This window comes from Brachyistius frenatus, unplaced genomic scaffold, assembly GCF_029030835.1.
Source record: "Brachyistius frenatus isolate BFR_SWC_R1_liver_20210118 unplaced genomic scaffold, ASM2903083v1 Contig_27, whole genome shotgun sequence".
Lineage (NCBI taxonomy): Eukaryota > Metazoa > Chordata > Actinopteri > Embiotocidae > Brachyistius > Brachyistius frenatus.
Window position 1 is genome coordinate 2056791 of NW_027210626.1, and position 215150 is coordinate 2271940.

At 39.4% G+C, this 215150-nt stretch overlaps 5 protein-coding genes across 6 annotated transcripts; 1 reads left to right on the top strand and 4 right to left on the bottom strand.

Moving 5' to 3' along the window:
* The first annotated feature begins 79809 nt into the window (after positions 1–79809).
* Positions 79810–101473, top strand: vwc2l (von Willebrand factor C domain containing 2 like). 2 transcript variants are annotated; one of them, XM_069698438.1, is made up of 4 exons: positions 79810–80474; positions 81302–81820; positions 94182–94311; positions 100873–101473. In XM_069698438.1, the coding sequence occupies exons 2-4, from the start codon at positions 81407–81409 to the stop codon at positions 101022–101024; spliced, it is 696 nt and encodes a 231-aa protein (XP_069554539.1). In that variant the 5' UTR covers positions 79810–80474; positions 81302–81406; the 3' UTR covers positions 101025–101473. The 2 variants fall into 2 exon arrangements, with proteins under 2 accessions (XP_069554539.1, XP_069554540.1); XM_069698439.1 differs by having other exon boundaries at positions 79810–80181.
* A 5572-nt stretch (positions 101474–107045) lies between these two features.
* On the bottom strand, positions 107046–129748 carry bard1 (BRCA1 associated RING domain 1). Its single transcript, XM_069698519.1, has 11 exons — positions 129574–129748; positions 128354–128410; positions 127202–127350; positions 125471–126561; positions 124801–124881; positions 121931–122103; positions 115288–115420; positions 115033–115165; positions 112823–112915; positions 108977–109074; positions 107046–107448 (listed from the first exon to the last, which is right to left on the bottom strand). Exons 1-11 carry the CDS (start codon positions 129663–129665, stop codon positions 107101–107103), a joined length of 2448 nt encoding a protein of 815 aa, XP_069554620.1. The 5' UTR covers positions 129666–129748; the 3' UTR covers positions 107046–107100.
* A 1547-nt stretch (positions 129749–131295) lies between these two features.
* abca12 (ATP-binding cassette, sub-family A (ABC1), member 12) lies at positions 131296–198217 on the bottom strand. Its single transcript, XM_069698548.1, is given in 72 exon segments — positions 131296–132122; positions 132607–132744; positions 133860–133965; positions 134194–134286; positions 134601–134704; positions 135322–135456; positions 137793–137943; positions 138747–138856; positions 139514–139718; positions 140156–140409; positions 140687–140849; positions 143034–143149; positions 143361–143538; positions 145936–145990; positions 148346–148454; positions 148807–148880; positions 148883–148893; positions 149587–149714; positions 149867–149954; positions 150970–151059; positions 152486–152732; positions 153139–153286; positions 153736–153969; positions 154806–154963; positions 156324–156520; positions 157382–157600; positions 158307–158490; positions 158595–158756; positions 159618–159752; positions 159857–159926; positions 160578–160907; positions 161274–161388; positions 162157–162493; positions 162993–163172; positions 163584–163674; positions 163840–163959; positions 164601–164740; positions 165194–165389; positions 165678–165842; positions 168020–168190; positions 169355–169485; positions 170457–170533; positions 170867–171066; positions 172340–172446; positions 173690–173796; positions 173996–174946; positions 176062–176279; positions 176460–176627; positions 177927–178069; positions 178395–178525; positions 178748–178896; positions 179207–179274; positions 179541–179653; positions 180501–183107; positions 183851–183965; positions 184145–184278; positions 184629–184828; positions 185139–185300; positions 185914–186044; positions 186777–186910; positions 187525–187691; positions 188988–189128; positions 190043–190143; positions 190323–190441; positions 190811–191004; positions 191165–191335; positions 191726–191796; positions 192835–192965; positions 194052–194190; positions 197283–197376; positions 197572–197649; positions 198113–198217. Coding segments are annotated over 71 exon segments (13452 nt in total). The 5' UTR covers positions 197638–197649; positions 198113–198217; the 3' UTR covers positions 131296–132017.
* Positions 198218–201460: 3243 nt separating this feature from the next.
* On the bottom strand, positions 201461–207214 carry pofut2 (protein O-fucosyltransferase 2). The gene is made up of 9 exons (XM_069698440.1): positions 207005–207214; positions 205801–206054; positions 205544–205688; positions 205162–205272; positions 204690–204756; positions 204290–204415; positions 203981–204161; positions 203459–203582; positions 201461–201673 (listed from the first exon to the last, which is right to left on the bottom strand). The coding sequence occupies exons 1-9, from the start codon at positions 207178–207180 to the stop codon at positions 201520–201522; spliced, it is 1338 nt and encodes a 445-aa protein (XP_069554541.1). The 5' UTR covers positions 207181–207214; the 3' UTR covers positions 201461–201519.
* A 1197-nt stretch (positions 207215–208411) lies between these two features.
* LOC138620907 (tubulin alpha chain-like) lies at positions 208412–214892 on the bottom strand. Its single transcript, XM_069698549.1, has 4 exons — positions 214775–214892; positions 210622–210844; positions 210172–210320; positions 208412–209589 (listed from the first exon to the last, which is right to left on the bottom strand). Exons 1-4 carry the CDS (start codon positions 214775–214777, stop codon positions 208615–208617), a joined length of 1350 nt encoding a protein of 449 aa, XP_069554650.1. The 5' UTR covers positions 214778–214892; the 3' UTR covers positions 208412–208614.
* Between the last annotated feature and the right edge of the window lie 258 nt (positions 214893–215150).

The window sequence follows — 215150 nt, forward strand, 5'->3', positions numbered from 1 at the left end:
ATGATTTCATATAGCCGCATCTACAGGTGTCATCACTTTTCTGTTGATTAATTGACAAATAATTTTAACACTATTTTAAGGTATACATTTATATAGACAAATCAGCAAACACTGTGAGCTTCTGTACTTCATGTACATCTACTTTTAACAGTCCTCATTTATATTCTTTTGCAGGGTGGATAGATGGCAACATTTCCTAACTATCATGCAAGTGAAACTACTCCTGCAGCAGGGCTTATAAAGTAGTAGTAGTAAAGTAGTAAAATTATGGCACAGTCAGATTTGGTGTCCATGTTGCAGTACATCACAGTAAGAACGTTTTCCTTTTCCTTTTAATACAGCCTAATAAAAATCACTGGTTCTACTCAATCAATGAAGAACACCATTGGTTGAATATAAAAATGGTTGCATGGAACACAGATATTATAATTTTCAGTACTTTCAGATAAATTGGACTTTTAACCCTCATGGTTTGACCATTAAGGTTAAACACAATCTTGTGAAAGAACCCACGCATCAGCAAAACTAAATGGAGTAAAGTCTCTCTTTGATCAAAGGGCAACCGTGTTATTAAGGTGGTCTCTCTCTTACCAATCTTAAAATCATCTCATTATATAACATCAAAATAAACCAGGCTATGTGCTTATCTTGTCAGTCTTGTGCTGTCAGAATTTACTGAATCTCTAATTTACGTTAATGTATCTTTAACATATTTAAATAAAATTCAGTCTGTGGGGTTTTTGAGAAATGTAACTGTAATTGTAGTTTCTCAGTGTAATTGCATGGTTTTCTGAGCGCAATATCTGTGCAATTTCCCAACCGTTCTCATAGTTATTTCCCAATTGCACTCAAATGACCAGCAATTTGGTCAAATGAAGTTAAGTTCTTCTGGTTTTGACTGCGCTTTAAGAGGTTTTTAACATTGGCTCTAAAATAGTCTTATTTTAAATCCAAAATCTTCGCAAAGTATACAAACATTTATTTAATTATTTTTCCTGCATTTGACTTTATGAAAGTGCCCATGATGGTAGTTTTAGTGCCCACCGTAGTTTTTTAAGGCCTGCCATGCAAATGGTTCAGATGAATTTAAGTTTAAGGTTTAGCCTTGCTTGCACATCCAGGGACTACATGGGAAAGTCATCAGAAGGAGACCTTACCTTCGACCTCATCGCAAAGGTCCACGTCTACAGTATGCAAAGCAACGGGGATCATCAGGCATCTGGATGAGTAGTTCTGGAAACAAGTGCTGCGGACGGATGGAGTTGAAATTATACATTTTGGCCACCAAAGGTGGGTTTGGAGGAAAATAGAACAGCAATTTAAAGAACGAAAAGCTTGCCGACTGTTAAACTCGGGGGTGGAAATATTCTGCTATGGAACTCTGCAGCAACCACAACAGAAAAACTATATATAGAGGGAAGAATATATTCAATCTAATATCGACAAATTCTGGATGGAAATGGCGTGCAGTGAGTCAAGAAAAAGAAAAGAGACTGAACAATGAGCTACAACAGGACAATGAACCAAAACCAGACCAAAATCCATCAAGAAGCACCTCCAGAAAAACAAGCTGAAGCTTTTAAAGTGGCTCTTACGGTCCCTTAACTTGAACACCATTGGAAATTTGTGGTTAGACCTTAAAACACGCTGTCTCCCTAATTTAGGCTAAAAATGTCTCCCAAACTTGAAGAGTTCTGCAAGAAAGAGTGTTTTTTTAAAGTGAATAAAATAAAAAGTAACAGTGCATTAGCATTTAAAGAGAGGCTGTATTTTGTAATGTCTGATTGCTTACTTTGTTATAAAAAGTCAGCAACATAGTATTTGCCCAAGACTGCCAACACCTTTACAAATAATCATGCATCCAACTAAAAGCCATGCATTCATGTAGGTGAATAACTCACCGCATTCCACCAAAATAATTGGAATTATCAATTTAGAAGATGTACCTATTGTTTTAACTTTGAAATAAGTTATAGGCTTTACATTAAATGGTATTTTGTGAAAAGTAAAAATATGAAGGAACCACTGTATAGCAGGCATACTACAGTTTATAGACTTGGATTATAGATCACAGGATCACTACATAAAGGGTTAAGGATTATGTCATTTTATTTTATCTAGCAAGACAAACTCAACTCACTTTATGTAAACCTTTAATTTGGGTTTCAGCTGTGAAAGGAGATATAAATGCAATTATTAACTGGAATCATGCTACAGTTTGAAGTGGCAGGTGACAAATCACCACAGTCACTCCAACTATGGAGGATGTAAGAACTGAAAAATGTGAGTGTTCTATCCCTGAGTTGTTTGTAACCGGAGCCCCATGCGCGTGACTGTCTCTCATTAGAAGACTGAGCTGTCTAATGGGTGGCCATTTGTCTAAGGATGCTAGATGAGACCTAATGGGCACAGGATGTGAATTAATAAACAACGGCCCATAGTACATGTGTGGACAATTAATAGTGCTTAACGAGAAAGAAGATGAATGACACAGACACTGTTGATGGACCTGTGTTTAACAAAGTTGGGTGTTCAGGGCAATTCCTCTATCACCCTGTGAAGAGAGACACATAACTTAAAGGGGCTGACGTTGGGGACAGAAAGCTTTTAATCATAGACGGCAGGCTTCGGGGAGGCTAGCTGAAAGGAAACTACAACTCATTACTCTTGCATGGTATTTTAGCTCTCGGTGTATTGGTTGTACTTCCCTGCTCTTTTTCTTTCCATATGAAGATAATAAAAATAATGTATTAAAATGATGTTGAATTGTGTCTCTTCTGTGTCACTGTACTGTCCAGTTGACCTCTTAATTCTACATAGCCTAAATCAAGAGTGGTGCATATTAGTGCAATAAGGGCACTGTTACATTTCTTAGTGATTCATTCCTGTTTAATGCTAAAAAATAGAGACCTAAATGTCATTTTTCAGAGAGTTATCCTGTTGCACGAGAATGGTACACAGCACTGTCTTGTGCACAGTGCAGGACGACGCTATAACCTTCATGAGTAAGTACTCCAAGTCTCATCACTTAATCAACATCAGCACCTGAGTTACACACGTTAATGTGAGCGCTGGTCCGGGTGCATCGGCAATTTCTTCATGTACCTCAAACTTTAGCAGAGAGCGAAAGTTTGTGTCAATTTTTGATGGTACCGAAAGAAGTCACAGGGAGCCAAACCTGCTGGTCATTTTTACACCAAATTATTTCCCTAAGACACCTTCAGAACATCACAGTAAAACTTGGTGTTGACAGCCTGATGCTGGGGGACAAATTCACAGGGAACAACCTCTCTTATGTCAAAGACAACCAAACTGTTTTTGCTCTTGACCTGATGCACCTCTCAGTCTTGGAGAGCAACATTCTGCTCTTCTTGAAACGTGAATGCCGATCAAAACGCTTCATATTGTTTCATTGCTGTAGGTCTTCTAAAGCATTTTAAGGGTAACCGTTGCTCATTTCCAGAGTTTGACACATTTAAATGTGTGTGCTATACTCAACTCCAGGGTAAAACTGCAAAAGCGCATGGATCACTGCCCACAAAAACCTGTGTAAAACTGGTGCTCAATTTGATCAGGCGATGTAACTTGGAATACTTGCTTGTTAAGGTTACAGCTTCCCTCTGCTCTGTGCACATTGCGGTGCTGTGTTCTGTTTGCGCACAACAGGAGCTGTCTTGGAACTTTTTGATTGCCTCTTGTATACAGTAGGCTCAGTATAGTTAAAAACCCTGCTGTGCTGTTTCATATCCATATTATATTTAAATATTCATTTAATTATACCTAAATGTCCCTTTGCCTTTTACCAACTTTTAGGCCTTTAGATTTTCTTTTGTTTGGTTTACAAATTTAAATATTGCAAAGTAGAGGAAAAAGTTTTAGGAGTTGGGGAGTGTAGAGGCCATTCATATTCATTGAGGAGAGTGAAGTGCATTACAAAACATTCTGATCTTGATGATTCAGCACTAAGCTTCTCTCTATAAGATAAGATGACAGACTAATATTGATGGGTCTTGTCCTTGCTCAAGCTGATACTGTACATTGAACATAGGTGTGGTGACACAGCATTCCCCCTTGGCTTTGCCGCGCAGCCGGAGTGACAGCCAACGGCTCGCGCTGGATAATCCTCTGAGAAGAAGAACAGAATTGGTAATGAGAATCTGAGCAAGAAATGTGGTCATTGTGTTCGATGCAATGAACAGCTAACACATTTTTTTTTTTTTTTTTCAATTATTGACAAAATGCCCCTCACCTGATTAGTTTCAGGAACAGTGCCTGAGGATGTGATGAGGTGATGCTTGTTTTATTCAATGCAAAATGGAGAGAATTAATTTCAGGTTACACATGCACTTGCAGTGAGCAGGTTTACAAGAATTATGGCAGACTGGATCCATTTTAAAATCATATCGCTGGAGAAACTTTGATTTTTGTCTTTATAAAGCAAACATGACAGAATATTTCTGATTCTGCTGATCAGAAGTTTTGATGCCTGTTTGTAGCACATTAAATTAGCACTACAATAGATTGTTTAGGTTTTCAAAGTGAATACCAGGGTAAGAAAATCCAATCTAAATTCCTCAACATTTCACGAGTTAGTCAAATATGCAGTTTAAAGTTATATGTTTTTTCTTAATGTAGTACAGCATTTAAATTTTGCTTCAGTACCGACTATCCTAAAGTTAGTGGTGCACAGTGTAGCACAGAATCCAATATGTCTTCCAATAAGATCCAGTGAAAAGCCATTAGACCCACTGTGCTCCTTCTATCGAAAACCCTAATGGCCTTCTCCTTGGGACAGGTGCTCCACAAATTGCTTCCTCTAAATGATTAATGAGTGAAGATTTATAAGAGGTGCAGCCAAACTGTGTGGGCTATGAGTGTGAAGAGAGTGTGTGTGTATGTGTGTGTGTGCACATGAACGTGGCTATAGTTGACAGAATAGTGATTGTAGGCTAGCCAGGTAAGTTAGAGACTTTTACAACAAATCTACTGTTGATCCAAATTCAAAGCATGCTGCCTTTTGTTCACATTATTAACTCAGTACAGTACAGTAACTAAGACATTTTTTTGACATGCGACAAGGTAGGGCATTGACTGGTGAGAACTTTCAGCACAAGGATATGCAATCATCACGGCAATGTTCATTATGAAAGTACGCTATTTCAAATGAATAACACATACGATTTAAAACAAAGATTTATAGTCATACACAGCATCACCCAAAGCCGCTAAGACACAAACAAGGCACAGAATGTAACATCCTGTGTCGTAAGTACAGTGTGACATTAAGAAAATGCTACAAAGGCGATGATTCCTTTCTGAGTCACTCTGAATGCATTTAAACATAAACAAGCTGACAGGTTTCTTAAAGAGTAATATTTTTCTGACCTACAGGTCTGACAAATAAGGAGGCAGAGTGTACTTGTTAGTAAATCCTCTATTTTTCATTTACATCAGTGCATTTTACACAAGTTATGCAAGTACAGCACTGTTGAATTCCAGACATCACTGTACCAATAAAGCATTACTTTTGTCCGGCAAAAATATCCCACAGGTCTTTAGAGTACTGATACTCTGCTGTTAAGAACACACTGATCTGACCTCGAGGCCAAAAATAAATAAAAAATGAAGCTCTGACTTCAACTTGCTGACACGAGGAGGTAAGTGAAACATCTCCACGGAGGAGTTCACACACAAAATACACACGTTTTGCTGTCAAAGCTCTCAAGTTGCAGAAACTAGAACAACTGAGAGACTGAAGGTACGCATCAAGGACACGTTGCTCTACAGCAAAGAATACAGATATACAGAACCAGGCAAAGAGCTATAGTGCTGCAGCATGGTGCCAGCCCTCAACCTAAAACAACTACCGATGAGGATCCTCCACAGGTGTGCTCTCAGCAGGAGTCCACTGATGACATGACAAGCAAGTGTGCTGCTCCTCCCATGGAAGGAGGAAGAGAGATATGGAAGGAGAGAGAGCGAGAGAGCGAGAGCGAGAGGGAGACAAAGCACACCAGGCACACAGTATTGGTACTAAATAAAGAGGCTTCGAAAATAAACACACAGGGCTCATGGGCGTGGAACTGTGACACTCTCTAAAGTGAGATACAGATACTGCAGACAGTTCTCCACCTCCATCCATTTGATTAGTGTCAAATTTTCTTCTACACTGGAGTCGAATTTCTTCAATTACACTACAGAATGCTTTAGAGCTATTCGTAACCCTAAACCTCCCACAACGTAACGTAACAACTATGGACTGCAAATAAAAAACGGACGCAGCCTCTGTGACAACACCCGTAGGTTTCCTGATAAACGGGCTGACTCAGCATTACTCCTATATCCAACTGTGCCAACTAAGACAGCACCCACTTGTCTTTCAAAAGAGCCTCGCCCTTTATTATGCATAACTTTAAGCCCTAATACATTCTAAATGGGTAAATTATTTAAAGATTCAACCCCTACATTTGTCTTGAATGGAGAAGTTAGCTATAGTGACCAAAATTGTGTTTAGTACTTGGCAGTTAACATGTTTATTTCTGCTATAAAGTTGAACATTTGAACATGGAAGTCATTGGTGATTTACTCTCTTTAAGAGCCGTACTCAAGTGGCCATTGTAGGAACTGCAGTTCTTGGCAATTCTGTGCTGGCTTCATTTTTCAGCACCGGAGTTTGCCGCTCGGCAACAACCAACTACATGCCGAGTGTCCTGGCAGCTGATCCAATTTAGCACTTGCCCTTGGCCGGCGGGGATGTGACTGAGAAGGATGCTAATGTGTATGCTCTACGTTCTATGGTCCCACAACAGCAGAAGCAAATGGAGCATCTGAGCACTGCACAGAGGAAGCTTTGCCATCGTGTAATCTGTTATCCAGTTTTCAACAATATATCCATGATTTCACCAAAGGTTTATCCCACAAGGAACATGGCAACGTTGAGTGTCGATCTGTTCCACCTTTCCAAACAGCCTAAACATTTACCTTCATCAGAAAGGTAACACATTTTCATTAAACCACATCTTTGTATGTCTTTATTTATGACAAGGCTACGACAAGAGCACAGCAGTCCTGACAGTCTTCACACAGACATGCCAACAACAATGGCAGCCTGCAGTGACATGTTAATGTTGCTTGACAGACATTTTGTTTTATAGGTAATTTAGAGGAGAGCTATTGCTTAATGTGCACGTCTCAAATTCACATTGAGCTTGTGTTCTCAACTCTTTCACTTTGAAAAATGGGACTCCCTGCTGTGAAAGTGAATGAGGGGAGAAGTCTCCCCAAAGCTGAAGACTCTCTCTGCTGTGTGTGTGAATGTGTGCGGATGTGTGAGGATGGTTGTGACCCAGGCAAAGACTGCATGGCAGAAATGATTGAATTTAGAAATTGGTAGGCTTAGTCTGCCAGGAGTGTTCACATTACCATGCTGCTCATTGAGAAAAAAAAATAGCTTTGAAAGATGAAAGATTTCCCGATTTCCTCAACAGCCATGTTCCCACAGTCCAGATGCAGAAACGGTGTTTTGCTGAGGAGTGTCAAATAAAAAAGAATTAAGCATTATCTCTGTGCAAGATGGCTGTAATTATTTTGACCTGCTGTCCTTTTGCTCAGTCAATTCTTTGGCACAGCAACATGGGGCCATAGTAATGGGCTCTCAAATCATTTTCACCTTCACCATGGCCATGCTAAGAATTCATAAAGATTAGCTGCTTATCTTGAACATCTCCCTTGCAACCTCTGCAGGTACCAATCAGAGAGAAAAATGATTTTCTTGCCTTTTTTTCTCAACTCTGCTCTATAAATGCCCACTATTATAGCGTCTGAAAAAAAAAAATCCACATTGAAACATGCATTTATACTTCAGGGGCATTTTGTAGTGCAACTGTCATTGTTTTGGACAGAAAGCTTTTTAACTGTTGTTCAGTCTCTGTGTTTGTTGATTAAATAGTTGTTTAATTTTTATGAAAGAAAAAAAGAGTTTCAGGACATCGTCACTGCTCAACTCTTGAGTGAAAGGTAAAGAAGATAAATATTTTTGAATCAATGCATGAATCTACTGAGCTTTGCAAATGTTGACAACCTTACCAATTATACATTTTTAAAAATGTCTCACTGAGCCCGTCAACCATTTCATTTTCAGAGACTCTGTAATGAAGTTTGCTAATATTCATCAGAAAATTTAGCAAGTAAATAATTGGCCTGCCTTCCTTTTTCTCATTTACTGCATGTAAAAGTAAATGGTCACCTTTTAAGAAATGGGTGACTTTGTTACATATCCAATTTTTTTTTCTTTTTCCTTCTTAGTTGAAGGGTTTATTTCAGTAAAAGTATGGATGTAATTACACATCTATGCTTTTGGTTTGTACCGTATAGTTTCTTATTAGGAAATCCAGAGTGCGTACACTGCTTACTTCAAAAGTTATTTGTTTACAGGACTTAATTTGCTTTATACTAAATTCAATCTAGAAAAAAGGTTTATCAGCCAACTGTATGTCCTGGTTGGACTGCTGTCTCGCCTAATGGCTTTAGTCTATTATTACCGAACAATCATTTATAATCAATTGGTTGGGGGCAAATCCATAAATGATCAGACAGCAAAATTGGCGAGTTCGACATAAAACAGGTCCCTCATCTCTCCTTCAGGTTGCCAGGTCATTAATCAAGCTTTAATCACCGCTTTGTCCATTGCTGCTCCTTTTCTGGCTGTCAAAAACCCATTAGACTCTTCTTAGATTGAGGGAAGTGTCTGCATCATCACTGCCACACTCGGCCACCCTATCACATCAACAGCCCATTTGACCCTCTTCCTGTCACTGGGACCCAGTGGAGACAAACACAGCCATTGCAGGATCTTGAAATTTGGAGGTCAGGCATTGAAAACACTTGAGGCTGGAGTGGTCTTGAAATGTCATCACGTCCTCATACCAAAACAACAAAATATGATTCCAAAAAAACCCTTCAATGAGTCTTTTCTGGGCCTTCTATGATACTGACATGTCCTCGTATCTTAGCAACAGTGTAGCTCCCCCAGTGTGTTGCAGGTTGCCAAAATGACATATACAGGATGACCATTGGAGAGTTAACACTGACTTCAGTTTTCAAATAGTACAAAAACAATGACCGCTTGGCTGAAATTCTGTCTTCTGACAGTCTTCTACTGATAGCTCTACTTATTATTACTCAACAAAAATATGTATCAGTTTAACTTTATTTTTTTTTCATTTTTGCCTAGTTTTAATCAACCAAAACTATAATTATTTTAACTATTATAATGATAATTTTTTAGGAAATCATCCAAATCATCATCATAGTTGTTTTCAATTGGTAGTTTTTCATTTTAGTTTTGTTTTTGTCATTTAAAAATGCCAGCATCATATTTTCCTTTGACATTTTTTTTAATTAAGGATGAAGAAATCTTAATTTTTGCTTGAATTCAAAATTACACTAATTACCTGATGTGGTTATTGCATTAAGAGAAGCTTCTAGAAGGTTTCAAATTACAATTTGTCAGATGAAGATCAAAACAAGAACTCGTGCTGCTGATGGCCGCAGGTATTTAACTAAAACAGAACTTTATTTAAGGCCTAAAACAGATTTGAGTCACATTATTCTGAAACCGAGTCTCAGTCGGAAAGTGAAGAGAATTGCATCCTAGGTGGTCAAAGATGGTTGTGCAGGGAAACATAATCTTGTGATAACACAGTGGGCTCTTTTGCTTCCCAATTTGCATGGATCATTGTGTGTTTTCTCTCTTTTTCTTTCTCGACACTGTGAATCCATGGCGTTTCTACTATTTGGCAGGCAGCAGCCTTGTGTAGAGATTTAATGAGTTAAAGGCACCTTGCAGACCTTACGCCATCGTGGAGAAATATTTTTGTGTGTGGGTGGCCATCTTGTCGGACCCATGCACACACACAAGAAAAGCAGTAAAGACGACTGCTTTTGAACATAAATGTAATCTATGCATGATATAAAATACTTTAAAAAGTATTTTTATTTGAGGGAAAAAGCTTTGAAAATGTGCGTTGGCCTTCACGAATACACACACAAACGAGAGTAACTCTGAATGTAAACAGATACTTTGCTTTCAAGAAAACTCCCCCGGGCACCTGTAACAATAAACATGGACAGGAAAAACAATATCAAACTCTCTTCACCCTGGACAAAAATGTTGTCAAATCATTACCAATCTCTTGTAAATATTTAAACTCTTCTCATGTCTGGGGGGGCTTCAACTGACTGTTTTTGGGTTGAGACTATGGTACACATTCCTATATGTAGGAATCAATAAATTCAGAGACTACTGCTCGGAGCACAGAACCGTGACGTGCACTGTGCAGGAAAAATATATGACTCTAATGAGTAACTGGTACAAATTGTGTCGCTTGATCATCATCAGTTCCCGAGTTACATGTTTTTGTGAGCAGTGGCACTAAATTTCATATGCTTGTGTGATTTGCATTTTTTTTATTCCTATCTCTAATACTCTTTATTACATATGCAGAAGTTGCAATGATATTGCTACAGCATAGAATTAAGCAGATGATGCATCCATTCCTAATGGTTAGAGAAAGGCAGTTCATTTAAAGTAAGGTAACACTGACATATGGTTGCCTTCAGAGGCACAAAGGTCTGACTGAATGCATTTGATGGCCCCTATTGATTCTGCTGCACTGTGGCTGTTTTATCAGAAGATAAATTGCTTTTGTGGACCAGCTGCGGGACTCAGAGCATCCTGGGACCTACCTGCAATAATTCCACTCACTTCCAACATACAGTGCTGTTATTTACTATGAACTGTAATATATTCCATGTTTAAAACTATAGTGTTAAAAAAAATCCTGTCCTTTGAAATCCATCTAAAAAATGTGAAGTTATCAGTATTTCTGCTCTCAGCTTTGTGACAATGCAAGTTTTCAGACAGTTTGGGTTTGTAATGGTTTATGTAACATAATTTTCACCGTTCAAAAAGGAACATTTAGGAGGGTAGATCAATAAGATCCCAGATTGCACAGAGCGCAGCACTGTGATGTACACGGAGCAGGAAGAAGGTATACAACCCAGTGCACTGCTCACAAAAACGTGTGTAACTCAGGAACTAATGATGATATAGTGACACAATGTGTACCACTTATTGATAATTCTTCATTTCCTGCTGCCTCCTAAAGTCATCCAAAGTGTTCAACTTTAGATTGATTAACAGATATTTCTGTTAACCTAAACAAATGACAAATAGTGCAGTGAAGTGGGTTCTGTCTTGTGTACTAAGTGTGCACTAGGAGGTTGGGATTTCTAATATTTTAGGCAATTTGGAGGTTGTGACAGGAGCTAGTAGACTGTATCGCTCCCAAGTTACTTGGCCAGACTTATTAAAAAGGTGGAGACGTTGCTCGGTTTAGCAGGTTTGTTGGATGGAGATATCAGAGAAGGAAAGGATGACTTCAGAAAGTCAGAAACAGAGAGAAATTTTAATTGCTCTGTGATTTTTCATATGATTACTTGAACTGTTTTCAGTTGGTCAGTATCCAACATGCCTCGCCTTTAACCAGCAGCATAATTATTATTATTAGTATGCACCACTGTGCATAATTATTATTTGAAGATGCACGTCATCACTTCTGTCTGAAACTGTAGATGGAGAAGATATCTGCTGCCTTCCGATGGCTGTAAAGAGACACCAGAGGAAATAATACTTTTTGTCTGCATGGTAGATGTTTGAAAGAACAAAACAAAACAAAAATACACAAACATGAATAAAAGAAGTTATCGATGTGCCTTTACTAAATAAAGTGACTAAAACACAGTGGAACAAAATAGCGGGCGGTGGGCTGCGTGCCACTCTTGGCACCAGGTCTGCTGTGCACTGCTGGATTCGCATCACCACACCCTCTCCACTGTGGAGCACAGTGAGTCACCAGTAAAGGCTTACCAGTGCCGTTATTTTGGGCTGTGGCTCAGCATGAAAATACAGCTCAAATTATGACACATGAGAAAAAAATTATCAAATTGAGGTAGCAATGCCATCGAGAAACAATATTCCTAACTAGGTAAGGTTGTCTTAAATTCATGCGCTCCTGTTTTGAAAAGAACTAAGACCTTTTTTTTTTTACTTTTGTGCTCAATAATAAACTAGGAACAGATGGTGAGAGAGAAAAGCATCAGGCTGGATTTTCTGCCACTGAAGCATACAATTTCTGATTCAACACTTAAGTCTGCTCTAGAAGTAGTCTCTGGAGCTCCTCAATGGAGGATGCTTGGTCTGTGATGTCCAAAAATAACAAAATGTCTCCTCCACTATGTACAGTATGTGTTGTTCAAAGACATATTGCATACATTATAATTCTGATCATATCTCCCAGACGATTCACAGTACTTTTTTTCCATTTTCATACACTCCCACAGTCCTCCTTCCATTTGTAGAGACTACAAAGGTAAACAAAGCAGTGGGAGCTGTAGGCTGGGTGCCTGACAATGAGAGAATAAATGAACAACATATTTGCCCACAATCTTCACAGCTGCCACCCTCCCACACTGTGAATTATCATAGCATGCAAACATTTGGAAAAAACAGCAAACACTCCTGTTGCTCTCGGAACATTATTAGCAGCATTTTTTATGTAAGATAGAGTAACACATGCTGTTTAAATGTAATATCTTCATTTAAGTATTCTAAAGGATCACATGTTTAAATAGTCTGACCAACAGCTGATCTGCTCAGAGTCCAGAGGCAGCTCAGAAAATGTGGGTCCAGAGTGAGAAGGATTCAATGTTCCCACACAGATGTGGCGCATGATTCATTTACATCCAGTACAACCAAAGGCTCTTCAGCCTTCATGTCTCCAAAGCAAAGACATATTAGTGACAGTAAACATGTTATAAGTTTAATGGATACGCACATTTCTCAGAAAGTTAAATAGGAATATAAGAGTCTTTATCTGTGTCCGTTTTCCTTCACCTGACTGGTCTACTGATGCAAAATGTTGGTCAATGCTATGTTTACCAAATTAATTAAAGCACCACGGAAATGTATTTTAGATCTGGCTTTGCTCATATTTGCAGTATGTCGAACGAGATAAATATTGATCCTGGTGTAGTTAAAATGAAAGAAACAATTAACACAATGTTTTGGTGAGATGGTCTTTCTATTTACTATTGACAAGGACTTTTGGAGGACATGTAGAGGACAGCTATACCCCTTAAAGAATATTCCTTCTAAGAATAAATCCATCTCCAAGTCACCAAGTTATTCTATTAATGAAGGCAACCGTGCTCGGACAGAGACGGTTTGCAAAAGTACGACAGTCATTTTTGTGGGGACACTTTTTAAAATAAATCTGTGTTTGTAAAAATACATTTTTGTCAAAATAGTTTTATATATTAGCAATCAGCAATAACTCAATTTAGGAACTTGATTTTTTTTGTTTTTTTTGTTGATGTGTAAAGTGTTCAGTCTGCTCTTTCTTTGTTTACTGTGTATGTTATAAAAGCCCATTATGATGAGGAAGTTCTTCATCATGATGCAATAAAGGTTTTGTAATTCACCTACCAAACTGAAGTGAGTCACTCTCACATAGTTGTAGGTGCAAATTTTGCGACTAACCTCAGTGGGTATAATACAGTTCAAGGACAAGAACAAGCAAACCATGCTGTTTACACAGTGAGTGCCTCAGTAACCGAGCTGCAACCACAATGAGCTGTTCCTACTGCACATTCATCATGCACCACGTCTGTTATTCTTCTTGGAGACGACAAAAACATTTGATCTTATGACAATACTGATTGTTTTGTTTTCAAAATATGTTTATTACTATTAATAGCTACTATAAAAAGATGGGTCAAGGCAGCTCCTGTGGAGTATTTGTCTTAATACACATGTTGGAAATGAAAGATTACAATGGAAGCAAAGCAAAATGCACATCATTAACCTGTAGGTTACATAAATTTGGTAAACTGTGAACTCAACAAGAGCTTTGTATCTAAATTACCAGGATAATTGTGTAGCTGCTATGTGTAATACAAAGAATATATTTAAATCAACATTTAAGTTGTGTAACTTAAAACCACGGCAGCGAGACTTTCAAAAGTCCACAGGCAGCAGGAATCTGAAGTAATATCCACAGGGTAAGCTAACAGGCTAACAAGCTCTGAGTCTACTGTGTCTCTTGTACTTGGACAAATCTGAAGATCCCTGAAGCTCCCAAGCCGACTGTTTAGCATTCTTTAGAGCTTCAGCTGCAGCTCAGCATTTAGAGAAGATGTTGAGGGCACCAGGTTTGTACGAGAGCTCGTATCAGCCTCAGCTAAATTGAGTTTAGGACTGGTTGGCATGGGTTTGTACGACTGAATGGTATCAGTGAGTATTTACTGAACTAGGTAGGTAGGTAGGTAGGTATGTACTTTATTAATCCCCGAGGGGAAATTTTTTAAACTATCCAGCAGCACATCGATTAGCATCAGTGATTAAGCTTTCTAGAAGTCCCAACCATGACTATACCCTTCACACAGCCTTCAGCTCTGGTGAGTCTTAAATATATATACACATACCTGTGATTAACATTAACAAGTCAGTTTAGAAGAAACAACATTTAAATAAGATGACCCTTGAATTACCAGGGGTCAAATGTTCCTGTTTTTGTCGAGCCTAACCTCTCCTTCCCAGCTCCTTCCACCACAAAGCTAACATGCACCGGATCAGTCTCTTAAGTGAATGGCCCTTTCCAGGTGGCACATTTCTGTGTTTGCTTTCAGTCAGACTTCAAGATGTATTCAAATCATTCATGTGAAAATTATGTTTTTTCTGCTATGTGTAATACAAATAATTACAGGCTGCAGGGAGCTCACGCTAGTCATCCTGATGTGCCGTTGGCACACTGTTTCTTTTGACATGACCCACAGAGTCCTAACAGCCATATTAAATGGGAAATACAACAGGTTAAAATAAACCTGAATAATCTACTCAGACACAGTATGAATTACAACATGAATTACAAATCATTTACTAAAACTTTAATTAGTTTTTTATTTTGAATAAATTTGTTGACTTTTTATTGACTTTTTATTGACCAGTTCATTCAATAAACTGTGCCAGTAGCACTGCATTAGTTATCATGCTGTTACAACTGTGTTTATTGTTTGCATATTTTGCTTCAAAAACAAGAACTAGAGCACCGAACATGTGAAGAGCAGAGTTCCTCTGCATGTCTGGTGAAGTGAACAGACAATTTGTCAGGAGCTTTCATTTTCCGCTGACAAATATGTCTTTTCTTGTCTGACAGATGGATCATTGCGAGCTGGAGGAGAGAGTGAACTGGAGGTTGTGGGGAGAGTGATGACTTTTAAAGGATCATAAAGAACCTCGAGGGGACAGCTCTGTAGAGGATTATTCAAAAGCGTTTTAATTTATTGGCTAATTTTAAAGGAAGGGCTGTCCTTATCAATGAAATGACTTCCGTCTGAATGTGAGTCTACTGACTTTTAATTTGGTTCCCCCTCAGCTTCTGGTTTTAAATAACAGCAGCAGTAACACTCTCAAATGTGATATTGCCATTATAAACAACATCATAACATCCTCATAACAGATGAAAAACACAGCATTGCCCACATTTTAAAATGATACATCAAACAGCACATTTTGTAGCGTAGCTCCTCGACTCTGAATGGTTGTAAATAACACATCTAGAAAGGTGATCATTTTAGTAATTAGTATTAAATACTTTCATTATTAAACAGTATAACCAACTGTGGATAAAAGGGAGAGTGATATTTTTTCAGAATAGTGAAGGGTGGTGATGCATGTGGATGTGGAGTGTGCTGAAGCTTTCAAAACCGCACAACAGACTTTACAAAATGCTCAAATTAGCATTTTTGTCTTGCTATCCATTTAAGCACCACAAAAAACACAAGCCAAAAGACCAGAGATACAACAACGTGATGTTTTTTTTAAATGAAAAGTAAAAAGTACAACTTCATTTTTCAAGCCCTGCAACTCCCCCATGGCTTTCTTCAGCTTCAGAGTGTATTTTTCAGAGCAGGGAGGTAGTCTGGCTTGCATATTGATAGCACAGACTGTGGTAGTGTGGCTGTTGTGATGGTGTGCCACTATAATTACAGGATCTTTTTTTTGTTCAACAATGAGGAGATTTGATGTGTTGTCTTCCATTATTTGTCCAAATCATTGTGTTTCTGGTTGGAAGCGCATTACAAATAAGTGCTAGTCTCACCTCAAATATGAATAATGCCAAAAAAAAAGAGTGCATTAGAGTGTGAAATTAACAACTGTCCAGAGAAGATATCCTAATATTTGCACAAGTTATTATTAAACTTATTTTGTGAGTATTGGCAACTGAATTATGAAATGGTTTGTTGCTTTTTTCTTACTGGTCGAGCAGATACTCATGTAACGGCAGCATTCTCCCACTCTGATTGTACACAATATAATGGCGCCATTGCGCTTTACATTTTGTTCTACAAATTACATTTTGTTTCACTTGTTACTCCTGATTAGACAAAATGTGACCACAGTTTTGATGTGTACACAACGTACACGACACAATCTTTCTGATCCTGTCTGACTTCCTCGTCAACAGAGCGACAGTTAATGTGTATACTAATGTAAGATATTGCTGGAAAGCTAAGATTCTTGTGATTTGATTGGTATAAACCATTTCAAGATCCAATTGCCACAGCAGGTACAGTAAACAGTCAGACCACCAACTAACAAACAAACGATTACAATATTGACATAATCCCAGCTTCCGTCATCCACAGGTATTTGTTTAAGGTAAGAATAAAATTAAAAAAAAAACTTCTACTTTAGGGTGTTTAAACTTCTATAACTCAGTGCAAGTAGCACCTTCTGTGATTGTGACTGTTGTGAATAAAACTTCAGAGTGTTACCTTTCAAAAGATACCAAACTTATGCATGTATTACAAATGGTTCAAGAACAGCTTTCAGTTTACTTTGGGTATGACAAGGCGTTTTAGCCAAACTGTACAATAATGTTAAAGTGTTAAATGACCTCCCACACTGCTTCTTCCTTCTAATTTAGCAGACTTTATCAAAATAAAACTCAAGTGGTGTAAGTGTATGTGTACATATACATACTGTCCTCAGATCTGTATTGATTAAAGCATGACAATAAATCACAAGAATACATCAGATAAATGTAAATTCAAGCAATATATGTGCAGCGTGCATGATTCTCTTCCTGTTTTGTCTCACTTTAGTGATTGATTGATTTGCATAGTCCAGTTACATGACATTTGTGTTGGAAATATGCACTCTAATGAGCTTACAGTGAGCCAAAAATGTAGTTGACAAAACAAGGAAAAGTCAAAGAGAAACTGATTCAATAATAAGAATTTAACACAAACTTTTAACTACCGCATATATTTTAACATATTATACTGTACTTGAGTAACAACTGTATGTTTACCTATCAATATCACAGATTTGATCAAACAGCCAAATGGTATTTGAATGTTCTGATACTTGAAATATACAACAGGTCTCTTTGGCAAGTGCATTCACTCTAACATCAATAAACAACATCAATAAACTTGAGAGAAGAGGGGAGTATATTTCGTCAAGAAATCAAAGACCAGCATGTTGCTACCTTTCAACTACAGCTGCCTGCTGGTGAGTTCAACTTCCATTGCAGTCAAACTTTCTGGTGCAAATACTGAAACATGTTGGTGTTTTTGTGATTTTGAAATGCACTTTCCCTGGCCCCGCAGCACTTCTGAACCTTGCACAGCATGGTGCAAGTATGGACGGAGAGTTACAATAGGAGGTAGAGCAGGGTGAGAAAATTGGATCTTTGACTTGTCAAGAACATGGCGACTTCTTCCCTATGAGTCATTGAACTATATCACTCCTACCTCATTAATATTTCACATTCTATCAGTCAATCAGATATTAAATGGAAGAAGGGGAAGCACTTTTCCTGTGATGTAATGCTAAATGTGTCTGTGGTGTCATAAATGCTTTCATAGTCAGTGGGTGACTGACAGTGACCTTGCCACAGCAGAGACAAGTGAAACCCCACTCAGAATGAGAATGCCCATCACAGGCCTAATTAGTGAAGGGCAGCTGACAACTCTGAAGGAGAGGTCATTGTGGTGATAACTGCAGTGAAGACTCGGCAATATGGTTCAACTCTCCTACATTACTTTCTATTCATCGAGGTCTCTTCTGTACCTGCTTTTAACCAGCAACATATGTCCATCTACCTCTACAGTCAGGTAAATGGTAGCCCGACACCACCATATAAGTGAGGGAAGAAATTCTGGGGTAAAAACTAACACAGATCAGCCTCAGTCTGTTTTATTATTTAGCAGTAGAATCTACTGTTGTAACAATAGTAACCGAATAGCCAATAAGTTAATACAGCAAGATATCTAGAGCCTCAACTAGGTTTCCTTTACCAATCTGTCTCTGCGGTTTCTTTGTGCAGCTATTCTTAGAGGCGTCAGAGATGAGGGGAGTCTCTCACTCCAAAGAAGCATCAGCATTAGCACAGCAAGTAGGGACTGCCAGGGGGCAGAGGCCGACAAGAGAAACAAGCCCTCAAAGCGTGTGGGATGAAAGAGAATGGAAGTTAATGAGCAGCTACCTGGATGTACTGAGCTCATACAAGTAGCGCATTTTGTTTGTGCAACCAAACCCTCGCTGCCTTACTTACTAAAAGAAGATTGAGAATTACTGTTTACAAGTCAACCACCGCACATCCACAAAGTCAAATCTAGTGCATCAAGGCCTATGCGGAAAACTAGACCTTTCAAGAAAGCTATTAAAAAGTGTTATGTATTAATGCTGTGCTTGTCACGTTGTAGGTTCAGCCTTAAAATGCTGACCTATCCTTTTTCCACAGGGCTCTGCAAAGCCTCGTTTGGTGTTTCTCCAAAAATCAAACGTTATTCAATTCCAGCCGCATGTCATCCTATCTTGTGTAAAAACAAGGAAACTATAAATGACTGGAAACAGTGGCAGAAAGAAAAACGAACGGGCTTTTTAATTATGCCTGGAGATTCTAGCACACTTGAAGATAATTACATAATTAATCCTCCATCAGTTTCAAGGGAGCTCTGCTCACCCCTTTCTGTCATTGCCTTACACTTCTAAAGCTGTGTTCAGAACAACGTAAGCAGTGCATGAAAAAGAAACCCAGACCTTTCATTTATTTTTACTGTATGAAGCCACTGTGTTCGGATATCAGGGGTGCAGACAAACAAAAAGGTATGGGGAAAAAAATTACAGGGCTGTATGGCAAAAAAGTTAGACCTCCCTCAAGTTTTGCTTCAACACCAGGCAATACAATGGCCAATCAGATGTTTACACACATAACAGGTGGATTATTTTCTAACGTGAGCTGCATTCTACTTTTTCTTGAGCCACCTTTATTGTGTGTACTACAGGTTGAAGTTAGAATTTGTTATTGATGTCAGAAATGCAGCAGTAATGTGCGACAAATGACATCTTCATGAATTTATATTTTAGATGTGATTCTGTGTTTCATGACATTGGGGGGAAAGAGTGAAAAAATAAATCAAAATAATGATCCTTGTTTGCATTACCTGTAAGTAAACCCATAGGAAGTATAATGTTCACAGCATTCTTCAAATTTGGAAGCTGTTTCTCTGAATTTGTTTCAACAGTTTCATCATGGTCGTGGTTAAGCAAAAAAAAAAAAACATGACATTGTTACATTATGAAAACTGTCACTGAATATTTATAAGGAATGAGTTGCGAACTTTACATAATCACCCCCAACCTCCATGGCCTTTCTGCTTCACATAAATATTACACTCCAGCCTGCATTGCCACTTAATGTTGTGATTGAGAGTGTGAGTAACACAGTCTCAGCTGTAATAATGGAAGCAGATGACTAGAAGGCCTGAGGCGCAGTTTAAGTTTTCATTTGACTTAATCAGATTGTGCCGTGGTGTCGGGTCACAGAAAACAGTAACGTGCTGAGATCAAGGGCTAAGTGGGCCGTCACAGACTGAGACACACACACACACTGGCAATATGAGCATTTTTATTCATGTCACAGGCATGTGCACTACTGCCAAGAGAAATTCAAGGACATACAATCATGTTACCTAACGTATTACAATTACTTTATAATATCCTCCACTTCAACAGTCTCCTAGTACATCTCATACTTGGAGCAACTTCAGAACAAATAGGCATCCAATGCAAATTCATAATAACAGTGTCACGTATTTAAAATGTGCAACATCTTTTTTCTATAATCCCTGCCATCCACAGTTACCCCAACGGCAGCTGTAAACAACATGCAGCTAAAAATAATAAACTTAACTTGCAGCACTATGATTGCAATCGCTGATCCAGTTTCATTAAAGAAATACAAATAAATTCAGCTGTCATCTCAACAACAAACTAATCTGTTATGTGGTGGTGTTGGTAAACGGACCCAAACGCAAACACACAGCAGGTAACTTGAAAACAGGAAGTTTTATTTTCCAAAACAGTAGGGGGAAATGAAATTGAATGTGCATAAACACAGAACTAATCCTGGATGGCTGGAAGCCAATAACTGTCTCTCACCCCGACTCGAGATCCTCCCTGAGTCGGGGAGAGAGGGTACTCAAACTAGTCCAGAAAGGGAGAGAGTGAGCGAAACCCGTGCAGGCAGGTGAGGGTGTCCCCGTAATTCTCACCGGGGCCGAGACAGGCGAGTGTAAGCTGGCTTGAGGGTGCTCCACACTGGGCAGCGTGGGTTCGGGCGGAACCGCAGCGGCGGCAGGCCGGCAGAACAAGCAAACGGAATTACTGAACTGCAACGTGGTACCAGGTGAGATGATCGGACGGACTGACCCAGGTGGAGTGCAGGACCGGGGTTATAATACTGCCAGGTGGTGATTACTGGAATGAGAACCAGCTGTGCCAGCTGAAAGAGGTGCGGTAGTGGGAGGAGTCTGGAGGCTGGTAGTGGATGAATCCACACCCTCCAGACACAGACCAGAACATAGAACACATGACAGACCAGAACATAGAACACATGACAAACCAGAACATAGAACACATGACAGACCAGGACAAACAGGCAAGAAGACAGGAAACATGAGGAAAAGGGTGATCGGGGGAACAGAGGGAACGGCAAACAGAGACAGGCGGAGATGCTGACATAATCAACTACTAAAAAAAGTACCAAGCCAAGTTGGCTGGTGTCAACACCAAACACATTCAATAACAGCAAACTCTTCCGTCTGGTGTCTGTCTCTCAAAGGACATATGAGGCAGCGATGAAAGGCTGTCTTGCTTTGTCCTGTTGTGGCTGAGAGGCAGCCTTGTTTGAAAAGTCAATGGTTTCATCCACCTGAACTTCAACAAATTGTGCCACACTGAGCTCCTGTCATCTCTGTCTTTCTTTAGAACACCTTCTATCATTTTAGACATTTTAGATTTGTTTGACATGCCAGAAAACACAGCAGATGATACCAATTGGGAGATTAAATTGACATCCTTGCTGACCATTAGGTGCAGTAGTTGATAATAACAATAATTAGGACTATTTATACAGCACTCTTCAAAACCAAGTTATAAAGTACTTTCCATGGTATTACCAGGATCCAAAGATTACAGGGCCAAGGCAAATAAAATCAGGCATAAATAATTCAAACAAAATGGGATAAACTCCCAGACAATATAGATAGAACAACAGAAACAATGAAAGAGACAATATATACATATTGGAGACAAAAAATGTTTGCCTGGAATCAAACACTTCAAAAAGATAAGTTTTGAGAGCTGACTTGAAAGATGTCACTGATGTTGCAAGCCTCAGATTCTCAGGCAGAGCTGAGGGGCCCAAACGGCAGAAGTCAGTTCACCTTTAGTCTTCAGCCAGGTCTTCGGTACAGCCAGCAGAGTCCTGCCTGAGGATCTAAGGCTGCACTCGGGCTCGTACGGGAGGATCAACTTATCAATGAGAGCAGCTGTTATTTGTACCAGACATTTACCATGAAACCAAATGATTCAAATGAAAAATATTCCAAGTGGGCAAGGGGAACATTTAAAATTCTCTGTGTGTTTCACAGCCAGCCCACATCAACGACCTGATATTCTCGGGTGCTGAAAATAATGAAACCTGAAGGACATGCTTCATTTAGTGCTTCACAGTCACCTGAACTTAAAATCTCAGCCAGCATAAATACACCCAACTGCTTTGATGTTAAAAAAAAAATCATTGCAGCAAAATAATTTGTTTGCAAGTGATCTGACATTCAACATACTACTGAGTTGTGGGATGGAGATGAAACAGCACTGGCCAAGGAGGCACTGGGGGGAGGATGTAAGGTTGACAAGAACCTGAGTATTAGCTTTCACTGCATGTCTGAGTTCCCAGCGGGAGACTCTGTTACAGGAAACAACAAGAATAACCCGGAAAGGTGATACGACACGGCGTCACATTTGGAGGCTATTACTAACGTTTGTAGAAAACCTTTTGGCCCCTAGTCCACCTGGGTGCAAACCATCAGGACAGTAGAAGGAATCCTGAACATATCTAAAGTTGTTGAAGTTGGACCATTTACAAAGTCAAAAGCCACTGCGAAGAGGAAAATCGCTGAACTTTGCCGATGGAGACACAGTATCTGACCAGAGAAAACAATAGTGCTTTGGAGTGCCGCTGAAGTTTGTAAAATAGAGATACATATTTCTTCTACTGACTCAGGTCCTTTTTGAGCAGAATCATCATTGCTGCCAGCAGGAATAACAGTGCTCACAGCGGGATATCTTTTGATGCAAGCCAGTTCATCAACGTTGGGCAGGTGAGCGCCGGAGAAACACTCGACAGCCAAATGGCTCTGACATCATCATAATGATTCACGATGTTAACTGTGAGCCATAACATCTTATTTTCATCACAGCAACTTGAAATATGATTATTGCATCACACTATTGTATTACAATCTGCGATCTGTGTATGCAGTCGTGCTGTGTACACTGAGAAGTTAGTTTTTTTGGCCACAAAAGTGTAACAGAAAAGTCCAGTATTGTAAAATGTAGTTGTTATGTGACACGAAACATGATGAAACAAGACCATCATGTTCATGATGTTAAATCTTGACTCATTTTTGGTTCATGAATCATGGAAAGGCCCCCCTGATGCATTTAGTCATGATTTTTTTTGTGAAAGATTTTAACCATGTTGGTCTTGGTATTTTTGCCAGTGCAAATTAACTTATTTGTAATACTTCATTCCTTTTCTTTCGTATCTCTGTTTTGCATGTTTTAGTTAAGAGTCTGAGACAATCTCTTCAATCTTGGTGAATTTCAGCTTTTGCAGAAAAGGATTTAGTGTTTTAGCATTAAACTGTAATTCTGTTGTGTGCTACATGCAAATCACTAATGCACAGGGAAAGCATTGTGGGATTTATTTAAATACAGTCATTATAGACACACATATGAGAGCCTCACTGTTTTCACAATGTTAGTTTACAAGTCATGTTAAGTATTGTGATGTATTTAGTTATCTTGACTTGAAGTTTCAAATTTTAAAACACAAACCTGGATTACCAAGCAAAGGTTATGGATTTTGAAAAACATGGACAGTTAGACATGTATAAGACATGACTTAAATAAGAAATATGCATCATGTTTTTTAATTTGAACCATGATCTTTTGCTTAACCTAACCATGTAGTTTTGGTGCCGAAATCTAAACAAACTCTGACTGTTTTCCAGCGTTAACTAACTGTTTATTATTTTTTACTATGACTACAAAGGTCAAGTATGTCCGTCGCTGGTACTCTCTAACAATCACATATGTCATTTAACAAATGAGCTATTCTGTCGTTTAGGTATCAGGACACGTTGGTCCTAAAGATGGTGCTAAAAAAAAACAACACTCATATTATATGTCATTTTGGGAGTCATTGCAAATAGACGTTTTTGCTGTTTTGGTGTGAGGTCATGATGCATGAAATACAACCGGGAGATGGCCTCAAAATGCTGGTTGCACTCTACTGACAAAATTAATATACATCTGCAGCACAAGGCTTGGTCATCACTTGGATGCACCTTCTTGACAATGCAGAATCCTGAGAGTGAACAATCAATATTTTTGGAGTTCAATACCTTGGTCAGCATATATGGGGCTGATTGGATGTCAAATTATGATTTAGTGTCATCCAAAAGCATGTGATTACACAGGCATAAGCAAAACAATCATTTTAGATTATCTAAAAATTAAAGGGTGCCACTCGGTGAGAGGGCACACTAAATTGCTAGATTACATTTGGCAATGTTTAAACTGTTTAATGGAAAATGTATCGTTTTCATTCTCATAAAAGGAACTTACGTCAACAAATATTAGCAACAACAAGTTGCATATGTAGAGTTACACTTGCCAACAAGAAGGCTTCAATTCAATTCAACACTATAGCATCACGTCTGAGCCGAAAATTATTCTCAAGAGTGTTTCCGTGATGTTCAGCCAGAATCAGGTCCTCTATTATGGCCCTGCATTATCATCAGAGGGAAATGTAAACTTAAAATTTTGGTTGGAAATACAAACTCACCAAGTGGAAGTAAATCTTTAGCAGGGATCTTCAACCAGTAGATTGGGATCTACCCAGTAGAACAAAGAGGTTGGATACCCCTGCGGCCAACTCTAGGAAGAGTCTTGGTGGTTCCAAACTTCTTCCATTTACGGATGATGGAGGCCACTGTGCTCATTGGGACCTTCAATGCTGCAGACATTTTTCTGTACCTTTCCCAGATCTGTGCCTCGATACAATCCTGTCTCGGAGGTCTACAGATAATTCCTTAGACTTCATGGCTTGGCTTGTGCTCTGACATGCACTGTCAACTGTGGGACGTTATATAGACGGTGTTTGCCAATCAAGTTGTAGAAACATCTCAAGGATGATCAGTGGAAACAGGATGCACCTGAGCTCAATTTTGAGTGTCATGGCAAAGGCTGTGAATACTTATGTACATGGGATTTTTTTTCGCTTTTTATTTTTAATAGAGTTGCAAAAATTTAAAAAAAAACAACTTTTTTTCACATTATCGTCATGGGGTATTGTGTGTAGAATTTTGAAGAAAAAAATTAATTTAATCCATTTTGGAATAAGGCTGTAACAACAAAATGTGGAAAAAGTGAAGCGCTGTGAATAGTTTCCGGATGCACTGTATAATGTGTATTGACATGATGACATGATGTTAAGTGAGTGCAGCGCACGCTATGGACTAATGATCAGCAGGTCTGAGTCACACTGAAGCTGTTAAATGAGGTCCTCCCTCATGGCCAGCTGCACGGAGAAATGTCCAGGGGACGGTTAGAGATTGTGCCCTTGTTTATGTATCTATGTCAAAGTCATTTAGACCTTCTCATGACAAATGGAAGGAAATGGATTTTACACTACAAGGAGTCAAAAGACAACAGGGATAGGAATTATATCAAAAACACGACTGAAATTTAAAAAAAAAAACTGTAATTTGAATTTGTTACAAGATCTGTGGACCTGTTGTATATAAGTCTAGTGTTTTGGGTTTTTTTAAGTGAGAGAACTGTGTTCTTTTGTACATCTCATTCTGTATTTAATCAGTACATGTTCTGTAAATTCTCCATTGGTGATTCATTCATTAACTTGCAAAGGTTGCATTAGCTAGTATTTTGTAGTGTTTAAAAATACGTCAACATGTTTTCATCTTTTCAGTTAAAGCTCTGATGAAAGTAGCCTGGGCATCATTATTAGATCATCATCATGGGTCGTTAACAGTCTCTGATGTGAATGACTTAACATTCGACACAGACGGATGCATGAGTTAAAAAAATTTACCACTATATAAAACCAAGAGTCATACCCTCATTCTTTTTACTTTTGCATAACTCATACACATTATCCTGAAGGTATTCACTCCTCACTCTGGAATGAAGGCAATCCCTTAGTGACCACCTCTCTAAGCACTTTGTGACCGTCCCTAGAGGCTACAGTCCAGCTTCCAGCGAACATTTTAGAGTACAGAGTAGAGCTGATTTCTGCTAAAGCTGCTGACCTCAGCTCTCTAACCTTCCCCATTAGCAGCCCAGATATGTCTTTGCATTTGCCATTCAGGAGCTAGCTTTAGGCTTAGTGCATAAATTTTGCGATGGTGGATGTTTGTTCTAATTAGATTTATGGGTAGGAAATGTTTGGAGAAGCAAGACAGCACTGTTTTATTATTAAGCTTGGAATCAGGTCAGATGAAATGAGCAGCAATGAAATGCACTTTGATATTTATGAGCTCCGAAAGCGACACAAGGTACCCAGATGCAAAAACTGGGGTGTATTGTCACATTTTAGGACAAAATAAAAAAGATAGGACAAAGCATATAGAACCGCATCGTAAAAACAAATCCAACTGAAGCTGGTTAAGAAAAATCCCTGAAATACCTACAAATCACATCAGTTTTATTTGTGAATATTTAGGATCATGGTATATTATTCACTGCTTTTCAGTTCCATTTCCTCTCACTAATGTTTACATTTCAGCTGCTGGTTTGGAAACAGGGAATATGGCTTTTACACAAGCTTTCAAAATTGTCCAACATGTACTTTTCTTATCTTCCATGCCTTCTGTCCAGTAATAAATTCTTTGTGCGATCAGACTTCCTGATAACCAGTAAAATCAGTAGAAAACCCTGCCATGCTCTTTTTCTTTTTGTGCAGTGAAAATAAAAGATTTTCAGAAGACGGCTTAAACACGATTGTTCTGGGCAGTCATCTCAATGTTTTCTTAACTTTTGAAATCCCATAGAATTCACTGCAATTAAAAATCCAGTTCATAGTTAATTGACCTTGTGATTGAATTTAGAAATAAGATGGGGGGCTGTAAGCATTCAACCGGCTGTGACTATGACATATTTCACATGTGTATTTTAAGCAGGATGACTGCAGCAATCAATCACAAACCTCAGTCCAGTTTTAGATCAAAACTAGAATTACGGTTTTATGTCTCCACCACCCAGTGAAGTTGCAGTTTACAGCCATGTCTATACAGACTTACATAATACATGTAGTGAAGACTTTGAAGGAATTTAACAACAGGTAATGAGTGCATTCTTTGGCAAAATATAAGCTACCACTGTATTGACATATGAGCCCAGTGAAATAAGTTCCAGTGAGATACATGCTGTCTTCATTTAAAGACTACGTTTACAGAAAAGCAAAGAACAAACAGAGAGCTCCATCACGGTGCAACAACAATCACCTGACACTTAATATCAGTAAAAAACACTGAGTTTGAGATGGACTGCTCCTGAACTCTGTATTGCCATAAGGCACAGTCAGTTAAAACTATAGTCAGAGACAGTCTGGTGTTCCAAGGTTCCACGTTAAGGATGAAGTATGAGTCTCTCCTTATCAGGAAATGTAGAACATTCTACGAGACAATATTAACTGGACTTGGGATGAGAGAGGAGCTAAACACCTTTCCACATGTCACTCTGTCTTTGCTGTTTTGCCACCTGAAGCGGTCTCCTTTGATTTCTTCACTCCAAATCTACAATTTCCATCACATTACTAGAAGCTTCAAAATTGAAGTATCTTGTTTTACAGTAATCACTTGATTATCACAGCTGAGGAGCATTGTCATAAATAATTCATTAAAAATATTTTAAAACTTCTCATTTCTAATAACACCCTGGCTGTTTTGTCCCACTAAGTAGATGCAGTGTGGTTTGCTGTGGTAGACTGAAATAGAATTACAAGAGTCCCACCTGCTTGCCGTGAGACTCAGAGGAGTCAGCTAATTGAATAAGCCAAACACTCCAATTGAGTCTTTCAATGTGACCTCGCACAGTCCATGGCACATCCATTTAGATTCCATCTGCTCTGAATTAAGGATGCACACATTCTCATTTCTGCCCCGGCTGCTGCAGCAAAACAACCACTGTTGATCAGAATCGCATAAGTGCTGCCAACTGCCTGCATGAGATGAGAACAGCTGCCGGGGAGTTGCAGGTGGAATCAGAATACATTATGGAGTTTTAGATATTAGTGCAATTTAACAGTAATCTTTAACATCTGCCAGACTATGCAGTGCAGTGGCTATTCATTACAGGCTCATTTAGATAGAATCAAGCAATGAAAACAGATACAGTTAGTCATGTTTTCCCAGTGGCTGCATTAAGACAGAAACAACAGAAAGTGCCGATGATAACCGAAGCCGAGGATCATTTATTTATTGCATGTCTAAACTTAATATCAAAAACTTGTAAAAAAAAAAAAAAAAAAAAAGATCTTTCATATCAGTAAATGCAATTTTTTTTCACAATTTCTGTCTCCGGCATGGCCACTGGAGTTGATCGGCGTCATTAAAGTCAATGCTTCATATCCCACCGGTTGCACCGCGGTGCGTGTCAGCAGCGTCCCAGAAGTGGGTCGCCGCTCTGCAGCGCTAAAGATAAGCGAGTTTATTCTTGACAGAAGGACCTCAGAGACCGCACCATCCGGACCAAAACACATTGGCTGGGCAGGAAGTCAGTTACACAAAACCAATGCAAATCAGGTCGCTTTTCAAAATAAAACACCCAAATGCAGACTCCTGATGGTAAAATGCATCACCATATCACCTTCTATCCCCACAGTCTTTCAATCAGGACAAAAAATGTCTTCTCCAGCTCCATGCACGGAATGTCAAATAATTACTAAATAAATAGGAGGATTAATGTTGTTTACTGACTAAAACACAGCAAGCTGTGTTAACTTTGTCTGTAGGCTGTAGCACAAAGTAGCAAATGACGACAATAAACATAAAATGGACAAAAAAAATAAACCATTTAATGACATTTACCCACTAGAAGTACAAAAATCAAACAAACATGACCAAATCCGGGAGTGCGATAAAACGAGAAGACAAAACGCTTTACTTCTGACCCTCTCCTGGAATAATATGAAGCAGACAGAGGAATTTGCGACACACACGTGACATGACAAACCGGTGTTTGGTGTAAAATGCAGGTCACAAATTCTGGGAAACATTTGCACTAAAAAATCTGCCCATTTGAAATTTTCTCATATGTCGATACACTTTAGTATTTACAAAGGTTACAGTGCTTAATAGACTTTTGCAGAAACATTATAATGTTTTAATCAATGCCAACCATCACCAAACAATATTATATGACTGTGCTGGTTCAATTCGGCATCCATTTGATGTGAGTGATCATATCTCACTCCAACCGAGTGTCATATTCTTGACTTTAGGGCTTGAATTTAGTTTCTTCCTCTTGTAGCTGAGTGCACAAAGCCTTATTACCATTGCAGTATGAATTATGAATGACCACAGAGCTCTATATAAAGGCTTATGTTATTCGTGAACTGTATTATTAAACAGAAAACTGTTTAGCATGCCAGGCTGAAGCAAGGGAAATGCTGTTTGCTGGAAGTCTCACCCTTATCTTTACTATCTATGCTATATATATATATATACTGTGTATAGTATATAGAATATACACTGACCAGGCACTCTTAGGGGCATCTGTACACCTGCTTATTCAAGCAACTATCCAGTCAGCCATTGATGTGGCAGCAGTGCAATGTATAAAATCATGCAGATCCAGGTCAGGAGATACAGTTTGTGTTCAGATCCTACATCAGAATCGCTGAAACTGCTGATCTCATGGGATTTTCACCACAACTGATGTGAAAAAAAAAAAATCTTCCATGTTGATGAGAGAAGTCAGAAGAGAACAGCCAGGATGGTTGCAGCTGACAGAAACGCTGTGGTAACTGAAATAACCACTCCTCTACTGTGAAACTAATCTCAGAATGCAAAACCTGTCCAACCTTGAGGCAGATGAGCTAAAACAGCGAGATACTACCTAATCTAAAAAAAATGTTTTTAAATCCATCATACTAAACTGAATTTCCAATTACGTTTTTAGAAAAAACGTATTTCCCCCCCAGATTAAGTTTATTTGTATAACAAATAGTTTCTAATCAACATATGTTTGCTGTTTATTTTCTTGTTTTTCTACAATGCTGTTATTGTTTAAAAATAATCTAGCAATAGTCTATTATTTTTCTGTGAATATTACTTTTCTGAGATGATTTAAAACACTAACATTGGTGACAGATGTAGCCCTATTACGTTAACCTATAATTATTTGCAATCTAAATTTGGATTTTGTCTTTTTTCCACGTTAATGGATTAAGTCATGAGTGACATGTATGTCTCCATTAGTTTGTTCATAAAAAGAGTAAAAAAAAGTTACAATCGCACATTTTTTACAGTAGTTGTCTAACCTTCAGATAAAGCCATTTCCATACTTGTGTCAATGGGAATCCCTAAATGATGTCATATGTAATAAGATCCACATGAAGTACACTGGATATACAGTACAAGATTAACCATCATTGATATTTTCTATTGTATTTGATTGCAGCAAACTTCCATGTATTAAAAAAGATATTCTAAGTTTGGAATGAAAATTCAATCTTTGGGTAATTCCTATACTACAGCGACTGAAGCCAGTGTATATTTCTCAAAGGTCTGTCTGTAGTTTACTAACCTGTATCTAATGAGGGCTCCCTTCATTTGTTTCTCCTTCTCCTTTGCTTTTCAATATAACTTCCAGCCCCTTGTGTGTTTCCAAGGACATGTTAAATAGACAGCCTAAAATGGGAAAAGAGGCCATATTAAATGTATGGGAAATGTGGCAGAGATACTAGGTTATTGTATGTTTTGTGATAAGAAACTAAGCAGGTCCATAAGTGGCTCCAAAAGCTACTGTGTACTCGAAACACAGGGCAGCTCGTTGGATAACACACACAGGAATGACAACTGGCTTGACCGCAATCATGTAATGCTGTGTCTCATCATATGACAAGAATAGGAAACACCATTACATTTGGAGGTATTTCATCTTCGTTATAAAAAACTGAAAACAAGCCATTTTTTGATTTTCGCTCATCCCATTTTGACCTTGTAAAATACATTTGTATTATTTAACTTTTTTCCATTTTCATTTTTGGTATTTTAAATTTAAAATCAAATAACTACTTGTCTATGAAAGGAAAATTGAAATCCTAAAAGATACACGGACTGCCTTGGCTTATGTGAGTTCATAATGATGTATACATTTGTCACCATTAGATAAATTTGCATTCAGATGACTCACAATTACATACTAATGTCAAATAATGCTCATTGGAGTAATTATATTTCAGTTAAATACCTAATGTTTACAGACGTCCTCCTCAGTCTGTTACATCCCTCTTTTATAGCTTTTGAAGATCCTGTCAGGCAGCAGCAATGGTTCCTTATGTCTCTGATGAGAATCCTGTTCTGTCGAGACAGTATAGCATTACTTTGTGAAAAGCCCTTTTCTTTGTCTTGTACAGACTGTGGATGCTATAACAAAGTGATTGTATTAAATTTCTTTAACAGTAATGAAAGCAGACTTTTATGAATGTGAATATATAAACACTTATATTTCTCCTGAAGAGCACAACATTGTGTGGTAGCTTTATATACACTGTATATGACAATAGTTTATACTGTATATGTTACTCTCAGAAAAAAAACAGTATTAAAACCGCAAATCTTTATAAAAAAAAAACGTACAATATAAATTGCAAAAAAAAGCACATACCAGAATCTCATGGCCAAATCTCAGTCCTGCCTGACAACTGTGTCTGCTGATTCATCTTGCACAAGGCTGTTGTAAGTTGTAACTACATCATCCAGTTTCTACTTTTCCTTTGTAATAAACTCTTATTTGGGCTTGCACTTTTTTGTTATTTGTATAAATGACAGAATCAAAATCTTAAAAAAAAAATTAAAAAAATCCCGATTTGTCATGTCACAAATTACTCCCAACATAAAAATAATAAGAGAATGTTTACCTAAATAAATATAGCGCAATAACAGTAGATAGAATAACTCACCTGTGGCTCTGTGTAGCTGTTGTCTTTCGAAGTGAGCTCCAACATATCCATGCGGCCTCTGTTTGTCCAGGCAACTGGTGGACCTCAACATAAACAATCAATTGAAAATTAAAAATGTTTTCTTAAATGTAAAATGACATCAAACAGCTCAAAGTTAATATTTTGTTGCTACTTCTCTTACTTACTCCTTTCTCAACCTGCTTCAGCCTTGACCTCAACTTCTGTTCTGTTGCCTGCAGTGTTGTTGGTAGGTTTTGAATGTCCTGTTCAACTCCTTCTTCATACCCTCTTCCTAGTCTGCAAATGTTATAGACACACATTTGTATCTTTGTCAGAAAGAGAAGGTTACTAAGGTACTAAAGTAGGCGGTTTACGGTGTACATTTGTGGAGGAGCAGTAAGCGGTAGTTACCAGAGTTCAAGATTTTAAGAGATATTTTATGTCAACAATGATTCATTCATACAATGCAAACTCCTCACAGTTCCACAACACGAATAGAAATGATATACTGCATCGCTTGTATGTAAATAGAACACACAGAAAGTAAGCATAAGATCAAAAATAATCAGTCAGCTTTCAACCTCTAGATGCATCCTGGCGGTTAAGAGGTGTATCATAGAATAACAACTGATCATTTATAGTTGGAGACCTTCCTCTCGCCACATGAAACACATGAAAAAACAGGTATCATTAAGGACAGTTGAAAATGGGTGTACACGGCTGCTAAAGGGCAAACAATGAAAACTCAATATGTTATGTCATTTGTTGTGTCTTTATTTAGTTAATCTTGCATTTCTTTAGGGCTGTCACACAGGCAAAGTAAATCAATATTTATCTTTATGTCATTTCATGTATAGGGCTGAAGCAACCAACATTTTTACTGTATCAAACAAACACATTCAAAGTACAAGCCAAGGACATTAAAGTATGAAAAATGCTCTGACTGACAAAAAAAAGCCTAAAAAGCTTGTTATATTATTCATGTGTCAAGTCTTCATCCTAAAAATAGCTAAAGCTGTCAAAAAACATAAAGAAATTTCCTTCAAAAATGTGAAGTGAAGATAGAAAGTGTGAAATGGAAATACTCAAGTACAGTTTCTCAAAATTGTACTTTATTATGGTACTTGCATGAATGTACTCAGTTACTTTCTACCATTAGTATTGCTATCAACCATGTGCTTCCCTTTATAGTCACAATTTCCGTCTGCCAATGGCTACTTCCAGCATGATACAGTAATGCACCATGATGTAATAAAGCAACATCAACTCAAATCGCCTCATGAACATGACAGTGAGCTCAGTGACCTCCTCAGTCACCACATCTGAGTCCAACAGAACATGACTGGGTTGTGGTAGAATGGGCGCTTTGCAGCTTGAATGTGCCGCTGACAAATCCACAGAAATTGTGTGACGCAATCACGTCAACATTGACTACAATCTTCAAGGAATATTTCCAACATCTTGTGGAATCACAAAGAACTGAGGCTGTTTTGAGCACAAAGGGAGACAGGAATCAGTCTTAGTGTAGTAATCTCAATACAAATCTCAGTGGGTGTCTAGAGACAAGCACTATATGAGGAGGGATCTCTATTCATTCCTGCTCATTTACTTTCAGTGTTAGCAAGCATGGTTATAAATAGTCAGTATACAAGTTAAAAGTACGAAAACAGGTTTGCAGCCTCACAAATATTCATTGCACATAAATTCTACCTGATTTATAAAATGAAAAGCTCTTACATTTGAGAGAGAATAAAATTGGTGTTTGTGAGTTTACTACCATGGAGAAAATCGTTATCCCTGCAGGCCAACACATGAGCAAGTCTCAGATCCAGCAGTTCAGTTTATTATTTTGGTCCTGCTGAGCACACATAAGGCTGCTAGCCACATTAAGCACATTTGCAACTTTTCCAGCCCTGGTGCTGGATCACTGAAGTAATATTTCATGCCTGTGCAAACAGACAGGAGAGGTCAATTCATAAACTGGACTCAAATTGTACAATTACTAGATATTCAATTAGAGGGAAAGGGATTCTCTGAAGGCAACATTTACTGAGTCAAGTATCACTTTAAGAAACATTTACTTGAGTCGACTGAGGTACATACATACTTATTTTAGGAGTTTAGGGAATCATTTAGTTTGAATGAAAATATAGAGATGTATTTTGGTTGCCTGTTATTAACAGTCCTTCTCAGTAGTTTTTAAGTTAAATTTGAAGGTTCTTTTTGATATATCAGACCCTTTGAATCTGTCCAAGGACTCTGGGGAAAGCCCTGATGATGTGCAGAGCATTTGCACAACAGATGAAGCCGTCATCAGACAGAAGCAGAATGTAAGACGGTGATGCAGAGAGAGAAGATGGAGACGGTGGGTGGGCGTGTGGCACAACAGTTCAAAGTCCACAACCCTTCTTACACACATGCACACACCAAGTCTGAGAGAAGCCACCCACTTACAACAAAATGCAATTGGGAGACGTGAGGGTGAATGCATCTTTGACACATGGCCAAAGTGACTGTACAAGGAGCCACTACGCTACATGCAGGCGCTCGTAGAAAGGCATGACAGACTGCGCGCAAAAGAAGCTGACAACACACGAACAAACCAAAAGACTACATCCAATTTCTGAAATTGGATTCACAGTTTCACTGGGCTCCGTGATGCCTACGCAAAGAAAGGAAGAGAAACAGACATCTGGTCAATTTTTCAGCCTCCAGCACCAACGCAACACAAATTGACTGAGCATTCGAAAGCAAAGCAGTGCATCCAGTTGTTTAAACATTCACAGGATGGACAGTGACAGTCTGCCCTTATCCTATCTTGATACACTTCACTTGTGTGATGATGCATCCACACGTGTGCACATAACCTCATGAGTAAGGGAGCTTTTTTTTTTTTTTTTTACAAAAAAACCTCACGACGAAGGTATGAGCCTCACGGATTTAAAGACTAATTAAAGAGTATCACATTTGTTTACTTATTCATGCTTAGCTAATAGTGGTTACATTGAACCGAGGTCACTGAATCGTTACCTCCTCTGTTGTCTCTGTTAACACGTTACAAACTCCAGAAAGCCAGAAATACATTCAAACATTATGCGGAACATTTACAAGGCTATTTACTGTATTCATGTAATGTATTGTCCTGCCCCAGAATTTTGTATTTGTGATATTAAGACATCAATGGTTACCTAATGCTATATGCACTGTTTCCCAAACGTAGATATGACTCGGGTGTATCAGTCGGCACTGGATCCTTCCCGTCATGACTAGCTCGACATTAAGAGCGCAATCTAAAATATTACGCTTGTGCATTTATCTATTTTTTTTATACGTCAACAAATCTGTATGTACGAGATGAATGCTCAACTAACTTTACTCGTGGTTCAAAGTGCTTCGTTTTACAACAACAAACTCCAGAAACACAGTAGAAAACAAATCTGCAGTCTAACAAAACAGTATATTGAAACACAAACATGTTATCTCAGGGAGTGCTGGGAAACTTCAGCCCCTAACCCCAACACACTGCAATATGCTTGTCACAGTTTTATGGGGGTGTTGCCCCGGTAGCTTCAGTACAAAAGAACATCGATGCAGCGTATTTTCTGCAGAGTAACATTACTGTGATTGGCCCTGGTTTATATATTTTCCTTCATTTTTCACACAGCCATATGCTAGATTCTGACCTAGACATCAGTTTGGAGTTGCAAGCACTGCACTGGCATTTAGATAATATTGTATAATTGTAGATACAGAGAGCAACCTGGGTCCCTCCTCCCCAAACTGCACGACTCCCTGTATAAACATTGGTCACATGCCGTGCCACCCACCACCACAAGTAATGGGAAACACTGGTATGACATTACTGAAGGGAAGTAATGGGAGAAGCAAAGGAGGCCAAATCATCACCAAATAATAAGAGTTCCTAATTACTCAAGAGGGGATGCCAAATTAAAAACCTTCCTAATAGGAGGTAAAAATGTATGAACCGATTTTCTCAAAACGCGCGGCGGATCATTAACAGTGCTGATTCCCTGTTGTGTCATATTCTGAAAATGCCACAAGGTGAGGAAGGTGACACAAAAGCTGCCATGCTATAAAATAGCATATTGTAATCGTGCTCTATTTTTGAGAAGCGTAGCTTCAGATGACAGCACAGTCTGAGCAATGACAAATGCATTCAGCAGTCGTGAGTGCAGTCACTCTTCTGTGTCTTACAGTGGGCGAGATTGTCTCGAGCAAAACATACCTCCTGCAACGCGAAGTGACTGGAATCAGCTGTGCTGCAGAAGTGTCTGTGGTTTAGATACTTGGAAATGCTATACGTAGCACACCACTTTCACTACACTTAGATTTACTAAAGGTGTGCGTGTGTAAAATCACATGCAAACTCCACACCACCTGCAAAAAAATGTCCAACCTGATTTAGTAACGACGTGCAGTGAAGATTGAGTCTGTCAAATGTGCAATTTAACACACATTGTCCATTTTGCGTGTTTGCCTGCATGCATATGTAATATTGGGCGTTTCTGCTTGAATGTGCAAAATACTGGGCGGGAAAATGCAAATAGAACAATTTAGCACCCGCAACGATATATACTAAACCTGAAAGTAGAAACAGGAGAAGTGATTGTTGTGTATTTTAGTACAACTGAAGGTATTAATCAGATGAACATCGGGAGAGATGGCTGCTCTTACTGTGAAGGAGACGCAGGAAACCCAAAAATACGTTGAGAATGTGGTTTTACACCCGTTAAACATTTTTGAGATGACAGAGGGAAAAATTATTCCGATATATCGTTTGTCCAGGGATGATATTTCTGAGTTATTGAATTAACTGAATGATGATTGCTTGACAAACCAACCGAAATACTAGCAATTAAAAACTTCTTCCGACTCAGCATTTTCCTGCCTCTGGGTCGTTCCAGCGTATCTCTGCTTGGATATCCCACCCAGTCCCGTTATTCAGGTGAGCTGTCACATTTCCTGAATGAGTCCCGCAGAATTCACAGGTAGCTGCATCAGGTTCACGAGCACTCGCGAGGAACTGAATGAAACCTGCTCATCACAGAAAAAGCTTGACCTGCTGATCGGTGTTTGTTAAAGGATCTCATCCACTTTCTCTCCTCTTTTATTTGCTGTCGTTTTATTATTAAGCCGTTTTTCTTTTTTTTGTTTTTCCCACAGTATTGACTTTCTTGCTAATAATCTCCAATGAAGCATTTTGTTCTTGTTATGTTTATATTTCTTAATTTCAATGGGCTCAGATTTCCTTTTCCTTTTGCGGTCGCTCTGTTTTCCATTGCTGAAATCACTTTAACACGCAAACCCCTCATTTAAATACAGTGATTTGCACCTGATATCATTCGTAAATCACCCGCAAAACGGGGGCAAAATAAATGTGCAAACGTATAGAAAAAACACGCAATTTAGTACCTTTTTTGAGATCTTAGTAAATCAAGCCCTCTGTCTGCTATTTACAATACACTTTGGTTCATCAGCTTGACAGGCTTGAGAGGAATATTGTCAAAAGGAAGCGTATACAGTACAGGAAAAATAAAAAGACCAAGAATAAGCAGGTGATCCAACCCTGAATGAAAGTATCTCATACAGAAACATACTTTGAGGGAACTTCTGTAGAAATGATCTAGTGAGGAGATTCTCAAATGTGACATTTTAAGTATTAGGAGAAAAATGATTAAGCACATCCAGCTGAAAGTTGCTGATGGTAAGGTTGTGGATGATATATGAACAGCTGAATTGCTTTTCAAGAAAACAATAAAACCTCTTGCAGTCAGAATCACTGAAAGCACAAACACCCGAGGAAGTTAGATGTTCAGTAGCAAAAACTCTTGCATTAAGATGACACGCAGCAACAAGCTAAGAGCGAAATTATGGGCCACAATATCAACAATGAAAATCAAAGCAAAGATTTGTCTCTTAAGCTATCAATTTTCAATCAGAAGTTTGAATCAGACGTTGCTCACTATACTAGGCAAGTTGGAGGTAATGACACTGACAGCTTTTGGATCCCATCACTGCAGATCTGTTCCCTGAGGCTGCATGTTGCACAACACCACAGACAGACCTGGGAGGACTGAGTAATGTATTACGGGGGGAAAGCTGCACATAAAGTTGCTAGACTTGCTGGATTTTACACACTAGAGATCTTCAGGTGCCAAGACTCGCAGGCTTTGGAAGGGATTCACCCCTAATCTTTGCCTTCTCAGCACTTCTCTTATATACAACACATTGCACCAATGCCATTACATTCATAGACTGCCATCATTTCTGGGCTGATACAGGCATACATAACTCAAGAGACAAATTGTGTGCTTTGAGGGAGGCGGTTTGTGTCCAATTTAAAGAAATCTAACTTGTTAATGTTAGTCTAATTTTTGTATTTTGTATTTTTCATTCAAAGAAGAATGTTTTTTTTTTCCAGATTCAGTATTTGGTCTGCTTGTAATTTTAGCTACAAATTCACACCCATTCATTGTCCTCTGCTCAGTATGTTTCTGTGTGGTTGTTCAAAGTCCCTTTCTCTTCAGTGGCAATTCCATGTGATTTCACTGTCTGCTGTGGTTTGTATTCGATGCTCAGTATTTCTGATCACCAGACTTTAATCCAAACACTTTTTTGATGTTCCCAGACATTCTCGGACCCTGCCTCCAAATGACATGAACAAACAGCTGAATCAGATCACTGGTGCCTCTGTGGATTTCTGAGGAAATGTCACTGCAGTTTGAATTACACATGATAAATGGAACTGCTTTGTTGAAATTTCTGACTTTTCTTATTTGGATTTTTTTTTTTTTTTTTTCCAATTAAAAAATGGCATACTTGGGAGGATTAAGTATGACAGAACCCATAACAATGTTTTTGTGTTTGTGAGAACACTGTATCTTAGACCTACAGCAACTGGTCCAAATTTCCCTTCAAACACGTCTCTTCCCTTACAATAGCCTGTCAGAGACTCATTTTACAAAGAAACTGTAAAATATGACTGTGTTTTCAAACTTTGGCTGATTGGATACATTTTTATAACTTTCGACTGTTTTTGCTGAGACTTCAGTACATTTGATGAAGTGCAAAAGCTAAATTGGTTGTGGTCCAAAAGCTATCAAACTCCAAATAAAACTGAGCAACTGGGGTTCACATCCAGCAAACTGTTCTGCAAGTTTAAACATGCACTAGATATAAAGACACTATTTTGCACACTGGCAGTGGATTAACATGGCTGGTGTGTCTAATTAACATCATCCACCATTATGCACAGTACCACTATGAGTCATAACATAGATCATTACCACATAAAAAAAGACTATTTGACTTTCATGAGTGAACGCTGGTATTGATAGCACAGCACCAAATGTTCATGGGAGGAAAGCCTCCATTGTTCTAAAAACCCTAAAATGGAGAAGCATTTAAAAAAAATGGCACATTTCATGGGATGACATGCAATCAATATCAGATGCGGAAGGGCGTTGGTGTGATCAAATATATGCCTGCAGTAATAACATCAAGTTAAGGTATCTACAGCAAAAATCCAACTGAAACATCCCAATGCTTACAGAGAAATCATGTCACACACTGCTGATGACCTATAGCTAATGACCAACTAATGAATTCCCTTCAACACCTTATGGTATTTAGGGGTCCATTTCCTTTAAATACAGTAATAATGATACAGCCGTCCTTAAATGGAAAGATTTGCCAATTTGATAAAAATCAAATGAAGTGTGATGCTATCTGATTTCTTTACACTTTGAAGAACATCCTGTCGTTCTGAAACGAAAAGCTAAACAGAAAATCTGAGATTTATTTCACCCTCTGTGACTCACGTAATAGTGATTTGTGACGCAGGTTTGAGCGCTCTATTCGTCTCGATATCATCTGTCAATTATTGTTCAATAGTGAGTCGCTGCAGCTTCCTCAGGCTCCTGGCAAGAGAAGAAAAGCAGGGCTGATGTAGCCAGTGACTAATTATCCTGCGATTACCAGACCAAGGGGAAAAAAAAGAAAAACCTCACCCTGTCCATAACACCCAGACACACAAAACACACACTGCTATAATTACCAGTCGTGTGGAAGACACTGAATGCACTAAAACACTTCTCCCCACCCTAGAGCATTGTCTATTTCTGAGTTCCTCTAACAAGCTATCTGAGCGGGTGAGGTGAGGGTGTTGTTAAGATTATAAATTGGTGATAAATCAGTACGCTGATGGCTGGCAGAGTCCTCTTCAGCACTCTCCAATTGATTCTGGTCTCATAGTGAGCATGACTATTTATTGTATTTTGATATCCATAGGAAATACGAATGAAAGTGATTTCTTGATGCATCGCTGGAAAATGCTGCACAGCGGTTTTCCTGCTCTGCTGAGTTGTATTTGACTTAATGTGCGATATCCAGGACACACAGCATGCCCTTAATACCATTTTTGAGGAAAGGATGTTTATAGTCAAAGAAAACAGTGTTTACATTAAAGACACTACTTGTTATAAACATAAGAGCATCTGCTCATGAAAAGTGAACAGTTGTCTGTCCAATATCCTTCCCACTGTCTTCTTACTAAGGTATATTTGATACTGCTGTTTGGGGAGTTTTGTCACAAGAAATAAGACATTGTATGGCCTAGATCTCAGAGTATGTCTAGATATTAACATTTACAATATATGGGAGGGTCATTGGTCTGTGGAGCCTCATTGTAAGTAGGTTGTTTGAGACCTTGGGGATAACGGAGATGATCTACCAGGTTTGACAAGTAAGTTTTGTGGGGTATTTCCTTTAAAAACTACTTTTGCTCATGTTTTTGACAGCTTATGATCAGGACAGTATTTCCCTCAGGATCCCAAAGGCCTCTTTGACATTCTGAAGATTTTTGACCATTTTGGGGGAAGTAAATAGTTCAGTGTGCAACAAAGCTTTGTTGTGTTCACTTTAAATCTTTATATATGCAATAACTAATGATTGTAAACCATGAAATCACCTTTATTATGTGTTTAGGGCCTCAGAGAAACCAAATATGGGATTTCCTAGAGCTTACTGTCCAAATAATAATGTCAACACATCAGCATTTTGAGGGAATAAATACAGCTGGCCACTGCTGTGCAGAGGAGAACACCGATATGACCAGAGAAGACCGAGCCAACGGCTTGTGTTCCGGAGATAAAGCTGCTGCCAAAGAGGAATGGCAGAATTGACAAAACCCTCACATTTGAGAGCAGATCCGCATATAAAAAGGGGTAATGGTCAGAGTCTGCCCTCTTGTTACTGCAGAAATAGAGGTGCCAAGGACAGCAGGGGGTAACAGCTACTTGATGGTAGACATCACCTCTTCTCTTCAAATATAATGGAAGAATACAAATGTGATATATCCTTGGTGCTACAGTACATAGAAGTTGGAAGGATAATTCTACTCTTCTTTAGTGTTAAAGGAAGAGTTGTTGGTGATGTGTCTGGGTTTGTGGTCACAAAGAAATTACAACTGCTGAAGAGGTCGATTTCCTCTTTGCTTACCTTAAATCTGGATTTAAGTCATTTCATAGTGTGAGGATGTGAGGATGAGCATGACTCCCAACTACTTTGGTAGCCAATTGTTGTCCAATGCGCAACTCATATAAAAGTGATATGAAGACTTTAAGCTTTAAGAGCAATACATATGATTGTAAGATATTTTAATAACATTGTTATTATTTTTTTTGCGGATCAAAAGCATCAGATACTAATAGTTATTAAAAACAGTATTTTTGTTTATTTTCCACTGGGTTCGTCTGCGTTGCGTTCCAAACTTCGACACGGCCACCAAAGCTGAATGCTGCCATTCTAGTCGATGCTTGATCTTCCACCAGACCCGCTGTGGCACATGTTAGCAGCAACTTTAAAACTCTGAATCTGTTGGTTAGTTCAACAGAGTAGGGTGTAACAAACTGGTTCGGAGAAAGTGACAAGTAGGGAGTCCACATAAGAGACTCACTTATATCAAGCTAAAAGAAAATAAACATGAAGTACTTTAAACCAAGAATGAAGTGTGGAAATCAGCGCTATCAGAGGTGGAAGTGGTGAATGGATGTGTCATATATGCTGTGGAGCTGTTGAAGCTGCAAACAAAGAGGAAGGCTGATACCAGATGGATGGAAGAGAGAGATGGTCCAGACCAGCTTTTATAGCCTGTACAGTCCATGTGAGCTGCATTAGCTGACAACCTTCCCATGTCAGACAAATGCCCTCCAAAGTAGGCAGGACTGTTTCCAGGACAGTGGGAGAGGCGTCACTGAGGTGATTACAGGAAAAAAGAAAAGAAGAAAATGTATGTTTCTAAATACCCAACTTACTCATCTCTATCTTTCATTCTGACAGGTTTTTTTTACGTCAATGACACGCCTCTGTTCCTTACAGAGTGAAGGATGCACTGGGGACCTGTCAGCTGAGTGAATTACCTGAGCTGAGGTTAATTACTCAGAGGTTGCTTTGTGCACATTTGATGATCCCTAAAGTACAAAAAAAAAAAAAAAAAAAAAAAAAAAAAGTTGTTTTCTCCTTCTGGATCTAATCACACAGGGTTCAGTCTCCTCAACATGAACTGAGCTTCCTTCATTTATCATTTAGGTGCAGCAGTTTGCTATGGCCGTTTGTTTCACTTTCCAAGTGCCTCAAATTGCATTGGAAAGGCAAAAAAGGTTGCGTTTCTGTTTGTCTAAATAAAGATCTGATATCAACAAAGACAATTTTTGGCACCGCAAGTTAGTATCTCAAACTACAAAAGTTTTCAGGTGGCTCAAGAAAAAGCTCACAATAGCATCTGAATTCTCCTAGCCACTACACTGCAGTCAACCCATCCGGTTCTTATAGCGTGCCAAGTTCGAGGATCCAAATAATGCATTCAGGATTATGGTGGTGTGATGCCAACTCTCTGAGTACACAGTGTGTTTCCACTGGTCAGAGTATATATAATATATAGCAGCCCTGAGCTCACTACAGTCCCATAGTGGCACCCTTTCTTAAACTGCGTTTTGAGCCTTTCAGCTGTGATCTGAGGGGCAGTAATGGTGGAAGTGTCAAACAGACATCCTCCAGACAACCTCTGAGAAGCTATTACATTTATCCAAAACAAATTAATAAAAAAAACATGACACGAATTGGCTTAAATTTTAAATAGACAAAAGACATTTCTGAGCAACCAATCTACTCCACTAAGTACTGCAGATAGATGTAAGGCTATGTATTTTTACAGGAATAGGAGCATCTTTAACAATCAATGTTAGTAATCAATGAATCTCTTAACAGTACACTGAAAAAGTCTCAAAGAATTAAATTTATAACAAAATGATATCTGTCAAAAAACTCTTTTGTTGCTGTACCAGTGAAGCTTTTAAGATCACAAAGAATTAAAGACTGTTGCGTAGGTTGCATTTTCATCAACTCCAAATGCCCGACTTAGAATTTCTAACGGAGGACCTTGCAACGGGAATTTAAGCCCCAGTAATTTTGTTAATTTATCCCCAGACATTTACAAAATATTATGTCAACTTTTAGCTCCTTTTTATATGAATAATATATTAGATTTTGATTAGCAAAGAGTAGTGCATGAATGCCATTGCAGATATTTTGGTCTGAAAACATTATGTTTGATTCTCCTATAGAGGAGCCACAAAATAAGCCCTTTTTGCTTTTAGTTTCATCTCTTGTGATAGCATGAATATTATCTTGATTATTAATTCTTATTTGGCTTATTGTATTTTATCTAGCAGGGCGCCATTCCCAAGAGATCATGTTCACTTTGAAACAACTGCACTAAGATGATTATGGGACAATCAGTTTTGCAAAAGAATGAAAAGTGTACAAATGCTTCATTACATTGTTTACAAGCACAATCAACAGAAGAAAAAACACTCTTATTTCCTAGATATTTCTTACCACTCATCTCCAAGGCTTCTCGTTATTTTCACACAAATATAATCAGGGGCAATTTTCAACTACACTCAGAGAAAACTACTTTTACAAAGAATGGATTGTCCTTCATCCTTCAAGAATGGATTGTCCTTCATTTTCAGTTTAAATAATGTTTTGTGGGTAGTGGACCTCAAGGGCTCCTGAAAATATAACCATTAATATAAATTTCAAAACGAGTTGGAGGTGAAAATCAGTTAAAAATTCAACAAAAAGGGAAAAATTAGAAATACAACTAGCATGACCAGCATTATCATTTAAATAGTCTAAGACTTACTTTATATCGTATAGGCACTATCATGTTTGGAACATGAATTCTTTTGTTAGAAACGTAATTGGCTTTTTAATGAAAAATCAAGGATTGAAGATTTTACTGACTGAGTAATTAAAGAGGAGACAGTGGTTTCAGACAGCCTCATACAGCTGGAAACAAAAGACAGAGGAAATTAGCAGCTAATAGACATCAGCTCTGAGTGAGGCCTATTGTACAAACTATATAATATCAGTACAACCATGTAATATCATAATCCAGTAATAGATGGCAGCACAATAGAAGGGACTAAGGAGTCTAAATTTTACCTTTCATTGTCTACAGCATGTGACAGAAAGTTTGGGTAAAAGTCAATATACATAACCTTTAGGAAGTAAATTTGGTAAAATTGTTGATTACAGCCTGGAAATAAAGTATAAATACTTTTTACATACTGAGAACAATGGAAATACATACTTGGTACCTAGTGGCAGGGGTGTACTGGGGAAGAAATGTAGCCCAGGACTTATCCATTTTATGTTTTTTTGGTGGGCCAACAGCCTGTTGGGATAGCTACCAGTACTCCCAATGGCCTGTACACACTACCTTTGCAGTAAGTACAGGTAGCACAGGTGGGAGTGAAAAATCTGAGTCTAGATTGGGGCGAGAATTAAATTACACTGCAAGACCTTGCAGGGCACTTGGAAAGCACGGACCTCCACCAAGGCCAAACATCTACCTCTCTATGACATGCAAATCTGCAACCACAATAACAATATATGTCTGAATATATTTCCAAAACCATTAGAATGATGTGAAAATACACTTGGAACCACTGTCCCCGAGCAATGCCGGCTTGCTCTATTAAGTCTCACCAAGTACATGTATATCCCAGAACATTATTGGTACCTATGAGATACAAAGGCATGTACCACTCACTGTTCCCTCTGTTGAGTACTAAAACTACTAGTCAACACAAAAAGAGGACCATGAAGGAATCCAAAAAAACAAAAAAACAAAAAGTGTTATACAACAGGTTTATTGCCAAAATTGACAATAAATATGGACTAAAGCATAGAAAGACTGAGAAGCCCATTGAGGGGATTTTGTAAGGCTCCCTGCAGTGTCTCACCGATTGCAGAGCAATGGGCTATTTTCTTAAAGTTGTATTGTGTTGAACTAAAAGAAACTCTCACACAGGAGTTGGAATGATTGTAGGAGTGGAGTATTCTGTAAGGCTGCTTCTAAAAGCAAACTTACAAAAACACACAAAAAAAACATTGCAAATGGGACCCCATGACAAAGCCATCTTAATGCAGTTTGTTTGTTATTTAACAGTAATGTCTCTAATGCACTCTCTCAGTAGCACTAGACCCTTTTTAACATGTGCATATGCTGCTCAGTGCTCCACTGACATTAATTTACAATTCAGACATAAATTTAACCAGAGCCTTTGTTAGCCATTAACAGTAAATGCAGATATGCACGTGTCACATTTTCAGGGATGTCCCTGTCTGCAAAGCCAGACCTATCATCTCTCTGGCAGGCAGGAGCCGGACAGAGAGCCCAGAGGAAGGGGAATATTAATTCACCAGCCAGTGCACTGCCAAGCTGTCATTAATCTCCATGCAGCACCAATGCTTTAGTATCAAACATTTATCCCATTTGCATACAAATCAGAATCCCAAAGAAATCTAATGTCAAAGCCAAGGCTGCGGTAAAAAACTTTTCTTTAAACATCCTTGGGGAGGGGCTCAGGCTAATGTGTGGCTCATCTCTCAGCTCGGGCGCTAGTTGGGAATGAGGTCAATGCCTTCTCTTGTTCTGTTGAGCCCCCATTCCTCCTCTGTCCATGATCACACTGGAATTCAGATTTTATTTTTGTATTGTATTATAAATGGGATTCAGAATGTGCCGCAGAATTAGAAACACATTAATGTCACTTTTTTATGTTCTTTAATATCACTTAGCATTCATGGGTTTATATATGTGTTTGTTCATAGCAACTAATACTCAATTCAGTGAGTTTAATTGTCTTAAATTCTCATTCATAACATGTATCTAATGTTTAGCATAATGTACATGAACATGTTTAGTAAAATCCTCCATTTCAGATATTTTTTGCACCCTAATGAATGACCCCTGAATGTCAGACTGTTGGTCAAGTCAAGAGGTGGGCTGTGGGCTCAGGGTGCTCACAAACTTCACAGGTCTCCCAAGTATGTTCATATTTCAGATCTGCAGTCTCCCCTGGTGATTGGCCTGTAGGCAGTGGCCTGGCAACCAAAGATAGGGGTGACAAACATGAAGGCTACCATGGGAGAAAATTGCACAAACATAGCAGGGCAAACAGAGGGCAAAAAGGTTGTGATATTCCTGTGTTCTGCTGAAATGCTGGGGCAGTGACCCTTATGAATTGGATATACTGCTCTTCAAGGCTTTTAAAAAAGTTTTGTTGGTTAGGTGAAGAGGTAAAAGGATGGAAAACATTTGTTTTTACTGTATGTCCTTCAACTGCAAATTTGCAGAAGCTCCAACAGTTGTAACTTTTTTGAATAAACAGTTTGGCTCCTCAAGCTACTGTAAGACAATTAATTCAATTTTAATTTTGCCCATGACAGATCGCATAAAAGAGAAATTAGATGTTTGTTTGCACACAAACGAGCACACTAAAATAAGGTGCCTCAGAGAATTTAAACTCATACAAACAAGTTAGAAGTCTTCTTTTGGCATTCCCCAAATCGTGCAAGTTGACAAGACATTCATGTTTATGCAAAATAAGAAAATCAAACAATAATTGATTGTCCCTACTAATGTTAACGCAAATCTTCACCACCCACATAAAATAAATAATTTATGTGGCTCAGAAATAGTCAAAAATGTCAACAAAAAATTTAAGAAATTAAAAATACCTCTGATTTAAAAACATCTAGAAACAAACCTGCAGCCTTATTTTTCATCCACCCTAAATTGCTGCAGCATAGCTGCGCGTGAAAATAATTCATCAAAGAAAGTATAAAGTAAAGGAAGGCTTCAGGGCTTTTTTAAAACCCCAACTAGAGCATTACGCTTAAATATATCCTCTTGGGATAATTTTTCTCTGGCCAAAGTGTGAATGTCTGGCTGACATGAACAACACAAAAAAGCAAAACCTGAATTCATCACTCGGTACATCCAAGTAGTTCTAACCTAGCATTAATGCACCCTTTTGTGTTGCTTATGCCCAGTCCACATGGCTATGTTAATGGTATTTCAAGGATCTTAGAATTGAAGAAAATAAAGTTCACTGTCTTTACAGCCCATGGCAAAATCATCAGCTGGCTTAGCACGCTTTGATAGATGATGTGAAGCTGAATACTCAAGCAGTGCCCTGAAAGGTGCACACTTAAAGCCATTTCTTCAAGTTATAATGACATGTTTTTTGGTTTGTTTTTTGCAATAGTTCAGCCGCAGTGAATATCTGCATCAATCTATTTAATTGTATATAGCGCTGGTTTCATAGCATTGTTTCTTCGTTTTAATAGGGCCTGTTTGATCAGCGCAGAGCTCCTTGGTATTTGGTTACATGGTGGAGGTAGTGTATTTGAACTGTTGACCTGAAACACCTGCAATAAAATCACAAAGTATGGATTCACAATATTGTTTTTTATCTGTACATATCACAAGTAAAGCAGTAATAGGAAAAAAATAATAATACAATATATAAAAATGATATATGAATCATTTTTTGACATACCTAACTCTTGGATCTAAAAGAATATCAGGGCTCCTGACATATGAATGGTTTAGTCAACTAGAAAAGTAGGGTGGATAAAAATCATCCTGCGGGACAGGTGGATGTTGAATCAATCGTGTTTAACAGATAGACACATTTTCAATTATGCATGAGCAGCTGCAGCATCCAAAGCCCACTGTCATGAATTCATAAACACTAATAACCAACTCATAAACCTCCTTTCTTTTCAACTATTAATGTCCAAATAATTTCTGGCAACTACATGTACTACAGTATAATATTACAAACCACATGCAATGAATCTGTTTTCAGTTCGATAAATTCAGTTCAATAACATTTTGGGAAGTCTAATTACCTCCGTTAAGAAGGTTAATGTTTTTTTTTTTTTTTAGTTTAGTTTTTGTCTATTTCCTAGCAGGATCACAGAAAAACTAGCAGCCAGATATTTTTCATGAAACTTGCTGCACAGTGTGTCTGAGGATTAGTTTTACCTCTGCCTCCTTTAGTGCCAATAACATTTGGAAAATAAATATAGTCTTTTAGCAGCATTGGAGGCAATTTATTCAGAACTGAAATTGCAGCTCTTTGCAATGGAAAACAACCCAAAGTGCCCTGCGATGACTTGTGTTGTGATTAGGTCCTATATAAATAAAAAGGAATTGAACTGAAAAACCTTCTAAAAGTTTGTAAAGTTAAATAGTGAAAGAACAAATGCTAGTCCAGGAACACAATGACTTAATATCACACCTCACACTCACAAGTACCTGCAATCCTCAGGGATACAAATGTACTTTCTCAGACTTAATAGAGCAAGCAGTCATCATGGAGCACTGGGGGACAGTGGCTTCATGGGGAGAACCGGAACAACAGCTGAGAGGTATGGCTTCAAAAAACGCCAACAAACCTATTGTAACTTCATCCCTGTAACTTTTGGAAATATATTCAAACATATATAGTGGTTGCAGTTGCAGATTTGCATGTTGGCCTTGGTAAAGGTCTACATTTTGTCCTCTAGTTATTTATTTTATCCCATTTTTGACTTTCTGAACACATTAATGCACAACTTTGATGCGTGTCTGAAAGGACGTCAGCTGGTTCAGTCATCGGAAGTCCTGGACATGAATGCACTAAACCACCTTGACTCGAGAGGGACTCTATGCCACCTCTGTGGGCCCAAAAAAGCAGAAGAATGAGGACGTCTGTAGAAAAATGGCAAACATTTTTTGACAATTAGACGAGTCAACAACTATCACAGGGATGAATCAGATGCCATACATCTATTTGTCATGTGGACATAAATATAGGTTGTTTTGCGTCTGTGATGACCATCCCCCTGATTTACATCCTGAAATATGTAGATAACACAATCGTAGTACATTGCTGTCAAAAATATGACCAAAAAAAAAAAAAAAAAAAAATCCCAAACCACATATCATATTTCACAATAAGCCATAAAAAAACTGTCTCACAATAAAATGAAAGACATTTATCTCTACTTACATCACAACCAAACTGAGATGGAACATCAGTGGCCCATCAAAAACGACCAGATCTAGATAACTGATTCTCGGATACCAACCAAATTTCTCTTGTGTTCTCACTTGCTGTTAAAATAGAAATGCTGCTTTTTAAAGCTTAAGAGTTATCTCTTTTCTAATACTACCTTGCAATTGATGATTAAACCATCCTAAAAGGAAATACAAAAAATACATATTTTTACCTTTGTTTTTGTTTTCCGTTCCACTGTGATTAGGTGCAATTTAAGCATTTTTTTTGTTTAATATGGTTTATGTTTTTATTACCTTTATTACTACAGTCACTGATTCTTTTGAATAAAGAGGTGTAATTTCCCCACAACAGAATAAGTCACAGAATAGCATTAGACTTTTTAATCCCCCCCCCCCCCCGCCACCCCTTCCCCCTCCCCCTCCCAAAGAAAGAATAGGACATGAATGGCAGCAATTTCATCCTTAGCTCCCTCTCATTAGTGTTTTAATCAGAACATGATAATGAAGTAGAGAAGGAAGAAGTAAGGGTGCAGCAAGTCATGAAGATAATTTTGTGAACCACCAAACAGCAGTACTACTTTATTATTGTTGGGACCAAAAGGTAATAGGCTTGGCTGAACAGACTTGGATGAACACAATTGGAACTTATGACAGCAACCCATTCAGTGATTCTACTCAGCAACCAGCACTGCCAAACAAAAGTCACTTTTGTGACTTGAAATGAATGTTTATGGACACAGTGGCAGTATGACGGCTTTTAACAGTGTTTTTCACTTTTTCAGCTGCAACACAGTATTTATGGTTGGGTTAGCAGATATCTGCAGGAGGAATAAAGCTCTGGAGACTGAGAACAATCATTTATACCTGTAATACACATTACTTTGGATCATTCTAAATGTAGAATTACTGCTCAGTAATACATACATCTCTCTAAAGGCTTATTAATGATGCTATGTTGTGAAAAATGTCTGGATTAGTTACCACCTTTAATGTTCTCCTCAGGTTTTGTTTTAGGGTTATGAAAATATATGTATATGTAATAATATGTATAGTATTGTGAATTCATAAATCTGCAGTTTCTTGAGGTCGCATGTAAATTATGATATTATAAAACCAAAATTAGAATTTTGGATAACCTTAGGCTTGGTATTGTATTCCTCCAAATATGTATGCTTGTAATGGTCAGGAATTAATGTATGCAGGTTTTTGGCAGGACTAGAATACAAAATATTGGAATACTTGGAACAAAAAGGTCTTCAGTGAAAATCACAGTGCGATGGAGCCCTTGCACACACACATTGAAGAGACTTCTAATAAGGGTTATATGAACTCAGCTCCTCACTCAGTACAGAGATGTTGCATGATAAGACAAAGTGGCTTTGACACAAAATAAACAAGGTGATTTTCTCTGGCACTGTTTTCATCTTCATACGAGTTCAATCAGACCACACTATGCTGATACAAGCTGACTTTAAAAGCCTAATATATTTGAAGACATTCAATTCTGAGGGTTATGTACAGTGATGTGGGTTTAATCATAAAGACTGCAAAAAGGAGACTGCCACTGTGAAATATATAGTAAGGATGGGCATTTTATGAATAAATACTGTTTGATATTTACCGGGATTTGTTTAACTATTTTTTAAACACCCCCTTTCCACACACACACACACACACACACACACACACACACACACACACACACACACACACACACACACACACACACACACACACACACACACACACACACACACACACACACACACACACACACACACACACACACAGCTGCTACATGCAATTACACACACAAAGGAGGGAGACCCATTTACGCCGTAAATGTGGGTTGAACAAAGGCCATCAAAGTTCTAAAACTCCTGCCTTTGACAAAGCTGATGAGAAGCATGTCTTTAACTATCATCTCTGAGATGAGCGCCTCTGTGTGCTGCGCACGTCTGACATTTAACTTACTTTATCTGGTGACAAGGCAGGCTATTGATCTGTGGATTAATAATCTGCTCATGGTACCTGGCAGGGTATGCGCTGCATCTTCTTCTTAATAATGAATTCCCAAATAAAACCTTTTGATGGTTGTAGTAGCCTTTGCATGTTTCTGCTGTTTTTTTTACTGCAGCATCTCACAGCGCCACACATGTTCCACCAGAGCCTGGTAGGAAAACATTCGCCTTCGTTTCTTTAATGGTGATTACAAAACAGCTTTTAGATGCATTACTGCCACCTTCATGGCAATAATGACACAATGCAATCAAGTGCCAGTCATAACAAGGGAAAATATTCTTTAAAGACAAGATGATAGTCCCATAAACTATTGGGTTTTTTAATGATTTAATGACGATTCGAAAATCATGAGCCATCCCCAACACATACAGTCTGATAATCCAGCTACCACTCCAAACCTACCGTAAACCTGTTCCTTTAGACACCTTCAATTTGTATATCAATGGCTACTATGGACCTAAATGCTTGCATGGCCACTCTAGATTTAACAGACACTTACTTTTATTATCTAGTGACTCAGACAGAGATTGTTTCTGCTTTTTCAGGCTTTTTTATTCAGCTAAGCACCTCCCCTATTCCTTTTGGCAGAGGTTCCAAGGCCTATGTGATGAGAATCTTCTTTTATCTAGATAATCTTATCAGTGTGACTCACGCTTTGTAGTGGGAATGCACCACTCAGTCCACTAAGTGCTGCATGTAAACCAGTTGGAGTTTTCAATCAGCTGCAGAGCCCGCAGGCATTGTACCTGATTGGAGCTGAGCCCTGCCTCTTTTTGCACTTAAAAGTCCTTTCCATTTCTTTTTTAATTATTAAGCAGATCGAGGTGCCATATAAATATTGTGAAAGTGTGAAAACATAGTCCACACAGAAATGCACACAGCGTGTACTGAGCAACTGCACCGATTTAACTTCCTATGTTTGTGATGTCACAAACTCCCACTCATGTCATATGTCCGCCCTCAGCAAGGCCTGCTGTACAAATTATTACGTGGAAGAAAACATACAGTGATAAATCTGTCGCAGAGCTAGCAAGCTACAAGAGCAACAAAAACCTGAGGTTGTCCTGGGCATGCGTCACTCAGCCAATCAAAAGAGGGGGTCATTGATTTTAATGCACCGTAAAGACACAGACTAACAACCCTGGTAGAGCTTTAAAGAAAAGCTTATGCAAAACAATCTTCTCATGGATATCAAGACTGGGAAAGTGTACAATATGGGAAGTTTTGGGACTTCAACGCATTATGTTAAGCCAATTATTTCACAAAATGCAAAGCATTGAGATTCACGGGTGCTATAAGTAGGCTTAGGGATGCTTCTTAAGAACTAAACATATAATTAAATAAAAACAACAAGATTAAATTTCATGAAGCATAATTTCCTGACCCACTCCTTGGTGAGTACACCACACACTTGGTTTGGGAGGACCTAAGAGATTAATGCAATAACTGTAAACCCAACACAGGTTAATTCAAGTAACTGCAACTTACACCATAATTGGTGATTGCCATGACCTGTATTCTATAGAAGTTTGGTTTTATTTGCGTATTTGTCCATTTGTCAGGTCCATAGATGAAATGCCCCTAAATAACGCTGCGCTACTTTTTTCTCCAAGTGAGGAAATATAATGTTTACAGTTCTCTCGATCCGGTTGAAATTCAATAAAAAAGAAATCATCTAATCATATCTTGTCATGTGGGAGAGTTAATAAAAACAAATGGAACGGTGAAAGTTATTGCCATGGAAGATGTATACATGGATCCACAACATTACATTTAGCTGGCGCTTTTATCCAAAGCGACTTACAATAAGTGCATTTCAACCATGAGGGTACAAAACCCAGAACAACAACAATCAAGAAAATACAATTTCTTCAAGAAAGCCAAACTTCAAAGTGCTATCAGTAAGTGCCATTTTAAGCGCTACTAAAGTCCTACTATTCAAGGTAAAGTCGGAAGAGGTGTGTTTTTAGTTTGTGGCGGAAGATGTACAGAGTTTCCGCTGTCCTGATGTCGGTGGGGAGCTCATTCCACCATTTAGGAGCCAGGACAGCAAAAAGTCATAATTTTGTAGAGTGTTTAGCTCAGTGAGGGAGAAACAAGCCAATTGGTAGAAGCAGAGCGGAGGGAGTGGGATGGGATGTAAGGTTGGACCATGTCCTGGATGTAGACTGGACCTGATCTGTTCATAGCACGGTACGCAAGTACCAATGTTTTGAAACATCAACTGTAAGCTTTGTTTCCATGCACCACCATTTGTCCTGTTATATTTACTGCATTACGAAATAATAATGACACGATGCAGACTGAGGTTCCTGGAGATCCAGCTGTGAGGCTCGTCATCTACTGCAAAGATTGAATCTTGTTCACTGGATCGCCTCATTCAAGTAAAAGACCTGACCTGCATTTACAAACAGGCAAATAGTCTCTGCTCTGCTTTATCTTATATTTCATCCCACATTTCTCTTATGCTGTACAACATCATAGCAAAACATATAATACTTAATGTATTGAAAAAGTATTGTTACTCTTCAGTTGAATTTGTAATTATAAAATAAGAACTTTTGTATACTTAATATACAAAATATACTTAACATATGTTGATAAAATATCAAGCATTGAAATAGATGCAACCTAATTGTTTTAGGCTACAATATTTGAAGCAATAAAACACATTTTATACATTAAACATTTAGCTTTTTCATTAAAGGCAAAACTGCATTTTTCTGCAGAAAGCAGTAGCCTACCCGTTATGCCAAATAGCACCAATAGTCCCAAACAAACAATAATCTTGACATATTGAAGACTATTAGTAGCAACAGTAAGACTGAAGTTTGTAGTTCACATTCTTAACAAACAGATGTTTGAAAAAAACACTAGCAACATGATAAAATATTGATTGGGACTCCACATGAGAGGAAATTCAAGTAACATGGTAAATATTAATGGGAACTTATGCGAACTATGTTTTCTTTTAGACACGTGATATTCACAACCCACAGATGCAAGCTCAACGCTGGAAATAACTTTAATGTTAACACAGAACAAAACGAGCAACACGTAATGAAGAAGCTAGCTTACCAGGCAGGTGAAGTTCACTAATTAAGATGAAACCAGGACTTCTGATGGTGTCGTAGGTTCCACAGTGAAACAGTTATCTGATAACTCGGACTTAGTTACTGACGTTTTAAGCAGCTTAACACCGTTTGACAGAGCTACTACCTGAAGCGCAACATGGCTATCCGGAGATATTTTACTGCTCATCAACGGCACCGTTGAACTTCCAGTTAATGTGTAAACTACACAATAAAACTTCCCGTTTGATAAAAATGTCCATCTTCACCCAATGTTTTTTTTTCTTTTTTTTTTTAAATGTATATCCACAAAATATAGCTATAAAGCTGCCTGAAGTCTATTTTCAACATGGCCTACAAGCCCTTCAAATTATTTGCAATTTTGGATCAACCTTATCACAGCACAAACAGCAACACTTGGCCTGTATTTTGCATGCAATGAATGAGCCAATCAAATTGTGTTTTGCAATGAGATATATACAGTGGAACTGAGGTGCAAAACAACAAAAACAAGCAGTCCTGAACTGCAAAACACATGCATACAAAAAGAAAATGCAAAACTCCCCAAAAACCTGAGGTGCAAAACACAAAAACAAAAAGAAAACGCAACAACATTAAGGAGCTTTCCTGAAGAGCAACAGCTGGTCCGTCAACTTTAGCTCCGTTTCCGGAGGATTTCAGGCAGCAGCACCGAGATGGGAAAGCGGCTATTGCATCAGTTCAGTGGTATATCGCTGCTATATACCGATCCCGAGTGGTATGCAACTCCTTTACCAGCGATAGATGTGCCGAAAGCAAATATTAAAGTTGACCGTAGATCAAAGTATTTACACTTTAATCACAGGGAATATCCGAGTGTATTTCTTAAACATTTACGATATCAAGCTTGTAAATTCTGAGGAGGGATTTTTTTTTTCTTGGGAATTTTAAGCCTCTTCCCTGCTCCATAATTATTATTTTGTTTTATGCTGTTGTACAACTGTACTATTTAACAAACAGAAATAAATAAACGGATTTAAAATTGAAGCCAGTAGTTACATTTTTAGAGCTGTATTAATTTATATATTTACCCATGTTTTCCAGCAGGGTTACACTGAAAACTAACAGCTCAACCCTTAGAAAAAACTAATGTTTTGAAGGGGACTGCACCAAGGAAGGCTTCCCACTGTGTGGGGGTTTTCACAGGTGCAGGATGAGGGCAGTGTTCTGGAGAGAGATGCAGCAGTGCATGTCCTTTAACACCTCAAGCCACATCAAAGTGGCATAAATGTGTTGTGAGCACAGCCAGCCAGGAAAGTGGCATTCCTGAACAAGCAAGGAGAGATCTTGCTTCCTGATTACTTTTCTATCATGTCACCTAATTCCTCCAACAGCTCCTCCTGACATGAAAGGACCACAGAAGAGGTTGAAGTGCCCCGCCTGATGATGCTTCCACTCTCACTGGTTCACATGTGTGGGGTCATGTCTCCTCCAGGCTGAATGGTCACTGGCAGGAGAGAGGCATGTTGCCTTCAGATGTGGATGTTGGTGGGACAGACCAAGAAAGATCCAGAAAATTAGCACTATTTTGGAACACATTAATTTCAGTGTTGCTAAAAAAAATAAAAAAATAAAAAATCGGTGAAAAACAGAGTGCAGCCTTTCTGATCCCTGATTTTATTCCTTTTTAAAAAAAAAAAATTTAAAAAAACTATTTAAACCTTCACTTTAAATATATCACTGCCTTATTATATTACAGCAGACTCACAGGGTTTGTATCTCTTGCAAAGACATAACTTGTAATCATAACTTAGGACTGGTATAAAGAAGGCATTGTGCAACATCTATTCATAGCTGAGCAGTCCTGCTGACAGAATCACAGGAGTGTGATTGGCATCTATTCATTTCCTCTGGGCTGGGAGCAGGCTAAATCAGTGTCAATCATTGACCCTTTCAGACAGTACCAAGGACTGAATGATGCAGAGGATTAGCAGTCTCTGCTACTGCCTTGTTTACGTCATGTATCTGTAAAATGGAAATTGCATAAAACCATTAATGACAGCATGCAATTTTCTCCTCAACTGTAACACCTTCACATGCAAAGGCTTTCATTTCCTGTTCAGTCTCTTGACAGAAATCCAATCAACAGTGGATCATAATTTATTCACAGAGAAAATCCACTTCAAGTATATGAAGACATCTCATCATTACAGCACACAAAAGTGAGACAAAGCCCACATTATTGTTTTATAGGTAACAGAGATGAATTGTGTCTTCAACTTGATTGACAGAAAAATAATAGTCAAGTAAATATTCAGTTTTTCTACGATTAAAAAAAAAAGAATGGCTGTCCTGTTTTGTTCTTCATCACAGGACAATATTGACATCTGTTTAGTCACGATAATGCTTGTGTTGACTACCATTATTAGTAGTCAGTGATAGCCTATCAGGTGATTTAAATGTATGGTATAATATTTATGACCTGGCATGTTACCAAAAATAGTACTTACAGTGCATCCGGAAAGTATTTCAGCAGAATTTTGTTTCTCATGGTCCGAGAGTCCTTTAAGTGCCTTATGGTAAACTCCAGGTGGGCTGTCATGTGCCTTTAACTGAGGAGTGGCTTCCGTCTGGCCACTCTACCATACAGGCCTGCTTGGTAGAGTGCTGCAGAGATGGTTGTCCTTCTGGAAGGTCCTCCTCTCTTCACAGAGTAACGCTGGAGCTCTGTCAGAGTGACCATCGGGTTCTTGGTCACCTCCTTAACTAAGGCCCTTCCCTCCCGATTGCTCAGTTTGGCCAGGCGGCCAACTCTAGGAAGAGTCCTGGTGGTTCCAAACTTCTTCCATTTACATATGATGGAGGCCACTGTGCTCATTGGGACCTTCAATGCTGCAGACATTTTTCTGTACCTTTCCCCAGATCTGTGCCTCGATACAATCCTGTATCGGAGGTCTACAGACAATTCCTTGGACTTCATGGTTTGGTTTGTGCTCTGACATGCACTGTCAACTGTGGGACCTTATATAGACGGCGTGTGTCTTTCCAAATCATGTCCAGTCAACTGAATTTATCAGGTGGACTCCAATCAAATTGTAGAAACATCTCAAGGATGATCAGTGGAAACAGGATGCACCTGAGCCCAATTTTGAGTGTCATGGCAAAGGCTGTGAATACTTATGTACATGGGATTTTTTTTGTTTTTGATTTTTAATAAATTTGGAAACATTTAAAAAAAAACTTTTTTCACGTTATCATTATGGGGTATTGTGTGTAGAATTTTGAGGGGGAAAAATTAATTTTGGAATAAGGCTGTAACATAACAAAATGTGGAAAAAGTGAAGCGCTGTGAATACTATCTATCTATCTATCTATCTATCTATCTATCTATCTATCTATCTATCTATCTATCTATCTATCTATCTATCTATCTATCTATCTATCTATCTATCTATCTATCTATCTATCTATCTATCTATCTATCTATCTATCTATCTATCTATCTATCTATCTATCTATCTATCTATCTATCTATCTATCTATCTATCTATCTATCTATTTATCTATCTATCTATCTATGTTTTCTAAGCATTCTAAGTTGAATAATAGTTGGCCAGAGTTTCTTTCTCTAGCTCCAATTTAATACAAATATACAGTGATATGACTCAAAGGAGAACTATTCCAGTTAACCGACTCTGAAAAAAGAACTCTTTGCTCATTTGTGTTGTTTTTGTTTTAAAGTAAAGGAGGTTTGCGAACAGAAGACTTGGTATTTAGCAGCAACAGCCTCAAGCAAAGCAATGAATAGATGGTCTGCAAGGTAACCTGCCAGGCAGCCAATTACAATAGATGGCCTGCTTGGTTGTTCAATGATACCAACTGCCTGATAGAAAAGATCAAATTTGTAGATGCAGTCAGTTGGCACAGCTATTGTCATTTTATTGATTTTTTTTTCAAAGGTTTCAGGCCAGACTATAACCATAGCTGCATGAATTGCCAATTAGTTTCCTGGATTGGTTAGTCCTTCTATGCCATATGTCAAAGCACAAGGTTGTCCTGAATTCAACTGTCCTTTTAGTTTGTTTTCATACTTAGAATATGTTTTATGAAGAAAAAAACTTCAAAGATTAGAGTTAGTTTGAAATGACACTAAAGCAGAACATAAAGATGGTGTTTTGTTGAAATTAAAGATACAATATGTTTCCAAATGTATGAACCTATCTCCTGCTGAGCAAAATACACACGCACTGCATGTTGCTAAAAAATAAATCATTGTGAGTAACTCTAGTGTAAGTTAGGGACGTTTTTTTTCTTTTCCTTTCATCTTTCTGTCTCTGCAGTCTGGGTTTCTCATCAGCATGAGTAATGATCGTGTATGTGTTTGATAAGAGCGTTTACTGCACCTCTGGAATTAAAAAATCAACTGATGCATGAAATAAACAAAAGAGAAGACTATGATATGGCTTCTCTTTCCCAGCAATTACCAGGCAATGAAATGTAGCATTCATAATCACATAGATGCTACCACACATCACTAACCTTCCGTGACTTAAATTCCCTAGCAACATGTCAGGAATACACAATTCAGCAGATTAACTCACAACTCTGATCCGATGTATCAGATGGACGCCAATGATCCTCGGTTCAGCTGTAATGACTTTACTGCCCTTAAACCTTCCTACAGAGTCAAACACAAAGATATCAAAACTACATTTCTCTTCACTATATTTTCAAAACATATTTCATAATATCATAAACCATAATTCTGTAATTATGGGATCCACATAGGAAAGGGAGGGCGGGCGGGGGGGGGGAACCCATTCAGTTAACCCATTCAACCCTGGAGGTGCTGTATGAAGACCAGACCATGTCTGTTGGAAAACCACAACCAGCACCATTTTGTAAAGTGTAATACATTCAATAAAGAGGTTTCCTAACACTACCATGACTCAAAAGGATGTAGCATTTGTTGTATTTCCTTTCTGTTGCATCAAATTTGGCAAAGTTGCAGTTGAGACTTTCTAGAACCGGTTCAATACATCACTGCCACGAACTATCATATTATTTACTCTCCAATTTGCTATTTTAATGAGGCAGTAGTTTAATAGTTTTTACCAGAGTTTTGTAGCCGGGTAATGAGGATAAGGAAACTTTCATTGTATTTCAAAATATGCCCAAATATCTCTTATCTGTAGAGCTTCAGGTTGTTCATTTCGGCCTCACAGCTTTTGCAGCTGTTACTGATTGCATCTGGGAATGCTATTTTTCAGGTGTAAATAAAAACATTTTTTAAAAAGCCCAATGCTTAAGTGTCATCCAGTTAGTTTAATGATCAACACTTTTCCAATCATATCTAAATATTTGAAAGTTCTGCCAGTTTATGGACAAAAGGGATACGTCTCACTGCTCGACTAACAATATGAGTGTACAGTAAAATGTGTGGCAATGGCTCTACAATTGAATTGTCTCTCTCCTTTGAGCAATGACACAGAGAGAAAGGAATCTGAAAACAGTTTAAACTCCCACCTCTATTGATTTATCCTTTATTGCTTGAGATTTATGAATTATTATAAATCTGATGGTGTCTCTCATAATACTGCCACAGGCTTTTTAAATCAAGCTGACAGGCTTATTATTGAGCTCTGGCAGAGAAGGCAGCGTAGCATGGAGGAATGTACCTTCCCTGATCCAGGAGGGGAAAATATTACCCCCCACTCCCTGGTGGTGAGAAGATGTTGCACTAGAACGACATCCCCACGCAATTGCCACGGCACTCTCCATCACTCATATCAAAGAAATAGCGTCGGCCTAACAATAAAGGCATTTTGAGCCACTCGCTGTAGATCAGTCCTGTCAGTTAGGCTGACGCTAATACACTAATAAATATTATAACAGTACTCTCACACTTTACAGAACATGCATGATTAGGAATGTGTCTGATGATAATATGTATAAATTCAAGCAATGCATTAATAATACATGAAAACCATGAGAGAAACAAAGTCAGTTTGTGGGACTGCAGTCACTTTTTTGCATGAGAACAAAACAGTGTCTCCTATAGAGCAGAACTCTACTGAAATAGGGATTCACCACTATGAAAAGTTTTTGCATTATTAAGGGTAAAACTGAGTAGTTGAAGGTCAACTTTTGCCATCATGCAAAAGTAGAAAAATTCAAATAATGATTTAACATTTGACATAAACTCCTGGCAAGGATGGGAGGGAATGAATGCCGTCAGGGAAGCATTCAGTTGTCATCAATGTTTGAACAAGAAAAGAATCCAAAAAGTGACTCTCTTACTTACCCCATTGCAGTGTACTTGAAAAATTCCTATGCTATGTAAGTGCTCATCTTAACTTGGAGGAACAGCTTAAGCTGCATGCTTCATGAATAAAACTATGGTCTTTAAAATGTCCTTCTCTTGCTCCTCTCTGTCCTCCCTCTCTGCATTGTATGAAGTATTTTTAAAACAGCCGTCACACTGAAGTCGAAGGAATGCGCCTGGGTTTCTAATGCACCAAATCTACCTGACGTCCTGTATCTCGGATTTATCTCTGGCAATACCCAAAATGAAAATGTGTCTGTATTTTTGTGAGCTGCCACTCAGTTTTATCAGAACCATTCAGCTGCCCTGACAACATTCCACCATCCATACTGTTTGATAACAAAATGTTTTTTTTTCAATTCTAATTCATGAGCTCAGACTGAGATTAAACCGATTTAAATTGTCCAAGATTCATATTCCAATTTAGGAAACATTACAGATAAGATAAGGCTGCATAGGGAGAATAACATTAAACAATTTGGACGCACATGAGAGCCCTGTTTTTTCACTGTGAGCTGGTACTGCCTCACATGGCATGCTGATGTCTAAAAAAAATAGAAAATGATCACTCAGGTTCAGTTGAAACAGCAACAGAAAATAGTGGGAATTCATACAGTTGGAAACATTTGTCTGGTGCAAGATAAGTGTGTCATCTTTGAATAATGAGGTGTGTTCAGTTCTGTGATGTCAGTGGCTCGCACTGCTCTGAACTATTTGTAAATGAGGTTACGACTGTATATCTAGATAGGGTCACTGCTGCACTGTCCACATGACAGGCTACAAAGCTGTCACCCAAGGATATCAAATACGCCTGTGCAGCTTCCAGTAAATGGATAAACAAGCATGCAAATCAATCATTTGTCATGCTGATAATAACACAGATTAGATTTCTCTCCTGGCTCTGTCGTTTAATTTCACCGAAACATGCTCTGGTTTGACTCGGGAACAATATCTTCAGGCTGCACTACAGATATTTCTATTTTATACAGTCATATCTTGTGGTTTACTTGTTGAATTTTGGAGTTTATGCTTGGCTCAAGCTCTTTTAAATTCCAACAGGCAATCATTTGAAGCACATTGAGTCTACACCTGCGTATGAAATGTACTATAGAAATAACCTTGACTATTTTATTTCACAGCTCTAGTAATTACAGCCTTGGTGTTTCAGTTGGTCTACCAACACTGAAATATCTCAACTATTGGTTGGGTTGAAGTGACGAGAGTGAACAATAATGACAAAAAAAACAAACAGGCTTTTCTTACAAAAAGTGCATAAAAGCAAAAGAATCCAAACCAAATTCCAAAAAAGGCAGGAATTGGCAAATAAGGGATTCTAATTTGAGACAACACTTCCCTGCTGACATTCAAGTACTTACTCAAGGAAGAGTCCGAAGTACAAAGAGAAGTGCGTCACTTGGAATAAAGCCAAAGGATGGGACTGAGGACCTCTGGTGGGTGGCAGGAGAGACACACAAAAAAAGAAAAAACAGACAGAGAGACAGAAAGTCCAAAACCATAACAATGTTAGTGTTCTAAACCAAGATGGTTAACAAGGTAAACACTGTACATTACATTGTCATTGTGATCATGGTAACACGCTGTGCTTAACTACAGCTTCACAGAGCTGTTTGCATGGCTGTAGACTCTTGTTGTCTTTACTCGCAAGTTAAGTAACACTTCACAGTAATCACAATAATTCAACATGCCACACATCTACTTAGTACTATTTTAGCTGGCATTTGGTCCCTGTGATAACTGCTGCGTGGCTGTGTTGATTTACACACACTGTGACAAGTACACAGTGACAGAGCAGCTTTATTTTTACATCACGAGGAGACATTAGTGTATCCAGAGAGCGCCGTCAGTCACACACTATCCTACAACACATGTCACAGCTATACCAAAAGCTGGTTGTGACTTTTAGAAAGTGTCTGTTTTAAGATTTTGAAATGGATTTAAAGTGCTACCTTTATACATTCGTGCAGAGAAAATGATGTAAAAAAAACATACTTACTGAAAACACACTTACTGAAAGGCCCTCATGCGCATCAGTAGTCACTCTGTCCTTTTTCCCTAGGTCAGCCACACTGCTGGGGGTAGAGCAGCTAAATGCTGATGGGACCAAGCAGCGGGCCACAATCCCATTTGAGCAGTCACTGGTACTTTGCCTTAAATGCTTTTCAATCTGCTGGAGATCACATTAGGCGGCTGCTTCTTATCGACTCATCTAAAGAGTTTATGTCTTCATCTAATTAAGGACAGTGCTTCCTTAATAGCTCCATGCTTAGGCTGAGTTATTTCATAAGTGCGTATCTTGGCTAACAGTCCACTATCTTCTACTTCACTGTCAGCTTAAAATGATATTTTAACGCTACCCAGGTCTGTCTTGTATCACCTGTAATAACCACATTTATTGTCGTAACAGACAGAGCCGCAGCTATGATAAGGAGATTGTAGAGGCACTGGTCCAATAAATAATGGCCATGCTTCACACTGATGTCTTTTGATGATTTTTATTGGCACGCTCTCTCTGGTCTTTGTTGCCGCAGACACCTCGTACACCACAGATCTTATCACCTCGGACACCGTGAAAACTACAAATAAAACATAAACGCTTAGACATACATGCTCTTTTTGGGGTCTCTTAAGCAAATGTCCGTCGCTAAACAGGCTCACACGTTAGCATATCAGCAATGTCGTAAAACTACGAACTGCAATCGCTCAAAATGCAACACATGTCAATGTAAATGCACGTCAATAACAATATACACAAATATATGAACAAATGAAAAACAATTTACCGTGTGCACCTCTTGGGCCATGTGCAGAATTAGACCCACAATTCCACGGTCATGTGGTTACGTTTAACTTTGGGTCTGGCCCTTTCCTTTACGTGATATTACGACCTACATAAAGAATTACGAGATCAACCATTTAAATTTAGCAGATTTTAATGACATTTTTATCAATCTTGCCTATTTACCATGTTATTTATTGCCCTATTAATGACTGCACGAACAAAGAAGAGTTATGAATTTATAACTGAACACCATTCTTACTTCAACATGTCTCAGACAGTTACAGAGATGATTATCATTGTTATCTTGTCATGACATGCTTTAAGATAGGTCATTTTTCTTTCTGAAATCGTTTTAGCTACTGATTATGCACCAGTATTGTGGACAATAAACAATGACATATCTAACACGTCTGAATGAACAGGCTTTTGATTTGAAAGTAGAGGCATAAAAACAATATGTGAGATTTATAAACAATAAAGACTGCCCTCCTCCAAAAAAGGAGAGTTTGTCCTTGTTAGGTGGAGATATGTTGATTGGATGGCTTGAGTCTACATCTCTTGGGTGCTGCTCACGACTTACAAAGCCTTTGACAATCAAGCTCAATCCTACATCAAGGATCTCTTGGTTCCCTTTCACCCAAACAGAAGGCTGTGCTCTCAAAGTGCAGGGCTGCTTGTGGTTTTCAGACCTCCCCGGACTAAAACGGGGGGCAGGACCTTTGGTTTTGGTTCCTGTCCTGTGGAACCAGCTCTCCGTCTGGATTACAGAGGCAGAGAACCCTCTTTATCTTCACGACTAATCTTAAAACATATCTATTTGACAACGCTAACATTTAGACATTTAGACATTTCTTAACATTGATAATGTAATGTGTTGTTTTTGTGCTTGTAAAATGTATCGAGCCATGTGTCATGGGGATTTTTCACTCAAACAAAAACTGAATTGAATTGAAAATCACAGGAGACCACTCTTTTTGCCTCCATTTTTAACCATTAGTCGGGACAGTTCTTGAAAACCGCATTTGCTGTTGCCATGACACTGAAAGTTGCATAACTTTAACTCACAACACGGATCAAGTCATCATTTTAACCGTAACCATTAACTTTCTCAAATCCCAACCAAGTGGTTTTTGTTCCTTAACCCAACTAGCGACGCTAATTTTGCAAACACTTCTGACGGAACAAATGACCTTCAGGGCCGTATGTGTTGGAATACCTGATGGAGCAACATGAAGAACACAAACTAACTGTTAATTACTCAATTCCAACATAAGCCCTCCTACCCAAATTCTCAAATTCCCTCCCACTGGCAAGAGACAATTTACCTCTGTTGTGTCTATATCATTTTTCAGTAATTACATTCTGGAAACTCTCCATATGCACTGCAGGGTTACAGCAGTGAGCGTCAGTCTCGTGATATATTGTATCTCCTTCCTGAGAAGCTTAGTGAAGTTGACAAGATCACAGTTCGGGCATATATTAGATGGATCCAAGGTGTCCACTGCCAAGGCCTGCCAGCTCAGCCTGTTTCCATGCTGCTCTGTGTGTCACAAGGGCAAGCCTCCTATTTAGACAAGGGAATGAAAGATGGGCCTGAGATGTATTATGCATGTGAATGCAGGGGAGGCAGGCATCTGCTCTAACAAGCCAAGTCACTTTCACGGGGCAACACATTGGCCTGTCTTCCCCCTTTCACAAATATAGACTGAACGTCTGTGGTAAATAGAACTGAATCCCTCGAAACACTGAGAGGAACACTTCCTAATGTGTTTGTTTATAGTAACAATCCACTAAATTCCACTTGCACCAGCAGTTCACAACAGGTCTTGCTTTGTTGTTCTAGACGAAAGGTGTTAGGTCCTTCACTGAAGTGATGTGCAAAAATAGGAGTTATTCCACTTGTCAGCCACATGTCTAAATTGGTTTACTTGACAGCACACGGTGTAGAAAGACAGAAAACATGAGGAGTCAGAGGTGACCGTTGTGTTTGTTTCTATTTTTTTTTTCAAGCTGCAAGTGATCTTTTCCTATTACTTAGAAGTTGAATGTCATCACTTGAAGTGGCTGAATTCAATATTTTTTGTTTATTGTTTGTTTGCCTGTTTTTGTGGTTTTGCAATTTCTAACCATGTATTTTGTCGGCATGTTCCACTAATGAATGATTAAGTTAACACAGAAGCAAAAATGATGTCAAAAGTGTTTGTCAATGTTGATCTCATTAAAGTGAAGTTAAAATTTAAAAAAAATAGAAAATGTGTGTCATGTATGCACATTGGAGCAAAACGGTAAGATAAGGTACGAACCTTAGGCCAGTGCGCTTATTGATCAACAATAAAAAAGATTATGCGACATATGTTTTCCTGGTTGCTTCCATTTAATTATCAGTTATTGAATTTCCTCTTCACACTATGTATCAATTCTTTAGTGAAATCCATATGTGTAAAGAGGGTTTTTCTGTCAGCCAATCACCATCTCAGCTCAAAGCTATTTCAACCACATATACTGTAGGGTTAGCCCCTTTATGCTGTCTTTGCGCTGTTTCACTCTTCTACCACCCTTCTAACATGAGCATCAAAGCCCCAACTACCTCTTAGGAAAAGCTGAATATCCCGTAGTTTATTTAACAAAACTAAATTAATGGATGAAATGATTACCACAGAGTTTTTACATGTTAATATTTAACATCTGCATTTTTTTCTCACTTGTCTGAACTTGCTCTTAGTTGGTTCCCATCAATAATAAATGTATTAAATCCTTCCAATTGGGCACCTTTGCTTCATGTGAAGTCCAAAACCTCCACTCAGCATTTTTCCCTCAAATAAATTAGAGAAGCTTCTGCTGTCAGCCGGTCGGATCCACTGTTGGGACTGTTCTGCCCATGAGGACTTGGTTAGTCATCACATTTATATAATTAACAGCCCTTCAGCTGAGCAGAATTTACTTTGAGAGTGGGCCACATCCCAACAAAAGCTGTTGAGAAAAAAAGCAGCAATAAAACATCCGGCCTATCATTAAGAGATTGTCCACAAGAGGAGCCAATCTTCAGTTTGTTGTTTTGATGAGCCTGTTGCTTCGGCTGCGGGATCAATCTGTTGACTGCAGATCAGATTCTGTCAAAGCCACACACTCCTTTTGGTGCTCCTCACATGTTTGATCTTTATGTTTTATTTGCACCACTAAGAACTGGAAGGAAAATTATGCTGCCGGAATATTAAGATGGCATATCCATCTAAAATAACAAGTCACACCTCAGGACGAAGCTATTTCCTCTTTTCTTTGTGGTTTAAACATGTGATTAATACCGTACTTGCTCTTTTTTCATGGAGACAAAGGATACTAAATCCTCGGGGTTCTTAATCATTCATTTTTTTTCCTACTTTTAAATACAGCTGTAGCTGTAAAAGATAACATGTGTCATGTGGCACCAGGGCATCGGCAGAGACATGTGTGTTGTGGTAGTGTCATGAAGCTGTTGTACATTCTTTCAACAAACATTTTATTGTTAAATTATTGAATGTAGGCTCTCTTTTGCAATATTTTTGCTTATATTTTATTTGTTATGGAGGCTGTTGTTTACGTGATACTCCTCCCAAAAAGTTTCAAAGGAGAACAATTGATTAATTTCTTTTCATGACTGCCATATAGTTTGGAGCACTGAACGCTTTATTTCATTAGGGTGATAAAGTTGTGAATAATGAAGCAGCTAGTCTGGCTTTTATAACATGCATACTTATTTCAAGCGACTTCAAAAAAATTACACCGGCCCTATTCACAGGCAGACCTCACATTAGAACCCTGTTAATAGTTCTGCATCAATTTATTCAGAGCAAACACAAGACCTGAAGAATGCCAAAATAAGAATTAAGAATTAATTTGAAGGATAATTGTGATGCAAATTAGGGCAGATGTCTACCCTAAAATAAAATTCATTTTTGCTATTCTTGTGATCTTGAGGCAGTTTCCCAGTTGCCAGGGCTGATTCGGTTTATGACTGAAAGAAACAAAGCACGCGCTGTAACAGGACCAGTGGTGATTATTAGGGACATTTGGGAACATTTTGCGGAACAGATTAGTTTCAGACTGGGCTCTGAAATGAATGCTTTACCAGAATAAACATCAGATATTCCACAGTATTAGAATAAGGTGGACTTCCAAATAATAATCTTGATTTAATCAAAAGTCTTTCTCTTATGGTATTAGCATTCAAGTCAGGTATGAACAAAACACCACAGGAGACAACGTTAGGAGCACATTGTACAGCCAAGTGAAAAATGTGACCTCATGTCTACTCTATTAGCTGCTATATTAATGGACACACACATTATTAACCAAACGATATAAATGAGTGGTGTCTGTAATTCTGTGTTCTGTACAAAGATGAGTGGAGCATGTATTTTGTAAACTACATGTTGATGAGAGATGGTTGATCTTCCAACTTGAAAATCGAACGGAGCAACGATTCTACCTCTGGAAGCTACAACTGTGGTTTCAGTGTAAGAAACATGAAAACAGGCTGAGACGACAGCAGACTGTTCACACAATGACCCTCTCACCTCAACAACAGACAGAATCCCTGTTTTTATGTTGAATAGCAGAAAAATAGAGGAAAGTCGAGAAAGAGAAGCTGCTCATTCAAATTTGTATACTAAATGAATATACAGTTCAATATTTGATTAATACATATCTCAAAGGGCATAAATTTCTTACTGAGATGGCAGTTGCTGCTACTAAGAAAGGGATGTAGACCGAAGCTACTCATCTTTAGTTTAACTGTTGTAAACTTTTTCTGTCATTATTATTTGATTCAGCACCCGCTAGCACCAGATTAATGTTGTTTAACAAACTAAATTGTCATGAGAATGGCTGATCACATTTTTCAATTACGCAAAATAGTTCAAAAGAAAAATGTTAAAGTAAATTTAACAGTAATTGCATTTTGCTATGCGAAACACTGTAAATTAACATAGCTGTGTTGCACAGAAGTTTGACAAAATATCAGGATCAAGGAATGAGATTTAGGTTAACTGGTGCTCATGGTGAAGGTAGTTAACTTTGTATTTAGCTTTGTTTTGTGTTAGCACACATTTTAACTGCTATTTTTATTAACATTAAACTTTTTTTTAGCCTTATATACATATAACAGGTAAAACAAAAGTCAGAAAAACTTCCATTCTGGTCTAACTTTTTGGCTTCCTTTGCGCTTTGACTAAACAAATCAAATAGCAGAAAAGACTTTGACAGCATATTGCTTTCACAACGAGAAAATACTTTCTAATTATGACGAGAAAGATAGAATCAAGCTCTCCAGACTAAGCCAAGAAACAATCACTTGCACAAATTTATCAACTTTTATTTCATACTTGGGATGAGACTTGGTGATGCTGCTGCTGCTGAGCACAGGAGATGTAATGAATAAGCGAGGAGTTTTGAAATGAGGGCGCTGTGCAAAATGTCAGTCTGATCTCTTAGAGGTGGTGTCAGCTCTCATTTTTCAGCTGGAGGGAGACAGATGGATATTGTCAGAGGGTATTGTACACTGAAGATTATTTTTAGTCCTGGACAAGGTTGTGTGACAAATCAAGGCCGTGTCAACATCGAAACATTTTATCACACGTGTTGTGAATTTGAAAAGGAGCAAAAGTTTATTTTTCAGATAACCCCTTAACACAGATTGGCTTAAATTCAGTTAGAGGAAATTCTGCTGCTGTACCTGGACCGGCATTGGCCCGATTACACATTGTTTGATAGTACAAAGCCTCATGATTCACTCTGTGCAAACCAGTCCAACAGACCTACACCACAGTAACAGCAGCAGCTGCAGCAATACTTACAATGAAATAGAAGTGTGTTCACGACAAAATAATAGTTTCTGCCATCGATGTGCAGCACACTATTTTCACCATAAAAGTCCAATGAACACCAAATCAAGTCTACTTTAGGGTAAAAAAGAAAAAGGAGGAGGGAGAGGGGGCTAATGACTTGTGTAATCTCTGTATGAATCATCATGATGCACTGTAGTGTGCTTCCCATTGGGTATTTGCAGAAGCATTAACTGTAAATCTCATTAACAAATGTAAAGGGCTAAAAAAAAAATAACAGCAATAATATAACAAATACAGATTACTATCTTGTAACACAAGAAAAGGGGATCTAAAATAGTCCTGTTTTTGTCATAATGAGAATATTTATGAGCATTTTTCAAAGAAAATGACTCTTTTTCTTGTGGTAGGATTATGTTGAAGTGGACAAACACCGAGCCAAATCCTGAATTTTGACTCTACATGTCGAAAGTTCAAACCAACATGTCTTTCTTCACTTGAAACAGTGATAACAAATCGTGGACAAGATATCATCACCTTTCCAATTAATAGAACTACAAAATTGTTAGCATGCAGCTTCTTATTCACACATCAAGCTTCTATGGAGCAGCGTTATTATCCATTTGGAGTCGTGTTTGTGTCCATGTGACGCATGTAAGACCAATACTCACTCTCTTTTACACTGTTTTTGGTCTCTACCGTGGAAAATATCTGTCTTTTTATTTTATCAGAAGCCAAGAGGAACCACAGACTTTGGTAATAAGTCTCTTTTGGTTGATCACTATGCGTAGTTTTATCATGTGATACATTGTAATTATTAAAGTATCAATTAAAGCCACTTCAATTAATAATTATACTATATACACAACAGGAAATAACCACTTACTAACACTACACTGATTGACTCTACTGCCACAGCAGATTGTGTTAGTTGACAACATACATCAGTGAAGACCCATCCACCAGTTCTTATACTACTTGTACAATAAAAAATGAATAAGGGTGCCTGTTGACCTTGTTCATTATGTAGATGTAGAATATGGTGCACCTGGGGATTTCCATTTGTCACAGTTGGCTCTGTATTTCTTTTCATTGCTCATACTCGCTAAACAATTAGCCAACAAGTCAGGAACTGGTGGGTGGGTGTGTTCGGAAAGTACTTTCATAAATGGAGATGGGCATGAATATTAAAAGCCTCCCAGATGCTTGGCTTGCAGTACCTTACATGCACTTAACAGTTAAATGGGTTTGCATTTCATTTGCAGTGCCATTCAAAATGCAGCATCCCTCGTGGTGGAAACACCTGGTCTTATCAGTATAGTGCACAAATCCACATTCTGCCATCTGCAGCAGTGATGTCAGCACCTCAGTGGGTTACTATTCCCACCTCTACATCTCCCAGAATCAGTGATGTTAGATGGAAGAAAGGGAGCTGATGAAGGAGAGGATGATCAGAATGAGAGATGGAGGATATGGAAATCCCTGCGATGAGTGGGGCTTCATACTGCTGGAGGCTCCCTGGAGAAATAGTCTCTGAGCTGCAGAAATGGAGGGGGATGGAGAGAGGCCATGTGCAGTACTTCCTCTGTATGCTACTGGCTAATTATGAGTCCAGCGAGGAACAACCAGCTGTTCTCATCCACCACATACCATTAGACTAATATCAGACATTAGCATGAAGACTATGCAACTGCCAACTTGGAAAAGAGAAGCATTTGTTACAACTGATGGAAAAAATGACATCACAAGTCTGGAACTTAAGCAAAAAATATTCTTGATTCCATATTATAAAAGCAAATCCAAGTCATATTATAAATATACCCATTCATGATATAGTTCCCAGGTGTATCGTCATGTGGCATTTAAATATCAGCTCAGAATCATCCTGTGAATTTACATGTTGATTTATATTTGTTATATTTTGTAGGTCAGCACGAGTGAATTATTTGAATGCAATATTCATTGATTAAAACGAGTCCCCGTTTTTCAAATGAATGCAGTTGGCTTTTCCACCATAAACAGATACATCACAATAGATGTGTATTTACATTGCTAGGGAACTGATCTATAAGTAGCCCCTGTGGCCATGTGGTATTGTTAGTTCACCGGCACGTAGCTAAGCATGTATATGCATATGGCATGTATAGCAATAAAGACAACATGCAATAGCTTATACTTGCGTATAAATGAATTCTATTTAATTTGTAAAAAAATTTCTAATTATTTTGTTTAATAACACTGATCCAGCTTTGATGTAGGAAGCATTCAGAGGTCTCTACCAAAGGGTTGGTCTTTAAAAAGTGTTTCTCATGTTTTCCACATGATCACAAGACATGTTTTGCACATGTTGCAACATGTGATAACACGGGGAAAATATGTGGAAAGGTTTTCACAAGGGAATCTTCATTGTCTTCACACATTTGGTGTGAAACATATATGTATAACATGTGATCACATGAGTTTTTTTCTGAAAGAGGAGATGCAAAATATGTACCTCTGAAAATCTGTCATTATTACAGGCTTTTTTTTTATTGTGTGAATCCTGTCACCGACACCAAGGCCACAATTCAGCAGTCCAAATCCCCGGGGGTTGGTGTAATTGTAGAGGACTTCGGCTGAATACATTGCGCTCATGACTGACACCCTTTGTATGTAGTGACAATCAATCTAATTGGCTGCCGAATGCCGGGAAGCACTACACCCCCCTGGTGCCTTATGGGTATTGTGGAACCGGAGGAGGTTCATGTTGTATCACACCGTGTCACTGAGTAAAGCTGACTCACAGCACAATCATTTAATACCTGACTCAGAGCAGTAAATACCAGCAATCATGTCTTCTCTCCATGCAGCAGCAGTGCTCATACTGTACAGTAAGTGGCTGCAGATTCACTTAGTTACCGTTGTTGTTACCCATTCATGGTATAAGTATGATGGAGAAGAGTGTACAGAATGAAACAGACTGATTGTGACATGTAGTGCTTATCCTATGTGGTGGTCAGAGCACATGGTATTAGTCATTTTACATGCTGCTTATATTTTAACATTTGCATTGCCAAAAAATTAAACAAAGACAAGTGTACACATCTGGGCAACTGCTAACATGAAAGAGAATTTAAGATACAGACAACCTGGCTGGCTCATACTGTAATGTGGCCAAGTACTGGAACAAATACATGTTCAAAAATAACAACATGTAGGAGAAAACCTACTTTCTTTTTTCATGTAATTTAGATAACAAATAAGTAACAACCACCACACTGAATTCTGAAAGGATAGAGAACAAAGTCGGTCATTTATACTTCAGCTGAAGGATGACAATATGAGTTAGTGTGTCCAACAGTTTGTTTCAGTACATCACAGATTGCCTCCACTTTTGTTCTGATATTCAAAGAATAAATCTTAATAGTGAGTCAAATTTAGCATTTTTCTTTCTTCATTCCATGACAAAAATATAGTTAACTTCAATTTAGCGGTTTATTCGGGACATCAAAGTGAGACTATGCAACTTTTAAAAGAGGAAATAGGAAGCAGAATAATAGCATCTGTTCCACTAGTTTCCAAAGTCTCAGATCAATCTCTCATCCAGTATTTCTTTCATTTGTCTTTCTAAAAGAATTCAACTTTTTCCCAGAGTTACTGCCCATACTCTACAACAAGTCCAGATTCACTATAGTGTGACATGTAACATGAAAACGTACAGGAGCAGCAGGGCAGATTCTCACATCATTATGACTTGGCTGCATCCATTGTCCATAAAATTAATCAAAGCATTGTAATCTCTGCAGTCTATAAACTGTTATTACAGGCATCTTTGAGTTGACCCTTCAACTCACCCACGCACAGCTGATTTTTGCTGAGTCATGATGTTTAGCTCACTAAATTATAGGGCTTAAGAGTGCACTTTTCTTTCAACGATTTAGAATGTGAAATAAAGAATTATATTAGATTAATTTTCAAGATATTTATTTAAGTATGAAGTTAGCCAGATGATATACCGTTGAGAAAACTTCTGTTCCAAGGCTGGATCTTCAGTTATGATCGTTGTTACACGTGTCAGTGGGACTTTAAATGAGGTTTTCCTACTTCTGGAGCAGATGTTACGGTTTTACACTGACTCTCTATGAAACATTGTTTCTTTGACTAATTAAAAGTTCAAATGGATTTTTTTTTTTAATTAACACAGGTACATAAACTTACATGATGTATTTAACTTATGTAACTTTACTTATTTAAGTAACGTACTTGTTTTAACACAAACCATGATTTTGCTGTTCCTAACCATGTGCTCTTGTTGCCAAGAAAAATGTAGGCATTGCAAAATTTCAGAGGTATTATTGTGAAACTAATGTTTTGCACTGTTGACCAAAATATGATATTACACAATTTTATGTGAGACTGGGTTGAGGGTTCCCATTAACTTATGAAAGCAAATGTTAGTTAACTCAGGATAAATATTTCTGCGTAACCAACATTACCGAGTTAGTTCACTGACTTTATGACTATGTCTCTACTTATGCTATTGATACATTACTTTTCTTATTTATACTTTTTTTTTGAAAAGTACATATATGTCTTACAAAGTCATCACCAGCAAGTTAATTGTTTAATGTAACATAAAGAACTGAAGGGCAGATGTGATTGACAATATAATTTCAGAAATAAATCAAATACATCTATGTCCCCAAAAAAGTCTGATTTTTTCCTCTACGTTTTAAATTAATCATATTGTAAATTGTATCCACAAATAATTTTTGAATCATGAAAAAATAACGTAAACTTAAGGCGTTGAATATTTTTCATAGGCATACGTAAGTCTCTCATAATCAAATCACTCATGGCGAAGACGGGTGTTGTTGGAATTCAATTAATGCAGTCATTCATTCATACAACTTAGTCCCATATTACACCATGAAATCCAGTGTATTGCATTTGATTCATATGCCAAAGTGTCCCTCTAGGCCTTCTCTCCACTTCAACTCTATTTGCATGTCTAAAGGAGCAGAGTCATTAAAAGGCAACCAACCACAGCGGCACAGTCTCAGTGCTGAGTACCTCCCTGGAGCTGCTGAGGCATCGTCAGCCTTTGGAGAAGGCGAATCAGAGCGTCTCTCCAGGTCCCCTATGGGAGGAGAAAAGAGCTCTTATTCTAACTTGGTGGAAAATGCCAGCACCCACAGGGGCACCGTTACACACAGCTGGGATAATAAGTATCACAGGGAGATCCATGATCCACCAGCAAACTGAGACCAGCACACGCATTTCTTCCCTACTCACCATCGCCATCAAGCTGACTCATCCCAAAAAGCCAATGACTCTTCTCTCTCTCTCTCCCCCCTCTCGCTGTAGCAGGGCTATTTAAATGTCTGAATCAGTGTGCCATGTAATACAGGATGTGGTTTATAGGACCACAGGGTAAAGTGGATGGGGTGAAACAGTGTGGGACTATGAGATGCTCACTCTGGCGGACAGGCTTGAATTGAAACACTTAAAAGTACAATTCACACACTACAAAAAAACTTTGCAGTTGGAATTTATCAAATCGTTTTACACATTCGTTGATGACTTCCCCGTCACGCGGCTTCAAAATTGTACAAAATCTTATAATACTTACAGAATCAAGATGATTTGTGTGCTAATACATTCCCCCATAATAAGATGACTAAATTACTTCACAGCAGATTCTGCGGGACCTTTTTAAAAGTAGTGCGTGGATCAGCCAGACAGACATGGATTCACATTAGTACGCAGTCAAATCAGCAGGGGATTGCAGGAGCTCAGGCACAGGATTACATTTGTCACAGTAAAATTGTACTACTGGTGTTAATTTCAAGCCACAGACAGCACGTGAGAGGCAGACTGCATTGTTAGATGTAAAACGCACTGCTGGAGACATTCACACAAAGCCTTCACTTTATCAAGCAAAAGCCTTATTTCCATGGACGAGGAAGAATATATGCACCACTTAAACAAGTCTATATTCACCTAAAGCTTCCCCACTCTCCCCCTCCTACCAGCTATTTCTTGTCTTTTCCCTCTCTCACCAGCTCACTCTGCTTGCTGCCCTCTCTGGCATTCAGTCTAATAAGTTAGCGTGAATGGCTGTGACCGCATATAATGCCTAAGACCCGCTAGAAGGCTATAAATGTAGCCCTAATGGCAAAACCATTATAACATTTGGTACAGGCTCTGCTGTAGTGAATGTGTTGCTGCAGGAAAACGGGGGGTGGTGGAAGGCAGGGGGAGGCGGGAGGGGAGAGGGCAGAGAAGAGCTCTCTTTCCATTAGCTGATTGAATTGGACCCCAGTCCTGTGGGCTGGCAATTGTTTGCCTCACATCAAATACAACGGAGATGTAAACACTTCAGTTAGGGGGTGCTCCGGAAAATGTCATATAAAAGCGCTGTCCCGCCAACAGAACTACTTTCCCACTGAGCTGTAAGACACAGGTAGTCTGTTAATAAAAGTGGTTGCTCTAGTGCTTTTCTCAGTACCGGTGATGTTTCGTATATTCACCCCATGTTTTTAGTGAGCCAGAGTGAAGGCCTAATGGACCATAGCGTGCTGGAGTAGCAGGACGGCTGTCTTAGACAATACATCTCACATTAGGATCCAACATTCAGATTTAATAAATTATATATATATATATATATATAACATATATATTAAAAAAATATATAAAATTTATATATATATATATACATATATATATATATATATCTAGCAGGGAGTGGTGTGAGAAGAAGGAGGAAGATGAGTGGCTTTACAAACCATTAGTGTTTCTTTTCTTTTTATCCAGGTCAACAGCCCATGATGTTTCTGTACAGAGTGGGGGGAAGGGATGTGGGAAGGAGGTTTGTGGTGCATAGTTAAGCACACAGTGTAGTGCATACTAGAAAAGGCATGCTTCTTTTTTTTTCTTTTTTTTTTAACCTGGATGAAGATGCTTGTCAGGAAGATGCACTTGGAAACCATGAGCAAATTCCTAATCTGGTGCAAAACACATCTGTTCGTGGAGGAGGCATGATTTAAAGGGGAAACCGAAAAAAAGAAGAAAAAAAAAGCATGAGTGGGGGGAGGGGAGGGGTGCTGCAGCCCACATATACAACTTAATGGAAGTCAGTGAGGATAGCGCAGCTGTGAATGTTGGAGGCCATTAAGGGAAATGCACCACATGAAAATATGATGAAAGCAAGCCTGACTTTTTTTCTGCGATCAGTAAAGAAGAAAAGTTGATGCTGTAACCTTAGTTTGCCCTCATGCGTTTGCCTGCTAAATGTTTCAGCTGACACAGTAATTATCCACTTTGCGCATGTTACCAGGAGTTTGATGAACCCCCCGCTTGCCACAGGTTTTGTTGTGATTGCAGCTTTGCCTGGTATCTGCATTTCAAAGACCTGCCACCTTTTAAGAGATAACTAACCTCCGCATGATCTCCGTCAATAGCTCTGACTGCCTTGTCTACTAATCTGAGTGACAACGCCGCACTTAGATACTATATCATTTTGTGTAATCGCAGCAATCGTATACATTGAGTCACATTTCTAAGGCTGTACATTTTTTAGCATTGGAATATATTTAGTGGAGTGTAGGGGACGGGTCCTGCCTAATAAAGTAACTACCTAACCTAACCTAAGACATTGCTCCTTAGACAGGCATTTATGGAGGTTGAATGTCACCAAGCATGAGATTGATGCTGAATTTACTTAGAAAAAAGGTTATTAGAGTGTAGGCTTGCTATTTGATGCCTAGAATCATATTCAGAGGGAAAGAGGCCCAGGACATGCCCACGCATTAATGAGCATATACACTTGATATATTTAGGACATCGTCTTGATGCTGAGCTGTAGCCTCTCTTGCGCAACCAACATTTTAGCTGTCTCAAACATTTCCTTTGCTAATTTTCAGTTTTTCTTTCTGTCTACATCCTCCCCTGTGGTTGGTGAATATTTGATTGAAGTGAATCAGTGTGGGATGGTGAGTTAAACTTAGTTCACCTCATCAGAGAATGAAAAGTCTCTCCACTTTCATACCCCATACAGTCATGTGAAGAAAAGTAGTAGATCACATTGAAACTGTTGACTTTTTCCAACATATTCCAACAAGAAAACATTTGATCACCTTTGAAACAATGCCCACAGATGAAGGTGATATACTCAAACAAATGAAAATCATCAACATAAAGTTGACACTTTAAAGTCATTTTTATAATTTAAATAAATAAACAGATCTGGAGTTGTCTTTTCTGTTAAAGTGTGTGGTGTCATCGTGAAGAGATCTAAAGAAATCTCCAAAGGCTTCAGAAAAAAGGTTACGGATGTTTAAGAGTCTGGGAAAGCATTTACAAATATCTCCAAATTATTTGAAATCAGTCATTCTGGTGTGAGGAAAATCATCTACAACTGGATTTCAAACAACTGCCATCTTGTCCAAGACTGGTCGCAAATTCTTTCCAAGTGCAGAACGTTTGATCTGAAAAGAAGTCTCCATGAACCTCAGAATTTCTTTCTAGGATGTGCAGGTAACTTTTGCTAATTCTGGGGTCAACGTGCAAGTGTCTACAATCAGAGAGAGATTGCACAAATCTGACCTGCATGGGAGGCGCGGCAGAAACTACCAGAACATTAGAGCAAAACCACAGTTTACCTGTGAACATAAAGGCAAAGAGCCGACCTTTTGCAATAATGTGATCTGGAAAGACGAATGAGATATGGAGCAGTTTGACCACAGTGACAGTACAGAACAAAGACAAGGTTTCAGGAGAGGAACCTCTTCGGGCTGTGAAGAACCGTGGTAGAAATGTTATGGTATGGAGTTGTCACGCTGTCTCAAGGACGAGGCAGCTTGCATTCACTGATTCAACTATGAATACTGCATCAAATAAAAGAGTACTTGAATAATGTGAGGCCATCTGCCCGGAAGTTACAGTTAAAACAGAAGTGGAGAATTCAACAGAATAATAATATAAGTACACTAACAAATCCACCAACTAATGGCTCAAAAAGAAGTAATGAGTGTTGTGAAATGATCAAACAAGGATTTGTGTTGGCTCCTGAAAAAATGTTGTGGTGGGGGATTGAGTAGAAGCAAAAAAAAAACTCAAACTTCTTGCAGTTGAAGGAATCTTGCATGGAAGAGTGGTCAAAACTTTCAGTGAGCCGAGGTCAGAGACAGGCAGACAAATTATGCAAAAACGCCTACCACAAGTTATTTCTGCTAAAGGGGGCAATACTGGCTTGTGAGGCCAAGGGTGGACTTACTTTTCCCACAAAGGAATATAACATCGATTGACGTTTTGTGGAATAAATTATTGAAAAAAAAGTAAATTCTTTTTCCTTGTGATGTTGTTTGAACACACCACCATTGTATGTAGGCACTGTATCAAAAGAGATCAAATGTTTTTTTTGACCAGATTTGGCAAAACAAAAAAAGACAACAATTTCCATTGGATGCACTTATTTCTTCACATGACTATATGTTCTATAAAAACGTATAAGACATGCAGATGTACAACGTGAAGCTGTTTATCAATTTAGAGTTTATGACGGAAATTAGTATATCTGCACAAAATATTTAACATTCATGCCTTAACACTATATTTGAATGACCTTCCGTGACGGCTTGGCAGTGCACCAGATGAATACTTGAAGTTTTAAAGGTGGGTTTTGGGTTGAGTTACCCTGAGGACTGACAGGTGTTACGAGCAGAAGAGCTTCCATAAAATAGCAGATTTGTATCATTACTCAGAAAAGATCAGGAGTGCAGGTTTATATTTGAACAAGATGAGCCACAAGGCTGCAGTTGATGGGATGTTTATGATTCCCCGTGGGAATATCTAATTAGGTGATGGTCTTCTGGGTCTCACTAGGTCATCTTGGAGTGAATGTCGTCGGGCAGTGGCCCCTTTGGGCTACCATCTGTGAAACAAAGCTGATTTTGCTCTGCAAAGCCATACTGTATTTTTTCTGTTGTCGTGGGGAGGAGGGGGGGGGGGGGGGCTGAGGAGTCAGACTCCCTTCTGTGTTGCACCACAGAATACAAATAGGTTTCTGTAAACTGCGCTCCAAATAATGAGTGACTCAGGCAAACACGCTTGCGGGTCGTGTGTGAAGACACAGGGCACACGCGCGCACGTATACACAGACGCACATTCTGCAGGCGCATAATGAAACAAACAGTCACAAATAGGCACTCAGACATGTTGAACACATCGAGCCTATCTCCTCAATTTACGGGCTACCCCTGTAGGAAGCCCTCTGACTACTTATATTCCGTCGCAACGTCCGAACTTGGTTTCAGTCTTTAACTCTTTGCATGTCGAGTTCCAGAAATGTTGTCCTCGCATGGTGGGATGTGAGTGTTGTTTGTGACTGTGGGTGACAGAGGGGAACGGGGGGGGCGCTCTGCTCTGCTCTGCTCTGCTCTGCTCTGCTCTCAGTGCAGGACGCAGGAGACAGTCGCTCTCCAAGGTGCTGGAAGTCGGAGCGCTCCCTCCTCGTCCTTGCCTTCTGACGATGCGCGCAACCTCGGCCAGCAAAATCAAATAATGACTGGCTTCACTCCCGAACGGCTCGATTTGATGTACTCTTTAACTTCTTCCCGTGTGGATTTTCATTTGTCATGCAGCCGCTGGATGTATACACACATTTGTGCAACAAGACTGACGGCTGCTTTCTAATATTCACCTGCATCGTTGGGAAATACTGAATTGACTCCGGATTCTCAGGGAACGCTACAGAGGATTTTTTTTTTTTTTCGTCTCTTTCTCTGTCTGTACCGCATGCCGTTGGACGTGAACTGCGATATTTTCTCAAAAAAGGTGAGTCCGATGAGGATAATCATGAAGAAGACCTACTTTTACGCGGATGTCGTCTTCCTTTCTGGAAGAGAGGAATCAAACCTCCAAAAGGCTTGTGTGTAATTGTTTTGAAACCCATCATCTCGACGAGAGGGGGGATTACAGTATCTCGTGGAGCCTGGTGAATTTATCCAGTGGATAGAGGGAAGTTTCCAATAGGCATTATAAGCGACTATCTGTAATCTGCTCAACGCCTCTATGTGTTGGGGCTTCTGGCTTCACACTAAGTGGATATATCAAGCAATTTCAGCACGGTGAGTTTACCCTATCGCTTAATATACATCAGTGATGTCACTAGAACTGATCTGTCCAGACACGTAGCTCTAAAAAACAAAATTATACAAGGCAAGAGAGATGTTTATCTTCAGCTACATAAGTGTTTTGCTTTTTCGGGTGTGCTTTCCCCTTCCAAAGCGGTGATGCATTTTGGGTTAAATCATTGCGCATTTAACACTGTTTGCATGTCTCACGGTTGATTTAGTAAAAGCAGGTTCTTATAAGTCCAATGCGGGTGAAGTCGTTTGTGTCATTAGTGGCTTCTTGGGAAGCTGAAACAGACTAAAGCTACCTGTTGTCTCTGGTCATAAAGTTTTAAATTGTAATATCTAATAGTTTGGGGGATTTATTGAATATGGGGGAGAAGACTGCGAAGAGCCCACTCCACCCACTTCACATGATGAATGTTGTAACCCTTTCCTCTGTTGTTGGACGTCTAGCTGTTGCTGTGATTTTGGAAAAAGAGACCAATTTGCATCCTATGCCGCACACCCCGCCGCCACCCCCACGCACACACAGACCCCATGCTCCTTGTGATAACGGAGGTTTTTATTTGCTTTAAGAAATAATGGCAGCAGAGCCTGTTGAGTAAGCTGCAATAAGGAATCCAGTTTGTCTCTGGAGGTGAAATAATGACTGAAGAAGGCTGAATGATCTCTGGTTGCAGCAGCAGGACACAGTAAAGGAAAATATACACCGACCTGAGCAAAAATGAAAAGTAGTGGAAGGTGAGGTTGGTTTGTGAGTATTTCTGCAAAACAGTGGAAGCATCATCCATCATATCATCTCTTTTTTTCCACTGCAGCCCATTTCCTTACATGATGATGATGATGATGATCATAATGAAGCGCAGGACGGATCCGGAGAGGATACCGGGAGCTTAGGGATGACATCCACATAGTCGTGTTGAATGTGGATGCCGATGCCGCGGCGAAGGATGGGCCCTCTCCTCTCGGCCGCCTTCGTCGTCCTGCTGGCCCTCAGCGCCGTGTCTCCGGCCACGGTGGGTAACTCCGAGGATTACGTCGCAGACGAGGCGGAGCGGACGACCGGCGACAACATCGTCTTCGATGACTACCGGGGCAAAGGATGCGTGGATGACAGTGGCTTCGTCTACAAACTCGGGGAGCGCTTCTACCCGGGACACTCGAACTGTCCGTGCGTGTGCACAGAGGACGGGCCTGTGTGCGACCAGCCCGAGTGCCCCAAACTGCACCCAAAGTGCACCAAAGTGGAACACAATGGATGCTGCCCCGAGTGCAAGGAGGTTAAAAACTTTTGCGAGTACCGGGGGAAAACGTATAAAATACTGGAAGAATTCAAGGTAAGTCACGACTTTTAAGATGAAAATCATCAATTTATGCCTTACATTTTCAAAATAAAACAGCTGATTCAAGCGCGTCCGTTCACAAAACAAATGGTGCCATTATGCACGATGTTTGCATTAATACACTTTAAAGATCCTGTATCCAGTCAAACTAATTATCTAATTGTTATGTTGGTCACATTTGAACCTCTGCATGGTTCCATATTTCCAGCTTGATTCAGTCACAGATTCTGGATGCCTTCAAAGCAACCACATGTCAGTCTGGGCTTTTCAGTTGTTCATACAATCACCAGATCAAGTTAAATCCAACTCCCTCATGTTACAGTGGTGTCAATTTGGTCTCAGCCACTATGTCTCCTAGCAACAAGGCCGGTCTTAGGGAATAAGTCTTGCAACTTGTTGAAAGCAATCATCTTTGACTGTATTAATAGTTTAAAATGCAACACATCAGTCTTGGCTTGTGGTGTGAGTTTTTGGGGTTATGATAGGTGAGGCTTTGTGCTTTGTTTTTAGGTTGGTTCTTGGCATATCATAAAATCATCATTAAAATGTGTTTATTGGCCAAGGGCACCAAGATGGCTGCCTCCCAGAGTGATGTCATCCCCCCTCCCTGCCTCTCAACTAAACGTTCACCCACCATTATTAAACAGACAGATGCGATAACAGTATTTTGATTTGTGGACAGTTAGTCATTGCTGGCTGATCCAGTCTTCCCATGCCTCCTGCGAAGGGTTTCTACACATCAGACTAGTGTCTCGGTGGTTGTTATAGAGCATGACAGTACTGCCTGATAATAAATGACACTCAGAGCATGACATCTACAGTCTGTGTTTAAACTGCTGCTGCTGCCCATGAGGAAACCTCTTTATTCAAATTCCTCACGAGTAGATCGAGGCTGTTAAGTGATTGAAATGTAATATGACACAATGTGGCCTAAACAAGAGTATAGCTCTATGGTTAATGATGGTACTTGTTCGTGTCTGTAAAAATATATCAGTAACCAGTTAGGATTAGTGCATCCATTACTGCCCTGTCAGCCAAATGCTCTAAGCTTCGAATGCAAGATTTCTTTTTTTTTTTTATGCTCCACTGATCTGAATAAAGAGCTGTTGACTGATTGAGTTATGTTTGATAGGAGACTCTTAGTAGATCTGAATTCATCCTTTTCTGGATTTAAAGATTACTTGTTATGGAATAAGGTTAGAAAGGGGAAACCTACATCTATTGAGCTCAACATTTACTCAGAGAAAAGTCAAAAGTGATGACACATTTAATTTCCTCTTAATTTTTCCAAACCCTGAAAATAGAAAGCAAAGCATTATTCTAAAACTCCATGGCCTATTTCTTACAGAAGATTTTTTAGAGACTAATTTCTGTGCATAAACAGTTTTTTTTTCAGAAACATCCACTAAGTTTTCCAGTTTAAGAAAGAAGCAGCAAAAACAAATAATAGCCCTGTAATGGGTTCTGCCAATCAGGTATAGGAAGGTTTATTGTTCATGCTGTATGTGAGTGAAGGAGGACATTTTCAATCATCCATTTTGTACAACCAACTTGAAATACCTATGGCTGTCTGTTAAGTGTTACCAGACCACGGAGAGGGAAGCAGCCACTGTCAGTTACCCCTTTAAAGAAAAGTAAGAGGCACTCCAAAGCTAAATGCTATACTTGAATCTAACCTTTCAAAAACATCTTAAAAAAAACTGTAGAGATAACAGAGCTTCAATAATACGTAAATCTAATAAAGGCACAAATGAAACAGAAAAAAATATTACAACTGTTCAGTAAACTTCAGAATTTGACATGATGGAGGCACTTTTGTGTCTTTGTTATGCAAGCATCAAAAATAGTTTTGAGAGCAAATTTCTCACTGTAATCAAATATTACATTTTTAAGTAAAAGTATATAGACTGAGAATACAATTATTTGGATTGCAAACCAATTCTCTCAGTTTTGATGGTTTTGGTCACAGACTTGAGAATTTAGCTTGTGTCAAAAAAAAGGCTTTGGTATTTATCAGTAGTCACTCAACGTCATTCAACCTGAATGTATTCATATTTGTACAAAATCCAAACAACAAGTTTGTACATGTTTCATATAAGCCATCTTCTGGAGATATACAAGATTGAGAGCAGCTATTAAGAACCTAAAATGCTTTGTAAAAGAAATGACTAGATACCACACATAGCATACATAATATTCAGTTTGTTCATATCTCAAATGAACACTTGGAGGCAGAGCGGCAAGATGTAAGCAGAACTTTGATTATCACCTTATGAAGTTGTTCCATCTGTAATAATTCTCTGTAGGTGCGTCACTTTAAGTATCCTCTTTCATATCACAGTTATTCATCTTCTTACAAAATATCAATTATAACTAAGGTTAGATAAGAAAATTGTTACGGCTGACTTAATGTAAGAGGAACATGAATCGTGGCAGACTGTCTTTAAGGCAAACACTGATCATTTCTAAGTTTGATCAAACTTTGATCACTTGTGCAGAGTAGTTGCTTGTGAAATAATGCTTCATATTCAGCAAGATCATCATATGTTTGCAGCATTGCCTGTCTTATGAGTCCCACGTGACTCTAAAAAGGCAACAAGCTAAAAAAAAAAAAAAAAAGTTCTGTTTCCAGCTTTGTGACAATACATTTTCCAGCTAATTTAACTTAAATAGCTTATTTAGCTTAAGAAGTAGGAGAGTTATAGGAACACACAAAGGAGCACTTTAACCTTCAGTTTATCAGAAGAATTCAAATAATTTGGAAGCAAACAGTTTTCACTGGACAGAAAGGGTATGAAAAATTTTATTCTGAAAAAAACCCTATTCACTAAAGCAATTGGACAAGGGAAGTCAAGTAAAATGTACAACATTTGCCTCTTGGATTCAATGGAAGTACAAAGTTGCATTAAATGAAAATACACAACTTAGCTCCAATATGTACTGAAGTACAGTATGGGACGAAATGTACACGGTTACATCCCGCTACAGGACATGAATACGTTTAATTTTGGGTTTAACTATCTCCCAGATACTCCTGCAAATGAAGAGGATTCCAAGACAATGTCCTCTCATAGATAATAATAATAATAATAATAATAATAATAATAATAACAACAACTCCAAAGGTTGCTTCTGCAAGCTGTTCATCATCTTCCCCACTTACTTACTCCCCAAAATCCAAACAAGTTTGTACATGTTTCATATAAGCCACTTACTTACTCCCCATAGTTGCAATTCATTGGAACAGCGGCCTCTAGTGGTCATAGTATTGATGTAAGGAGTAAAGGTGAGGTGACGTGGTTACAGTCGTAACCTGAATGAGCAAACAGTGTATCTCTATCCGTCTGCTTCTCTGCATCAGTCATGCAGAGCTCCCGCAGAATATATGTTTAACTTGTCATATTGTTGGTTTTTAGTTTGGTAATGACTTCAAGGTAATGCAAAGGGAAACGACTAGGAGCCGCTGGAACATTGAGCACCTGTGAATATTAGCATGTCATGTCACTGAAACTAATTGAAGCAGGCAGGGGGCCACGCAGCATGTTAAGTCAAGTGTGTAGATGAGCATCATTATTGGCAATTTCTGCGACCGCTGAGAAATCAGACAAAACCAACAGAACCTTGAGGGGAAAGAGGAGTCTTAGCTTCATCATGCTGCTCAAGTAAAACCTGCTATATCAACCTCTAGTGCATTCAACTAGATAAGCAGAGAGGCTTTGTTTATGCCTCTAATAGGGCCACTGTGCTCATGCTGTAACAATTATTTAACTGATTAGTCTATAAACAAAAAATAATTAACAATTTAGAAAAGCAATTAATAATTCAGGTCATTTATCAAGCGAAAAATGTGAAATATTGTTGCTTCCAACGAGTCCAATTGCGCCTTTTAAAAAAAAAAATACTTTCCTATTAATGTAAATTTAATAATGTTAAGATTTGAATTGTTCAATAACAAAACAATCTGAAAATGTTCCATCAGGTTCTGGAAAATTCTGTCGGCCATATTTTTCCACTTTTTGTTTTTTACCTTGATTATTTTAAATGATTCATCCAGTTAATCAAAAAAAAAGAATAATCAGGAAATTGATCATGAAAATAATTGTTAGTTGCAACTGACTTTATGCACTGGTGCATTAGCATGACAGTGATGTGGCGTTGCCATTATGAAGGGATGTGTGGGATCAGCCCATGTAAGACCTGTGGACTTAATCTGTACTGATTGGTGTGTTTGCACGTCAGACGGAATCAAGCTCAGTTCAGCATTGGGATGCAAGCCCACTGATTTTGTATGGGCCTCTGTTAGTGCATAAGCCTCGCAATTTGATGCGAGATCAAGTCCGTCAATAGTGCAGCTCACCCGCATGCTAACTTTGACTGGAGGGCCCGGGGAGGGGAGGACATGTCTACGGATTTTAGGGAGAGAAAAATCATTTTGTTTTCACTGGTTATCGCAGTAAAAACAAAATGCAGTAAGGAAGGAGAGGAAATTCCCCTCCTTCATCAAAGACCACACAAGTGACTGTAATGTCTTCGTCCACGTCGAGAAGGTTGGGTCTCTTCAGCGAGGACATGAAAGCCTTGGAACCCTGCAGTGTTCAAGGAAATGAAAGGCCGTCAGTATCCACTATGCAGACCCCTGTTTAGAGACGCCGACAGGTTAACCTTTGGTGTGGACCTCATTGGCATTTCCTTTGCGGTGATTGTGTTGCACTGTGCAGACCATTGCATTTATATTCAGCAGGAGATGATGGAGAAGAAACACACAGATGCAGCATTTCAGAGACGAAGCCAGTTTAGAGCTTCTGAAAAGCTCGGCGAATTATAGCCAACAAAAATAGTTTAGCACCCACTGACACTTCAGATTTTTCCCGTTTCTTTTATTCTGTAAATCCAGCCGGTTTTCATTTTCAGAGTCAAATACTGTCAAACCCATCAGCGTCAAAGAGATACACGCAAGGCGCCCTTTGGCATCCGCACCGCGACCACCGAGGTCGAAAAAGGAAGTCGTGACGGAGTGGAACGAGTGGCAGAGGGAGGCGGTTGTTGGAGGTTGAATGGAGCAAACACAAGACTTTAATCCCAGAGAGTTTGAGTCCGTGAGACAGCAAAAGCCAAAGTGGACTTTTTTTTTTTCTTATGTAAAATAATATATTCAACTTAAGTGAAGTGAGATGTGCTAAATTTTACTTACGTAAAATTACTTATTCGAACCCAAACTATGATCATGTACTTGATGCGTAAACCTAAGGCATCGAGAGCCCATTCTGAGACTTGAGCGGGATTTGACATAACTGTAGTATTTGATGCTGTGGGATGGGAGTGGGTTAGAAAAGCATTCAGTAGGTCGCTCCTTAAGTCCAACTCTATGTAAGGAGGGTTTGCAGCCGTTATTATGTCAGTATTTTTTGGTATTCATTCAACACAAAGCAGCTGACTGCGGTGGAATGTCAGCCTCTAATGTGTTGAATCTAATGCTGGTGTAACTGATGCATCCGCAACCTGACAAATAAGTCCAAACACCTCCCAGCGTCCGCCGAAGATTATTTACTTTTAGCAACACTGAATTTAATGCTGATTTAGATTTAGGAAGACGAGAGTCAGTATTTTCCACCATTTTGTTTTTTGTTGCCTTGTGAGCAAGTCATGCCACTCAACCTTAGTAGGTGTTTCACCTACAGGGTTTCCCGTCAGATGAGGAAGGGACGAGTTCGTTCAGCATGGCTAGCGGTGCGCCGCTGGCCTCAGCGCAGCTGCAATCAAGAATCAGGAGATATAGGGTGAGTTCAGATCCCAGATCTTCAGGCTGGGCTGGGATGTGAACTCAAATGTGAACAATCCCGTCCATGCTTCCTGCCATCCCCCCCACCCCCCTCAGGGAGGGGATGCAGAGATGAAAAAGGTGGGAGGGCTCCAATATTTTCAGTGGTTAAAGGAACACAGTAGATTTCAGCCATCAGACTATCTTAAATAATTTCACATTAGGAGGCTATTAACATCAGTTGATTCATTTCTAAGTGATGTAATGGTTATTACATGCAGCCTTAATGCTTAATTTCCTCTCACCTTGCTTTCAATCCCCATGAGACAGGTGCTATTCGGTGCAGTGCAGTTGAAGCCTGCTCCTCAGTAAAGTTTAAACACTGAGGAAATTTCATAAACACATAATCAATACAAATGAAAGAAAATGTTTGGATTATTCTGTGATTTCTCTGTTTCTGTCAACTTTTAATGGTTCTATCGATACAGCAAAAATGCTGAAGACATTGATGTGCTGTAATTATGGGAACTGTGAAAGTGACAACAGATTTAAAACAGCACACGCACACGCACACGCGCACACACACACACACACACACACACACACACACACACACACACACACACACACACACACACACACACACACACACACACACACACACACACCAGTAGTTGGTGACTCTGCTTTTCAACATACCAGCGAGAGAAAATACTCATACTGTAGAAATGATTACTTAAATTGATTTTCCTATTCAGTTTGACAGCAGCAATAATGGTCCCAATTAGAAGAAAGTGGTAAGTGCAAACAATTTGGCCATGAAGAATTTTTCAAATGTTTTTTACGGCTCAGACTTAATTACACTTGCAGAATTGCTGTACAGACGTCAATCAGATTTTTTTTTCTCTGTATTTCTTGACCACTGGTAAAAATATTGTTGTGACTTGGACAAAGGCAGCATGCAGTTTGACAGTCAACTCAGTCCTATCACTCCTATTAAGCGCATGGGTGAGTTTCCTGTGACCCTCTTTTCCAGCCTCAAAGTATTTTCACATTACCATTTGCCCCGCTGAAGGTTATTTGACTATTCATTGCTTCCCTCCCCTGTCTCCACTTGTCTCAGTGTGGGAATGAATAGCATGACAGCTGATTCACTCTAATACCTAGTCAGGAAGATGGGGACAACAGGAGTCTTTTCTCCACCAAAACATCTGGCAGCACTTCTAAATTTGGTGCTGGTGCTCCATTTTCTTTTGTGAGTCTGGGCTAAGGCATGACTGATCCTCTTCATGGTAGACCTCACACAAAAGGACACGCTGAAAGCACCAGGCGCAGCTCAATACATGGAAGGATTCTCTGCTGTGTGTCATAGGTGCTGGAATAGTTTTCTTTTCAAATGGCATTTTTTAATATACTTCTTCCTGAGACTGCATTGGCAGACTTCTATCTGAGCTGCTTCACAGGCCAATTTGACAGATTAACCTACTGAGAGCTGCCCCTTGATCTTTAAAATGAATTGTTTTTAAAGGTCAGCTGTGATTGTGAATTAACCCTTCTGTCTTTCATAAGTAGGTTTCTACTTAGTTCTTCAATGCAACAAGAAACATCTCGGGATGAAAACTAAATATATATAGTATGTCAAGAAGCCAGTTTCCCCTTTTTCTCAGTTCAACAACAATTTCAAAAATGAATGAGCCAGAATTTAAAAAAAAAAAACAACTCTCTGCCTCAAAGTCATTTTCAAAACTTTCACTCTTATATTTGTAGTGTGTTTTTACCCATAATTAGCTATCCTGTACCGATGTGTAGATGACCATCTGTAAAGTTTCTGTTAGTGAGAGGAACATTATGTTGTTAGTCTGTTGCTTTTATTAACCCTGTGTACATGATTTTACAACCTGGTACCACTACAAAGGGAGTAAGACACCCAGTAGTGCACTTGAATACCAGAACTGCCAGTGTCACGTTTTGCCTTGCCTAGTCTTGACTGTCGAAGCAGGAGGTCATGTGACAAATTACTAAGAGTGATTAAGTCCACACAGGGAGGACATCAGGGGTTGGCTGGGTGGAATGAACATGATTTACTGCTGGGAGAAATGTGTTCTCCCATGTGTTATCGAGTCAGTGAGATGCCAAAAGTAAATGTGGATTTTTTTTTTTTTTTAAAGTAACGTAAGTATGTTTCGTACATAACATAACGTATTTATTTAACTTACATAACGTAGGTAAAGTAACTTAAGTGACGTACGTAAAATTAACTATGTAAAATTACTTATTGAACCCCAAACCGTATTCTTTTCCTGAACTTAACCTCGTGGTTCGGGGTGCCTGAACCTAAAAGGCACGGCGAGGCAACGCCAAATGTCACACTGACACGGTGTCCTTTGGTGGCCTGGTCGGTGGATTACAGGCTTTGGTGAGATATTAGGTTGGATTTAAACAATATGAAGGTTTCTGATTGCCTTCAGAAACTTTAAATAGTTCCTGCACAGCCAGACACTGATTTCGGGACCAACTGAGCTCACTTTTTGTAGCTGAATTGCTGTTTTAGTTTCTCAGTCTTATCAGCAGTAATAAATGATGTGAGTAACAATAAAGATTTTCTGAATATCTTGCTGGACTTTCCCTTTCAATTTAGCATATCATTGTCAATTACTGTTTTGCTGAGGAGGAACCTGCTTATGTGACAGAAATTGTTTGGAAACCTACATAAAGTGTTTGAGATGGCAACATGAAAACATCCCTCAATACTACTCTGGCACTGGTCAAGCTAGTTTACAGGCTCATACGGTGGCTTTACGTCAGGATCAAGCAGTGCTACAATTAATCTGTAACCATGAAACACTAGACTTTTTCCAAAGCTCCCCGAAAAAGGTTTCCCTTTACCTCTGCACAGTGAACATGAGTCCGTTTTTTGTCCATGTCAAACATATCACACTTTGACAGGAGCTGAAATTAATGAATATCTGAACTCATGTCTTTTTCACTTATATGGATCTGCAAAGTAAAATCCAGTGAACATATATACTCCGTATGCTCTGCAAGGGAAGTAAAGCTAATAAACAACTATGACTCATGGCTGTGGTCAGAGTAAGAACAACTTTTTTTTTCTTTAAATGCCACTTACATAGAATTTAAAGAAACATACATTTATATATCTTTCTATTAAAAATACAGTAGAAGACCACAAATCTCTATGTTTACCAAAGGCTGTAATGTCAGTTCAAAATTTTTTAAATTATTTTGTTTGCCTTACATAGTTTTTGATTTCCTTCTTGATATTTTGAAGTTGTGTCATGTCATTTAGATTTTGCTGGCTACATTACATTTCAGTGCTTGATGGGACAAAAAAAATACATTGCACTCAGATGGATTTGACCGCACAAGCAGAACAATGGAACAAACAGTAGTTTGTCTCCACTTTCTTCAAAATCTGAGCTCCTAGTCTGTTTGTAGTACAACTTTTGGCAGCATGCTGTTTAGCCCCAGGTCTCAACAGCAAACTGCCAAAAAAAAAAAAAATACTGTTTGCTTTGTTTATGCTTTTACGTTTTACTCTGTATATTACATATTTCATAAGTGCTGGTGCCAACAAACACTGAGCAGCAGTTTGATCCTTATACGTCAATTTTATCAGTTGATTTGACCATTGCTTTTGATTTTCCTTTGAAGTCATAAATGAGTTGTTTTTAAACCAAGCTTGTCTGTTCATTTCAACTTATTGGTTTTTAGGAAACACTCCAAAATCTAGTTCATTTTTATTGGTTGAGCCATCTTTAAGAGACACCCATCAGAAAGCCAGTATGCACAGCATGCAAACATATGGCTTTGGACATATTTTAAACATTGTACTAAACAAATGATATGCAGCTCATCATTTAAAATTACTGTTGCTTAATTGTTGCTATTACCTTACATAGTAAGCACCAGTATCAATTTTAAGCGGGGTGTTTCTGCCTTTTTCACTTTTAACTACAAAGTCGAATGAGTTTTAAATATTCAATTCGTCTTCCAACTGTAATAGGTTTGGGATGAAAGCTGTCTTTCAGGCTGTGTAGGAAGTATGTGCCATGATTCATGCAGAAATACTTTATATTACACTTTATATTTTAGGCCTTCGCTGAAAATACAGGATAAGTAAGTGTTCAGTGTGTTAATATGTGCAGCTGGACTTACTGGATGACATGGCAACATGGGGCTTAGAGCAGCCAGTTCCAGAAGGGGATTATGTGAACTTGCCAATAAAATATTTGGTTTTAATTTTTTTTTTCTTTGTGTATTATTTTAGTGTAGTTGTGTAATCCTGTAATTTACTTACTGCAAAACAAATATAACTTCTATTAAGTTCATAGTTTGGCAGTCCCCTTTATTTGCCTTTGAGATTAATTAATTCTTTCTAGCCTGTGTGCATTTGCATTGAGTGTTATACTATTGTTAATTATAGTGGTATTTCTGTCATCCTAAATTTTAATCCTACCAGACAGTTCACTGATATAGATGTACAATATAGGAGAAACTCTATGTGATACAAAGTATCACATTTTCTATCACAAGGAGGGAAAGTGAAATAACAGGAGGTGGAATTTTGGATGAAGATAAATATTTAATCTCAACATGGATTTGGAGAACTCTCCCTGCAAATTCATGAAGTATAGAAACAATCAAGAAATGGGCTGCATTTGCTTTGCTTTGTACCATTTCTCTCCATCTCTTAGTGTTGCTTTTTTCTTAGCAGTGCAAACAGACTGCCATAAATTCCAATAAAAATACAAGCCTGACCACTTCCTGTTTTGTGCACCTAATGCATCCTGGCAAAATGGGCTGATAAAAGTCACAAAGAATAATCTAGTATTGCTATAGCCTTTTCACTTATCTCTATACAAAACTGGATCATGAACTGTGGAGCTGCTGTTGTTGTGGCTACGATTCCAATTTCAGTAATACTGCTGAAACTACTGCAGCTTGGACAGCTGACGGCCCAACAACAACAACAGTAGTACATTTTCTAGTGTACAACATTCATCTTTTAAAAGAATGATTCAACAGCTTGGGAGATCGACTTTGTGACGTTTTTTTCAGGGAATCTTTAGCTGCAGCCAGCTGTTGGTTTGCTTGGTTTAGCATGAAGACTTACCCTGGCTTTGTCCAAAGGTAAAAGAGTCTCCCCACCTGCACTTCCAAAGATGATTATTAAACAGATTATATCATGTTTGTTCAATTAAACAAGTTAAAAAACAAACAAACAAAAAAAAAACTATGACACATTTCCTAACAATGAATATTTCCAATTGGATGGACTGGACTCTGTGCCATAGACCTCCACTTGTTACCTAGCAACTATACAAGCAATAAATAATGTGTTCATTAGTGAGCTTTTGAGACCCTTACCTCACCCCCCCCCACCTGTTGTTGTAAACAACAATTACCAAAACTAAAGCACATCATTATGAACTGATATGCTTGATATGACTCATTTGGTTTGGTTGCATTAGCTGCGCTCCACATACGTTAGTCTACATATAAAAAAAAGGTTAGATGGCAAAACCGGGTTATCATATGACACATTTGTGCCCTTGGTTGGTACAGGGCACTGACTCACTGACAGAGCAGACCCGGTGCACGGAGGCCTTTAAACGGCTGTTTACCATGATGAGCAGAAAGAAAATCTAATATGATGAACAGTTGACCTTTCGTGATTTGGAAACAGTTTGTATTTTTCCACTCCATGTAATTACATTACAGTTCATTTTCCGGTCAAGAGACTTTGCAAAGATAGAGTCAAGTACGAGGCAGCAGCACATCGAGCCGCATCGCACTGATTTTCATGTTGCAGAGGTGGTGTGATAAGCTTCTGAACCGTTACCTGAGGCAGGTCGCAGCAGAATGCAGCAAAATACTAAATATCATGAATAGCACTTTATAGACTCCCTTATTATTTCTGGAGATTTTATACAAATGAGCTGTGGGCTGTGTTTGTTAAGATGCAAATACCCTAATAAAACTGGGGTTGTGAATAATTTATCAACTCGTTTCTTTGTTTATCAACAGTATGAGGTGCAAATAAAGAGAGAAATTTGTAAATCGGATAATATCAGGGTGCATATAAAAGCAAAATGTTTCTCCCACTCGCCACCAATAATCATGGAGTGCAGGGATGGTCAAACTCAGGCCCACGGACCAGATACAGCCTGTTCAAAATGTTCTAAGGCCCAGTAGAGAATGTCCGTCTGGATCGTGTTTCACTGTTTTCACTTTTAACAAATATGAATAACAATGCGCTATGAGCACCTTATATCTGCTTGGAATTTCTTTGATTATGTCATAAACCGGCCCAAACTGTTTTACTATGTTCATCTTGTATTTTGCTGTATGAAATTAGATACCATAAATAGGATTGACATTCGGAACTGTTTGTAGCCATTAATTGGCTAAATATTGTGTGCAGCCCTCGGGGGCCCCAGTGATCCTCGTATCCGCCCCTCCGGCTATTGAGTTGGAATAGCCCTGATGTAGAAGTGCACACATTCATACACACACGTAAAGGTGAAACCCATCTAACCCAGATTCTCTGTCTCTCTTCCCCCCTCTACCTCACAGCCGTCACCCTGTGAATGGTGCCGCTGCGAACCAAATAATGAGGTGCACTGTGTGGTGTCCGACTGCGCCGTCCCAGAGTGTGTCAACCCCGTGTACGAGCCGGAGCAATGCTGCCCCATCTGTAAAAATGGTAAACACTCCTCTCTTCTGGAATTCAATGCACATTCCTCAAAGTGATGCATTTTTCATTACCAATGACAGCAGGTTTATCTACGGTATCACCATTTGATGGCCACGCCTTTGGAAAATGAGGATGTAATTGATGTTTTATGAATTGAAATGATTACTTTGGGCCCGTTGAACACTAATGAGCAGTACTAGTTTTAATTATAAATGACGCAGAGTAGAGTAAACATTAGCCAATTGATTAAAGGCATGGTAGGAGGGACTAATGGGTCCTCAGAGAGCCTTTTCTCTCCCAGTGCCCTGATGCCCTTGTCATTGGCTGTAGCCAATCCCTAAATTAGAATTATTGGATTCCAATGGTTCATTGACTATTTACAAGGCGAGGTGGGAGATTTCCCTTTGCCAGCACCAATCCAGAGGGACCGATGGAACTTTACGAGTCAAGTGCAGTAACTGCACATTTGCAACGTGAACCTGGCTGGAATGATCAACAGTAAAGAGTGCCTCTGGGTAATATTGAATTCATGATCTAAACACAATGACGCATTCGCCAAACAAAATATTTTTAGGTAATTGTTTTAGGAGACAGTCAGGGTTCTTGACCTCAAATGACAACATTTACTCTCATTATGTGTTCTAATTATGTACATATTCACAACCAAAAAGCATCCCTTTTGAAAAAGGGCAAAATAGCTGTCCTGCAATATCTTTATTTTTCTTTCCAGCAGCAGCTGACCTATAAATGCAAAGAGAGCAATTTAGTTTGAGGCAGATGCTAAATGGCCATTTCAACTCAACTACCAACATTTTCTTTCACACTTCCTCATTTTTTTTCTTTATCACCATAGCTTGCTTTCTTTTCTTCCAACACACACACACACACACACACACACACACACACACACACACACACACACACACACACACACACACACACACACACACACACACACACACACACACACACACACACACACACAGTAACAAGGCTGCAGAAGCTGCTGGGAGAAAACTAATCCAGGCTGACAGGACACAGTGACACCCTTGGCATTTCAGGGTAGGCCTGCTGTTTCTAAGTTCCCCAAGGGTGCCTGGTCAGGCTCTGGCAGCCAGATAAATCTCTATGGGAGTGGATAGCTGAGGGCTGTGGGGAGAGGACAATGAAGGAATGCTGTTTAGCTCTCATTTTTGGCCAAGGGACAGGGGACTGAGAAAAGAAGACATCCAAATGTGTTCCAGTCAGACATGCAGTCATTGGAGGACGGACATTTGTCTTTTGCTGTACCTGTTACAAGTGCTAGTTTCAGATAATTATGTGGATGCAAAAAACATTTAACCCAAGTCAAAGTCCGAGCTCTGTGCATTTGGTTTACGTGGAGTTTAGAGGTTTTAAATCAAATAGGGAATTCCACAAGTCATTCTGAGGAAACCTGTGATCTGGTCAGAGCCTGGTTTGATGTGGGGCTAAGTACATACAAGATGGTATCAGCATTCTTTTCATTTCAGTGGGTTGCTGATTTAGAAAAAAAAATTGTATCTATGTACAATGTAAATTATAATGGGCCTTATATTCATCCTTGAGGGACACCTTTAGAAATTATGTTCACAGTTGATTTGAACTCTGGTAATAACAATTTGAACTCTATCAGACAGACATCAAAACAGACAGACAGCAGCTTATTTAGCAACAGTTGTTAAGGTCACCACCTTTATGTAATAAAGCTTGTGGACAGTTCCATATTGAAAGTTTTTTGCCAGATATAAAGTTAAATTAAACACATGTAGAAAGGATGCTGCAGCAACAGGAGCAAGAGGTCCAAATTATCCTCACCAGGAAATTTTGTTGCATGTAAGTGGGTTTATCAATGCATTACACACCTGGATGCGAGAGGTCTGAGTGAACCGTTCATATTTAAACGGATACTGTGACTGTGAAACATTGGTCTGATTTAAAAAGGCAAAGAGTCTGCAGTTTAGCTAGTGGCTCTGTGAGCTTGTACTTTGAGGTAAATGGAAATCATACTCAATATAAAAATGTTAACATGTTCTCACTTGGTGGTAGGTAGAATGTTTTACATATCCACCATCTTGGATTAGATAATAGGAGGTCAAATACCTGGCCACTGTGGCTGAAGGACATTAATGTCCCCCAGGAAGCCACGTAGTTGTGCTCAGACGAATAGTTCTTGGATTCTGGACAGACAGGACAGGTTGGCTGCAGGTCGATAGTTGTTCAGGTCACAAATGTCACACCTTTATGCAGTGGAAGCACCTGAACAGTCCTCCATATTCATTTTGCCTGAATTAAAATGGTCTTAAATACTATATGTGCACAAGAGATGCCATCTGCACTGTGTTGTAGGATCCATTAGTCAAAACTGTAAACTTTATATGTTTAAGTTTGTGAATACATTATGAGTGTGACAACTGTGAGTGAAATTGTACTATTAGGGCCTATGAAGTGATGAGTAGAAGGAGAACAATTTAGCATTGCATCAGAACATTATCAACATGTGACATGATGAAATGGTTATTAAAAGCTAATACTCTGTCTCGAATAATGGGCCCCATTTCACATTGTTCTAACTTACAGAATGTTGTTTTATTGAACTTTGAAAAGGCAAAAATATTGGGAAACAGATTGGACTTTGTAATAAATGCTTACGTAAGCACGCTAGCAAATTTTAAAATCACATGCAAATCTTAATTCAGCTAAATTTTAGAAACCAGGCATTTGCTTAAAACAAGCGATAAAGGGAAGAAGTGCCCAAAACCCATTGAAAAAACAACAACCAAATATTCCTGAAAACATCTTACATTAAAAAAAGATGAGATGTGTTCTCTATGGAAATATTTCTTTCACACTAGTGTTCTCCAGAGGTTTAGACTGGGTACCTTTCCAAACTACAAGGTAAACAAGTCCTGGAAAAATTAAAAGCAGAAAAAGTTAATTTAATTGCCCGAAGCTAGCAATCCGATTACATGTTGTTGTTTTTTTTAAAAGATGGACGTGTTGCTTCTACTTTTATTGTTACATCGCTCTCTTGTGGTAGATGAGCATGTATCCACAACCCAGAGTATGTGTTTGAGCTCATGCTCATTTCACATATTTGTATGTGACTTGCACATTTCCAGAGATGCAGAAATATAAATATGCTCTACAATGATTATTGAACATCTGCTGGGTTACTCAGACTGGAGATCAGTTTTGTGGTTTAAGAGGCTGATGCATTTGCAGACAAACAACTTCAAAGGAGGTTGTGCTGTATCTCCACACTGCATTTACACCGTTGCAGCACAGGAGAAAAGTCTAACGAAATCCAATCTGACACAGTAAAGAAAAATTATAGATAGGGCTGTTAAAAAATGTTTTTATCAGAATTAACTAAAATGTTACCGTGTAATGTTTTGACTAATTAGCTCCAATTATTCACTGATTTAGTGATTTGGAGGTTAAAATCAGCAAAAGGTAAGTGTGGCTGAACAGTAAACATTTTTTAACAGGATTAAGGACTGTATTTCAATGTCCTAACTGCATATTGGCATCTAAAATAACTTTTGAAATAAATGTAGCTTGGGTATGACCTTGACATCTGAGTGTCTTTTTTCTCACAAAATCAACAAATCAATACTTATGCTTGCCAACCTTTTGTCAAAGCTTTCCATTATTAGGATGTAGCTTTTCCGCTTGTGTCCTTCTTGGTGTTTTTCCCTAGAAACCCCAACAGACAGCAGAAAAAGGCACAATAGAACATTCAGCCGGTGGGGGCGCTTATCTCTGAGCTCCACACTCATTTACTCCAACTGATTCAGCTCTGATCTTTATGATGAATTATATACTGTATATTCATCAGGGACTATGTCATTATATAACTCTCAAAGTAAATGAGAAGTATTCTGTTTCGTCAGTATAATAGGATTACACCATTTATGGATCTCCATGTTTTATCTGTCTGAAGGCCGTCATTGTGCTTCTTTAATGGATATGTCACAGAGTAGCAGTGCTATAGAGCTGGTTACTTTTAGGTAACATATACAGCCTGCGACCGAGCTGCAGTTTGGAGTGTAACGAGTACTAATATGCATTCGCTCCTAAAGCTTTCAGGGAAAGGAAGACGTGCTAAGACAGTTTTGATGCAGGACAATTTTATTGCCCACGAATGGTTCACAGGCTTGGACGAGTGACCGCATTTCCTTCGTGGGGTTGTCAGGAAGCTGAAACTATGTCCTTGTGTTTCCAAATCTCTCTGACTATAAACAATGGCAATTGGCAGCGGCACCGGTCACCCTGTTCCCTCATCAACCTCTACCGAGTTTGTCCTGTAACCTGTGCCAGCTGTCCAGAGGCAGATCAATGAGAGTTAAGACTTGGCCAGCGCTCTCAATGTCTCTTCTAAGCTCGGATCAAAAGGCTTTTATCAGGTCCAAATAAAGCACCCAGGCTGAGGCAAAGGATGGGGATACCAGGTAGCCAGCAGCTCCCTCTGTCAGTGTCACATGGATATTTATGGCCTCCTGCACCTAATTTTCACTGATAAGAACGGCAGGAAATTGAACCAAATCCCTTAGATGTCTGCAGCAAAAGCTTGTTGAATAGCGGGAGTTAAATGACAGCCCTGTTTGCAAGTCTTTAGGCTATTAAAACACTTGTTTGAGTTGCAAAAGCTTTATTTTTGGTTAAGCGTTGTAGAAACCAGTGTCCTGTCTCGTGCTTTGAGTCAGTGCAACTCAAACCATGATCTTTATCTAACCTTAATCAAGTGCTGTGATTTGCTTAATCACAACAATAAAAACTGTGGCAAGCCTTTTTCATGGAAAGCACAGAGCCTACATTGTGTTTCTGCTATGATTAAATAGCGCATGTGATTACTGATGTTTTCCCTGTCAATTGGTTTGCTGGGACGGCCGCAGGTCATGTGTGACAAAAAGATGAGATGCCTATTGTCTAGACGATCCACTGCAGCCACGAGGCGGGACGCGGGTCTTGTGCAGACTGTGGCGGTGCTTTAACCTGTTAACATATGAGACGAAATGAAAATCGAGATGTTCCGCTGCCGTCATCCGGGCACTGTTTCCCATGCGTAATGATGGCTCTGTTGTATTCAACTATCCCTGAAATCCATGACAGTGAAACAATGAGCCAGCATTCACCAATGCATGGACCTTGAAACTGAAGCAGCTGGAATTCAGTCATGATTTATTTTGATAACAATAACTGTTGTTGTCCTACTTTGACACATATAAAGGGGTTTTGTGAAAAAGGCCAGAGCTGTTTCTAATTTGAAAGATTCGGCAGCTGGCCAGAGAAACGAAATGCACCCCTTTTAGGTTGAATAATCATACTTTTTCACATTTATGATGCTGGGATTAAATCAGATTCACTGAGGCACTAAGACATCCATGAATATTAGTCATGAAAGCTACTGTGTCTTCAAGAGTTATGGGACATATGAGTTTTTATGACTACTCATAGAAGAGTTTTGAATCTGGCAGTTTTTACAGAGCTCAATACTGAGAGCAATCCAAAGTCACCGTCACACCAATTGAGCTGCTGATTACTTCATTTAAATGATTAAAACGAGGGTGAGTTCCTCGCACCTTCTGGCTCTTGTGTCTCAAGAGGTAGAGAAAAAGAGAGATGTACAGCTTCAAAATCTCCCAGAGGCAAAGAGAAAAATAAATTAGATGTAATAATTTCAGGTGGTATTTACTAGTAACTGCACTGCTTTCTCACAAAGGTTTTTTTTGGGCTTCCTGGAAAACAGCCTCTAAACTGTACCCAGGATAATCTGTCTCTCTATCTGCTGAGATTATCAAATACATGAGCATGAGGCTCCAGTGGTACACAATGTGTTTTAGAATTAGGGGAATCTTATCAACAAAAAGGATCCTCACAGGTAAATCCTACAGTGTTTTATGGATAAATCAGATGTCAAAATTAATCTGAGTTCTCTATTGGTTTGGAAGGCTGTGTGTGTGTGTGTGTGTGTGTGTGTGTGTGTGTGTGTGTGTGTGTGTGTGTGTGTGTGTGTGTGTGTGTGTGTGTGTGTGTGTGTGTGTGTGTGTGTGCACGTGTGTGTGCGCGCGTGTGTGTGCGCGCGCGTGTGTGTGTGTGTGGGTGAGGAAGGAAGCGGTGTAAGGAATTTCTGAGGAGTTCTGTGGCCTTTTCATACAGACCGACGTGATTACCACCATCCTCCCTACTGCCTCTCAAAGCAGCTTTCTCTCTCTTCCCCTGTCTCTGTACTCCAGCCTCTCTGTACTGCCAAGCCAGCGCCTGGCAGGCTTCTCTGGCTCGCAGCGCATTAGGATGCAAAGCGCTCCATGTCGAGGGAGAAGGGGAGACTAACAAAAGCGCTTTAATGTTGCAAAAACAAGCCCATCGGTGCATGCCCGTGAAAAGATCTGTACGTCTGCTCTGACTCCCCTAACTCCTTGCAGCTCTCTGCATCACGCCACCAGCCCTCTGCAAAGAGAAACTCTCAGGAGAGACGCATCCATTTCTTGTCGTTCTCATTCCTTCTTTCCTGTCTCTCTCCTCCTTCCCTCCCTTCCCATGCGGCAGGTCCAAATTGCTTTGCTGGAACAACGATCATCCCAGCCGGAATTGAAGTAAAGGTGGACGACTGCACCATCTGCCGCTGCCACAACGGAGACTGGTGGAAGCCGGCGCAGTGCTTGCGGCGGGAGTGCCTCAACGGCCAGTCGTTGTCATAGAGAGACTCCGCCGAGGATGGTGGAAAAGCTCAGGCAAGGCTCTGCCTTCTTCGCCATTTTGTATGATTGAGAGGGCAGGAGCACAATTCCTAAAAAAAAAAAAAAAAACCTGAGATGGCATAGAATCGAGGAGATGCTCTCAAGCTTCACACAAATACAAATTTAGCCAGTGAGAAGATGGGACTTGTCTCGCGGCTGTTTCCACCCTCCAGTTTTAATCGTCCTATATATTTTCAGAAGTTGACTTGCTTGACTTGCTGCTCTCACACAAAAAGTTTCTAAGCTCCTTGAACTCTTTCCTAACCACTCGCAATGTTGAATTGCTCATGTTGATTTCTGTATGTCTGTCATCAGCTTGTTGTTCGTGTCTGTCACAATCACGCAGGTGTTGTAAAATTCCAAACAGCAGGAAAAACAAACCGTAAGCACACTTAACAGCGCTTTTTTTGGTTTTTTTGGGGGGTGGGGCATACAAGGTTAGACACCAGTGAGAGCAATGCAAAGGTGTGCTTGAGTTTTACAACTTCACTCTAAAGAGCTTGTTTACAAGATGCACATTACACATAAATGTTTGTGTCTTCATATGACTTTTTTTTTTTTTTTAAATCGCTGTGGCAGCAGCTCACCTCGAACACTTTCATAATCTCACTCATATTTCATAAACTGCTATGAAACCCCAAAACCCTGATTTTACTGACCAACACACCTTGGTTTTGAGTCATGTCCCCACATAGTAGCAGCAGTAGCAGGGTCAGTTGGTACTGTAGAAGCACCACCTGTAGCTGAAGGGCAGGTGAGGTGATAAGAGTTTGAGTGTAAAAACTACATGTATTGTTTCTGGCTAACACAAGCAGGTGAAAAATTCTGCAATATTGCATCGAAAGAACAACATTGGACAACCCTTTCCGGCTCGATTGGTTGTATTGTTTTCTTTCAGAGGTCCATAAGCTCCGAAGTACCCCCCCCCCCCCTCTAACTATCTGCTTGAACTTGTTATCAAAGCAATTAGCGAGCCAAAAGCAGCCGGCTTTAATTTTCCTTAATCAAGGAGTATTCTGTGATCAATCATCCAGCTGGGTGCCTGGCACTGCTGAAGCCTGCATGCTGGGCACATTCAACAACAACCAGCAGACAAAAGGAGGGATTCCGCATCTGTCTAAATGCTTTAAAGCAGCATCGATCGACATATTGTCCATACGAGAATACACAAGCACGCAATTCATCCACAATCTCAGGCACAGTATGTTGCTCAGCACCCAGTGAGGCACTTCAACCCATAATGCTTGTTAAGATACAAAGCTGATATACCACTCCTATACATTATGTAATAGATTTCGGTTCCTCCCCTCCTGAATATGTTACAATGGAACAACAAATGTGGTGTGGCTATGGTCGGGGCTACAACACAGAGACAAGCTAATGTATTGCTTTAACATTTTTTCAGACCAGAGTGGTCCTCACGTAGTCTAGTCTGAAAGAAAAAGCACCCAACCAGGGCCCAAAACACGATGTTTTGGAGATGATAAATACTAGCCATTAATTCAAAGGTGAATTTCCCTAAGCTTGTGCCATTCATCACAAGAATTTTTTCCATTTCCAGAAAATCCGTTCCCGTTAACCTTTTAGACCCTATTCCTGGGTGGTGATGGATGGGCTGCTTAATAGAGGCTCCCAGCACTCTGTAATGAGACAGAAATGAACATAGGATAAAGACCAATGACTAAAGAGGTGTATTACCTTAAAAGGCACTAAAACTAATTTTGGAAAAATCTCTCTGCAAAGAGAAAAGTCTGCAAAGTCTGCCGCAAAGCTCCACTACGGTGGACGATGGAGAAATCGCAGAATTGGGTGAAGTTCAGTCTTAGGTGCAACAATGGAGTTTGGATCATTTTCATCATTAAGCTACATTGATTTAGTATCTTTCAAAATGAAAAGACAGACCTCATCTATCTGGCTTGAGGTCTGCCGGCTCATAAAACAAAACTGACAAGAATGGTTTATCAGTCACAGCCTCAGTGCTCCAGACATTTTAGAAGTATTAAGGGAGCTTCATTCATGTTAATTACTTTAAATGCCACACAATTATTTAGCCTGTACATGTATCCAAATAAATTTGGAATTACTTTAGTGAGTAGCAATAAAGAAATACTGAAGTGTGCCAGTTGACATGGCTTGAAGGCATTGCTGCCACCACAGATGCCTTATTGCTACTGTTCCAGATGACATTCACAAAGCATGACCTTTGGCATCATTTAGTATGAACCGCCAAGACTGCTTAAAGTGCTACTTTGTTCCACTTCCCTGTGCGATGGTTTACTGTTGTGTATTAGCCAAAACTACTTACAGTTTTATCCTACAACATTCCAGAGACAGCCGGAAGGGTGAAGAGGAGTACAAGGACAAGTACAGTTTAATCATGACTAAAAATGCTGAATTAAATCCACAGATGGTTCCAAATATACACCGTCATTTGATAGTAGGAAAAAAAGTAAGGAACAAAAATGGTAGACAGGATCTTTCAAGCTAAAGAAACATCCAGGCAACTCGATCCTCATGGCAATGTGACATTGTAACTCACTGAACTGGTTGTTCTGATACATTATCCTCCAGTGCTTCTGAAGTGCATAACATTTAGTGAAGCCACGGCTGTCCGTTTTCTTGATTTTATAAGCTGCCTCCATCACCCGGGGGTGAAAGATAGAAACCAGAGGGCGAAGTGGTTGTCAACAGAAAGTTGACAGTCAAGACTAAGATCAGCTGTCCTTCCACATGTAAGAGCTGCCTCGTGATCGGGGCCGCCAGTGGGGGAAAAAAAGGTGAGAGATATGAAATCAAAGAGAAAATTGTATATTGACAGTTACAGAAAACCATGAAGAATTTTGCTTCACTGCACCAAATCCGATGGAGGGGTACAGCAGGACTGTAATAGTGCATATGTTGCTCTGTAAGTAAGTTGACTTCTTAAAGACAAAGTGGCTACAATAGCTCTCACTGAAAAATAAGCAGGAAGAATTTCAAACCACATGCATTAACATACTGTAGATGGCTATGCTTGTCATTTTTAAGAGGGGGCTGCCATTTAAAACACGAGAGGTGTTAATGCAGCGCATATCCACTCCACTCCACTGTGCGCATCTCAGAGAGTCTCAGCCCGGGAAAGCCAGAGGAAATTACATTTCTCCTTGCAAACACATGAAGCTGCACAGTTTCAAGGACAGATCAGCCGCACAGTCTGTCTTTGTTCATTTTCTGCCAAGAAACTTGAGTCTTTATGTCTGTCTGTGAATGTCTATTCAAATGACCCCATCTGTCCTCCCATCATTCAAACCACAGGCTTCTACATGGGCATTTTGTAAATGTACACCATTCGCTTTTTCCACGAGACACCGACTTACTGTAGCTGGAAACTATGAAAGATTGTTATTTTTCCCTTATGTTATTTTTTTCAGCAACAAAACTGTTACATAAAGTGTGCCTGAAAACCAACACAGAGGACTATCTGGTAAAGGAAGAGAGAAATACTGTTATTATACAATCAATTGTATTACTTTTTGGGGCACCAAGGGTCTGTTCACAGCGGACTTTAATACCAGAGAATCTAATTTCTATCACAAATCAGAATTTGTTTAAAATCAAGAGCATCTTTGATTGTATATGAATTCATGCTCGCACAGGTTCAACCTAAACTGTACAACAAAGGGTCCAAGTTTCAATTAGTTAAACAACCCTTGGTGCTCCACATGTTGTTCATATGTAAATATCTTCAAACGTATAATGTGTATTCTGAAATCTGAGGTGGAGTAAAAAAAAAAAAAAAAAAAAAAAAAAAGACCTGAGAAATAAGAAAATGTGTATTATTCATCAAGACTAAAACTATTTTGTTAAATAGACTTGAAAAGAAGTGTTATTCGGCAAAAGTGAGTGTGGATTTCTTTTGTTGTATTTTCATCTTTGTTGTTTGCTCAGGAGAGCGCTGACATTTCTGGACACCAGATTACTGAGGATGGTATGAAAACACACCATTAACCGCTCGTGAATGTGCAGTTCTTTACTGTGAAAAAGCACAGCATTTCTCGGCAGACGAATCAATGGCATGAGAAAATTCAGTTAAAACCTAGAGGATAGTGCTCAACAAATCTCCTTGATTTGAGCTAGTCTCTCCAGTATGTGATAAAAAAAAAAAAAAAAAAAACCCAAGAGGAAACAACAATTCGCCGAACCAGGATACAACAAAACACTCGGTAATGCTTCTATAAATTGAGCAGTTTAGAGTAAATACAGGTACAATATTTTTCTGGCTGATGGTCGTGCAAGAGGAAGAATAAGAAGATACTAGCGCTTAATGGTTTTGTAAAGCTCACTGAGTTCAAGGGCATTACTCTCAGGTTCATTCCTCCATTCCATTTCATTACAAGTCAGTCTGGGCTTCTATCTCGTCCGCACTGCTAATTGCCTTCTCCCACCTCCCACCGTGGACAAGAAAAGGGAAGCAATTTTATGCAGCACATAGCAATCAATAGCAATTAGGTGCATCCCTGACTAATCCCGTTAAAAATGGCATCTTGGGAGATGGCCAGTAGAAAACCTCTTAAAGCACACATACCTGCAAAAGTTTTGCTTTTTCTTCCCAGCAAGTGCCAACACTGTGACGGAACAAATAATTGCTTTGTTTCCCTATTCTACACATACTATTGAATTCCCATCAATCAGTTTTCAGGGAACCTCTTTCTGCTTTTGTATCAGACAAGACATTTTCCATTAGATAATTATCTCTTCCTTTAAACCCATGCATTTTATTGAATGTAATCCCACTCTAAAACATTCATTCGATATTGCAGCAGACAAATATTGATTTTATACATGTCACACAAAAAAAAAAGCCAAATGAACTAGAAATGTACTTAAAATGAGTTGACGCTTGACAGATGTTACTTTGTTGCATCGACAGTGATGTGGATGTTGAAACCAGAGTTTTGTTGTGAAGAGGGAGCAAATTACAATCTAATTCAATCTAATTTCAGTCAACCTAATTTCCAACTGCCACCTAAGGTCATGAGTTTCCTTTGCAGGCTGCCTGCTAACCCTTTTAAATAGCATGAGAAGTCTGGAGTCGAGCTGCTGCTCCCTTACATTAAAAGGTCAGTCAGTTAAGGTGGTTTGGGGCGTCTCATTAGGATTAATCCTGGACGCCTCCCTGTGGAGGTTTTCCAGGCAAGTGAAACTCGATGAAGACCCAGAACATGTTGGAGGGATTATGTACAATCTGACCCGGAAACGCTTTTGAGTTTTTCCAGGAAGAGCTGAAGGATATCAATGAGGCGAGAGGAATCTGGGCTCCGTTACGTAGCCTGCAGCTACCGTCACGCTTTCTTGGAAAAATGGCAGAGAATGGACTTAAAGCTGCAAAGGTGGGAAAAAAAAAAAAAACTCCATCTGTGAATAGGTAGCATGTAGTTATTGGACATGTTAACCAGTTTTGATACCTTATCTTATCTCGTCAGTTTCATTTTAAACAATATTACATCTGTCTTTAAATCCAAAAAGCTATTTTTGATAATTATGTGTTTGGGTTGTGTCTGTGGCTGCCAGCTTTTTTTTTTTTTTTTTAGCTTGAAACCAAGATGTTTTGCGTTTACTTGTAAACTCTAAGTAAGTAAAGAACAATTCCACCAAATATTTTTTCTTACAAATTGTATTTAAGTAATTTTTATAGCTCAGGGGTTCAACCTCATACAAAAAAAACTTAAGAAACACTTCTCACCTAAAAATACAGATTTATGTAGCAGGACTTTGTTTTCTCTTCCCTCCTGTCCAGTTAATCATTTCGTGATATGTTGTGACGCCTTGGAGCCGTCAACCACCTGTTTATTCTGTATTCTCTATGGAGGACACATTTTCACACTTTCAGACTTCTTGCAGGTTTAAACTACATTATTGTTTAATTATTCTACAGCTAATTTGTGGTACCAGTCAACTTTATTAACACAGATTAAAAGACAAAAAAACACATCATGAGTCTGCTTAGGAGTAAATCAAATCGGTGCAAAATTATGATTTAATATTGTAAAACAAATGGCTAGGTCAGTGTTTTAGGTTCCGGCACTGGGAGGAGGCAGAAGGCTGTGATGCAGTCGATGAGCCAGTTGGAGGGAGCTGACCACACCTTACCTCGTCTGGCCACTACAGGCTTGTATGGGCCCTGCGGGTCAAAGATGATGTACTGGGTGCAGAGGGCCTGGTCGGAGCCTGGCAGGGCGTGGTAGGCTGCGGCACTCAGGGTTTGTGTCACGTCGCTGTCCGGCTTGGGCTGCCGGCTCAGGAGTTGACCTCCTCCCTCCCGGAGCAGCCTGGTGAGCTGGTCTTTGGTGGGCGCCTTAAAGGAGCCCAGGAGGAAGAAGAAACAGCCGTCGAAGAGCGGAGGAAGCTACAAAACAAAACACAAATTCATGAATTAGTGGCACCATTCACTCATCCCTTGATATGTTCATTGGTCCAAACTTATACGTCCTTGTGCATCAAAAGTCTAGCTGAGAGGACCTGTTATCTGTTATCTTCCCTCATTAAAACATGTTACTCCCTCGCTGGCAGGGTAAAACCTCAGTTCCTGTGATCTCTGTGGCGGAATAATTAAGGTGCCATCTTTTGTTTATGATGAAGATAAATGCTGAATAATTTTCTTTGCAACTAAATCGAGGCAAGTGTCTGCTTTGTATTTATTTATTTTCCGCAGAAGACACTTTTATAAGCATCGTTCTCCAGACAAACTCTGAGCCACTTAGCATTGCTGTTTAAAGCAGCAGTGAATTAGGCCACTGGAGACTGTTCTATTCACAGCATCAATGAACTCAACTCTTATGGGGTGTAAATTACCTCTCTCAAGAGTTTCTAGTAAGAAGGTTCTTTGACTATACTTTGACTGGATTCCCCCTTTGCTTGAGTGTTTGTGTTTGCGTCTCCTTTATTTATCATTATGATTGATATTATTATTGTTTTTCAAGAATCAACATTTACTCTGCGTTAGAGGGAAGAGAACAGAGGAAACCAACAGTGGGGAAATCTCAAACTTAAAAGAACACGTTTATTATCATAGCCGTCTACGCAGGGTCAGCGCTATAACACGCTCTACATCACACTCTGCTTAATGTGCTCAGTGCTGCTCTCCCTCAGGGGCTACAAACAGGTAATCACATTATCATGTAAAACACATACACAATGCGCACAAGAAGTAGTCGCTACGTGCTCATATTTTGTTTTTACTGCACTGAATCACTGCGGTTACAATTCCATATTTTACACTAATCAGCCGGACATGACCCCAGTGTCAAACTGAAATCAAATTTGCACAACTGAATCTGAACTGGGGACACTGGGGCACCTCCAGCAAAAAGCCTGCGTTAGGTTTGTATCAGCTCTGAAATCGGAACAATGCGCTGTCTCTGTTCTCTGCAAAACGGCGCAGGCTCTGTCAAGCTCCGTGTCGATGGATAGGTGAGCAGCACTGTTCAAGCCCCACCACAATTTCTTATTGAGACTGAGGTCATCACTCTGGACTTGGCCACTGAAAGGCATTCGTGCCATTTCTGACACCACTTCTGTGTGAATTGGGTTTTGTTTGACACTGTGGTTTTGTTGTGTTCTTACATCTGTTTGTGTCAATCAAAAGCAGTTGGAAGCACTATCAAAAAATAATTAGGAGGCATAACAAAGGGGGGGTGAATACTTATCTCAGCTTAATTGAGATTGATTTGACTAAGAGATTTCAAATGTAGCATTTTGTTTTTATTGATTAGTGTTAAAAAGACCAATAACCTGTGATTCATAGTTTTAAAACACTAAATATGAACAACAACCATGTACCACTGCCTGGAAACACAAAATGTTCACAAGGACAGAGGGTTCAGACAAACTATACTTATCAATTGTATACGTTTGTTTGTGTACTTCTTGTTTACCAAGCTACATCTGTTGATGCGACTGCGCTGGGGGCCTTCTCCTGCTTCGTGCTCAGCTTCAGGCATCCACCTCCCTGCCTGCAGACATGCCTCCACCCCTGGAATCAAAGAGAGAGAACAAAGAAAATTAAAGCTACAGCTAATTATGTTGACTTGAAAGAGTGTGACAAGGCAATTGCGAACGGAGGATGACAAAGCTCATGTCTGTTTTATCACGAGTTAGAAGATTTCAAGTATTGGCAAAGCTGCAGTTGTTGACAGAGAAAGATGCCCAGAGCATAGTGGAGTTAATGATGCAACCCTCGTTTTAAGTATTAAGCAGAATTCTAGCATCATCTTGTTCTCTCTGTCTCTTGAGGTTTTACAAAGTCAAATTAGAGCTGTGACAGCCAGCATCACGGCATTTTTGGAGCCTAGTGAAGCAGCTTTTGTTCCAAATCCTTTAGAAAGCATCTCAAAAGACAGAAAAGTTTTGGTTTTTTTGGTTTTTTTTTAAGTAAAGGCAGATAAGGGAAAAGAAATTGCACATTTTAATGACCCCTCACTGTCACAGATGAAAAATACTGGCACAGATCACAGTGCTTTTGTTCTCAGTAAGTGTTCTTTTACTGAGTATCATGTCAGGGATATATTAAAAAAAATCCTAACTCACAATTTAAAAGTGTCACATTTAAACATATTGAAAGTACATTTGGTTAAAAAATACAACAGTTTGCCATAAAAAAACTACTAGGATGTCAAATAAACCTGAGCAGAAGGTTTGGCCTAAATAACTATTTTGATTACAAACAAACTCCTCAGAACGCATCCGACCATAAAAGACGAGAACTATTCCACTAACACATTTGCAAGGTGTATATATTTCTCCATGAACCTCTCACACAACGATTTCAACTTTAGCTGCAGCTTAGTCTTCCACCTGGCAGACATGACAACATTACATTGGACGTGCGTGCGTGCGTGTTTACACCCTGTCACATGACAGTACCCTGACATGAAACAGTGAACTACACACACACAAATACACACAGTAACCAGGTTGTGGGTAATTACATTTCTTCATCCCCTTTAATTACAGCTCTCTTTTACGGGGATCCTGTCAGAGACTTGGACAGAGAAGAGTGAAGATACCGGGGTTAATCGCTCCGGACGATGGCGCTTAGTACTGAGGAGGCATTAGCATATTTGCCAATTATGTTCACAATGAAAGCAGAAAACATCTGAAACCCCTTCCTTCCAGAGTCAGTGAATGACTGAGCGTTAAGATGAACCCGCTTCCTTGATTAAACGTGAGACCAACTGGAACTGTGATCTAGAAGGACAAGACTATTAGGCTAAGACTGGTATTGTCCTCATAATGAGAGGAGTATTGCATCGGCCTTTGGAACTAATGAGAAGTTTTAAGGTCCAATACTGACACGGTACGATAGCTCACTCTTTATTGATAGCCAGTATCCCAAAAACCAACCACTGTCATGTTATATATATATATATATAAAAAAAAAAAGAAAACCAGTATTTATGATGTCATAATAGACAAAAGGATTTTAACTTCAATCCTTTGGTCTTAATTGAAAGCCTTAATTCAGGCTTTTAGCCGGAGTGGAACCCTGTTAGACAGGATGAAACACTGAAGCTGCTTTCCCAAAGAAAATACAATGCAATGAAACACAGCTCTGATAAAGAGCTCGGCCTGGCTGACAGCGACGGCACACAAAGGCAGGTGACAGTGAGAACTCAGCTGCTCATGTGTGCTCACACACAAACACAAGGACAGAAACAGATAGGATGCCACAGTGATTGTCACGAGGGAGACAAGCTGTGTCAAGTGCTCAGCCTGCGTGGAGAAGCGAGAAGGGGAGAAGGGGAGGGGCTGAATGTGGTCCAAACACACAAAATCTTACAGTGACACAACCACACACACACATTCTGAGTTGAAATGGCTTACTGGCAGAGACAGTGAAAAGCATGCATGCCCTGTGCTCTAAACACACACAGTGAAGTGATGCCATTGACGAATACACCAGTCAAGGGCACACCAAGGTGCCAGAAAACTCTTTGACAGATAGTCTCTTTTTTCTTCCCCTGAAGCTGACTTCCTCTGAATTTCTGCTTGTTGACTCGATTGAAGGATGCCAGGGAGACTGGCTGAGAATAGCAACATTTTTGCTAAGTATTCGTCTTGGCAAAAATCAAACAGGAAAAAAAACTGTTAGCCATCTTTTCATTGCTAGTGATTCTGAAGCCTTATGGTGCATTGATTCCCGCAATCCATCCCCGAGTCATCCACCCACTCTACTTGGCTGTCAGACATATAAGCACGTGTGGTTTCGCATGCGCAAGCAGGCACAAACAATTGATCTGTAAATTGCCAGTTGCAAAATGTTCTTTGAATGTTTCCCATTGCATGACATTTTTTTTTTTAAAGTGCTGCATTTAGAAGTTTATTTTCCAAAGCAAATCTGATTTCACTTAAGCTTGCAGAAAAGAGGAAGTCGAATGTACATGTCTTCTGAGGAGGAATTAACACCAAAGCCTGAGCAGGACTCAATAAGACAGCAGCAAATAGACACATTTTCCATATCGCTTTCTGTCGTCAGACGAACAATCAATTAACAAAAATGTGTTAAAGTTCCCATTAAAGTTTGGATGTCACAGTAACAAGCTAAAGATGTGTTGAAACCGTTACATGGGAGAAAGTATTGTGGGCAAAGGTATCTGGTGAAATGCTCTTTGGGATTCAGCAGGGAGCACAAAACCCTTGAAAATACTCCAAACAGCCAGTGCAGCACAATCCATTTGTTCTGCACTGTGGTTTAGAGAGTCCAATATTTACCAACTAGGTTTTTAATACTTGCCCTATACAATGCCAAGAGTCACCAAAGTGCAGCAAACACAAGTTTAAAAATATTGTTTCTAAGGCTATAGGATCCCTGAATGACTCCGTAAACTTGAGTATAAAAATAGATGCCTATCAGTTATGAAATTGATGCAAATGTTTACTTCCTTCTGCCACTGCAGCACAAAACAGCTGTCTACCGCCTGGTTTTAATGCTTCTAAAAGATATTTCAGAGTATAAAGTAATTGAATATCTGACAAATTGAATCTTCAAATGAAACACAGGAGCATATGAGGAACACATGACAGCAGCACAACTCTTTTTCTGTTCCCAGTCTTTATGCTGAGCTAAGCAAGGCAGCTGCTGGCTGAGGTTTTACATTTACCACGCAGGTATGACAGCGTTATCAATCTTCTCTAAATCTTTGCAAGGACAATCAGTGTACTTCCCAAAATGTTGAAATATTTCTTTGAAGCAATGTAGGAGTTCAGTCTTAATAAATAGAGCAATACCTGAAATTTGTTCTCTCGTTTTATTATTATCAAATTATTATAAACAATGTTTATACTTAAAAATACTTAAAACTGCTTCTGCTGTCAGAGCTAGGAAATCACAGACAAAGATTTGCAGACATTTATTCAGTCATGTCACAAAGTCTAAACGTGTTTTCTTCACCGATTTTTCTTTTGTTATTCCAGAGCTGCAGTTTTGGAAGAGAGTGCTAACGTCGTCTGCACTGAATTAATGACTGTCATGAATGAAAGGAACCGAGCGCGATAAATATCCCAGCGCAATAAACATAATTGCCATTCATTGTCAAGGTGATCTCTCTTCAAAAGCCCTAAAAATCGGAGAGAATATATTCATGCATTCAACAATACATTTTGGAGGAAATCTGCCTCGAGTTACTGCAGTCAGAAGTTGTTCTAACGGCAAAGTTTAACATGACATCTAAAAATAGCATCAACCAAGAACTGTTCCAGTCGACAGCTCACTCCTTACTTACAGCTGTATCGGACAACCCAGCAGCCAGCGAGGAGACCCAGGAGAGTGGAGTAGGTAGTGGGCATTTGTCCTTGTGGCACCACGACATGGCTCACTGGAAGAAGGAAGCATACGTAAAGAAGTTACCCGAAACACAAATGACTGTTGATCTCCTCCTTCAAGGCTTCAAAGTGCCACATTATAACTTTAAGTCTTTATTTCATAGCTGTGATATTTTAGACATTAAAGAGCCAAGAACAAATAAGCAAATTAGATTTCCCTCCCCGCCCAGGTGACATCATCAACAGTCTTTCTGTGTCTCAAGAGAGAATGTCCTTTTTCAGACTTTTTTCCTAACATGCCTCGAGTGACCAATTATACCGGATGCTGCTTATAGGTGCTACAAGCTACAGAGGACACTGTCTGTATGGACTTTGTTGAAGCGTAAAGGTGCTCCAACCGCCTGCAGGCTCAACCCAGGATGACACTGTAACGCATGTGCGATTAATGTAAAATATGTGATATATATTTATAATAGATTTGTTTTAAATAAAGCATATTTTCTGCTCCTGGACACTTGGATCGTTCAACAAGAGAAACCCACGCTGAGAACGTTGTTTGTTGGATGAGGGGAAACTGTGTTTGATCATTTCCTTCCAAAACTAATGATATGACTTTGACACCCACTTCACACATTGGCCAGCTGTGTGGAGGTGATAAAGCAGTCTGGGTTTGAACTTCTCTCTCTTAAGGGCTCTTTTTGTGTCTTGTTTTGGCCATTACACATTTATTTCCGTCACGTTTTATATGTGAATGCATCACTATGAATGCCTTAAAGGAGAAACTGCCTGATAATGTGCACAATTATGAATAATTATCACTTCCCCCTCTTTCTGTGATAGCTGGCTTTCCACTCTGCCTTCCAGTGTTGCCATTCAGAACAACACCACCATAAACTGTAAACACTGCTACACATCACTATATAAAATGTAGGCCTATACAGTATGTTATGCATTGTAGCAGGCAAAGCTTTTCACATGTGCAGAATGTAATTTTAATGACTAATTTGTTTTCAAATTTTACATTGAGACAACTGTTTCGTAACAGGATAACACAATGTAATTGTACTTTAAGTAGATACACTAATGCTAATTTACCAACAAAAACCCAACTCTAGAGGAAGAATGTGAATGGTTTTGATTCGTGGTTTATCCCATAAATGTGGCGCATTTCTCCCATTGGTAATGATTTGCTACTTTCTGTTCCTTTGAGTGGGTGAACAGGTAAGCTCACTGCAAAACTTACAAACACTTTGGCAACACAACAAAGAGCAAAGCTACAGCTTATTATATAAAAGACAGGGACACATAATTATAGGTTAATTAAAATGTAAATGCAAGCTTATTGCCTCTTCATTCAACAAGTCGGCAGAGTTGACAAGTGCAAAATGAACATAATTATATCTCCGGGGCAAAACACTCTTGCATTGTGCATTGACCGAGGATTTGTAGGCTTCAGTTCCAAATGTGAAAAGCACTCTCTGGAAGCGCCAACTTTCACCCCTCCGGCCAGAGGAGAGAGAGTTGTGAGAAACACTTCTGTTTTTCATTAGTGTCTATTCATCACTCCGGTCGTACCTCCAAACATTTTATGAGAAATTATTTCAATTACTTTTGCTCTCTGGTGTTCCTCTAGTCATTACTATGCAACAGTGTAGGAGCTGCTGTATCACAATGATGTATACAGCTCTAAAAGCACTTGTTAGTTACTGTTGAACCTTCGTGAGTGATGATGCTCGAGCACCTACTGTTGGCTTTTACATTTCAAATGGATCTGCATTAGATAGTAAAGTCTATAAAGCTTGGCTCTCTAGGGAAAGAAAAAAAAAATCCAATCTCGAAGGTGGTGGAAGTTGTGTACAGTATATAACCCTTCAGAACAAACACCAAAGACCCTGGCAAGAGACAACCCCACTGACTACAGAACCCATCAGGCAGCTGAGCATTGAATTTAGCCTTCTAATATATATTTTGATTACCTATCAGAGAGTTTGGCGATGCTTATGTACGAGCAATTGGCTGGTAGGTGCTGTCAAATTGTGCTGTTGCTGAGAGCTAATCAAAAATAACATTGAAAAGAAATCATATGCGGCTCATATCCTAAGGGGCTTTGCCTGGAACATTGTGTTATTCAGACAGCACCTCCTCTTAGGGAACCTTCCGAAAACACTACCTGAGCCAGAGAAGGTGTCAGCCATCCTCCCTTCCAGTAGCAGACCCAGTTTGGCCAGTTGATGCTTTTCTGGCAGTGACATCTTAGTGGCCAAAAACACCGCTGTTTCATCCCTCCTTGCACAGTCGCTCACCTAATACAGGGCATAAGAACACGGCTTAGAAAGGTCTAGCCCTTCAATTCAAGAATCTCAGCACTCTGGGTTTAGTTTTTCAAGGGAAAAAAAAGGTTATTGATATTTTTATGCAGACGTACCACAGAGAGACTGGTTGAGGGGCTATGAGATGTATGAGCATTAGTAAACTGGGTTCCCGCTGTGGCTTCTTGGAAAATGTCCAGCATCTCCAGACTCACAGCGTAATCTGCAGGCCGCTTCCCATACAGATTACTGTGGAGAGGAACATTTCCAGAAATAAAGTATGTCAGTGTCTCAGTGTGCACACAGTCGTGTATTAATTCATTTGCAATGATGCAGAACAGCTGGTGAACACAAGGACAGTCAGACACATTTGAACCAGAAAATATGAAAGCATAATATCAAAACAACTGTTTGACCCAGAGAAAACACAAACATAATCTAAAATAAGTATAAGAACATGCAACAACATCTTGTGTTCTGCAGACCTGCAGAACCTGTAGGTTAATTAGTCTCTGTGGATCTGAGGTGAGCCACTTTCTCCCTCAGATAAGGAGTTGTTTTTCAAAAATATAGATACAAATACTAAAATTACTGCTCCCTTCCTGTGTGGGTGAGTTTTGATGCAGATATTTTGCGATAAAAAGCAATCCTAATTTTGACTTGAAACATGTTATGTATAGCAGTAAATAATTACTAAATAATTGCATTATTTAAAGTACTTGAAGAAGGGGAAGACTGATGGATTTCTTAAGTTTCACTGTACTTTTCAGCTTCCGCTACTGACTGACTGACTGACTGTTCCTGTTCAGTACGAATGGAGTGCAACACAGTAATGTGCATGCAGCAGTGAGAAGAAATGACCTTCATAAGTATTCCTTGAAGAACATCAGTATCTGTGTTACTTGCATTTCTGTGCCCACTGGTATGTGCACATTTGGGATTTCACGATGGACTTGACCAAAGATTGCACATTAGATTTTGTTCCAAATTTGGTAAATCGGTACAGAAATGAAGCAATTAACCAGGTGAGATGTTTTGAGTGATATTTTGCATTTCAAAAGGGGCAGAACGCCACTGTTCAAGACCAAGGAAGGCGATGAGAGGAGGAACGCAGCAGGCGGGTTTTCTTTGACATTTTGTGGTCTCACAGCGGTCGAATTCGCACAAGTTTCTCGCCCGCAACAACACAAAAGTTGTCTCCTACTCTCCTCCCTATCGCCAGATTTGGTTCTCTGTGACTGTTTTCTGTTCCCAAAGAATTGGACGTGCGCTCTCTGCTCAAGCTTCAGGTGCATTGTGACATTGAAAATGTGCCAGTGGTAACAAAGGTGCTGAGGTGTTGATCAAGTGATGTAACTTGGAAATGACTCATGAAGGTTATTGTTTCCCCCTACACATTACTATGCTGCGCACTGACAGAGATTTATAAAATGATAGTGACTCAGCTGGCTGTATTTCATTGGGCAGGAGGTCCTAATGTTTTGGCAACCTTTCAGAGGCGCTGTTCACAATACTTCTAAAGAATGGTGGCCTCGAGAACAAACAAAGGGTCTGTCTAAGGATCCTTCCTTTTTATAAGTTAATGATTCTGTTATGGTTTGACGAAAATCCTGCATTTTAATACATTGTAATCTGCACTTGAGTATTTTTTTTCTTTCCAATTTGTATCACTTTCTTCTCAGCACTCTACACTATTTTTGTGCCGTTTTCTGTCCTGACTGCCTGTCACAAAGCTTCCGCACACTAAGAGAGCATTCATGTTCCTGTGTGCAACGTCTTCTCAAACATGATAATCATTCTGTTTTATAATTTCAGCGCAATCTGTGCACATTGTTTATTTATTTATTTGTATCTTTCTCTTTGCCAAAGCAGGACACTATCATTCAATATTTGGCATTGCAGAGCTCTGAGCAAAACAATCTAGCAATGTCACACTATGCTTGTTCTGTGACACCGTGCACCTGAGTGTTGCTTGGAGTTCCCAAGTGTTGGAGCATAATTGTTTGATACGAGGTTTAACTAAAATCTGTGATCTACTTCATTGAGGCACACACTACTCTGTGCATAAAAAAATATAAAGACAGGGCTGCATTACATTACAGAGAAGTGCTCGTTTTTAAGTACAAAAGCTTTCTCTATTATATATAGGTTTATCTGATGCCAAGACCACCTTCACAGATTCGGTTTAAATTTTAACATCAGTACACAGTTGTGTGTAAAGGAGGCTCAGCATCATCTCAAAAGCACTACTATGCACAGAGGTGATGAAACTGCCACTACAGTACATCCTGGTTACAATAGGGACATTGAATAGAAACAGCTTTTAAGTATGTATCTTTAAGTTGGAGAAAGCTGCATGAAACGAGACTGAGGTCACCTTGAGGAAAAGTGTGCGAGGAATGAAGAAAGGCAGAGGAGGAGGAGGAGGAGGAGAGGAGACGGAGAGAAGAACGAAGCCCAGCAGGTCGTCTCTAAAAGATTAGGCGTCAGCAAAGATAACACCTGGGGGACAATTAATAGGTCCACTGGTCCATAAAATATTTCATTTGGATTCATACCCCGAACCCCATACACACACAAATACAAATAAACATAAAATGTCCCTGACACTTCTACATGTGCGCACACACAGGCTGGTTTAAGCAGCAGCATGTGAGTGGAATATTTTGGAAAATACAAAATAAATTGTGCAGGAGGTAAAGTCACAAACACTCTCCCACAGGTCACTGCCCAAGCACATAAGTGGGAGGAAGGCGGTGGTGGTGCTCGTGGGTACCCACGATAACTATGACTGCTTTAACGCAGCAAGAAGATTCAAAAGATGAAAAAAACAAAACAAAAAAACAATATGAAGTTTCATGCCGACATCATTTCATACCTTGCCTCATTCTTAGCCCCAGTATATAACTTCATTTAGTCTTTTCTAACCCTAACCTAAGAAAATCACACAAACAACACTGCTAATAATAATAGTTTTTTTACTCTGTCTAACTGTAACATACCTCCAAAACGTACTGCTGTATGAGATCGTTAGAGTTTATAGACTTTTTTTTTGTAAATATAATGCAACACATGATCACCCAAAATCCTACGGAACAGGATTGTATAAAATTAAAAATGTAATTCAATGTTCAAACCAAGCTTATAATCACCCAATAGCTGACAGAAATTTTGAAACAAATCAGATCAACAGTAAGTCTTTAATGTTGGCTCTACTCTGCTCAATTTTGTTACAAGGTACTTTATTTTTCCCCTGCTGGTAGTGTAGTCCCTCGACGCTGTCGTTACTATACGCATACTATACGATAGTATACTAATTACCAACGATAGAAACTATAGGAAAGCAACTGATGAGGTAGTGGTTGAGGCCTGAATGTTTTTTTTTTTTTAATTTTATCAAAAAGTTAATTGGTTACATTACCTGGTTAGTGTGGGTGTTACAGCTTATATTAATGACAAAGTCTATAAATTACCCAACACCTCCCTTGTCCTCCTAAAAGTACTGTGTTTTGTACTGTAGTGGTGCAGACTCCCTTCTTTAACGCTAAACTGAAATCACATGTTGTGGAGTAGAGGTTGCAACTGTTTGCCTGATGCTCCCAGCAACACTTTCATTCAAACTACCAGCAATATTTCAACCTTTGTGACAAGAGAATGAAACCGCAGCACAGACAGTATACATTATAGAGCAGGAGTAAATTTCAAAGATAGGAAGAAACAAGAAAATGACATCCATTCTCTGGAAATTGTCATACCTACTTTATCTTCAAGGTGCTCTGTGAGATTTTCTTGAAAACAAGCAAAGTTCCTGTTTACACTCAGTCTTACTCACCAAAATAAATGTGTGTGTATCTTTCAGGTCAAACAAAAAGGCTGAATTCAATTCTATCCTCTTATTCTGCATTGTGTACCTTACCATTTTCTTTTGCCATTTGTTGGTGCAATATTGCATTGCACGGCATATTACAGCCACCTGTTGTTGGCTCGCTGGCATGGTGTGAAATCGTTGGCAAGAATTTAATTCCTGACACCTACATGCTCATGTTTGTGCACATGCGTCCTAATTTGGCAGCAGAAGATCAAACAAACTGTCAAGAGTCAGGAGTGACTCATTAAATATTGCAAATGTGGTCGATAACCCCACAGGCTTCCTTTAATGAAGGTAAGCTCTGCTAAAACTAATTAATTCCTAGGTAATGGTCACGACTGTTTGAATAAAAAAAAGGAAAGTTCATGACAAACACTGTATACATTACTACATACAATACTGTGCTATTCAGCATTTTATGTAATATCTAACTTCGAATATTTGGTGTCTGATTGCTCGTTTGTCGTACGTCTCTGTATGTAATATAATTAGTGTATTGGCGTGTTAGTATGAGGCACACAGGTGATGTTGATTAACATCTGTATAGATTCAGTGCTGTGGGCGGTCATTAGAGTGGAGACCACAGCCAATTCAGATGTATTGAATCCCTTTTTTCCCTACATCTCATGTTCATACTGAACTGACCTAAATAGTGACATCTAAAAGCTTCCTGAATGTTAAACAAAATGGACGTTGCAGGCCTCCTCCTAAGTGTCCAAATATCCTGCACTCTTATATTCATACTTACAGGCCTGATCAGGAGCCCAGCTGTGCATGCTGTGCAGTTGTTTCTGATAATACTTTATCATGTTGTGACATAACGGAATCGTTGACTGTCACTTCTTATAGGAATTCTTTCAGTATTTCTGACAACTGCCGAGACAGACAAAAACTGGAGCTACATAGAAGGTGGACTCTGGCAGCCACTTATTATAGAACTGGGTTGAAGAAAAAAGAAAAAATGCAGCCGAAGCATTCAAACCCAACGTGCACACACTCGCGTATACAGAGGAACAATGAAGATCTGCAAAATCTGTACTTCCAAACCCCGAGCTGTGTGCCAGTCATTCCATTAGGGATTGCATTGGCAGATATCTTTGTTTGCCTCTTGTGTGTGTGTGTGAGAGAGATTGTGCCTGGTCAGAGGAGAAGCTAGGACAAGGATTGCATTCATCTTGCAGCGTCCTGACAGACTGTCCCAATCACCGCCTCTTTTTTTTTAATGGCGTGCAGACAATTTAACAAGGTAAAGAGGAGAAAATGTAAAAATCTGCAACTACGAGCCATTAAAGCAATGAGACAACTAAATAAAGAAAGTAGACAAAGGATTATGGCGATTAAATGATTGCAAAAAGAGGCACTAACTGACCAACATAATGACCCTGATCAAGTACTCCACTTATCATAAATGATTACACACAATTCTCTCCTTAATTATCGACATTGTGCTAAGCATCTAGCCTACTTCCATAGGTCAAAAACGCTGATACAGCATCCACTGATTCACCCAAAAACTAATCAGCATCAGTCTTACAACCGTGCTGTGCACCTACGTACTGCACTAACTCACACCCGTTCTTTAATTACAAGGGGCTGAATGCCTGGTACAATGACCGGCAAACGGCACGTCACAATTTATTGAAGAGGTGGAAAATAAGTACTGGTCCTGAGTGGCAGCAGTATCTCTATGATGTAATGCAATGAAATACAACAATAATAATTAGGTTAATAAATTCTGTTTCTTTTGACATTTCAACCTTAATTTTCTGACTTAGTTGAAAGGCATTTGTAATACTTTGTTTGTCAAGATATATTCAGAGAAGTAAAAACATCCAAAAGACCTTACAAAGTACAGCAATTGAATTCAACGTCACTGAGGCATTAATGTGTATATTTGGTGACCTAGAGGTCGAGTGATTATTAAATGCACATTAAATAATGATAGTCGGAAGCAGGAAACAGACGATCAATAGGCTAATATGACCTCCTGCCATAGCCAATATCTTTTAAAATAAATAAATGAATGAACTATTAAAGTTGCCCTTTATTATGAAGGAAAATGGAACTGTAGTTGTTTTGTTAAGATTGCTGTTCAAATAAAACCTTTCAGACAGAGTTTAGGTTCCTAAAGTTAGAAACAAATGTTTATCATCACAGAAGCTTTCTGGGTAATTAGGTCTGTGTTTGAGCCACTGATGCAAAAACATTTTATAATTGAGCAGCGACTACACAAGTTGCATCAATGACACTACCATAATCAACATATTCAAAGAGTGAATTAACCCTTTATCACCGCAACATCAGTCAGTTTGTGGTATTGTCAAGCATGACGTGCTTTACTTCAGCTGTAACGTTGTTCTCGTATTCACATGATCTCACACACTCCGATACGGTTGGTGGCAGGTATGCACTTTTTAAAGTTAATTCCTAATAACTCAAAAAAACAAGTAACACAACCTCTTTGGCCACTTTTCCATGTCGTGTTTAAGAATATCCCAAAGATTTCATGAATTACATCAATGGAATATGTTTTATCTCTAATGGCAGTGCATTTATCTGTGATTTATAACAGGATCAGACTACTTCTGCTGCATGTCCAGTCAGATTACTAAAAAGACAGTCTTGCGAACCATTAACATTCATGCATATTTGTAGGAGAATCCTAAAATGTGCGCTTTAATTGAATGAATGGTGAGGTAGGTCACTGGATTATTTGGAAGATCACTGAATTGTTAAGTAAAAGAAACAATTGAATGTTTTATTTATTAAAAAAAAAATTCCCATCGGCCTGTCTTGCGTCGTAGACAAGGAAATCGTGCTGTGCCTTACAGTATATTCGAGAGATCATGTTTGTGAGAAATAAAGTGAAAACAGGTCGGATAGAAACTTACAGCACGTTCTGCGAGGCGCCGAGCTGCAGCAACAGTTTTACAATGGCTGAATGTCCATTCCTCACAGCGTCGTGGAGTGGAGAGTCGTTTTCATAGCCGGGCGTGTTCAACAGGGCACCCTTCGAGACCAACACCTCCACGACAGCCAGGTGACCCAGGTTACATGCTTCATGCTGAAATAAAAAGAAGCAGTGCACAGAAATCATCCTGCTTTGCTCAAGATTGTTTTTTTCTGTTATCCTTAAAAAAAAAACACACACAAAAAAACCATCCTTGTTCAATCTGTGTGGATTAGGAATTTATATTTATTTTCAATCATTATTATTACTTATCTTATTTCCAGTTGATGCTGTTTTTGGCAAAGAAGAACAATTCATTTGATTCCCTGTTTGGTGAGATTTTTAATCCAATATATTTTTCCTCCGATGGATATTTTGATGAGATAGTGGAATAACTCAACATGACTGCTAGTCATATATTTCAAATGAATCGCACTTCATTAGTTTTGCATGATATAATTCAGTAATATAATCTAAAAAGAACAGAAATACTTCCTGGCCTACTTTTCAACTTTCCAAAAGTAACAAGAATAGAAATACAGCTTAATAAAAATGCATTTTCATACTGTATTTCTGAAACTTGAACCACAAATTAATCTGAGAAAGTTGAAGTTCAGTCTGAGAGCTTCATTTGGGAATGCAATTAAGACATACAGCAACAACTGCACAGTGTTTAAATGAAAGGGTGGTGCTTCAAATTAATTGTGCAGCTAAGCATTTTACTGAGAAGCTGATTTCTGTTCCAATTCAGTTTCATTTGGATCAGGAAGTTTAAGATAATAAGCCATGAGCTGTGGAATTATTTCCTATCAACAACTGTGTAAAAAAACATGTATTTTTAACATGAAATAGCAAATATTAAAAGCAATATGAAATGCATTATATCATTTTCATTTGTGGAGAAATTAAAACATGCCTTTTGTGATTTCCAACCCACAAATAAGAGCCTTGTTTGTGTGTTTCATATGATACTGAAATACTTCAATGCTGACCATCTGTAGTAAACAAACGTTTATTTTCCTAACATATGGGAACCAAAACCCATGGATTTGTAAAGTGCACATATAATTTTTTTATATTTGTTTGTTTGTACAGGTAAAATGTTGCTGAGAGTGCAGGAAAGGAGATGACACAACACATGATTGTATCATGTCAAGTCATACAGCTCCCAGCCTTCCCAGATTATATACAAGCAGTCACATATGAATATTTCAAGCTTTCAGCTTATTGGTGGCAATTTGAAAGATCAGCTGCAAAATGTCAAAACTCAAATCGAAAACTCAAGATGGAGTGGAACATCTTGACAGCTAGTGCTGCAATAAAGATAGAGGCAAACACTCTCACACTCATTCTCATCGGGGAAAAAAATACTCAGGCAGCAGTAACGGCTTCCCCACCTTATCATGTGGAGTCAACTGAAGGCTAAATCGCTAAAAAAAGAAAGCATGGTTTGACATCTTTTCAGGGAGACATCATGCATAAAACAAATGCGGTACTTACAGTAATCAAGTCTCTCTGGATTAGAATGCTCGATTTGTGATGTGATACACTTCTACTTTACTAGCCTATTGGAAGTCAAAGTAGAGTCACATCAGCAGTACATGTCATTTAATTTGAAAGAAAATGCGCTCACTGAATGACTTTAAGATTCTCTTTATGAGAAACAGAACGAGCACGTCTCATTAAAGAATCAAGCGTCAGGATAAGGTAATACCTGTTTACCAGTACATTTTCAAAACTTTTCCACAATATGTGACCCCATTTCTATGACCTTATTTATGTAGTTTAAAATAGGAAAGCCATGCATGCCCAGGCCACGCACCCGTGAGTGGTTGTTATGTTGTGGGAGGGTTTTGGGTTGGGTCAGGATTTAGGTTAGGGGCCAGTTGACCAACAGCGACACAACCAATCACAGTAATGCAGATCACTCGACTTTCATCAAGGTGTGTTTCTCTCAACATTTTTGAAATTTACATTCTGTTAATTCCAAACTATTTCCTGGCCTGGAAAGCAGTTTTGCTAACTTTTCTGTCCCCGAATTTCCTGACTGTGGGAACCCTGGTCATAAAAAAAAAACACACAAACTTTAGCTTGCACGCTTTTTGTAGTTCCTCGATCCAGACTGACTCTTAGAGCTGAGCAGCTTCAAAACGTTGGAACAGCCTCCCTCGTCCAGATCCACATAAACTTCTTTAGCAGTATTCAAATCTCAATTCAAAACAAATATATTTTCTCTGGCATTTCCACATTAGGCCCAATTTTGTTTTAATTCTAAAAGTGCTCAAGTATGTCCTTGTGTGTTGTTATGGCTTTTCATTTCTTTCGGTACACATTTATGCTTAGTTTGTCTTTAATGACTTAAATGGTCAAAGTCTTTGTTTAATGTTGTGTAGCACTCCTGTTGTATTTAAATATGCTACATGAAAAAGTTGACTTGACTGAAGTATAACCGCCGATATAATTCACACTGTCTGTGCATGTTGGTTGACCAGTACAGACAACAAATGCTGAATGGCGAGATGTGCATTTTGAGTAAATGTTGCAAGAGTTGTCAGAAGGAATATTAGAGGGTACGTAAAAACCTGCGTGTAAAAAGTTTTGCCATCATAGCCTAACAAACCAAGTTACTGTGGGTAAAGACGGCAACAGCTCACGTTATTGACAAGAAACATCTTTCATCACAGAAAAAAAACACCCTGATAGAATAGAAAAAAGAATATACTTGAAAAATTGCTGATTTGTTGACGAAACATTCTGACAGAAGGAGTTTTTTTCCACACACTAAATAAAGCTTTCAAATGCATTACATACCAGAGGTGTCCACCCAGCATTGTCTTTCAGGTTGGGGTCAGCCCCAAGGTCAAGCAGCTCCTTGACAGCCTCTACATCTCCCTGCACAGCAGAGAAAGAAAGAGAACAACAAACCTGAGGTCAGAACTGCAGACCTGTAAATGCAACCCGTCAAACACTGCAGCTGATCCCAGTGAACCAAAGCCCTACGATTTATCAATCAGACTCCACAGTGGGCCATTGATTACCTTGTCTGGGATTCAGAGGGGGATTATGACTATGTTTACAAGGATTACTCTGAGACGGTTTATTCTCAAAAGACTGGAACGTGGCTGTCTGATCATCACAAGACTGATGTTCAACTCCACAGTGCAATTTAAAAGAAACTAAAGAACTATGAAGGGAATGAAAAGGTCAGATTTGCACCTTTGGGGGTGATTGATCATATTCTTTCTATATTTTGGTTATTATTTCATTTTATTGAGTTCTGATTGAGCTGACTTTTTTGTTCATCTTTTAAATACCACATTTGTTTAGAGCGTAGGTGCCCAATTTCTTTGGCTCATTATGTTTAAAATGATGCATTTTGTATTTTAGCTTTCACTGCTGTCAGCCTACTGCATAAACATTTGAATTGCTCGAATGTAACACAGTGAAGTAAACAGGGTGAATTATTCAGAAACCTCTCCACCTTTATTGCTGCTAGATGCAGCGGGCTCTCTCCCTTGTGGTTCCTCTTCATAACTGCGGGGCTTCCTGAGCTGGGCCGTCCAACAGATGAACCAGGGGTGCCGGGGGATTTTCTGCGGCTTGCGGGGGACATGCCGACTGGGACAGAAGGGCTGCCTCCTCCGTCTGCTCTAGAGCTTCCGGGGCTCTTATGACACCTGGGGCTGGTCAAAGACGTAGGGTTAAGGACGACGGGGTACATCTGACCCAGTGACTTTCTCCTTCGGCCCGGAGAAGCGCTTGGTCTTTTTGGTGTGTTTTCCAACGAGCATCTTTTCACCTCCACCCTGGCTCGTTTTGAGGAATTCTCCGGGGGAGATATGATGACCTGTTTTTCGGGGTTGTCATTTAGGCTGGGTTCATCTGTAGACATTTTGTCGTGCTGAACGGCACTGTTTGAAATGCTCTGACCGGGCTGGGTTTGGTAATTCAGTTCAGTGATGCTGCCTCCTGAGAGAGTCTCTCTCGCTGTGCTCCTGGCAGGACTGAGTTCATTAGTACTCCCTGGTGGCACTGCAGGCTGTCGCTCGTCAGAGGTGACAGCAGGGTTTAGAAAATAAACTCTTCTACTAGACCTTCTTGCCCCATCAACACAGGGCTGCCCTTGTTCTGATGAGGCCTCCTCTGTGATCCCCCATTGCTGGTTTAAGGCATCTAGCCTCTTCTTCTTCATTTTCTGCTTGGTCTGTTTACATGTGCTTCTCCTGGCTCCCTGCACCAACACGCCCCTCCTGGTTGCACTTTTCTTAGTGGACTTGTTCTTGTTCTTCTTCCTGTTTTCATTTTTGCATTTTTGAGAGGGAGATGAGCCAGAGTCTTGGGAGGACGAAGTGAAATTAAAAACTGACATGTCCTGGCGTTGAGCAGTATGAGGGCCTAGCTGTGCTGCATCTGTTTCTCCAGAGGAGCTTCTGTCTGGTACAGTGACATCTGAAGGTTTCTCCACTGAGCAGCGCACCTTGCGGCTGCGGGGACTGAACCAGATCTTGAAGTTCTTCTTGTTTTTAAGGACAGGGCTCGCAGGCTCTGTTTGAATCTCCGCTGCAGAGGAGTCTGCAGTGACGTATGAAAAGACAACAACAAAAGGCACATTTAACAACACAAAAAAAAAAAACATCCTTCCTGAGTGTGCTGTAATTTTTCATTGAGAATTGCTGTCAAAGGGGCTTTAGTAATAACCTTGCACTATCCACTGAGATAAAAAAAAAAAACAATAACACAACATTTTATTATGCAGCGTCAACTAATAATATTCCCATTTAACAGAAATAGAGAAGTACCCAATACATTTTCTTCACCCTCAGCTATTTTTATGTAAATTTAGACGACAGCAATCTGCAGATTTGTTCACATTGTAACTCCAGGGTTTACAAAGTTATCCTGAAGTTCTTTGTCAAAGCTGAGATCTACTTGCAAACTAATGTGGTTAATTGCATCGCATAATCACTGTCATTACCTGGATGCTGGAGGCACGATAAATACAATGTACCACAGGAACAAGCCACTAATACTGTCATTTAGAGATAAGATTAGTGGGGGAAAATGTTGAAACATTTCAGTCAAAAATCGATAGAAGGGGGTGTGGGAAGATGAATGTGGTGAGAAAGATAATGAATGAAACACATGGACTTGAGTAGAAAACCTGTTAATCGTGCTAACAAGCTGCTACATATATAAAGTAGCTGCCATCTACCTGGTTGTTTTATGGGACTGAGCAGAGACTCCAGACCACAGAAGAGCTGTGTGATGTTGCTGAGCTGCCTGTTGATTTGGATGTCCTTCACCCACGCAGGGCTGTTGCACACCACGCAGCCATCTCCTGCCTGTGGGCCAGCACAGGACCTGAGCAATGAGCATATTTTACATTAGGAGTCTACTTCCCAGTTCAGTAGGAGGAAATACAGCAGGGTCACTGATTCACTGTCAAAGTACATTTAGTTATGAAGAGAAGGAATAAATTGAGGCTGTTCTTTACACCTTCAGGAACATTAGTTGTCAACACTGTAAATTGTAAATACACCACACAATTGCCATAGTTATGGAGTATTTTATCTACATAAGAAATAATCCTAATGAATTAAATCACTCGTCATGTTGGCCTGTCACAATTATTACATAATCGCCTGATGATAATTATATGAGCTGACCGCAATCATTTATCATAATTGTTCAAATAATTCCATTTAGCTGTATAAAAACAGTTTCATGAAACTATCAGATTCCATCACTGTTTTCATGTTGTTTTTCACAATTAAAGGTTTGACTGGCGCTCTTTTAATGACGTCATCTTGTCTTACGCCCTTCTTGTGCTTTGATATATTGGCACACGAGTGTGAATTCGTGCCACCAACTGTTTATCTCCCACATTTCAATGAGCCTCCATTGACATAAACATCATTAATTTGGTTGCACAACCAAACGCCACAGCCAATAAATGGGTCCTCTTTTTCATATTTTCTACGTGAATTATTGAGTATGAGGCTCATACTACCTCAGTGGCATAAAATGAATAGCAATCATTTGTATGACAATTATTCACCATCTAAAATTCCATGACATCGCTATCCTCATGTCTGATAGAGAAAAGCAGGACTGTTCTCAGTGTGGACATTTTTATTTGTCAGTGTAGAAAAAGCATACAGCAGGTTTTAAATACCATTCAGGTGTGCCAATATCCCCTGCCAGGAGGTACAATTTCACAATCCTGGCAGTGGGACCTCTAAATGGAATGGAGCCATCGTTATCATTATTAGCTACACCTGCGTTTGGCAAATAAAAATCCCACCATGATACATTTCTTTTGGTAATGAGCACTTCACAGCAGAATAAACCCAGTTTACATTACCTGCACAGCATATGCTCGCACATTCCCAGACACACAGGTTCCGTCATTAAATTTGAGCTGAAAATAAAGACAAAAGATATATATATATATATATATATATTATTATTTATTTTTTTAAGAGGTCAGTGCAGTATGAATAGGTAAGCATCTGTGTTGTGTATTCAGTCCACTGCTGCGCACCCCCAGGACCAGCAAGAGGAACAACAGCAGCATTAAAAAAAAAAAAAACACGCACACAAAAAAACCTGGCTACACCAATTAGGTGTAGGTTTTTTTTTTTTTTTTTTGCACGTTTTCGTCACCTCATTAATAGTCTAAAAGCGGGCATCTAATGTTAAAGATCCCTCTGAGACAAATGGGTGATTTTGGCCTACATACATAGAAAGTAAAATTTGAATGTGAACTTCAGAAGAAGCTGAACATCTTGGGAGATCTTAGCCTTAACGTGCATTAACCTCTGCATCGGAACAGCTGCCAGCCCTGTGAAGGACCCCTCGTCCACTTCTTACACACTCGTCATAAGTACGGAGGCACTGGAGGATCCCAGAGTCCTGACGGCTACCAACAGCTTATTCAGGTACATCAACATCCTGCTACATCCAGAAACCACCGAGCTCCGCTGAATCCTCCCTCCCACCACAAACAAAACACACACACACACACACCACAATTTGCAGCAGCAGCAGCAGCTTGCTGGGAAGTATTGTTTGGACTCTGTGATTACGACACTTTGTGCTGCTATTTGCGACTTATTCGACCTCTGAATTGGTTTGCACAACAACACACCGTGTTGATGCCGAGGCTGATCCAGCTGCAACCTGTAGTGTTGTGTATACTGCAATTTCCTGTGCTCAAACCACAATGTTGTTGTTGTTGTTGTTGTTGTTTTTTTTACTATATTACATTTTGTCTTTTATAACGCTGCACATGCGCCTAAAGTCGGCACTTTGCTGTCGTCGTACAAGGACTTTATAATGATGATCAAACTGTAGCTCTTAACAGAGTTGCAAGCTACCAAAGCCCATAAGACGATGTCATCATTCCAGTTAGATTCAACTTGGCAGCATTCAACTTTTTGCTTTAGACGTCTGCGTTTTCCTAGTTGCTTCGCTTTTCTGGCAAAAGGCAAACTTTTTCCACGTTTCGTTAAAACACAACGACGCAAGTCAACATTAACCTCCATGCGACATTTATACTACTGTAAGTTAACGTTAACTTACCATTTGGAACAAAGCAGGAGCCGCCGGAAGTTTGCAACCGCCTCCTTCGTGTTTTTCCAGTCCTTCGTCTGTACATTGGTGTTATCTTCCATTCTTGGAGTAACTGTTTATTTCTGTCGCGTTTCCAACGTTAAAATTTTGTTTCCAAAGCAAAACAAACCGAACTCGCTTCCTGACTTCTTGCATCCCCCGCCAGAAATGTGCGGAAGTGACGTAGACGGTGATGACGTGATCCCAGACCTCCGTACGGCAGACCTTTTTTCAATACGTTTACGTTACATTTAATGACATTAATAAACATGTGGGAACTGAACACTGTTCAATGATTTTCTCTCTCTCTCTCTCTCTCTTTCTCTCATTTTTATAAAGAAAATCCAGTAATCTGCCTTTCTCATTTTATTTATTTATTTTTATTAATTGTATTGTTTATTTTGGTACATAGTGTTTATTCATTTACCCATGTTGTCTTTAGCCTTTTCCTCATGTGTTTGTTATACTGTTTTGTATCTGTGCTGTTTGTGTCACTGTGTGGACTGTGTTGACAGGTCATCATTGTAAATGAGAATTGGTTCTCAATTGATTTTACCTGGTTAAATAAAGGTCATATATATATCATTAGTAGCAGTACATACATTTTTCAGTAGCTCTGAAGCCTCATTTGCACCACTACTCTATTTGTATGTGTATTTTATCAAATGGTGGAAAGTAACACAAATTCTCAATTTAAATAGATACAATTTTATGGTTATGCTACTTGTACTTTAGTATTCATGTGACAGTTTTAGTTACTTTTAAAATGTACTAGACTTGACTCAATGAATAGGCTAATATATAAAGCTTTTACAACTGTTAAAGGATTGAAGTATTGGTTTTTGACTTTTTTGCCTTTTACAAAAAGCAGTGTCATTGGGGTCACATTTCAGATGTCTGAGTTTTTAACAGCTCTACAAAAAAGTGTTTTTTTTTTTCCCCTTTAAACTTCTCGCATGGTTTCATTTCACTAAATCTTCAAATGATCCAAAAACTCAGCAAAAAAACTGAAAACAGAGGTCACTACATTGTTTTTCGTCTTTCCTCTTCCAGTAATCCTTTAACAATCCCTCAGATTAATAAACTGCCTCTGTGTATAAAACTGTATATAAAGTAGTTCAAACAAGCTCCACCTGCAGCAGCTTCAACAGTACGTAACATGCTGCTTAAACACCGATGCTTCAGTATTAATGATTTAATGATGTCATATATAGTCATATATCAGTCAGAGACCAAATATGTAGGCTACTTTCATCCAGTCCAACTGACAAGTCATAACTGGTTTAATGAGGATAAGATACTGTAGATATTTCAAATAAGTTTGGATGCATTTGTGTGCAGCTTGAATCAAACACTGTGAAACACTGTGCTCATTTTCTGTTAGTTTCAAGGTGACAAACCTCTTTTTTTTTTAATTCTTTTTTTTTTCAGTTTTAGGTGTGACCTTTGGCTATAATTGGCTCTCTATGTTTGTGACAAGCCAACAATATTCTCATCAGGTGACTAAACTTTGAGAAAATAACACCAGGCATGAAAAGCTCCTATACTAAATCACTAGAAATGTAATAAAACTGAAAACTGCTGGCATGTTAGTGGATTAGGTCGACAATAGCAGCAAAATCCCAGATCTTAAATGAGTCCCAGTGTAGAGCCATATTAAAAGACTTTTGCAATAGGTAAACAAACAGCAGCTGCATTTGAAAAGTAGCTTTATTACAGTTATAAAAATAGGCTTGATAAATTCAAGACCACATAGAGCTGGTCCATAAGCAGGAAAGTCTATTAAATATTCTGTATATTAATTCCAAAAGTTAGATATGCCCTCAGAGGAAGTGTTAATGAGAAGGGGAAAAGTGCATATTGAGTTCTGAGTGTGAATATTTTCTTTTGTCAAATTCCATCTGGTGGGCATAATTACATGTACAGCAGATAAATTTTTTTACTTCCTTACACATTTTATATATTTATGGAGTAATTGCCTGAAGATGATGTACAAACATGGTTTGCCATTACTTAGCTCAAATGAGAAATAGAGAAAAGAGTGTTTGGGATTTGCTATTGTATAATATTCTAGTGGTGAACAGTACCCCAACCCCACAGAAAAAATATTAGAACAGACAACCTTCATAAATGTTTAGATGTGATTTAAAGGTGAACATACAAGTGGAGTCATGTGACCTGTAACATATACAAAGAGTGAAAAAAAATAAGACACATTTATCAACTTCATCTGTGCATGGATGCAAATTTGTTCTTAATTGTTTGATTTGGTGAGGACATAAAAGTAATTTACCCTTCATATGACCACTCAAGAGACTTTCAAGAAATAATCAGTTTTTTAAACATGAATGGTTTAAACTTTTTTTTTTTTTTTGTTTCACCTCACAGCGGCCAAGGACAAATGGCAGTCAGCTCTATGTTTGTACTGCCTTAATGGAGTCAAGGCCATCCGATTCGTCTTCGCTGTGAATCGGTATGGTTTCCATGCCAATCTTCCCCATGGCAAAATTGATGAAGACCTGTGGAGGTTCAGTAATAAGGTAAGAGCCATGGCAATATAAAAGGGAATTGTTTTTTCTCTGAACTTCATACTTTTAGCTAATCTGCCGGTCAGCTTCCCACCGCAGCCCCCCTCTCTTTCTTCTGCCCATGGTATCTTCCAATCCCAGAGCCCCAGAGGGGGCAAAGTGGTTGAAGAATATCAGCACTGGCTGCATATAAAGCTCATGGATTCTCTCCCTAACTCATATTCCATTTATTTTCCCTCAGGCATACCCTCTGTCAGTTTCCCTCTGCCTCTTTTAAACTTTCTCTACTCTGTCTTTCACTCCCACTCAGCTTTCTTCTGTCCCTGCAGCCCCTCTCGCCCTCTCTCTCCTTCCCTCATCTCCTGTCCCTTTTTTTTCTTTTCTGTTGCCCGCTACCGTCTTCCTAACTCTACAAAACCTTGCACTGGTTCTCCATCTCTCCCAGTTTATGTCCTGTCTTTTTTTTTTTTCTCACCTCATCCAGTGTGGTCTGGTTCACAGAGAAGTGTTTGATCTGCAGAGCATTCTTGTTGGACTCCAGCTGGTGGAAGATGTCAGCCACCCCTCCAGGAGCTACTGGTATGTGGTACTCCACCATGGCGGAGTGCTGCTCCTGTGTGTTGGAAAAGAGCACACAGTTAGGAGGTTAAATATTTGAAAAACATCACAATGCTCTCTGTGCAACCAAAATTATGTTGCTCGATCATACAATATTACGAACAATATTTGCTGGGGGAGGAAATCAAAAATTTGTTGTTAGTCTATATGCAGTATACTGGGTATATACTATTTTTGGCTCAGCAAGTCAGCAATTTTGATAAACAAATTACCAAATGGGTGACGAGTTATTAATGTCAATAAAACGGTTCATTGTTAGGATATTTCAAAGCTGTACCAATCAATATTATCACATTAAAAGTGTCTATAATGACTCTGTAATGTGAAAGCGGTTAATCACACTGACAAATACACAATTAATTGAACGAATTACCACCCGACTGTGAAAGTATTCTCAGCTCTATAAACCCATTTGTTTTACGTGGTCATTTTGATTCATTCTCACCATTCAGATCAATATAATTTCAAGCTGCAACAGGCAGCTGTTCTGAGAAAAAAAACAACTCTGATAAACCCATTGTATTTAATCTAAAAGTTATCAGCTGGCTTGTAAATACGGTGGAGCATTCAGCAGCTAAAGAGAGATATTTCCCTCAGGAGTTGGTGAAGACTAAAACAGAGATAAGGGAGGAGTGAGGTGGACAGAAACATGACTCCAAATTAGCGCTTATGTTGCTTTGTGTCTGCTGGATCTGTAAATAAGCGAGTGTTTGTTAACACTTTTGCCTTAAACACTTTATAAGGTAATAATATGTAAAAAAAAAAAAACAGATTCAATGCTGCCTTTAAGCTATGAACTGCAGCCAGGTTATGTGGGGAAATATATGGTATAACTAGGATATAACTAGGTCCAACACAAGTTAGTTAGAAGCATTACAACACAGACAGAAATATGCCCAAAAATGCTTTATAATTTAGAAGCATATTTCTGTAAAACATCATTCATTAATGTTTCATAGTCTTTAAATCTTTACCAAATTTGATTCACTCAAACACATGTACAACAACATTCCCAAACTTATTGCAACATTCAACTGCAAAATTAATTAATTATTTTTGCTCTCCTCTACCAAGTCCTGTTCACTTCTTTAGATAGCTGACAAAGCTCACCTTGAGATAAGTGCTGGGGAATCTGCGCTGCATGAAGCCAGTGATTGCCTCGGCGTCACAAGAGGCCTTGGCCAAGTACATCTTCACAGTTAACCCACTGCCAAACCTGCACAAAGGAGATTTTATGTACAAAGCAGTGTTATTACATGTCTGAGGAGTGGGGTGGTGAGTCCGTGTGTGTTTGTGTGGTGGATGGTTCTGTTCTTAAAGTAAAATTGAGCGTTTAGTTGCACAAAAGACCATGGGGGGTGGGGGGTGGGGGGTGGGGGGGCGCTGGAGTCAGAGTGGGGAGAGCGGTAAAGGCTGGATTGGAGGATGAGTAGAGGTCACTAACCTGTTCTTAATGTGCTGCAGGGAGCCCAGGCATTGGAACTGACCTTCCACCATGATGGCAAGACGGCTGCACAGTGCCTCACACTCCTCCATGCTGAAACACGGAAACAAAGAGAGAAAGATAGAATGTCATACGAGGTCCCTTTAAGCTTAGTGTAATTAACAATGCCCGCAGTTATTTAGAAATAAAAAAAAAAAACATACATTTATTTTAGTTGTTACACTTTGGAAAAATATCCAAAAACAGCATGTGCTAGAATGCTCAACAACTCTGCACAAAGGACGAATGAATGTCATCTTATTTTTTGCATGTAACTGGAGCCCTTATACCAAGCAATTTTTAAATGTAGGAGTTTTGATTTGTATTTTTCCCTGTCAAGAATAATCCTTATGTGATATTTTTCTAACCTGTGAGAGGTGAGGACCACGGCACATTTTCCTTTTACTTCTTCAGAGATGATTTTCCAGAGGTGACGTTTGGTGTGGGGGTCCATGCCAGAGCTTGGCTCATCCTGTGAAGAAAGGAGGAATGAGGTTAGCAGGATGATGAAATCATCATAGAGAGGTCAAGGGAAAACATGGAGTTAGTTGAGATAGGCAGCATGTAGTAAACAGTGTAGTACATGTGGTAGGAGAAGGACAAGCGATGGGGTGAACAAGAGCGAGTAAACACAAGTGCATAAATGCAGAATAGGAGAAGAGGCTGGAGGCACAGTGTTGCAGGCAAAGCAGAAAATTGGAGGTTAAGTGAGGGAATGAAGACAAAGAAAGCAAGAAAGGCAAGAGAGGAAAAGTTCAAGAAAGGATTGGGAAATGAGAAAGACACAGAGTGGAAAAGGATGGAGAGAGGTGAAGACAGAAGGAAGCAAAGAGATAAAGAGAACAGAGGATTTGATAGAGACATAAGGTAGAAACAAAGTTGAAAAACAAGGGAGAAGACTGCCCTTGGGTAGGCTTGAAGAAGCAGTCTAATTAACGCTGAGATCTGTCAAGTAGGGGATCAATATCTACCCTACTTCAAAGACCATTTCAGAAGGAACTGTGTACAGTTAGTTTAATATTTGTTGTCTGGTGGCCTGTTAGGAAATTAAATGGGAAGCTACAGCGGTGTGAACAGATGTGTCCTCACCAGGAGCAGGATTTGTGGCTTGCCAATGAGAGCCAGCGCAGCAGAGAGCTTCCTGCGGGTGCCGCAACTGTAACTATCAGTAATGATGTTCCTGTGGACGTTCAGCTCCAGCCTCTTCAGGAGGTAGTTCACCACCTATAAAGGAAACAAGCAGGGGATTAAATAGTGGTTGAACACAATAACACAGTATGAGAAGTGACTATAGTTTAGTAGTCACTGATCTCAACTGGACGCTGGCTACTTAGATTAATAATATTTAACTTATTGCCACCATGTTTTACCTAAAAAAACCTAATAGGCCACTTTTACATGTGAATTTCAACAAATAAATTATTCATCATTGGATTAACGGCCATCTTTAAATATTTTACATGCAAAAGTACAAAATGTCAATTACAGAAAACAACAACATTTCTTTTGTTTTCTTCTACAGTATATGTGTTTATATGTGAAGGAAGGACCATGTCTGCTGCAAACCACTGATCAATACAGGAGATGTGTTATAGTCTTTGCAGTCATCTAATGGGAGTCAGTAGGTTTAATGTTTGCTCTCTGTAGCTGTATCAGCATAAAACGGAAAAAAAATAAGGAAAATGAGACACTTTCATAGACTAGTTTCATGCAGCACATGACGATGAAGCCAAATCTCATCTGTAGCTTCAGCAGAGCTAAGAAAACACTCGACCTTAACAGTAAGTTGATTTTCTATTCCATTAATCCATCAAGTGGTGCCTCTCTGTGGAGCTCCAATATGCCACTACATATACTTCAGTGACTGTTCTCAGCAGGAAAATGAGGATTTAAAAGGGCAAAAGTCAAAGGGAGGCCCTGCTCCTTATTGGCTCCTTGATAGTCATGTCCTCTCTATAATTGGCTTCTTTTATTCTGTCCAGTGCAGCAACAGAGTAAATAACTGAGGTATCTATCGGCTCCACTCCCATGCATATTTAATTTTGTTTGTGCAACAGTGATGACTTTACTCAATGACATTATCCGATCTAAAACTCTATGTAGTCGTGGGGCTGCAGAAACTGATGCAGCATGATCCATTTAGACTAGAGCATGTCAGTCTATCCTTTGTGTTGAAGCCCAGTGAAAGCAGGAACCAAAAACCCTTAATGAATCATAACCATTGCAGTCACTTCAAAATCTATGAGCTTGCCTATTAATCACATGAAATAGTGTGCTGTGAATACCGGTTCTTTTTCAAATAGCTTGAGGTGATTTCCTCATCGTCTAGCTTTAGCCGTTTTCCCTTCAGTTGGCAAATTTGGAAACCAGATCAATGAAGCAAGCTTAATGCGATAGATTCCTTAGTTCACCTAGATTCTCTGCTTTTGCTCTGTGAGAGGATTAGAGTTCACTGATCAGAACACCCTCTGCTAAATTACACTCTTTAGGCAAATACACAATATTCAGCATCTAAATTTGAATGATTAGCACCGGCAGCGTGGCATAGGCCTGACAGGTTCAGATCAAAATATTTTGTTTTTTTGTGTTCTCTCATAAAAGCCACTTTCTATCACCTTTGATGTAACAGCTCATTACGCCGACAAAACCATGTCAATGCAAAATGACCCCATTAAGGCTTGTCTCATTATCCACAGCCAGGGGACTGTCAGTGGGAGACAACATAAGAGGGACTCTATATATAACCTCATTTTTGTGAATTAGCCCGACGCCAGTGCTGTAGACATTATACCCATTGTCGTCAGTACCCTGACCAGAGAAGACGAGCTATAACAACAGCAGTGACGGTGATTAGTGCCAGACGGATCCATTTCTATGAGCAGACTTGGGAGTGTGTGTGTTCTGTTCTGTTGGTAACAGCACCGCCACTGTTAGAGACAATTCATGTTTTTGTGACACAGGCAGATGTCTTTTTTTCGCATACAATTTAAGTTTGCCTTGATGTTTTCTGCAAATTTCCACACTCCTAAGAGCTGCTTATTATCTGCCTCTTTTTGTTGAAGAAGAATATTGAGATGAAAAATCAGAAATCATATCATCTGTTGATTGGTTGCTCTGCAGTATCCTCTTATGTCAGCAGCAGTGAAAAATGGGCACACTCAGTAATCACCACAGAAGCTAGATTGATTAGTTCTCAGAAAGATAAATGGGAAGAATGGGGCTAAAGTGACACATCAAATAAGATCCTCTCATCATCAAAGCATCATTTAAAATATAAATTTGCCTGTGCTGAAGCAAACAGCTTTGGCTTAATTCATAAGTTTGGGCTGTATGAGCTGACAACAAAAGCTTTTTCCATTCTGCCCCACATTGTACAGCTTTCAGTACACATCACTCAACGCTTCACACCCTCTGATTCAATATGCATGGAAGCAACAGCTGCTAGTCTTGCAGAGGGAGTGCACCTTTGAATTTCTATCAGATCCTGTGTCATTTTGTGGATGATGTTGTCACTACTCAAAGCTTTGAAAGGCAGCACGGAGTCCGCAGCTCCTCCTTACCCCATCTATCTCTCTCTTTGAGATGCCACAAATCCGAGCGTAAAAGTACAAATGCTCTTCTCCAGTGAGCAGATTGTCCAGTGCATCCACCTGGGGACAGTAGCCAATGTTAATCCCCTTGTTGCGGCACTCCATGATGTCCACCAGCCGCCTGGGAAAGAAAAAACACACAAAGAAAGAGAGATTTACTCAAATGGCATCCACCACATGCAGTAGGGTAGATTGACATGTAGAGTGTTTTGCTGGACCTGCTGTCTGTTTGTCGTGTGCTGTGCTGGAAATACCAATCATGTTGATTAACAGCAGAGCAGGAATTCAGTCCCTGCATGAAGTACAATTCATCCGCACTTGTTCACAACCTCCTAAACTGGCTTTTTTGTTTTAATTATACAACATGAACAACTGCAGATTAATTATACTTCATGCATGCACCAAATGTTCTTCAGTCTCATGAGCACAGTGCTGCTTTATACTTCAATAGAAGAGCCTAAGATACAGATTTAAGATACAGTTGCTATTTGCTAAATCCCAAACCATTTATGTTAAAATTTTGGCTGATGTCAAGCAATAACCTCCCTCATTTGTTGATATTTGTGTTATGCTAATTTAATCTTGCTCGGATGCATTCGTGATTAGATCGTGCAGCTTGGGCACAGTAGGTTTGCTTCTATATCGTCCTCCATAGTGATTCATAGTGATCAATTAAGGGTCAATATTTTTTTCAGACTGTCACATACTTAGTCTGAATGCCACATGTTCAGTGTACAGCTAAGATTCATTTGTGCGGAAAACAAGCAAGGTAAACTCTATTTCAGCCATACGAGGGGTAGTAAAAGCATATACCAAAATCCTTATAAAGAATAATTCGATGCAAGTAATTATAGTGCGGGTATCAGAAAGTAATATAGAAAAATACAAACACACACTGAATAAATAAATGATTGTACAGCTCACCCATCCCTGTCCCTGATCTGTGCGGTGCCATCAGTGGGGCTAACGTCTCCGGTAAGCATCTTGAAGGTGGTAGTTTTTCCTGCTCCGTTCACTCCCAGCAGACCAAAGCACTGGAAACAAACACTCATTTCTTAGTAGCTCAAAGCATTTGACCACTACACAGCACAATGCTCTTTTTTAAAGATTAGAGAGATGTTGGTGTTGATTTTCAGAGCTATACACTGACTACACAAAGAAACACTAATTAAGAAGTGAGTGTTGCTCCTACAGCCAGCCATTATAAGTAACACTGTCCATCAACTTCGGCCTTAAACTTTATATTTTTATTCCTGGCATAACAGGTATGTTGTTCAGTTTCAAACACTAGTCTGAAATCGGTTAAAATAGAATATACAGTCGGTCTTTAGAGAAGAGTCAAATTAAACATTACATTTGTCACTTTAGACTGACTGAAGATGAATGTGAAAGTGCTGGGTTGTCTTTTTAGTCTCTATGTAAATAGTCCTTGTTACAGAAGCCAACAGTGCTTTATAAATCCACAAATGTGTTTACGGCTACTGTATATAAATCAGTGAGTTGTTTGTCATTAAAATAAGTTCAATCGACACCAGTCTACCACTCCTCAGCAATAACATAATGCAGATGATATGATTGTTTGAATAATTAAAGAGTTATGTCATTATTTACACAATGTCCATTTTGTTACCTTACTGCCTTACATTAATTTCATTGTATCAGTGATCTGTATTCCCAAGACTGATGCTTACCTCTCCTCTGGGGATGCCCACAGACAGCTTCTTGACAGCATGGACTTTCTTCTTGAGGTGTTGGTAGACCTTAGTGAGCTGGTTGACCTGCAGTATGTCTGAGTTGGCTGCTCCACTGGACACTCGCACATGCTCAGCCACCACATCCTCATCCCTGTCCTCACAAGACACTTGTGGCACCGTCTTTCTTCCCAAAATCATATGCCTATAAAGAGGAAAGTAATATTCATAATAACTGCAAAGTGTTGAAGTTACTGTAAGTAACTGGCTTTTATTTTTTGAAGAAAGAAGGTGGATATTCATCTTAGCTCATGTAGAATGAAACAAATAATTGAAATTGTACTTGTAATTATCTTATTTAATTACTTAAAGTGGATCTGTCGTATATTTAACCACTGTGCATATACTATGCTTTTAATATATCTCACTTTTATATTCTGAGCTACAAAAAGACAGCAAATCGTTTTACTTTTAGCAGAAGGCACAACCTTCGGATGTGCAAGTCCAATCCAGAAGAAAAACAACTAAAAATGGTCTCTATTCAACAGTCTGAATATATTCTCAAATGAATCACAAGGCTGGCTGTGAACAGTTGATCATTCATAGCATGAAAATACCAACTCTAACTTCTGTTTTCCACACCTGACTTTGCGTATGAGAGACTTGTTGAGCAGAAGGCGCAAGGTGAAGAAGAACAGGCCTTGGATGAAGGAAGAGATCATCATCCAGCCCAGGGCATCTGTGGAGAAAGGGTTCTGATAGGTGTCGATGCCGTAGCCGCTGAGAATCTGGACCTCAATGTTCATTCTGGCCAGCTGCATCAGCCCGTTCCCGAAGTTGAACTGGGGGAAGATGAGGAAGGCCTGGCTCAGCTTCTTGAAGATGTCCTGGATGACCTGTAGGAGGGAGGACAAGATATTAAGGAGAGGAGGGCAGAGGGAGGGAAAGAAGTGAGGATATAAAACAGACTCTAAGGTGGCCTCATAGCTAATCTTGAATTGTCCACCTTCCTTTTAATGGCTATGTGAGGTATATTTGCACTTCTCACCTGAGCCAGAGGGACTGACTGGGCTTCATTCAACTCTTAATGAGGACTTAAGTGTGCATTTAACTTCCTCACATTTAACACATTGAGAACAAAGGGCATCTTGACTCTTGGCAGTTTATTCTGACCTCGGGATTATGCATTGCAATTTGACCCAGAAAGTAGAGGACGGATGTGGAAATGACGGTATTGATGCTGATGAAGAGGTTGATGCACACGTAGGTGATGAAGGCCATCTCGGCATCCTTGAAGACACCCGATAACAGATACATCCAGGGGAAGGTAGCAAACCTGAGAAGATGACAGAGACGGGATACTGTAAACGCAGCATCAACTAAGAATAACTCTACACCTTAAAATAGACCTCCTGTGATCTGGTTGGGTTGGTTTCAAATACAGAAAGCTTTCAAAAGGCAAAAGCATAAAGTGGATATGGAAATTTGATACAGTTTTCTTTGACAAATGCACCTTTCTGAAATGAAACAACCTTGCCTTTTTTAACTGAAGTGGCTGAGGTCTTGAACAGACTAAACAGAGTAGCTGTGAGTCTGATGAAAAGAGGCACCAAAGAGAACTGCAAAGGGAAGGTGGAAAATACCACACCATGAGGAATGTAAACATTCAGTCATGACGTCAAAACAGAGGAAGATAAATTACTTCTCTCTTTATTACCCAGGTGGCTGAACATTCCCCCCCCCCACCCCCCCGTTTTTTTGGTTCTAGCTTTTCTTTCACATAATCTGCTTGTTCATTTGATTGGGTGTGTCTGGGTCAGCGAGACAGAGAGGGAAGAGAAGGACGGAGAAGATGATGAAAAAGAAAGAAAGCAGGGTGGGAAATAAAAGAGACAGACACAAACAGATAGAGCCAGACAAAGACAAAGCATCTGCGTGCCATGCCCAAAAAAAAGGTGCTTGGTGGGCAGACTGTGGGTGCCAAGCCATGACAAGGAACAGAAGCGAGAAGGCTGCCGACCAGACCAGGTGGGCGCAGCCTGACAGATGGAGCACTGCGATTACTCATTGCTTGGGAGCGAGACATCTGCCTGATAAATGAGGAGCAGAGTGCTGACTTGGCCTTCGAAGATCGAGGGCTCAGGACGAAGCCTGCAGACACGGGAGCTCTAAACCTCAGCTACAGCTGGGGAGTGATGTAAATAATCCAGATGAGGGAAACATGACACATCATTGGTTTGATACCTTCCCGAAATCTAAATCTCACTGTCAGATGGATTTTAAAACCTTGGTATTTCAAGAAGCCCCTATCTCACACTAAGTCATATTGTTATTGCCATAAGCCCTGTTGCTTCCTGATCCCCTTCTCTCCCTCTCTCCAGCGTCTTTGGCTTGAATGGGATGAACATATTGGCAGTGATTTTTCTATCAGCCTTTCAGTCCGACCACCATCTGTCTTTGCAAGAAATTCAGAAATATTTAGTTGTGTTTGCATTTGAACAACAGCAGCCTCCGTATGCTTGACGCAGTAAATCCAACACACAAAGTAACACACAGCAGGGGCTGGAAATCAAAGTGCATATGTGGAGACAGGCTTTTGAAAATGTAGAAACTTTTGACTGATCTTTGCATCTTTGACTTTGCATCCTGTCCTCTGAAAGGAACATATTTCGATTCAAACAGTGTACTGTTTGGCAATAAAAAAAACTCCTTGGATGCTTTGGCTACAAACTGAGGAACATGGTAAAGCTGCAAGCATGAAGAACTATTCAATAAGTTTGCTTCAATCTGAGCAGTTCACATGCTTCAGGATGCTTGACATAAATCATGCTTTTGCTCTCAGTAGTGACTTCACCAACACAGCCACACATACTAAAGCCACAACATCCCCACATTTTTTGACAGATTTAATAGGATGCCTTAAAACAGAATATTTTTACACTCCACATGTCTATCATTCAGGTTGATCTTTGCTTGCTTGGGATTGAATCTATCTTGGTGTGAAGTTGCTTCTGATTGGATTTTGGAAGACAAAACAAAGCAAAACTGTAAAATTACAACTCAATGTGTCTCTTGTAAACATCTTATTCTAGTGTACAGACTAACCTCCTAGTTTAAGATTGACCTGTTAAACCTGCTATAGTTGTGAAATCATTTTCAGATTTACCTCTAAATAAAGTAACTCTGGAAAAACTGCTTGTTTTCAACCTGTATGTTTGTCTCACTGTGTTTGCACACATACATTCTAAGTGATATTGCCACATTGTGAAATCTTAGCAATCAGTGAGGACAATGTTCCCATAATAGAACGAGAGCCAGAGCTATTAATTTTCACGATGGAACAAAAAGGTGGTATAGCTAATGTGGTGGCTTTGTCTCTGTATGATTCTTTCAAAATTTTCTGAAAATAAATTTAGGTCAATATCATAAAGAACAAAGGCTAAAAGAACAACAATGGAATACCAATCCACAATGATTTCTCATAAGACTCAGTAAATTAATCTAGTCCCCATTTACTGACCCAAAGAGCACCAGTAGGAGTGTGATGGCAGCCAGGTTTTGCCGCTCTGTAAATGCTGGAATCTGGAAGGCTGCGATGACACCGACGGTCAGAGTCACAGGGATCATGTAGACAACCTGTGGAAAGAGGTTGGACATTATTCAACAGCAAATATATTATAAGAAAAAAATGGTTGTTTATGATAAATTATTTTATGTTATCAAATAATAAAATAATAAGCAATGCTTTTGCTTTTGTTGAAAATATTTTAACACATGCTTTCACAAAATTTAACCAGCTTATTGAAATGTGAATTTGGGGCTGCTGTTGGGTTTGCGAAGATGTTACCATGTCATAAAAGAAGTTCACAGCCCAGTACAATGGCTCGCTGATGCCTGCGATGTGCTGGAGCCTCTTGGACCCACTGTGGTGCTCACTAACTTCATAGATGGCAAAACTGGCCATCGTAATTGAATAACCCGTCAGCACACACATAGCCACGAGGATCTGGAGCATTCCTTGGACGCTGTAAAGAAAACAGATGACATGATTTTGAATCAGTGGTGGAAGAAATATTCACGTCCTTGGTAGCTGAGTAAAAGTACAAATAAAGCAAGGTAAAAATACTCCATTACAAGTAAAAGTCCTACATGAAAAATCATACTGCAGCAGAAGTACAGAAGTTTTAGCAGCAAAATAAAGTTGCAGTATTAATGTAAAAGTCCTGTTTTGGTTCCTCTGACTGACATATTATTGTATCTGACATCATTAGATTATTAATCGAGAAGCATCAGTGTGTAAGCAGCATGTTACTGTTGTAGCTGCAGCAGGTGGATTTAATGTTTTAATTCCAGGGACAGCAGATAAATCTGAGGGGTTGTCAGATGATTACCGGGAGAGGAAAGAAGAAAAAACTAACTTCTGATCCACAAATCTGTTTTCAGTTTTTCAACTTTTTCTCTAATCTTTGGTTTTTCGTGAGATACTGGATCATTTGAGCATTTCTTAAAATGAATCCACATGGGAAGGTTACAGGGAAAACTCTTTTAAGTGGGTCTGTAAACAACACAGAGATATCTGAAATGCACACTGATTTTTGAGAAAGCTAAAAAAGGTTGGAAATCACTGGTTCAATCTTTAACAATGTGTTGTATTTAAAAACTTGTTATATCATCCATTTTGTCAAATTTTCATCTTAAAATAGATGGGTGGGTGGATGGATGGATGGATAGATAGACACAGAGAGTATGTCAAACTGTCAGACAACTGTAGAGAAAAGTATTAGAGTGGAAGTATAAAGTAGTGAAACATTTACATTTGAAAGTAAAGTACAAATACCTTAAAATTGCACTTAAGTACAGTACTAAGAGCAAATTATTTAGTTACTTTCCACCACTGTTGTGAATTATCATTTACCTGCGTCGACTCTATTAACGGGCAGCACTGTATATTGTGCTGTGCTTATATATCTCTAATCATTTTCCGAGGTAAGACTGCAGTGCTACAGTAGAGACAACAAAGTACGCAAATGAGTCAATACACTCTGGTATGCTGGATCACTTTGAATGAGGCAACCTGGTGTAAGTCTTCCCTGAAAACAAACGGCCTGTTCTAAAGTCCTTCAACAACTTATCCCATCATTCCCTGCTGGGACCTGACTCATTTGAACTTGAAGTGGTTCACAATAAATGGAATCCAATTAATAACAAACAGCTATGTAAAAAAAAATGAAGAGAGATGTTTGTGCCTTTGACGAGATGATAACCGCAAAAGAAACAGATGGATTCATGAAGAGGTCAACTTCCCCGTTATTGCTGTATCGTCAGTAAGTCAGTGCTGCTGTGAGTCTGCAGAGCCTATTGTCTCCAGAAATCCAATTGAAGCTTTGATCCCTTCAGTTTCTTTTCAACACGGCGTCCTCATTCAACTTTCTCGATGCCAGACCCGTTCCTGTTCTTCTCCCATGCTCTCTCACCTACCCTGCATGCAACTGAACCGCTGTGACCACTCCCCTCTGGCCGGGGCACAACAACACCGACCAAACAGAATCAGCTGCATGAGGCTGAAAAGAGGATGAGGATGAAGCTGGCAGAGTGACCGAGTGGAAAGGAGGGAGAATAGCAGAGAGGGACATGTGGTGGGCGTTTTAGGGCAGCACTAACTACAGAGGATAGCCAGGAGCTGCAGCTACTGAACACGCTTGTTATCAGTCCAGCCAAGATAGCCTTCGAATTCCTCCCATGGGTAAAGCTACCGCATTGAGAGAATCAAGACATTTGGAGTAATAAGTCTGCTGTATCTTTAACACGGCTCAGGCCAAATCAATAAATCAAGTGCGGAAGCCAAGTATCTCCCTGGAAGGAGGGGGAAATGTGCACTTAAAGCCGCTGCAGCACCTTGGCAGGTTACGGAAATGTTACACAGACATAAATATGGAGTATGTGGAGAAGCCAGTAGCACGTTCCTCTGGATCTTTGCATTTATACATGCGCACAGCCGTTTCCCTGTCGAGAATGTGGAGTATTTTTTAATAAACTCATTTTGGGAAGTAGGGTAGAATCAGTCCACCTCAGTGCCACCTTCAGGATAAACACTCATTATACTGGGACTCTGATCAATAGTGTAAGCTCAGGGAAATCCATTTAGAAAATCAAATATGGGTAAATACTGCTGTCATGTACCTCCCTGCCCTGAATCCATCCTGGCTTTGATGTTCAGAATTGAAAAGTAGGAAGCCTTCATAATTTATCTTCGGTCAGCCAAACAACAGCCATTATTATTCATAATGATGTGACTAACTATGCAATATTTCACCAATTAACATGCTAATACGGATCTTCTTTTGTTTTGGGCAAGTGCAGCCATTTGTGTTGTTGTATACTGACAGTGAAATCAGCAGAAGAATCTTAAGTGCGATCCTTACATTGTATCTTCATCATCCGCCCGTCCAAAATAGGGGTGACTGGAAACTGAAATGGCTGTAATAGAAAGAAACAGAGTATTTTGTTAGCAATAGAAAAACAACAGCATGCAAGCTATTTTTCAGCACAGGAACCAAATGAGCAATGATATTCTCTTAGCCTGGGACACAGTCAATTGAAAAATATAGTGCAAGATGATTTCATTTGCCAGTTCACACACAGAAAATTGAATTTTCTTTGTCATTTTTTTCAGGGTCTTCTAGATGCTCATAGATATGAACTGCTGCCCTGCATGCTTCTGTTTACACTGGCTGAGACAGGAAGGTTCACATAAAGCCCAGCAGCCCCAGAGCAGGTGCACTGCTCAGGGGACCTTTGGTAGAAGTGATGGGTGGCACTAACTAATACATCGATAATTTATGACACAACATAACTACTGCTCTGATATTAAATGTTCCCATATCTGGTTTGTACATTTCACAATAGGACACAACTACAGCGGCAAAAAACAACTTGATTTCTTTGACAATCTGTTGATTAATCAATAAACATTTAAATTTGTATTCAAATGGCTCATTTTGTCTAACAACAGCCCACAGATATTAATTATGTGTCATATAGCAATGACTGCCAAACTGTGGTACGCATACCACCAGTGGTCCGTAAGGTTCCACCTGGTGGTCCTCAAGAGTTTTACTGAAAGGCTGAACAATAGCCCTCCAACTGACTCAAGTCCAAAAACGTATCATTTTATTTTATTTTATTACAAACAAAAGTAATTACATATATATGTCATATTACAACGACGTTTCAAAAGATTAGTTCCTACTTATTTAAATATTTAAAAATATATAAAAAATATGATTTGCCTGTGCTTAGCTACGTAGGGTGCCGTGAGGTACAACAGTCTAGTGCTAGCTTTACACTGTCGGAAAATGTTGGTATCTGCAGTGGGAGGTGGGACTTGGAAAACGTTTTCTATACATGGCAGTACATAGTCCGATAAGTTTGTGAACCTCTGACTGAGAGGGTTACAAACAGACCAAATATTCACATTTTAGAGGCTGGAACTTGGGAAATTCTGCCATTTTATCTCAAAAATGTAATGGATTGATTATTAAAGTCTTTACTGTTCTTTTCTTCTGTTGACTAACTTGTAAAATAATTGACTAAATTTGAAAAATGGATCAGGAAGTATAACATGTTTAGCACATTGTAGTTGTCACTGACTCAAGCTGGGAAAGTATTTTCTTTTCATTTTAAAAGCATTAAATAGGTTATTTTTTTCAGGTCACGTCTTCTGAAGGTGGATTATCAAACACTTGAATAACAGTATGTTTCCTCAGGGAAATGAGTCAGAAATATTTTTTTAGTCAAAACATTGTTGTTGGTGGAAATGATCAGGATCTATAGTGTAGACGGTGGTGATCGGTGTTCAGGATTCTGATGTCATGTCTGCAGCAGTGAGCGGTTATGGCCAGAAATCCTGCGGGAGTGCGATGAAAACTGTTTGATGCAGACATTGAAAGGGTCCCCACCCAGGATTGATAATGTAGTACACAATGCGAGGGTTATGGCATCATTTCTGACAGCTAAACCAGTCACCTTGAAAAGTAATCTCCCTGGATCTCCACCCCTGACAACCTCCACCACTACTGTGAGTTTGCAGGTAACAATTAAACAGCTACAATTTACCCATGAGCACTTTTATCATCTACTATGGAATAAATGTGTGTGTGTGTGTGTGCGTGTGTGCTCCTCTGTGCATGCACTGTATGTTTTTATGAGCGAGTCTTAATGTGCATTTGTTTGTGTGTGTATGTTTGTGTACTCCTACCCGCAGGCAGATGGTCAGGGTGATACTCAGAGCTGAAATAGTACTGAAAACGTGGGCCAGCCTCGTTTCTCTTTAGCAAAGCTCCCCTGTGAGTGGCACTCATCAGTATTCACCATGCATTGTGATGTGAGTGGAAGGACACACAGCACCCCCTGGCTTCAATCCAGTGAAATGAACCATGAGTAAACACACTGTTTACAGCTCTCTTTATATTTAGTAGTCTAAACAAAATGCACTGTGGGCTCAGACAGGAGCAGCTTCCTAATACGGATGTTCAACTAATTTTATCACCTGCATCAGTCTTTATCTTGTCCTATCTTTTATTAACCAGGGAGTGTTGTGTGCATCAAAGAATAAAAGTCAGTCCCACCAAAATAATATGCACATACCTTTTCTAAAATCACTAAAAGATTACAAATAAGAGTAAGCTTATAACTGATATTTATTGCTATTGCCTTTGAATATATAGAATTCCTGATGAATAAAAGTAAAATCTCTGATTGTGTCCTTCACTTACCTGAAACTATACTTTTACTTTGTAATGCTTTTTTTCTTCTGCACCGACTCGAGCTTACCATATTTACGTGGATCCTTGTCTGCTGGGAGATTGGAGCGTAGGATCAGGTTGTTGAGGCTGTTTAAGTATGCTGGCATTGTGTGGTGGCCCTCAGGGTTGAACCAGACCTACAGCCGAGCAGGAATACAGACATGCATTAAGTCTATCACTCACACTGCTGGAGGTCAGAAAACGTTAAGTCTACTACTGTACATCTCTACAAAACACTTTAAAGATAAAAAGTGTGCAGATGTTGACATCTGAAAATGTTTACACACTCAGACAGAGGCACCACTGCTGCAGTAAAGTATATTTATGATGACACTGATGCTGTAAGAATCCAGCTCCATCTGTGAGCATTGATCTTGTAGCCAAACAAGTTTAATTAGGATGTCGTGTTTTAACTTTACACAGCTCATCAGTGCAGAAATTAAAGTGATAATGAGACAGGCATCCACAAGAAGCATCAGAGAAATTTACCTTGGACAGCGTTCGGTTTTTGGGCACCGCTGTAAGGTCCATTTGTAAGTCAGGTGGGAGTGGCATGCCAAAACAAAGCCACCATACCTGAAAAAAACACATTTGACATATTGATCAAAACAAAGAGCTCCGATTGCTGCAGAGAGACAAGATGTGCCGCACTGTCTTCCTCACTAGCGTTTTTTCTTTTATCCAACATTCAGATAAGAAACATTTCAGGGTAAAGGCATTGAAACGGTATGAGTGCCATACTTCTACAGCCACTAACTGAGTACGAGAGGGAAATTTCTATCAAGCTAAACAGCCAGGAAAACTAAAGTTTCAGTCAGTAACTAGCTGATTTTTTAAAAATTCATTCGATTTCTCCACATTCCTCTTCAGCAAAACGTGGGACCTTTCTGGAAATCGAGACATTTGAGTTATAACTATTTTAAGCTTCCCAGTTGACTGACATATTCTATTTAAGAGACAGACTGAGAGGAAAAAAAGGCTTCGAATGAATACTTCGAAATTGCTACACTTCTTCCAAATTACTAAAGCGAGAAAAAAAAATAGGTCCATACATTATTTGCAAACTCCCTCAAAGGAGGCTAACTCAGCAAAATGATGGAATATTATGAAATATCATCTTAAAATCAAAAGTAGTGTGTAATACAACATCTTCCTCTCCATGCAGTTAAGAGTGTGCTTTTACTGTAGCACACAAAACACGGCAAAACTATGAGAGGAAGGGCTAAATTGTGGCTTCATTAAGCAAATGTAAACACAGGCTGCATTCACCTGTTTCTGATGAAGTCATTGGCTGTGGACACCAGGTAGTTCTCCACATTGATGCCACTCAGATTATAAACATCCTGAGATGAGGGGATCTTCTTATGCGGTGGCTGGAAGTTGTCCCTGTCGCAAATCTGCGGCGCACAGAAGACAAATGCATTACACTTACCCTTTTTCAAACATTCATGAGAGTGAGCACAGGGAGACCCGCTCATGTGTCAAAACACACACAAGTGAGAACACAAAAACTCACTCACACACACTGTTCTTGGTGACCCACTCTCACCTGTTCCTGACTGGTGCATTTACAGACACTAAATGCTTTGGAGCTGTTCCCTCTGGAACTCCAGTTGGTTGTGCTCCTGCTGCAGACCCTTAAAAAGGAACAAAAAAAAAAAAACACATTCACAAACTGAAATGTTGGCTCAGTGAGATGTTGGGAGTCTGCAGTGTGTGATAATGCCACAAGCCGATGCCTAGACACACCGCAGAGCAGATCTTGAAACAGAGTTGATGATCTGCACGATGCTAAAAACCTGAGTACTTGTACAGACAAAAAGGAAGAAAAAATAAAATCTGCAACCATTCATAAAATAGCTGTGACCTTGCATGTTTTTTTGTGTAATCGGGCCCTAAATATATTTTTTCAGATAACAGTTTTCAAAGCCATTTAATATGTGCTGCAATGTCATATTGTGTGAAACTTGTGTGTGTGGGCTGGTGTTCAGCTCCCCCACATGTTGATTTCTGCCAAATGCTTTCAGGGAGACCAGAAACAGATAGTAGCAATATAGAAGCCTTCCCACACTCACATGCACACTTGTTACTTTAGATATAAATTAGCCAACAACATAGACCAGAGTCTGGGGACCATACAGCATATTATTTTTAAATGTAAACTATATAAACACAGCACTGCAAATCAGTCATTACCATGTTGTAATTACAGGAAATTATGAGGAAACATGACAGCTTGTTTGCACTACTTGATCTTTTTTTTTTTTTTTTTTTTAATTTGGCTGAGAATTTCAAAATGCTTTGGAGGTCTGGTTCATGAGTGCCAACATGGATTTGAGTGTCTGCAAGGGGAAAATGTACCCCCATAAACATGGCGTGTTTATGGAATACAGATGACGCTCTCACAGAGTCCTGCCGCAGGCTTTCAGAAATTTACGTTGAGCTGAGCAGCAGGAAAATGGAGAGGAGAGAAGTGAGAGAAAACGACAGGAATTGGAGACAGTCGGGTAAAATAAAACAAGGAGAAAGAGGAGGCATGAAAAGAATGAGCAAGAGTGACATGTGAAAAGTCTGTAGGAAAAGGGTATCACTGAGAAATGTGATCATTTTCAGAAAAAAATAACAGCTGGCATTTGAAGTGTAATAACATACCGGCCGCCAGACTTGTCGAGGCAGGAATGATCGATCCCGGGGAATGACATCATGGTGTCCACCAGATGGATGGAGTTCGGATTTTGGTTACTGTGGAGGCAAAAAACAATTACGTGACATTACACAGCCTATCATCGGTTCTGACATGGCCAAACAGATGGAGCAAACTGACAGCAAACTGACAGCTAGATTTGTATTAAAGTTAGGATTTATTTATTCAAATGGATGTTGATGGCAGACGTTTTAGAAAGAATTAGTAGTTCATGTTAGCATTTGTTATGTTCTTAAAATAAATCTGGGTTAAGAGCAATTTATCAACTCACAACATTGGCATTAAAATATGGCATAATCTAATCAAACGTCCCCACTGTGAGTAACTAGAGAAATACAAAAAAAAGAGCACAAGTGAGGACATGTAAGTTGCCATTTTTGATTTAAGTGGATTTGTTTTATGAACCACTTCCTGCCTTTAAACACACATAGAAGTACACTCATGAGTAGAAAAGAAATATAGAGTATTACATTTGCATTGTTCATAAAGCAAACACAGAGCTCTGTAACATTATAGTTATATTAAGAGAAGACGGAAGCATAGCTGGCCCTAAACTAACTCTAACTTCCCTCTGCACCCCCAACCCTGATCTCCAAAATAAATAATTAAATATGATTTTTAAATCTCTTTTGTATATCAAGCTAAAGAGGACTGGGAGGAGCGTCCATGCGGCCTTTGATATGGATTGGCACCTCAGCATTTTCTCACTTGCTACATATCCCCTTGATCAAACAACAGCACATCTTGAGAATGAAGACATCTTGCAATCTCCTGACACTCTTAATCTCTCTGGCTTTGATCTCCCATCGCAGTCGTCCTCTTCCCAATCATCGCTTTCCCTCGCGTTCCCTCTTGCTCACTCTCTCCTTAAGGTCCATCTGCCCTTCAACAAACTACAGCTTGAAATTCATCTCAGGACAAGTGTGACACGTCATCTCCCGCAAATGATGCAGGAAAAACGAATAAGCCCATCAAGTGAGTGGATGCATCGACCCCTCATCGGTGTTGCAGGTTTGTTGCAGGTTTTTCACTGCAGTGGCTCATTTCAGCCAGGCATTACAATAACACATGCCACCACAGGACATTCAAACTTTGCCACAAACCTTATACAAAAAGAGAGAAATTATTTGAGATACACTTTCAACAATAATGATGTTGTTTATCTGTAGCCTTTATTATAATTTACTGCTTATATAATACCCCATCATCAAACAAAACCTGGTTGTTTTAGGTTGTTGTTCTAACAAATCATAAAAATTATCCTGGACACAACCCACTTTTACAAAAGTCTTGGTATGTGTACGTGTTGCCATCTCAGTGGCATTCGTCTCACTTTTCAAATTGAACTGAAATAAAGTAACGCAGCTTGAGAGTTCATCTGACCTGCTCCTAACATGTTGGGTGTAAAAGCCCCCTATCAGCCTCATTTACTTCCCCTGCATTGTCTTCACCACGGAGACTGACCTGAAGAAAGAGTTGCTCGGCCCGATGTTGTAGAGTGCGGGGCTCAGCTCCAGCTCAGGATAGTGCCGCAGGTCGCTCTTGATGGAGCCCAGACCCATAGCACACACCACAAACAGGACAGGAAGCACGATCTGGGAGATCAGGCCCTTCCAGTCTCTGCGGCTGTGGTGGAACCTCTTGATCAGCATGGCTGCCATCTGCTGCCAGGCCAGGGTCATGCCGCGCGTCGTGGAAGAGTTGGTTAGCTCTAAAACACACAGGAAGGAGTGTAGAGTGTAAATTCCCTAACTGTCTTAATACCTTGATGATGACTTCTGTTTATGTCCAAAGCACACTGAGTGAAAGGTTAACAGGTAGATTACATTACAGAAGATGACAATGCAATCCATCAAGATGAGTCTTCCAGATGTAAAAGTAAAACAAGGTCAGCTGAGTGTTGGTAAAATATTTTAAGTGAAGTAAGAAAATTGAAAATCTAAAACAGTGAATCAGGGTAAAGATTCCATCTTTTTTTTCATTAACTTTTTTAATGGACGTGATACGTGCAGGGCATTGAAAGAAAGACAGAAATGAGACTTAGACGGCACTAATAAAGGAAGAGAGGATGATGAACAAGATAGCGAACAGGTGAGAAAAAAAATTTGTGAACTCACTGATCTTGTCACCGAAGTTGGAAAAGCTTTCACTGTGGTCTGAAGGGAAGCTGTCGATGGATCCACTGTCAGAAACGGTCTCTGAGATGGACAGGGGGCCGTCCTCAGCTCCAGCTTCTGTACTGCCATGAGTCAATTGGAGGAACACCTGCAACATGTGAGCATTTGTGTTTGTTAAAAAGGTTCCTGACTGGTCTACGTAAGTGTGAGCATCCTTCCATTGGCTCCCTTTTCAGTATAAGATTCATTTTAAATTCTGTTGTTTGTGTTTAAATTCTTGCATGCAGCAGTCCCAGCTTATCTGTCTGACCTATTACACTCCTCACCGCCTGCTTAGGTTTATTTGACCGGCAACTTTTAGTAGTTTCTAGATCCAGACTGTGTCTTAACTAAACTTTCTCGGTGGCCCCACCAAAACTTTGGTACAGCCTCCCCCTCAGGTCAGGTCATCAACTTCTCTACCCGTGTTCAAATATAGGCTGTAATAAAGTTCAGGTTCATTAGGAAACACTTAAATGTTGTTCTGTGCATATTGAGTTTCTCCACTGTGACTGGTTGAAAACCTATGTTTTTGTGTGAGGGTTTGTGTCAGCCTACCTCCTCCAGTGTGGTGTCAGAGATGCCATAACCCCCGAGCTGCAGGTCGTCCAAGTTGGAGTCCAGTGCGGTCAAGAGGGAGCGGTATGAGGAGGCGTTGGATGAGGAGAAGGGAGGCAGCGAGTACATCAAGTCACCGCCTTGGGCCTCTTTCAGGCGTGCTTCAGGTACATGGGCTTGGATAAAGGCCTTAAGTTCAGCATTGTCAATCCTCTCAGATTCTGATTTCAGCATCTGCAAATAGAAAAGCATAAAAAAAGTAAAACTTTACTTTTCCCTTGCTGCTGAAATGATTCATTATTGATTCTCGCAGCAGATTAAGTAATGCTTTAGTTCACAAGGATTCCACTTTTGAATTCATTACCTTTACTTATAAGATGCTGTTCCTGCTTTTCATTAATGCTTTGTCCAAATAAGTTACAAGACTGAAGTATTAAAGATTAGATAAACTTAGAAAACTTGCAACACAGTTTTTTACATTGCCTGAGGGTTTCTGCCTGCAGGCTGTTCAAATGTCTGAGCACTGACATTGAGAAGGCTTAAAACAGCCAAAATACAGAATACTGAAGGAAACTTAAGGTTTGACCAAAATACATAGATGGCATATATGAAACTATAGTTATTCATCCATGAAGATGATTCTACACAAACAGCAAGTGCCCACAGCTGAACATACAGTTCAGTAGAGCATTATTTGTGTGGGGATTTATTCCATCTGACTGATTCTCAATATATCTGATACATATCACACTGTTGCAATATGTCAAATCTGATAAAGATAAAACCTCAGATTTATTTCCACATGACCAGTCCAACTTTTCCATAATAACGTATTGTGATGTCTTACAATTAATGTTGACCATGGATGTGTCCCTGTTAAGAAACGGTCTGGGTAAAATACATCTCACTTTTAGGATAAATGTTGTGAAGTACTGGAACCAGTTCTCTACTAGTATAACATTGAATATTTGACCAAAAGATCTAAGTCAACAACACAATGTTGCTCCTCCAACATGATTATTCAGTGCTTTGGCTGGACAGGGTGACTGGATGTTGGTGAAGATTATTACCTTCTTGGTGAGGGTGAGTTTGTAGCCTTGACCCAGCTTGTCTTTCAGGTGGAAGGGGGATCCGCAGCATTTTAACCCTCCTCTCTCCAGGAAGGCAATGCGGTCACTCAGGACTTCAGCCTCATCCAGGTGGTGGGTGGAAATGATGATGGTTCGTTCTGAAAAGACACACACATCAAACAAATCTGCACTGTTACACTGTTCCTTAGCTAACTGCAACCCAAATCGTAGCTTTAGGTAAATGTGTGAAAATTAAGGAATTTATCAAATAAAAATCACATGATTCCATTTCAGAGAAAAGCAAAAAAGTAAGAATATGTTTACCAGCCAGCTTGTGCAAGCTAGTGTGTAAAGCTTTGTCAGAGTTTTTAGGTTTGACAACTCCAAGTAAACAAGCAAAAACCAGACAATACAAACACAAAGCTACACACAAGCTATGTCATGTAAATACAAATGATCGGAGAAACAGGCACACAAAATAGCAAGCGATGCAGAACGTTTATTTTGAAATAGATTCTGCTGACAGCAAAATCTTCCTAACATCTGAGACAGCACCAATTACAGGACATGTGCCACAACTACAATTATATGACATTTAGCACTCTCCCTGCCATTACAGTTGCTCCTCTAAAAGAGGCTGTAGAAAAAAATAATACTTGCAGATAGATTAAGTATATGCTAAATTCCAGTTAGAACACGAAGCAGTGGAAAGCACTACAGGGTCTGCTCCAGGTTCACTGCTCATTGCTGCTCCTCTCTTTTAGAAAATAGAGGAGGAATTGTCTTTGGAGGGAAATACTACAGCGAGAGTTTAGATCATTTGTGCGCTCCAGAATGTGAATTTCTTGCTTAACAATTAGACTAACAATGTACCATATAATGTGTAACTGTAAAGTGCTGCTTTGTCTCTACAGTACACTGTAGTGTAAGGGAGTTTTTCAGCTTCAAACTGAGTTATGTGTGTAACATAAGTAAGCAAACTCTTTATGTTTGACCTTTAAAAACCAGAGTTACAAGGTGCTTTAAAGGTGCTTATAAAGTACAAAATCATAAAACACAACAATAAGTTTTTGGCCGAGAGTCAAACAAATTAAAGGAACACTGGAGTAATAAGTTATAATAAATGCCAGGCAATAGGGACAGGTTTTTAAAGGGCTTTAAGAGCAATCAACTGATCATTAAACTTGACTCTAAAACAACTAGGGTTCCAATGTAATTCAGTCAGGAGAGACACCTTCTCAGCATCTTGTGTTTGTCAGAGTCCAGGAAAGAGGAAATTAAACTGTGGATGAGTTACCATAATGACCACTTAAGATGTAGTTATTTGTACCGACGTGACAATGGATATATTAAAAATAATAAGCAGGCACCCACTGAAAATGCATAAGTACATATTTCAGATTTTTGTTTTATGCCACTGGGTAGCAGTAATAGTAGTGGTTAAAGTTAATAATAGCAGTGCCATTATTTGTGGCTTGGACAAATAGATTAGACATAGAGTGTTTCTGTGAGACTCACGTTTCTTATACTGGATCACAATGTCCCAGATGCTGCGCCTGGAGCAGGGATCGACTCCTGTGGTGGGTTCATCAAGAACCACCAAGCGAGAGCTTCCTATGAAGGCGATGGAGATTGACAGCTTGCGCTTCATGCCACCTGACAGGGTGCCCACACGCTTGTGTCTGTGAGCGTACATGTCTGTCTCCTCTAGGATCCTGGCAGGGGAGCCAATGAAAGGCATTTAGCAACGGAGCTCATGTTAACATACTTTTTCAATGCATTACAACTTGGTCTCTGAGCTGCAGTTACATCACTTCCATCAGTCACCCAGCAGGGGTTTCTGAATTCCTGGAACTAGAGGAGAGGTGTACATTTTCTTACCATTGGGATCAAACTCATACTGCTCCTCTTGTCATATGGAAACCCTCTAGAAATAGTCTCATGATGCAACTTACAACTACCAGCTTAATGACGCCATCGAATGAAAAAGTAATGTCCCATAACTCATCCAAGAAAATGACAAATGACAAAAAGAGATAAAACAGAATATTTTAAATTCCTATGGAAAATGTGAACATGATATAGGGACTGCTCAGAAAACATCAGAAATTTCAATCACATTCAGGTAGAAGTATCTGACAGCTCATTTTACTAAAATGAGGGCTTATTTCAATGATACCAGGTCTAACATTTATTCTGTCTTTGCTGCAGTTAAAAATTCTTGCATTTAAGCCTGAAAATACTCACAAATCACAAGTAAACACATAAACTCTGCTTGGCTACAACCATCTGAACATTATTTGGATACTTTCAAATTTCCTCTGTGCAACCAGTCTCTTGTGTTGAGCACTGGCTCCTATTTCTTATGAAACTCTCATAACCTTTATTGGAGGACCCTGACATGAAGTGAGCGAAGGACACTGTTTGATGACGTCTTAAAAATACAGGTTGTAAACTAAATCATTGTGACAGATAAAAATGGCGAAACGACCGTATATCATGCATGAGCCCTGACATCATCTTGAAGACACCATGCATTTTGATAAGCTCTCTGCTCCGGATGATCTGTCACTCACGTGCGGACTTGCTCATGTAGTTGTCTGCGTGTCCACTGTGGCGCCTTGATCTGGCCGTACAACAGCAGATGCTCTTTGGTGGTCATGTGGTCAAAGAGGACGTCGTATTGCATGCAGACCCCGAGCTCTTTGCGGACACTGCCGATGTTTGTCTGCATGTCTCTGCCGTAAACCTCTATGGTGCCCGAAGACGGGGCGAAAAGGCCAGTCAGAAGAGACCTACACACAGAGATGGTTCATTTATTAGATACGTAACAGTATTAAATTGACTAATTCATAAATCTATTGACAAATTAATACAAAAATTATATTATTATAGCTTGAAAGTTCACATAGCGTCTTAAAAGAAGTTAAAGCACAAGTTAAATATACTATATAGTCAAGGTTTGTCAATCACAGTTGCTCATATTTGCTACTTGGGACATAAAATGGCTCAAAATGCCATTTGTTTTTATCCCATTTGCTTTTTTTTCTGTACTTCCTCCCTGTCACTTTCCTCTTAAATGATGACTTGCTGGTCCCAGAAATATCACAAGACATACAAATCCCATCCTGGTTTCTGGTGTGCTTTGTGTTGTTAAATCTTACTCTGCTACAGCACTCTATACAAAGAGTGCCACAGCAGAGCCCTGAATAAGAGCATCAGCAAAATGAGTCACATTCAAAATGTAAATTTAAGTGCTCTAGTTGATGAAGACCCGTCAGGCTAATCTCTACCACGGTGCATTTGCTGTGCCAGATTTGGACAAAACAATATCCCTGTCAGCAGCGAACCCTTGAAAAGATTAAAGGGATGCACAAATCTAATTTCAACACCAGCTACACCCAGTATATAATGGTCAAAATACATTTGTATTAATCATAGGACATGCTGATATAATTATAAAAAAAATTAAAAAAAAGAGAAAAATTGTGCCAGACATACATCGTGGTGGTCTTGCCAGCTCCATTTTGACCAAGCAGCGAGGTGACGTGGCCCTCATAAAAGGAAACATTAAGGTTTTCAATGGCTGCTTGGTCACCATACGTCTTGCTGAGGCCATGGAGGGCAACACCCACAGGGAGCTCTGAGAAATCCTCACCAGCCTCGGAGGAAAGAGAGCTCTGGCCTGGGAGAAACGTGGAGACAGAGTCAAACTATCAATCAAACTAGCGAGGGACGGGAATCAGATGAAGAGTGAGGGGAAGCATAAATGTAGTGAGTAGTCTGTACCTTTTCCTTTGTCATTGGAGAAGACAGGCTGGTTTTTCTGCATGATGTTAGTGAAGAGGAGTCCTTTGCCCACTTTGTTGTTTGACTGAACGCAACCGCACAGGTCAGCCCAGAAGGAGAGTTTGAAGGGGAAGTACCACGGAGCAGAGATGCCATATTTTCCTGAAAGGTAAAAAAAAAATACAAAGAGAGCTCACATCCAAGTCTAAACCAAGCTGTATCCGCTTCAGGTAGAGGTAGAGATTCATACACTTCACTTCACAAGTATATTTCTCCCAAATTTGCTTCTCTTCATTGGCTCCCTGTAAAACCAAACCCTAAATGACTAAAAAATTATGTTAAAGACTTAATAGTACCCTATTATACCAATAGAGCAGAGGCTTATTTCCAAAAGTAGAGAGTAAGAAATAACTGTCCTTTGTAACCAGCTCCCAGTTTGGCTCTGAGGGGCAGACACCTTCTCTATTTTTAAGATTAGGCTTGAAACTTGCCTTTTTGATAAAAGCTTATAGTCAGGACTGGCTCAGATTACCTTGAACCATCCCTTAGTTATGTTGTTTTAGGCCAAGGCTGCTGGAAGACCTCCAATGATGCACTGAGCACCTTTCCTCTTTTCTCTTTTAGAGATAAATTGAATTGAACTTGATATTTCAACCTAATGTTTACACCATCATCTATGAATTCAAAACAAAAGAGTAATCTCTTCATTAGATGAAAACTATTTGTACAGAATGCTTGTTTGGTGCTTTGCTTCTGTAACTTTACTAACATAAGAGACATTAAATAGACATCAATTAGTAATGCTAGTTTTATCATGCGAACCCATATTTGTTATGTTGATGCTAATAATGTAATTAAGCCTCAAGATCCGCTGACCTGACAAAGACAACTAACAACAAGTAAAATTAACCGGCTGTCTCTGATGCACTAAAATGGCGACAGAACAAGTTCTCAGATCAGAGTCAATCATCACCAGGTGGATGAGTGAGTGAATACTTTGTTGATTTTTAATGCCACAGTTACCTGGAAAGATCATGCGGATGTACGCCCCGATGGTGAAGTAGAGGATGGAGTCGATGAGCAGCAGCCAGCACAGCCAACCAAATGAGGCGGTGTCTCCAGCAATGGGCGAGGTGTACGAGTTGCTCCACTGGATCCCTATTGAAGTGAACAAAATTAAAGTTTCATGTTGGCTTCCACTGATTCAGTTTGCTTACATGTCAAAGAGATCTTTATGGTGACAGATGCCGACAAGCTTGTACCTTCTCCTTGCGACTCATAGCGGGAAGCATATTGACTGGCGTAACTGAAACAGGTCGGAGAAAACAAACTCTGCCAGAAAAATCAAAAGAGAATTCAGACAGGATACAAAAAATAGAGGTGAGAAAAAGCAGCATCAAAAATATACATTTATAAATGTTTTTGTCTGTGCGCTTGACAACTCTGTGCACTATAAAGTGATACGTACGTTATATCAGCCTTTCTCTATGATATAAAATGTTTTGCTCAAGGCACGTGAGGCTTTAGATGTGTGCAGTGATGTCTGACCTCCAATTAATGATTATCAGACAAACTGCTTCATTTTTATAAAAACAAAGATGTGTTATGAGAATTTTTACAACAGCAAACAGAAAGATTGAACAAATCTCCCACACTGCTTGTAAACCTCATAATGGAAAGCAACTGAGAGCAAAAACCACTGTTTATTCATCATTCGAATAAAAGAACTGGCTTTATTTTGAAACAGCACTAATACATTTTGAACCATCATGTTTGTAAAATTGTTTTCAAAGATGGTTAGAGTAAATGGCATTTTAAAATCAAATGAAATTACATTATATCTCCTTCTATGTCCTTCATCTCTATTCAATTTTCTGTATCCTCCAGAGCAAATCATATTATTTGGTTATTGAATTATCCTACAGTACACACACCAGTTTAATATACATGACTAATGATGAAGAAGGTTTAAAGGCTCCTCACCAGGGCGCTCTTCTGGGAAAAGGTTAGATTTTTCTCCACAGCAATGACGATGATGAAGGGGAAGAAGGAGAGGATGTAGAGGAGGCTGCCGCTCAGGCCAGCGATGTAGGTTTTGTCAAAGAAGGAGCTGATCAGAAAGCTGAAGGCCAGGATGCTCAAACCATAGTCGCACAGGTACAGGAAAACAAGGAAGCCGTCGCTGTGGGGCAGGACTTTGCCATACTTCAGCACCAGTGTGAGCATGAAGATGGTCAATATCAGGTAGGAGGCGCACTCCAAGAACCAGGCAAAGAAGTGGCTGAGCGGGTTGACGCCCATCATTTTCATGTACTGTTGGGAAAAAAAGGAGAAATGAATGAGAAAACATTTACGTGTCAGTTAAAGACACTGTTTATGTTCTTATTTTACCACTAGTGCCTGTGAATGAGTTTGACGTGGAATCTTTGAAAGTAATTTTTTTTTTTTTTTTTTTTTTAATCAGGAAGTAAACAGCGAGGAAAATTCAATTAAACATTTATGGCTGTTTTCAAATGTCAGAGGGAAAGATTTTATCAATAACTGTGGGTGACTTAGTTCTTTTTAGAAATAAAAACCAAACGAAATGGGCAGTATTATAAGCAGACAAAATGGAAACTAAGAAGTCTGTTTCTAATATAATAATATAGTGTCATTGTTTTTCAGGTTAAAAAACATTACCTCGTGCAACCTCAGCTCTCTCTCATGCACCAGCTTTTTGACAAAATCAGCCACAAACAACACCCAGGCTATCATCAGCATGATAGGGAAGACAAAAGAGATGGCCTCCAGATACCTGGGGAATACAGACGCCAATTGTCAATCAAATTCCTAGAAAACCGAACACTGTCAACAATGGCACATGAAAAGCCCCATCATTCAGTCACTGGCTTGACAGACAGTGGAAAAGCAATAATGGCGCAGATCTGGGGATTTTGACAGCCATGTTCTGATCCTTGTACTATTTACACAAATAAATGAGACCCTGCTTTATTTTATTTTTTTTATCTGGAGCCTGATACATAGGATTGTGGTGCTTGCGTTTATCCATATTTCACAGCTATCATGTCAGAATTTGTGCTGTAGAGTAATAAATCAGCAAGCCAGAGCCACTGGCCCACTCAAGCTTCTTAGATGAGATATCAGCAGTGTCTTAAGTCGCACTCGAGGGCGAGCACGAACAAACTGTGGTCATTAAGTTCAGCCATGATTTATTGGAAACAATGTAGGGTATCGAGTTAAAGTTAAACCCATGTTGGAGATGAGTGGCGTTCCTTATAGATGGCTATTAAAGGCCTGAAGGGTTTGCGAGTGTATGTTTGTCCATATAGCATGCGTGGTGCTCAAATATGAATGCACAATAATAGGGAATATTCATTCACATCGTGAAGAGCCAATTATAATGACGGGTTTCTGTCAATCCAAAGTAGCAAATGAATAATGAGAGAGCATGCATTATTCCACATCAGCATCTGTATGCTCGTAGAGACACTGTTTTCCATGTTTCAATGCTTCTTTGTATGCCCCGTATGTGAGTGTGCATCCATGAATCCAGAAAACTCACTCATCCCGTAGATGGCATGGATAAGGGAAGGGCTGCAGCTGCACAGCTGGCTCTGTGACTCTCTGTCCAGTCTGGGTCTCGATGATAGCCCGTTCAATGTTCTCCTGCAGGTAGATGAATCCCCGGGTGTAGCGCATGGTCTGCCTAGCCTCTATGTGAGGGTCCTTCACAAAGTAGGGGTCCCGCACTCTGTCGGTACGCATGACATTGTCCATATGCATGCGGATGGTGTAGCTGACTTTGGGAGGCAGGGAGGATGTGGAGGAGGAGGAGGAGGAGGATCTAGCCTCACGCTTCCTGGATGAATTCACATCTTTGGGAAGCTTGAAGATGACGCCTTCAGGACAGATTATAACATCTCAGTGCACATGGTTTATCAGTTACCAGACCAGCTCTTAAATTCATTTCCCGAGATAAATTGTTGCAGTCATATCTCCTGTAAGCTTCTCCATCTCAACTCATTATCAAGAGCCCTTAGCGAAACATTAACACAGATACAAGCCTGGAAAAAGCTGTGAATTACTGCACTGTGATGAGCAAGTTAACAACCTGGGTGGTTGTAAAACTGAGCTTTAGTCCTTTTATGTGAAACCTACTAATCTACTGGGATTATCTCTATTATGTAGGGAAACTTAATCAATATCATAAATGTTTTCATTGTATTACAATGTGTATGAGATGACATGCACACAATGCAGCTGTAAAGGAATGAAAAAAAATCAACCAATATGAAGATTCACTCTGCTGCCGGGACCTGGGCGTATGTGACACAGTCCTGTAGGATTAGTCGAGTGCTTTTACATAAAGCTGGACAGATTCACCCAATGTTCACTTACTTGCATAGAGATCACGGTTTTTGGCAAGCTCCTGAGCCTCAGCATTGAGCTGCTCGGCAGAGTCGTAGCCACGGTAACGGTCAAACTTGATGCAGGAGGAGAGGTTCACCATCAGGGTGGACAAGGTAGTGATCTGATTCAGTACATGTTTGTTCTTCTCCAAAATCACTGTTACATTAGCTGTAAAAAGAAAGATATTTAGAAGTTCATTGATGAGGATAGAACATCTTTTAAATGCAGTTTTTGCTTTTTATAGCTTTAAAATAATATTGGTTGTGCCTGTTCTTTGTCATTCTTTGTTCTGTTCTAATTTAACAAAGATAAAAAAAATATGGTCTGACAATACGAGTAAACAAATTAAGTACATCAGACCACATGGAAAAAGAAATTACTGACATGTATCATCACATCAAGCAGAGACGCCCTGAGAGATTCATGTAGATTATATCTAATGCTTCCTGTACTGTAAACCTGAGCAGCAGTCCCATTTTCTGATAGCATGGATATTTTACAGGAAATAAGTGAGAGGAATATAAAGGTAAGCCTGGTATCTGCTGCTTACAAAAGTAAGACCTTCAAATGTACACTCACAGAAGCTGCTGAGCGTCTCCTTCATTCTGCCGACATTGATGTCTGTCTGCATCTCAATGAAATTCTTCACAAAGGAATTGCCGAGGGAATTCTGGCAAGAAGGGAGAGGGAGTGGGAGAGACGATGAACAACACCAAGATTCTGCTGCTGAAACTCATTGAAGACCACTGCAAAGTTTATCTCGAGATTTTTTTTAGACGACAGCGAGCCAGCTAGAATAATCTGATATAAAGAAGGCGGTTCTGAATGTTCATACCTGTAGCATTGGCAAAGTGTGGTGGAGTATTTCAGCAGACTCTACGATGTACTTGGAGTTTTCAATCCAGTCCTCTGAATATTTCCTCAGGTTTGCAAACTCCTGCAAGGTGCCATTGGCCTGGGCAATGATAGGACAAGGACAAGACCGCATGAAATGGCTGGGTATCAGCAACAATTCATAACCTGGTGTGTTTATGTGTGTGTGTGGCTGTTTGAGTCTGTGAAGGATACAGTATACTGAAAGAAAAGTCAAACTCCCTCAAAATAGAGCCCCAGTCAAAGAAAGTGGTGCATACAAATATGTGTACCTCGTGAAACTTTGGATTTCTTGTTTACCACATGCCTGTGAGGCTCTGTGAAGACTAAATAAATAACTATAACCTATAAAATCTAGAAATAGAAGTGAAAATAAGGCCTGCAAACGATATCACAAAGTCAGACCAGGGATTTCGAAGGATTACAACCTTATAAAGGAGGTTGATAACCTCTACATCAGATGTTTCCACGAAAAACAAAAGCAATGAATCCAATTAGAAAGTAAAGATGCCTTACACACACATGATGATGTTTACAGACTGCAGGCAGGTGAGTTAATAATTCAACTAGCTTAGCCAGCAAACCTGCACAATAATGCAAGTCAGCAATTTAAACGTTTATTTATAGTAGAATAATTAATCATTTGACTTCTGTATATCAGTAAGTTTGTGTGTGGAGTAATGGGTAGAGGAGGTAACTCGTGCATGTGTATGTACTGTCTACCTTCTCCATGATGGCGCGGGTGGCGGGGGTGTCAGGTGTGTAGAGGATATGCCCCATTAGCATTGGTTTGAGGAAGGCCCAGGCGATGGCACCTCCTGTGGTGTTGACCATGTCCAGGTACATGTTCATACAGTAGGGAGCTGCACAAGGAGAGCAAATATAAGAAGCATGAGAAATACAGCATTCACAAGGGTGAAGGTTTTGATTGTCCAGCAAATGAGCTATAAGGCTGATGTTGGTTGAAATTGTTCTTGTGCTCAACAAATCCCAACCAACCTAAACCAATAATTTATGATGAGTAAGTCTCTTAATAATTTACAACTTCTCTTCATGTGATTTTTTTTTCTACTGTACTTGAAGCCCCATTCATTTCTAAAATGACTGGGCAATCTTTAAAAACAGTCACAAATCAATGAATTTGATCATGTTGTTTCTCTTTTCCATTGGATTTGCCGATGATAAGAGAAACAGCATGTCTGCAGCCACATCTTTTAATCCTTATTTTTATTATCATGTGAAAAACTCTTTAAGACCAAATACACATGATATAAATTTGTGCAAAAGCTCTCAAATCTGTCCTCCTCCCAACGTACTGGCTTTTCGTGGAAGCTTGAACCTCTCAATCATCTCCTCCCGCTCCTGGTTGTCGGCGAAGGAGGGGCTTGACTCGTCCATAGCAGGGAGTTTGGCGATTCCAAACAGAGCCACGATACCGTTACTACACAACACTCGAGAGAGGGTGACAAATGTAGCTTGGCTTGAGATGGCGGACCGGGTTCCTTTTGTCATCTGGTGAAAAAAAGTTTAAAGACCTTTTTTCACATTATGATTTTAGCGTATTTAAAATATCCTATTTATCATTTAAATGAGAATACAAAGTGAGGCTCACTTTAAAACAAGCCTCAGTTATACAATGACGCTTGAATCAGTAATGTGAATGCAGCAGAGTATTTTAGAGCACTGAAACATTTGCATTCTTTGCTTTTGGCAAGATGTAAATTAAGCAGTGACACAAACATAGATGCCCACATGAATAGATTGTCGGTAAAACACTGTGAAGAAATAAAGAGAACACACTTGGCTGAATTCATTGTTGGCTACCAAGTTGAGGTCTTCGATGGAGAGCAGGTAGCTTCGGAGTTTAACAATGGCAGGAAGGAATTGGTCCATCATGTCTGTTATAACCTCAGCCATTTGAAGCATGACGCCCACCAGGCTCTGCAACTCCTCAGACAACACCATCTGTAGAAAAACATTTCTGTTGCTTTAATTTTCTCAGTGACACATTTTTTTTTCTTCTCTTGTCTTTAGGCTCTACACATAGGTGGTGCCCGGCGCATAGGTATCATTTTCCCTTCCAACGCCGACGTTGTTTACGTCGCAAATGTATTTATACCCGTCTAAGCGCCTGTGGGTTTGTTGGTTTTACAGTGAGGTGTGGTCAGGTGCTTTGTTGGAGCATTGCCATCTTGAGGCAGCTGAAAGCGATCGCGTGATTAGTAAACAAAACCTGGTCTTAAGTCAACCGTGGTTTTCACTGTTATTTTATGGGCTTGTTGTTAATCTAGCAATGTGTGCTTGAATAGCCAGGTGCACAATGTGCTTCTCTGCTTGTTACACAAACAGGGACATGAGACAGCACACAAACATGCAATATGTTAAAAATAAAACGATTTCAGTGTGAAAGATTATCATTGTGTACATCAATCAGATCAATCTGCACTCGAGCAGATATGCTTCCTTTGCAAAGAAGTGTTTTTTCCTGCCACTCGCCAAACCCACTGTTAGAAGAGCAATCCACGAGAAGTGCAACTGGCCTGTACAGGGAATAGTAGATGACACTGACTGTTTTCTTTTCTATGTTAAGTCCAAAACACACCTATGATTGATTACAATGTTAAATACAAACCCTTTAAACAATGCACCTTACTTTGCACTTAGATTATCAACTGTTAAACAAGCGAAAGCGGATCTGGACATACCTAAAAGGCACTTGCACCATCCGCGTAAGGTCATGCGCTTCAACTGTTAATAGAGCCCTTTATATTCAAGGGTATTTGACATTTCTACTGCACTTGGTGTACTTTGACTATATTTACTCTGTCATATATTGCTTTGACTTGAGGGACTGAAAAGTGAAAGTGAAATAGCAAAGTGTATTCTACTAATTAACAAAACATAACTTAGACATTTTAACAATACTCGATGAGTAAACAAGCTCCGCTAATGTGACAGAGTGTTGATGGCAAATTTGAATTTCTGAAATAAGTAACAAATAAATACAAACATTCATAATTATAAACACCAACCTGTAATGAGCTACACTTTGTACTTGTGCTGTTTGCTCTACACTGATAAAAGTTTGATTGGCAGCATTGGTAATTTCTGCCCACTCTGAGGTAACAGAAACAAGCTGTAAACACAATGCTGACATATTGTTACAATATGTTTATTAAGACAAACCTTCTGGAGAAGGTAAAACCAAAACAATGAGCTGAAACAAGCTCAAATCTGGAGAGCAAGGGGAACTGTACTCAGTATGAGCATTTGATCTATATACTATGGCATCATTCTCAAATACAGCCAACACCAATCAGTACTAAAAGGCAAATAAATATTAGTTGTATTGAATTTGTGTTTGGTTTTATGACCTTCCAACATAAGCTGCCGGAGTCCACAGAGTAAACATGAAATGTATCTGAGAGTTTTTATAGTTTCAACTGCAATGTGACTGTTACTGTGTTGAAACAACTCCAAACAAGCAGGGTTTACGTCTGCAACTCTTTATGCACATTTCAGATCAGCTGTTTGAGGCTAATTATCTAACAATTAGATAACAATTAAATAGCACCGATTATTGATGCTCCCTGTAAGCAAAGGTTAGTAAATCTTTAAGTGGTGGAATTTTAATTAGAAAAAAAACATCCAAAAATTTAAATTAGATTAGAATAAATATAACAGTAATTACCTTTCATGGTTGAGTAGATAAAATGTTGCACATGAAATAGAGAAGAGGCCTATTAAAGGAGCCTGTTTGTATGTTTTATAGTTGCTGCAGTTAACTACAACTGTTTTACATTACAGTAAGTCTCATATTTAAATTTTGATTGTGTGTTTAAGTTCTTAGGGATGGAGGGGTGTTTGTTTGATCGGGAGATCAAACAGAAATACATCAGTTATAAAAGAAATCATTCAGAATGTGCAGGAGCGAAAGAGCTTTGTCTGGTGAACAAACAGTTTCTTGTAAAAAGGTTTTTTTTCTTTGGACTCACATGTTCCTCAAAGAAACACATTGTAGGAAAACATGTTTTGTAACTGCCCAACAGAAACAATTTCTTTGTTCCGGAATAATGAACAATCAGAATTTACACATTGTGTGGTGTCTTTAGAAAATTTTGACAAAAGACTCAAAGCCTTACTCTGAAGATGAGTTTTTCCATGTTCAGATGACGAGCCATCAGCAGAGAGAACCTGTACCACTGATCAGCAGTCATGGAGCAGAAGGTCTTCAGGATGACCACATCTGTCTGATTCATGTCCCTGGTGGCTGTGTTGTTGCAGTAATGCAGGTTTACCAGCCAGGAGAGGATCTGTTCAAAAAGCATTGAAGGATAATACAAGTATGTCATGCATAACATTAGAAGTAGGTACAAACATGAGCCATGCTCTAAAAGAAAATGTTCTACTTTTAAACTGTTAATCTAAAACTTAATGTAGTAAATAGGCCTCCAAATCCCTGTATTAGTGTGGCATTTTGGAAACAGGTGGGTGTGAGTTCTCTCCTATTCAAAAACAACATGAAGAATGTTTGGGGTCACAAGAGTCAAACATGGATGAAGAAATAACTGTAAAGACTTGCAATAATGAAACAGTGTGAGAAAAGTGTCAACCAGACGGAAACAGTTGGCAGTCGTGGAGATGTGTTTGTTTGGATTCACAGGACGTGTGTCACGTAAGTTACCCACAGCCACTCAGTGGTCTAGTGTTGTTAGTTTACTCACCAGTGTAGTGTGCGGACAGTCGTGCTTTATCTCCACCTGACAAACTCTATTTAAGTGATTTTCTTTGCACTTTTTGCAACATAATCTGCATTGTGCCTGAAAATACAGCCCATACAAGAGGGCAGCCTTTTGTTCTACTCTGTTGAATGTCTACTCCAGAGAAATGGTCAGAGTACAGTGGCCAGCCACTGACTGATTTTAATTGGGCTTGCAATTCAGTTCACTGAACTGTGAAGGCAACAACCTTATTCTTTAGCTTCATTGATGATGCATTGAATAAAACAAACTGGACATTACATCTAAGCAACATCATGTGGTGCCAGTCTTGACAAAGTATACAAGTGACATAGACATAGGTCTGATGTGCTTGTGTCGCTTTATCATAAATGTTGTATTTATCTAATTTTATTGTGGAAGCCATTTCTTTTGCATTTTGTATGAATTGTGTAATATAAATAAACCTTATTGTTAGTTTTATTAATCTAAAACAAATAAAGTGATATAAGCAAAGAAAAATAATGACAAAGATTTGAGGATTTACTTGTCCTTACGAGAATATAATTGGCCTACTAAGCACCACAGCTGTCTAAAAAAAAAACATGTCAAGTTAAGAAAGATATTGGACCTATTTTTTGACAATTTTTTTGCTGAAGAATTTAGAGAAGATGATTTATCTGCACCATTGCAGAGTCTGGGCAACTTTGCGTGTATTCAGATTCACTGAAGCAGCGGTACATGCTGTCCCTAGCTCACCTTTAAATTGTTGTTCGGTAGAGTGGTTTCCATCAGAAGGTAAAGAGCTTCCAGATCAAAATCCATGTGGTGCTGAATGTCCAGAAAAAAGGCTGTTTCATTCCTCAGCATCTCACCGACTGTCACTGTACCTGGGAAATAATGGGATACGTTTTGTGTTTTTTTTTACATAGAAGATGTATATTAATTTTGAATAAAGCAGTAGATGCTATACAAACAGTCTGTGATAACTACAAATTACTGTTATTTCTTCTTAACTTATAAAATTGGTGTATTGCAAATTAATTCTGAATGTATTGTCTCCTAGTTACATCCGCTACCACATTTTAGTTAACTTGTGGCCTGAGGTATGTTCAAATGTAACTTTTCTTTTTTTACTGCCAATTTCCAATTGCTTTACATAAATAAAGCGCTCTAAAAAACTCCTACAGGTTATTGGTTTTTTTTTTTTATGAAAGGACAAATGTAGAAGCTGAAACAATGAGTGACATCAGAGGACAGGGAGGGGGGTTAATGCTTACTACAGAAACAAACATGGACAACGTGACAGTGAAAAAATTGGACACAGAAAATACTTATTGTTGGTTCCCAACAAAAAGCATATTGGTGGCATCAAGTAACGTAAACGAACAAAAGAAAAGCAGAAATGATTGGTCTGTTGTTATGAAAAGGTTTGTGATTTTTTTTTTTTTTTCTAATCAAAGCAAATCAGAAAACACATTTTTAATACAAAAGTGATCAAAGGGCTAAACTTGAATTCTGTGTAGTTTGAAATTCCCTTTTGGATCACAATAAACTGAATCTATAGGCAAATAGGAATTGTGTGTTTTTTTCCCTAACTATACATATTTATATATTCTAAAATACTGAATATACATAATGGATATTATTAACTCTCATTATATCATCTTTGTTCTTCCTTTTTCAGAGTTTATAATTAACCCAGAAGGCAAAAATATAAATATATCAGGAGTGAGAAGTACAGTCTGTGCTGAGATAATGACTAAAGTGATCTGAAGATCTAGTGACTCTGCTATAAGAGAGTGGAGCATTAGTTCAGGAATACATAATATCATAATGTGAAGTACAGAAACTGGCTCACCTCGGGAGGTGATGTTACTTTTGAAAGAGCTCAGGCTGCTGATGTTAAAGCCCAAACTTTGACTCAACACAGATGTCCTGTAATCACATACACACAAACATGCAACAGAAAAAAACACTTCCGTCAAGAAACATGAAAATGATTTGGTTTCCTTCCTATCAATCAAATAAAATGTCACCAGGTGTCCTGCAGGTGAAATGGACTGAGGGAAAATTCAGTTAAACCAACACAACGATAATTTGCCTTCTAACTCCAAATTCTCTGTTACAATTAAGCGAATTATACTAAAGAGACATGAAGGGTAAAGATCTAGACAACGGTGAGAACAGATTCTATTTGAACGGTGCTGCTTTCTGCTGTGAGAAAACTTTGTAAGAAACCCCTCAGGAAGGATGAAGAAAATTCTGTACCAGTTTGTCTGGACTTCGTAGCTGTTTGGGTCACCGAACACAGTCTGGAGGACGACGTCAGACATAGAGGTTGTGCTCATCAGCAGACTCTCAACCAACATCTGGAGGCTGGGCAGAGAAGTGTTACACAGCTGACCAGGCTTGATGGAGAGGGACCACATCAGCAGGCGCACAGACTCCATGTTCTCCAAGATACACACCTACAACAACACAGTCATAAAGGCAGAGTTTCATGATTAAAGGTCTGCAACAGAGATTGACTAGCCAGTCAAAAAGTGTGGCTTAATGTGGTGTGGCATTATTTTACTTAATGGTGGACAACATTTTTGTCTTATTATACTTCAAAGAACTCAAATTCAACACAATATTTAACTGGAGTTCTCGGAACTTGTTTGATACAGGCAACTATTTTAATAATTTAAAAAAAAAAACAACATCCGCATCACTGTCAACCTGCAAACTGTTCAAACTGTAACCAAAAAACAATAAGTGGTGTTTTTGTTGACTACTGATGTCGATAGTATGGCTATATTTTTCTTTAGTTTAACTGCCAGTTGACATATAAATACTGTGAACCACTTTCAAACAACTCAGCGTCATAACCAACAAACATTACCACCTTAATGACATCTGTCCATACCTATTCTGTTTATTAGGTATATTTCTCTTGAAAAAGAGATTTCACTTTTAAATGTTTCAATTTATTTTTAAAGAACTGGATGCTTTTATCATAGATATAAGTATATGCAGTATATTTACATATAAGCGGGTTTAAGGCCTGCAAACACTAATATCATGTTGCGTAAGATCTGCAATATCAAAAACATCCAAATTTAATTAATTTAAACCAAACACAATTCATTTAATCATGAGGTTTTTAGTGAGATTATGATTCTCAGCTAAAATCTGAATTATGAAAACATTATGTCAAAACAAGGATCAGGAATGGGAGTGTGCATCAGAGTCTTGTAATTATGACTGCTAATTTTTTTTTAAAGTTAATTTGACATATTTAAATTTCCAAACAAACAGGCTCAAGAAACACAGGGCTTGATTTGTATCATCCAGTGTAACTCGTTATGTGCATGTACTGAGGCAGGACCAGGAACACTTCCCAACTTGCCTGAGAATCTTATTGGTTTTAAGACTTTTGACAGTGATAGTGACAGCTGTCAGTGCGTCTAATGATACACAACAAAAATAACCTGTTAACCGCTAATTTGGTATATCTAATTTTCCAAAATGTAAAAAACAATTAAATGAGGTAATACGGTCTTGCTCCTATCCTCTCAAGTATAGTGATGATTGATAACCACGTTTACTTTTTCTCGCTGTCATGAGACGAGATCTGTAGTTTCCACATTTGTTTTTTTTGGCGACGGGAGCTGCTGTAGTTTTCAGCCAGTTGAATGATAATTATTCCTATTCTGAGCAATGATAAATGTGTGAAAGTGGCACGAATAATGCAGAGACCTGGGATCTAAGATGCTCTAGCTGCTCTGTGAATTGTGGGTCTGTCAGGCCGATGAGGAGGAGCTCAGCAGCTGTTTGGATGGTTTGCTGTATGAGTATCAGGTTCTCTGTGAAGGGTGAGAGAGGGAGAGAGAGAAGGAGAGGGGGAAAATGAGGATGAGACAGATGCTATTAAAGTCTACAATCTTTGAGAGTAAGGTCTGCAAGGTGACAGAATAACATGACATCCCACTGGGCTTCATTACGACTTGCACCATTACAGGGCATCGTCGCCAGGCAGCGAGCACCAAATGATGTGCTTAAAGTGAAGCCCTGTACGAGACTGATGGGGCCAGGGGGGGCCACCAGTACGAGATGCTGCCGTGCATTAAAACACATCTGACAAGCCCTAAGAAAGGCACCACCTCCGGCAGCAAGATGTGATGACAGAATATTTAATTAGTCCAAAATTAGACAATGGTGATGGTTAATCTCAGGCTGCTCAACACCTAGAGGCCTTTGCAATTACAACAGTTCACTGTGTGTGTGTGTGTGTGTGTGTGTGTGTGTGTGTGTGTGTGTGTGTGTGTGTGTGTGTGTGTGTGTGTGTGTGTGTGTGTGTGTGTGTGTGTGTGTGTGTGTGTGTGTGTGTGTGTGTGTTGTGTGTGAGAGAGAAAAATATGAGTGGGGTTGCTGACAACTGAAGCTGCTGCTGCTTACAAAGTGATTCCATGCACTAAAAACATTATCGCACAAGCACAGACACAAATTAAAAGGAGGTCATAGATGTCCACTTGTGTGAGTGCGAGAGGAGACGTTTAGCGAGTGTGGACAGGATAAGTGATTGAATTCTACTTTGCTAATGAGATTTAAAAAGGTGCTGAGTGGCCTTCTACTGGAGAAGGGCCATATGGCCTTGAGCTCTTTGGGAGCTCAAGCTAAGCTGGTGTGAAGTCTTATTTCTCATATCTCCAGAATGAATTTTGCTGCACTATAATCACATTCACAATAACAACAGCATGAACACAATGTTGTCTGGTCTTCCTTAGCTATCACAACAGCTATACAACTTAGAGAAATAGAGGGCGCTGTTCCAAGCTGAGACTGTTTAATGGCAGCCTGTGCTTATTCCTACATTCTGTAACATCAGGTTTGTAAACACAAGCTGCAGCAGCATCAATGTAAGCTCTACGGTACAATAACAATTGGACTAATTCGCTGTGGAGTCGATGGGTAAAGTTAGCATTAGTTTGTGGATTCTTCATTTAACTAATGGGTGCACATTTCTCATTATAAAGCTGCCCTTGGACCAGGAAGCCTATAACTGTCCAGATTGAGTCAAAGAGCCGTAGATCTCAACCGTTCAGTTACCTTGAGGTTCCCTGGCCAGCACTCTGGTGATATTCTTAATCACAGGGGCGAATGGAAAGCCGTCAGGAAGCATATCAGCAGCGTTCATCAGGAGGTCCATAGATGACCTGAGGGAAACCAAACAAGCACTGTTTATGAAACACAGGCCAACATAACTACAGGGCAAACAAGCACGATTGAAAGCAGTTTCTAGATGCTGGGACAAATTGAGATCTTGAAGCTAGATACTGAGCAAATAGGCAACATTTCTTTTTTTCATTTTCTGATTCCTAAAGCCACGTTTGAGCAAATTCAAATAACACTCACGTCTGAAATATTCCAGGGAGAGTGAAGAAAGAGAGCACCCCAAGGGCACCATCAATGGTTGCTTCCCGGGAGGCATTCAAGCCCCACGGCATGTCACTCGTCGCCCCTTTCATCACAGCATTCAGATCAGGATTGTCAAAGAACACATGGACTGTCTCCATAATTTCTGGTGTGGTAGGAGCGACTGAGAGGGCTCTGAACATGGTTGGGTAGTCGATGTAGAACAGGTCTATGAAGTCTTCCATGGGCTCTCTCATCATCATCATCATTGGGGCATTGCGTCTACGTCTGACCCTCATCATGTGGTTACCGCCTGCCATATCTGAGTGAGACATTCCCAGTTGATGACGCGTGGAAGGCAGGAGACCGCTGGTGCTCACCAACTGTCTAAACATTGCAATTATGTTTCCACCTAGGTCTTCTAACAGTTCCGCATCTGCTGACATGCCCAAACTCGTCCTGGTCAGGACAGACACTAGAGGCCGGAGGATGTCGTATATTTTGGGCAGAGCCTGACTCAACAGATCCAGTCCAGACGCTTGAGTGGAGGCCAACCACGCAGACATCTCAACCACCTTCTGCGCAATCAAGCTTGTGTCATTGGATGTCAGAAATTCCTCCAAGGCTTGGTAAACCATAGGCGCATCCCCAAATATCTTCATGTCGATCATCAGCTTGACAGCTTCCCTCATCATGTCAGCAAGAGATGCCGCATCAAGTCCAGAGGAATTTCCCCACATCATGGGGAACATGTCATGTGAGGTGATGTTTGCAGAGGTCAGGAAGATCATTGCTGCTTCACTGACGAGTTCCTGGGATGAGCTGCTGTCCTGAACGAGGTTGTAGTTGTTCAGGACGTGACTCAGTGCTTTTACTAAAGCTTCCATGTGCAGCTTTAGGAAGGGGGCTACGCCAACCAACTCATCTGAGAGCATTTTGATAGAGGACAAACTGCAGAGGGGACAAATTCACTGAATGTTAGTTTCATACTTCTGATAGAGTGTCAAGTGAAAAATAACCATGTGAATAAAAACAAAACCTAAAGCACTTCTAAGGAGTAATTTTCCTTAACTTCATTAATGCAACACAACCCATGTTTGTTATTCATTTCCTCAACACAATCACTCCACAGACCTCTAATTTCACACATTTGGAAAGAAGGGATATTTCCTCAGCATCATCCTTTTTACTTATACAGTTTTAGCCATTTTATCTTCGGCAATAGACTGTAGAGTCTTTCAACTGTGATCAGTGATCTATAACTCATGTAGTAAGACCTGATTGATTCCCTGCGATATGCAGAATGTGATCCGTATCACCAAGCCGGTCTCATTATTGCAGCTGGCATATAAAGGGAAATCAATTTTAAGAGGACGTCTCAGGGAGCTGAATCATAGTTAGACTGCTATCTGTGCAGGGCTGCGTGTTTTCAGGCAAACCTGCATTAAATTAATCAGGCTGAATGCAAATGTGATCACTCCAATTCATTGTGTAATTAGTTATGAATCAAATTGGTTTGACTGGTGCATTGTGGATAAAGTTGTAACAACAAATGGAATGGTAAGTTCATGATGAGTTCATGTATTGGAGGTGAGTCTGAAGCTGTGTTAAAATGCAAATTACTCACAACAGGATTTAATGGAGTCCTTTCTATATTCAAATAAATGCTGTTAAATATAATCAGACTGCCATGTTTAGTGGGTTTTGTTTTGTGGCTGTGCTATATTTTGATTTGATTGCTGTCTTCATATTGTTTTTGGTCTGTCTGATCTAGTGGGGCCTTTGCTGATAAAAAGACAGGAACAAAGTATGCTATGATGGGTTTCTCATCATTTTTATGATCTTTGATCTTTTATTCTCATGTACTATTGATATAAAGAAAGGTTTTGAACTCCTAAGTAGTTCATCTAATGTGACGTCTCGTCAATAATCGCTTAATAATTCTGAGATCTGGGACGCTATATTCGCCACAAACCCATTTTTCAATGTTTTCCTTTAAAGCGAAGCAAATCATAACCAGAGCGTGCACACCATGTTAGCAATGACATAATCTGATTTCGGCTGACCTGTTTTGCAAATGCATGTCCTGGAGCTGCTGGTACCAGTGAAGCTGCGCCTCATGGCTCAAAGGGCTGTCTGCCAGTGCAGAGAACTGGCTGCAGAAATTCATCATGAACTTCTCTATCACATGTGTGCGGTTGATGTTGACTTGGTACAGAGATTGTATAGTTCTGACAATCCTGGCAGCTGTGGCGCTCACCCCGATTGGTCCCACGCCCATGTGCTGCATGGACAACAGACAGCAGAGATGGAGTGTTAGCCCCTGGAAGGTTCCTCTGTGTGTCAACACTACCACCAAGAGGTGAATAGTTAAATTGCACCTATTAAGGGTTTTTTAAATAACTAATATCACTAGATTTGTTTGTTTGCCGTGTCCTGTTTAATTTGGAACGTCTCTACTCACGCTCATGTTCAGGTGGGAGTAGACAGTCTGGGCTTCAGCATGGGCCTCCAAAACAGGCTGCAGGCTGATGCTGCACCACGTAGCCAGAGTTGCATGGCTCAACCCTGCTGCCTCTCTTACTGGCTCCCATACTTTGAGTACGTCACTGCATTCCAATGTGCCATTAGCCTAGAGGGAAACAAAAGGAAAGGGCAAACCTGTTGTCATGTTTCATACACATCGGACAAACCTATTCAGTTAGCAAAACAGAGATGGAAAAAGAACAAAGTGTCTGCGTGACAAAAGGCAGAGGCACAAAGGAAAAATCCTAATCGCTGTCTTTACAGAGAAGTAGAGAAAAGGGCAGAAGCGTCATACAGGTATCATCACTTCCAGTAGACCAGTACACACACACACATACACTGTGTCAGCTCTAGAGTTTCTGCCGCATCATAAATCTCTGAAAGGTATTAAATAGGTTCTAAGGGTATACAAAAGACAGAGTCTACTACTTTAACAGCCTTATGCTACACTATACAGTGTACTGCCATCATGCTATGGATTAGAGCCAATCTGATAGCGGCTATATAAGGCTGATAATGACAACAATGCATGATAATTATATGTACTGAGGCTGGGTAAACAATAAATATGACAGCAACTGTGAATTTAAGAGTACATTTTTAAGGTAAACTAAATAAACATTGCTAACAGATTTAAAATAAAATGTTAAGTTGTATTGTGTGTCATTTTGTCATGTTATTTTGTGAGATTTGGAGGTGCTGATAGGTGGACTGAATCACATATCACATGTGTGGGCGGATAAAACCTTAAAAAAACAGCTCTTAATATACTTTCTTAATTTGTGACACGTCAACATACGCACCTACAGTGAGCTGATCTATCTGTGATGAGTCAATATCGGCTGATAATATCAGCCTGCTAACGTATGACTCGGGCATATGGGATACAATCTGACAGTTATTTGTTCCTGTCTGATTTTTTTTTCTTGCTATCAGTGTTAAGTAACGCCACATGTTGTACCACTGACTTTTTAACCACAGATTGAGAGACATTTTTAACTTGGTGACAAAAACAAATGCCACCCTGCATCCTATCAACAGCTGCATCCTGATAATGTCATTCAAAGTGTTAACCAGCCATGCCATACCCACGTCTTATTTGTGTCCTGGTATGAGGATGTTGTCTGTCTAAAAGTCTGTTCAAAAGTAAACAGGTGGAACAGACAGATTAAAGTCAAAAGAACAAAATGCCCAGCAGTGCCTTTATATCTGTCATGTGTCTGGGAACTATTGATAAATTGCCGTAGGTTTGATGACAGCATGAAAGAGGGCTCTTGTTAATTGCAATTATGTGTAACTATGTTGTTAAATAATACAGGAGCTTTCTTTTCCACCTGACTCTTTCTCACACATACACACACAAGTGGAGTATGTACAGATAATATCCAAGAGAACATTGTCTAACCTGCTTTGCTGCTTCCAGTGTGTGTTGAATGGCAACCTGCATTCTTTCTGAGACCTCAGACAAGTTAAAATGACTGCTGTTCACAGACTGTGTCATTTCTTTTATCAGGATCGCCATCGGCATCTGAAGGCTCAGTATCATCACTGAAAAGAAGAAGACAGAAGGCTTGACTAAAATCATGTTGTTGTTGTTTTTTTTAAATAGGAGCTATTTAATTCATAAAATTCATCAGGTGTAAATGAGACAAGTCTGTGTATTTATTAAATGTTTCAGGAAACAATATTTGTTTCATCACTAAAAGTGTGAAAGGTGTGTTTTACAAGACAATCAAAATCCACTGGTGCTTCATTGACATGTGCAGAACAAGAATTATGTCTTATTTGACATATATTTTATGAATCTTATCCCTTTTGCCGTGTTATTTTGCTGCTTCTTCATTAATGTAAGACTTCTTCGTTGTGTTCTCACCATTCTCTGCTTGCGTGGTCTTCACCATAGTCTTTATGATTTTTTCAAACAGTGCGATAACAGATGGGAAACTGTTCCAAAGCTCTGTTCCTTCCAGGGTTGACAATAGGGTTTCCAGCATCTGTTGAAGTCTATAATGGGGAAAAAATTTTTTAGAAAACATTGCATTTGCTTCAGGGCAGTCACAGAACTCAACAGCAGCATTTACTGTGGAATAAACAAAATAAAACCATTTTAAAATTTCACTCAGACATACAGCACAGGGCATGTAATTTAATATCAAGGTACTGTCAAAGAGCACTAAGTAATTAGTTGTTTGGTTTGTTTCCATTCTGCTTGGTAATTAAACTTACTTCTCCCACGTGTCTCGGTCTGCCTGCCCGGTCATCACCTGCTCCAGGACTCCAACCAGATGAGTAAAAGCCTCGAGAGACGGAGCAGTTTCATGTGAGCCTGCGCCTCCCATAACAAGTTTCCAAAACATGGACAAGAGTTTGCTCATCTGAGAATAAAAGAAAATGAACAATGGTGGTGGTGGTGGGTGTGATAAATGATAAATCAGTATCCCCGATTGTAAACAAGCAGTTTTGAGCTGGGATTTGGCCAAAAGTTCCAGTAGCAACAGGCAGGGGTGTGGCATGCTTCATGAGCATTTTATTATCAATGTAATGTAAGGTTTAACTTGCACCTGTCAAATAATGCAGGTCCACATATGAATTTACACTTAAAGCACTTTTAAAAGAGATACAACAAACAAAAATAAGGAACTTTTCAAGTTCATGTGCACATGTTTAATAGTGCAGAAGGTTTACCTGGCCAATAACTTTTGGCAAATCTTCCACTGATGCACTCTCGAAAGTCGCCCAGAGACTCATGTTGCCTGAAATCATAAGAAATACTGTTCACAAAACAGTTTTTAACTTTAATATCCAACATACTTACAATCCTACATGTGAAACTGTGAGCAAAGAAACCTATTGTTACATCAGACAACAGAAACATGGTGGTACTTTGATCTGCTTTCATCCTTAGGCTGTCTGGCATGAACACTTGAATAATGAAGTGCACAGTGTGACCTCCACTCCATCAGTTTCATCAGGATTCAACATGCTGTCCACCCACAGTGATACTGAGGAGCTGACTTGCCTTGGCCGGACTCCATGATGCAGTGAGTGATGTTAATGAGGATAGAGATGTAGGCCTGGGCTGTGCTGTGGGGCGGTAGGAGGCTCCGGATCGTCTTCATCTCATTCAAAATGCTTAAGAAACAAAGCAAATCAATATTTCACATCTGAACGCTTCTCCTCAAAAGGTCATCATGTTTCATCACGACTGCAGAGGATGCAACCGCATGTACTTCATCATTCTGTTAGATTTAAATTACACATCTAGATATAACAATACAAAGGACCACAGTATGGTCTTTAACGCAGATAAAAATATGATATCTAAAAGGTCCTGTTTGTTTTCTATACAGTATATATGAATAACTGAACCTGCAATAAACTCTTTTTGGAAATTTTGGTGCAGAGGAAACAAGCTGTAAACAACAATCGGATATTATCTCCTTAGAAATACGGCCAGGCAAAACTGTTACAGCTCACACAAAACAGAGCAGGAAGAATACTGCCTGTTTTTTTTTTTTTTAAGAATAAAGAGACTAAAAATAGCTGCCTGCTGCAGCTGAAAATCACACTGCAATGTAATGAGAGTGAGCCAAACCTATCAAATTTAGAACTGGAAAACCAAAACTATGAGCTAATAGATGCTAAAATGCTCTGTGGACCTGAGGGAGCTGCAAAATTCAGATGCTATTCTATGTGGGTTACTCAAAATGTGCAGTCCCTTTCACATACAAGTCATGTTCCACTGTAGCCGCTTTAAAATCAAATTAAGTTTCTTACTAAATACGTTATATTTCTCTATTTTGATGGTGTTGTCATTAACTACTACAAAATAACTGCATTACATTTAGTTATATTATTATTCTTTAAATATATTTATTCTAGAGCACCATTTCCACAGATTTGTCGTCTCCTTCCCTGTTTAATACCATGAAATATGTCAATAATTTGTGCAGTTATTGATATTTGTGGCGTCACTCACAGTTCATTCCAGCTGTCTGGTCCAACGGCTTCAGAGATTGTCACAAAATATGTGGTTATTACTTTGACTCCGGCCAGCAGGTATTCTGCAAACATTTCTGGTACTATGTGTTGGATGACTCCCTCGGCTCTCTTCAGGATGAGGAGGGAGATGTTGCGTGATGAAGCGTAACTCATGTCTGGATGGACAATGACCTTTAGTGAATCTTGCACAATCTCCAGGATGTCTTGCTGTACAGGAGGCGGCAAGGGACCCGTGACTGTGGTCAGGATTTGCATTGCACTTTGGACTGCTTCCAAGATAGCCGCTACAAAGTGTTCGCTCTGTAGGCCACCTGTTTGCTCTGCCACCATTAGGGCTTTGCTCAGTGACTGGGTGATATTGCCAAGTATGGAGAGGTAGGCCAGTTCATCATTACTGAGAAAATTACCCATCGTCTGCAGAAAGTGGTGGATGTCCGTCACAGGGGCGGACGCTGCCATGGAGGAGTTTCCCCATTGGAGCATACCAGTAAGGACCAATGGGACACTGGGCTGTTTCATCCACTGTTCTATGAGGTCAAGGTAGAGTTTAATTTGGCGTTCAGCGGAATTCAGAACTGTCATGTTGAACGGCATTTCAGAGCCTTGAAAGCTATTTTGAGCCTCCAGGTTGACCTTTATCATGTCCCATAGACGCCGAAGAATCTCAATTGTTGTTAGGCCAACTGTAGTCACCCCTCCACCATCTATCGGGTGCTGGAGGTTGTTTATCAGGAACACAACCTTGTCCCTGACAAACAAGGAGAAATCCGTACTTGCCAGCTGTAATGTCACTTGTATTTGTGCCATGGAGAACACGGGCTGAAGGAGCTCTGAGACCGTACAGTTGCTGGTGATATTTTCCAGTCTTTTCAAGTACCAATCCACAAGTTCCAGATATACTTCCTGGGCATACATGGGGTCCTTCATCAAGGTGGTGTCAAAGCTGTTGTTAAATGGATCCAGGTTCGCAATCAGTTGTACCAGATCATCCAGCACTCTGATTTCTTTCATGATCTCAGGAGTGCTTAGTTGGTTCAGCTTGAGGCCCATCTTAACATTGTTCAGGGTGCTGTTCAAGGTTTGTGCAAGAGCCATGTTAGGACTGGAGCTGAGATTAATTTGGAGGACGTCACCGATAGTGTTTTTGATAATTGCTGGAATGAGGGAGATGATGGCTGTATCTTTACGGAGGGCAGGTATGTGTGTCAGAAACCCGCTGACTCCGTCGATCAATCCAACAACACACTGGGTTGTCACCACCTGGTCAGACTGAGGTTTAAAACACTGGTGAACATTGACAACCTCCATTATGTTTGCCATCAGGTCACTTATGTTGGCAGCTCCTGCTAGTGCAGCAATGTCATTCAGCTCCTGGGCAGTTAAGTTTGACTGTCTAAGAGCACTTTGGACACTGGACACTGTGATGTTTGGTGTCGCCAAGACCAATTTGATGAAATGAAGGGTCTGTTTGAAGGTTTCCACATTGGCAGCATCATTTGGTGACAGCAGGAGTGAGAAAAATGTGGGCATCATTTCCTCATATTCCGGCCGTCCTGGAAAAGAACTGGTTGTAGTTAGTTTAATGGCAACATAACCTTCAGCCGAGAGCATCACGTCTGATATCTGATCCAGGACCATGAAGATTTCTGAAATTCCTGCCAAACAGTCATAGTCTGCTGAACAATTGGTAATGTGATACTGCAGAGCTTTGAAATCCTGGAGAAAGTGAGCCACATCCTTTTGGACTTCAGGTGGCAGGAATGCTACAAACTTCTGGATAACAATGTTCTGGGCAGCATCTGGTCCAGCCTGAGTCAGATTGTGAAGGCGCTCAGGGGTGAGGAGGTTGAGAAAGTCCACGGTGAGCAGGTGGAGATCAGTGACTTGACCTGGGCTGAACTGCCCACTTGGTAACAGGAGATTTTCAATTTTTCGTAGTCTATAGATGGAAATGATGAATTCTTGGAGCTGGCGTATGTACCCAAGAACGATGTCAGTTGGGTCACCGTTTGGAGAATCCAACAGTTTTGTCAGTAGCTCCATGGCACTGAGGATGGCCTCTACAAGGCCTGTTGAGGTCTGGTTGGTGAAAGGCTGAAGGGCTTCTTTGAGGCGGGCCACATCATCAGGGTGGAAGTATTGAGAGTAGGTAAGCAGAGTGTGTCCCATGATGTGTGGGAGAGACATAGTGAGGTTACCCTCCAAGGAGAGGAACTGCATAATCAACCGCTCCAGTGTAGGCATTGCTTGGTCTGTCTCATCAAAGGTGAAAATGTGCTGGTTGAGCCTGCCAGTCTTTGAGGCAACATCAAGTATTTTGGCGGCATCAAAAGGTCCGTCATTGAAGAGCAGAGGCAGAAGTGGTGACAGACCTGTGGACTGGAACAGCTTACTGATGAGGGGAACTATGACCTCAGGGTCAGAGATGTTTCGGTCAGGGAGAATGAAAATTGTGTTGACGAAGCCATCCAGGTTACTAATCAGGTTAATGAGGTAGGCAGAGAGGGCATCTCCACCTTTGATTTCCTGTTTCGAATATGAGGCTGCCAAATGTTGCAACACATTGACGGTTCCTTTGAGACAACTACAGAGAAAAGAGAGGAGTGAAAGAGAACATATCAGTTTTATAAATTGGAGTGGCAAATTCCTGTATAACAATGACAACAATAACTACTGTAGATGATAATTATAATGCCACATTCATACCTTTTGTCCGCTAAATAAAAAGCTTGAGTCAGTGGTCATTAAGCTTAGCATAAAGACTGGAAACACGGTGAAACAGCCTGCCTGGCTCTGTCTGAAGTATTGAAAATGATGATGCTTACAAATCAACATGCTAAATACTTGTTGTTTAAAACATAGAAATCTTGAAGTGGGAAAATGACGACGGTTCTTCAGGAAGTTATGTGCTGAAACCTTTCTTTTTTTTGCCAAGGCTCAGTGCCTACCTTGACGGCACTGAGCCTTGTCATCACTAAGCAACCAATAAATAATCGAACATATCGTTTTCACACTGCTGGTCAGCAGATGTTTTAGTTTTCATTTTCTTCTTTTATCCGAAAAAGGCAGGCTAGCAGTTCCCCTTGTTTCCAGTCTTTATGCTAAGCTAGGCTTGCTACTGCATGTGGGCTCACATTTAATGGACAGGTAAGATATTGGCATGGGTCTTGACAATAAAACTAATAAAATGAAATTTCTTTTTTAATAAATGTTGTAATGAGTCAACATAATATCAACATTTAAGGGGCAATAACAGAAAAGAGGAATCAAGTTCAAAGCATACAAAGGGCTAACAATAAAGTAAGTCTATCAGTCCTCATCACTTACTTTACCAGGACGTCCTGGCTTGGTGACATCAGAGCTACATTCATCGCCTGAGCAAACTGTGGCCAGTTCAAACCAGTATCGCAATGAATGCCAAGGGAGTGGATGTCAACAGAACCTTAAACACAAGGTAAAAACACTTCAGACATATTCCATAGGAATTAGATGTCTTTATTTTACCATATTATTAAATATTATTATATTATATTATTAAATCACTTTTGGTTTTGGGTGAACTTACTGTGTGAAAAATTGAAGGAGAGGAGAGGAAGAAGTGAAAAAGAGAATTGGACTCACAGTTTGCTGGATGAGTTGTGACATCAGGCCTGTAATTCAAAATCCAGTAAAGCATGTGGACATAGTTCTTTACATTGGGCCACAGATGACTCTTCTCAAACTTTTCTCCAAAATTGACCATGGCCCAGAAAACACTGCAAGCAAAGCAAAAGCACAGCACTGTTGAGAAAGTGAATCAATAACACTACGAAATGTGCACAATATCTAAAACACATCATGACGGAGAACATATCCTCATATTCATCTTTAATTTACCTGTTATTTTCTAACACTGATTTTACTGAAGTGGGAAATTTGCATTTTTCATCACTAGAAAAGATATTTCACCGACTGATACTTTCAAACATTAAATGACTTTGCAATATCTTTGGATGAAATGATAAACAGGTATCAATCATCTGATCAGATTTAAAGTAGATCTGCAAAGCAACCTGTCCCTGTGGAATGAAACCATGCAAGTTCATAATCAACACTTTGTCAAGACCTTTGTTGAAGAGTTCCAGCAACATCATAAGGATTGTTGTCAGGCATCCAGTAATCTTCACCCAGTTCTGTGGCAAGTCTGTCCAAAAACACTCCAAACTGCATGCTGCTGTTATACAACTTGTGCCACTCAGAGAGGATCATGGGAAGTGTTACATTGAAGTCTGTTTGGCCCGTGAGGGTGCTGTACACGTTTCGTGCCTGGGGATTACAATATGAAAAAGGATATAAGATAACCAAACACCGGAGTTGTGTTTATTGAAACACAGTATTGGCTGATACTTAAAACAAAGATCAAATTGCAGAAAATCCTCTTCAGGTACTATTTATAAGTTTGAGATGAACAGAAAAACAAATTATAGATGGATCAAGTTTTCTGGAAGTGTTTCTGTGTAAAAAAATCTGTAGCTGTTGACTTTACTGTGAATTATTAAAAGCTATGTACACTCCTGTAATGAGGAAATATCTGGCAGCATTTCATGAATAAATTCAAATATTTCATAACTTTTACCTGGTGAATCAGATGTTTCCAGTCCATCAGTAACGCTTCCTCAAGAGCTGAGCTGTTTTGGCAGATCATTGACCTCCACACCTCGATCTTTATACTCCTGCTGGATAAAAGCCACTCAAAGGAACTCAGAAGGTCTTCACATGTTAAAGGCCCAGTCAGAGTCTGGTGGAACAGATAAAAAAGATAAGTGTTTGTTAATCTTTGTCAGCAATTTGTTATCATCAGAAACCTCAAATATTTCATTCATCCCCTGACGTCAGGGCATTACATGTGACAGAGAGCTGTCATATCTGTGGGTCATTATTAAAACAAATTAGTAGAGACAGGAGTCAAGTCATCTCAGGCCAAGTAGATGGAACAGATTGTTTATTTTTATTTACATTTTTTTGCAACCCTGGTCCTGTTTTGCCATTTTAACCATCTTTCTCATTTATGACAACAATTTACACTCTAGTTCAATTGCTGAGAACTATGACTGCAGCAACACTGGCAGCTTCAATGTCCACTGCTCATTAACAGTCCTACTTACCTGAGGTAATTACTGGGAAACAAAAGTAAAAGTAAATGCACCCACAGTATGTATTATAATGAACTCAACTGCTAGACAGGTCTGCCTGACTGCTTATGAGTCTGCAATAACATAAATGACTAAGTACTTTTGAAAACTTGTGAAAAATCATGCCTGAAAATAAAGTAAAATAAAGTAGTAAAAATTACAATCCGATCATTTAAGATATTAACAGCCAAGTTCTCAGTTAAAATACCACTAGCATACCTTCATAATCACTTCCAACACACCGTCCAGGACATCACCAATCCAAACGCTTGCCTCAGAGTGGTTTGTCAGCAGCATATGATAAGTGAGTTGGAAGTGATTGGCATCTGTCAGAACATTGCTCATCATTTCTGCAAACCAATGTGTAGATGACAAATTTACAACAAGACAAAGCCGGGTCAGTTCACAACATATTCAGTGAGAGAGCTGATTTTTAGGTTACGTGACAAAATAAGAGGGTTTTTTTTGTTTTTTTAAGAGAAATCCACCTTTGGACACTCTTCTTTGTTAAGTCATACACATGACTCTCTTCAATACATCCCAAATGACGGTTTTGTATGAAGTGCTCCAATTTTTCCTTTGTGTGTGTGTGTGTGTGTGTGTGTGTGTGTGTGTGTGTGTGTGTGTGTGTGTGTGTGTGTGTGTGTGTGTGTGTGTGTGTGTGTGTGTGTGTGTGGCTATCCATTGTGGTAACTCCTCTAGTCCAACATTTTCTACCTTTCATCAGTCCCCTGAGAAAGGGTGTGAACTTGTTCCATTCCCTTTTCAGTTACACAATATACAAAGTGAAGACAAGATGTCCTGTGAATACAGAAACTTTTTGATGTGGTGTCTGCTTTTGCTCTCTGGTTGAAATCACTGACACCATGACAGCACATGCTTTGTTTTTTTTGTCAAAATCAATTTAAAAAAATAAATATGATTTTCCTCACTTGTGAATAGACATCAGATAGGATAAAGAAAGGTGTTTTTAACATTGCAGAAACTGAACCTGAATAATAGTAACTGTAATGACACTTTTTTTTTTTTTTATTACTCCCACAAAAAGGCCTTGGTGTGAACAAAATGTTTTGTAGTCTTACCTTCCACAGTGTCTACGGCCAGCGTTGCTAACTTCATGGACTGAAAGCCAGTTCTTAGGAGGCTCTGGACAAACATATCCACCTCAGGCACATTCTTTATAATCTCCAACACTACTTTACCAACCTCCAAAAACCTGCCAAAGGATAAGGCCAGACTCAGCATGAAGAATCAATTGTTCACATTAAAGTGAACACAAGACTGCAGGGATGATTTCATGATTTATTTACAGATATTTGGCCTGATGTATTCAAGGAGAAATACAAAATTCTAAAAGGCTGGTTCACCTCAGAAAGACAAAAAGGTAGATGTCTAAGAGACATTACAAAAGGCTTTCCAACATGCTCTTCCTAAGTATGAGGGATCAAACAAGAAAGGCTGAAAGCTCTAGACAAATTGCATAAATGTTTGGATTGATATAAAAAATGGCTTTAAAAATCTTGAAATATTTTCTGTAAAATCAATTTCCCAATCAATTTCCCAGAGATGTTGAGGCTATTTATTTTCCATGTACACTCTTTCATAGAGCATGACATTTAGTTGATGCAATAAAATATTAGAAAAGGTATTTTGTTGTCTGATGCTGAACAAAAATATACATCTAAAATATGAAATCTACTCATATTTAAACATTTGTCTGACATTTGGGAAGTCCATTCATCTACTCCTATCCAATTTACAGTTGTATTTAAAAAAATATTTTACTTTACAGCTTTAGTAGTAGCAGAGAGGAGATGGCACTTGACTTACAGCTCCTCCTCAATGTTTTGCGGTTGTGTCTCTACGCTACGCCGGTTCCTCCTGATGCTGGAGCCTCCCTGTCCTCCTGAAGATAAACCTCCAACCAGGCTGTGCAGAAGCCCTTTGGCAAAGGATAAATCATGTGGAGCAACATGCTTACTCCATGAGAGGAGAATCTGGGAGAAACATAGTGAACATAAAGAGGCAGGGGGGAAAGGAGAAGAGAGCCCAACAGTTAGATTTGCAAAATTGAAATAATTTACGGCCAATGCATTATGCATAAGAAGTGAATGGTTTTTTTTCTACTCTGCTCCTGTCACTTTCTGTCACCACCCTACACCCTTTTTTTTTTTTTTTTTTTTTACCACAAACACATTTAATAAAGCAACAAGGAAAACATTCCAACACGGTTAGTGCTGCAGCTGACCTTTTAATTATGCCAGAGACATGTATGTATGTAAGGTACATATTTATATACAAGCTCGAGGTTGAGGTTTTTTTTCCCATTCAGCTACTCATAATTATAGTTAAAAAAATATACTGTATGTGAAATGGAATTAAAGCAGCAAGAAATTACACTTTAACATAATATGGTGTATTGTTTACATCAACTTTGCTTTTGGATAAAAAGCATAAAGTATACAAAAATAAGACTTTCCTATTGTAAAAAGCCTTATTGTTTTGACATAAATTGACCATAGAGCTGACAAGTAAATCTTTGGCTTCTTTTCTTTAACTGCAAAACTTTTTTGTTATTTTGAAATAGAGAAAAACAAGGTTTACTGTGTTTTTTGTATTGTAATATTGTACATTTTGTCAAGAAAGTAATATTTGCTGTTCATTGAATGTTAACTTTAACAGGTGGTTGATGACTTACATAACGTTATCCTGCAGAGATTTAAAGATATGAAGGTGGAGAGCTGATATCAAACAATTACACTGTGTTATTCCCACATGCACCATAGCTCTGAACCTACAGCTGACATGTCTGATTAAAATTACACATGTACATCATTGCTTTATGACAGTATTAAATCACAAATTTATGTCCAGTTGAGTGTATGAGCGAGCAGACAAAGTAATGACAGTGTTATCTAACAGGTTCTGATTGGAAATGATCTCATCAAAACATGCATAGTCACGGCAGGGCTAATTGGATATGCTTGAGGTTTCTGTTCCTCAGGTGCAGCCTGGCAGTTGCTGTAGCTCGTAGCCATGGCTAACCACTTTCTTGTGGCCGTAGACTAATTACTTGGTATACTCTGAATCTAATTACTCGTGATGGTGGCACTTGAGAAAGCAATTTGGGAGCAAAGAATAGAAGAGCACAGGCAACAACATGAGACAGTGAGAAAGAGAGACAACAGAGAAGGACATCAGTAAACGGCGTCCACACACATCAAGTAGCCGACTCCTTCTGATGTCTATGATTCTCTCTGTTGATGGTGATGACGATCATAATTCTAGACTACCTGCTTTGCGGCCTTGTCAGGGTTGATCCAACTCAGAAGCATGTCCACAGCGCCTGTGCTGCACGCTGCCGTCAGCCACATCCGGTTGTTGCTGTTGTCACACAAGTAGCCTTGCCCCATGCCCATCGTCAGGCCGATAGCCTAAGATAGAGAAACCAGTTGTATTACTTATAATGGGTGTGGTCAAACTCGTTCTGAAAAGGAGACTCATTTAGACACAAAAATAGTGGAACAGAAGAACATTTTTAACATTCGCTCTCTTTCAGATACAACACTCATATGTGTCAGTTATGAAGTTAGAGCTAGGAGATGGTTGACTTAGTTTAGCAAGACTGGAAACTGAGGAAAACAACTAGCCTGACTCTGTCCAAAAAAAATCCACCAGCCAGAAGGAAATGTTGAATTTTTTTTCCCCCTTTAAAATAAACAAAATGAAAATGTGAAGTTGTCGATTTCTTATGTGACTGTAAAATGCCAAATTTTTCTGATAATTCTTTGCACTGATTAGACCGACAAGATATAAAATGTTAATAGGTGAGGTTTGTTCCCTTTGAACAGACTAGCTGTCCCCCTCTCTGGTTAATTTATGCAAAGCTAAACTAACTGTCTGCTGTACATTTTTGTATATTTAAGGTACAGTTCAGCCATGAGAGTGGTATCATTCTTGTCACTCACTGCAAGAAAGTGAATACACGTCACAGTATTTTCCTCAAGGCTGTGTAAAATATTTCTTTAACTTGTCATTGGAAGTTCAGATTCTCTATTGCTTCTTTGATTCTGTTTTCCTGACTGAATGTGGCACCAAACACTTCCTGGGTTAAAGGCACAGTGAAAAGACCAGCTTGGCAACCCTGAAGAAAAATCTGTTGGCTTTTTATTTTAATCTTGTTTACAGATTTAACATGTAATTATCGAAAACTCCTCCCCAGTGAAAAGTCTGTGTGCAAACGCAAATATTTAGCTTTCACCTTTTTGTCCCATAGTACAGAAATGTTCTGTGTGGCATATCTATTTGTTGGATATGCTATTGGAATGCACAGTATAAAGAAACGTACCTTATCCAGTGGAATCTGAACCTCTTGTAGAACAAGGTTCACCATTTCACTCAGTGAGTCATTGTGTAACGTGACAATATCTCTGAGGGAAACGGAAACATCTAAGCAGAAATTAATCACATGGTCAGATGTTAAGTCAGACTTTCATGGGCAACATTCAGCATTCACAACATAATTCAGCATATAAGAAATCCGACAATTAAGGTATATTACAAAAATAACCTCAAATTTGTGGGTAACATGTGGTGTGTGTAAAGTACAGCTGATGGTGCATAGTTACTTTTGCCAGGCCAGTTTTGAGCATAGTTGATGAGGTTGATGCCTCCCGCGAGCAGCGGATGCACCGTGGACAGTGGGGCACCAGTTTCAGGGAAATTGTTCTGGATGACATGCATTGCACTAAGGAGACCATGAAAATACAAGTATTTAATGCTCAAATAAAGACCAAACTCAGAGCAAACACCCAGCAAAATTAATGACTAAAGAAACACAAGCGATGCCCTGCTGGAGCTCTGAATGCTTAAGTCCCATATATTAGGCTCTGTAAACAGGGCAAGGCTGTGTGTTTGAAAGCTAAAACAAAAACACTATTTCTAAACTGAAGTCGCCAAAGGTCGATTTTATTTTACCTCTGCCCAGTATCTTTAAACTGCAACATACTAAAATAGTCTGATTTGATTTTTCTTTTCAAAAGAAACTGCAGAAACACCTCATACAGCAGCGCTTCATTCCCTTTTGTATTGTTCCCTCACTGAAGGCACACATTACCTCTGTATGTTTGTGAGTAGGGCTTTCATGCTGTCCAGCGCTTGGTCGAGTGTACCAGGAGAGAAGAGCTGGGGAATAGCTATCAGAGTATCCCACAGCGACGCCTCATTTTGCAGCTGATTAAACAACATCACTGTCGCCCCAGCCACCGTCATCATCTCATCTGGTTTTGTCAGCATCAGCTCCATCAGTATCTGACAGTCAGAGACAACGTCTCAGTCACCAAAAACATTTGTAACAGCACTCATTTCTCTAAACTGTAGATTTATGTTTTGTTTTTTGAAAACAGGGATAACCAGCTGACACATGCTGGCATAAACCCAAATAACTTTACACAAGCCAACACAAACCTACCTGGTTGAGCGTATCGAGTGACACCTTGAACACAGTATTGTTGGTGTGGCAGAAAGTGAGTACAGCATTGGTGAGGGTGTTGGGTGACGTTGTGTTTATCATGGGCAGAGTCACAGTGCAGATGGCTCTCTTGAACAGGTTCGCCGACTCCAACATTTTGTTCAAGGTCTCCTGTAAGGAACATGATTCATGTGAATTCAACTTGTCCCATAAAGTAAAGATTTTTATTCAGAAGGTCGGGAAACAATAATATTAGATTATCAGGGCTCATACAGTGATTGTACAAATTACACCACTTAAACTATTTATTTTTGTTTTGTTTCAACTTTAACCAGACAAGACATCCACAAACGTAGTCAGGAACAGACACAAAACTGTCAGGCTAAATCTGTTATCACTTCCATATTTCATCCCCGGCCATTTTTAGGTGATTTGAGGGAATACGTTGATTATTCTTTGATGAGGGGCTTAAATACTTTCCTGTCTGAGTTCAAATGAATTGCAATTGCCCAACCTCTTCAGGGCATTTTGTTCCTTCAATGACATCTTGACATAACCCACCTGGTCTTGCAGAAGAGTGGTGTTGGCACTCATGCGAGAGACATTATGAGGCCTTCCTGGGTTAGGTAAACCTTTAATACAAGAACACATGGTTGAAGACTTCAGACAGTAGGAGTTACAGTAACACCCGGTAATATAGTCACCTTATAAATCAAAAAGTCCCTATTTGCTAAACCAAATGGTAAAAGAAACTCTATAAAGTGTAGTTGTTAAAACAAAAGTTCCACATTTTTACAAAAATGGCTTTTTTTTCTCGCAAAACACTACATGAACAGATTATTCCCCGTCTGAATATGAAGCTTCCAGGAGATGGTTAGCTGAACTCATCAGAGCTGCCTATCCTATACTGTCTTTCCAAAAAGTCAGTTATTGTTTAAATAAACCCAATGGCATGCTCATGCTTGGTGTTTTTTATCATGTTTAATCTACTAGAAAATAGAGAATTCTAACTACATGTGTGTCTAAGTGTGACTTTTCATCATCATAAATAGGCCTCAGTTAATCATCTAATGGTTATTTGCAGCACTAATGCATTTAAAGGTCCCATATTTTACACTTTTCTGATGTTTTATTTGCTGTGTGGATATCCATAAAAATATATTTTTGTGGTTTCAAATACCAAAAATCATCTAAATCTGGTTTCAAATCTCTTATGTTTCTCTCTGTTGCAACATTGAGAACAGGCTGTTTAGTGTCTGTGTCTTTAAGTTGTATTGATATCACTGAACATCTCATCTGATTGGCATTTTGTGAGTGACGCACAAACTGACACGTTTTCTCCGCACTTGACGGTTGCTAACTCTGTGACAGAAATCACAACAAACTTACATTAGTTCAAACTGCACAGTTGCTGAATACGTGCATTTCTTTGTGGACTGAGCGTTTTGAAACTCCCACAGTATGTATACAGCGCTTTGACGTGTTTTATAATAACAAAAGCAATAGAAATCAGAAATCATACAATTTGCGACCTTTAAATGGGGCTATGAGAATGAAACAACGTGAAGATACCCAAAACGCCGAGTTAAACCCAGAACTGGAGGTCAGAAACTTTACTGAAGAACTGAAAAATGTTGCCATGGAGGGGTCTGTGGAGGGAGATAACATACCAAAAATGTTGCCCAAGACTTTAATCAGCACTGCAGGATCATTCTTGGCATCACGGGGGAAAGCGAATTTTGAAAAATCTTCTCCTTGAAGCAGATTTCCCAGTGGTGATGTCCTCAGCAAGTTGGAGGATCTGTCATACAGTTTCAAAAGGATAAGATGAGGTATAACAATCAGATGAAGTCTACATAAAAAATGTCTGATAAAGGTTAATCATTTTAAAAGCTGTTCTTGAAGGTTTTCCCACAGAAGGTTTAATCAATTTTTCTGATTCATAAGTTGTGGACGTCACCTGTTTACTTAACGTCTTATTCTAATAAGTATCACTGTGCCGTGCTGAAACCAGCAGCTGGTCTAAGAGTTGCCCCTGAAACTAAATACTGTATGAATATATGTTGTTGTATAAAATATATAAATATTGATCATATTGCTTTTCTTGGTTAAATTGACATGATCAAATTGTACTCTTTGTACATTTAGACTTTTCCAGTAATTCTATTTATCTTAAATACAAATGGAAAAGTTCAGGAACATTTTTCTGAAAATTTTAATGAACATTTTAATGAAAAATAAAAAATACTCAGGGGGAAAAAAAGCTGTTAATGTTGAACTGTGGTTCTTGAAAAGAAAACAAAAGCTTGACTAAAAAGGAATGAAGGATCATGAGTTAGACAAACAGGTTTTTCTACCGTCATTCCCTCGTATGGAATTTATATTGTTGTGACAGCGCCACAGATTAACATGTTATCTCTGCCAAGTGATGTTTTTTCAGACTTGAACTTCAACAAAGCAAACAGGTGCCTGGTTATGAAACTCCACATGTTGACAGAGTTGTTTCAAAGAAAATACAGTAAAGAAGAACAGACATAATAGTTATCAGTCATCTTCTGCTTGACAACAAAATGTGGTGAATAGGTAAGGGTGAAGGCCAGTTCCCTTCTTCTTCAACAGAAGGGAATGTTTGTTGTTGCTACATTTCCATGATCACACTGACTAATCATCTCATGTGATGCTGATATGCTGCACTGTGTCCCTCCTTTGTGACTTAAGGATCTTCTGCACACCTTCAATTATATGACCAAGGCTAACAGACACACTACGGTGAAGATGTGGAAGCTTCATGAAACACTTTAGAGGCGTATTGACTAAAATTATACTTCAATAAATATGCACTTATATTCTCAGCATATGGGTAAGATGACACCGATGAATCAGGTACCTTGAATGCTCTGATGACTTTGCTGTGGTTGGATCCACCAGGCTAGACTTGTCATGACAATAGCTGTCTTTGTTGCACATGAGGGTCTGCAGGAAAGGGAAAAAGCCCGTGCTGGGGAGATTCCGCGGTGCCCCATAACCTAGAGGAGACAGAATAAAGTTTTACTGTGCTTTCACTTCCGTTAACAATTCTTTTTAAAATCCTTAGTTATTTACTTTAGGCCAATACAATTCTTTTAGACTTAATATTATATTCACGACAATGTCATACTATTGATGATATTCAAGGTGAGGACAAAATATCCTAAACACATGAGCTGATCAGCAACAGATTGGTTAAATAGGAAAATCTGCCTTGAGAACTTGCTTGAACAGGTGTAAGAACGTTTTTGACCACTAGATCAGAAGCCTGAGCTAATTTCTGTTTGACTGTATCACTAGCCGTGCGTAACTTATGGTCGGAAAACAATCTCGGCAATTACTAAGATTCAGGACGAGATATAAAGAGCCTGAAGATCAAGTTGCGGTCAGACAGCTATGACTGGACTGATATTCAATTCATGCGTTTCATCTTGGAATTGCAGAACCCAGACAAGAGCTTTTGACTATAGACAGCCATGACATTTGTGAAAGTCATTGTAAAATGTGGAGCATATAAGCAAACTTTAAAGACCTGAATTACATCTGACCTCAAGGTTTTCATCTGTATTTACACACACAATTGTATAGCAATAACGCGTAGCTGGCAACATTGAAAATAAAAACACTGATTCATTCAAGTTAAAAAAAAAAAAAAAAAGAGGAGTAAAAAGGCAAATGGCAGAACTTATATTCATACAATTGAAATGGCAATTTAAGAGGTACAAAAAATGTATGAATAATTGGAACAGCTTTGTAATACCTCAGCGACAATCATTGCTCATATAAGGCTGGTACTCAAAGGTACGCAGTGCCAGCACATCTACATTTTACTCTTTGATGTACTGTGACTTTTTCTTGCGCAATGCCACTTTTCACAAGTAACTGGTACTTTTTTTGGCAGATCAGTGTGAGGGAGGCTCTGACGTGATTGTTTCTCACATTTTGGTAAGTTCAGGGACCAATTGGTTGACAGTGAAACAAAAAGTACCAGCCACGTTCCCGTCCTCGCTGGCTGCTTATCTCTGTCGGCAGCTAGCCTAAGTAAGTTTACATTAACTTATAATATTGGCATGGCTCCAAAGGGGCACAAAGGAAAAATGAACAGAGTCAGATAATGACAAAGTAAAGCTGTGAAAGTCAAATCCCACCCAACCTAACGTTAGCTTAACTCCTAGCTGTGAAAAGCCTGTATTGTAACGTTAGCATCAGTTAAGTACTTGCTGCTACAATTCAGGGTTATGGTTAAAAGTGATTAAAAGTGTTGTTTGTGCTCACAAAAATGTCTAGTAGTGCTTGCTGGGTGCGATCATCAAATATTCAATCACATAATGTAAACTACTTTTCAACAAACTCCACAGTTTAGATTAAAAAAATGGATTAAGTCAACATTGGTTGACCAAATGCTGCAACTTCCTGTATCTGTTTCAAAGTAAAAGCCCTTATTTTAAATTAAAAGCTTGATCTTTTCAAAAACAGCCCAGACATATGCAAGGTCCCCTTGCCGAGGTACATTTATGTTGTGAACATCAGCACTATCTTCGAGTATCTTTTATTCACTACAGAAATCCATAACGTAATACTTCAAATATTACACTTAAGCATTTAAGAGCACTTCTACTATCAACAATTAGACAAAAAAAGCATACACTTTGGTGTCTGCGTATTTTTGAAAATTCTTATCTATCAAACATTACATTGCAACATGACTCCAAATACAACAGAAGCCATCCTAGAGAAAATGGGCAAGTTATTATTTACTTCTATAATGAAGACTACAATAGGTAGTTCTGAGACAAATACCAGCCCACATTGGATGTAAATTATTTTAATCTTTTTTATCTGCAAGTCACTTTAAATCAATTTGAAACACTATACAACACGATTTCAGGCTACTGCTGGTCATTCGGTCGGATCAGATAATGAACATGGTTTCGTTGCCTGTTTTGGGTGTCGTCTAATACTGTATATATATGTATATAACAAACAACCCACAGAGAGCATCTATGGGAGAGGGAAGGTGCCATTGTTTTGATTCAGTGGGTAGTTTTTATATTGAGGAACACTGGGGTTATTGAATTACAAAAGAATCCCTGCCTCCTTAGAATCTGATCCATCTAAAAAGGCTGAATGAACATAAGAGGGAGGGTTAGCTCTGCACTAGTTATGATTACTACCATGAGTACAAAGGTTTTTATCATAGCGTTAAAGGCAGGAAATTTGACCCAATCATAAAAGGTTTATTCAAAATACTCCTCCTGCTTTGTTTTGTGAGGTCAAAAATATATTTGTTAAAGAACTGGGCCTACAAATAACTAAAAGGCTTCTGGTATTCTTTTTTCAAACCAACTGGTCACATGTTCTGCCACTCCCTCTATAACCAACCATTGAACTGAGGTCCTAGATGGCATCACAAAGCCACATTTACCGCAGATAAATACATGTGATCTTAGCCAGTACAAAGGTTAAAAAATAAAGGAGTACATACATCATGACAGCATTGATGAAAAAGGCTCAGTTCTGAAGGATTATTGCTGTTTGAGTTTAATCCTCCCATTTGTTTACTTTGATTGTGAAATTGGAATGTCAGGTTCGCAGGTGCCGACCTTCAAGGTGTCAACGAAAAATCCTGCAGTCCACATCAAGTCAGTATTGTGTCAATGTAAGCTTCAGAAACCTCTTTTGTTCCGCAGTTGACTGTACCCACCCTTAATGAAACTCACAATAACATCAGACTTATATAATAAGTATAATAATAATATTTTCAGTGAAGTATTTACTGCAATACTCTGAAAATCCATTGCAGATATGAAAATATAGTAAATACAGCTGTGATTATTTATAAAAGCAGCTTTAATTTGCTATACCTGACCTCATAGAAGATTTATGGTACTGCAAGAGGAGTGTAAAAGTAAAATCGGCAGATTGTGACAGATTTACAGTGTCATGTAATGAATGCTTTATTCTCTTTTCTTGCAGTGTATTTTTGTTTTATTAAATAATATCAGTGTTTACAATTGATTTAACAATAATAAGCGCTGTCTTTGTTAAAAAATAAGTTTGTGACGAAGTGATACTGCAGTTTTACACTCACATGTTTCTCTGACTATGGGAGGGAACTGGTTGCGGGCCACAGCAATGAGGATGAAGATGATCAGAGGCCAGGTGATCAGAGTCAGGGACCAGAACTACAACACAAGATATTGTAAAACTCATTATTGATAATCAGTTCACACAGAGTTAATTTCCATTTTGCATTTTAAGTCGTACATGATTTAATATTCCTGAGTTTCCAGGCTGTATGTTTGCTTATTTGTGGCATTTATTCTCCACAATCTCTTTTAGGTAATTAAATAAAAGTGACAACTCCACTTATCACTCACCGGCTGTCTGATGATGGACAGTCCATTCTTCCACAGAAGAAGTTTCAGTTGCTGGAGGAAGGCCATCAGTGGAGGTGGCTAAAATAAAGACACAATATATTAAAAGTATATCTCTAGTCTATTAACAAAAACATGCACAAGCAAGTAGAATGTGTTTTAGGCATAGTGTGTAACAGCATTCCTCCACTAATGTATATGAGATTGAAAGTTAATTATCTTAAGCTTTCATAGAAGTGTCCAAAGGAATGACGACTCCATCGGCTGTGATATGATCCAAAACTCTGCAACATTAATGACCTTGTCATAAAATCCATGTGTCTACATATAAGGGACTTAGGTCTTTTGGCATAGTCTGATCTTTCAGATATAAACAGATGAACAGCTACATTTATCCTTATTACTCGTAAGATTCACAAGAGTCCACACAGAGAAACTGGATGAAAAAGTACTTCTTCATGAAAATCATTTCGATGTTATCATTAAATACCTTTGTCATATGTACACTTGATAATACTGCAGTAATAAATCACGGCTGACCTACCTGGCTGTAGCTTTCCTCTTGATTGGTCTAGTGACGTGTTATCGGACGGTAGCTCGCAGGGTCGTTAGGGAGTGCATGGCGCTCGATGGCCCCTAGCAGGATGCCCTTTCCATCAGTCGGTTAGTAGTAAGAAACTGAACAAATTCACGCTCTAAAACAGAGAAGCAGCGGGAAAAAACAAAACCGTCTTCAAGGGCATCGCAGTTACTGCAGCAACAGCGGCCACCTTCACCTGTCTGTTTCTGTTTCCTGATAATGTGAGGAGATCCTCCTGCGTGAAACAAGGTAACCCTGCAAAAAGGGGCGTGGCCTCCGACTGCAACAACCTGCCTGCACGAAACAAGGACCCTTTAAGTGTTTTTTTTCATGTACATATCATTTACAATCATTCACAATCAAAGAAGCTAATCACAGTAGTTAGCCTACCTTTTGAATTAAATAGCTTAAAGAGCCCCTTCGGAAATATATATATATATTTTTTTATACTGATTAACTGATGGCCAAAGCTCGGATTTCATTTTAAGTGGCTCTATTTTACTTACATGATACCTTTAAACATCTGTATAACAGGTGCAATGGTGTTGAATCCCTTCCTCATGTTCCTATATGGCTCTGAGCATTGCTTCAAAATATAAGCTATCTTTAATTATAGCTAGTTGTTATTCAGAGTGAAAGAAAAACAAATCTGTGATTTCAGGCTGCAAAGTTACAAAGCGTTTAAAATAATTGTTCTGCATTGACAACATGGATTTTTAGGTTTGAAGCATCACATTGCACTCGGTTACACAAGAGGTGTTGTTGGGGAAGTGTGTGTCTCCACAGGGAAAGGTCACGCTGATATAATGTGGGGGATCCACTGGGGAGGAAGAAAAAAACAAACAATATCGTGAATTCTCCTGACATTTCCCAAGCCCATAATAATGTATAGAGTGATACTCAAGAAAAATTAGCAATCAAAAGTATATGATTTTAGAATTAAAATGATTGTAAAACATAATCTCAATTATCATGTTTACACAGAACTATAATGGGCAAGAGGTGAAGATTTCAGCAAATACAGATTGGAAAAAAAAAATCAACCATTTATGCTTTTTATTTATGTTTCACATGGCTGAAGCCAATGTCATTTCTCTACTCTTTTTCAGACACACTTTCTAAATGCTAAATATAGCTGTCGGTAAAGTCTTTTTGACAGCATCATATTCTTTCCATGACGATGCTTAAAAAAACAATGGATCACCGAAAGCTTAAGGGGCGGGCCCAACAAGAGCATAGGGCAGAGGACTCAATAGCATTGTTGAATACCCCAAAAAGAACTGTGTCATCAATCTGGTTATACTGGTTTTTACCTTGATATAAACGTGGGAACATTTTTCAATCGCTAACTACCTACCACACACACACGTGCGCAACAGTACTCCCATTACTAGAAGTAATAAAGCTGAGGGAACATTTCAATGATAAGTACATATGTCTCAATCTCTGTCTCTGTATCTAAAAACATCCCGTTTGATGGTACAAGGATTTTGAGTAAATTTAAAAGGGTTGAAAAAAAGATATGTATAATCTCACCCTGTGACAATTATTACACAATAACACATATATCATCATTTCTAAATGTCACCTGTTGACTTAATGTGGTTAAGATGTGAATGTGCTATTAAGTGTGTGTAAATGTAGTGTTGGTGAAATAGTAACTTCCTTAAACAAATATTTACAGCAACAAACTTTGCTTTTTATACACAGCAATTTTCTAACATTTAAAATCTGCACACACACAAAAAAAAAATGTTTTATTTAAAACCACAATCACATATCGATTGTACAAAGCAAGTTATTAAACCAGTGGTACTCAAACAGGAATATCAAGGAAGGCTGAGTGTACCTAAAGTGGATGAATATGATTCATGTGGAAACATAACAAATCTTATTCTGCAAAATGCTCTGATGAAAGCCAGGCTGTCTTGCTAACCTTTATCTTTTATGTATTTCAGTTAGTTCAACTCTTTTATTATTAAATTTACAATTATTGTTTAAAAGGAAATGTGCTTTTCCTGCAGTGTGGGAGCATTATGTCTTTCCACTTCTCAAAACAGAAATATATATTTTTCTTTTTTAAGTTTGAGAACTACTGGATTAGAAAATGCCCATACCAAACAGGTTTTTATCAATATTTGTGCATACTCTGGAAAAAAGATTTATTATGTAACAGCTTGATGTCCGGCAGTGTTGTGTGGCTTCCTTGTGCCATTTCAATTCCTTTCAGTGGTATTCAGAAACACTTTGATGGGCTATGCAAAATCTATGTTTGTGGTTTAAACAGACGAGACTGGACATATTTATCATTAATAAAATTCTTCGATATTATCATAATATTGTTATTTACAATGTTAAGAACCTGCTTTTCAGTCATATTTCATACTATTCCAGCATCACTAATGTTGTAATATAATGCCATATAACAAATGGTAATTCTCAACACTGCATAAAAATATAAAAAAGCAAAAATATTGCTGTTTTTGAGGGGAGGGGGGTATTTCATTTATTAAACCCGTGTGCTTTTTAAATAAGAAACATTGAATGTAAGCACAATTTTACTGGATAACAAGTAAATTCCAAAAGGTGTCTTTGATCAAAGTGTTTTACCTTCATATTGTGTTTATGATCACTAAATGCTACTTCATACCACTTTTTGAAAAATAATTCTTTGATAATTTCTTCAAAGTATAACAGCTTAAGTTTAGATGCTCAAGCAGTGAACCTAATATTTTGAATCTCATGAAATGTAAGCTGAGAATACATCCTTACAATAATGTCTGCTGCAGTCATTATAAGACACTTTTCTCACCCGTTGTGCTGGTGTAAAAAATAAATATCAAAAATGTTGTAAAACACAAGCCTCTTTTGAAGCATCCACAGTCAACATCCCTCCTATGAATGTAAGCTGATTTAATTTTTTTTAACAATAATAATAATACTTGTTTGGCAGCTCAGTCGTGGCCTTTTGGGCATAAAGTTCAGTCACAGTGGTCATTATAGACCTGATTGCACAACACTGAAACAAAATAAGTGAAAAAACAATAACCGCATGACAGTTCAAATGTCTTGTATATTTTTGTATACAGTGAACCCTCGCTATAACGCGGTTCACCTTTCACGGTCTCGCTGCTTCACGGATTTGCATCGTGCATTGAAATCACATTACGACTATACGTAACGTAGATATATTTAATGTCCAGTTCTATCTATTTCAATTGTAAAATAAAGGCTACTACTTCACGGATTTCGCCTATCACGGTTTCTATTTGGAACGTAACCCCCGCGAAAAACGAGGGTTCACTGTACTAATAAATGTCACTTCTCATACTGCTTTTGGCACTTGTGTCTCTGGAGACTCAGAGGTGACATCAATAAACAATTTTCCAGTGTGTGGGCTGTTCACATTCTTTCTCAGTGTCCCCACAGAAACGACTGTATGTAGTTTTGGGATCGAAACCCAGGATCTCCCTCTCTTCATGGATCCGGAAAGAAAACGTGGACACTGATGTTCCTATAAAGAATCTGGAAACAAAAAAACAAAAAAATAAATAAATAAAAATAAAAAAGGAAAGAAAGAAAGAATGAGGAAGTGGATAGTGATTAAATATATGCAGGTGTTGGAACATTGCTTGAGAATGTGGTATGCGGAAAGCACGAGCCACCCGGACTCGTTTTTCAACCTAAAATATTTTCCATGGGCAGGTATACCGAGGATAAGGCTGCTCAAAGATCATCGTTAAAAATAACTGGTATGAATTTATTAATCCTCAATAATTACCCTGAAAAAATCTCCATGAATAGAGATTTTACTGTAAATGCTGAAAATGGTACAAACTATCAAATATACATATTTTATATTATTACACAATGTTTAAAAAAAACAAAAACAATTTCCTAGTCTGAACTATTTATAGTTAGTTTTTTTTTTTTTGCAAGTTTACAACCAGAACTGTGAACTTGGGTGGTGCTTTGCGCAAAATGCTAACGTCAGCATGCTAACTAGTAAAGGCCAAAAAAATAATTACCCAACTTTTTTTGAAAGTTTGAAGCAAGTCTGCAAGCCTGCAGGAAGAAGCCACACATTCCTGCTTCCAAATAAACTCTGACAAAAGCTTGTGTTTTCTTGCACCGCCTCCACTTGCCCAACAAACACCAGCCATATCAATTAAAGCATTATTTCCTACAGTGATACTTCATTAGCACTCACTTAGCAGCTGTGTTACAGACTTCAGCTTTAAGCACCGCAGGTCGTGACTGAGGCAAGTTTTCCAATTTAGTGACTTACCATTAGCTCCATGCAAATGCTTGGGACTGTTCAGTAGTTTAGGAAGGCGCTCAAAACTCAAAACACCTCAGAGGGCCGGACTCTATATACCGAGTTCAAATAATTGTAATGTTTACCATGGTCACCATTTTAATCTAGTATGTTAGTATGCTAACGTTTGCCGGTCAGCATCAAACAAAAAGCAAACTCTGAACCCATCATCAACAATTTAACCGGTGGGGGGGGCAATGGCAAATATTTCGAGGGTTGTAGTGAAGCCTGCGTACATCTGGGCCAAGACTTCCTCTTTGGTGCACGGGTCATTGTTCACAGTCCAATTAGCAACGTGAGACGCGAGAATCAAAGTTGAGCGACGGCATCCACAACCAGATGGTTCCAAAAGTAGCCGGTCTGCCCTCTGTTTAAAACCACTCCAGTAATAGCCATTAAAAAAGCTAAATCATCGTCAGACGATAGCCGATGGCTTACGCGATTGCATTTCCGCCAATATAGTCCATCACTTTTGCTCTCCACACAAACGGTTTACCTCCGTCGTGCAACCAAAACCTGCTCAAATGGGATTAGTCAAAACTACCTGGACACCAAATGGGAACCAGAATGCTTCAGGTACTAATAACGTCTCCTGTTGCCAACAGATTCTGTATTTATATATAGATAGACTGTAATGTCAATCATTTTGCAGGTATTTGGTCATAAACCAAAGAACTAAACAAATAAATTTGACCTGTTGAAGATGCTTGGTGAAAAATTGAGGAAAATGTCAGGGGGCCACTTGTGCGGCAACATTTTTTTTTTTTAGAAACTCTCAACCTCTCAGACCGGAAAAGAACTGTTTAAACAGACCAAAAAAAGCATTTAAATCAAAATAAACACTCAGTTTAACATTTGTAATTAACAAATAAGCCATAAAAAAGTCAAATATAGCTATTTTCTATTATTATCTGACAACAATAAACTGCCAAAGAAACTGCTATGTTAATCATCAACATGTACTGTAACAAAACCATTAAAAATGAATTTACCTGGCATGGGCACATATCCACTGGTCGATGATGGCCACTCCTCCATCTTTAAAAAGCTCCAGGTCCTCGGCGGATGGCACAAACCGCACCATCTCTGGCAACAACCTTTTCAGCTCCTTTGATTCTACAAAGATTACACAGGATGATAAACTTATTGATAGTTAATGTGATTTTCTGATATGCTACTACTTTCTAATATTAATATAACTATCTTATTATTATTATTATTATTATTATTATTATTATCATTATAATAGATTAAATTATTATCTTATGGTTTCCATGCTGTTCAAAATGCTTTTAGATCATCAGATGTTTGGTTTTTTTCAATATAAAAAGATGTTATAAGAATATTAGCCGCTGGTCTTTTCCATAAGAAAAAAGAGGTATCACCTTTAGAAATGTAAGAAAAAAAAATATCTTATGATGCATGTGTGAAAGAAAACATTTCTACAAGCCCTTTAATCACATGAAAGCACAACAAATTGTAAATGGTCTCTAAATGCAACGGTCTGTCATAACCTTCATCATCTGCATCTGTTGCAACAAAAACTTTGTCGAGTTTGTGTTTCTTCATCAAGCTACGCATTGTTTTGACCGCCCCTTTGAGGCTGGGTACGTCCTCTCTATGGCCCCAAATAAAGTCCTTCCTGCGCAGGTGGACCCCCAGATAAGGACCACCTTTAGAAGAGCCGGGTTTGGCCTGAAAAGGAAAAAATAAATAAATAAACCGACCGTTAAATTGTCATGCGGTAAAAAAATTTAAAATGTGCGATTCACCAGTACAAGTGCAACCACATGATCATGGCACAGTAAGATACACCGACTCACCTTCATGCGAGTCCAGTCCTCACTGTATACTGTGAGGTCTCTGTCATCTGTAGAATTCAGGTATTTTGCTCTGAAGTCGTCTCCTATGAGCCGCAGGTGTTTAGCAAAAACCATGCTGCGCCGGGTCTGCGTTGAACACAGACAACGGATAAGGTTCTTTCAAAGTTTAAGAACTGTAAAGAGTGCCTTAAAACCTTGGAATAACAATGCAAAAATCCAAACACAAATTATATGTTAATTAAAGTAATAAAACATCAATGTTTCAGTGACACATTCATGAAAGCCTAATGACAGTGAACTTATATCAAATAAGCTAATGTTAATCCTATACAAAATACAAAATATGTCACTAAACTCCTGACACACACATTTGAATACAAGTATGATATTTTTCACTTACATCCCAGTAATCCTTCCCAGCGTAGTGATCATGAAGAAGTGTCTCTGCTCGGTCGAGCATAACCGATCTGCAAAATAGCGGCATACGCCAAAGTTGAATCAAGTCAGTGTCACCAAGATCTTAGAAAACAAACTGTAAGTAAATAAGGATCAATAATTAGATTGTTTTATGGAGGAATCTTTGCTTAGTACTTTTTGTATTTACTTTTTCTCTTTAGCCTTGCAGGTATGTAACACAATAGGTGGTATGATATAGTGGTACGTTGATTTATAATTGTGCAGAGTCAGCATTCATTACAAAAAAAAAACAGCCCAGACTGAAAGTTAACCCACTCTTTAAATACCCACAAAACTCAAAAATCCTAATATTGATGTATTTGTTACAGCCACTTTTTACTAACTACCGACAGATGTCCAAACACTGTGTGTATTGTCTGTGAATTTTATATCAGCATGTTACTTTGGAGACTCACGTCACAGTGATGTTTCTCTGCAGAACTGGGGCCATGATTGACGCATGGCCTTGGGCTGATACACATGTTACATTTCGAGCTCTTGTCTCCTCGTAGCCCCAAAACCAGCCCCTTGGACAGAGAAAAGAAAGTCGGAGAGACTTGCAAGAATGAAGGCAAAGATGGACATCATTTATAGAGACGTGTGAATGTGATCTATCAGGATGTAAAGCAGATCGGTGTTATTAATTACAATTCGCACCACCCTGACCTCCGCATCTTTACTTTTCACTGTGCTATTCAAATTTTGAAAATGTATGGAGATAAAAAATGATTTGTTGATGCTCCATTATGCTGAACTTGTTTTCAAATGCTTGTGCTGCTTCTGTGCATAATGTTTTACCTGTAGTAGCCCTGTTTATCTTTGGAGTACATCATTTTATCAATGCATGGCCGCTCGTCAACTTTTTCCTCCCATTTCCCATCAGTCCATCCCTCAGCATAGTTTTGCAGGACCAGAACCTGGTCTATGAATGGGCCACCATTCTCTACACCCAAAGAGAGGAACAAAAGACACTTAAACTGGGCAGAGTTAAAGAACCGTTAGTGTTTACTGTGCATTATAAACTCTAATCTAGATCACCAAACGTAAAAGCTCACCAGCGACGAATTCCTCATACTCTAAGACAGGCACGTTGGCCTGCAGGCTGGTGAGGCTGAAGAACTCTCCCCACGGGATGCGGATCTGGTGGAGGTTGGGACTCTGCCAGTGGTAGAGTCGACCCCATGGAGGAAGCACCAACACCCAGTCATCCCCCTCCTTACTCAGAGTTTTGACCAGAGAGGCCATGCGGATGTAGACATCTCTCCGCAGATTGAAACCCTCTGGGGGGTTCACATCATACAAAAGGTAGCTGAGAGTGGACATAAGAAAAAGATCAGGATGAAAAAAGAAAAGAAAAAGCAGCAGCAGGACTTTTGTTCAGTGTGCACAAGAGATAAGGATAGTTGTCTTTACATCCCATCTAACTTGGAACAGTCAGAAATAATGTAAAGCGAGCTTCAACCCAATATAACATTTTATTCTGTTCAACCTGTACACTTTTACACCCAGCTGAGGAAACATTTGCAAGCTGCTTGCAAAAAAAAATTAAAAAAAAAATGCAGATGACTCGACCATGTTCAATCAGTCCTGCAGACATCAGACATCATTCTTCAAATGACATTCCCAAACTTTGTGTTAACAAACAAACATTTTGGTCCAACATCGTGACCTCATTTACAAATTCAGTTTGAGAAAATCAACCTACCTTCAGGAGAAAAAAAAACAAAACAAGAAAACACATACTTGTAAGTGGCTTTGGATAAAAGCGTCAGCTGAATGAAATGTAATATTAGTGTTGATCAAACGAGCCCTCAGCAGCGTTACATCTCCGCAGGAGGGCGGAATAACACGTGAATCACTACGTGATTGTAGTCTCTGTATTTTCTCCATTAGGTGCAGTTTCTTAAGCCCTTCTATACGCCGAACTTTACTACAGAGCAGCAATGTTTTGCCAGTCCCATTAAGGTGCGTGTCGACGGCGGACTGGTGGTTGTTAAACGTAACAAGTCGTTAAATGGACAACTTTTTCAATGGAGTCTGGTAAATATCTCGCTCTCCTTATGAAACACTGCTCGACAGACACGGTCAATTCTGGCAAACGGGAAGGAAAAACAGACTTAAAAGCGGCGTAACCCGAAGTTGAATCCGCCATTGAGTGAAATATGACCTTTGCAGAGGAACTCAAAGTAAAAGCTGTAACCAAACGTACGTTAGCATAGGCGGCTAGCTAGCCGCTACTCAACGTAACGGTAAACTCACCGCAGGTCCCTGGCGGCAGCGACAGGCGCTGTAGCCGTGCGGCTTGCGCTGAACGCATTGTCGCCGTTTGCCGTTTCAAGTGCTGCAAAAGCGACGAAAGTAGACAAAATGAACGTGCTGAGAGAATACGTTGAAGCGAGAAATATCACTGGTATATGCGATGCGCTGAGCGCCATATTTCCTCTCAGCCACGCACTTCCGGAAGGCTAAAAAAGCGTCTGTGCAGTTGCCTAGCAACCAGGAGTCGCATACAGCAGCCACTTCTCGAGGCGACGAGGAGTGTTTTCTTAACCCTCTGCTGCAAATGTCTGCAAAAAAAAAAAAAAATCATGAAAACTGGTATATATTTCCCATGATTACAAATGCAACATTTCTGTCAGATATACTACGTTTCTTTTTATTCTAGGTAGCCTGTGTGAACATATTATTCATCACCTGGCAAAGTGTTACTTTAAGTGCTGTCACTTAAAATGTATTAAATACAACAGTAAAAAGTCTAGTAACTATACCTAGAGGTAATACAGGTAAAACGAAGGCCACCGTAATTTGACAAATGAGAACAATAATTATTGAGATAATACTCCACATTTTAAGATGTCATGTTTGTGTAAACTTGCTGCTCAAATATTCAAATTACAATTTAGTGGGTTTGATGTCCAGCACACTTTAGATGTTTAGATGTTTAATTCAATTTAAAATGTAGATGTGAGGAGCACCAAACATACAATGCACTGAATTTCCTCTTCCTAAACTGAAAAGTGCAGACCTTATTAGGCGCGTGCAATACAAGTGGTGGAAGAAGTCCTCGGGTCCTTTCCTTAAATAAAATGACTAATGCCACACTGTGAAATTACTCCACTGCAAGTTAAAGCCTAGCATTCAAATCCTTACTTAAAGTATGCAAGCAGTTTCTGCAAAATGTACTGAACCGTCATATCAATAGAGTAGAAAGAAGCACACTGAAGTGTAGTAGAAGTATAAAGTACCATCAAATGGAAATAATAAAGACCCTCAAAATTGCACTGAAGCACAGTACTTGAGTAAATGTACTTATTACCCCCACTGATTGGGGTAAAATTAGTTCCCATTCTGGAGAGCAAGTAGAAGCTCCCAACCAGGTTCTTCTCATGAAAGTAGCGCCACAAATTGGATTTGACTGGACCCTAGTGGCTGAGCAGTAAAACTACAGATACTCAGGTCTACCTGTCTGAAAAAGTGAAAGTGAATTAGAGTGGATGAAAATATTGCCTACCAAATAATATAGCTCAGATTAGTTTTTTTTTTTTTTTTTTAAATATATTTACAAGTCCAACACCTGACACAAACAAAGAAGCATGTTTTGAGTAAAAGAAAAAAGGCAGCAAATTTTGTGGAAAGAACTATTAAATAACAACACAATGTTCAAAATCAGGTTATCAAGCTATTTTTTATTTTTCAGCAAAAGAAAGGATGATGGCACAACATAAAAATCCATTCAACCAAGATTGAAAGTGGATTTTCAAATTTAAAACGGGTAAATAAAAACCACATATTTCTGAATTTTAAACTAACGTGCAACATACTTTGTTTGTTTTCTTTAGGAAATAACTAATAACCAAGACTATGCCCGTTTAATATTCCTCTCCTTCCTCATCCTCTTCATACGAGTCGATCCCCACCTCTTCATAATCCTTCTCCAGGGCAGCCATGTCTTCTCTGGCCTCTGAGAACTCTCCCTCCTCCATTCCCTCCCCAACATACCAGTGGACAAAGGCTCTCTTGGCATACATGAGGTCAAACTTGTGGTCGAGTCGGGCCCAGGCCTCAGCGATGGCTGTGGTGTTGCTCAGCATGCACACGGCCCTCTGCACCTTGGCCAGGTCTCCACCAGGAACCACAGTTGGAGGCTGGTAGTTGATGCCCACCTTGAAGCCTGTGGGGCACCAGTCCACAAACTGGATGCTGCGTTTGGTCTTGATGGCGGCGATGGCAGAGTTGACGTCTTTGGGCACCACATCACCGCGATACAGCAGACAGCAGGCCATATATTTACCATGACGGGGGTCACACTTCACCATCTGATTGGCTGGCTCAAAGCAGGAATTGGTGATCTCAGCCACTGACAGCTGCTCATGGTATGCTTTCTCCGCAGAGATGACTGGGGCATAGGTGGCCAGAGGGAAGTGGATACGAGGGTAGGGCACCAAGTTGGTCTGGAACTCCGTCAAGTCAACGTTCAAGGCTCCATCGAAGCGAAGTGAGGCTGTGATGGATGAGACTATCTGGCTGATAAGGCGGTTGAGGTTAGTATAGGATGGGCGTTCAATGTCGAGGTTCCTGCGGCAGATGTCGTAGATGGCCTCATTGTCCACCATGAAGGCACAGTCAGAGTGCTCCAAGGTGGTGTGGGTGGTCAGGATTGAGTTGTAGGGCTCCACTACAGCAGTGGAAACCTGCGGTGCTGGGTAGATGGCAAACTCAAGTTTTGACTTTTTACCAAAATCAACAGAAAGCCTCTCCATCAGCAGGGAGGTGAAACCAGAGCCGGTGCCTCCACCGAAGGAGTGGAAGACCAAGAATCCTTGGAGACCAGTGCACTGATCAGCCTGTAGATACAGAAACAATTACAAAGTCTGACAAATAAAAATCCACTCAGAAAACAAATTATTGCTTTGTGTAATTTGTCTCCCTGCTCAGGTTATGTACCGATTGTATAACCTCAGAAAACAAACGCATGAAACCAATTCCAAAAGTATATTCATGAATCACTTGGCAAGTGTGTGCTCAAGGTTACACATTACAAGCCCAGCTCTATGACCGGGAAGAAGCCTCTTGGTTTGTCTACAAAGTGTATTTTCACAGATCACCATGAAATTGTCATTTATGTGGTCGGTGGCAAGGTAAAGCTGGAATTTAAAACATTTACTTTTCTTCAGCAGTGCTATGGGATACTTAATAGAAGTTTCCTACAGATAAAGCAGTGCTTGGCTGCCGTCGCCTCTGTTCTGTAAAGTTACTATGAAACACTGACTGCAAAGCAGGGTTTCAATTCAAGATCGAGTGCCGGTCTGAATGACACCATCGGATATGGCAGGATAATCCTTAAATTTGTGCTTGCAAGTTTTTATAGCATGGACCAATTAGAATAAATTAAAATTAAAACATGTTGATTGCCTTTAAGTTCTTACCAGTTTGCGTATCCTGTCTAGGACAAGGTCAATGATCTCTTTGCCGATGGTGTAGTGCCCACGGGCGTAGTTGTTGGCTGCATCCTCCTTTCCTGAGATCATCTGTTCGGGGTGAAAAAGTTGACGGTACATTCCAGTTCGGACTTCATCTGAGAAAACAAAACAGCAGCAGTTCAGATTACCAATTCAGTTTTTAGAGGAAGACTTGGTTTGATCAAGTATCTATGAGAACCATTTCACAGGCTTGCAAACGCATCCCACTTTTTCAAATTAGAACATGTCCTTGTAGAGTGATGGGTGGAAGACTAAAGTCTCTTAGTTTTCAAATCAAATCTATCTTGTAGCAACGATCTAACACACTTATCCGTCACAAACATACAACCACCCTCTGAAATGGCTCATTTTCGATAGCTAAAACCACAACATACTTCACATTATAACGCTACTGACCAATGACAGTTGGCTCCAGGTCAACAAAGATAGCTCTGGGGACATACTTCCCAGCCCCAGTGTCACTAAAGAAAGTGGTGAAGGAGTCGTCGTGGCCGCCCACGGGCTTGAGGCTGGGCATTTGGCCGTCCGGCTGGATGCCGTGCTCTAGACAGTACAGCTCCCAGCAGGTGTTTCCCATCTGGACGCCAGCCTGGCCTACGTGGACTGAGATGCATTCACGCTGTGAGAAGAGACGGAAGGAGGAAGCAGGGGAGGAGGTAAAAAAAAAAAGAAAGAAGAGGGTAAATGACAAAAGCAGAGAAGACGACAAAATATCATCACACATCTATCAAAAACAAGGCAACAAAATCCATCTTTGCCAGAATCCAAGAGTCATTTAGAAACTCTGCCAGCAGGTGGAACCAAAGAGACGCGAGAGAAAGCAGGTTGATGGTGAAGGAACAAAGACAGATTTGCAGCAGGTGTCATTCATGTGACTGGTATGAGTGGTCATAAGCTCATGAGCTTGTTTGTGAGCTGAAATGGAGGTAGAGTTCAGAGAACTACTAAGCATTTGACGTGTATTCTCCAAGGATGACCTAAATAAAAAAGACAGAAGTCTAATGGCTGCACCAAAACAATCCTACAATTAAAGTAATTACAATCAAACTAAATCAAATTTGTTTAAGTAAATTAAATACTGTGCTGTCTTTTCTCAGAGCATTCATGCACTGAAATTCTGGGGTTTGTATTAAGTAGTTATGTCACTGTTTACCTCCATAAACATTGTGAGTAAGACGATGGCATTTAAACACATATGAAAAGACCAAATCTTGCTCCCACTTTGAAATTTGCTTGTTCTTTATCCGAGATGTTTATTGATAAACAAAACAATCTCCTCAAGTCTGCATCTATAAAAGCGCGTGACAATATACTTGTCAGCCATCAGAGATATTTACCGTGCTATTTAAACAGGTGTTATCTCTTTAGCATGGCTGTAGTACTCGACCACTGTGGGCTACGTTACCAGTCAAATAACAAGATCGCTTTGTGGCAAAAGTGGATTTTTTAATTTTTTTTATTGCAGAATTAGCCAGAAACAAGACATTCTTGTCTGTAAACTCCATTGAACACCATTAGTGGACTGTAATTACCAGTATATTTATTGTCAGCAGATGCCTCAGAACAGCAAAAACATTTTTGACCTGTCAGTCAGTCAAATTGCCAGAGCCTGAAGTGAGGTCTTAAAACTGCTGCTAAAATTTCCAATTACAAATCGCATGAATACAAGAAAGGAAAGCCCATGTTTGCGTTTGAAAATATGTAACTAGAAATACCAAAACTAGTTTACCGACATCACTTTTGCATTTGATCGGGGCAACAGTATCTTTGTTTGGGTCAAGAATTGAAAATGAGGTCACTTGAACCACCCCCCAATCATTGCATCACCCTGCATACAACAGTGACAACCTGTCACATATGGTACGCTGCACTATTTCCAGGCTGATTCACACAAGCTGCTATTTTTACACATGCCCCAACTTTCCCCTTCTCAGTGATCAGACAGTGGGTGATGGTTGGGGGGGTCAGTGGGAAGTAATCTCCAGTTACTTTGCTTCTTTTTTCTTTTAAGAGAGAGTTAAATCTCACCAAGTCATTTTTGATCATACTTCGATGTATTCAATACTATACAGCGTGGGCTGACAACTGTTCCTCTATTTTTCATCTCGCCTCAGTTTCCAGGTTAGCAGAGCTCTGTGCAGCAGCTATTTTCGGGCCCTCATGCTAACCTGACACTCAGCTGCAAGGGCTGACAATTCCTGTAAACACTGGCACTCGGCCCCCAAAACTGTGGGCCACTGCCAGGTGGAAATTTACAACCTATCTGTGAGAATATTATTTTATTTTGTTACTTGAAGCTAAAGATACAAAACTAATCATGACAAGTTCAAGCAGTTAACAGTAATTCAGGGCTGGACTCAAAGACAAAGCTTCCTCAAACTGTCAAACTTGACAGGGTTGGATCAGGGTGTGTCTGTGTAGACAGGAATAAGAGCACGTCGGAGGTGCCACCGCACTGACTTGAGATTCCAGTTTTGTACGTGACTACAACTGGAAGGTTACAATAAACACACAGGATTGTGTCACAGATAAGAGAAAAAAAAAAGTAACAGCGATAGAGAGGGACATCAATCAATTGGTTAGAAGCTTTTACAGGTCAGCAGGCATTGGAGCAGATCCCTTAATGCCCCATTGTCGCAGTACATTCTGGAAAACGGACATAATGCACCACAAAGCTAATGTGAGGATTGACAATGATGCACTGCAAACTTGTCCAGATCCAAACTGCCATGTATTTTGTTAATATTTAGTTTTGGACCCCCGCTTCGAGAGCAAAATCGGCCATATTAAATCATTTTGTTTACATGCTGTTTGAATGCTTTACTATACAGATCATTCTGGATTCGTCCATTCAGTCAGTAGTTCTGCCTGTATATAATCCTTCTGGTCATAGTCCCCGAAATCCATTGTGCGCAATAAAAAAAAAATTTTAAAAAAGGACCTTTCCGCTAGTGCCTTAGCTTAAATGAATGCCAAAGGCAACATAATTTGAAGAGAATAATCATGGTAACAAATAAATCCTTAATCGTTTCTCTGCTGATGCCCTAATCTAAGTCGATTGATGTTTTTCACCATGACAAGCCCTGATTGGCTGTCTGTTGTACATTTGTCTCCCTTCAAGTTGCTGTTGTTGCTTTTTAACTATATGACAAAAAAAACTACACGCTAAAGATGGAAAAGTTAACCAAAAGACTTGATGGCACCATAGCGGGCTCAGTCAGAATATACAACCACCATTGCACACAAACATAACTGCTGGCTGTCCTGACATGTGCTGAGCTCAATCAGCTGACAAGGTTGGCCTCTTTTGAATTTAGTACTTTGATGACGTGTTTTTCTGCACCATTCTGACCCCACCTTGCAGCAAAACCTGGTTGCACTGATAATGCCACACATATACCTTCCACAGGGGGGTGGCACAGCTTGTGACTGTACTTATGATGTTTGGAGTATTCAATTTAAAAAAAAAAAAAAAAGTGTTATTTCCTTATGCATTACTTGGGATCAGTGATCAGGCTGAGCAGCCTTCAGTGTGTTGCTGCATGCTCTGCATCGTGTTTAACTTTTGAGTACATCTCTGAAATTTGAAGTGAAATACTACATGGACAGAACAGGAAGGAACTAAATCTTATGCAACTGGATTATTTGATACCATTTGGTTTATGAGGGTGTTTTTATGAGTGATACTACCAATGCTAACAAGTTGTGTTTATACTACACAGTGCAGAGAACACAAAGTTCGTGTGTATATATGTGTGTGTGTGTGTGTGTGTGTGTGTGTGTGTGTGTGTGTGTGCGCGCGCGTCGGCTCAATTTCCTGAAAGTAAAAACAAAGACAACAAAATTGTCAATCTGTTACTGAAGATGAAGAAACCTGGCCTATTAATTTCATTTGGAAATATTACTGTTATAAGTTTACCATGGCTTTAGCATGTGGGAGTGACAAATATTTCTGCTCTGCGCAATTACTTTGCATGCCTCAATCTGACCTGACTTGTACATAATGTTTTAACGAGACACACACACACACACACACACACACACACACACACACCTAATTCCTCTCTCATGCGCAATATATGGCTACACAGTTACCACAAACCTACTCGAGAATAGCTACATCATAAATATTCTAAAATGCCATCGACCAAGTTCTCCTCCCGTAAGTTTCAACCATGCTCGATGGCCGTTTTCTAAAAATGCAGATACATCGCACCCTCCGCTTCAAGTCTTTTCTGGTGTAGATGTGCTGAAAGCGGAGCTTAATCATCACCACCTGCCCATCAAGGACAGCGGCCAGCTCAGCTTTACTGCCAGTCATCGAGCGATCGAGCTATTTGCGACACACGAGTTTCTGCTGCAGAAGGCCGCAGAGGAGCCGCGGGGAACTGCTGCATCACACCGTTAAACTGGCACACCGAATGTCCACTGACGCACTTTGTAAAAAATCGTGGCCGGGCGGATACTCGCTGAACTGCACTGGAACATAAACGCAGCGTTGGAGCGGAAATGTCTCCACAGTGAGCAAAGCAGATATATATATACTCACCATTGTAGAGTTTTAGTAGATTTACCGCTGGGAGGAAAAACGACTTGCAGCTGGCTTTAGCTTTGTGTATCCTCTCACGGCTACCGTCTATGAGGTCGGAGTGAGTAAGTAATGCCTGGTGGGTGGGGAGCTCGCAACCTATATTCAACTGCAAACCACTCCCACCTGACTCGTGAACGCGCATGTGGAACGCGCAGCCCGTCACGAGACACTGCGATTTTAATTGTAATCACAAAGGGATAAAGATCCGGTAAAATCCTCCTCTTAAGGGGCTCCGCAGGGAGAACAGTATGTTGTTGTTGGGTTTTTTTTGTTTTTTTTTTTTTTAAGTTTGGTTTGTTGACATAGAAATGTAGCCTAATTTTCCCCATGTTGT

What these genes read in the sequence shown, in the direction of transcription:
- vwc2l (XM_069698438.1), top strand. Translation starts at nt 81,407, where the DNA reads ATGTGGATGCCGATGCCGCGGCGAAGGATGGGCCCTCTCCTCTCGGCC. An exon ending in AAATACTGGAAGAATTCAAG is followed by an intron (nt 81,821 to 94,181) that starts GTAAGTCACGAC and finishes TCTACCTCACAG; the next exon opens with CCGTCACCCTGTGAATGGTG. An exon ending in CTGCCCCATCTGTAAAAATG is followed by an intron (nt 94,312 to 100,872) that starts GTAAACACTCCT and finishes CCCATGCGGCAG; the next exon opens with GTCCAAATTGCTTTGCTGGA.
- bard1 (XM_069698519.1), bottom strand. Translation starts at nt 129,665, where the DNA reads ATGGAAGATAACACCAATGTACAGACGAAGGACTGGAAAAACACGAAG. An exon ending in CAGTCCCATAAAACAACCAG is followed by an intron (nt 126,562 to 127,201) that starts GTAGATGGCAGC and finishes ACGTCACTGCAG; the next exon opens with ACTCCTCTGCAGCGGAGATT. An exon ending in CCTCAACCAGTCTCTCTGTG is followed by an intron (nt 115,166 to 115,287) that starts GTACGTCTGCAT and finishes GCCCTGTATTAG; the next exon opens with GTGAGCGACTGTGCAAGGAG.
- pofut2 (XM_069698440.1), bottom strand. Translation starts at nt 207,180, where the DNA reads ATGGCGCTCAGCGCATCGCATATACCAGTGATATTTCTCGCTTCAACG. An exon ending in GCTGCCGCCAGGGACCTGCG is followed by an intron (nt 206,055 to 207,004) that starts GTGAGTTTACCG and finishes GTCCACTCTCAG; the next exon opens with CTACCTTTTGTATGATGTGA. An exon ending in CTGGGAAGGATTACTGGGAT is followed by an intron (nt 204,416 to 204,689) that starts GTAAGTGAAAAA and finishes TGTTCAACGCAG; the next exon opens with ACCCGGCGCAGCATGGTTTT.
- LOC138620907 (XM_069698549.1), bottom strand. An exon ending in CCTGGAGCCAACTGTCATTG is followed by an intron (nt 210,321 to 210,621) that starts GTCAGTAGCGTT and finishes TTGTTTTCTCAG; the next exon opens with ATGAAGTCCGAACTGGAATG. An exon ending in TAGACAGGATACGCAAACTG is followed by an intron (nt 209,590 to 210,171) that starts GTAAGAACTTAA and finishes CTGTATCTACAG; the next exon opens with GCTGATCAGTGCACTGGTCT.